Source organism: Mercenaria mercenaria, chromosome 1, assembly GCF_021730395.1.
Source record: "Mercenaria mercenaria strain notata chromosome 1, MADL_Memer_1, whole genome shotgun sequence".
Classification (NCBI taxonomy): Eukaryota; Metazoa; Mollusca; class Bivalvia; order Venerida; family Veneridae; genus Mercenaria; species Mercenaria mercenaria.
In genome coordinates this window covers 48,619,296-48,845,685 of record NC_069361.1, presented here as the reverse complement: position 1 = coordinate 48,845,685, position 226,390 = coordinate 48,619,296, and the positions used below count along the sequence as shown (strand labels likewise).

Here is a 226,390-nt window from a genome sequence, read left to right as displayed (position 1 = left end):
CTAACATACGTTATGGCAACAGACGGCATGTTCTGTAAAACACACAAAAATGCTCTTGTATATTTATATAAAAAGCAATAAACGCATGTACATGTACTCAATGCTTTTGCAGAAGACAGAGCAACAAGGGAAACATCCATAAGGGCCCGAGGAATCATGCCGGAAGACAGAAATTAAAATAGCTCAGTCACTGCGTCAGTTTTCATCCAAAATAATTGCCGCGTTTTAATTTTTAACCTGGTCACTGGCCGAAATAGGCCATTTATTTTCTACGGAAACCATGAAGGTTTACCGTCGTAACGACACAATTATAGGTCAGGTGGCGATTTTCCAGCTTTGATGGTGGATGAAGACACGTGCATTTCATAACGGGTGGGCACCTGGGTAGAACCACCGACTTTCCGTAAGCCAGCCAGAACCCACATCAGTGAGGGGCAAGTAATTTGAAGTCAGCCCCTTAACCACTCGGCCAGGGAGACCCCGAAAATCCTGAAGAAACATTTATTATTTATTAGTTATAATCTCTAAGTTATACATATTCTAGTAGAAAACTGAGTGGGGAAGAAAAGAGGAGCTGTTACAGCAGGTTTGTATGATCGTTTTCCCAAAACTTACATTTATTATTCATTTGTTATAATTTCTGCGCCCCCAAACATTTTTTGTGTAGCACTTAGAGTTGCCCTTTTCCGTCCGTCTGTCCGTCCATCCGTCCGAATTTGTATCATTCATATCTCAAAAAGTATTTGACCCAGAGTCATCAAACCTCACAAGATTATTATTCAGCACAAGAAGCAGTGCACCAGGGTTTTCAATTTGGATTTCACACAGTCTGACTAGAGTTATGGCCCTTGACATAGTCTAAAATAGGCATAAAAGGGTCAAAATATATATATTTGACCAAGTATTATGAGACATTATAGGAATATTAATTAGCATGTGGAATTGTGCATCTGGGGTTTTGTTAGAGATATCACTCAGTCAGACCAGAGTACTGGCCCTTAATTGACTCAGTAAAAACATATGCATAAAAAGGCATAACAGTTGTGTCGCACATAACTAAAAAAGTATATTATATGGGTCATGAAACATCATAGGAATATTATTCAGCATTCGAAGTTGTGCACATGGAATTTTGTTCTGGATTTTTATCAATTAGACCAGAGTTATGGCGATTGATTGTCAAAAAGATGCATAAATGGGATACAAGTTTGTGTCACTTGTATATCAAAATGTATTCGACTTTGAGTCATAAAACATTAGGGTATTGTTATATAGAAAGTGAAGTTGCGCACCGTGTTCTGTTTGGGATTTCACTCAACCAGAGTGGAGTTATGGTCCTTGACTTAGTGAAAAATACACATAAAGTGCTTGTGTTGCATATATCTTAAAACAAATATATCCTAGAGTCATGAAATCATGTAGGAATATTATCCATCATTTGAATTTGGGCACCCGAGATTTTTATTTTACTTTGCTCGACAAAAGTTATGGCCCTTGACTTAGTAAAAAAATAAATGTTTTTGCTGCATGTATGTCAAATTGTACTTGACATAGAGTCATAAAACATTAGATGATAGTTTTATAGCCTATGAAGTTTTGTATCGGATATTCTCTTTGGCTAGACCAGAGTTTTGGCCCTTCATGGGACATCTAGTTAACTTATTATTTATCTGGTATTTCTTATGAATTATAACTTCTTTTTTGTACAAACATTGAAAAAACACATTTACGCCAATAGGTTTAATGACGTGTTGTTTTTTTATATCTCAGTACGTGACCTTTTGGCTTTTTTTGTTTGGTTGAGAATTTAGGTGACATAAATTATGTCATAAAGCGACATTTCCAGAGGTAGATGGTGGATGTAGACCCCATGGGCCCCTCCGGGCATTGTTTCAGGCGTAGTAGGGCATCGGGGTAGATCCACCGACATTACGTACGCCAGCTTGATGACTTCCTAACATTAAGAATTCTACACCTCAAGCGAGGTTTCGAACCCACATTTTTGAGTGGCAAGTGATTCCAAGTCAGCGACCATAACAACTTGACCATGAAGGCCCACACCTTCGACAAGTGGCATGAAAACAGACAAGTTTAACGAGACATAGCCTCGAATATCATATTCAGGAAACATCGAACATTGTAAAACATTAATTTAGGTTTTTATTTTGTCCATGTTTTTATCATTTTGATGCGTGAGCTCTATTTTAAACACGCAAATTTCACTGAAACTAACTTTTTATACAGCTATCGTCAGTGCTGGTTGTTTCTAGGGATACATTTGCCGATCGACAAGAACAATTTTTCTGTTGAGACACTGAAAACAAGCGTAATTTATCATGTTTTCACACATTTACGTATTTGATGAAAAGGCTGTGTGAAACCCGCATTATTAACAGTACACGGTCTTTGCACATACAGCTAAGGAAATTTGCACTTCTTAATTGTTTGAACATATTAATGGAAAGCGTGATAACAAATGTAGACATTAAATATGGTGTTTGTTACACTGTGGCACTGGTTTACCAAGGATCTGCTACATGTACGTCATGATTATTTTCTGAGAAGTTGAATATAATATTGCCTGTTGGAAGATACAATTCCAGTTAAAGAAATATAATTGTTATATCTATTTACATTATTACAATCTGTAATTCATCCTAATTTACTTGGAGTAATCAGACAAATTTCACCGTAAATGAAATTTAATTACGGAAAATAAATGTAAGTATTATCTACTCTTTCATAATTTCTATTTATCTTTCAAAGGTAGATTTTCAGTAAGCTATTGAAATAAACAGTAAATCACATCCTGATAATTTCACCATTTCAACAACAGTGAGATTATCAACTTTAATTGTACTTAAAAATCAAAACTTACTTAGTACTTCTTTCGAACAACATACCTTATAGTATGAAACGTAGCTGTGCCAGTCGTGCTCATTTGATGAAACAAGTTTCAATTTCCAACCAAAACAAACAATTTTCTATATAGTATATTGCATCAAACGAAAAAGAAAATACATACATATATTTTGTTGCAACTGCGCGTGCAATATATGTTTTGGTATACAATGTATAAGAAGGTCATATTGCAGTATTTAAATCGTGTTGGTCATGCTTACTTCCATTTTATATTAAGTATATTTAGGACAGCTTTTGAATTATTTAACTATATATGCGTTTCTTCTTCGTTAAGTCTTATAATTGTAGATGCTATAATTTTATTAAACCAGATTTGCATGTACTGGTATCAAGATAAAATCGATATCTATATAATTTCAGCTTGCGGAAGACTACAGGCAACAAAGACACGGATATAACCGATCGCTGTCAAGATAAATCGATACCTATGTAAGTTCAGCTTGCGGAAGACTATAGTCAACAGAGACACGGATATAACCGATCACTGTCAAGATAAATCGATACCTAAGTAATTTCAGCTTGCGGAAGACTACAGGCAACAGAGACACGGATATAACCGATCGCTGTCAAGATAAATCGATACCTAAGTAATTTCAGCTTGCGGAAGACTACAGGCAACAAAGACACGGATATAACTGATCGCTATGAGCAACACATCGTAAGAGCTGAACGGTCACCAAACCGAATCAGATAGTCTACCAGTTGAAATCAGGGCTGTTATGCGATCGCTATGAACAATACATCATACCAACTCGACGGTTATCAAACTGACTCAAATGGTCCCCCTGTTGAAATCGGGGCTGTTATTTTTGGACTGCTTGTGATTATCTTGGCGATTTTTGCAAACACTTCCATCATTATATGCTTTATTATAAATAGAGAGAAGATTTGGTCGTGTTTTTTCAACACAAATCCTGAGTTTATGTGTAAGTGACATGTTTGTTGGCTATGCTTCTTTGCCACTCGCTGTTTTTCCGCTAACTGGTGTCGACATAAGGGTCAGGACGTGTGTACTGACATTTTACTTATTCTTCGCGTCACAATGTGCATCACTTTATCACATTTTTGGTCTTTGTATACACCGGTGTATCGTTATACAAAATGTATCTAGATTAGATAGGAAAGAGTCTTATATTTTAAAGCATTTGCTTTTAGTAATTTTGGCATGGATCATGAGCTTTTTACTGTGCTTTTTATCGACCATATTTTTTGGAAAACTCAAAACAGATAGAAAAGGTTGCGTGATTGATGAAATTTACGAAGATGATGCCCAGACAGTTCATAATATATTTAGTTCCCCAAATACTCACGAACGTTCTTTACGTAGCTGCTTGTGTGCGATTAAAATACAGCTTGACAAAAGTGTTTCCTAGTCAGCAAAGTTCAACTGAGACAATGTCACGTGACGCACAACCCACGCCTACAGAGGAACCTACAAATAGGACAAAACTTCGGATACAAAGGAAAGTCTTGGGAACAATCGGTTTAGTGGTGCTTATTTTTGATATTTGTACAATACCGAAAGTCGTGCTCCTAAAACTTGGAAACGATAGTAGAAACGTACGTTACATTTTGTCTACATTGTTTGTACTAAACTCTGCTTTAAACCCATTCGTTTATGCATCTAGAACAAAATGGATACGATTAGCCCTGAACAAAATGTTCACCGATTTTGTAAGAAACGTTTGTACATGATTTATTTGCTGAAGCCTTATAACTTATGAAAGGGAGACGATATTGACATCTGAAAACTTGAGAGAAACAAATGACTGGCGTCGAATTTTATGAAATGTCATTCTTTATGATATGATTAGGGCTTGTTTGTTGTTACAACACACAATCGAATCCTCAAATAAATACGCTCGCTTAGCTCAATAGAGAAAATCACAGGGTAACGTTTTTTGGCCAAAGACGCGGAGCATGTTTTCCATGACTATTTGATAAAAGACATTATGTCTCAAGTTATTTCGTCCTCCACCTCTGATTCATGTCAAGTTGGCAGCTTCTTGCGGAGTACAGGTGAGTACTGGTACAGAATCCAGGAACACTGATTAGGTCAACTACCCGCCGTTAAATAACTGACATACTGTTGAAAACCGTACTAAACCAAAAACAATAGATACATTAGATCTATGAAAGATTATTGTGGTTTGTACATTAAGATTTATCTCCGCGCAATGTTCTTGTTTCATAGTGTCCTTACTGGCGATTTTCTTGCAAGTATTTCTAAATACAATGCTTATCAATTACGTATGCACTTGTGGACCTGCAATCCATGGTTTAATAATTTGCCAATGTCAAAGGTGTGCAAATAGTTTTACTTACTACCAAATGATTGGCTGTAGTAAAGTTTCAAACTATCTTTATGATTCTATAACTGACGTAAGAGAGAAAAAAACTTATTATCAAAATGATTTATATGCGCAATGTACGTACATAGCAATAATGATATATTACATTATACCAGACAGAGAGAGAGAGAGATAGAGCTTTTAGTGTATATCGCGCAAATTTAGCCTGGAAAGATTTTAGAATTTTGCTTTGTTGTGTTTAACGTCGCAACGGCCCAATTTTAGGTCATATGAAGACGTTCGAGCTCTTGATGATTGGAGAATACCCCAGGTGCCCCTCCGAGCATTATTCAGGCATGGACGGGTCACCATGAAAGAACCAGTACTGGAATCTATGATGGATGGGAAACACTCAAGAGCAACTGCCCAATCCGGGATTTGAACCCCGTAGCCCTGCATTGTCAGTCATGTGTGTTACCACCAGGCCTCCCCCCAAAAAAATCGCTTGCATTGTGAAAGGAACGTTTGATTTTGCAATAACACATTTACGAATAAGTGATACCATAACTCTATAAAGTCTGATATTTACGTGACGCTAATCTTCCAGGTTGTTGTTCAAACTGAAATTAGTGCTCGTATTAATGTATTTGCAATGCATGATATACATTGGACTTATTTACAAAGCATTTAAACAATTATTTGTTTTCATGAATATGAACAATTAACGAACATAGCAAAACTATAGCGAAAAAGTCAGATTTTACAGTCATGTAAGATTGTTCTGCTTCATAGTAATTTTGTTTATTCAAGATTTTATTTTATACCAAAAACACAAAAATAATTGCTTTTACTTTGAAAATTATACGCATTCTCATAAGCATTATGATTTGAGTTGATGTAATGTTTTTACTTCCCTGTAGTATTATGTTTTATAATGAACAAATTTCTGCCCTATAATGCTTTATAATATGGATAAAATTTCTGCTCCATTATGCTTTGTAATGAATTAAATTTTGCTCTATTATGCTTTGTAATGAATGGATTTCTACTCTATTATGCTTTGTAATGAAGTAAATTCTGCTCTATAATGCTTTGTAATGAATAAATTTCTGCTCTATTATGCTTTGTAATGAGTGAATTTCTGCTATATTATGCTTTGTAATGAATGAATTTCTGCTCTATTATGCTTTGTAATGTATGAATTTCTGCTCCATTGTGCTTTGTAATGAATTAAATTCTGCTCTATTATGCTTTGTAATGTAATGAATTTCTGCTATAATGCTTTTGTAATGAATTTAATTCTGCTCTATTATGCTTTGTAATAGATGAATTTGTGTTTATTATGTTTGTAAATAACATTTATGCCAAACATATAACAAATAACATTTTATGCTCTTAGACAGTTCTTAATGAAATTAATTTTGCCCTTATTTGTCTTCTTAATGAATGAATTTCTACTCTATTATGCTTTGTAATGAATGAATTTCTGCACTATAATGCTTTTTAATGAATGAATTTCTGCTCTATTATGCTTTGTAATGAATGAATTTCTGCTCTATTATGCTTTGTAATGAATGAATTTCTGCACTATAATGCTTTTTAATGAATGGATTTCTGCTCTATGATACTTTGTAATAAATGAATTTCTGTTCTATTATTGTTTGTGAAATTAACCATTTATATACCAAACATATCAAACCAAATAACCATTGTATAGATTGAGCTCTTCAGACCAAGATTCCTTCTGAGAAATTATCATTTTGACATTATTTTTCGTCTTCTTCATGAATCTGAAACACAAAACTTTCTTTACAATTCACTTGTTAAACTTGGTATTTAATTGCGAAAATTAGAAAATCGAGCTTTCAATTTAGACAAAGCATATGAGCCGTGCCATGGGAAAACCAACATAGTGGCTTTGCGACCAGCATGGATCCAGACCAGCCTGCGCATCCGCGCAGTCTGGTCAGGATCTATGCTGTTCGCTTTCAAAGCCTATTGCTATTAGAGAAACTGTTAGCGAACAGCATGGATCCTGACCAGACTGCGCGGATGCGCAGGCTGGATCTGACCATGCTTCCAAATCACTTGTTATTGGTATTTTTGCCATAGAACGGCTTCAATTAACATACAATGTCACTTTTTACGCTTTTTTTCTTAAATCTGATATCACGTTAACTTTGAAACCATGGATACAGTCTCATGTCAGAGTAACCGTTCTTTAACTGGTTAGATTTTCCATTTCCGAGACGCAGAAATAGTCAGTCATCGCAAAATAAACAATAGTAAAAGTTTCATTGACAATCAATAGCCGCCACTATCACAATTAAAAAAGGTATACAAGTGAATGAGATCTTACCTTTACATTTATATACAATACTTACAAAAAGTGGTAAATTAATTTTGTCAAAAACCACTGTTATTGGATAACATAATGAGATATAAACAAATGATTGTGTTTCATCTATATACCTCAGTTACTGTAATTAAGTTTGTTGACAAACCGCTCAATGTTATAATTCCAAGACCGCATTTCGAGCGTTTTCTAAACTTGCAAGTTAGAGATAGAAATCAAATCTTATTCTACAGGTTTCGAATAGTGGTAACTGGAGTGTTTTTCTTTGAAGAATTTCCATTTTATTGCTATATATGTATCTTTACTAGGAGAAACTTATTCAAACAGTCCCAGTACTTTCCAAAATGTAACATATGTTGCTTTTATGATTACTGAATATTGATTTGAAAGAAATTTACCACACGTAGATACGAATACAGCAATCCTGACTGGTATATATCTGTATAAAAGAACATACCCAATTAAACGAACACTACGTCAGATTCTGTTGTAATTATATTTCGAAATTTAGAGACTTCTTTTTTGACAATATATACAAACGATATAAAAAATATTCCCGTGACTGCTTGAGTGTGCTATAATGTAAATAATTTAATGATTTCACAATGGCTTTGTTATTTTTTCTTTGTTAGTAAAGTATATAGCCAAAGCCTGTTTTAATATTTTAAAACATAGAAAAAAAAAATATTTCATTGTAAATAATGTCAATAATGTTTTAACATTGTCAGTTGTAGTTTAGAAAAATATTATGAAGGAACAGTGAATCAATCAAATCTGATTTGATACAACCTACAAATTATTAAAGATTTATTAACAATACTTTATGTTTTCCCAGTTTCATGTCTTAAAGCAGTTTTTAACTTTATTTGGTCACAGATGGATTCAAAGTTTCCTTACAGTATCCATCTACAGCTAGACTAAGTCAAATATGGATTCACATTTTCCTCATTTTTTTTATAAGGAAACCTTTTAAAGGTATACTTATTAATAAGGATTTCAGTGTCTCAGTTTTATGTCATTGACTTAGTCATCTTACTAAATATTAGGTCTTAGAATAATTATGTAAATGTATAAAACTAATGTATAGATCAAATTTTCTCTTATATTTCTGTATAGAAAGGCATACGTGTTTCATAATATCTTAATAATGTACTGCGTTATCATGCTGTAGAAGAAGACATAAATAAACTATTTGACTTGTTATTATTTCGAGGATGGTCGTGTTGGCCTGAGGCCGACATTCGAATGGTAATACTAGGTCATAGGCATAATAAAAAGGCCATCATCAAATCACTTAATTATTGACAAATTGGTTAATTAACGTTATAATATCTATTAATCTATGTGAATCACATAATAGAAATATGTCATTTCTTTTCTGTTTTCATACGAACGAAATTTCGCCTTACAAATGCGGTGAACCTGGGCAACTTCACTCTTTGACTTCTGTTTTAACAGTTGAATATTCATGCACAATTCAGGATAGACAATGCCTAAGATACAGCAGTAGTTGTCCCTTTGACTCCGTAGATAAATACGCGTTTTCTAAGTGGTAACAGTATTAAGCAAAATATGTTCTTTAAGTAGACTTATCATAAATTATATACATTTGTAGCTTGTTTGACAGATGTCGCCAAATTCCCTTCGTAGCGTGTCGGGTCCCTAGACTGATTTGTACGTTTTCTCTATTAGAAATACTGCATATTTTTGTATTATATAAAAGGTACCTTGTTAACATTAAACACAATTAATTCTTTGATACCATTCATTTCATTTGGTCTAGCGACTGACCTTTGTCGTGTTAGTAACTTCTGTTGAACCTTTTGTACCGAGATCGTTTTATACGAATGCCCCAATCGCGTGTCAAATTACTTTAACTATTTAACTGAACTATAATTGATATTATGTTATATTCTATTGTACCATCATTAATTAACCCCATGAGATGTTTAATTTAATTGTCCATTTCTTGGTCAATTAAATGTAGTGATTGCGAGCCGTGCTGTATCTAACTTAAGCTGACAAAATGAATTTCATAACGAAGTTTTTAACATTGAGTTTGTAAAATTCATTTAAGAAAATTCCATTACTTATGTATGTATACATAGTACATTGTATCTACATATAATTTGCATGTATCACACGTTTTAAAAATGAAATTCTGGTAAATGATCAAACATGCTGCAAAAGTTCATTGTAATGCTATTTTGGCTGGTATTGTCATCAGATGAACTCTTGAATTACAGTTGTTTTATGTTTTAATGGTGTGCAACAAGCAGTCTTAAATCTTGAATTGCAATGAGAAACATGAACTATCGCATGCAGCACCTAAATTATCAATTGTCAGAGCAAATATAAAGCCGTTTGGGAGTAGCAGTATAGCATATTATAAACGTTTAACCGCAAAGTTGTCGTAACTGCGGTACCGTTCAGGTTTATCCTATAGGCTGTCATTGATGAGTATTTAATTGAATCAGTGACAATAATACAGCGAGGTTCTGACAGATATTCGTACATTATAACATAGTGAGATGGCTGGACATGACGCAGAAATCGACTATTACAATAGTTTGGAAATAAAACCATATATCGGGGCTATAATTTTAGTACTGACATTAATGGTTTTAGGAATTGTTGGAAATGTGCACGTTCTTTTCGTGTATACCTTTCGAATGAGAGCAACGAGCCACAGAATATTTATTATAGTTTTGGCAGTGCTAGATTTGTTGTCTTGTACAGTTAGCATGCCTTTTATAACAGCAGATATGTTTCACAGATTTACATTTAACGCACCAATTGCGTGTAGGATATTACGGTTTTTTCTTTATTTCTTTGCCGGGTCTTCAGGATTTCTTCTTTTACCTATTGCAGTTGACAGGTGAGCTATATTTATATTCTAACACACTGAAAAAAGGTGTGTATATGATCTGTCATATCTTAAAGCTGCAGAACGATTTTTATGAATTTGTATCGTTGTTTTGTGTATTGTGTCAGTTTAATCCTATTTAATTGTACTGCGTTCATTTTGAATTGCATCTCCTTTTAATTACAAAAATAGGATGATATTTGCTCCATTTGTTTGATCATATTTATATTTTATGAATACACAAACTATAATTCAATAGCATGCATAAGACTGTTAGTGAATGTTTAAGATACTTGTGCTTCTTAAATATTTGACTGTATATGGGTTTTGTACTTGTTATCATCACGCGTGATGGTTTGATGTATAAACAATCCGGTTTCGTTCAGAACTGCTGTGGAGCAAAAAGTTTAAACACACATCTTCTTACGACGCACTTATTATTTTGCAAGTTTAAAAAAAATAGTGAAAAAAAATGATTGTTAATAAAATGTCAAAATTACATCACATTTAAAAATGTACTTTAGATAACGTTAAAGATAATGACGAAAGCACTAAGTGTTGCGCTAGAAGTTTTGTGAATTGTATATTAATATGAAAATAAGTGTATATTAATAAGAAAATTAGGCTCTCTGTCGATAGCCAAAAAACTACTACAGACGAAAAAAAATTATTCGATGTCAAAGTTCCCAGTTGTTTTCCCCGATAGAAATTGGTTTATTTAAAGATCATATAAAATGAAACTGTCTCACATATATGCAGAGTATTTGTATTCTTCTTACATATATATGATATAATTCATGTGTCACTGTTTTTAGATATGCAGACTATTTTCTCATCTTCAGATACCTGAAGACATGCAGACCTTTCGGACAGCAGATAAATCCATACAGAGCAAAGTTATTATGCGCAGTTGTTTTGATATTTTGTGTATTTTCGTTTTGGCCGATTCCAGTCCTCTATGGCCACAGCACCGTCATAACGCCAAACCCAAATATTACTGGCTTTACATGTTACCTTGACGATGCGTTCAAAGACACTTTTTACCTGGCATATTGGAACGGTATCATGATGATCCTAGCATTTTTCACTGTTATTGGTCTAATAGTACTATATTACATGATTGGAAAAAGTATTCGAAAACATGTTAAAGCAAAGAACAAACTACTTGTTAAAGAACAAATAAACAAACTTCCTGATAAGTCTAAACAACATACTAGTGACAGTCAGTCACGTGGCTTTCTCAATAAACTGCGGAAAGGTAAAGAAAAAAATAAAAAGGAGAATGTAAAATTGAAGAAATGTACTGTAGACAGAGCAACTGTAAAAGCGAATTTTAGTTCCAGAGAAACCAGTTGGAATACTGAAATCGAATCAAGTTGCGATATGTCTGAAAAAGAAAGTACTACAACTAACATAGTAAGAGGTGTCGCATTGAACATTAGTGACATCGACTTTGACGTTCCTGTCGACAAGAATAAAGATGAACAAACAGACAATAACAGTTCAAGTAAAGGGACTGCTGGTGCAGAGAACGAGCTTAAAGTTGCTAACACGGTACATAAGACAGAGAATGCTAAATCTGTTACGAAAGACCATAACATTATCAAAACAAATGGGGCAGAGATTTCAAACAATGAAGGTCAGTGTAATACTAAAGAGCAGACAACAGTTAATCGTGAAAATTCCCGCAAACACAGAGAGGCTTTGCGAAACCTAAAGAGATCTAAAAGAACAACTAAAATGTTTTTTGCCATCACAGTCTTGTATTTTGTGACCTTTATACCACACCTGACCCTTCAGGTTATTACACTTACACAAGATAATTTTGTTGCCAGTTTATCATTTGCTGGGCAGACAGTTTACCACATTGTGTTTTATTGTTCCTTTCTGAATAGCATGGTTAATTGTTACGTCTACGGATTCTTTGATACCATGTTTAGGGATGAGCTCAGGAAAATTTATACTTGTAAAATCTGTAACAGTTCTTGAAACGGGAAAGTTTTAGCATACAAATACTTCTGATAATTGCGCCAATGACAATAAAGCTTTTGTAAGATGGTTGATTTCTCCAACTTTTATCCTACAGTTCTGCTACCCATGCTGAAACGACAGAACCGTATGTTACCGTCTTTCCGACGGAACAAGACCTAATAGTAGACATTTTCGTTCCTTCCGTCACAAACGACAAAGCAGTAAATCGAAATTTAGCTATTGTTTTAAGTTACTATAAATGAAAAGATAGTATGACTATTTTAGTTACATCTACAGGGTTAATTAATTAATCTCGTAGCAAAGATTATATATGAAATAAAAATAATTTATCTGAAATAATATCGACGATTATATGACGTCTTTAAGAATGTTATTGTTACGGGTAATCTCATTTTACAATACTCTTTTGAACAAAAGCTTGCAAATGATCAAGAGATTGAAATTCAGGAATGTGATTAAAGTAGTTTCGTAGTATATTTCAGTCCTAATCGTTAGTTTTTTTATTGTACTTTGTTGCTACATGTCTACGCTTCACAAATTGATATGCAAAGCTACCACAGCTATGCATTTCTATCAATTATGTCATGAAATAATGAAAATACAGTAACACCTGAAGGGTCTTTAATTGTCATGTGAATTTGTGTTATACCTGGTGTGTACCTGTTTCATTAGAATGATTTAATTACATTTGTATAGGCAAACAGTAGATTCCCTAGTTACAGATTTACTCTACCTTCTTTTTTGTGTTTTCTGTTATATTTCATACAATTTCATCACCAAAGTTATCACATATTCTTTTTGAAGTACTGCAGTTTTGTTGCAAGTCCGATGTCCAGTCTTCTTTATCTCCTTTTAGAACCACAGATAATCAAATGTTAACGATATGTATTTGTTTTTTACGAGTGTTATTTGCCAGATATATGTTACACACGCATCTTGTATTTAAGCATGGCCAGGCTTATTCTACACTACACTGGAAAGATTTAATTAATATTTTGTATGTTTCAAACACCACAAAAGTCTTTTGCATCATAGGATGAACTCATACGACTCTGTTTTAACTCTCTTTTAGGTGTTTTTTTTCAAAGTGTTTTAATGGCAATTGTGTGATATTTACAGAATATTCAAATCTTTTTTTTAGTTAGAACCAAACTTTTACTAAACAATTTTGCCTTTTCTCTTTTCGATATGAAGTGTGAAACCATAAACTGCATACCGAAAGATCGTATTCTGAGACCATGCTTCCTATCTCCGAATAATACTTTGTCAGTTGATGAGTTCCATTAAATATTGAGTGGTCTATGTACAAGTTAATTTAAGAAGACCCATTTTTTTAAATTTTAGAAATTATTTCAACGCACTGATAGAACTATCCTGTTAAATGTGTAATGTATTTTATTAATAAAATAATGACAACCAACCTTTATGTAAATGATGTCTTTAACTCTAAGTGTTTGTCGATTTGCCAAACATAGACTAAGTCATTTTTCCTGGTCATATTCATCAGTACCTTAATAGTGTACCGTATAACGGGTATTGTTTTACCTGCTGCTATATTTTTTACTATTTTTACGACCAAAACAGATTCGTAAATATTGGTCTCGTATAAATTTGCTGTGTAAAGTAAAGTAAAAGTTTGGACTTATAAAAATGCCTCTCGAACTTAATTGATATTTTCCAAATTTATACAAGTAATCAATACAGTAATTATGTTGATATAAAAGAAATACATTTTTGCACGTTTTACAAACCATAATTTATAATGACTGACACTTATCTTTGATGTTTTTCACATGGGATGGTAATTGTAACAAGTTTGATAAGGTATTCGGGATTCTGAAAAGGTGTTGGCTACATTATTTAAAGACCGTTCAAAAACTTATTTTTTGTCATAACAATGATACTTGTGACGAAATATCATAAACATGTGCCGGTTACCTAGCATTTTGACTTCTATTTTCATGCTGTACATATTTAATGAGCTAATTTTTTTAGTAGACCTTGTGATTTCGTAAATATTAAAATCGTATAAAATAAAATCATGCGTTTTTACCCCAAATCCGTAAACTTTTACAGCAGTAAAAATAACCCTTTATACGGTAGTTTAATTATTACTTTTGATTGTTAATCAGGGACTATTTGTTGTTCATGATTTATTGTTCGAGAAATTTATAGGATTGATGCTGAAGCCATATGGACTAAGTTTGACATAAAACTTGAAACCTGTTCCTCTGTTTTACTTTAACATTTCTATCATGGTTTTGTGTGCAGGCAAGCTTTTTTTTACTCGAGGGCTGTTGCAGTGGGTGATTCGGCGTCGTAGGATGGCCACTCTGGACTGGATTTGTTGACTCTGAATTGTTCAGGGCTATACCCCAATTCGGTATGAGGATGAGGGGGAGGTTGGCAGGGCTTTTGTTTGTAAGTTAAAGTCATTAAGAGAGACAGGTGGTAGAGTGCGTTGTTTTAGACATCTCTTGTTAGTTGTAAAAATACATCTTGATATATTTCAATACCAAAACGGCAAGAATTAGTTGATGGAATAGTATATAAAGTATCTAAAAATCTGTGTTATGGCGTATTTTAACTGTAGATACTTGTGATTATTACGAACTTACGTGAAGCATTTTGATACGGGTTAACTCAAACCTGATTCATGCGTTTCACTACATTAAAAAGATATACAGTCGAAACTCGGTATCTCGAATTTCTTCGTATTTTTTTTCCATGGCGATACTGTTTTGTAAATTTACATTTCAATGATTTTGTAGAATCTGTCTTGCTTCTAGTTTGTAGAGTTAAAACACGTATAGTTTTATCTATTTTATAATGATTTCTGTCATGTTGTTTATGCGATTAAATGTAAATAAAATATATGTTGTGACTTGACTTGTACTTTAATACCTGCATTTTAGGATCCGTAGTGACACTCAGCATTTTCCGTGTGATTACGTAGTCTAGTTAAAGTTAGGCAGTTCGGCATTCTTCGGGCGTAAATATAATTCAACGCGTACATGATTTTTCCGTAAAAGAACGGAGAAAGCCGAGATCACTTACGGAGAACACGTAATTTGCCGATTGCCATTACGGGTCCTTTACCTTAAACCGTATACTTCATACTGCTGATTTAACATTTTCCCTGCTACATTTCTAAAATAGACTGGTCTATCATTCAATTTGAGCAGTACCATTTATTATTTGAAGGGGTGTTCACTGAAAATTTACCGACAGAATAGCGAACAGCGCATACCCAAGATCTTGGTCCGTGCTGGTCGCAAAGGCAGAATCACATTTTCAATTTTTGACGTTATTTACAAGACGTTTGAAATGTTTTTAATATGTATTAAAACATTCGGTTTATTTTATCCATTTTACACATCAAAAAATGTATCTATAAACAACCGAAATGAAAAAAAAGTAGTACGGTATTGAAATGAAGCAAGTTCTTTGATGCCATTAGAAATACAATCTACTCAGTTGTATTGGTCAGATTGTAAAAAAAATCGAATTAGCAATCAAATTGAAAATTCTATGGAAATAAACACAGATTAAAAGTGTATTGAAAACTGAGAAATACCTGAAAATATTACTTAATTAAATGAATTCACCACCATTAAAACAATGATCATTAATCTCGTGACAAATTATCTTAATGAATATACCATGTTTGACTTTTCTGTACTGACGCTATATCATATGGACATTGTGAACCATAATATAAATTAATCTCTGGAGACTGCAACTGTAAAGGGGCATGTGGTGATAGAGAGTAGTCATTCATTTATAGTGTGTGCAAAAAGAACTGACAGTCTCATTTTTAAATGCAAAATATAAACTAGTACTGTACTTGTAAATGTATTTCTTAAATAATCCAGAAATTAAAGATGACGGCCAAGATGGCCACCAAAATCTGAAAACTGTTCTCGTACTGTCTTATTGCTCGAAATGCTGCAATGTTAGTGAAAATAAATGATAATGAATATAATGCTTTGTGTGAAATAAATAGGATTTTTCTGCACGTGTTGTTTAAGTCCCACCAGGATTTTATTTTTTGTTTAAAACAGATAAATCATCGATCAAAACAGAGAATATGCATAAAAGCACTACTTTCAATATTGCACGTGATCAGCGTCACAGAATGAGGTAATCGCAGAAAAATAGATTCAATAATAATTCATACTTGAATCAAATATTCAAACCTTTAGCAAATATGTGAAAGTAATTATCGAAAGTAAGATTAAAGAAATAGGGTATTTCATGTTCGTAACAAAAATGTGGCAGCCACGTTGTAAAAAAGGGTCATTCTGAGCCTTTATAAGTCGGGAAAATGCACTCAATTAATGTTATTTTGTTCTTTTTACCTTTTCAACTCCTCTGTAAATGCTCTTTATCTAGAAGCTATCAATACATTGAATTGGATGATTCCTAAACAATCGATATGTGTGTCACCGGAGATGAACATTACAATATCAAACTTTTCAATTAAGGTAGCAATGACTATAAAATATCAGAATTATGAGAGAGAATGGTTTCATTTAAGAGCATTTTCTAATTTACAAACAACACAGGCGTTTTAATTGTTACGAAAAATACTTCCTTGATAGGCAAAAAAAAAAAAAAAAAAAAAAAAAAAAAAAACACATAAAACGTTGAAATTCTGTATACAGATCGCCTAATACGACAAAAATTAAAATCTTGCTGACTAAGTTGGTCGAACCTGTTCAAAGACGGTATTGGAAATGCATACTTAGTCTACCCTCCGTGCCATTTAAACCTGGGTTGAGCAGAACACAACATTTACACATTTTAAAAATACCAAGTACGTGAAGATGTGTTCATATGGAGATGCACATGGAACCTTCAATAATACCCAGAGTGCAAGAGGGGATCTGAGGTTATGGAGCCTGTATATCACAGAAACCGCACAAAGACAAAATTAAAAAGCAGGCACCATATTCAATAGGTAATTAAATAATACCATAAATCCTGAAAGCGGGAGTAATCAAACCACCCATAGCCGAAAAGTTCAAGCTGAAAAACAGTACCACTAACACAACATCAATGTCGTTGCTTTAGGATCTGAAAAGATCGAAATACAGTAGCTCTGACAAACCGCGTTACTTTGATATCTTTCTTTAAATTTTAATTTACAGTCTTTTTTTTCAATTTTGAAATTCTTGAAAAATGTTTCTTGAATGATCCATTTTTTGATAGTCATTGCAGGTGCTAGCGAGACTATCTACCTATTTAAGCCAAACTCGAAGCTTTGTTTTAAATGCGAATAAACTTATTTTATCTCACTTGCATGCGTTTGATCTTGCCAATGAAGACTCATATTTGGCCAGCTTTGACGTTCTTGTGATGTCACATTTGTTTGAGTTTCCAAATGCGGCTGTCGGAAATGCTAATATAGTCATAGAAACTGCAAGATCCACGTACATTACAATATTAAGCTTGAAGTCAGTGTTGAAATGAAATGAAAGGTCTGAGTAAATTCCATATAACGGTATTTAACAGATAATTACCGGGAAATACATGAAACTTTTGGGAATAGTGTATACATGTACACACGTTTCTCCTCACAAATAGCAATACATTTATCTCGATGGGTATGTGTTGGAAGGACCTCCTCGTAGTCAGCAAAAAATATACAACAGTGTTCTGACAGTTAATTGTATAGATAAACATAGTCAGATGGGCTTACCTGACACAGAAATTGCCTATTAATTACAAGAAGGTTTTCACAGTCCAAATTCGTTTCCTTAAATGAGGCTGTTAACAGTTTATGTATACCAACTTCCATGAATCATGTGACTCAAAACGGGGAAAAACACAAGGTAATTTAATGAGTTTTAGAAAGTCTTTATTCATAAGTCATACACACTCAGTCTGTAAAATATACAGAAAAGATGTCTTATACGTTAATTATACAATCTACTTGATGAAAATATTGTTATTAAAATCACACTCTACACATTCATGTAAATGATTTAAGTCCGTATTTAAACATTAATAAAGATTCATTTCTAAAACAGTTTGATTTTAAGATTTCTTTAAGTTGAACGATTGAACTTTTCTTCCATGTGTTAATTTGGTACTTGTTTCAATAAACTTTTGCTTCAAATTTTAACTATCAAATTGAATACACTGAACAAAACTGCTAAGTAATACTGTGTTGTTGTTTTTTTGCGATGCCATTATTTTTTTCTTTAGAATACTTAATTTACTTTGTTTCAAGAAGTTTATAAAAATTCAACGAGAAATCTCACTTCTGTGAGTCTGTCGTCTCAACAGTGCTTATGACATCTAAATTAACACCACCACCAGTTCTAGCAGGAATACGAATGTAAACATACTGACATTTCGATTAAGCGGTAGAATGGGTGATATTTTGTAATACTTGAAGTCTATTAAAATGTGTACATTTTACAGGCAAAATCTTTTTTTACTCACAAATACTGCATTTTATATTTAACTCGATTATAAAAGATTTAATATTAATCCTTGATTTTTTTACATATTATTCTGAAACAAACAAATATATAATATCATGTGAATAGACCTTTCTAATACATATACTGTACCAAATACCAAAGTTTCAAGTTTCAAGTTTATTTACAGCAAACCGGCAATAGTCTTGTCTTTGACCATTAACTATGTAATGTGAAAAAATAACAAATACATATGTAATACACATATTCACAATAGTGAACATACATTATTTATACAAATAAAAAATTAGGAAACAGTAATTGTTACAAGAACTTCATAGCATCTAACTTAGCAGTTTCAAACAACAAATTCTTATTATTTGTTGACATAATTGACGAAAATTGTTTAATGGCGACCAAGAAATTGGCCCAAGATATCTGCTACGTATATTTGTATCTATTACAACACTAGAGAAAGTGATATTCTGTTTCTACAGATCTTTGATTACAAAGTTTATTCAAATGATTTTGTCTATGAGTACCATTATATGTCACAAGTTCAATTTCAGGAGAGTGTGAACATAATCTAAAACAAATAAATTCTTTATGTAATTTATCATTTGTTATAATGTCTAGCCCTTTCTCTGTTGCTTTTGTATTCAGAAAGAAATATTGTTCCGATATTGAAATGCGAAGGTTATTGTCAAAAGAAGTTTTGTCATCTTTGAAAACGACACGTTCATAAAACTGAACTTATAATGAAATGTACTGTGGTAAGTAAAGTTTGATACTACACTCAAACATTTAAAAACACTTAATCTAAGAATCTGAAAAATAAAAAATTGATCCAATTAGACTTATCTTAGGTATAAAGTCTATTAATGAAATAACCACGATAAAAACGGATATTAATGTGTTAACTTTTCTGCGCTACGTAAAACATGACTACTGCTCATACGTATCACAAATTCACCAAATTAGATTACATGTAATGAAGGATAGTAATAAATGAATATAAAAATTGCATATAAGTTGCACGAGTTTTATAACTGTCATTTATAAATGAGGTGTTTTTTAAGTTCTTGGTTGTATGCATAATATTATTGTGAGCATATCAAAAAGTATGCAAGGCAAATTACATATATTTTACACATGTTTTCACTTTATTCACATGCTTGAAAAATATTTACACCAGCTCTACCTCATGTGTCAGAATAAATCAGAAAATGACTAACTGGTTCGATTGTGTCACCGGCTTGAAGCAAGGCTGCACATTGTCGCCTACGCTCTTTTCCATCTTCGCAAATGACCTTGCAAAAGAAATAAATGACCTTGACCTCGGTATACCAATGGATGGTATTAAAATTTCGCTACTTATGTATGCTGATGACATTGAACTTGTTTCTGACACCGAAGAGAAATTACAGACAATGTTGAATACAATTCACGATTGGTGCAGGAAATGGCGAGTTCTGATAAATACAAATAAATCGAAGTGTATGCACTTTAGAAAAGGGCGGTCACAGAGAACGAACTTTAAATTCACCATCGGAGACAACGAGTTAGAGGTTGTTCAGACATATAAGTATTTAGGTGTAATTTTCCATGAAAAGAACGATTTTTCAGTCAACTGTGATGCTTTAGCAAAAGGTGCCGGACGTGCTGTCGGCAGCATTATTAACAAAATCCATAATTACAAAGAGTTTGGATTTAAGTCTTTTGAAAAACTTTACAATTCATGCGTTACACCAATACTTGACTATTGTGCTTCTGTTTGGGGTTATAAACATTTCCAGCAGATAGATAATATTCAAAACCGCCCAATGAGGTACTTTATGGGCGTCCATAGATTTACACCCGTGCTTGCAATGGTAGGAGACACGGGATGGTTACCAAGTCGGTATCGCCAATGGTCATCTGCTCTACGCCTTTGGAATCGTTTGGTTTTAATGGACAATGAAAGACTTACGTACAAAGTGTTTGAAATGGATTATAGAAAGTGCTGCAATAACTGGTCTAGTGATCTTAAAACCGTTATGTACACATTGGGATTAAATACTAATTTTGACAACTTAACGCCGGTTAATCTCCCATTTGCTCGATCATTGATTAGTAATTATTATTCAAACATTTGGGCACAAGATGTACAGAACGTTTCAAAGTTGAGGACATATAAACTTTTTAAATCAGAATTTAAGACTGAGGAGTATTTATGTCTAAACCTGGGAAAAAACGAAAGATCGCTGTTAGCACAATTCAGGACTGGTATTTTACCTCTACGCGTAGAAACAGGTCGATATATTGGTGAACCAGTAGAAAACAGACTTTGTACACTTTGTGAATCCGGGTCCATTGAAACAGAGACACATTTCTTATTAGAGTGCAGCTTATATAATTCTATTAGACATGAACTATTTGAAAATTTACTGACAGACAATTCTCTCGCTAACTTAACGAATGAGTAAAGACTCGCACACTTGATTGTAAAATTTCCACGAAAAGTGTCCAAATATATTGTTAAGGCATATCTTTGCAGAAGGAACCACATATATTCTTAACACTGATCGCTAGAGCTGATATAATTACGTAAACAAGAAAGATATCAATGTTGTATATGCTATACAACTGATGTATATATTTATCCTATCTATGTTTATTTTATTGAATCGTAGTCCATCCACTAGATTTTCACATGAACCAGAATCCTTTCATTCCGTACTTACTTAAACCATGATTATTATGTTTCATGTTTTGATATGGCTTTTTGTACATACTGATTATCTGATTTGGTGACTTATAGGTCCATTGGGCCGGGTGCTATCATGTTGTATATATAATTATGTGTTATGATGAAATTGTTTATGCACATGTCACAATGATAAACAATTTACTTACTTACTTACTTACTTATAAGAAGATTTACAACTGTCCTTACATTGTCTATGTTTTAAGGTATGAACAACTTTTGATGCTTTCAGCTATTTAAACCGAAATTAAATCAAGTGTTATATTCTCTTGTTGCACTCAGTCTTGAAACCGGACCTTAGTGACATTCACGTCACCTTCAATTCGCAGTGTATCGATACGACCTGGTTCGACCCTGTGGTTGAACTCAGTGAAATGTTTGTCGTTAACAGCAATCTGTAAATAAATGAACAAATATGAATATCAAACACACGAATGCCAAACACATGAATATCAAACACTTGAATGTCAAAACACATGAAAATCAAACACATAAATGTCAAATACATGTTTGTGAAAATAGAGCTACATTCATGATTAAACGACATGCATTATCGGTCGATTATAAAAAAAAAACTTCCAGTTTCTTAGTAGTATACGTAACAATTGTTCACGTTTTAAAAATGGAATTTGTGTCTCGTATTCCTTTAAGTTTATTTGATCAGTAAAGCTGTAAGTGTAAAGTATTTAAAGGCATTTCTTTATGAGTAATCAACATCTGCAGATAATTACATGAAACCTTATCTCGTTTCTGAGCATGAGCTCAAATTAATGACTTCAATAGTATCCTTAGTAGATGTATAAGCCAATCGAGTCAATATTCAGCGAAAAGTTAGTGCTGTGCTGCTATTTTCACATTTTTATTTTTAATAAGTCACAAAATATAAACGTATATGAACGTATTCAAAATTTTCATACAAAATTCATTGTTTTACGTCGATCATTTACCTTGAAACAACGATTTTCAACTAGAATAATCATTTGAAATTCTGTGCCTCGCCTGAAGGGGAAGCTAGGTGTATTTCTCTCCTCAAGTTTATCATCCCAGTGTCCCTCTTTGTGGTTCATTACTACACAGTTGTTGCTGACAGGGTTTCCCCATTTAAATCTAACATCAAACACCATGGCAATCTGTTGAGGATCAAGGTTATCCCCTTGTTGTAGGTAAATGGAAAACCTACAAGTACATGAATATTTTATCTACAAGTACACGAATATTTTATGGTACATGGAGAACGTACAAGTACATATAATTTTATGGTACACGGAGAACGTACATGAATATTTTAGGGTAAACGGAGAACCTGCAATTACATGAATTTAATTAATACATATGAACTTATCATGAAAAATGTGCAGAACAAATATATATAAATATCTGAATCTATCTATCTAATTATAATATGGAGAGTCATTTTATTAATATTATTTCAAGTCCTCTAAAATCCAGAGTGTCCCAAAACAATGACAGGCAAACACATAAATGGTGTAATAGCATTTTGCAATATTACTCCTAAACGTGTTTGCTAAATGAATAATGAAGTTGATGTTTCATCAAGATCTAACTCTTTCAATAAGACAAGAGTGATGTTTAGTTAAGTTACCTAAATACTATATGAGCCGCGCCATGAGAAAACCAACATAGTGGCTTTGCGACCAGCATGGATCCAGACCAGCCTGCGCATCCGCGCAGTCTGGCCAGGATCCATGCTGTTCGCTTTCAAAGACTATTGTAATTAGAGAAGCCATTAGCGAACAGCATGGATCCTGACCAGACTGTGCGGATGCGCAGGCTGGTCTGGATCCTTGCTGGTCGCAAAGCCACTATGTTGGTTTTCTCATGGTGCGGCTCATATTACGCGGAAGGCAAAAAGTAATTTCCTTATGGAAGGGAACACGAGTTAACTGTGGAATGTTATAATACAGATAATGTTCTAATCAATACAATAAATACATATCTCCTTATTTGCCTTCATAAGAACTTGCCATTGCGCCCCATCCCACAGTTTCTACAAGTGTTTATAAATCTATATTAGTATGTTTAACATTTAATTCATTTTTTTACCTAGTTTACTTATAACGCAAGATATAGCTCAGACTGCAAGATATTTGGCCACTTTGACTTATGTAAAACGTAAAACTAGGTTAAATTGTTCGAGTCGTGCATTCTCCAAAGGATAAAAAATCAATGTAGTTTACCTGCTGGCGTGCGGGAGTGGAACTCCGCTGATGAAAATCATTTTATCTGGATGCAGGCCTCCAATGTTCTCTAAATACGGTACTGGCTGCAAAGTATTTAAATTAATCAAACTATTCATTTACATTCACAGAATTCTGAAAGCTTTCATTTGAGACAGCTATCGGATTTAGTCTGAAATTATGGAAATAATGAATCTTCAAATTTCCCTCATGTTTAGAAAAACTTTGCAAACGATGAATATTTTATTAATTACGTTGGGCGTTTCTCGAATTGGTAGGTTTCCAGGCATACAGACACTAAATAGAAAAATGGCGCGAAAAAAAAAGGTAGGTCGCATAATGGCGGATACAAATAGTCCTCAGATTTTGTTTGCTCTGTAGAGCTATTTTCCTTACTTTCTTTGCACTTTTTTTGCTAAAATCACATGACAGATCTATGCTTGACATGCAGGTAGCAATTTCATAATGAAATAACAACATGACAAATTTTTCATGGAAACTTAGATCATAGACCACCAGTATAATTTGAGGTCTCATGTTTTAGCTGATTTTGCAGTTTGTGTGTTTGAGTGAAATTATTTTTCTTGCATCAAACATGACCCCCACTTCTCTTTTGATTTTTATTTAGCACTGACAACGTTCTTCAAGAAAACGTAGGTTACAGACATTTAAAATCGGTCCTGATGTCTGCTGCGGCCATTGGAAATAGGTCAATTTTATATAAAATAAAGAACAACAACTATTTAGTGTGTTATAACCTCCAGGGTGAAATACATGTGTATTTGTCGCATTTTATCTGCGGATGTGGATGAAATATCGCTTGATCTTGGATATTATATAATGTAGATAAACAAAGAGATGTAGAACTTTGCGTTAAACTTCACGAACCAATTATAAATGAGAACAAAGCTCTTTTTCACGTACGTCATACATGTATCTTGTTGATGCTAATATAGTTTTGCATTATCTTTGAAGAATCGTTTGATTAAGACACAACAGGACAATAAACGGTTCTTATCTTAATATACGTTAATCATATATCTTTGTGCTTTAGGGAAGATAAATCATCTTGATACTTGACTCTCATGATAAGACAATGAGATAAGTCCTTATATCAAATTACTGAGGAAGATATAATTATTCATGTAATTCATTTCATTCCCTGTTTCACGTTTCAGATCAAAGGTTAACGTTCCAAAGATACCAGAACCGTCCGTTTTTAGGTTACAGTGGTACTTAGATTTCGTTTTGCCTCTCACATGCATACTAATTATTACTTACTGTAAAGAGATGACTATTATAAAAATAATTTGTTTCCTCATATGAAAGCAACGTGAATTTAATGAAATACTGCGCTGAGTACATAATTTGATTTATTTGCCAATCTCAGAAAATACAGGATATGCATTTGTGTTTAAATTCTTTCAAAATCGTAAAAAAGCGTCATTAATAGATAATATATTATCTGTCACATAGGCAAAATTTAAAATTGATTAAGCAAATTTTTATTAAAAAAAGATATCATTTAAGTGAACAGATTATTAGCTATGGAATTAATGAAAGGAAACAACAGATATTTGAGCCGCACCATGAGAAAACCAACCGCGCAGTCTGGTCAGGATCCATGCTGTTCGCTAACGGTTTCTCTAATTGCATTATGCTTTGAAAGCGAACAGCATGGATCCTGACCAGACTGCGCGTTAGCGCAGGCTGATCTGTATCCATTCTGGTCGCAAACGCACTATGTTGGTTTTCTCATAGTGCGGCTCATTTTAATTTGTTTGAAGGAAGCACGGTTGAGATAAGCTATTTAATTGTAATTAACTGAGCGGTAGAAATGGGCCATCCATGAAACTGCAAATATAACGATTGTGTAACAAATATCGCAACATATCTATAAAGTCATTATGTGTCATGTAATCCAACATATTTACTCGACATGGTTCATATTTAAACAGTTTATTTTACTCACTTGACTGTATTCTGTAACCCCGTTAGCTGAGCGACCTCCGTGAAACTGAAAAGATAGAGGTTGTGTAAACATGACGTCACTTTCCCTGAAAAATGTATTTTATAAACCAAAGTATCATGTATATTATGCAGTTAACTTATTTCATAAACACAGACATAGAATTTATATCATTTAATGCGTTTTCCTTTTGAAACCCCGTCAGCTGAAAAGTATTAGGGGGCACCTCCATGATACTGTATATATAGCAGTATCGCAACCTCTATAAAAAGTCATTTTGTATTTAATTTATATAAACAAACATATGTGCTCGGCATATTTCATAAACATAATCCTAAATGTAAGCGTTTCAATTTATTTCTACGTTTATACTTACTTGACCTGGGCTGTATTCTAAAAACCCACTCCCTGAACGACCTCCGTGAAACTGAAAATATAATTGTTACGTAAACATTATGTCAGTTTTCCAAGAAATGGAAATGTGCTTTATAAACTAAAGTATCACAAAATATTAGCTAATTTCAAGAACAAAATCGTAACATTGTGTGTCATTTTTATGCGTTTGTACTCACTTGATTGTCTTCTGCAACCCCGCCCGCTGAAGGGTATGAAAGGGCACCATCATGCCTCTGAAAATACAGAATGTCGCAACCTATAAATATATGTAAATTAAAGTATCAAACTATTAATTTTTTGATTTCATATTTAATTTAGAACGTTAAGTTTCCGTACTGACACGAGTGTAAGTTGTATTGGCGCCCAATAATGTCTTTTCTGGCTTTGATTAATTAATTAAGTCAACGTTGATTCTTTTCGTTATACTCCATCTAAATAACAAAGGAATATCATTTATGTCGAGTTTGTATAAAAACAAATGCAACAAGAAATATGCATTCGTTCGTTTGCGGGAATGACCAGCGCCAGCAAAGGTGCACAGTTTCTCTAATAATATTCTAATTTAGAATTTTACCATGACGGGTGATTGACGTTTTTTCGAAGCTCCATAAACGGGACGTTGGTGCTGCTTGAGTGCATTGCTGACTTCACCGAACGTTACCCCTGCTACATGCAAGACTGTTGCAGCTATTTTTATGTCCTTGTTTTCTTCCATCCTGGTGCCCTGAAACTATATTTGTCTCTCAACCAAGAGTTTCAAAATACTAGAATAAAAATGTATGTCTGAATATTTAGGGTTTTAAATGGTATCATCTAAGTCCACCGACACTTTAAACAATTTTCTTGGAAGTATCATTCGCTTACAATGCCACACACTTGCTGAATTTTAAACCTTTACAGCAAGTGATAAGGTTACAACATACCTTAGCAAGCAACGTCCAAACAAGAAATAAAAAGTATTTTTAAAACATGATGTGATTTGTTTCATCTGTTGACACATTTACATATTGTTCTAAAAAGACTGATGATAATTTACATTATGGTTCTGATAATTTTCTAATTTTCTATTGTTGTGATGATATTACATTTTATGTATGTATTGTTATGTTGATAATTTTACATATTGTTCTGATGATTTTCTTACCTATTGTTCTGATGATTTTCTTACCTATTGTTCTGATGATATTTTAACAGATCGTTTACTTAATATTTAGGCATTTTAATGATACTATTATATATATATAACATTATGTGACCTCCAATCAAGTAAAAAGTTTCAATTTTTAGACTAGATGATAGCGGTTTTAGGACTACAGCTACTACTACTTCTTCTACTGTTACTACGTCTTCTTCTACCATTGAAACTATTCCTACTTCTTCTGCTACTACTGTTATTACTAAACTACTACTACTACTACTACAACTACTACAACGACTATTACTATCACTACTACAACGACTATCACTATCACTACTATTGTATAAAAAGTACGACTACTACTACGACTACTTCTACGACAACTGCTTCCTCTACCAATACTTCGACTAAAACAATCGCAAATACTACGACGACTACTGTCACTACTACTACGACAACTTCTACGACAACTGCTTCCTCTACCAATACTTCGACTAAAACAATCGCAAATACTACGACGACTACTGTCACTACTACTACGACTACTTCTACGACAACTGCTTCCTCTACCAATACTTCGACTAAAACAATCGCAAATACTACGACGACTACTGTCACTACTACTACGACTACTTCTACGACAACTGCTTCCTCTACCAATACTTCGACTAAAACAATCGCAAATACTACGACGACTACTGTCACTACTACTACGATTGCTGCTGCGACAACTACATCTTACACATAGACGGTGACTATTACTTCGACTACCATCACTACTTCTACTTCTACTTTTATTTTTCTGTCATTTTCTGTCCTCAGATTTACATTCGTACGTATATGAATTCCATACATTTATGCATATATTAGTGAACTGTTCATAAATTGATAGAGAAAATTCTATTATCCTGCCGATTTTAAAAACATGGTTTCAGATATGAAAAATGGTATAAATGTTGAAAAAAAAGTCAACAACCGTTTACAAACGATATAACTGAGCCGCGCCATGAGAAAACCAACATAGTGCGCAGTCTGGTCAGGATCCATGCTGTTCGCTAACGGTTTCTCTAATTGCAATAGGCTCTAAAAGCGCACAGCATGGATCCTGACCAGACTGTGCTGGTCGCAAATGCACTATGTTGGTTTTCTCATGGTGCGGCTCATAGTTTTATACAGTCTTACATTTCTACGACGGTAACTTCCCAACATTTCAGAACGTCTGTTTGTCACTGAAGAAAACATATGGAATTGACGTTTAACTGTAACAAGCCATGGCTTTTATACCACACCTGTACCGATAGGGTAGGAATATTTTCCTATAGAGAACAACAAGTGTGTTTCAGTTTCCGTAAAGAAAGTACTCGAAATAGAAGATAACTGTGATAGTGTAATTGTGACGTCAATGGGTACTTGAACAAGTTCTGTTAGGAGAAATTAACACTTATTATTAAGCTATATATGTAGGTTTCAACACGGGCATGTTTGAAGAATGCGGAGTCCACCTCATCCACTTTAAACACTTCAGTGAATGTCATACGCAAGAAAAAATTACTAAGTTCGCAATCGTTTCTTATTTCAGTTATAGTTTTGTTTTCTGTCTCATTTACATTGTTAGAAGTGGTCCGGTGTTAATTCTTAATTTCAAAACGCGACCACGTCTGAAATATATGCATTTTTGTTTCCTATGTTGTCTGCTTCTCATGTTGTTCGCACTGGATTTTCAGCGCTTTTTGTATTACGGTAGGAGTTTTGTGTAAAGCCAGCGAAAAGACATTTTACCTTGCAAATGCATTCACAAATTGAGAACCAGTTTTTGCAATATATCAGCACAACGAAACTCTTTCTCAGTAAAAGGGATTTCCTTTTTGTGTAAGTTCTCGATGGTGTACCAGTATGTGTACTTCATAGATCTTTCAATCTCAGTTATGTTGATCATAAACGTACACTATACAGACACTTAATAGGAAAGTGGCTGGAAAAACTGGTAGTCACATAATGGTGGATTCAAACAGTACTCTTATTTCTGTTTGTTTTTTGTTTTGTTTTTGTTTTTTGCTCTATAGAGATATTTTCCATATTTTCTTTGCAACATTTTGGTTAAATCACATGACAGATTTATGCTTTACACCTAAATACCAGTTTTATAATTAAATAATATTACAATGTATTACAAAATTTGTCATGGAAACTTAGGTCATACACCACCACTACATTTTTGGGTATTATTCTAGCTGATTTTACAGTGTGTGTGCTTGACTGTAAATATTTTTCTTGCATCAAAATGGCCTTTCCTTTTCTTTTGATATTTTTTCAGTAATGGTAATGTCCTTCAAAACATATTGCAATTAGAGAAACCGTTAGCGAACAGCATGGATCCTGACCAGACTGTGCGGATGCGCAGGCTGGTCTGGATCCATACTGGTCGCAAATGCATTATGTTGGTTTTCTCATGGCGCAGCACAAATAATACACGGATAGCTGACTATCTTTTACTAAAAGCTAACTTTGTTGAAACTGGATTTTCTAAGCGCACGTTATTCACGAGCATGATAGGCATGTCGGTGTAGACGTTTATCATATGACGACCTGACGTATGTAAATTAGAGCGTTATGACCCCGGGAACTCAGTAAAAGAAAGACATGTGATATACAGGGTCGTGACCAGAAAAAAGTAACCGCAACAGTGACATATTTATACAGACAAACGTATCAGTGATTTGTGACTTTGCAAAAAGGATACAGCAAACCAAACTTTAAAAGCAGTATGTTTTACCGTGTTGTTCAAAGATTATTGTCTCGTAACATCATAGCGCCGTTCTAAGTGCGACTGAATTGTTTTGCTGAATTAATTAAACATTGTCTCTGTCGAAAGCCTTTCGGTATTCATCAACATTCTGATTTCTATTGTCAAAATCCAGACTTTATATCGAAAGTAATATATTACACCGTAATTTTGAAAAGAAACAACATGTTTCGCTAAAAAAAAATAGAGCATAACAAAATGCTGGTTAGTTTGAGTTACATTGTAGAGGAAATGATTATAGGAAGCATTGTTTAGCTTCCTTAAACATACAGTTGAAACTCGATATCTCAAAATTCCGGCTCGAAGATATTTTCAAGTCCCGTTCCGAAAACACTTGCATAAAATACCATTTTAAAGGGTTAGGAATGCCTGACAATAAGTTAATTTTATATGAAATGCATCCTCAATCCTTTCATAATGCTTAAAAAGTTTTAAAAGCGGGCCTATATCGAAAAAGATATGGCACTTTGAAATTTAAGAAAATGGCTGATTATGGAGGCAACCATTTTAGTGTTTATGACGTTATTTACACACTGTTGAATTCTTTATTTAGCAAATGACCTTTTAAATAGATTAATTTCATATGTTTCTTTAGTGTAAGATGTAAAACATGATAATTTTTTCCACTACAGCTGAGAAAAGTAGAGAAGTTATTTTACAGAAATAAGTAAATTTTATGCAGTTCAAATATGTATCAAGGAATCAAATAACTCTGACGTTTTGTTTTTTGTTGCCATAGAAACAAGATGTTTTAAATGTTTATGACTTTCTCATTCATAAGCCGATTTTAAAATTTCTTTCACTGTTTTAAAAGATTTAAGAACAGTCTGATATCGCCTTGGGCCGGTCAGCAGCAATACCACAACTAGCGAGTTTAAAGCGATTTACTGTTCACGAAAACTTCACTTTTAATAACTGCCATGTTAAAAAGTAAAAGAACACTGAAAAGAGCAGTTATGTTGATGACAAAACACAAATATCCATGCTCGTAAATACATACAGCCAACAAGATCCTAGATTAATTGTAAAATATGAATTGTATCAAAGTGGTTTCGAAAAGACTCCTCCCGGGTCATTAGAAACAAGTGTGTAAACGACATTATGAATGAAAATGAAAAAAAGTTATTATCTTTTATAAATCCGTTTTAGATAAGAAATATGACATAAACCACAAAATTGATCTTAGTTTCCTTTCATTTCCGACTCAGTGCGATTATAAGTAACTTTTAAGCTGATTCTGTTTTTTCAAAAAATAACATTTACCAGCCCCCAAACTATCTTATTTTATAAATATGTTGCTCATCAAAACCTTCGTAATGTTGGAAATAGCATATAAAGATTTATTCTAAAATAATAAAATTTGACTTAAAAACAACACAACGCCGGATTCTACACACAATTTGGAGATCTGAATACGCAAACAATTCTGTAAATACTAGCAAACTTTTTTCATTTCATTTTAGGATGTGTGGCTAACCTGTTTTGAAGCTCCATAACAAAAACATATTAGCATAATGCAAGTCTGTGGATAGTAGTCTAGTCAGATGTACTTCAAAAGAATGCAAGCACCCATACAAGACAATGGTTTTGTTGCTGTTCTGTAGTTTATTTACAGGTAAACATGTTACATATCTTGAATTGACATACTATTCAATCGTTTTAGAGATTTTATACTTCTTTTGTAAATTATCCCAAAAACCAATAACAATTTGACTCAGATAGATTAATATGCTCACAAACACCCTGAGTTAGTCGACAAGACATATTTGAAATAAGTATAGCCACGTTTTAAAATGCACTATGTAATCTAAATCATGGTACAATTATAATTCCTAACAGAGTCTTAAAAAATGTCTAACCTTTTTAAACAGTATGTTTCCAGCATAAATTTCTTGCTACAAACTAACTAGCACATTTTTTTAAAGTAGGAAAAAAAAATACCGCGCACAACTATAATATACTATTATACATCACCTTTGATTTATCATCCCGGTAGTTTGTTAGAAATTGTCCTTGTTTCAGTTGCCGTGTGTTCGTATCACCAAGTACACTTTTTATCGATAATTTTGTTTGATGTTGAACCAAAACATAAAATATAAATATATTCTTCCACTAACCAACAGACAAAATTTGAAATGGCATTAACTTACAATTCTTATGTTATATCCTGAAATTCTGCACAGGTCAACACATAATTGAGCCGTGCCATGAGAAAACTAACATAGTGGGTTTGCGACCAGCATGGATCCAGACCAGCCTGCGCATCCGCGCAGTCTGGTCAGGATCCGTGCTGTTCGCTAACAGTTTTTCCAATATCAATAGGCTTTAAAAGCGAACAGCATGGATCCTGACCAGACTGCGCGGATGTGCAGGCTGTTCTGGATCCATGCTGGTCGCAAACCCGCTATGTTGGTTTTCTCATGGCACGGCTCATATATTTAGGATTTGTTACAACATTATAGTCATCCATATTGTTTTGTGTTGGTTTTACGAAGCTTACGTACTGCAATTATACATAGTTTCCTGCTATAGGTAAATTCTATGACAAAGTGGGTAAAACCCTCTGTTGTTGCACTTACAAGGGCGTACAATTAATCTGAAAACATATATCGACATTCTGTGACACATTTCCATCTATATACTTAACAGCTTCCTTAAGCTGTAAAGATTTGTGTACATAAAATGAAAAAGACAATAGTTACAAGAGAATATATAAGCGAATATAATTTCATGAAAATTTATATGCCACCTTTGAAAAGTACATGCATGTATTTGTTAATATGAACACTTGTAAGCCTTTCAAACATTTTTTGTCAAATAATCAAAGCGCTTCACTAAAAACATTTCTTTTCACAACAGGATATTGTAACCAGCTAGAGAGCATCTGGTGTATTCAAAACCTCAAACAAAATAATTTCCTATACAACAAAGGGAGTATACAGGCACTTAAAACTGATTTAGATAAAACACGAGTTTAAGCGTTTCTTCACAACAGCCCTTAAATGTATGTGACGTTTTCTTTAACCATCCACATGTATACATATCAAGCAGTAAGAATGTTTTGATGAGAAACATTTTATAAAAGAACTTTTGAAAAAAATTGGGTTGGTGGGTGTGCTTTTTTTTTGAAGAAGAAAAAAATCGTCTTAAAAGTTTATAATCACACTGAGTAAAAAATAAAAACAACTGGGTGACCCTATGGTATCGCAAAATAAAAATACAGAGCTTCTTTCTGCTAGTAGTTGAATATTCTTAAGGCTGTGGCATTGTCCGGTTGTTACAAAAATAAAACTAAGTTGCGAGAAATTTGTCTTACTGTGTTTCTATTTTCGAAGCAAAAAATTGTTTCCGATTTAACATCTGGTGCAACCCTTTCAATTATCTTCTTTACACAAACATTTAACCTTAAATTGGTATTACCTTGTCAATTACAGGTTGCTGTGAACATTAAACACATGTTTGAATTCAAGCACAGGGTACAACCGGTAAACCGTATCGGCACCGTATCGACACACTCCGTATCGAAGGTGACGTAAGGCTCACCCAGGTCCAGATCCAGGGATGAGAAGCAAACACACTTTACTTCTTTATCAAGTGTTGAACACTGATATCATACTGATATCATACTCTATCATTAACGTAGTCTGGCTACCGACTCGATAATCTTTTTTTCTTTTAAATAACTTCTCTTATATATTCTGACCAATCTTTCTTGGCTCTGATTATCCAGTGTTTTGATAAGAAAAGGGACATAATTATACAAATTGGAATAGCCCCAGGATAATCTCCTGCTAACAAAACACAGGGTTTGATTATCATTAACATGTCGAATTAGACTGTTTAGTGTGGTGTTTTGTCTTTCAGTTTTAAACGGACAATTTATAACATATCTATATATAGTAGTCTGTGAAGTTGGTGACGGATTAATGTAGACAGCCAGATAAAGCAAAGTTTTATCTGGAAGTTTAGTTTTCTTCTATAAAGAGTAAATATATATGAACCGTGCCATGAGAAAACCAACATAGTGGCTTTGCGACCAGCATGGATCCAGACCAGCCTGCGCATCTGTGCAGTCTGGTCAGGATCCATGCTGTTCGCTTTCAAAGCCTATTGCAATTAGAGAAACTATTAGCGAACAGCATGGATCCTGACCAGACTGCGCGGATGCGCAGGCATGTCTTTATCCATGCTGGTCGCAAAAGCCGCTATGTTGGTTTTCTCATGGCGTGGCTCATATATTTATATCACTGAACTAAACATGACTAATTGAACTGAATTCATTTATAAGATATCAAAAAGATAAATAAAAAGGTTTACATGTTGAGGATCACGAAGGGTATATTATATAACATTACATGTACATAGATAGTTAGCCTCGGCATTGGTCCATCTCGATTCACAGAATTAAGCAATTCAAGGACCACAATTTGATCGTTCTATGGACAAACTAGAAAGGTGACAGCAGGTTATTGTATTTCTTTTTAATGCGGAACTAGACTTACACCTTGACGCTTTTACAACATGTGGTGTACTAGCTGGTATTAGATGAAACAAGGCCATTAATGAAAAAATGCTGTTTTCTTGCTAATGCATGTAATCACAGAGACTATATCACAATCAAATAATACATAAACATAAAGATACGTACATTCAGCATTCAATATACACTCACGAGAAAGGGTATCATCATATGCATTTGTTTACCGCAGATACATTAAAACAAATTCACAAATGGATAATGTTACGTGCACTAGACACTGAGACACACTGGTGTTTTCTACAGTAAGTCAGTTTGCTGGTTGTTAGTTTTAGCCACATTTAACCATTAAAAACAGTTCGGTACACACCGATTCATTCCGTAGCAACCGTCCTTTTTGACTCTATGTTCTTTTTGCATTATCTTGTTGTGATACTTACTTAACACGTTTAAAGGCGTATGGAATTTTTACTTACGTCATTGCCTCGTTTAAAGGTTTGTCAAGTGCATGTGGCCAATGGCACGAACAATTGTTCTGTTATACAACAAAATATCAAGACATGAGTCCAGAAAAATATTTTTTAAGAAAACAGTCAGAATGAAAGCAACCCCCAAAAGATGTTCACTTATCTAACGCAGGGCAATTTATCAAGCAGGTTGAATTTGGGGACAGACATCTATTGCAAACACTAAATTTGCTAATTCTGGCGACTGAAAATGCACCAAGAGAACTGGCACTTTGTTTCCATTACATTCTACATTTTCTAAAGCAGGGTACTCGTCAATGTTACTACAAAAATACAGGCAGAAACAGATATAAATATATCTTTACTGCGTACACGGATGTGTCATTGTAAAGGCTTTTGTGCTAGAAAGTGAAATGCCGGCAATTCTATCACTGTTTTAGTTAAGTTTCGCCAAAACACCTTAGATTTTATTTCCAGGTCGGTAGCAAATTTTTCAGAAATTTGCAAAAAAGGGGAATTAGAATAATAACAACAAATGGACACTAGAGTTGTCAATACCATCTTTTATGTTTACAAAATGTATAACACTAACACTTTAAGTTTCTGACATAATATCATGTAACAACGACTTTTCGGATTTTCTAAAAAAAAATGTAAAATGCCGACCTATCATTCCAATTAATTTTTGGGGCCTTACCCTAAACAAACAATTATTCTGGGTCTTATAATTGCGCTTCCTAACAATATATTTGTCAAACAGCACACATCATCTAACATTATAACTGTGACGTTCTGCCATCATTTTACTCCTGTATCGGACACAGAGATACAGAATAACCTTAGGCCGGTCAGCACATATTTATGCAACCTCGCCAGGTATATGTATGTTTTTGACAACACAGAAAATGACGCCACTCGACCTTCAGCTGTTTCCGGAAGTAAATAAAATGAAAGTAGAAATGCTAAACTTGAAAACGAAAGCCGCATTTTGATTCGTAGATAGTCAGGGGTCACGCGCAGGGGTCACCTCGTCTAAATGTATGCGCGTGGACTTCTTTTTTTTTTTTTTTTGCTATTGGGGAGCCAATTTTCAGCACTTTATTACAAATTGAAATTACCTGGGCTTTAGTACGGCATGTCAGCTTTTATTCTTAGGTAAAAGTATTTGAGCTCCGGATAAACACAAATCCCACAGGGGTCCGTATACTTTTATAATGTCCGAAATAATCGTACGAGCATTGTACGTGTGGGTCAACAGTTTTGTATTATATCCTTTCCGCAACCTTAAGGTTGCGGAAAGGATATAATACAAAACTGTTGACCTTAAAGTTGCGGAAAGGATATAATACAAAACTGTTGACCCACATGTACAATGCTCGTACGATTATTTCGGACATAAAAGTATACAGGACGATTTAGAACTAAAATGAAAATACACTGTTTTATTATTTGTCCCGAAGGCTTATGTATGAAAATTATAGCTCAGTTCTTTTAAGAGAACTTTGTTTGTTGACTGACTGATTAATCTTGACTTTCAATGTTTTACATCTAGATTTATTCGTCATGTTTTCCTTTTATGCCTGTATTTATATATTCATACATAGGTAATTTATAGATGTAACTGTTTAGTATGTCTAGAGAAAAAAATCTGCTTTGCAAAAACGTGTATAATTATAAACATAAACTTAGGACTATGTAGGCATAGGAAATAGAGATCAATATAATGGCATCTTTACTAATCCTACCTGTTCTGTATTACAAAAATGCTTCTATTTTGACATTTTGATACAAGCAAAACTGTATTATCTGCACTATAAAATAACTACTGTTATACTATATCTATTTTATTTATCCAATCGTAAACGTTTATTTGCAACACGTGACCGTACAATATATTACCGTATTGGACGCACGTGAGTACAAAAAATCCTGTATTTTTTCCGTATTTGGACGGTTCAACAGTCCCATGTTAAACATACTATAAAGCCCGAAACGCGCGAAAATGTTCCGAATGTAAATCAGGTGAAGTAGGCGCTATATGCAGGAGGTTGCACTATATGATTACTTATTACTGAGACTCAGAAATACAACATTCAATGAATCACGTACTATTTCTAAATGAATTAAAATGAATATAGAATAAAAAGGTTATTTAGGGCCTAACATTGTTCTGTATAATATATATTTGTACTCATACCAAGCTGGGAAAATACAGAAAAGGCAGAAATACAATATTCAGTGAATCATTTTTAAATTAAACTAAAGTAAAACAGATATAGAATATAAAGGTTATTTAACATTGTACTGTACAATACGAGATATATTTGGACTCGTACCCAGCTGGGAAAACCATGCGGCTCGTCCAATATGGTTTTCTCAGCTGGGTACGAGTCCAAATATATCTCCGTATTGTACAGAATAATGTTAAATAACCTAATAGTATTTCATTTTATTATCGGCTTGTTAAAAGTAAATGTTTTACCATAAGTGAGCAGACAAAATCATATGGGGTAAATCAAACACACATAAATAAATTCTAAATGTTTTTGTTGTGCAAAAAGGTATGATATTGTGTCTTAAACCGTTTTCATTTTCCACTCAATTGTGTATTTGCAAGCGAAGTAAACTAATAAATATTTCTGCTTATAGGTACTGGCCTAAAGCAAGAGTTGTCATTCTTTGCGGATCACAGCTTTAAATAAAATATTAAAACTTCTGTTACTGATATTAATATAACTATCATAACTTTTACATTTATAAAATAATTTTTGGTTATTTAAAAAAAAGGTGTATATAACAGGGTAGAGTATAAGGTTGCACTTATATTTCCTTGCCATAGAGCTAGCTTTTATAGCAAAGCGGAAGAGTGTCCGCCTTAGGAATGAGAGGTCATTGGCTCGATTCCCGGTTAGGGCTGAACTATTTTCAGTCTGTTACATTCAAGAAAGCGGCATCGAGACTATTTCTAAAATTAGAAAGTTGGTAGCTTTCATCTGAATCAGGCTTAAATAAACAAGTATTAATAAATGTGGTATAAGATAGTAGTAATAAAAGTTATAATAACAGTAATATATACATTCAATTTTCTTTTGTTATAAAAGAGGCATTAGGATGATGGTATGCTTTAGCTTGACATAATTTATTTACAAGAAAAACATATACGTTTTATAAAATATTTTTTGCAGGGATTTAGATTATATGTAAACATACAAAAATAACCCCTTACGAAGCCTCTTTTGAATTTAATATTTTCATAGTAAAATCTAACTGTCACTACCCCATGTACAGTATTAGCACTGTAAAAATGATGTGAGACTGAAAATAGTAAAGAACAGGAATACAGCTTATTATTTGAAACACACGAATGTGTTAAATGTTAACTTGCCTTATAAAATACCCGTAATGAGCCTCAAAATGTTGAGAGTATTTAATTTAATTTTGATATCATTAACTGTTAGAACACATTAAAATTAGTTTCCTAACCCGTCTACAATATTTTTCCGTTACAGTAGCTTTTTGTTGTGGGCCTACTTTGCGATGCATGGCTCTCTGGCTGTGTTTGGGGGTGCTCTGTACTTCCGGGAAATCTACCCTTACCTTATATCTTGTTTACCTAAGTGATATGATATTCATAATTAAGATAAATTGATCCAATTAATGAGAGTTATCATCAATTTCCCCCTTTAAGGCCTCATAATGGTGTTTTACCGAAAACGGTTTATCCACCCAGTGATTCATTTAATGTATTGTTCATTTTTACCACCTCCTTGTCACTAATGATAACTGAAAGTTTGCGGTGTGGATTGCGCAATTACTATTCCCCAGTTAGTCACATATTCTATAAGGAAAATATTTGTGTAACTACGTGTCTAAATTTTTGATTTAGCTGTTAATTATTAAAGTGTTTGTGAATTTTGGCAGCCCTTATTATTTATTTTTTACCAGACATATTCTATGAATATATACATATGTACATATCATATTCTACCTTATTCCATGTGAATTTAGGCAATTCCCTGTCTCATTGGAATAAAAAAACAAGGAAAAATAATAACGACTCATCTTTAATCACGTACAATACAGAATTTTCTTCCTGAGTACTGTTTTACTGAAATTAGAAGTTTATGTATTATTATATTTTTACTGAAAAACAGTGCTGCGGATTTTTTTAAAATGTCGGATACAGATCGTCGCAGAATGGTAAGTTTGTTAATAAAAGTTATAAATATACAGGTAAAATGTACCAATATCTATGTAAAGAGTAAAAAAATGTATGTAAAAAGTGTAATTATGTGGGTTAAGACAATAAAATATTTAGGTGAAACTACATACTGGTGGATTAAAACGTATAGATATATAGGTAAAGATAGGTAAATTGGTACGTTTTAAAATATGTAGGTAAAACTATAAATATGTTGATTGAAAGGAATAAATATGTAGGTAAAACTATAGATAGGTGGGTTAAAAAGTATAAAGCTTAAAAAATTTGGGTTTAAAAGTATAAAAGTTTGGTTAAGACGTATAAATATTCGTTAAAACTATAAATAGATGGGTAAAAATGTATAAGTATGTATGTAAAATGTATAAATATGTAGGTAAAATGTATAAATATGTAGCCGAGGTAAAAAGTATAAATACGTGAATTAAAAGTTATATATATATAACGCGTCCCTAGCACTGAGCTCCAGCCTGCCGCTCGAGGATGTTGTGTGTCACATTGATTACCTCTTTTAGACATACTTTATAGAAAGGTTAATCTCTACGTATGGATTTGTGACATGTAGGTATATTTCGACATTACATTATTTCTTTGTAACAATTCGGTTGTTGTTTTGGGGGAATGGTGGCAATAGAAGCAAAGCTCATTTTAGAAATAATATTATTGTCTTGTAATGTAATACTACTATTATTATATATTAAAGTTAACGAGAAGAAAACAGTACTTCGAAAACACTTCTTTAACAGAAACTAGAATTTATCTCGTAGAGATTGTACTTGGTGTTTCAGGATGGTGATACGAATCACAGAGCTGATATTGACAGAGCATCAAGTGGTACAGGCCGTGTTGATGGATCAACGATTGATGAATTCCGAGATCGCAGGCAATTTTCCTGGTATCCCGTACGTAAAATATTGAAAGATGTGACCTGTATGTGTGTGTCTGTGTGCGTGTGTGTGCGTGTGTGTGTGTGTGTGTGTGTTCGGGTTTAACGTCTTTTTCAACAATTTTTCAGTCACATAAACGACGGTGTCTATTTGTAGCAGTGAGCACAATGCCCAACTTTATAGTGCTGCCTCACTGGAATATCACGCCGTCGACACGTGGCATGATACCCCACCCAGTCACATTATACTGACACCGGGCTGACCAGTCCTAGCACTATCCCCTTAATGCTGAGCGCCAAGCGAGGAAGCTGCTAGTACCATTTTTTACGTATTCGGTATGACGCGTCCGGGGACCGAACCCACGACCTCCCGCATGTGACCTGTATAACCATACGGTAGAAAGTATAGTATATAAGATGCTTCCGCTCTATGACCTTATCTTGGTGTCAGACTTGATCCTTTGTAACGCAAGCCTGTTTTGATCACAAACTATTGAATGTATATTTAGTAAGAAACAGGATGTGTTTCTACACATGCGCGTGATCGAACGTACTTTAGCTCCTCCTATTTATAGAGCGTAATGGACTCTATTGTTGTGAGGCCATAGAAACATAGTCGCTGACACTTTTATATTAATTTAATTGAACCAAATAGATATCTTTTGCTCGAAAATTACTGGGAATCATAAAGACAACTGTAAAGTGAGTGTATTTTTGACAACATTTCAGCGTGACAGTGCCTCCAGTGAATTAAGCGATAGCAGAGACCCAAGACACCATCAAGTGATTGTAGGTATATAAAACAATATTAAATCAGTAACATTTTTATTGTACAAATTCAGTCTTTTATCAGAAAAAAATCTGGATTATTATTTTTGGAACGCTCTAATTCAAAATAAAACTGATCATATTGCCTAGTGACTACAAAATGATACAGGTCACATGGGAATAAAATGTCTTATTACTCATCAGTTTTTAACTCGGGTAACCCCATGACCCAGAGGTTTAACTTATTTTATTTTGTATTGTCTTTTTAATGAATTTAACAATGTGATAATATACCACTGAAGGCACGTCGATTTAATAAATCTTCGTGCAGACATCATAAACGCTTATACCCCAGTCACACATACGGCGCGGAAAGCTACGTCTAGCCACGGATAAAAACGTAGTAATCCGTATCTATCCGTATTGAAACTTACCTGAGACGTACCTTAAAGTAGTAATCCGTATCAATTCGTACCAATCCGTACGGCTCAGGTACGAATCGATACGGGTTACTACGTTTCTATCCGTAGCTAGACGTAGCTATTTGCGCCGTATGTGTGACTGTGGTATTAGTGGCTATTGTTTCATTTCATATGAATTAACTTCCAACATTGTATATAAGAATGTAGCTCAAGCGCAAAGCTCTCCTAAAAATATCTTTGAGAATTTGATATGGTCTAATTTTATCAACTATGTAAATAACAATATTTTATTTCTATGAAAATTTGAACACGAATTTCAGTGTTGAAAATTCACCATGTATTTTAGAATATTGGAAATGTATAATGTTTTGAAGGGAAGTTATTGGTTCTGGTGAATGTTTTTTTTTTCAAGTAAAATTTTAGTAAGAAGTATTGATTTTCGTTTAGAAAGTTATAAATATTAAGTTATGATATAGATTCAGACTTTGCTGATTACAGGGTTTCACTATATTGCAGCCTGTACCATTTGTACGGGAGACTGGCATTCTCACGCCAAGTAATATTATTTTCATTTGCGGAGTTCCACACCCACAGGCAAGCAGGTAAGCCAAGAAGCTCAAAACATGTGCTCTAAATTTCATTTATTTTTTAAACAGTTAAATATTCAACTTCCGGCAATGTCTTACATGAACAAACAAAATGTACATTTTTAAGTATAAGATACTACCATGAAACATATCTGTAAATTCAGTTGCGTTAACATTTTAATTTACCTGCATAATATTTCGAAATGCATTGGACACCATGTCCATTTTGTTAAGAGCTAAAACTAAAGAGATATAATACAGGTGTATTTATCATCTATTAGTTAAAATATACTGAGTTTTATCATGACATTTTACCTAATTAAATGTGTTTGTTTTTCGTTGTCTTATTCACATAAATAAAACCATAACTTTCATTCCGTTTGTTGGATGAGTCAAAGTCTACATAGAGAGAAAAAATGTTTATCTATATTTCATAATTTTAAATTATTGAAATACTAACGTTTTGATATTTAATTATCACATAAAGAAGACATTGAATAATTTGACTGAAAAGTCAGTGTTATATTTATCTGAATGGATTTTATTTGTAATTCTTACTGTCATCGAATACAGTTTTTATCACTTATTAACTCGAAATTTCGAATTTGTACTATTTAAAACTTAATGCATAGTGTTGTTAATACACATTAACTTGTTACTTCTATATTTACATAAACAATTGTTTGTTCATATTTTCTAATATTAAAACTATAGTCCAGTATATTTTGAAGAAGGACCAATAGTTTCTCTCAAAAATGCTCGTTCAGGGTAAGTTTAACAGTACCCGCACATTTATTTGCATACGAGCCAACAAGGTTTAACTGTATGAAAGATGTGTTATTAAAGCATGATAAATACATATATTTGCAGGTTTACCGTTTACCTACAAAAAGGAGACAGTCATGAACCTCCATTAGTCGCAATGTGTGTTGATGCCAGATTTGTCTTCGGAGGTGACCGAAACATTGTTGTTCGGAATCATAAAGATGGCAACTGGGGTCGAGAGGAGAGGAATATCTCTTATTTCCCATTCAGGCCAAATGCATCCTTTGAAATGATTATCTTGGTTGAGCAAAACTGTTTTAAGGTAATTATGTACATGACTTATAATTAAATGTTCTATTTTTATATGCCCGAAGGGACGTATTGTGTTATATCCCCGGTGTCCGTCCGTCCGGACGTCCGCCCGTCCGTCCGTTAGCAATTTCTTGTCCGCTCTGTAACTCTTGAACCCCTTGAAAGTTTTCAAAGAAACTTGACACAAATATTCACCACATTAAGACGACGTGCAAAGCTCATGTTCTGGATGGCTCGCTTCAAGGATTTACATAAACAATATGGAAAATAATTTAATCAATGCATAGGTTTGGATTTTTACATAACAACAATATATTTCGTGTGTTAAGTTAATCTTATTACATAGATACATGGTAAAACCAAGACTTGAGAACTACCACTTTTGTTTTCATGCTTTTATTTCTATTAAGACTTAGCCCTACATATTGAGAAAACAAAATCAAACAACACCAAAATCACAGAAAGAAAAGGTTGTTTAACACGAAAATTGAACAGCATATAAAACATATATATTACTCTACACAACATTTATCAGGTTACTGATATACATTGATTCCGGAAAGGCTCAAAAAGCCGCACTTTGACTAATAAAATATGTAAATGTTACGTGTTGAAATTTAATAACTAGGTTGAACGTAGTTTTTAGCAATTGTTTATTTTTTGTTTCTTTACAAATGGTTTTCATTTTTAAGGGGGATAACGTTTTGAGATTATTTAAGTATCCATCGTACGGGACAGTACGGCAGAAGATGTAATGATCAGGGAGATTGTTGGTAAAGATGTTGTTCGTTTATCAAATATTTCCTTAACTTTGTAAACGTTCTAGACTAATCTAGTATAATAAACCTAGCTACCTAATAACTATTACATTCTGTATAGATTTTGCTTAGTTCGAATTTCATTTTAATTCACAGGTTGCCGTAAACAACAAACACATGCTGGAGTTCAATCACAGGATCACACCTGGTGATATTGATACAGTCCGCATTGATGGCGACGTAACGCTCCACCAAGTCCGGATCCAGTATTGAGAAGCATATGCGAATAGCACGCTACCTATATTTGACAATGATGGATCAGAAAATACGTAGATGTTGTAATATATTATATAACGGTTCTCTATGATTTTCCTTTTATATTAATTTATACAATGTAATGTATATTTCAAAATTATTTCTAAGGGAGTCGAATGTACGAAATGCAGATCTATGATAAATAAATACAGGGTATATACACTGTGATCCTAAAAGACCAAAAGAATGAGTCAAAGTACATAGGGACTTTTATGGTTGCTACACGGCATTTAAATACTGCTATTGTAAGATTTTATAATAAGATCTAAACAATATTTTTTTCAAAACAAACCAATGTGCCAAAAGACATTATAATTCATTTACAGAATGCAGTGATATTAACCGTCCAAGGTCAAAATAACAAGTGGAAATAACTTTATAACTATTATTGATAATAAGACTGACGTTTTATATTTTCAAGAATAAAAGCTTTTCCAAATCACTTGTATGCGTACCACCCATGAATACGTAAATTCGTATACTATTAAGTGGAAATTTTCGTTTTAACCCTTATCATGTTGAACACGATTGATTCTGTCATTGAGACCAGTGTAGATCATGATCAGCCTGCACATCCTCATGGTCTGCACTGCTCGCTATTCAGTCAGTAAATTTTCATTGAACACCCTTTCGAATAATAAATGGTACTGTCCAAATTGAATGATGGACCATTTCATTTTAGAAATTTAGTGGGCTTAGGGCTACGGTCGTGGATTTGTAATGGCACTCTAAAACATCAGTGCGATAATGTATTTTCTTTAGGCAATACGGCATGTTTCGGAATTAATTAAATTACGGGTCAACTTACTTAAAGAACATATTTTGAAATCATAATTTTACTTTGACAGTTGTCAATATCGCTCCAAATATTGGTACTTTTACACTGATAAAACATATAAGAGTAGAAAACACCGACATTTAGTAAACATTTAATTTTCTATGCTAAGCAAAATCATGGAGATAATGAGGGTATAGATTTGAACTGAGTTGTTTAAAATATAGTTGGATGCAACGCTTTAAATTGGACAAGTGCGAGCAATGGTTTATATACTGAGACTTTATTCACAGCAAAACTTACTAACAAAAAAAAGAAAAGAACACAAAACATACAAGAAATAAAGCACAAAGTATACAAGATATTCTTCAACCCCATTTTGAAAATTGTCGGATAACAAATGTGAATGACGATGTATGATTTTACCCTGTATGTAAAGTAATTACAAAAAAAATGTGTGTGCGTTTTCTCTATTTGAGTGAGTGTCCACATTGTATACATCAATAACCTCTGTCCTTTTGTCTTTGATGTACAACTTCATGTAATATGCATTTTAGTTCACGTCATGTAAACATAATTCGGGTATAATCATAATGAATTTTTAATGAAAGTTGTATCACCAAGAACATGTGAAACATGACAGCAGCGAAGCAATCTTTAGCAGTAAAATAATTATATAGATTTGAAATAACAGAACAACGAGCTTGTTATGTTTGTCCTTATTGAACACTAGACAGATGACTATGTAATAAAATCTATACATAGATCCTTTTGGAAACATAGATTTCAACCAAACAACCAAGCAAACTCAAACACTCTCGATTTAATTGAGTCTGTTCATGAGAAGTAATGGAAAGTGCAACAGCACTCACGCCCCTAGCACCGGCTAAAGCGGAATTTTATTACGTAGACACTGAATGGACTCCAGGATCCAAAATGACCAGAAAATATAGCAACACCGAATCCAAATACAAGAATTTTCTGTGTCAGGTTTTATTTATTCTAGGTGAAATAATGCAGCGGTATAAAAGATAATGTTTGTAACGTAATTAACGTTTAGGTCCGGGAATCTTTTGTGCTTTCCGTATGCAAATTTTATCAAAGCCCCAGCAAACGTGTCCAAAGATAACAGCCTTCGCTGATCTGTGCTTCATAGAATTTCCGGACAAGCACTTAACGTAGACTTCCTCTCCGCCTCTAACCGTGGCAATTATAAGCATTGAACCACAGCTCGAATCCGTAGCCTCTCGTTGACTACTTGCAGCATGCACGTTATCCCCGACGACAATACTATAGTGGACAAATTTCCAGCAAGGGCACGGACGTGGGCGGAAAATTAGTAAAGGCCTGTCATGGGAGCTACGAACCTCCCCGTGGTTGTGTTGTAGTTGTCTCCTTTGTTCAACAGTACGTCAGCAGATTTAGAATTTTAACCAGTGCCAATGCTCTTATCCCGAAGGACCATAAAGTAAAACGTTAAATGCAACTGGGTTTCCAAGCTTGACTGAAAATAAAACTCAGATCAATTACGAATGTCGACAGTGGATGAAGATGAGTCTTATCAAAATCTGCTATACTTACGTATTACATGTATTTGAATTATATTAAAAATTAAGGTTTAGGAGTATATCACCAAAACACAGAAATGTTTTATAAACAACAACATCGTTACCAGTATTTTATAGCGTGTAATATACACGCTATCATTACAAAAACTACAAAACAAGTGTCAGTATACTGATATAAACATTGAATACCGGAAAAGGACTGCCTAAAGGGGCCCCACTTCCAGACAGTTAAACGCCTTTAAAAACTCACCATTTTCAAAGAACTGTTACACATGTTCGTTTTGATGCATTTGCAATAGCGTGCGAGTGTTGAAATTTCACATAACTAGGTGGAACACAGTTTTCAGCAATTGTGTATTTTTATTTCTTTACAAATGGCATTCATCTTCAAAGGGGGACAACTTTTTTCAGAATATTTTAACTACGAGACAGTATGGAGGAACATGTAATGTTCAGGTAAAATATTGGTAACGATGTTGTTCGTTTATCAAAAATTCTGTGTTTTGGTGATATACTCCTAAATTTTAAAACCTTAATTAATAAAGACCTTCTTTTTCCCTGGCATCACAAAAACTATCTTGCCCGGGGCCAGTGCGTTCTTGTAATTTTCAAAAGGTATCATTTAAATGGTGCTTACAAAATCAACTAATCAGTGTTAGTTGTATAGTCGTACCAGAATTAATCTTTTCGGCGTAAATATCATTTGAAGATTGAATATAGTGATAAATGTGATGACCACGTAAGATTGTCGGATTTCACAAAAAGAAGCACAAGTATTTCCTTGAGAACCCAGTATGTTGGACGAAATAAAACACTGGATTAATGGGTAATTTGCACTTGTGCAAAAGATTATTTTGAATATGGCTTTAAGACTATGAAATAACAGAAGCAATAATATATTGCCATGCTTAATTGTGAACATTATCCTCCAAAACATAAAATTCCATGAAACTGACCCAAACATTTAGGCAATGCGGAGAACAAATCATGAACGGTACAAACAATATTTATGTGGTAACTATTTGATCCAACAGCACCGTAACAAGGTTTTCAGTTTATTTTACAAGATCCAGAGTTATACGCCACTCTAAATGACACCACATGTGGGTGTAGAATCTTTACAAGATATTATTTCAGAATATAATTTTACGGCCAAAATTGTATTATATTTTACCCTATATTAATTTCACGCCAAATTTAGATATATGTTTTGTTAAAAAGTTTACGACAATTCTGAAGAAAAAGTTATTTTATCTGACCTAAAATAATAAAAATCCGTCTACAAAATTTTTCACAGGCATTCCAAAAGATAATGGAAAATTAAGGTGGCAAAAAACTGCCATCACTTAACTACAATGTATCAGTTTTCATGAAACTTTTCGCGAAAATAATAAATAATAAAAGATGGAATTTAAAATGGAAAATTATGGTGGCATAAAACTGCCAAAACTTAACTACAAGGTATTAGTTTTCATGAAAAGTTTCGCAACAATGACAAAGGTGTTCATGAAAACTGAAAACTATCATGAAAACAGATAATTTTTCTATAAATGCATGATAAATATCTTAACACAAAAAGTCGCTAGTTAGTGTTTTTAACTGCCATGACATGTTAGTTAAAGTTTTTTACTTTTCATGATTTTTTTTTTGTGGTTTCGCGAAAGTTTCACGAAAACTTTCGTTAAGTATTAACTTTCGAAGAAAGCGTCTGGTTTCATGATATTTTAGTTATCGTGAAAACCACATTATTTTCCCGAAACTATCCATGCAAAACTTTCTTCAAGTAGTGTCAGTTCAGAGCACTAACTTATGTGGCATATTCTGCATACGATAACAATAAGTTTCGCAAAGTATCGAGTTTCACGAAAAACAGAATTTTTTCGCGAAAACATAAGCTTTTCACGAAAGAACTGCAAATATTAATGAAAAGATTGCGTTAGTGCCCTACGCATAGGAAACCAGATGAGTTTCGCGAAAATGGACTAAACTTTCATAAAAACGTAAAGCTTCGTGAAATAAATGTTTTCGCGAAATAAATTTTATTCCGAAAACTTTACGTTTTTCATGAAAATTGTCCATTTCGCGAACTTACTGGGTTTTTTATGAGAAGTGGCACTAACACATTATCACTTAATATTTGCAATCCTTTCGAGAAAAGCTTTATGTTTTCGCGAAAAGCTATGTTTTCGCGAATTATTCAGTTTCTGAAACGATACATTTTCGCGAATTATCTGGTTATCGTATGCAGAATATGCCACCATACTAACTGATTATTTTCGTGTTTGAATTCCTGTTTTTAATGAAATCCCAATTATCAACGTGAAAACTTCCTTTATTTTCGCGAATATTTTCATGAAAACTAACTTAAGTGGTGGCAGTTTTATGCCACGATATGCTTGCATTTGTATGTAACTTTTTATATTTTCATCAATTAAAATAATCCTTCCTTTTTCACGAAAATTGTTCAATGGCTTGATGTTCAAATTAAAAAGAATTGTTTTTAGAAGTCAAAATTGGGACTTCTATTTAAAAACATGTAAACATGATAAAATATCATAACATTTTAAAGTGATTCATAAAACCTGGAAACTGTTCTCAAAATCGACCTGAGATAGATTAGTATGAAGTATACAAAACACTTTAAAAGACAATAATTGTTTCAGGCAGAGCATAAAATAATGTTCGTTACCTTCTAAAAGATCAAGTTCTGTGATCTCTTTTTATGTGTGAAGGCCTATATTTGTAATAAACTCATTCAAACTGACTACAACCTCTTGTTTATACTGGTCAATTTCTGCTTTCTTTGCGTCAATTTCTACGTTCAGATTCTCCTTATAGCTATTAAGTTCGTCTGTAGAGTTGTTTTGTCTTTGAAACTAGTGACTTTTTTTCAGCGAGTCTTTGAATGAACTGAGATCTGCCTTTGCGTCTGCGAACGACTTTGTTACATTCTCTCCAAGGTTTCCGTAAGCATCCGCAAAGTCCTTCAATTTGTATTACATACTGTTCAAAATCGTTACCACATGTTCTTCCGTTGTCTTGATTTGTTTGATCAGACATTTTGCGATCGACTTTGTAACATTCTCTTCGTGGTTTCCGTAATCATCCGCAAAGTCCTTCATTTTGTTTTCAATACGGTTACCACATGTTCCTCCGTTGTCTTGATTTGTTTGACTAAATTTTCCACATTTATTTCCATTTTAACCATCTTTTCAAGACGTTGATCTTCACAGGGAAATTTGAGGTAAACGCATAGGTAGTCGAATGAAAACAACATTTCATAAAAGAAAACTTTGTGAGTATTCTCTACAAACGAAATTTCTAAAATACTAAGCTTATACTGAATTATTTATTTCCTGTAGAAGGACTTGAAATTGCTTAGATATTGAATTAAAGGTCTTTCTTGTTTTCGATGACAACTAATACATTAAAAATACTGTTGCATTTGTTCTGTTAATTATCATTTATGTCAAGAGTCCGCCCGCTTACCTCAATAGGGAGAGCGCAGATCTAGGAATCGCGAGGTCGTCAGTTCAATCCCCGGGCAAGGCGTATGTTCTCAATGACAAGTTGATAAAATACATTGTATCCAAAACTATTTGTCCTCCAACTCTGATTCGTGTGGGGAAGTTGGCAGTTACTTGCTGAGAACAGGTTTGTTCTACATTGTAGTACATAATCCAGGAACACTGGTAAGGTTAAATGTACGCCGTTACATAACTGAAATGTTGTTGAAAAATGGCGTTAAACCCAAAACAAAAGAGAAGAAATATTTATACGTAAATGTATGTTATTTTGGAAGGCATTGATTCATTATATATGCTGTATTCTGCTTTGCACGCTTTTCCATCCACTTTGAAAATTGGTGCTGACGCTGCAAATCTCTAAAAGTTCATCTTTGAAAATTTGATAGGACGTTTTGAATACGCATAGTTTGAATTAAGCAACCCGGGTATTGGTTGAAAAGCTTACACTCTACGACACTAAATTGAGCTTTGATCTTAGATAAACTTTGGAAGTACAGAAAAAAAAGCAAAATAATGAGTATGTTCATGAGAGGTAAGGAAATGTGCAAAGTTTCTTAGAAGCCAATTCCATTCAGGCGCATAGCTGGGACATTTTTCATAATACGCAGAGGTAATGTTGGGGTAAGGTACATGATTACTTTTTTAATGTGAGAACGGCAAATGGTGCATTTTAGCGTATATTTGAAGCATAAATAGTGCACGAATAACTTATTCTTTCTCATCTCTTTTATATAAAATGTATTGTTTTACTCGTGAATTATTGCACGTGTAAACTGTGGTTCATGTAGGCCTACATGTGTGCAAGTATTTATTCAAAACAGATGGTTCGTTTAACACACTTTCAAAATATTATGACTGGATATCATTCAAGGGATATCTCTATAAGTATACATACGATAATTGTTAAAAGGAATTTTGCCATAACTCAAGCTTTGCTATCGTGATTCTGCGCTTCGCGTATCGCCTGCCATGATGGAGAAGCGTGACACGCAAAATGACGATGGCAAAGCGCGAGATCATGATGGCAAAGTGCAAAATTAAGCAATATTCGAGATTTCACGCTTAGCCATCGTGATTTCACGTTCTGCTCTCTATGAATATGAGAAGCGCGATGCCACGACTGCGAAATGGGAGATCGCAAAATTTTAGCAATTTCGTGCTTTGCCATTCGTGTATCACCTGTGTTAGCGAAGCGTGAAGAGCGAAATAACGGTGGCGAAGCGTGAGATCACTATGGCGAAGTGCGAAATTAAGAAAATTTCGAGATTTTGCGCTTGTAATCTCGACCTTTGTCGTCATGATTTCGTGTTTCACTGTCGTGATCCAACGCTTCGCTTATCACCTGTGCACGATGAAGAAGCACAAAACGCAAAATTAAGTTTGCGAAGCGCAAGACTGCAATGGCGGAGCGCGGAATTACAGAAAATTCCCAGTTTCGCGCTTCGCCATTATGACTCGTACCTCGCCATTGTGATTTCATGCTAGCAAAATTAATGTATACAGTTAACTTCCGAAATATAACGAACACAGTTATAATAAATTTTTGGTAAAATTTTGGTTATAAGGAACAATTAAAATGTCCCTACAATGTAAAACAAAATGGTTATAGCAAACATGATTATAGAAATTATCGGTTGTAAGGAACATATTTCCATGTCCCAATGTTAAAATATACACTGAAAAAACATATATTAGGCTACTGTAACAGCGAACCAAAAATAGTCCTTTTAAGAAAATTTTTACAAGGGTTGAACATTAGCATTGGATAGACATTGTACTAACATACTCATTCATAAAACAAATATTAAAAACATAACGTGATTGCTGATATATCTCAACGACATCTAAAACCAAGTATTACACTTAACTTTTGATCTGATAGTTTTTAAGAAACTTGTTTAAGGTCTTCTGAAATATGATGCATATAATTTAGTTACTATCATGCCATTGAAAAATATGTAATCACCAATAATAAAGAAAGGAGATATTTATCTCACTGTGAACTGGATGTCACAAACTGTAATATCGTTCGACTTGCACCGGTGACATACCCGTGCAATAATTGGGTATATTTATTTAATTTCTATTTGATTTTATTATCTTCAATAATGTGACCATGGGATAATTGATAATTGTATACACTTAAGTACAATTATAAGATATATCAGATATTATATGGCGCCTGAAAATAACTTAATAACCATTATGCGTGAAAGTTACATCTGCAGTATTATATAATACATCCTATTCAAAATTTCTTTTAGGCTTGAAAGCCTCCATTTTTTTCTTCATTTTTTGATATTGTGTTATAGTTCTTTTATAGAATTTTGCCTTTTTAAACCGTTAGCCTAATATTTCACATGTTCAGGATTATTACAAAATAAGTAATTAAATAGTAGGATAGGTAACGAAATAAATTGCAAAACTGTACCTAAATTGTTAAACAGAATATGAAGTAAGCAATGATTGCGAATGAATCAACTTCCGTTGCATGATATAGACTTCTTATTGCAACGAAAGAGATTAGCCAATTTAATTGTGTATGCTTGCCAGATTTCCACTACGCAGCTGCGTATCTGCGCCTGCCATTTGTGTGGTTGTAATTTGAAATTTCCCTTGAATAATTCGGTAAACTTTTTATGTTTCGTTCATGAGAACGAATAAAAGTTCAGTCGTAGACGTGTAGCTTTTGTCACATCTGAACCTTTCAAGGAAAAACTGGTTTAAAGAAAGTGAAAGTAATGCAGAATCTGATAACATAATTGAGCCGCGCCATGAGAAAACCAACATAGCGGCGGTGCGATCCGCGCAGTCTGGTCTGGATCCATGCTGTTCGCTTTCAAACCCTATTGCCATTAGAGAAACTGTTAGCGGATGCGCATGCGCAGGCTGGTCCTGATCCATGCTGGTCGCAAAGCCACTATGTTGTTTTTCTCATGGTGCGGCTCATATGTACTGAATTAATGAACTATGAAATGTGTCTTACTTTGACAATTTCTTCAAACTATGACATGTCGCCATTAGAGTGGATTTAATGTATACATCAGGGAGTGATTTTATTTACAATGTGTTGTTTAACTTGTTGAAAATAGGGTAAGTACGAGGTTGGCATGCCGTAAACGCTGTTAAATCCCAAGTTTCCTTTTCATAGGTTACTAACCGTTCCAAGACGGTGTCCCTATTTTTAACATGTTTTCTGTCCGTCTTGTATTTTGTGTTGCGTATGTTGTCTTGTTTGTTGTTAGCGTTTCTTTCTTCTTTCATCTCACGTCCCCTATCGCCCCTCCCATCCTTTCCCTTGCATTTGCATCCACTCTCCTTTTACTGTAAGTTATTGTGCCCACCTTAATTTTGGCTGTCGGAGTCCTTAGGCGGTGCTCGATTGTTGTTTATCCTACTTGTTTGTGTGCGTTTGCGTCTGTGTGTCTTGGGCGGTGCTCTACATTGTTGATATTTGTTGTATGTTTGATTACCTATGTAAGTTAGTTATGTGTGTGTTTTTTTTGTCTTTTGTACTTGAGTGTCTGCGCTGCTTCGGTATTCGTTTTAGGGTAACTGTGATTAAGGAACATAGTATTCCCTTTTCAATATTCATCCTTATTCCACTTTCCATTTAGTACCCCCCCCCCCCCCCAAACCTCCGCCTTCTTCTACCTCATACCCCTTTCTCTCCCCTTTTTCTATATTTTGCATAAAATTAAAATGTACTTGTTGGATTTTTGAAGCAACCGTCTATAATATTTTTCCTTTACAGCTTCTTTTTGTTGAAGGCCTACTTTGCAAATATGTGGCTCTGTGGCTGTGTTTGTGGTGCTCTGTGCTTCAGAAAAATCAACCCTTACCTTTCATCTTTTTTAAATAAAGATAATTCCAACCTCGCTATTTTAGTAATATTTGTGAATCATCAGGATTCAAAAAATATTTGACGAATCTGTATTGTGCATTTACTTTCAGGTCAGAACTATGTTTTGTTCTGGTTTCGAAACTTTCAAACATTTTAGTCAAATAATCAAAACACTTCTCTTAACATAAATGATAAATAACAGAACAAATGCAACAGCATTTTTAATGTATTAGCTGTCATCAAAAACATGAAAGGCGTTTAATTCAGTATCTCAGCAATTTCAAATCCTTTTACAGAAATAAATAATTCAGCATAACCTTAGTATGTTACAACTTCCATTTGTAGAGAATATACGCAAAGATTGCTTTTATGAAATGGTGTTTTGACTGCTTCTGCGTTTATCTTTAATATTTTTAGTCTGAATTTCTCAATGAAGAGCAACTTCTTTAAAAGATGGTTAGAATGAAAATGAAATTTGGTTAAACAAATCAAGACAACGGAAGAACATGTGGAAACGATATTGAACAGTATAGAAAACAAAATGGAGGACTTTGCGGATGCTTACGAAATCCTCGAAGAGAATGTAATATAGTCGTGCGAAGACGCAAAGGTAGATTTCAGTTCATACAAGGATTCGCTGAAGATTGAAGTCACTAATTTCAAAGATAGTTTGAAAACAGAAATAAATCTTTAGAAGGCAGATATAGATACGTTAAAAAACAACGCTACAGACGAAAGTAACAGCTATAAGGAGAATCCGAATATAGAAATTGATGCAAGGAAAGTAGAAACTGACCAGTATAAACAAGAGGTTGTAGTTAGTTTAGTTTATACTAATTTGTTTTAGCTCGATTGTGATGAAAGCTTCAAGCTTATTTGAACCTCTTTCGAGTCCGCTTCCTGGAAAAACCAGTACTGGTGTCATTTGAAAACCCATGGTCGTGATCCGAGTGGGGCTCGAACCCATGACCCACGGATTGAGCGGCCGACACCTTATCCACTAGAAAACCGCTCCCCTTGTAGTCAGTTTGAGTGAGTTTATTACAAATATAGGCGTTGACATTAAAAGAGATCGAAAAACTTGATCTTTTGGAAGGTAACGGACATTATTTTATGCTCTGCCGAAACAATAATTGTATTGAAAAAAAAGTTTTGTATACTTCATTTTAATTTATCTTGTGTCGACTGCGGGAACAGTTTCCAGGTTTTATGAGTCACTATAAAATGTTATGACATTTAATCATGTTTACTACCAGTTTTAAAGTAGAAGTCTCAGTTTTGACTAAAAAAAGTTCCTATTTTCATTTAAACAACAAGCAATCTAGCAATTTTCGTATCTCAGGGGAGATAACTTTAAAATACATTTCATAATTTAAAAACGAGGTTACTCTTTTAGAATTACAAAAAAAAACAACAAAAAAAAAACAAAAAAACTAGCACCTGTTTCTTGTAAAATAAATCTTAAATCCTGTAACAGTGGTGTTTGCGGATCAAGCAGTAAAGCCAATTTTATCACATATTGTATCTTCCATATTGTGTACTTAGCATTGTTCAGATTGTTGGGTAAGTTTTATGGTTTTAGAGTACTGATGTTTACAAGTAAGCACTTCGATCTAGAATTACTTTTATTTTTTTATGGTCTTAAAGTCATATCAAAACAAACTTTTGGACAAGAGTAACTCAATCCTTAATCCAGTGTGTTTTATTCGCAAAATATTGGGGTATCTAAAGCAAATTATATTAACCTACAGCTATCAACATTCTTAATTGAAAATGTTTTGTTTTTTTTTTCAGTCAAGCTGGAAACCCGTTTGATTTTAACGATCATGGTCTTTCAAATAAAAGCAACTGCACCGGTGAACTTTTGAAGAACTGTTGGACAAAAGGAACGGCTACAACTTTTCCACAGGGAAGTTCAAAGCTCCCATGACAGGCCGTTACTATATTCCTGGTAAATTTGTTCACTATGGTATTGTCGTCGGGAAGAAAGTGCATGCTGCAAGTATTCAACGATGGGATACGGATTCGAGCAGTGGCTCGGTGTCTATAATTATCATGATTAGTGACGGAGAGGAAGTGCCTGTCCGGGAATTAGCGTGAAGCACAAATCAACGAAAATTCTTATCGCTGGAACTCGTTTGCTGGGGTTATAATAAGTTAAACATACGAAAAGCGTACAAGATTAATGGCTTAAACGTAAATTGCTCTACGAACATGCCATATTTTATTATTCATACAGTTGCATTATGAAACTAAGTAAGGATTAAAGACACTGACACAGAGAATTCTTGTGGCTTGCATAGTCATTTTACTTTTGTTTGATAAAGGACAAACATTGCTAGCCCCTTGATCTTGTAGTTCAAACCTATATGATTTATGTTGACTGCTGCAAAGCTGTTGCTGTGCTGCCATATTACACATTTTCTTGGTGAAACAACTTTCATCAAATATTCATTATCAATATTACATGATGTGAACTAAATTGTATATTACATAAAATTGTGTATACAATACAAAGGGAAAGTGGTTATTGTTGCAAACCTTTGTCTTAGTTTATCAGCTAGAGCAGCTAGGTACATGTGATGTAGATTTTGTTTTAAATCATGAAAAAAATTTCAGACTAAATGGAAATGGTACGATATTAAAACAGTTTTACCAATCTATTCAAGTGTAATAATATTTTGCTTGATTGCGGTCGGTTGTGTTCTACCATTCCAGAGCAATTATTATAAAATTAATTACTCCATTGATAATTGGTATTAAATATTAAAGAGAATGACCAAAATTTATAGATTTAATCTGCATAATAATTATAGTATTAACAGTGAATTGTTGACTATACTGTAAGTCACTGATATTGTGCTATCGTACATTACCATTGACTCTGATGACTCATTTATTATCTTTTTGTTTTTTGTGCTCTGTGCTTCCGAGAAATCTACCTTTACCTATTATCTTTTGTATCTTGTAAATGTTACTATGAAAGCTTCAACAATAAACCATTGTTGATTTTTACACATACATATTCTAAACAGTCAGCTGGGTTCAATTTATATCCTAAACTTATACACAACGATTTTGCTCAACAAAAATCAAATGTTCATTTAATAGAACATATCATGTATTTCTTTATTAGTTCTGTATTTTCATATCAGAATCACCTAGAAATTATCTTGAAATATGCATTACATTGCATACATTTATATAAAAGGAAAATCATAGAGAGTAGTTTTATAATATATATCACAACATCTACGTATTTTCTGGTCCAACATTCTCAAATATGGGTAACGAAAATGATAAAGCGTGCTATCTGTATTTGCTTCTCAATCCTGAATCCGGAACTGGGTGAGCGTTACGTCACCATCAATGCGCAGTGCATCAATATCACCAAGCGCTCTGATCCTATGGTTGAACTCCAGCATGTGTTTGTTGTTTACGGCAACCTGTGAATTAAAATCAAATTTTACTTGAGCAAAGGTTATTAGGCAGATAATCTTATACTAAGAAGCCTAGAATCTTTACAAAGTTAATAGAAATATAGCATGAAACAAAGGTGTTAATTCTTAGTTTTACCATGTATCCACGTAATGTAATTACTTAAAACATATTTTTGTTTCTCAAAAACCAAACCTATGCATTGATTAAATTATTTTCCAAATTGTTTATACAATACTGATTCTCTTAAACCAACAAATCTATATATTCAAGCAATCTTCTTTATGACTATAGAAAATTATAGATTTTAATGGTATTAGATCCAAACCCTATTAATTGAAAATTTAATTAAAACTCCTGTACATAATTACCATAAAACGGTTTCGCTCAACCAAGATTATCATTTCAAAGGACTCATTTGGCCTGAATGGAAAATAAGAGAGCTGTTTCTCCTCTCGACCCCAATCGCCATCTTTATGATTCCGTAAAACAATGTTTCGGTCACCACCGAAGTCAAATCTGGCATCAACACACATGGCGACTAATGGAGGTTCATGGCGGTTTCCTTTTTGTAGGTAAACGGTAAACCTGCAAATATATGTATTTATTATATACCTATATAGATTCTGTCAAAACTACGACTTGATTTCACAAGTTGATATGAACAGGCAGAAAAACAGTTCGTATTATTCCTTTGGTATTGTACGTTGCCGAACTACGTTCATTCAACATACATGATCTGATACAGTTCTATAGATAACGCACGTAAAAACTTACCAAATTCTTTTTTAAAATCGATAAACATTAAATATCTCGTTTGATAAGAACCCAACAAACAAAAAGGGGGATATATACATGAATGGTTCATTATAGCCATGATAACAGTAGCTAAATCTAGGATTTTTGTATTCCGTTCCCGTGGATTTTGCCAAGTCTGATCGCACTTAGACCTGGCCAAAACCCACTCGAGCCGAATACAGCATCCCAGAACAAGCTACTATTATAATAACCCTACATACCATGCTTTTATAACACATATTTCGTACAGTTAAACCTTGTTGGCTGGTATGCAAATAACTGCAGGTACTGTTAAGATTAACCAGAAGGAGCATCTTTGAGGGAAACTTATGTTCTTTTTTCACCCTTATCCTGCTTAATTTCTATAATGAACTGTCCATCACTCCATTTGGGCAGTACCATTTATTATTCGAAGGGGTGTTTACTAAAAATTTACTAACTGGAATGCGAGCAGTGCAGACCAAGATGAGACTGCATGGATGTACAGGCTCATCTTGGTCTGTACTGATCGCAAAGGCAGAATCATTCGCCGCCAGCAGGCTAAAGGGTAAAGTTGAACTGGACCAAAATTTTAATATTGGAACATACGAACAATATTCATTACTACATACAATGTATATTTTATGTAAACATAGAACTAACAAGTTTTTGTCAGATTTTTTCTCACAAATATTGAAATTTTGCGCACATGCTTTGAGATTTTTGACTTACCTGTTTGCCTTTTGGTGTGGAACTCCACAGATGAAAATTATATTATTCGGCCTGAGAAGGCCCGTCTTCCGTACAAATGGTACAGTCTGCAAAGTAGTGAAACATTGTAAGCAGCAAAGTTTGATTCAGTGTCAACTTGATATCTATAATTTGTTTACCAGAAATCAATACTGAGTGATAAGATATCTTATTTCTATCAGTTACATGTATCTTTTTTTGTTGTCATGAGCACTTTGTTCAGATTTGCTTAAGGCATTTCAACAATAATGATTCAGATATTTTCTTTTTGAAAAGCTAATTCATACAATATCACTGATTTTTGTTTATATGCTTACCATCATTTGATGGTTTCTCGGGTCTCTGCTATCGCCAAGTTCACTGGAAACGTTTCTACCACGCTGAAATGTTTTAAAATATACTTAAGATACAAAAATATTTGATTTATATTTTGTTTCTAGGTATTTAAAACATACAAAGTTCGTTCAAAAATACGTTAAACGAAATATATCAAAATTGTTTTCTTAGTTTGTGTCGTAAATAATATGACGTGTTTCAAGTATATCCATTCAATTTAGTCAAATACATACTTGCCTATGCAAATTTAACATACACACTTTATGTCGAACAAGAGAATATCTCATGCTTACATGCATACTTGCATATAAAAACACATAACTTTTCATTTGGAAAATGTTTCGCTCAAATAACAGAGAAATAATGAGTTCATACAAGACGATGGACTGGAAAAGTATTATTGGGGTGAACTATCAGTTGATCTTAAACAAAAGTAAACCATTTAATAAAATTTTTTTTATTTTAACCATACTAAAAGAGGTATGAGTGTATTTTCATACACAAATTATTAAACGCGTTTAATAAATGCAATGCAGGAATATACAAACGGTAAATTTCTTTTTATAACAAGTTGACTTCTTCCAACGAAATATCTAGATTTCTTTTTTCTTTACCTAATTTAGTCCTTATCATGCTGGACACGACTGATTCTGCCTTTGCGACCAGTGTAGATCATGATCAGCATGCGCATCCGTGCAGTCTGGTCATGATCTGCACTGGTCGCGTTTCAGTCAGTATCTTTTTGGTATGCAGCCCTTTAAACAGTTAATGGTACTGTCCAAATTAAAAGATGGACAAGTTTATTATAGAAATTAAGCAGGATAAGGGTTAAATACATTTAATTTGACCAAGTATAGTTACGAAGCGACATAACCATCACCATGTTATTACACTAGTGTAATCTAACCCTTTCCCAATCTAGCCAATGAGCTGCACTGGTCGCAAAGGCAGAATCAATCGTGTGCAGCATAGTAAGGGCTAAAATATCAAATGACATATTGTTTTACAGTTGTATTTTGTTTCCTACTTTCCGAACAAATATCCATTTGGCTCAAAAATTAGGCTTGAAATAGCCTCAAAATATGAAAAAATGAATCAAGAAATTTGTTGTGAATATAAATAGGAAATTAGAATAGAATTGACAATATGAGGTGAAATGTTTAACATTGAATGAAATTACCATACAGTATAACTTATGGTAAATTTCTGGCTAAATTTCTTGATTTAATTTCAGATAATTATGTCGATACTGTCAGATATATTAATTGAACTCGAAGGGCATCCTTTTCTCAAACGCACAAAGTAACGACAAAACAAATTTCGTCACGTTTATCTCATCCGATAATACCTAATATCCTTCCTTATGTAATGAAAAGGAAAAAAGCATTCTGTTAAAACGTGATAAATTGTGTGTTGACATTGGTGATGTTTCTATCTAGTGAATCATTACATCCAGATATTGTGAAGTAGCATCATAAAATCTATCTGCAGTCTAGTTTGATCACCTACTGTTGAAACTATAATCTAACTATTGTTGCACCGATCTGCCTAAAGTAAACAGACATGACATATGTTTTTGACTAGTTTACCTTGAGGTTCTTACTTGCTATAAACAGATAGCTGGAATACACGGACCGTTGATCAGGGTGTCCGGATGTGACCGTTTACCTGGTTGATAGTCACAATTATATATTCAAAGAAAATGTTAGTGAAGTTTCAATGGATGCCGCCATATCAATACAAGAATTATATTTAAAAAAAAAAGATAATCGGGGTTGGTGGGAATTAATATATTGAAAATGTTGGATTGCCGAATAGCCCGCGCGTTATTTATATTTGAAATGCACTTCTTGAATATTTATGATGCTTTACAAACAATTTCAAATATTCCTATGCAATTTTGAAATAATACTGCATTTCTGACACATTCGTGTAGATATACCAGCAAATAGACGGCGTTTTTTTTATTCAAAGTCGTATCAAAATCAATCAGCAAATTTTTACGGATATATAGCTGAGCTCATGACGACCGTCAGCTAAACTATTCATAAAAGGTTACACAAATTTAAAGTTCATTGTTTCATTTACTGAAACAATCACCATTCAGGTAAAACTGCAATATTACGTGACTGTATGAATACCTCTTGTCCACAGTAATTTATTGTGCTTCTCCGACAAACGTCATTTGCGACAGTATCTACAGTATCTATGTAATACTCTTTTGAAATAGTATATTGACTTTAGCCAATCAGAAGTATGCATGTATTCATTTAGTCCAGTACTGCTGTTTTGGTTGGTTGAAGAAATTATAAATTTACAACTTTTATTGTTTTTAGTAGGTCAAAAGTTGGCTTAGACAGCTACGCTGAATAACTGTTGTAAAAACACTTCCTGTTCCTTACTATATTATACAGTAGAAAAGTAGAAGATCAAACAAGGCTTGCATTACAAAGGATGAAATTCTGACGCCAAATTTAAAGTCAAAGAGCGGAAAGACACAGATAGCATCTGATACACATTCTATCGTATGGATTACAAGGGTCACATCTTTAAATAATTTACATACGGGGTACCAGGAAGGTCGGTTACGATCTCGGAATTCATCAATCATTGCTCCAGCAAAATGGCCTGCGGCTCTTGCTACTCTGTCAATATCAGCTCTCTGGTTCATGTCACCATCCTTAAACACCAGGTACAAATACAATAATATTATTTCTAAAATGAGCTTTGCTTCTATTGCCCCTATCCACCCAAAAAACAACTGAATTGTCAAAGGAAATAATGTCATGTCGAAATATACCTACATGTCTCAAAGACACACATAGAGATTAACCTTAAATTTTATATCTAAAAGGGGTAATCAATACGACACACAACACCATCGGTAACTTCATTAAAAAGGTAGTAAGTGGCAGGCTAGGTTTCATTGCTAGCAACTCCCATTTGTTCGATTCCTGTTTTCGGCTGATATTCAAGCTAGTGCTGGATTTCTTTAATTGGTATTGTTTGCAGCAACAGTCGGCTAAACTGGGTGCTGATGCGGTAAATATGACACCAGTCACGAGTTCGTCTGGAAATAAACATTTTTGTTAATTCCAGATGGGAACCTTTGCCCTCTACCTCTCAGTTTTAGTTATACTTTTACCTACATATATGTTATATATAACGCAACTATTTTTAGTTTTTACCGACAAACTTATACTTTTTAACCCACCTATCGATAGTTTTAACACATACATATACGTCTTAACCCACCACTTATAAATTTACCTACATATTTATACTATATAACCCACATTTGTAAGCTTTATCTACATACAATGTATTTTTACTTTTCAACCTGCCTATCTTTAGTTTTAACTAGACCTATTTATTCTATTTAGCAAACATATTTATAATTTTACCTATATATCAATATACTTTTAAACGCACTTATTTACAGCTTTACTTATATATTTTACACTTTTTAACAAACCAGTAGATCTGTTAAGTTGGCACCTTTAATCGTAGATCGTACATCGACAAATAAAGTTCCGCTTTGTTGATCTTGGTCCTGAAATGCGTCTTAGATTGTAGATCAATCATCTGAAATGCGTTCAGAATTGGTTGACCTGAGTCTTAGATCGTAGATTAATCATCTGAAATGCGTTCAGAATTAGTTAACATAGGTCGTAGGTCGTAGATCAACAATCTAAATTATACTGACAATTGGTTGACCTGGCTGTTATATCGTAGATCCGCCACATGAAAAAAGTTCAGAATTGGTTGACCTGGGTCGTAGATCGTAGATAAACCATCTAAATTACATTGTAAATTTGTTGGCCTTGGTCGTAGATCGTAAATTACATCTAAATCACAACCATTTTTCAATGTAATTGATGTGGTTGATCTACGATATACGACCCAGACCAAGGTCAAGCAATTCTGAACGCAGTTTAGATGATTTATCTACGATCTACGATCCAGATCAACAAATTCTGAGCGCATTTCGTACGATTGCTCTACGATATACGACCCAGGTCAACCAATTCTGAACGAATATCAGATTATTGATCTACGATCTATGATCCAGGTCAACCAACTCTGAACGCATTTCAGATGGTTGATCTACGATCTACGACCCAGGACAACCAATTCTGAAAGCATTTCGGATGGTTGATCTACGATCTACGAGCCAGGTCAACCAATTTTCATTGTAATTTATATGGTTTATCTACGATCAACGACCAAGGTCAACAAAGTAAAATTTTATTTGTTGATGTACGATCTACGAGCTATGCGCCAATTTCACAGACCTCCGACCAGTCTGTACATTTACCAACATATTTTTACGTCTTCATCCGCACATTTACACTTTTTACCTACATAATTTACTTTTTACCTACGAATTAATACATTTTACCTATATATTTTTTACCTTTTATTAACAGACTTACCATTCTGCGACGATTCCTATACGACATTTACAAAAATCTAAAGCACTGAACTGCAGTTAAAATAATAATACATAAACGTCTAATTTCAGAAACCATTTTGATGTTTAGGAAGAGAAATATGTATAGTACGTGATTATAAATTAGCCGGTATTATTTTTCCTTGTTTCTACTTCAATTAGACAGGAAATTTCATAATTCACACGGAAAAAGGTAGAATATGATATGTATAATTGATGCAGATCTAATTGTATACGTTCATGGAATAGATCGGTAAAAATAAATAACATATGCTGCAAAAATTCACAAACGATTCAACAATTAACAGTTAAAATTATTTTAAAAGCAACAATTTAAACATGTAGTTACACAAATATTTTCTTTATAGAATCCAACAAACTGGGAAATTATTGCGCAATCCACACCGCAAACATTTTATTATCACTTGTGACAAGGATGTGGTAAAATGAGCAATGCTTTAAATGAAGCAGTAGGCGGACTTCAATAACCGTTCTCGATAACACGTCAGAATGAATGATTTGGCATTTAATATTTCTTTGCTTCAAACTTTTTTTCGAGGAGGAGGATGGTGTGAAAGCTCTGCTGCATAATACTAGATTTGAGCCCGATGTGGTTATGGTTAATGTACCAAAGGGTACGGAACTGATGGAAATGGCATGCGCAACAGGAATCCGAAAGTTGAGTCGAAACCACGATGGTGAAAGTTGAAATCACGGTGGGAGATTCAGTCTAAAGACAATATTATGCGTTTTTTCTTAGTCTGACAAAAAACATTTTCACACCCCATGATGTGCATTCTGACATTTTAATGTTTTTTTTCTTTTTTGTTTGTTTTTGGTTTAACGCCGTTTTTCAACAGTATTTAAGTCATGTAACGGCGGGCAGTTAACCTAACCAGTGTTCCTAGATTATGTACCAGTACAAACCTGTTCTCCGCAAGTAACTGCCAACTTCCCCACATGAATCAGAGGTGTAGGACAAATGATTTCAGACACAATGTCGTTTATCCTTTTCCTACATCTAGTAGAACGAAACATATTTTTATAAAATTATTCCCATGACATATACCTATAATAATATTTTCATACTTTTTATAACCTTATCCCCAAATATGTCATCTAACATGGCAAAAATCCTCACTGGCTCACTGGAGAATAAGTGACAATATTGCTATAAATAGCTTCATGATAATAGAAAAATGCTATAAAATACAGATAGTGTTTGTCTTGAACCGTTTCAGGAAAAATGACAACATTATACTATTATAGTCCAGTTAAACTGGCGTATTACCTTTAGTAAGTATGGCACCTGACGGCATTAGTTTGTTTTGTTTAGGGTTTAACGCCGTTTTTCAACAGTATTCAGTTATGTAACGGCGAGCAGTTAACCTAACCAGTGTTTCTGGATTCTGTACCAGTACAAACCTGTTCTCCGCAAGTACCTGCCAACTTCCCCACATGAATCAGAGGTGTAGGACAAATGATTTCAGACACAATGTCGTTGATCAAATAGTCACGGAGAACATACGCACAGCCCGAGGATCGAACTCACGACCCCGCGATCCGTAGACCAACGCTCTACCTACTGAGTTAAGCGGGCGGGCTCTGACATTTTTAATGTCAGTTTCTGCTGTAAATGTATTTTTATCTTTTGAATGCGCATTTACGATGTGAACTTGGAGAGAGTAGTTTAAAACAAGGGGACAAGATGAATCTTTTTTTTTTCTTGAACATTTTAAGTCAACAAAATGTCTGCTTCTTTTGATGTATTGTTAAGAATAATATATAAATATTTTATACCTTCATAAAAAATGCGAGGATTTCTTTCTGTTATTTGCTTTAATTTGAAGGAAAATAACTACTGAATATTTTTTCTTTTACTTCACGAAAATCACCGACTTTTTACTCGTTATACACCCTAACTACAGCATTTCCTTTCTCGGTAAAACATATTAACGTTATAGCCTTTCCATTTCTCCATACGGTGTCAGGCTTATTCTGCACTTCTTCCTATATGACATGCTAAACCAGTGTCTGTTTCAAAGGACTACAAAATTATTCCCATGACATATACCTATAATAATATTTTCATACTTTTTATAACCTTATCCCCAAATATGTCATCTAACATGGCAAAAATCCTCACTGGCTCGCTGGAGAATAAGTGACAATATTGCTATAAATAGCTTCATGATAATAGAAAAATACTATAAAATACAGATAGTGTTTGTCTTGAACCGTTTCAGGAAAAATGACAACATTATACTATTATAGTCCAGTTAAACTGGCGTATTACCTTTAGTAAGTATGGCACCTGACGGCATTAGTTTGTTTTGTTTAGGGTTTAACGCCGTTTTTCAACAGTATTCAGTTATGTAACGGCGAGCAGTTAACCTAACCAGTGTTTCTGGATTCTGTACCAGTACAAACCTGTTCTCCGCAAGTACCTGCCAACTTCCCCACATGAATCAGATGTGGAGGACGAATGATTTAAGAGAAAATGTCTTTCATCAAATCATCAAGGAGAACATACGCCCCACCCGGGAATGAACTCACGACTCCGCGATCCCGCGTAGACCAACGCTTTCCCTATTGAGCTAAGCGGGGGGGGGGGGGGGGCTCTGATGGCATTTACGTCAGATTTATAATATAATATATAATATGATGTTATTTGTATCATATCACACATCGTACATAAAATCAATACAAAACTTTTCAGTATTTACCATGAAAAGAGACATTACAATGAAATGATTCACCACAGTTACTTCATTGTTCATTTAAACTTGAGTCATACAGGTGTATAGATAAATGCAAGGAAGGATTAGTATTTGTAACATCGACTGATCTACAGTACTAATATCTATTTGTATTGATTAGCCTATTATCGGATGGTGATCGGTTCTCTTGATTCAGCTAAATGAACATGCGTTACTATAACGTGTACAAATAGAGTGATCGGGCACACGACCACCTAAACTCCAGTTTATTGCTTCAGACAAGTGTTCTACCAAGACATTCACTGGAGGATTACCCTTTTGAATTCCTTTACTAGGTATAATTTTATCTAGCCAAAAAAGAAATGATACACACTTTACAGTCATTTCAGTTAATATTAAAAGTAGTGAACCCGTGGTGACGCTTGACAAATTCTGTGCGATTATACTTATTTCCTTCTTTAAAATTCATTTTGGTGGTAACTAGCGTCTGATTGTTGGTCCCTGCCGGGAAATGCCGAAATCGCCTATTGAGTTTGTGTAACAGAAATGGCTGACTGCCATTACTAGTCCATTTAACTTAAAATGATTTTCAATTTACTTTTTGTGTTCTTGTATCATACATATTCTTAGAACCTCAACAGAATAAACAGCAGCATTACAAATCCACGCCGCGGGCTTTTCGGTCTAAAAAAAGGATTCAAGTTCTTAAATCAATCAATGATCATTCCAACCTTTATTAATTTGCCAAATGGCACCCGTGGTCAAAATTGCCTGCAAGCATTGGCTCGTCTCATGTCACTCGATATCAGTATTTAATATATGCCATTTGTGACTAGCACATGGGCTAGAAAGTGTCACATTTAATGTAGGTAGAACTACATTGCAGGTATATCATTGTACTATTATAGAAGAGCATGAAACTTTCACATTAATAAAAAGAAAGGAACCAATATGACAAAAATTATTTATTTCACATAAATTTCAAGTGGTATTTATATTGATTACCTAGAATGAAAGACGAGAATGATAAAACATATAAGGTAATGAAAGTATCTTAAAATGATATCTCATCAATATACCAGCAAAGGGAAGTTCTTGTAGTATAACAGGAATATACTTCAGAACATATGCGTATTTATGTACATTGCTTGTACAATGTTTGTTACATGTTGTTTATATTTTTCAACAAGAAGTTGAATTGATGGTAAAAGATATGCTGGCTACAATTTGATTACCTACTTTTAAAGTCTATCGGCCGTTCCAAGGCGTTGTCTCTATTTTCAAGTTACAGTTTGTCCATATTGTTTTATGTTATGCCTACTGTTTCGTACGTTCGCGATATTCCCCTCCCTTTTTATACTGATATTATGACAATAAGCTTTCGTGCCAAACGGATCCTGTCTTCTTGACTCCATCTATGGTATGTTATTGTTGTAAGTGATCAATGCTTCCAAGAATTCTGTTTGGATTTTACCTATACTTCGTGCAGATTAAGTAGTCATGCTTATATATAACATATGAAATCCAAAACATTGAAACTTGTTATTCATATAATTTTGCAGTGTTTGTCTAAATAAAAAATGTAATTGGATTAATTCTATCATACACAATACCATGATTATGCTTTTCGCATTTCACAGACAGTAATTGTTTTGTCTCTTTAAAAATGAGTCGATTTTTACGAAACTAAGCAAGAAGTTCTAATTATTTTTAACGCTAGATAAATATCAAAACCAAACGTGTTTACTGAATAGACAATATACATTTATGAAAGCATATGGGCGATCTGAAAGTAATACGTCGTTTATTATAATTTAGAAGCATGATGTAGGATAGAAGGACTTAACTTTATATCATACCAACATAATATTGATGTATGAGTTTGGATACTTTAGAGACTTTGCCATCTGGTTTTAAAAGTTTGATAATGCAATTAATATCTTGAGGTATGTTCCTTAAAAAGTGAAAAACAAAACACCAAAAAGCCTAATTCGACACGTTAGTGATAGAGTATGATAACAGTGTTTAACACTTGATAAAGGAGTAAAGTGTCCGTGCTTGCTTCTCATCCTTGGATCTGGACCTCGGTGAGCCTTACGTCACCTTCAATACGGAGTGTGTCGATACGGTTTAGCGGTTGTACCCTGTGCTTGAATTCAAACATGTGTTTATTGTTCACAGCGACCTGTAATTGACAAGATAATACCAATTTAAGGTTAAAATGTATGTTAGGAAGAGGATTACCCAAGAATCATTAGAGTGAAATTGTTCTAAAATTTGGCCAGCTATTTAAGGAGATGTTGTTAGAAGCAGTTTTCTATGGTTTTTAGCTCTGTCGATCATGTTTTTGACAAATCGGGGTAATGCGACAATTCTGGAGGAGGGTCATCCAATGCATATTTCTGTAAAATTATAACAAAATCGGACAAGAATTTTAAGAGATGTCTTTTCGAGAATTTTCTGTTTCTGGCTATGGCGGCAATGTTTTTGCCAAATCGGTAAATCTGTATAATCTTCTTGAAGCGTTATCCAAGGAATCGTTGTTAAAAAATAATTTTAAAATGGGACCAGCTGTTTCTGGAAAGATGTTTAAAGCTTCTATTAATATATATATATTGGTAAAACATTGGTAACACGCCCGCGTTTCTACGAATCATAATTTAAACAGTCTTAGCAGAGAGACGTCCAAAGATAATGTGTTTGATTTAATTTTGAAATCTGTTCTTCAGTTTCTGTCAAGAAGATGTACATATAAGAAAAAGTTACCACACTCTATGGTGGCCATGTTTCTTTGACTGACTAATCAGAATAGCTTGAAGTGTTTTCAACTTCAGAAGAAATGTTGTTTAGACGGACAAGCGGCAGACGGCGAGTAATTACAATGACACCGTTGAAAAGGAGTCTTACATAGAAAGTTATGTCCAAAGCTATCGCAAAAAAATGACATTATATAGAAGTATTATCAGTTGAAATGTTCAAATAATAGAGACATTTTTTAAATGGATGGAATGAGTGTTTACGTAAAAGTAATATTTTAAGAACTAAAATAAATCACAATTCTTCTTGGCTAGAAAAGCTAACGACTTCATCCTTGGTTTCATAGTTCTATCAACATATTTACAATGAAATGAGTTTACCTTAAAGCAATCACGCTCAACCAAAATGATCATTTCAAATTTAACGTTTGGCCTGAAAGGGAAATAAGAGATACGTCTCTCCGTTTGACCCCATGTGTCTTGTTTGTGGTTCCGTGCCAAACAGTTGCGATCGCTGCCGAATGTAAACCTCGCATCAACACTCATGGCAATAAGCGGAGGCTCGTGGTGTTTCCCGTGTTGAAGGTAAACCGTGAACCTGCATATATATCACGTGTATTCATTCATGAGATATCACGAGCTTAGTCTTTATTGTTAACATATGTGCAAATGAATATTTAATTATTCATTTGATACTCGGTAAAGGTATCTTTGTTCTAATGTTATTTCATTTATGGAAGTGAAAGGATTTTCAAAATCGTCTTAAAAATGAGAAAGTCATAAACATTTCAATATTTCATTAAAAAGGAAGCCATTTTGTTTCCATGGCAAATGCCGGAGTTTATATGTCGTTAGATATTTATTGGAAAATTTCTTGATTTTGTTAAATATTTTCGTTACGTTTTCAAACTAGAATGAATGAAGTTATCACGTTTTACATCTTTACAGATTAATTAATCTTAAAAGGAATTTGCTGAATATATACCGCAGCAGAGAGTAAGTGAAGTTATAAACACACTAAAATGGCTACCTCTACGATAAACCATTTTCTTAAATTTTAGACTGCCATATCATTTTTCATTAGTGGTCCGATTAAAAATTCGTTTAGAGATTTAAAAGGCAATTACAGTGACTTTCACATGAAATCAACTTATTAAAAGCATTACGTCCGTTTTAAATATGTTTCACTCACTTTAAAATAAATCAGCGAAGGGAGATAATTTATAATTCATTTTGTATCACAGTGGTAATTGATTTTAATAAATTATTGTCAAAATACATTCGGAAATCTCTAATACTGTGACTTGCCTGCGTGCGTCTTGATGTGGAGCCCCGCAGATCATAATTGTCTTGCCGTGTCTGAGAAAACCAGTTTGCTGTACAAATGGTACTGGCTGTAAGATACAGGTGAAACAATTGACATCTGCATAGGAAATTTACTGGGTAAAAATCTTGCTGTAATTTCTCAAGCAAATCATATGTAAATGTCATTACCTGCGGAACTTTATTGAGAACTGACCTGTTCCAAAGAGATTCATTATAAAATTGAAACCCTTTGCTCTGTAATTTGGTAAAGAAATTGATTTAACAACGGCATATTTTACAACACTAATTCTAGACATAACTGCATGTTTCGTGTTCAGCCTGTTTTCACATTTGAACGCTACAATTTCTTTGATTGTGTCACACGGACTAAGCGCTAGAATCCGAGATTCTTAAAACTCATCGGGACCGATCTGCTTTCGTAATTTTCTACCGGCTTTCTTCATATATAATGAATACATACGTGTATTGTTCTTTAGGATTTCCTTTAATCTTTATTTTCAGGGGTATTTTTTATGTTTCACATGTCATGTTTTTTATAGCAAAGCATGTTTAACCTTTAGCCTGCTGGCGGCAAATGATTCTGCCTTTGCGACCAGTGCAGACCAAACCAAGATCAGCCCGCACATCCATGCATGCTGATCATGGTCTGCACTGTTCGCTATTTAGTCAATAATTTTTCAGTGAACACCCCTTCGAATAATAAATGGACCTAGCCATTTTAGAAATTTAGCAGGCTAAATGTTTCTGGCTTCACCTGGCAGGGATTCCTTTTATCCATATTGTCCAGTAACTTTGGAACATGGCTGTGATTACAAGTGAGGTTTTGAACCGGTCTAAATTCCCCACTGTTGTTTGTTGCCACTGTCCCACTTTGGTCATATTTGTTTGTTTTGTCAATGTCGTCTGCCTGTTTATTTTACGTATATACATCTCGTGTACATACTTTTATCTATACTGCTTTGTGGTTTCTTTTTTGAAGGCCTGAGGTCTTTGAACATGGCTGTTCCCATTGTATTGTACCTTATACTTATTGACGTTCCAATTTGTCCAATGTAAATGTATGTAATCTACTTTTAATGACGAAATTTCAAATACATTTAGTGCACAAATACTATAATAATGATATCAGATATCTTTGTAAGAAATCAGAATAGTTCTAACCCTGTAATAATAACAGATTTTAAATCATGCTTACAATGACTGCAAGGCATTTCGTGACTTTGCAAGTGTCACGTGTGCTGGACGCGCCGCCATGACACTGAAAAACGTGAACAACAAAAATTACAGAATCGCATTTTAAATATAGGAAAAGGAAAATGTATATACAATGTATGCAATTTATTAGTATATTTTATTGTCGTTTTTGTATAGTAATCCGATTTAGCCCTATACAGTTCCACAAAGAGCTTTACGAAATAGTAAAAATAAAAGTACAAAGGTAAAGATGTTGATTACATTGTCTGCACTGTTCGCTGTTCTGTCAGTAAAAGTTTAGTAAACACCCCTTCATATAACCAAATTGAATGATAGATCAGTTCATTTTAGAAATTTAACAAGGTAAATGTTAATTATTCACCGGCACTTTCCTTGCACCTTCTTTACCAGACCAGCCTCCATGACACTGAAAATTGTATAAAACAAAAATAAATTTGAACAACAGATGTTATCAAAGTTCATATTATTACTCATAAACGGATTATATCACAACTATATGCTTTAATTTAGAAATAAGTTTGTTATGACCAGGCTGCATATCAAGAAGATGCATATTTTGACCTGTAATTTATAATTTTGCAAAACTGTGCTGTTTATTTCTGTACTGAAACCTCATTTTTTGCATGATTATTCGTTAAAAGCTAGTAAAAAGAAATCCTTTTTTCTCAAATGCTTTAAAGAAATTACTACAAAACATTAAAAGAGATATCTTAAAGATAATTATGCTCATATAAATTGTTTTTAAATACATACAGTGGCAGGATTATTTGCTGGTACTCGGCTAGCGCCTTGTTTTCCAGAAGCAGCTCTGTGATGCTGAAAATTGCATAAAACTGGAATGAATAGTCGTTATCACTGTAAAAGCAAGTAAAATGTGTGCTACTGTTTTCTATTTTAATTACTAACATATGGAGGATATTTGTTTGTTTCAATGTAGGATTGAAATATCCATAACGAGTGAACACCAGATGCAATATTTTCATAGCCACGAATAGAAATATTAGATATAGTTTTCATGAGTGAAAATTGTTTTGATCTTACATGTACAATTAACAAGTTTCATTTTTATTTCTTGTTTTGACTAAATACTCCCATTTTATAGTTTCTTACCAGTGAAAAACATATTCGATATGTTTCACTACGCCACTCTTATAATTTAACACTTCGGTGACAAACACTGAAAATTGACTTGCTTAAAACAATAATTGCAAACCAATAAGAATTGCCTGCACATTTTTTATAAAATGCTTACACTTCCTGTACTGTGCGCATGCGCTTTACCACTGACTGGTGTACTGGGCGTACCTCCTCTACACTGAAATAAAGAATATTAATACAAAAAAATACTTTTGAATAAAGTCACAAAGATAGCGTTTCTTTCTCTCTCTTTCTCTAGCACATTGCATTGTTATAAAATACATTAGTGCTTAGGGCAGGATTATTTCCCATGCAAACACATGTACATCACGTTAGTGCGTGCATACATTTCAACCTGTCTAAAGACTATACGGTAAAACAGTTTGTTTTACGAAGAAAGCCCCGACAAAGGCTTTTGAGCGACGTGTACATCTGATATCTGAATATCAAGAAATGGAAAATTTTAAAACATAACATGTTATTGCTGACAGATTTCAATTGCTTAATTACCTTGACTCTATTTGCGCCTGGTTTACTTGAAGCTCCTCCGTGACACTAAAATTTATATAAAAAAGAGAAAAATATACAACACATTTTAATCCTTTTTATTATTATAATAATTATTGCTTTCTTGCTAACACAGGGCATATTCTTTGTATCAATTATGTCTAGACCCGCTTTTGTTTGACGGATATGTATCAATTTAAGTACCAATATATCGGCAACTTCTGCTTCTGATTGCACGTTTTTACGTGTTGAAACCCGTTCATTTTTTAATGACTAGTCATAACAAATCTTAAAAACACCCAAAATCCTTGAATATTGCCAAAAAACGTCTAAAAACAAAATATGTTTTGAAGATATATGAACATTATTGCTCTAAAATGCTTACAGTTGCTGTTGGGCACGCTGGGACCTGTCTATAGCCTGGCCTGCTGGACATGCCTCCATTACACTGAAAATGATATAAGAATGTCAAAAGCCAAAAATGAATTTTGTATTAAAGTATTTACAAAATATGTGTTTCTACTTTAAAATTTATTGTTTAATACATTTCATTGCAGCTGTATTTGAGAAATTGTTTGAAACATTGAGATTATCAAGACATAATTTACTATTAAATGTCAATAAATCGCTAAAATATATTGAGTACATCTCACATGTTGAGCATTAAATTATCAAGGGGGGGGCATAGATTTTGCTAAAATTATGCTAGTGGCGACTATAATGTTATGCAATTTCAAAGGCAACTTCTTTTTTCATTTCTAAATAGGTACCAGCACCAGAGTTACTGTAGCTGATTTAATATAATTTGTACAAAAAATGATCTTTTTTTTCAGCGAGAGCTAATGTACTTGTGTGCCCCCTTAAAGTACAATGCAAAATACAGTGTAAGCATAACATTTTTCACATATTTTCGAGTATATGTTCTGCATCCTGTGTAGTAGACTTTTAAATGATAATACCAACATAAATAAATAAATACTATCGGACGTTTTGAAAGGGAAATTTAATTTCACGGAAATCAAACAATTATCCATGACATACTTAAACTACTAAATTAATAAATATCTTGTCTTCTACCCATTCAACAATCAGGATTAGATATTGTTTCAAAATGAACTTCAATTCAAACTATTGAGTTAAACGTCCACATAACGTGTTTATAAATATCTGCACTATGGCAGAAAATCTACATCGGTTTATGATTTAATATTATATAGGAAGATATTTTATCAATTTATGGGCAAGAAGAAATATGTCATGAGTATCGGTAACATTTACAGGACAAACTACACAATGAATGGTAACATTAAGTATATTTGTATAATGCTTCACCTACTGGTTGTGACTGAGGTTGCTGTCCATTTAACATTGTTTCTGTAAATTTGCACAAACCGGAAGCAGCTGCAACACCCTGAAACAACAGTTTAAGTAACGGTCATTATAATGTAAAAGAAACACATGCACATTTTCGTTAGAACACAGCAATTGTTACGTTATGTCGACATGTTATAGGTCCCATACAGGCGCTGAGAAAGCTCAAATGTGGTATCAATCTTTTTCAGCGCCTGCCAGGCACCTATATCATGTCAACGTTGTTATATAAAAGACGATTCAGAATCAAAATGTTACAACAGAACGGTGTTAAACTTAATTCACATAATATTATTAGGCTAACAGAGTAACTCACTTGACCTTAGACGTCGTCACACTCCTACCTCCTGCAGTTTGATACTGATAAAACACTATTACGCTTTACCTTCACCTTGACCTAATATTTTTGGCGCTACAAAATAGTCATTCCTTATTTCATGTACTTTTTTAAATGAAAGAAATAACACACTCGAAATTAAATATAGCAAATCCATGTTTTAATACATCTTAGCATTCCAAATCCGTTGTACACTGTATAAACATGATAAAAGAAAATTACCCTTTTAGTTAGTGCAAATATGTGTTTGGATTGTGTGTAAAATAAGCATTACGCATGTGTATTTTCATCTTTCTGGTTTAGAGATAGCTGAGCGAATGAAGTCTATTGCTTTAAAAGTGAGCGGACAGTTTGACATATGATTACACGTTGAAAATGACGATAAAGAAGCCAAAATAAATCCCTGGTAAAGGTAACGAAAGCAAGTTTGTTCTGTCCCTATCTGTTCAATCAAAGCAAAATGATGCATGTAGTTAACAAGAAAGCATGTTATTATTAAATTATCATGCTACGACCAAGAGCTAGTAGACAGTTCAAAAGATTTGCTTCAAGACATATGGATACTTAGTTTGAAATTAAAAATGGTACGAAAACGATTATAGGTCTAATATCTATTTATATGTCTTTTTAACCGTATTTTTTATTTATAAGTTACCTAAAAACCACATAATCCAGACGCTAGAGATACAACAAGCAGAGAACTACGTAAACTTAAGACAAACTCAAAATAGAAAAAGTGGACACTTCACAGGTCGCTCAACACGACAAATACGAAAATGTTGCAGGCTCGGTTTGATTTAGCCTGTTCATTACGGGTAGTGGAAATGCATGCTACCGTCCACGCCCTCTAGTCAGGGTTGAGCAGAACTCAACATTTACACATGCTAAAAGTACAAAAAGCAATTTAGAGACATCCGCAGATGTATTCAAGCGGCGGTGAACATGGAACCTTCAATGATACACGGGTTGTGGCGTGTAATTCCATGAAAAGTGAAGTTTGGTCCCCAGATGAAGTAATAGGTTTGCCCCAAACGAGAAAACAATGGGCAGAACTAAACAAACTGGAATTTAGAAAGGGTATCTGAGGTTATGGAGCCTGCATATCACAGGAACTGTCAAGCATAGGTTGAGGAAATTTTAACAAAAGTATCGTGTTAAGTGCCGGTGCTGAAAAAGTCAAATAGGACATTGTGCCCATTGAAGCTATTTAAAGACAGCATTATGGTCACTTGAAGACTTTCGTTCGGTTCCAAACTCATTCAGAAGTCTACATCAGTACTCCATAATCCAATGTCCACGCACGTGTTTAGCTTTGAATACAATGCTTTGAAATTTCATTTGCATTCCCTATATATATATAGTTATTTTTTATTTAATTATTAAAAGAAAAAAAACATGAATTTAAACATTAAGTTCTTAGATTAAGAAGTCAATCTGTTCTCGTTGTTGTATAACTGATTCTTAATTATTTTGTTCATTAAAATTGCAATATTTTAATACTTCACGTACAGGTTGCTGCTGAGGCTGAAGTTCATTTAACATTGCTCCAGCGAACTTGCATACCCCCCCTGCTATTTTTCCAATATCATCTCCATGACACTTGGCTCCACCCTGAAATAGCAGTTTCAATCATTTTAAATGTAAACTTTAAAGGTGGTCAATCACATTTAAGCAAAATTTAGTGACATTTTTTACTTTTTGTATATTCTGTTAGAGATTTATTTAAGAAACAAAAATACCCATTACTTAGAGTTAGATCCCTGTTAGAAATGTATACTTCATTGATTTTCATAAAAATTTGTAATTACTCCCCTTTAATATGAAAATATTTAAAATGCTTGGTATTTCTTTTTATTTCCATATAATTCCGAGTTTTACATTCGCATTGGATAGATATACCAAATATTTAACAATCTGAATCAAAAGGTGGGTTTTAAAATGCATGTAGCTTTTGAATTTCATTTTTTTCCATTCTATCTTGGTTGCGCAACCAAGATAGACAAAGGGAGGTAATAATAATTTTTCAAACTTGCATTTCTAATGAATTCAATCTATATATGTAATTGTTAATGCAATTATTTTACGAATATAATACAATATATCGGATAGTTATACATTTTCTTAGGTAAAGTATGTTTATCACATTTATACTTATGATAAAATAACTTGATCTTGGTTGGGCAACTGCAATAGGAAAACCAATTATTAAAAATATCTCCAGTGAAAACCTAACTTGTATTAAGCGCTAACTGAACATAAATTAGTGTAAATGATCAGATGTTAAAGTTTAAAACAAATCCGTTACTTAGCCAAAATCTGATTATCCACCTTTAAGAATACAGCAATTATCAATCTAATGTCTTTCGGTTACTTTTTCAAAACTATTTGAGCCGCAGCATGAGAAAAACCAACATAGTGCGTTAGCGACCAGCATGGATCCTGACCAGACTGCGCGGGATCCATGCTGGTCGCAAACGCACTATGTTGGTTTTCTCATGGCATGGCTCATTTTAAAAGCGGCATTAAGTATGTATAGAAATACAAATATGTCTTTATTAATTTTTACACTTTTGCTTTAAAGTATACTTTAAAAGAGCATTTATCATGTAACAATTATGTTTTAGACACTGTCCTGTTCTTCTGAATTAGCCGTTGTTAAATCACCTATGACATGTCGGAATTCCAACATTAAATACGGAACACTTTCGATGACATTTAGTTTAGTTTAATCATATTTTATTGTATATATATATTCACACATGTATACATCACATTTAATACAAGCATTAAATTAAATACATACAAATGGGTTGGGCCAAAAGTTATTCCAACATTATCTAGGGTCCTTCCCAGAACAGTCAATTTATAAGTAGCTCAAAAGTAATGTGTTAAGGTTGTGTGATTGGTTGTACAATTTCAAGATTTAAATAACGAATTTTGGAAAATATGCATCGAAAAAAAGGATTGAAAAGGAGTATAATAAATATTTTGCTAGATATCAAACAAAATGTTATAAAAGTGTAAAAATGATAAAGAATTAAACAAACAGGAAGATATACCATTGTTTAATTGCCGCTAGTACTGAAACCCCCGCTCCCAGTTTTCGCTAAATAAGTTTGCAGCAGTTACATGTTTTGGTGAACTCAAGTTAGCATTTTTATTATTTGAATCTTTTGCTCTCCTTAATATAAGTTTGTACTTCTTTGAACAGTATTTCATTGTGGGATTCTGTTAAAGTGTCAATGCTAAATAAAAGTTTTTTGCGCTAAGAGGATGAAAGGCCCTAGTATTAATGAATAATGTTCGCCTCTGAAGTGTATATCGTTTGCAAGTAAACAAAAATAATGCTCAGCATTTTCATTCTCAGCACCACATTCACAGGACGGGCTCGGAAGGAGATGATTTTTATACAAATCAGAATTTAAATTACTGCAGTTATTTCTTATACGGGCATGATGAACGGCTGAAAATCGTTCGCCTTTAGTGAAAAAAGATGGAACTACTGGCGGTTGATATAGTTCTTTCAGTTTACTTTTAAAAGAAGATAGTGATTCTGAGTCTCGAATATTTAACGGAAGATCATTCCAAAGTTTTAATGCTGATGGTAAGACAGACTTAGAATAAATTTCAGTTCTTCTTGTTACTGAAGCGTAGTCGGCATTATTTCTTAACCAGTAGTGATTGTCATAAGCTGAGTCAACTGTAGGGGGGAATAACTGTGTCAAGTACTGTGGTAATAATTGGTTTTTGGCTTTGTACATTAAAAGTAATTTTTGAATTTTTCTTCTGTCGAAGAGTGTTACCCAACCTATCTCATATAGTAATTTTTGTAATGAAACCGATCTTGTTAGGCCAGTAACTACCCGAGCTGCCTCATATTGTAATTTTTCTGAGGTATCTTTTTCATATTGTGTACAATTATCCCAACCTAAAGAAGCATATTATAGCTGAGGTCGTAGATAAGAGATATATATGTGATTCAGTGTTTTTCTTTGAACTTTAAATTTTAGCATTTTCATAGAACCAAGGATTTTTGATGCTTTAGATACAATATTTGAGATATGTTGGTGCCATGACCCGTCCTGACTGAATGTGACACCTAGATGCTTATGATGTTGGGCAAAGTTAAGTTGTACATTGTCAAAAAGTAATGATGGTCGATTTCTATTACAGAACGAGAAAAACATAACTTCCGTTTTAGAAGGATTGAAGTTTACTAACCACTGTTTAGACCATGATGTAATTAACAAAAGATCATTATTTAGCGTTTCTTCCATTAAAGCAATGTCACCTGTTGATACGGATAGAGAACTATCATCTGCGAAAAGTCTAGTAATACTTGTAAGTGACTCTGCTATATCATTGCCTTGAGGAACACCCCCATCTAGATAACTTGAATTTGAAAAGGTTGAAGCCACAAAAACGTTTTGAGATCTGTCTTTTAAATAATTACTTATTAGTAACCATTTGATCAAATTTCCAAGAATTCCATACTGTTGAAGTTTGAAAACAAGACCTTTATGCCAAACCCTATCAAATGCTTTGGATATATCACAGAAAATGATGCAAGTAGAATCTCTGTTGTCTAAAGCTTTACAGATTTGATTATATATGTCAATAAGTTGATATACCGTGGAATGACCTGGTAGAAATCCAGACTAATTTTGAAATATTAAGGAATTGTCATGTAAGTGGTTATATATATGTTTGAATATAATACGTTCCATTACTTTGCCAACGCAGCTAATGAGAGAGATTGGTCTATAGTTTGATGGTTCGTGTTTATTTCCCTTCTTGAACAGGGGCATAACATGTGCTAGTTTCCAATTATTAGGATAAATACCCTCAGACAAGGAGCGATTAAAAAGTAAACAGAGTGGAACACAAAGTGTTGTTGATGTTTCTTTTAACATTTTATGGCTTATTTCATCTGGTCCAGATGCTTTGTTTGTAACTAAATTTGCTAAGATATCTGTAACTTCCCGTTCTTGTATAATAAAGTCAAAGAGTCTAGCATTTGTTTTAAAAGTAAAATTTGGAAGATTCGTATTAGTGTCATCTACCTGAGATATTGATACAAAGAAATTATTCCGAGTGTTCACTTTCTCTACATCAGACAGTGAATAAGTATCGTTGTTTTGTTTTTTAATGGCGATATACTTTCATTTTGACAAGAGTTTTTTTTACTAACATTCTAACAATTTTCCAGTATTGGCGCGGATTTGAAATATTCATATCATATAAAGAGAATTCTAAGTTGTTATAAAAAGTTTCTTTAGCATTTTTCATCATATTATTTACTCGATTTCTAAGTTTTTTTGTATATAACCCAATCTGTTGTTTTACCACTGTTCAGAGCTTTGTGAAATTGCTCTGTCGTGTACTCCTTCGGATATTACTGTTATACCAAGGTTTATCTTTTGGCCTTACTAAAGCATAATGTGTTGGAATACACTGTTTTGCAAGATCCATAAATTTATTTGTAAAGTTAGAACAAGAATCGTCTACACTATTATCATGTATAAATGTCCAATCTGTATTTCTAATTGAAGTATTAAGTTTAACAAAGTCAGCTTTTTTATAATTCCAGACTCTCATTTTAAAAGGTTTGTTAGAATCAAATTCAACTTTGAGGTAAACGTAGGTTCCGAAATGGTCACTAACTTCACTTTTTGTTTCAAAAGTACACGAGTCAAAAACATGTATATTGTTAGTTACTGCTATTGGATCTAGTAATGTTTGCGTATTTTGCGTAATTCTTGTCGGTGTACTAATAATTTTGGTCATGTTATTTACTAAAAGTACATCTTTAAATTTATGATTATTTATTTTTAATTGATCTTCATTTATATCTCCAACAATTATTACCTGATGCCTTAACCCTTACGACATTTCAAGACAACTGTTCAGTTTATCCCAAAAATCGACATTATAATGGGGTGGTCTATATATTGAAAATAATAAATATGATTGCTTTTTATCTCTAATTTCCACCCAAATTGATTCTGGAAGTATACTTTCTAAGTTACATAATCTTTTCGGCCTAAAAATGCGGATATATACACTAGAAAGCCCCCCTGAATGACAAGAATGATCCTTTCTGAACATATATTCAAAGCCCGATAACTGCAGATCTATATCTTGTATATTTGAATCTAGTTTAGTTTCGGTGAAACATAATACATCCATTTCTAATACATTTTCTGTGATAAAGTCAAATTTATTCCGTATACTCCGAATATTTTGATGGAATATTGAAAGGCAGTGTTCTTTACTAATAATGGGACCCGGATTACTTCCAACATCACCAGACATAATTATCAAGTAAATAATATATAACATATAGTTCATATTCAAGAGATCATTTAACATTAAAGACTGATTATTCATGTAACTAACATGAGTGACTCTGTTTGATGAATTTTGTACGTGGCCTATAAGTAATATTATACTTGTTACGAAATTGAAATTCATATTTGCTCGACACAGATAATTCATTCCGAAAAAAGACAGTCGGCATACAGAAAAAAGAAGAACAAACATTTCTAAAATAAATCTAACAGGGTTCACAGTATATATAAAGTTTGCATTGGTCAACTGCTGACGGTTATTAAATTAAGTTATTTCGATGACATGATCAAATGAAATTAAAACGTCTGTAAACATGACGTATTTTTCAATGTGCTGTAATATTTAACTTTGTGGAAAAAACTAAATATATATGCTTGTTTATTTCCTTACCAAAATGGTTTTGCGATGTTTTTGTTGCGAAGAAAGGAAAAGGTAATCTAGTTTCTTTATGAAGTGGCTTACACTTGCAATCGTAATAACATGTACATATTTTGAAAGAACTCTTCAGTGTTCCATTTACAGATATTTTTAATGAAATGATCATTTTTTTATCTATCAACATACGGTAATTATTACTGTAAACATTTTGAACGAAACCGTTTGTGTTTAATTAATAAACGACAATTTATTGCTGTACTGAATGAAACCTTCTGTATTTCCTTGTTACAAAAAGGATTTTATAATCCGTTAGTACACAAGCCACCACGCAAGTGTATGTAAGAGGTTCCGGTAATTAAATTTACTGTAGTGAAAACAAATTTAAATTCCTTAAAATTAAATAAGATAAAACATATAAAAATACTTTTCATCAGTATGTTGCTTGATTTCATTACACAATATCTTATAAATGTTTAAACTTGTAGACTTACCATTTCGCCACCATAGTTGACCGACATTATCTAAAATCCAAGATAATATTTGCCAATTAAAATGACAAAACTTAAAAGTCATATGCGAATACTTATAACACTTGCAATTGACCCAAACTTGTATTTATTATCAGGAAAAGAATTTTGCATAATCCGAGTAGATGATTTGTTTCCTGCTGAGAAATTCATACCATTTCTGTCCTGGTTTCAATAGTTGTGAGGCGTATGGCTATCACCACAATTTCCTCTCCATCCTTAAGACCAAGGTTTTTATTTTCCAAATCGAGGAAAATATTTGCTTGGTTGTAACATATGATAAGTTTTTTCAAAGATGCCATACTTCCATGTTTGTCATCGAATCATGTTGTATTATTTATCTACAGTATTAGAATTAGAATTGTACAACATACATCAATTCTAAACCCAAAGAATTTAAAACCCTTTATATATATTTTAACAAAATCTTGGAGTTATCGCTTCGAAACATTCTCTTTGCATTGTTTTCAAACACACTCTTTCGGGTTTTACTATACATATGATTATTTACAGCAATATTCATTGAGTTACGAATATACATTTTTGTATTTCCACGTATCCACATCCTAGGTTTCATCAGATAACGTAGCACCTTTGTTTGGCTCACACCTTGAACTATTACCTCTCATCTTTGGTAGTCCTGGAGGACTTCGCTTCATGCACTGGAAATTTCTGAGATGCTCTTGAGTGTCGTTCACCCAATTTAGATGCCAGTACTGGTTCTTCGTGTGTATCGGTGCTATACACCGGACGTGTTGAAACGAACAAGACTTTGGGGGATCTTGGGGCTTTCTCTCGCTCTGTTCCTCTGGTCAGATAACACAGTGTCTGTACCAGAAGAGATGAATAAGGCTCCCTGACTGCCTGGCTGTGTGCTTTCGTGTTTATCATGAGAAGGGCGCTATATAAGTCTGGTATAAATATAAAAATAATATCACGGACTGTTATCTACATCCTTGACGCCATCTTTAAAATATTTGCCCGATTTGTATGGTGTGGTCTTCTTTTCCACCGCGCCGCTATGGCGTAATACTTTTGAGGTACTAACTGTGATCTTGTTGCATATTATCACACAGTTGTGGTCGTCTTTGTTTAATAGGAAAATATATCAAGTCGTGTTAGAATTACTGTATTGTTTAATGAAGCATAAAATTACTAGCTTTAGATATCTATTTACCAGTGACATGATAATGTCTGTAGTTTCCGGATGGAAATTACCTCGTATGAAATATAATTCACTATACTAGTATAATAGTAGTATAAGAATCTTTCACTGACTGAAGATGCGGATTTTAATATGTGGTTCGAGAGGACCTGTTAAGGCAGTAACGAGGCGGAAAATAAGAGTTGCCCGACAGCCAAATACATGTTCAATCCGCTCCAAATACAAGTGATTTTTTCTAGCCCACAGTATCATTCAAATAACGGAAATAAAATAAAACGATTATTTTTTTAAAAAAGCAGATACCTGTAGAACCATATCATACATGTATACCTGTAACTTACAAGGAAATTCATTGATGCAAGCATCAAAGACGCCGCCAAGTGTTGTGTCTAAAGTACATTTATTGCAATATGAGAAATCACCTAGTTATTAGTGTGGTTAGTCTGACTGGTTAAAAATTATCAACAGTAGCACATAATACAATATATGTTATAAACTGTTAAGAGCATGAAGAATAAGCATGATAGAAAAGTATTATCATACATTACAAATCCTCTACCTGCAATGACATTGACACTGCGAGTAGCTGGTCCCTTTACATCCAAAATTAAAGTAATTATTTCACCAACTAAGGTCAGCACCTATGAAAGGAGCATGTGTATGAAGGTTCACAGAAATGCAGTTTGTTGAAAAATGAGGAAATGTTGAAAGATAATTATTTCAAAGTTGTGGTTCACAGAAACCATTATTTTTATTATCATATAATGTAATGAGTGTTTTCTATTCCCTGATTAAGTTTCATGGACCTTAGTCACTCCTACATTATAGATTTCAGAACGCAGATTATACAGTTTCCGTTGCCAAAACAACCAAAAATCTTGTCCAAGAAAAGAATGATATAACTTGAATAATCTCTAAATTGCTCCTATTCACAAAGCAAATGTCAGGAATCTTTCTTACTTACTTTTGGAATAACATAGAATTCATTTTTTTTTTGGACGAACGGTAAACTTGAAGTCCGCGTTGAACCGTAAGGTTACTAGGAATATGTCAGTGTCTAGATTCAAATCTAATATTACAAGAAATTAAGCAAGCATAATAACCCACTGCCAAAGTGTAGAAAATGTTCTAATGAAAATCTTTTTTTAAGTTAGACAGGAATGGACAGATACAAAAACAAACTATCTATAAAAGTAATAAAAGAAAAAATGAAACAAGTAACAAGATATAATACAACAAGAGCAACTGACTAGTCATATAAAATTAATGAAAATATAAATTCAACAAGGAAATCTATTTGAAAGTCACTGATGCTTTGATAAGTTATGGTCCCATGGCTTTTGATATTTTCGATCTAACCACATTTTAAAGAAGTATTAACTTGTCACTGACAAATTGAGCCAATGATGACCCTTTATTGGACACCTTAGTTGACAGTGAATATCTGTAAACAATAAGTATATAACACATAAGCAAAAAAAAAGTTAAAGGTTAGAATCAAGATGAGCCTATAAAATATTTAGAAATATTCTGACCAGTTGTACATGTGGTCACAAATGGGTAACTCCATGCTTCAAAAGTAAGGTAACCATAACAATTAAATAAATATACAACTGTAAAAGGAATCTGCAAAAATGTGCGCATTCTGAAATTACATCACTGTACTTATCAACAAAGAAAATAAGATAAAAGATTAAAAATAAGTTAAGTGTGGTACTTCCTACGTTCATTTCAACATATATAATGCTTATTGATTACTTTATTTAATTTGTTAATACGTTTTTTCAAGGAATTTTATGCAGGCAAAGTGTAATTTTACGTATTTTTATTTCTTAATATTCTCTCGAAGTTTACTGAAAGGTTAATTATTGTAAAGTACATGAACGCTCCCTTGTCCGCAATTCACGCGTTGCAGTATGGTATATCTGCGATGTGTTCTATTTATTCGACGCCGCCAGGAGGCGGTGTCGAGTATATGGGATACACTTTTATTTTGGACCCTGTAAAGATGGTAATAAATAGTTTCGGAATGATAAACTGAACACAGTGAATAGTAAAAGGACCCACGATATTGCACAATAGATTTTAGTGAATAAACAAAAAATGGCAAAAAGAAAATATAAGAAATGTATGTAATGCAACTTATTACGTGATATAAAACAATGCTATCTGTCTTTCTAGAAAATTAGATAGGTAAGTAGGTAAGTAGGTCATGTTGAGGTCAGAAATAGAAAACTTGACTTACAGAGTAACCCCCCTTATCAATAAATCGGATCAACATTTTGACAAAATTGTAAATAAAAGAAATATTTTCTGCTTGACAAATAAGGAGAGGAAATTTTTAGAAAGCCATATGACACTTAATGACTGTTGTTCTGATAATTTATAAAATCTATAAATCTTTTACAAGTATATAATATGCTTGACTATGTTTATGACAGGTAATGAAATATACAACACCTCTCATGCCCCTAACCCCTCCACCCTAGCAACGGTTTACTTGTTCATCCCTGTATGTGTATCCGTACGTGTTGCAACTCCCTTCACAAAATAATAATTACATATTATTTTTAGTGTTGTTTTTTGTGTTTGCGTGCGTGCGTGTGTTCATATGTGTGTGGGTGTATAGGGTGAGGGTGTTTTACGTCCATCCGACACAATTATAGGTCATGTGGAGATGTTCCAGCTTTTAATAGCGGATGAAGACTCCATATCTTCTGATTGGCGTTATTTCAAGAACCTGGGTTCTTCACATGAAAGAGCTCTAGACCAAAAGCAAGGTTTTGAACCCAAAGATGCGAGAGGCAAGTAATTCTAAGTCAACAACCCTAGCATTTATCTACTCGGCCACGAAGTCCTCATCTTCTGCTGTAACCTCAAAACTAATAACGTGGGAAAATTGTTAAACTTTATAGTCATGATAGCTGTTACAAGAAAGTTTAAATTTGTAGAAGAACACTTCACACCAGAAAGAATGAAACTCCTATTCTCTAACCTCAAAGCTACTTACGTGGTCGAATGTAGAACGTTTTAGCCGCGGTAGCTGTGACTTGAAAGTTAGAATTTGAAACAAAACAGAGCACTTCACCCCATGAGGAAATATAAACATTTAGTCGAGAAAGTGTTAGCATTTAACAGAAAAATATGACATTAGTAATCTCCAATCATTGCAGACTTGACATCCTTTCGAATGTTACTTCAAATAAAATTCATAATTATACTAGCTGTTTATACTAGTCACACACTGTCAGTCAGTCTACAGTGTACAATAAAATGTTCCTGGCCTCGTGTTCACAAAACATTTTCAGTCTCAGCTGAGTTTGATAATGAAACTTTATTTGTCTTTTATATCTAAATAGCATGTTTAAAACTAATTTTTAAGTGAATAACTATTTTCGTGTGACTATTCAGTATAAATGGTCAGTCTCTGTTGGAAGTTAACCTTAAAGTTTTAGCAAAATCGATATTAAAATTTCAAACTCAAACTCAGCTGAGACCGAAAAATATTTTGTGAACACGGGGCCTGATCATCTATACACTTTCTGTGTGCTAAAGCATGAGGAAAAAATGTTTGGAAAGTCTTGATAAAACAAATCAACATTAGGGATCTCTGCCTATTCAGATCATTCCTGGAATCTGACTTGTGTGAGCGTGACATCACCAGTAATGTAGAGTGTATCTACACGATCAAGAGGTATCCTGTGCTTGAACTCCAGTAAATGTTGGTTGTTCACGGCTACCTGTAAATGATATTAATAAAGAATATATATGAAAGATCAAATCAGTGTATATTATTCAAAATAATGACAGACCCTTATAATTACTTGTAAATAGGGGAAAAATCAACAAACTATATAATAGGCATTAAGCTGGTCTGCAGTTTGCAGTTTGCAGTTCGCAATTCGGATTGCAAACCGCAAACTGTTTTGCATTTTGTATTTTGCAGTTCGAATTGCAAACCGCAAACTGTTTTGCATTTTGTATTTTGCAGTTCGAATAGCAAACCGCAAACTGTTTTGCATTTTGCAGTTCGAATTGCAAAATGGATTTTTGTTTTGCAATACAAGATGTAAATGATTCATGATTTGCTTTCCTTAATAACGGTTTTGAAACATTAAAATTTCACCTTTTAGGCTCCTTTGCGCTTTGTAATTTAAATTGCAAACTGCAAAATATTTTGCATTTTGCAGTTCGAATTGCAAAATGAATTTTACTTTCGATTCACTACATGTATTGAACTGTAATGCAGTTTATCAGAAACATGGTATCGTTTTTTTAACATTTAACATTTCAATCTTATTTGCACTTTGTAATTTGAACTTCAAACTGCAAAACATTTAGCAGTTCGAATTGCAAAGCGAGTTTTTATTTTGCGTTTCAGTATTCAGTATTTCAATGTCCTTTTCGCTTTGTAATTTAAATTCCAAACTACAATTTTTATTTTGCGTTTCAGAATTTAGGATATCAATGTTCATTTGGATTTGTAATTCATGTTTGTTTTTTATATATGTACAAACTGAGAATGAAATAAACTTTGAAACTTTTAATTTGAAAAACAAACTGCAAAATATTTTGCAGTTCGAATTGCAAAATATTTTTTTATTTTCGATTTAATATATGTAATAAACTGCTTTTCAGTTTCTACGAAAAGTGGTATTGGTTGGGATTTTCCAGGCTTTAAAATTTAACAATTCAGTCTTATTTGCCTTTTTTTTTATTTGAATTGCAAACTGCAAAATATTCTGCATTTTGCAGTTTGAATTGCAAAATAAATTTGTATTTTGCGTTTCAGAGTTCAAGATTTCAATATCAATTGAGCTTTGTAATTTGAATAGCAAACTGCAAAATATTTTGCATTTTGCATTTCGCAGTTCGAATTGCAAAATGAACAGAACAGAACAGAACCGAACAGAACAGAAAGTTTATTAACGAGTACACTACAGGTACATTGTTAAACATGGTTTACATAATACAATTTTAGAGGTCACGCATACAATGAAATTGGCTAATATTATGACAACACATATGGAAAACTTTTGCAATATAAAATAGAGACATAATTCCATCAAAGCAATACAAATGTGCTGAGCTGAAAAAGAAGAAGTATTTAGAGGTTATTAACTTAATCCTTAATTTATCATACAAAGTGGAGAATGAACAGAATTAAAGCGAAAATGAGACATGTTTTCCAATTTAAACTCTGTGAGATGCTTAATCATATAGGAAATATAAAAGTTCTCTTAAGATACATTTACTCTGTTTGCTAACTGGTAATCTACAGGTGAGTAGATAGTTCATTTCGACTATTATTTGCTTTTACAATAAATTTACATAAATTAAGTAAGATGGACTTGTTTTCGGACTGTAACAATAGCGTAAACTTGAGCATGCTAGGGCGGGTATAATAATAACGTTTAATAAGCTGACTTCTTAACTGCTCATATGCTTTACACTTCTAAATGAAGTGGTACTCGTCTTCGACATCGTTTAAATCGCAAAACTGACATATTCTTTCATGACGTTCTAGACGGTTTCTACCATACCTCCCAGACTCAATACGGAGCCTGTGAGCAGATACACGAAGTCGCGTCAAAGCAGACCTGAAAGTTTTACTTTGAAATAATTTGAGGTATTTTTCAAAGCAGAAATCTTCTTTAAATAAAAATATAAATGTGTTAACACGCTATTATTTCTTATGTCAGTACGCCACTGCTGCAAGTAACAATCTATTAATCTTTGCTTGAATATCGGTAAAAATAAATTTATTTCAACACTTTGGGGGAAATCCCATACTTCAGCAAATCCTAGATTATGCAAAAACGTTTTTACCTTACTGGCCCAGTTATTAACACCGTTATCACATTTACTACAGGCATTCAGATATATATTTTTCAATATGATATTATCGGTGGTGATCAGTTTGAACCAGTACTTAATTATTTGTATATATCTAGTTATGAATAACGGGTACCTCCCTAATTCCCCGTATACAGCAGCATTACTTGTACTTAGCTTAACACCTAATATGGCTTTGCAGAATTTTAGGTGTACTCGTTCTATCTCCTTTGATTTAGTAAAACCCCAGACCGGACATGCGTAATTTAGAATAGATCCTACAAAGGAGTCAAATAATTGCAGTGATATTGACGGGTTAAGGTCATATTTGTTGATATTTCTTAAAAGAATATTTAAGGCTTTTAGCGCTTTACCGACAACATACTGGTTGTTAAGATTAAAAGATCCCGTATAATTGAACACCACGCCTAAGTAATTGAAATCGTTTACTATTTCGAGTGGCTCATTATTGTAATGCCATATTTCATTTTGTTTGACCGGGCCCCTTCTACGAAAGACTACAACTTTAGTTTTACTTGTATTAACCTGAAGTCCCCAGTACTGACAATACTCATATAACTTATTCAAACTTGTCTGTAAATCTTCTACCGAATTACCAAAAATAACCATGTCATCGGCGAATAAAAGTATAATAACACACATGTCATATAGAGATAACCCTGATGTATTGGTGCCCTGTAAAAACAGTTCAAGATCTTCCAGGAATAGGGCAAACAACACCGGCGAATTATTTAGACCTTGCCTTAAGCCAATCGATATATTGAAATAATCAGAATATAAATCGCAGTGCTTTACACACGATTTGACTATAGAATACATTGCTTTAAACATTTTCAACACTTTTCCATCTAGTCCTAAATGATATAATTTAAACCAAAGCGCTTGTCGATAGACAGAGTCGAATGCCTTTTGTAGATCTACGAACACGCATGGTAAACGGAAACCTTGTGAAAGGGTATGCTCGATTAGATTATGTAACGCAAAAATAGCGTCGACTGTGCTGCAACCTTTACGAAAGCCAAACTGGGAATCCGACAATATATTGTATTTTTCAAACCATTTTTCAACTCGTGTTGTTAAAATTCCGGTGAACAACTTTCCGAGGTTACTCAACAGTGTAATACCCCTGTAGTTATTCGTGTTGGTTTTATCCCCTTTCTTGTGGATAGGTATAATAAACCCCTCAGCCCATATATCTGGTAAATACCCAGCATCTAAAATTTATTAAAAAGATCCGTAATATGCCCTCCCAGTATATCAACAGATTCGATCAAGTATTCATTCAGGAGGTTATCATTGGGGCACGGAGACTTGTTACGCTTAAGCCGCTTAATAGCTGCAACTACCTCGGTTTGTGTAATAGGCAAATTAAGTTCCACGAAGGCGGGGTCGGTTATGTTAATATCATTGTCATTGAATTCCTCAACTTCATTTATGACAGTAGTCGGAAAATTACTAAATAAATCAGAAAAATATGTTTTAAACTCTTCAACTGATATATTTGTATCGTCTTTTTGGCTTTTAGCTTTAAAATATTTCCAAAAATCACGCGGTTTACTTTTTCTTAGTTCAGTTAGTTCCCTACTTTTCCTTAATTTGTAGGCACGCTTTTTTTTTGCGCACAGTATACTTATAATGCTTACGCTGGTTACATACTTGTATTCTATTTTGTTCGGACAAACAACTATTATACTGCTTTAACGCATTTTTATACAAGTTTTTTAGCATGGCGCACTCTTCATCATACCACGCGTTAGATTTACACGTTTTCATATTAGAAGTTTCATTACTTCTGTATTCACGCTTGAAAAGTGGAGTGGCGACTTCGCATATAATATTTGAAAAATCATTTACTAAACGGTCGATGCACACCTGTTCACCGTTGTTGTTACTGTCCACGATAAGGGTATTAAAGACAGGTAATTTACCTATAAGGCCGCGCCTAAAAAGTTCTTTACGTTCATCGTCCCATTTATAAAACGAATGAGATATATTCGTGCCAGTAATTTTACATCTTGTCTCGAATTGTGGTTTCTTTGCCCGTAAAACAAAATTTATTGGGGCGTGGTCACTATACATGTTAAAAGGACAAATTTTAAACTTACTAATACTGTGAAAGTCTGATTCTTTTAGCAATAGATAATCAATAACGCTATTAGCACCGCGGCTGTAAAACGTATATGAACCTACATCATAGTCTTGGCCTAATCTGCCGTTGGCTATTCTCAAACCGGTCGATTTACATAAATCAAGCAGCTTTTGTCCTCGTGTGTTACATAAAGTATCAAGTGAGGCCCTACCTAGGTGTTGATCAGGGATATAGTCCCCTGGATCAAAATTATCGATTCTTCTATCGCAAAGAATGTAATCAGGCCTATTTCCAACGCGACAGTTCCAGTCTCCTGCTAAATAAACCCGACCTAATTGTTCGAAATCTAAATAATCTTGAGCAATAACCTCAAATAAATCTGTTTCAAATACATTGGCGGCCGGAGACTCATTTGGCCATAAATACAAACCACAAAAATATACATCCTTATCAAGATTAAAAAAGTCCCTATCTATCTTCAACCAAATAATGGTATCAAAATGGTTTTTGATAATAGTAATACCCTCCTTATATGAGTTACGTACATATATAGAAATTCCACCACTGTTTCTCCTAGCTTTTTTATGCTTAAACTTACGGTAAAAATTGTAACTAAAGTATCCATCAATTTCAATATTAGAATGCTTATCAGTCCATGTCTCACTCAAAATTATTAAATCATTATCAGAAAAAGTAGAAATGAAATCTGAATCAAAAAGTTTAGTGTCAGTTAATCCATTGGTATTCCATACTAGAACACTCAGTCCATCCTCCGGCCGATCCTAGTTACTAGTATCACATTTGACCGGCCTACCTTCTATATATAAAGTATCATAAACAATCCAGGCCTTCTTCCCGTCTTTGAATGCTTCCTTGAGTTTCGGAATCAATTTGCGACGTTTTGCCACGATTTCAGGAGGAAACTGTTCGTGAAGAAAGTAGTTCGAGCCTTCTAGGAGTTTCCTTTGACGTCTGACGAGTTCGCGGTCTGAGAAGTACGCGAACTTACAAACCACTTTGCGACACGTGCCTTGTCCAGGGTTATCACTTAGTTGACCCATCCTGTGTATACGCTCAATTTTCATGGAGTTAACAATGCTTTGAGCAATTTTGAGTTTGTTGGCGAGGATTTCACGTGATTTCTTATCTAAGTCTTCATTTTGTTCCTCGACTATGCCTCCAAAAACAAGATTGTTCCGCATTGACTGGGATTTTAAGTATGTTACCTGGTCTCTAAGATCGCCATTTTCCCGTTCAAGTTCCTGAATGCGAGACTGATATTCTCCTGTTATGAACTCAATCCTTTCAATACGTTCATCCATTTTTATGAAACTTTCAGAGATGGCGTTCTTATGTACATGGATCTGTGTAAACAACGTTTTAATATCCTTTTCAAAAGAAGACACTTTTTTATCTAATGAGTCGAGCTTATTCAACCTAGATTCAACATTTACAATTTTAGTCTCAAGTGACTTTAGAAACTCCATAATATCACTGTTTGAAGGCAGCTTAGGTTGTCCCTTTGATGTAGAATTGGCCGCGGCGGCAGCACTACCTTTATTAACTGGCATGTTGGAAGACACAACTTCAGGAATAGTTTCTATTGTATTAATATTCTTACAATCGTCAAATACAGACAATGACTCATCAAACAAAACCGTATTTGTTTCACTTAAAATTTGACTTACAGATGCATGTCCATCAATGTCCGACTCAGAACCACTGGAAGAACCTCTTGTTTTGAACACTTTACTGAGCGTAATATATTCGTCCCCACTGCTACTTCCCTTTTTACGCTTTTTCACTTTTTTCTTTTTTGATGAACTCATTATTGACTACGCAATATATTCCAATGAAAATTTTGTCCGTAAACAACTTGTATTCCATAATATTCACAAAAAACTTCGGAGCACAGAAAATGTGCGTCCACACCCAAATCACGTGACCTATCAACATCCATGATTCAATATGTATTGAGCTGCGATGAAGTTGCTCAGAAAGATGGTATTGTTTGGGGTTTTCAAACTTGAAAATTTAACGTTTCAATCGTAGTTGCGTTTTATAATTTTAAAATGCAAACTGCAAAATATTCAATGTCAAAGCCCGAGTTGCTCAAAATATTAACATTTTTCATGGAAAGCGAATCGCGGATTATATATATCTCTCGAACTGCAAAATATAAGTTCATTTTGCAATTCGAATTACAAAGTGCAAAATGAAAAATATTTTGCAGTTTGCAATTCAAATTACAAAGTGCAAATTAGATTGAAATTTTTAACAAAAAATCCTGAAAGGCAAAAAAAAAAATAGATTATTTCTTAGAAAGAGAATCGCCGTTCATATATATCTCATATATATCTTGAACCGCAAAATAAAAATTCATTTTGCAATTCGAACTGTAAAATGCAAAATGTTTTGCAGATTGCAATTCAAATTACAAAGTGCAAATTAGATTGAAATGTTAAATTTCAAAGCCTAAAAAATGCGCTTCATATATATCGTGAATCGCAAAATAAGAATTCATTTTGCAATTCGAACTGCAAATGTAAAATGTTTTGCAGTGTGCAATTCATATTACAATTTACAAATTGTTAAAGTTTCAATCCTAAAAAGCCCAAAAACAATAACAGCTTTCTCGGAAAGCAACGCGGTTCATACAAATCTTGAATTGCAAAATAAAAATTCATTTTGCAATTTGAATCGCAAACTGCAAAACAGTTGGTGGTTTTCAATTCGAATCGCAATCTGCTAAACAGTTTGCAGTTTGCAATTCGAACTGCAAAATGCAAAATAGTTTGCGGTTTGCAATTCGAATTGCGAACTGCAAACAGCAGACTAACTTAACGCCTATAACTATATACATTAAAAAAACCTCTATTTCTATTTAAACGAAATATATAAATAAAAAGAGCTATATAGTGCAATGTATTTCCTGCTATGAAATTGCATACAGCTATTTTGTTCAGAATCGAATGGTTTGTGTCATTTTGTTATTTCATTGTGTCACAGGACACAACAAGACGTCTTTATGGTACCCCGCCGAAAGTCGCCCTGCTAAATTTCGTCTCTCCAAATCTCGTCCCGCTCGATATTCCGCCTCAATGTGGAAATTTTGTCCATTGCGTTAATCGGACAGACGTACGCACGCACAAGCGCACACAACCATTTGAGCCGTAAATAACGTGCATAAACTCATCAAATCAAACGCATTGGTAAATGTACTTGATTTTGAGACTTTTGCCGATGACTTAAGAGATCCTCACATTATAAACGCTGATTATAAGACATTATTTAAAATTATTTAACGCAAGAAACATTAATATTATATTTTATCTCGCTGCCACTTTATTAAATTTGCTTTATGATTTCCATTATTTCATAAAGCAATTTTCATTTCCATATATCTAGTTTTACCAAGTTCAGACTTTATTCTATGTAATACAGACAAATGACGTTACGCTAATACCGCCAGTTTATCAAACGTGCGGAACTACCGTAAGAACTAGTTATACAAATATGGCTGCGCATGAATATAAACATTTCTACCACATTCTCTTTTGATACTTTTGACTTTTTAACATGCATGACATGTTAACATCCAGACACCATTCTCAAGGGGTCCGTGTGTTCAAGCTATCTTTCAATGACAATTAAAGGTCCGTTACCACCCTTTTAAAACGAATTTTCATTATTTATCATGAAGAGTAATATGAATTGAATAAATTCTCAACAATACCGCCGATCACAGTGTATAACTCATATAAAAACAATAATTCACGCCGATGCACAAGTTAACTCCCTTACAATCGGATACGATAGATAAAAATGAATCACTGAAAATACTGCAATTCCACAGCTCCGTCAACATTGTCTCACCTTTCTCTGTCTAGCCACTCCAGTTGAACTATAGTAAGAAAACGTCGTTTTCGTTAACTAGAGGCGGTTCTATGCTACAGGTACTTCACGTATAAAGTGATGTTACATCTATATGACATAAAATGATATTAAACAAACTTTATCCTGAGCAGGCCATTGGGGTAGCCGGTAGTGTGCGTGCGGCGTATGTTTTTACCGAATTCTTCCTGGTATAGTTTACTTATATCATATTGTTCAAATGTGAAACATTTTTGCTATTTTCAAGTGTGTCATAAAATACGTCAGAAAGATATGCTTAAGACAAAAATGGTAATACACTACACTATAATACACATACAGTTGAAACTCAAATATCGTATCTCGAATTGCAAGGAATCGAACGTTTCACTTCGAGATAACCGAAATTCGACTTAAAATGACATTTTGTGAACGTGTTTTCGGGACGGGACTTGGAGATTTCTTCGAGATAGCCGTAATTTTGTGAGAAACGTGTACGAGATATCCAGTTTCAACTATAATTTGTGTATGGGTGCAATTATACATATCGCTGCAATTAATATACAACAAAATACCTTCGAAGTAAATATGAAATGGGGACTAGATGTATCAGACAAGTTACTGATTTGAGTCTAAATACAGTGCTCCCTCTCTACAGCGGCCCTCTGAACAACAATTCCCTCCTTGCAACAACTCTTGCTACTGACTTCAGATATGCTTATTGTTCTTTATCTTACCTCTCTACAACAACGCCCTCCAAACAACAACCAGTTTTTCCGTCTCCCAAAGGGTGTTGTTGTAGAGAGGGAGCACTATTATATATAAATTAAATACATAATAAATATTTTGATATTGATTTAGTTAGCACGGTAGTTAAAACTAAACGCTTTAAATCAGAGTTTCGCTTGTTCGATCTCCGGTTGCTGCGTATATGACAAGTTGATCGCATCAACTGTGAATTCATGAAAAAGAATCACCAAATGACTTTAGTAAAATAGTTTGATTTACCTTGAAACAACGATGTTCAGTCAGAATTATCATTTCGAAACTCATGTTTGGCTGAAAGGGGAAGTAAGGTAGCCGTCTTTCCTCGGGACCCCAGCCTTTCCTATCTTTTGTGTTTCGAACAATAACATTTCTGCAACCTAGGTAATTGAATCGCACATCAAAGTGAAAGGCGACGATGTCATTTCCGCATTGTAGATCGAATGTGACTCTAGAAATACAAAACGTGAGATTTGACATCGTTACAAAATCTATGTTATTTATTAAGGGTGCTAGTATTATGTCGACACAACAAGTTTGAATTAAACAGAACAGAACACAAACTAGAAACGAACGCATGTGACAAAAAAAACCCGCAAATACTAACGTTAACCGATATTTTTAGTATTCTGAGAGCTGTCACACATAGCTAGGCCAACCTATAAACCACAAAAATCTACAATAAAGTTGGGTGTCATGTATTTTATAAGACTGAAGATTTGTTGTATGATAGGTCAACACTATGGAACATCTTCCAAAATGACAGCTAAAATGTGCGTAGGAACACATGAGTAATAAGGTTTGTTTACATTTCTATAAATGAAAATGAAACCCTTGAAAATGTTACCAAATTATCAAGTATAGGTCCACAATGAAATAGTAACTGGAACTGACGGGGGCGGGTGGCGGGGAGAAAGAGGTTTTTTTCCTACTTAGTTATTTTCCGAAACTGATGTAAATTTTGTGCAGAACCTTGAAATATTGAAATAGAGAATTTTTTCTCTACCTTTGTTTTAAATCGGGACTTAAAATCTACACTTGAATTCGTATTTGATTAAATGAAGAACTGGCAAGTGTTTTCAGTTGTATTTTGATTATTTGTATTTATTTCTCAGGAAACTTTCATTCTATTTTCTTTTAAATGATTTTGAATGACTTTTTCTTAAATTCGTAAATTTAGACCAAAAAGAAAGGGGGGAACCCCCCCCCCCCCAACCCCCCCCCCCCCCCCCCCCCCAAAAAAAAAAAAAAAAACACAAAGACAAACAAACAAAAGAAATACAATTGACGAAAAACCAGATAAGCATGAAGAAATGAATCCTTTTATGCGACGTCGAGTATAGGGCGATCAATTACAAGTCTCTCTTGAAATAATCATATATCACTCACAGGAATAACTCGAAAATATATGTTTAAGCATGTAATGTTTATATAAATTGATTTTTCATAACAGCTTATCATTCCTGCTTAAGATTGATAGTGCTGTTATAAAATATCTACTTGACGTAATTAACTTACCTTTTAGCGTTTGGGTGTGGTACTCCACAGATGAAATGTATATTATTTGGTCTGAGAAATCCAGTTTTTCGTACAAAAGGTATTGGCTGTAAGATAAAACGAAGATTTGTGATAAAATTGATGCAACATTTTGCATTATATTTATTACTATATACTAAGTGAATAAAACATTAAAGTCTGATCTTTAACAATATCAGTATTGCATCACACGCAAATACTGACACAAGAATTAGATAAAAGTCAAAAAAGACATTTATACACTTGATTTTGGGATGCCTCTAATACATTTCTTATAGCCTATTGACAAAGGCTCTTAACTGTAACAAAGAGTACCAAGTCAAACGATGTGCATAAGTACAATCAAGTGACAATAGACATCCCAGCTATACCGACATCGGTTCGGTTTGCCATATCTGTTGCATAGAATACCAAATGAAACGTTGTACATATTAAGCTGAAATAGACATCATCGATGTGGTTGGCGAATCTGCAATTGCAATATGTGTCCTATGCGGTATTTCAAATGGTACCGGTAAATAGCCGCCCTATGATCTAATTTGAAATTTGAGATCTTTAAATACTTGATAAAACTCTTCAAATGTCCTTATAGATTTCACTGAATTCATCCAATTGCTAATTTGATAGACAAAAGGAAATTATTGTTATTTGGTCAACTTTGCCAGCTAGATACTAAATTCCGAATTAAAGAAGTCTTCGTACACCGATTAACATCATTTATGTTATCACCGAGGAAATCAAAGGGGGTTATACCAGATATCTACATGATTTTGGGAAAATACAATCTAACAAGTTATATTTTAAACTTTTACCGCACAGGGATATTTCCTAAGTTAAGTATCTGGAAAAGAAATAGAAAAAAAACAATAGAATTTGACTGGAAAAACCGTATACTTTTGGATGGAAGTCTAAATCAGTTTATGCTAATACATTCGGTCTTTGAACCCTGTAACCTGTGGCATTTCAGCCGTTGTTATAGATATCTGCAGGCTGAGTGCACATCCACATTCATTTTAATGTGCCGATTTTTTACTAGAAAATATGAAACGCATTGCACGAAATGTAAGCAAGTAACCAATGATCTGAGTAAACATATTTTGTTGTTTTGTCCTTCAAATGAAGCGAAGAGGTCCTGGTTATGGGTTACACTGTCTAAAAGCTTGGGAATAAAAAACTTTCAAACACTATGTACATTTTCTCCTGACTTACAAATAATTGAAATGTTTCGTGGCTTCACATCATTTTGTCTGAGCGACGAGGCCAGGGTGTATAGCTTTAAAGCTTTTGTAAAGTGTGCACATCTGATGAACTGGCTATAAAATATTTCTATGTGAGTTCAGCAATTACCTAGTTGAATTCATAATAGATCAGCAAAATAAACAATAATAATTTCGCCCAGGTATTTGCACATTGTAAAAGTCTTAATGCTTTCGTTTCGATTAAGGCTTTTGATTTGGTGTGTTATATTTTCAGCTGAGATCGATCGCTCACTGTTGTTTATAGATCTATATATCAATATCGTTCTAGTATTAGGCAAACCTTAGTTTGATACTTACATGTCTTCTCCATTCTACAAAAAATTTTTCCCTTTCCATTCATGTATGCTAAATTTCATAAACTGAGTGAATAAGAAACTTAATTTTGCTGACGAAATTGTTATATATAGGTCTTTTTCAGCATGTCATTATGCAATATTATATCTCAAATGCATTTGTTGTTCACATGTATATATATATTTTGTATATACTGTTCTCGTATTTGTATTTAATTGTATTGTATGATTCATATGCTCTTCGTCATTGGAGGAAATAAAGAAATATATATATACTTTAGGTGTAAGTGTGTGTGGTTTGCTAGCCATAGATGAGTTTCTCTTTTCCAAAGGTGCTTATTCCAGGACAGTGTTTTTATTTCATCCGAAACAGTTTACATGTGATTTCCGTGCTGTTACTCTTCGCTTTAATATTGATTTTATCCAGCTGAATACTAGTTCTTCTAAGGTAATGGACAATTTCCGTGTTATTACGCATTCTCATTAGGAAATTTGGTAGCCTTCCGCAAAGTTAGCTACCGTGCACATAGCTTTCCGTAAAAATCGGAAATATGGGTGTATTAATTATAACATACCGGTATCTTGCTAGCAAGAATGTGAAACCCTTGGTGCGGTTGCTAATAGTATCATTCCGTGTGAGTATTCAGTGAAAGTCGGAATATATCTTCTGCGTTATAATGATTACATGTCATTATATTTTTTATTTCCTTGGTTTGTACATCATTGGACTTCAACCTACAAATTTATATATAAAATATTATTTCCTTATGCTTATTAAACACTTACCTGAAAACTATTGTGTGTACTGACTTTTCTATCGTCTGCTTTATGACATGTGCATCCAGGACACTGTAAAAGGAGCATAAAATGCACAAAAATCATTTTGAATATAGGGAAGTACATATACACTTTTTGTATTCTTCAACATCTAACTGCAAATGACAGAGTAACTCGCTTTTACAACTTTGTATCTTGCCTCGTTATCCTCAGGCTTTTGACTTTTGATATTTAGATATGTTTTTGCAAGAGTTAGTTTCAATAAAGATTTATTTTTCTTTTCGCATGAATCTTAAGCCTACCTTTCACAGCGAAAATATACTAGTTTGATGTTCATAAACAATTTTAATCTGTTAAACGAAAAACTAAAGGTACCTCGCTATCGACTCTTCCGTTACCTTTTTATATTAAGTTTCAATATACCAAATCTGGCAACTATTTTGAAATAACTCTTTTGACCAAACGATCTTAATAGCAATCATAAAGATGGTGGCACACAGCGACAACTGACACCAAACCAGAAAGAAAATGCCATTGTACATGTGTTGCTCTATCCAAAGGTGTATTAGAACCTTGGTCATAAACTGGGGAAACTTGTAGCCTGTGGTGCACGTGGAGGTAGTGATAATCGTGGTGGTAACGGTCGTGGTAAAGGTCACTAGGATTCTGCGAGGGTGGATCTCCGCATCCTTTCGTGGAACGTCCATGGATTGACTAGGGACAAGCTGGAAGATAAAGACTTCATACATTATATTACAAATAGTGATATACTGTTTTTGTACGAGACTTGGGCGAGTAAAGACAGTGCTTTTGATATATCTGGGTTTAAATGCTTGAATTTCTATAGGAAATTTCAGAATAGACGTGCTAAACGTTGCAGTGGAGGTGTTGCAGTGTACATTAGAGACGAATTCGTGAATGGAGTTAAATTAGTAAAATCAGTACATGACTCAGTTATTTGGTTAAAGTTAGAACGTGCATTTTTTCAAAACGATGAAGACATTTACATTGCAGGAGCATATATTTGGGTAGAAGGCTCGCCAGCATATGAGGTAGTAAACTGTGATTTTTTCCAGTTACTACAAACAGACATAACTAATTTTCAAGAGATGGGAAAGGTGATAGTATGTGGCGACCTAAATGCAAGAACTGGTAGTAACAGGCATGATTATATTGTTTGTGACACGCTTGTTGATTATCTAGATAGTGATATATATATACCTGATAATCCTTTACCAAGAACTTCTATGGACTCTAGTACAAATTCACATGGTTTAAAGCTTTTAGATCTCTGTAAATCCACGTCTGTAAGAATTGCTAACGGACGGCTTGTTGGTGACCAGGCTGGGACCTTCACCTATGTAAATACAGCAGGGTCTAGTGTAATAGATTATTTATTGCTGCATGAATATACTTTCAATATTGTTAACAATTTTAAAGTCATGCAATTTAATGAATGGTCAGACCATGCGCCAGTTTCTTTCAATATTTGCTGTGGTATCTATTCCATGAGCAATAATACTGAACCACAGTCTGGTTTGAAGCATAACTATTTTAGTTGGAATGACCAGTTTAAAGATGAATTTAGAAGGAGATTAATTTCCAAGTTACCAGAGATGAATAATGTGTTACACAATATCAATATCAGTAATAAAGAATCTGTAAATAATTGTATAAACAATTTCACTAATATTATAAGAGATGTTGCAGACCCATTGTTTTCTAAGGAAATAAAAAGCAGTAGAGCATCTAATTACAATTACCCTAATAAATTGTGTAAGAAAGCAGATTGGTTCGATGAAGAATGCATCGCAATTAAGTCTGTATATAGTTCAGCTTTAAATCAGTTTAATTTGTGTAAATCTGACCAGAATAGAATAAACATGTGTAATGCTAAATCAGCATATAAACTACTCATTAGGAAGAAAAAACGCAAATATGAGTATAATAAGCTCAAGCAAATTGAAAATCTTAGACATTCCAAACCAAGGGATTTTTGGAAGTTATTTTCTAAGAAAAAAACACATCATAGTAATGTTAAACTAGAACAGTTCTTTGAATTTTTTTCAAATTTACATGCTGATTTATCAGGAACAACAGTTCCGGAAGCAGAGGATTTCTGTGCTGCGGGTGACTGTGATCCAGATGATGCTATTTTTGTAGAGCTAGATAGGGCAATTACTTTCGATGAAATAAAAACTGTTATTAAGGGTCTTAGCCGAAACAAAGCAAGTGGTATCGACTGTTTGTTAAATGAATATTTCATTGAGTCCTATGATATTATTGGTGGGCATCTAGCTGATTTATTCAATGTTGTTTTGAACTCCGGTCATTTTCCGGATAAATGGTCTGAAGGAATTATTGTACCATTATTTAAGAAAAATGATGTCAATGATGTAAACAATTACAGAGGTATAACTCTTATAAGTTGCCTTGCAAAAATATTTACAGGTGTACTCAATGCAAGAATTAACACATGGATAGAAAGTAATGAAATTTTAAGTGATAATCAGTTTGGTTTTAGAACCGGTAGATCTACAGTAGATGCAATTTTTGTATTAAATGCTGTCGTGCAAAAAATCTTAAATGAGAAAGGTCGCCTTTACTGTGCCTTTATTGATCTAAGAAAGGCCTTTGACAGTATCTATTTAAATGGTTTATGGTTCAAATTATCTAAACTAGGTATTAAAGGTAAAATGTTAAATATTATAAGAAGTATGTACAACAAAGTTAAATCATGTGTACAGTGTTGTAAATCATATTCAGAATTTTTTGAATGTGCTGTTGGTCTAAAACAGGGTGAAGTTATGTCACCTGTATTATTTTCCTTATTTGTTGATGATTTAGAGTTATTTTTGCAAAACGAAGATGCATGTGGTTTGTCTATAGATGAAATTACCTTTATACTGATGTTGTTTGCAGATGACATGGTAATCTTTGGCAAAACTCCACAGGACCTGCAAAATAGTTTAAATATGTTGAAAACATACTGTGATAAATGGGGATTAGCTGTAAACACAGAGAAAACTAAAGTCATGGTCTTCAGAAAAAGGGGTAACACTAGGCAAGACGAAAAGTGGAATTATGGGGGGATCGAGTTAGAAATAGTCAATAATTTTAATTATCTCGGCAATGTTTTTAATTACACTGGAAATTTTGCACTAAATCAGGAGTACTTAGCTGGCAAAGGTTTGAAAGCTCTGAATGTACTAATGTCAAAGATTAAACAATTCCAACTGAAACCAAAGACCATGTGCCAACTTTTTGATGCCTTTGTAGGGTCAACTTTGAGTTACTCGTGTGAAGTGTGGGGGCTTACAAAATCTAAAGAGTTAGAAAGAGTTCATTTAAAATTCTGCAAGCAGTTAATGCATGTAAAAAAGTCAACCTGTAATATGGCAGTATATGGGGAGCTAGGCAGATACCCCCTTTACATAAATAGGTATGTAAGAATGATAAAGTTTTGGTGTAAAATAATCAGTTGTAGTAATATTATTATTAGTACCTTGTACAAAGAATTATATAATATGATTGGTCGGGTCAATGGTAGAAACTGGGCCAGTGATATAAAAATGCTACTAGACAATTTTGGTTTTTCTTATGTATGGAACAATCCATATTCCACGAACCTGAAAATGTTTCCAAATATTTTTAAGCAGAGAGTGTATGATGCTTTTGTACAGAATTGGAACAATGATGTTTCTAATAATACTGGTTCTTTGTACCTGTATAGGAACTTTAAGACATCTTTTGAATTTGAATGTTATTTAAGTGTATTACCCAGCAAATATTGTGTTGCTTTGGCGCGATTAAGGCTTGCATCTCATAAACTTCGTGTTGAAACTGACAGATATTCTCAGAATAGAAACGACAGACAACAGCGCCATTGCAGAATCTGTAATAAAATAGACATTGAAGATGAATTTCATTTTGTATTAATCTGTGAGGCATATCACCAATTGAGAAGACTCTATATCAAACCATACTTTTACAGACACCCTAGTGTTTATAAATTCAATATGTTAATGGAAACAAAAAACCATAAAACCCTTAGAAATCTTAGTCGGTATGTGTATGAAGCCTTCGCTATGCGAAATGCTAGATTAAACAATTATGGTTAGCTGTATATATTGCATTTTGTTCCATCTTGTACAAATTTAAATTAGTTTATTAAACTACTTTTATATCTGTAAACTACTAAGGTAGATTTTACTACCTATTGGGCTTATGAGCTATTTGTAAAATATTTGTATACATGTATATATGTAAAATACTTTGGTGAATTCACTACCTATAGAGTTACATAGGAAGCTTAAGAGCTAGCCTAGTTGTATTGTAGAATGCTGATCTTAAGTTAAAATTTGTTCACTTATTGTCAATATAAAACATTGATCATGTCTATATCAAGTACAGTATAGTAAAAAGTCAATCACTTTGTATCAGTAAATACGCATACTAGATCATATCTAACTACGACAAAATATGTGTACTGCAGTACCTTATTTTCTCTGCATATCAAGACTTGTTGTTGTTGCTGCTGTTTTTCGATGCTGTACAATATCACATATTCCTACAATCCCCGTGCGTGCCACTGTGTCAGTTATACTTTTATCAATGATGCTGCAACAAAGAATCATGAAATTATCATTTCTGGATATAGAATACGTAATTTAAGTACAATTTGATACCTCATTAAATCTGGCAGAAACATTGTGAAAGCACTGAAACACGTGACGTGGTATGACCAGTTTATAAAACTGCATTTTTTATATGTCAAGCAAATGTCAGCTTATAACACCCTAGTAAACATATACTACATTTATCAGTCCAAAGAATTAAACTCAAATCATTTACCTGTTACAATTATACAGCCTGATATTTGAGGTTAATATATCCAAAACACATGTCCCAGTTTTTCAGCTGTTGCAAGCTTGGTTTACACACTGACTACGCATGCCCGAATATGTATGAACCGTGATATCGGATTTCCTTATTTGGAGGTGTTACTATGTAACCGTTATCAAATTGAATGACTCGATTTACGATATAGTGTATTGACTGGCGATGTAGACTGTTCCAAATATGGTAAAATTTACTACGGGTTTATTCTGAAAAAAAAAAAAAAAAAAAGAAAATGTTTTATATGAGCCGCGCCATGAGAAAACCAGTATATATTGGTTTTTCGAGCAGCCTGTCTACTGTAGACTGGAAATCGAGCATCTACTTTGGTAACATTTTGCTAGATAGATAGTTAGATATAGTCGCTAGAAAAGTAAGAGTACCATGATGGACAAAATGTGTTAATATTATTGTTATAATTTGAAGAAAACCACCCTCACAGCTCAGTATATAACTTGTGAACAAACTACTGGTATAATTATAGATCTATAGATCTGTTAATTATTGATTTATTTTACAGTAACTATGACCTTATTGTTAAGCTATGTTTATTGTAATATGTATATATGTATGACGAGAAACTGTGTACAGTTTAAGTCAATAAAATATTCTTCTTCTTCTTCTTCTTCCTATTTTAGTCGCATATATCTCATATATATATCGTGTAGCTGAGCAGATGGGTATTGTTCTTACGGGTTTTTACGGAAAAATTGATCATTTATTTCTGATCATGTACATGTCACTTTTTAACGTTTCATATCGCAAAGACAATCGCTTTTTACGTTTTCATCAACGAACCTATAAAAGAACTGATAAAGGCTGATGCAGTTCAAAATAGTTTACTTACGTGATGGTGGTAAGGTTGATGGGCATCGTGTAAGGCTTGACCATTGTCACTTGTTGTTATTCCATTGTTAGCTTCGTGATCCATGCTACAAAATGGAGAAAATATTTTAAACCCTTGAAATTTAGTGTAATCTGTGGAAGAATATTAATGGCAGGAGATATTTTTCATGTTCTCGAAATTTTGAAATACTTACTCGGAGTTTTGACTCATTATTTTGCAATTTGACGTACATAACTTACTAACTCGAGATTTTGATACAGTTACTCGCTTTTTCAACTTAGTATTTGAATGTCTGTCTGCCAGCTTAAGTCCAAGAATGATAATGGGCTTCTTCTCCTTAACCCCTGAGCTAAGAGGTGATTAAAATGACTATTAGAGAGTAAATACACGTATTATACTATCATGTAATTGTTATATCAGATATATGTTGTACCCTTTCCATGTTCCATTTAAAATGATTTTCATACAAAGAAAGCTACTCATAGCGCTAAAAACACCTTCCAGTCCCTACCAGTACGGATACTACAGAGGAGTCTGTTGAGAGCGGTAGAAAAGCTACAAAATAGAGACAGTCCGGCAAACTTATCCTAGCTCTTTGCGAATAGACAGCTTGTTTCGTTAATATATTTGGTGTAACTACCGAACGCGCGAAGCCTTCTTTCATACTGGCATCTTAGTTAGTTAGCTTGGTGACACTCAAGGGTATCTCAAATATATCTGGTGCATGTATCTATATGTTCATACGTCTGGCATGTATGAGCATATTTGTTGAAAATACTACAGCCCCAAAAGCTACTCAAGATTTCAAACCATATGTAGAATATATACCTAAATATCCAAGTATACTTACTGGTATATGTTACCGTGGTAGTGGCTTAACGAGGTTGAAACCTTACCAGATATGATTCAAATATAAAAAATATTCTAATTCCCCTCAAAATTAAGAGTTACCCCAGATATCCGCTTTGGTCTCAAAGGATAGCTATTGCATAGCATTATCCGGAAATTCTAAAATAATATACTTATTAGGGCTGGTATCGAATATCAATATTCGATTTTGACAGCATTTGATCTAAATTCACTCGGATTTTAATCAAAGTCTATCAGATATGTATTTCAGTAACGAAAAATAACGAAATGTGTTTAGAAAACAAGCCAAATGTGATGCGAATTAATATTTTGACGTTAACTGCATTATCCGGTCGATATAACAGTAAACATTTATTGACCCAATATGTAACGAATGACTGAATTTCGTATGGTTAACATTTTAATTAAGTATTCAAAATCAAACTTTAAGTATTCAAAATCAAGTATTAAACAGCCAAATATTCATTTATATTGCCTTAATCTACGGAAGCTTATTAGGGCCTACAGTTGGTGAGATGTTTTGTGCTAAGTCGACTTGTCTTTACTCGCCTAGATAAGATGTTTTACACATGTCAATAAAATTTATTGACAAAGATTAAAAGTATAGAGGTAATGCAACTTAACCTTTCTCGATATGCTCTATGTTTTTCTCTTTTCAACTTAACTTTTCTCGATATGCTCGATGTTTTTCACTTTTCGACTTAACCTTTCTCAATATGCTCGATGTTTTTCTATTTTCGACAAATATTTAATTGAAAAAAATATACATCGTGATTTTCGAGAAAAACATTGTGAGAAAAATTTAAGTTGAAGGTCACCGTGACCATGACATTTGACCTAGTGACCTCATTCTCAGTTAGGGCCAACTAAGGCACTGGGAGATCGTTGTGGCAAAGTTTCATCAAAATTCATTCAGTAGTTTCAGAGGAGATGCGGAAGAACTGACTCACGGACGGATGGACAGACAGACAGATGGAGGTTAAACCTATAGTAATCTCCATATTTCCATGTATTCACATACCAAATTACATTAATCTAGCCACTATAATTTTTTGTTATCAAAGGATCCATATGGGAAAACTATATTTTGACTATTTCTGTTGCCATAGCAACATGAATTTTAACAAAGTGTTGTGCATAATTTCAATATTACCATCTATTCACATACAAAATTACATTGATCTAGCTAGTATCAAAGCTTTGATAGTGTTTGATATATTTAGTCGAGCTTAAAAGGACAATCATATATAACTGAATGGGAGGGAGTTGGGGAGGGGGGGGGGGGGGGGGGGGGGGGGCGTGTGGAAGTGCTCTTTTGAAATTTCACATGTTCATACTGAAATAGGGCTGGAAAATAAAAAAAAAATAACTGAGGGAGGGATGTCACCCTGGTGGAGGGGATGCAGGGTGTCGGGATGCGGGGAACTGTTGTTTTGAAATTTCACATTTTCACATGTTTATATTGAAAATATAGCTGAACAATAGATTTTTTTAAGGGGGGAGGGGGTCACCTCAGTGTGGGGAGGGGTTGTGATGTGGGGGTGGGGTGGAAGAGGGGGAAGTGTTGTTGTGTTATTATGAAATTTCACACGTTCATATTGAAATATAGCTGAAAAATAAAATCATAAATGAAACAATAATTCTGTGCAGACAAGACCACAAATTAGACAAGTTTTGCCCTTTTAGGGGATATAGCTCTGGAGTCAATCATGGGATATGCCTGGTTCAAGAAAGGAACCCAGATCTTTTGGTGGTAAAAGTTACGTGCAAGTTTAGTTAAAATCAACTCACAAACAAGAAGGGTTTTTATAACAAAAACACATGTCTCCCCAAGCCTTCATGATTTGTTACAGTGGCTATTTGTGCCAAGTAATTTGAAAATCCCTTTTGTGAAGGACAGACGGACGAACTTACAGGATTTGTGGGGTAATCCCTTATATTACCTATTATCTTCCTTTGATCCTTTTAACCCCACAATACTATTTTTTAACCCCACAATACCAATTTAACCCCAGAATGACCACAACCCCAGAATGTCAAATTCAACAGAAACGCTAACCCCAAATGTGGGCACGTCGGGACAGACAGACGGACAGACAGACAACTCGGGGAAAAACAATATGTCTCCCTAGAATATTTCTTGGGTAGACATAATGAAACCATCACTGTGCAGACAAAACCAATATAGGCAATTTTGAACCTGACGTGTTTAAATACCACGTGACATGCATAATTATATCGCCTTAAGGTAAACGTTCTCGAGAAAAAGGTGTAACAAGTCGAGTAAATTATTTTGAAATACCAAATACATTTATCTTCTTGTTATGTTTCTTGACGACTTCGCTGAAAGATCTAGTTAGACGTGTAGAAGTTAATCGCATTGACAAATATTTCACGCAATTCGATAAAAAAGTATGCGTAATGATAAAAAACATTTACGTATAAAGTACTAATTATCACGCCTCCATCAGATGTTTTTATTCAAAACGAAAAGACACAAGTTGACTTGACGCGAAACTTTTAGATAAGTGGAGGCCCTAATAAGCTTCCGTATTAATCAGACTACCTCATAGTCTAAAACATTTCATTTAATTGTGTTAATGTCAAAATCTGCCAATTTGAAGTAATTCACGCGATTATCGGATGCGTTTGATTTTAAGTGGAGAGAACCTTACTTACGTAGGTACGGTGCCCCTAAAGTGACATGTTACACACTTTTTTCCACTTAGGTAATGTGAGAATTTTTTTGTTTCGTTTAAACGAAATGATTTCGTTTTAACGAAATAACTATTTCGTTTAAACGAAATCATTTCTTTTAAACGAAATGATTTCGTTTAAACGAAATAAGTTTAAACGAAATCATTTCGTTTGAGCGAAATAACTATTTCGTTTGAACGAAATAACTATTTCGTTTGAACGAAATAACTATTTCGTTTAAACGAAATCATTTCGTTTGAACGAAATAACTAATTCGTTTAAACGAAATCATTTCGTTTATACGAAATGTTATTTCGTTAAAACGAAATGATTTCGTTTAAACGAATTAGTTATTTCGTTAAAATGAAATCATTTCGTTTAAACGAAATGTTATTTCGTTTAAACGAATTAGTTATTATAGTTATTTCGTTCAAACGAAATGATTTTGTTTAAACGAAATAGTTATTTCGTTCAAACGAAATGATTTCGTTTAAACTTATTTCGTTTAAACGAAATGATTTCGTTTAAACGAAATAGTTATTTCGTTAAAACGAAATCATTTCGTTTAAACGAAATAAAAAAAGCCTCACATTACCTAAGTGGGAAAAAAGTGTGTAACATGTCACTTTAGGGGCACCGTACGTAGGGGCTACATCCTTGTTAGAAATAAAATTAATAGATTCAATCACATGAATGGAGTTTATGAAGATGGTGTACCAGTGACAAGAACTATAAGTCAGTGTCAATTCGTCTATGTCTAAATTATTTCCGATGTAACAAAAATGTCGCTGAATTTATTATGATATTTTAAACACATTAGATTTTGAGTTGTAGTGTTGATAAATTGATTTTTGATTCGAAGGCTGACCCAATATTCGAATACCAAAAATACTAATAGATTTGCCCGAATTCTGAAGAAAATATAGAGTGAAATTTGTTGACAATATTTTTGAGAAAAATCAACAGTTTTCTATGAGGCTAAGGTTTCGAATTTCAGTTCCAAAAGCGACCAGAGAAATGAAGCTCTTTACCACAAAAATGGTCATTAAAAGGCTGACCTATTGTCTGTGAAATAAAATGTTCAGCATCAAGAAACAAAGTTTAATCGCTTCATCCACTCCCTTAGGAGTATGTAAACAGCAAGATTCAATATTTACTTCGCCCTATTCTTTCCTATTAAAAATTATGACGTTCGTTTCGTATGAACAGCAAAAGGAAAGGCGCGAAAGAGACGTCAATGCTGCTTAGTGATAACGAGCCGCTGTTTTAATGACGTCCGCGTATAGTCAGGGAGGACGGTCCTTAGATGACGTCGCAGATGTTCCGTCTGGTGAACAGAATGGCCGGGAACCTGGTTTTAATGTTAAATGCAACAAAATGTGCGAAATTTATTGTATAATCTTGTTCACAAATGGAAAAGAATTATAATATAGATATAAGAAATGAAACTTCTTTTTATCAGTGTTCATACGAGACAAAATAAGATCGGCAAATTGAGCATAAATAGAGCGTTTCATGGATTTGCCCGTCCTATTGTGTCGTTCAAAAATGTTTCATTTCTGAAGTCATTTCTTAACGCTCAAAATCATATTCAAGAAAACTTACCTTCCTGTGACAAAACCTGCTCAAAATCCAAGCAATAAAGTACTGACAACAATAAAGATGTAAGTCATATACGTATATTTATTTTTATCTAATCGATCTAAGTGTTGGACAATGATATTAAGGAAATGGAACTGGATTTATTTCTTCCGTTGTGGACATTTTAACAATTTAACAATGATAGTTAATATCCTTGTTTCTTCATAAAATTTTAATTACATGTATGAAACTCGCCGAATTTAGAACAATTACGAAGATTATAAAAATTTCCTCTTTTTGTGTTAAGTGGTCGTTTTGTTTGATCAGCATAATGTAAACCATAAATTTTTGAAGTTTCATATCTTTCAGGTAATGCCCGAATGAAAATCTATATTAAAATTTTCTGTCATTTACAGTTGAGCGTATGTACATGATAAAAATGAGGACATGCAGCTAATAGAAAAACAATGAATGAAATTTAACGTGCTCACTGACAGTTGATTTGATGTTACCGCTGAAAGAAAGACATCCAGTGCCCATTTTTCATTAAAATGTTTTTATTATTAGATATTTACAAAAAACGAAGGAAATCCTCACCAAATGTATCTAATCGTGTTTTAAGTATATAAATCAATTGTATATGTAGAGCTACATTCATACCTAAATTTCATTCAGTAATAGTCATTTATTAAAAGACTTCCAATTTGTAGTGTTAATACATATTTATACTGTGTTTAGCTATACATGTACTGTGTACTGTCTTAAAACCGGCGCATATTATTGGTAATAAACACAAACTGACAATTTTATGTTAACGTTTATGTAATACAACTATATTATGTTGTATTTGTTCATATTTTCAAATATGAAATTTGGTTCTAGTGTACCTTAACTGGGGAAATCCAAACGTTTTATTCATTTATCAATAACTGTGTATTTTAATCGTCCTTCTGTAATGACAACTGACCACTGGTAGCCAAATTATTTCCAGCATTTACAAAAGTTATGGTTTTGAAGGACAAGTTAGATACCACGTAAATAATAGTTGTGTTTGTTTTTGTAATTCTGCTCATAACATTTTAAATGTTTAAACCATTCTGCATCAAGCGAAATTGTAGCATATTAAGCAATTACCAATGTATTCTAAATCTTACAAGAATTCCAGTCTAATTACAAACATACTAGTATACATGCAGCGAGGAAAACATAAAACATGACGAAACTCTGCTTTGGTAATTAATTGAAAATATGGATATTTCACAATGTTTTCATTGTGACATCAAAGTGGTCAAAAACCAAAGGATTCGATATAAAACAATTAATAACTTTGTGTGTAACTGCGTTTTTTCTTGCAAAATGAAGCGCACTGCAAGTCTGTTTAAGTGTGTTAGGATTGTCACAGTGACGCAAAACATTAAACTGGAATGAGATATAGCATTTTAGTGTGGAACCGATTTTAAATTTCGTGTGGAACAAAGACAAAATATTTCAATAATTCTGCACACAATATGCATCTAGCTTAAATCATTGAGTTACGGGGTACCTGGATATAAGACAGTATTTAAACATTGGGATAACGGAACAACATGCAATAAATGTTTGGGTCCAAGTAACATAAAATATCGAAAGGCAGTATTTCGTGCCCGCTTAATATTTTTACCCGAAATATTACTCAACATATCTTTCATACAATTTTTATAATAAATTTGGCAAAATGTAACTTCCTACCATGTTTGTATTCAAGTTCATGGTCGATTGACGAGATCAAAAGAATAAAGCTAAATAATCTGAATGTTCCACATTTCTTTAATCAATTGTCAACAAAGAGATTTTCTAACAGGGTTGAAAGAAAGAATCCTGATAATCTCACAATTGCTTAATGTAGTCTGTACCGCCGTATGCAATTTCGGCATTCTCAATATTTTCTTTTTCGGACACTGCCGAATTTAGCTATATTTACGTCCGCAGAAAGAGGAACAGCATAACGAGAGTACGTAATCATAAAGATATTTCCGAGTGTCATCACGGGGACACTACCTTAAGTTATGTCATACCTATTCAATAAACTAATATATTTCCTAAGTACACAGTAAATAAATTGTAAATGGAATGTTGCATTCGTTGTTGTTGTACTAACATGGAAATAATTTTTTACAACTTCCACCTTTTAGGTTATTTTGAAATCTTCACAATGTATGCGTGAATATGAAGATTAAATATCCATTTCCCATGCAGACAGCACACATTGCTTTGTTATGATTCCTTCTCATGCGTAAATCTACGCGAAATGCATACCACAGACGAGTGTAGCATTTGATAACATTTTTAATCACAGGAAGGGTTCGAAAGGTTGCAGAAGATGCCGTTTGTTAGAACACAGATTGCTAAATATGTTTAGTACTACAGTGACACAGGTGATTATTTGAAAGATAATGACTACTACAGGGATATATGTTATTCGCTAGTTAATTACTCACGAGAAAACAGGTTTTTCGCAGTTCAATACTTGCTAGAGGAACACAAACACAGATTATTCGTTAGTTAATAAATGCCTCAGGGACACAGGTGATTCTTAAGTTAATGATTAACACAGGATCACAGATGATTCATATGTGAATAATTACCACAAGGAAACCGGTGATTTATAATTGAAAAATTATCACAATTACGCAAGTGATTTGAAAGCAAATAGTAAAATACAAATATAACATCCATTGAAATACCAACCGCAGGACTTCAAATATATTAGTGTCAATTAGATATGAAACACATATTAAGATAAAATTTACTGAAAATTAACAAACAATAATTATATGAAACTAGATTTATTGCAAACATATTGTAATTCTAAGGGTAACATAAATTTGTATATTACTTAACATAATGTCAGATGATCCGACACATAACTTTCCATCATATATCGAAAGGAAACGTTGGAAATGCCTGGGTTTGAACATACGCAATGCGATACTATTGGGCAACGAAAGGCACGACGTTGCCTTAAGCTTAACATCATGTACATGTATAAATAAATGTGTTCATGTTAGTTAAAGTTTGTTGTTTGCACAATATTTGTATTATAATATTAATGACTATGAATGCTGACACAAACGTAACTTGTTTTATAATTGCTATATTTGTCCAGCAAAATGTTTCAAAGGGAATTAACTATATCAAATAAAGAAAACTCTTTCACTAATGATCTGTGGGCCAGTTTCTTTAAGTCCTGTAGTTTTTCGATTTCGTAACCCAGAAATTGGGCAAAGGTTCATCTCCTTCATCCATTGATACATTCATTCCGGGATTGTTTTTGACTGGATGTCGCTTTCTGCCGTATGTCAAACAAAAATTATACCCATCTGAGTAAACCTTGTGTATGAAAAATGCAGAATTCTCTCTCTTTGAAAGTATTATTGGCTACATACGGATTTTTAGTATATTGTTTCAATACTGACTCAATTATTAACTGTTCTAAATCAATTTAAGGGTCACTGTAACAATCAATTCCAAATTTTTGACGATTTCTACGAAAATTTAGGAGTTAAAATGACCCACCCACCCAAGCTACATTTTCGCCATTTTTAATAACTCATAAAATTATCAAAATTACTGTATTTTTTAATAAGAAATCATCAAATAATTGTGTTAAGATTCACAATTTTATATATTTTCATGGGGAAATTATAATACTTTGCAATCAGTTTAGGTTATAGACAACGTGCATACAAATGTAATGCATATAAATCACATTCTGTTTCTCAATTAATCGAGCCTATTTGTGTTCCATTCAGAAAGGTTTGTAGTACCAGTAATTTCTTTTCTATTTTAGATGTCAACGTAAGCTTACTTGTATAATTTTGACCTTTAGTTGATAAAGATACGTTAAAATGTAACATACGTAACAGTCGCCACCTTGAAGAATTAGCAACATTGAAAACACTCCAACAATTTAAGCTTTTAAGAATAAATCGTTTACTGAACATGCACACATGACCGTTGTAATTTTGTTGGACTTAACCCTGTTACTATTTTCAATTATAGGATGTTGACAAACTACAGTAAAACAATGGTGCCTTTTTCAGCATCACTGTAAAGATAGAATAGATTAGCAATTTTAATTTATGGCTTCTGCTTCAAGCATAGATAGCATATTGATAATTAACAGTAGACTTGGTTACGGTATGCGCACAGTCTAAATATTTTGACTCTCATTCAAAAGAAATACAGACTGTGACATGAGGATATCTAAGAATCAAATATACATCACCTAGGTTTTAAAGGTCACCTTTCTATTTCATATTTCGTATATTATTATCCCAGGCTAATGCATAAATCATGCTTATTAGCATTGCAAAGCACCTACTCAGTCCGTTTTTACAGCATTACAATGATGAAAAGAAACATATATTATGAAACATATGTTACCAAGATTACACAGAACATTCTTCAAATAGTTCTGTTTCTTTGACCATAGTGATTTTCAAATATCACTTATTCTGTGGGATTGAATTACTGAACTATGTAATTAAATTCCCTTATCGAAAACATAGATGAGACTCCTTGTTCATATTGTGTTGTCAATTCTGAGTTCTTACTAAAATTCAATATTCTACTTTTAAAACTATTAACAAATACAAACACACTTTTTCATTTATTTTCTATCAGGTTACACACATGAAAATTACATGGTACCACAACATGATATACAAATACCTGGTATAATATATACAAACTTGGTGGTTTGAAAATTTTTGAATTATATTGTTCATAAATACCGTCTTTTTATCTGAAAATGTATATTAACATGAATAACAGTTATTTTTGGTAATATACAGTTCTTTGTACGGGGGAAACTCAGAAATAGTCTCTTGTTTTCAAAGTAACAAAATAGACTCTAATTGGCATAAGTACAGAAAAGCAAGGAATCTTGTAAATAAACTAAAGAAAAAGTCCATGAGAATTTATTTTATTGATAGATGCAGTGGTGGATGCATAGGCAAAGATTTTTGGAACACCATCAAACCTTTTATAACAAATAAGGGTAATTTTACTCAGAAAAATATTGTACTTGAAGAAAATAATGAGCTAGTGTCTGACCAAGAAAGAATATGTAATATTTTCAATGAGTTCTATGTTAATGTTGCCAAATCAATTGGAAGTACAAATGTTACAATTGACAATAGACATGAGAGTATAAAGGGGATTGACCAAATGAATTTATGTAATCCTGAGCTTCACTTTAAACCTATTGATGCAACCTTTGTGGAAAAACAAATAAAACATATGACTACTAAAAAGGCTACTGGCTATGATGGTATCTCTGTTAAAATGCTCAAACTTTGTAGTCTTGTTGTGTCTCAGCCTTTCTCAGTTCTCATAAATAAGTGCCTCGAACTGTCTACTTTTCCTGAGAACATGAAAGTTGCTCAGGTTGCACCAATTTATAAGAAGAAAAGCACACTTGACAAAGGTAATTATAGACCTGTCAGCCTTCTTCCAGTCACATCAAAGATCTTTGAGAGAGCCATCTATACACAGTTGCTAGAGCATTTTGATGGTATTTTCAACCACATGCTTGGGGCCTTCAGGCCAAAGTATGGCTGTGATACTACCCTGATGATAATCTCAGAAGACTGGAAAAGAGCACTTGACTCTAATAAGTATCTAGCAGCGGTACTGATGGATCTCTCAAAGGCCTTTGATTGTTTACCCCATAACCTCCTCTTGCTAAAGCTTCAACACTACAATGTGTCAGAACAATCAGTTTCACTCATTAAGAGTTACCTGTCCAATAGAAAACAGTGTGTTAATTTCACACTATGGTGGAAAATATGGTATTTTAATGATTTATACTTCATGAAACAAAAACGGAGACAATAATGTTAATATTAATTAAGGTTATTTCACAGTACTTGTATAAACATAAACGGGACATTGCTGCCCTTGCCAGTGTACACCTGTAACAGTTGCTTTTACTGGAAATAATAATAAAAAAATGTGGAACTCGTGCTAATTTAAAGCTCTTGTTTAAAGACGCGCCACAAAATAACTGTATTCTTTTGCATTTCCATGATGGTAATAATACATGCTTTGCATGGAGAAAATGAGAATTAACAAGCATCTAGTTACACATTCACAGTGACATATATAAGGCCAAGACAATGTGTTTAATGTCTAAATATATTATTAAATTTATGTAGTACTATGCACAGTACTTGATGTATTAAGGTGAGTTTAGATCACACTTTGTTTCTACAGTGTAAGATAGTTATTATTGCATGTTTATAAAACTACACTGAAAAAGGAATGACTGAATAAGTTTGTAGATGAAGTTGTGAAATCACTTTAATTCAGGAAGGGCCTACATTGTCCACATGTCGTCTTGTAGAATAGCTGTAGTATATCAGTATTATCAAAATGATTTGCACGAAGTTCATTTGGGAGGAAAATGTAGGTTACTAGGTCGTGGTTGGTCTTTAAAACGATCTCGCTTTTATATGATATAAGCTGTGTCGAACTGAAATGCATGAAATTTTCATTTAACATGGTTTTAAGTCACAAGAACTGAACGTGAAATATTCGTTTGATATTTAATGTATAGGATTTATTGAAGGAATTTATTTATAAAAGAACGTTATTGTGCTGCATATTTCTGGCGGCCAGTTTGAAAATGTACAGTATTTTTATTAGATGTATCTGAATAACCAAACTTCAATCCCTTGAAAACTTATTTGATTTGTTTTATAATACTGAATATTTGAACAGTAGTAGTTCATCGATATTTTACGTGTAACCGATTTCTGGTGGTCAGTTTGTGAGCGGTAAAAACCTCTGTAACATGTTTAAATCAATATCAGGTGATTTCTGTTATGGCTTTGACTTTTGAAGAGCTATACCTCTTTCAAATGCACATGTTTGATCGAATTTAAAGACGCGCCACAAAATAACTGTATTCTTTTGTATTTCCATGATGGTAATTATAGAAGCTTTGCATGAAGAAAATGAGAAATAACAAGTATCTAGTTACAAATTGACAGTGAGATATATAAGGCCAAGTCAATGTGTTTAATGTCTAAATATATTATCAAATTAATGTTGTAGTATGCATAGTACTTGATGTATTAAGGACCACACTTTTTTTCTACAGTGTAGGATCGTTATAAAACTATACTGAAAAGAGAACGACTGAATAAGTTTGCAGATGAAGTTGTGAAAACATATGAATTCAGGGAGGACCTAAATTGTACATGTCATCTTGTGGAATAGCTGTATTATACCAGTATTATCAGCATGATTTGCACGAAGTTCATGTAGGAGGAAAATGTAGGTCACTAGGTCGTGGTGGGACTTGAAGGCAGATATGTGGAATTTGGAAAATGGTGGCCATCTTAATTTGAATAGTGTGTGTAATTAAATAGCCTATTTTGTTGGTAGTTTTACAAACTTGAATGACTACTAAACAGACCTAGCATAGAAATCAAAATATGAAAACTGTGGTGGCATTAACTCGTATGTATAATAATTTCGGATTAATTTGAAATTGTTGTCATCTTGAATAAAGACTTATATTGATGGATCTGCTTCCCGTTTGATGTTCCCCATCGGGAACCTCCTCGAACATTTGCGGTCGTATCAGCCTTTCAATACTTTCATCATTTCCACTCAACTAGCAAAGAATAGGTCTGTCAGTATGCAAATCGCCCAGAAATGAGACACGAACCATAGGCTTGGCCTATTGACATTAAGGTGCAGAGGTATCTGATTTTTTAGTTAATTGTTCATTCATTTTGTTTTCTTTATTATTAACATGAGGGTTCTGTTCCTTTATAAAGGATTAGAAGTTCTTAAGATTTCCCGGATAAGTATATATAAGTGTAATAATGTGGTGGGTGGGGTACATCAACCCCTACTTTTTACATTTTTTTCGGTATATAATACATAGCGTAGCAATTTTTGACAACCAAAGAAAATTATTGATTATTTCAGGTGTTAAAAGATAAGATTTATTATAAGAAATGCCACATAAATATCTTTTCCACCATCCAAATCAGCCGGTTATCCCTGTGTAATGCTAATTTGTATTCATTAGACCACGCGGTAAATACCCCATAACACAGTTAATGATAAACTTTTGTTTTTACATGATATGTAAAACTGAAGTGTCATTTTGGTATTTTCAAGCAGTTTTATATATTAAATGAATGACTCAACTATTCCCTATTCAATTGAAATAAACAATTAGCCAAAAACAAGCCAACATACAATATAAAAACTGTTTGAAAGTTATTAGGCCTACAAATTAAATGTAAAACAAAGGTTTTTGCTGAGTAAATTGCAAACAAGAAAAAGGCTTATACGAATATCTATAGCATCTGTAATTGATCTTAACTTGTGTTCGTATTCAGGAAAAGAATTATATTTCATCCGAGTAGATGGTTTGTTTCCTTCTCAGAAACTTTTATCATTTCTGTCCTGGTTTCAACATCTTTGAGACGTGTGGTTACCGCAGAAGTTCCCTCGATCCTTTAGGCCAGGGTTTTGTTATTTTTCAAAATCGAGGGAAATATCTGTTTTTATTATACCTACATAAATGTCAAATAAAATTTCCCGTTAGTTTAATTTGAAAAAATATATCACATTCCCCAGTGACTATGCACATATATCTCATGTGCAAAATCGTTGTTTTGGTTTTCTGTGCATTGGATATTTTCCTTAATCTAATATCATATGCGCAACAGCGCTATTTTGGTTTCATGTGCATATGATATTATTTTTCATATCTCTTATTCATTTACTTTTCATTAATTTTGGCGGGTGTTTGCCATGCGTAATATTGCACCTCGCTGTTTTCCTGCATATGTATATATACATGTATTTAAGTTCATGTACTAGTTTTACAAGTTTTATACCCACGGTTTTTTCATAGTTGTATTTAGTGAATGACCCAAAGTCTGTTCGGTGGTTACAATTATATATTGCTGTAACAGATTCTGTTATAACTTCTTCCCTAGCACATGTGTCCATGCTCATGTTGCAATGCATACACATGTACATATATTATTCAAAAATGATAAAAATAGATTCTTCATAAACACATCAACAAGAACTCGGGGAACTTTTACAGCTTGTTCGTACATTGTCTTGTTTTTAGCCGTTTTACAAGTATTCGTTCTAAATGCCATTTACTTCGTTTATGCAGTCATGTATGTTACTGTTGTCTGTTTCGGCATTAGTAAGCGCATGAATGAAATAAAGGTAAACAAGATGTTTATTGACATTTGAAAGTCTTGGCTAAACCAGTCAAATTGTTTGAATTAACAGGTATTAGAACTGCCTACTTGAAAATCTTTCGTCAAATGACTGACAAAATTATCACTATATTACAAACAAAGAAGAAAACAACTGTTTTAGAAACCTTTCGAACTTTTACTAGTTATAGATTCTTTTTCATGTATACGGTATTCTTCAAGTACATGTAATACAAATGAAATAAAATGAATAATTTTCTTTCAAGCACTATTTTTTACAGTAGCGTACGAATATATGTGTTCATTCAAAATTTACAGCACGTGTGCCATCTTACACCACCGGGTATATGATGATTTTTCCAGCATTGCAAAACACGGGAAAACGTGAACAGGCATACAAAAACAATAGAGCCGCGCCATGAGAAAACCAACATAGTGGTTTTGCGACCAGTATGGATCCAGACCTGCTTGCGCATCCGCGCATTCTGGTCAGGATCCATGCTGTTCGCTAATGGTTTCTCTAATTGCAATAGGCTTTGAAAGCGAACAGCATGGATCCTGACCAGAATGCGCGGATGCGCAGGCAGGTCTGGATCTATGTTGGTCGCAAAGCCACTATGTTGGTTTTCTCATGGCGCGGCTCAATTATACATTTCGATCAGCTTTAGAACTTGCTCACTAGCCTCTAGTGACATTTTTGTAGTGTTTCTTAAAACATGTATGATGACAAATCAAATACAAACTGAGATACCCAAGTTAAACAATGTTGTTCTTCATCTACTTTTAATTGTGATCCGGATGAATTTTATAAAAAAAAAAAGATTTGTCAGGGTGTAAATAACAAAGAAGCTGATAAAGAGTAATTTCAAAAACAAAGCCTGTAGAATCATGGCATGAGGCAGTTAGAATTTGGGTACATGTATATACGTAGCTTGCACAAAATCGACACCAAATAAAAGCAATTTGAGTTATACTGGATGAAAACCTCCATACTAACTTCATTTCAAATATCCGAAGCAAATTATTATTTCGATCGCGGCGCAGTCCAAAATCAGAAGATAGTCTTTAGATAAAAGTCTCGTACGTAGGGAGAGATTTTCAGCAAGCCACATAACACTTAAAAACTATTTTTCTGATAATCTATAAAATCTATCTAATCCATTATAAGTATAGAACATAATAAAGCAAAACATAGGAGAGTTTGTTTGACTGACTGGTAATGAAAAATATGAAATATGTACATTTAATCGAAGCAATATTACTGATCATTTTAGCATTTAATAGAACAAGAAGTGATTCATTGCAGACTTGATACTTTTCAAAGTTTGCTATATACAAAATTCATAATATTAGTAATTTATTCTAGTAACGCAGTCTTTCGCAGTATAAAATAAAGTGTTCCTGATCATCTATACTGCGGTATACTCTCTGTACGATCAAACACATTTGGAAAGTCTTGATCAATCAACATTAGGGATGAATATGATATCTGCCTATCCAGATCATTCTTGGAATCTGACTTGTGTGAGCGTGACATCACCAGTAATATGGAGTGTATCCACACGATCAAGAGGTATCCTGTGCTTGAACTCAAGTAAGTGCTGGTTGTTCACGGCTACCTGTAAATGATATTAATAAAGGATATATATGAAATATTAAATCAGTGTACTTTATTCAAAATAATGGCAGACCCGTAAAATTACTTGTAAATTGGGAAAAATTCAACAAACTATGTACATTTAAATGAAACTTCTTCTATTTCACTAAGATATATAATATATACAGCTATTTATAGTCTCAATGGTTTTCCTGCTAGGAAACTGTTTACAGCTTTTGTTTTGAAATTCTCATTAAATCGACGGAATATTCCTATGGTGGCTGATTTGTGCCATGTTTTTATCGTAACAGTGACCAGGTACCCCGCCGAAAGTCGCCCCGCACAACCATTTGAGACGACTATACCTAGAAATTAAATGACGCGCATAGTCTCCATATGGCATTCAATCTATGTTCAAAGTTTCATAAAACATATCTTGTACTTCTAAATGTGCACAATATGTAACTGGCGAACTGATCGAGCAATTGTGGCATAGAACTGATGAACATATGCCATTTCTGAATGGATGTGACCTAGAATTTTCTTTTACATATATCTCAAATTTTAAAAAGTTGATCGGCTGTAAACTTGGAATCGAAAGAGTGCATTACTGCATTAACACACCACATAATGAAAGAGTACAAGACTCTTTTTCCTCCGTCAAATGTTTGGTATTCCAATGTATGCAACAATACAGTGACTATGCATATTTGTGAGACCTGTCATACTCGTGATGTTCAAACACAGAACATCAAGTGTCTCGAGCTGCGTGTATACGGACATCAACTGTCCTCCTACAAGTATCAGATTACCAAACCTATTCAGCAAATAATGAACAGAGAAAATACACTCGACCTTCATAAACAGAAATAACTTTAATGAAATATCAAAAGAACTTATTTTAACGACTGGACCATACAAACCTATTCGTTTCATAAACATAGTCATTAGAAAATCCACTCGGTATCGCTTGATTCATAACGGTCGAGTTTGATCGCCTTCTATTGTATAGTATAGCAGGAAACAGGAAATTGTTTCTGAACATGCGCATGATCGAAAATAATTTAGTTGCTACTACAGCAGAGAGGACTGTTCTGTGTTGGTCGAGGTTAAGCACTAGTATAAAAATAGAAACGTTATAGAAACGTCTCTTACACATTCTCTTTTAATACTTTTGACAATTAAACATGTCATGTTACAATCCAGACACCATACCCCGGGGTCCTTGTGTTCCAGCTTTCCTTCAATGGCAATTACAAATAATTAATTAAACTCAATCAATGAAAATGCTGCAATTCCACAGCTCCGTCAACATTGTCTCACCTATCTCTGCCCTTTTGAACTAGAGGAAGCACTCTCACTCGCTAATTGAATTACAGTTTCAGTATATTTCTTTTCCGTGAAATGGAGTCGATTCTATGCTACAGATCAAACTTACCCATCGTATTGCCCGGTAACGAAATACTCGTTTTCCACATAAAAAGATGTAACATGTATAAAGCATAAAATAGAAAGGTGGAAACTCCACAGGTCGCTTAACACGACAAAAACGAAAATATTGCAGGCTCGGTTTGATTGAGCCTGTTCATGGACGGTAGTGGAAATGCATGCTACCGTCCACGCTCTCCAGCCCCGTGTTGAGCAGAACTCAACATTTACACATGCTACAAGTACAAAAACTATTTAGAGACCGCAGATGTATTCATACGGCGGTGCCCACTGAGTTGAGTCTATATAATATATAGATTAATCGCATTATAAATATTTTGATACTGATTTAAGCAACCGCCATGTTTGGGCGGTAGGTAAAACTAAAAGCTATAAATCAGAGTTTTTCTTGTTCGATCCCCGGTTGCGGCGTATATGACAAAATGATTACATCAACTGTGAATTCATGAAAAAGAATAAACAAATGACGTCAGTAAACGAGTTTGATTTACCTTGAAACAATGAAGTTCGGTCAGAATTATCATCTCGAAATTCATGTTTGGCTGAAAGGGGAAGTAAGGTAGCCCTCTTTCCTCAGGACCCCATCCTTTGCTATCTTTTGTGGTTCGAATTATAGCGTTTCTGCACCCTATGCAATTGAATCGCACATCAAAGTGAAAGGCGACGATGTCATTTCCGCATTGAAGATTGATTGTAACTCTAGAAATACAAAACGGGAGATTTGACATCGTTTCAAAATTAATGTTGTTTATTAAGGTTGCTAGTATTATGTCATCACAACAAGTTTGCATTAATCAGAACAGAACACAAACTAAAAACAAAAGTATGTAACACACCACAAATACTAACGTTAACCGATGTCTTTTTCGTATTCTGAGAGCTGTCACACACAGCCAGGTCAAGTTTAAAAGGAATTACTAGCCTTACGTACTTAAGTGACCTATAAACCACAAAAATCACAAATAAAGTTGAGGTCATGCATCTTATAAGAAAGATTAACTTACCTTCGAGCGTTTTGGTGTGGCACTCCACAGATGAAATGTATATTATTTGGTCTGAGAAATCCCGTTTTCAGTACATAAGGTGGTGGCTGTAACATAAAACGAAGATCAAATCGATGAAACATTTTGCATTATAGTTAGTACTTTAATTATATTAAGAGAATAAAACATTAAAATCTGATCTAAAACAATATCAGTATTGCATAACACGCAAAAACTGACACAAGAAAAATTTAAAAGTTTAAAAAAGATATTTATTCTGCCTTTATTGCCAAACGCTCATAGAATACCAAAATAAAACGTTTGACGTAAGTACAATCAACCGACAATATACATCATCGATGTTGTCTGACGAATCAGCAATTGCATTATTGTTCTGTGCAATATTTCAAATTGTACGGTAAAAAGCCGCTCTATGATCTAATTTGAAAGTTTAGATCACTAATAATTGATAAAAGAACTTAAGGTTACAAGACAAACAGATTAACGTTTCATTGTCTATTGTGTCACTGATGTTTCGCCTATTCACTAAGTTGATCCTCAATGACAATCTGCAAACTACTTCATAAGTTCGGCGTTCTTCGCTTTTATGGAAAGTTCCGAGTAGTGCCAAATTGCCTATCAGATATAATTACATGGATTTGTCGGGTGTCATTTTGGGTCATTTAGGTGTAAGTGTGTGGCTGGCTAGCAATGAATGAGTTTCTCTTTTCCAAAGGTGCTTGTTCCAGGACAGTGTCTTTATTTCATCAGGAACGTTTTACGTGTGATTTCCGTGCTGTTAATCTCCGCTTTAATATTGATTTTATCCAGCTGAATACTAGTACCCAGATTCTTCTAAGGTAATGGACAATTTCCGTGTTATTACTTAAATTTTCCTTTAGGAAATTCGGTAACCTTCCGAAAAGTTAGCTAAGGTGCACATAGCTTTCCATAAAAATTTGGAAATGCCGAAATTGCATATGGGTCTTTTACCTTAACGTATCTTGCTAGCGAGAATGTGAATACCTGGGTGCGGCTGCTAAACTTACGATATGAGGGTCTAGTACCATTCCATGTGAATATTCAGTAGAAGTCGGTATATGTTTTATGCGTTATAATGATTACATGATGTCATAATATTTTTGATTTATTGTTTTGTACATCATTTGACTACAACCTATAAATATATATATATATAAAATATTTCCTTATGCTTATTAAACGCCTACCTGAAAACTATTGTGTGTACTGACTTTCCTATCGTCTGCTTTATGACACTGGCATCCAGGACACTGTAAAAGACACATCAAATGCACAAAAAGGCATTCTGAATATAGGGAAGTATATATGCACGTATTTTTTTCAACATCTAACTGCAAATGATATGAAGTAAATTCCAAAACTTAAAAATGCACTATGGTGATCTGTCAATAAAAAATGTAACATTCTAATAAATAGTCGTTCTTGTTTATTTAAGCGGCAATGCATATAAACAAGAGTTGTCACAGAAAACAGCGCGCTCGGCTATTTCGATGCTGGATAGTGAAACTGGGCACATCTGAGGAAACTGGAGCTGTCACTGGAGTGTTTACTAACTCCAATGGTGGATGAAGATATTGCACAATAGCCTGAATCTGTGTCAAAAATATTAAGTAATAAGAGAGGTAGAGATAAAGTGTATCAAAACACTATATAAGTATATTCTAAGTAAAAAAGGGGCATAATTCACATGAAATATTTTTGCCAGAGTTATGCACCTTGTGTCATATGATGTGGGTGATTATGTGGAACAACTACTTCAAGTTTGAATCAAATGCATTTCATAATAACTGAGTGAAAGTGCATAAAAACGTTCAATTCAATTCAATTCAATTTTATTCAGGTTATAAGATCATAAGAATATAATATCATATTAAAAATATCATACATCACATAAACATATACGTATTCAATATAAAAGACAATTATTCTAAGAATATGATATAAATAACTAATCATATGCAAATTTGATCTTATAGCCTGGGATGGCCCATTAAAATAAACTTAATCACTTATTTCCAATGGGGTCCTTAACTTTAACTTGAAGTTCTATGTAAAAAGGGGAAATAAGTCATGAAAAATTGGTGCCAGCTAAAATTCTGTGTATAAGGAGGAATAATTCATAAAAAAAAATCTGCCAGAGTTATGCATCTTGTGTCATATGATGTGGGTGATGATGTTGAACAATTATTTAAAGTTTGAATCAGATCCATTCAGTAATAACAGAGATAGAGTGAAAGTGCATCAAAACTTTAACCTGAAATTCTAAGTAGAAAGGGGGAAATAATTCTTGAAAAATTGATGCAAGAGTTATGCACCTTGTTTCATGTGATGTGGTTGATGATGTTGAACAACTATTTTAAGTTTGAATCAAATCCATTCAGTAATAACAGAGACAAATGAAAGTGCACCAAAACTTTAAGCTGAAATTCTAAGTAAAAAGGGGAATAATTCATGAAAAATTGGTGCCAGAGTTATGCACCGTGTGTCATATGATGTGGGTGATGATGCTGAACAACTATTTTAAGTTTGAATCAAATCCATTCAGTAATAACAGAGATAGAGTGAAAGTGAATCAAAACTTTAACCTGAAAATCTAAGTGAAAAGGGGGGATAAATCATGAAATATTTTTGCCAGAGTTATGGCCCTTATGTCAGATGATGTGGGTGATGATGAGGAATAACTTTTTTAAGTTTGAATCAAATCCATCAAGTAATTACAAAGATAAGTTGAAAAAATAGAAAGTGTAAAAGAACTTTAACCAAGGTGGGGACGCACCCAAAGACGCCGACGCCGATGCCGGATCGAGTAGGATAGCTCTCCTTATACTTCGTATATAGTCGAGCTAAAATGTGCTTATTTATGCATGTATATTCTGCTGTTAAGTATTTTCAACCATATGTTTAAGATTTGACAGAGTAACTCGCTTTTTCAAATTTGTATTTTGCCTCGTCTAGTGTTAAGTATCTTCAACCATGATATATTATGTAACACGCTTTTTCAACTTTGTATTCTGCCTCGTTATTCTCATACTTTTGACTTTTGATAACTAGATAGAAAGAAAATGTCATTGTACATGTATTGCTCCATCCAAAGGTGTATTAGAACCTTGGTCATAAACTGGGGCACTTTGTAGCCCAATTTAGTCGCACATATTTATATATCGTGCAGTTCAGCAGATGGGTATTTTTCATACGGAAAAATTGATAATTTATTTTCGATCATGTACAAGTCACATTTACAATGTTTCATATCGCAAAAAACGATCGCTTTAAACGTTTTCATCAACGCACCTATAAAAGAACTGATAAAGGCTGATGCAATTCAAAATAGTTACTTACGTGATGGTGGTGAGGTTGATGGGCATCGTGTAAGGCATGACCATTGTCACTCGTTATTATTCCATTATTAGCTCCGTGATCCATGCTACAATTCTGCAACATTAACGTTAACGTAATAGAATAAATTCAAAACTGAGAAAATATATTTAAACCTTTAAAAGTAAGTGTAATCTGAGGAAGAATATAAATGGCTGGAGGTTTTTTTTTCATGTTCTCGAAATCAATTTTCCAAAACAAACCAACATACAATATAAAGATTATTTGAAACTTATAATAGATTAAATGTAACAAAGTTTTTACTGTCTAAATTGCAAACACGGAAAAGGCATAAATGAATAATAATATTTGTAACTGATCTTTAATTAAACTTGTAGTCATAATCAAGAAAAGAATTCTGTTTCATCCGAGTTGATGATTTATTTCCTGCTCAGAAATTTGTATCATTTCTGTCCTGGTTTCAATATCTGTGAGACATGTGGTTACCACGAAATTCTTCTCCACTCTTAAGACCAATGTTTTGTTATTTTTCCAAATCGGTGGAAATATTTCTCTTTATAATACTTCACATAAGTGTCGAATATAATTTTCTAAGTTTCATTTCTTATATTTACATTATATTTCTTTCCCATTTGTAAACAAGATTATATAATACATTGCACACATTTTGTTGCATTTAACATTAAAATCAGCTTTCCGGCCATTCTATTCACCAGAAGGAACATCTGTGACGTCATCTAAGGAACGTTCCCCCTGGCTATACGCGGACGTCGTCAAACAGCGGCTCGTTATCACTAAGCAGCGTTGACGTAACTTTCGCGCCTTTCCTTTAGGCATTATTTAAAGTACAAGCAGGCACCTAGGTAACAAGACTAGCTGGATAACTTCCTCATCTTAAAGAATTCTACACCCAAAGGTTTCGAAACACAGGTGAAAGGGGCAAGTAATACAAAGTTAGAGCCCGTAAATTCTCGGCCATCTTATGCCATCACCTCAGCTAATTACTTGAGTGAATGGTAAAACATTTAATCCGCGATAAAGAGAGCATTTCACACCATCGGTTATGACAATCCTGTTCTCTAGCCTCAGAGCTAATTACGTGGGCGAATTGAAAACATTCATGGCCGCGATAATAAGAAAATTTAACTCCGTAAGGAATGCCATTGCTGTTCTCTAACTTAAAGAGTTGATAATGTGGGCGGATTGTCAAACTTTATAGCCGCGATACAGAGAGTATTTCACACTATAAGGTATGACATTCCTGTTCTCTAAACTTATATAGCTTATTACGTGGACGAATGTAAAACTTCATATCTACGACATTGAAACAACACACAGTCAGGACTGATATTCCTGTTCTCTAACCTCAGAGCTAAATACATGGGCGGATTGTCAAACTTTATAGCCGCGATTAAGAGAACATTTCATACCAAAAGCTGTATTATTAAAGTTCAAATTTGAACAGAGCACTTCGCACAATGAGGAAATATGTACATTTAATCGAAGACGTATTTATAATTATTTTAGCATTTAACAGAAGAAAAAGTGATTCATTGCAGACTTGATACAATTCCAAAGTTTGCTGTATACGAATTCTCAATACTAGTAATACATTCTAGTAATGGAGTCTGTCTGCAATTTGAAATTAAGTGGTCTCGACCATCTATACTGCGATATTCTTTCTGCATGTCAAAGGATCTGGAAAGTCTTGACAAATCAAATTTACATTTAGGACAGGACGGTATCTGCCTATTTAGGTCATTCCTAACATCTAGATATAATTACGCAGGCGGACTGTAATCTTTTACAGCCGCGATACAGAGAGCATTTTACACCCTGATAAAGAATTATATCCCTGTTCCCTTACCTCAGAGCTACTTACGTTGGCGAATTATAGCATTTCATAGCTGTATCATGAAACTTAAAACTTGAAACACGGCACTTCACACAATGAGGACATATGTGCATTTAAACAAAAATGTATTAGTTTGCTATAACAAAATTCACATTTTATCTAAAAGTAATTTATTCTAGTAATGCAGTCTGTCTGCAATAAGAAATAAAGTTTTCTTGATCATCAATACTGCGGTATTCTCTCTGCATGCCGAAGGATCAGAAAGAAGACATTCAGGTCATACCTTGAATTTGACTTGTGTGAGCATTACGTCACCTTTAATGTAGAGTGTATCTACACGATCAAGAGGTATCCTGTGCTTGAACTCCAGTAAGTGCTGGTTGTTCACGGCTACCTGTAAATGATATGGAAGTGCAGTCACGGCGTCAGAAACTGTATATTTGCTTGTTGATTGGGAAAATATAAACAAATTATATACATTGTATTTTAAGAAGCTTCCTCTATTATATACATATTTACAGTCGCGATGTTTCTTCCTATGAAACTATAAATAGCCATTTCATTCAAATTATATATAATATTCCTAAGGTGGCAGATATGTGCCATTTCTTTTATTTCATTCTGTCACAGCGACATAACAAAAGGTCTTTATGGTACCCTGCCGAAAGTCGGCCCGCTGAACTTCGTACCTCCTGTAGACATTAAATTATGAAGATATTCTCCATATGACCTTCTTTCTATGTACAATATTTCATGAACACATATCTTGTACTTTTAAATGTACAAAGTGTGTAACTAGCGGACTGATTGAGAAACTGGGGTATAAGTTACCTCCGGTAGTAAATATGAAACAGAAATAATAAAACTGTTGACGCCTTAAAACACTGGGTGTGTAAGCCAAGTTACCGTGTTAAGTCTATATAAGAAACAAATTAAACACACTACATGTATAAATATTTTCATACTGATTTAAGTAACCGCCCTGTTAGCGGGTAGGTTAAACTAAAAGCTATAAGTCACATCAATTTCAATTCGTGAGAAAAAAAACACAAAAAACAATGGTTACAACAATAAGGTGACGTCAATAAAATACTTAAATTTACCTTGAAACAATGAGGTTCAGCCAGAATTATCATCTCGAAATACTTGTTCGGCTGAAAGGGGAAGTAACCGCCAGGTAGATATATTTCCGGGGGACCCCAACCTTTCTTTATATTTGTATTTCGAACAATAACATTTCTGCCACTCAGGTAATTAAAGCGCACATCAAAGTGAAATGCGATGACGTCATTTCCACATTGCAGATTGACTGTGACCCTAGAAATACAAAGGTGATGTTTAACATTGTTTTAAAAATTAGTCTTATGCTTTAAAAATATTAAGGATGTCAGTATTCATTCGACACAAAAAAAAATTGAATAATCAGAATAAAACACAAACTAAAAACAAAGGTATGTGACAAACCGGAAATACTAACGATAGTCGATATCTTTAGGTAGCACAGAAAAAAAACTACTTGAGCAGTACCATAAGGAAACCAACATAGTACATTTGCGACCAGCATGGACCCTTTCAAAGCCTATTACAATTAGAGAAACCGTTAGTGAACAGCATGGATCTTGACCTGACTGCGCGGATAAGCAGGCTGGTCTGAATCCATGTGGTCGCAAACGCACTATGTTGGTTTTCTCGTGGCGCGGCTCAAATATTTACTTGTATTTAACTTACCTTCGAGCATTTGGGTGTGGTACTCCACAGATGAAATGCATATCATTTGGTCTGAGAAATCCCGTTTTCTGTACAAATGGTAGTGGCTGTAAGTAAAAACGAAGCTGTGTGGTCATATTGATGCAGCATTTTGCATTACATTTAGGCATAAAAAAGTCTTTGTTTCCGGTAACATGCTAAAAAAATAGGGTAGGTAGGTCGGATTTAAAAAAAAAAAATTATTAACTGAGACTTTTCGGAAATTATTTTTGTGTCAAAAAATGAATACACACATATATACAAGGGGGTAATGCCTTTAGAACATCATCAGTAAGTTGATTTCTAACATCACTAACCATGTTTAAAGTGCAGTTTTGCAATTTTTGTTAAAAAGTTGAAAAACAATGTTTTCCAAGGCCATAATAACATTTAGGGTCGGGCCAAAAATTTAGGGTAGGTCGGGATATCGAAAAAAAAAACAATATTTTTTTACGCCTTAATTATATATATATTATGTGAATAAAACATTAAAATCTGGTTTCAAAAATATGAATATTTCCGTCTATATTGCACGAGGCAAGAATTTGATGATAATGAAAAGTAGACATTTTGGATGTCTTTCATTATGTTTTCAGGCCATATTTGTAGCATAGTGCACCAAAGAAAACGTTTTGTTTGTTTGTTTGTTTTGGGTTTAACGCCGTTTTTCAACAGTATTTCAGTCATGTAACGGCGGGCAGTTAACCTAACCAGTGTTCCTGGATTCTGTACCAGTACAAACCTGTTCTCCGCAAGTAACTGCCAACTTCCCCACATGAATCAGAGGTGGAGGACTTATGATTTCTGACACAATGTCGTTTATCAAATAGTCACGGAGAACATACGCCCCGCCCGAGGATCGAATTCGCGACCCCGTGATCAGTAGACCAACACTCTTACCTACTGAGCTAAGCGGGCGGGCAAAGAAAACGTACCATCAAAGAAAACGTACCATCAACTGACAACAGGTATCCCAATCGTTCTGGCATTGATATCGTTTGCCGAATTAGCAATTGCATGATGCGTTCTATGACTATTGATTTAATTCAAGGCTCATAATGCCTTTGACCAAAATGTGGCTGCCACATTTTCCATTATGGACATAAAATATATCACTTTTTTGTTAAATCCCATTTTTATAATCGGTTTCTTCAATATTTGTGAAAGATTTGAATACTGATTACCATAAAAAGAATAATTATTGAATCTGTTTCTTTTTATTACCTCCCTTCAGGACTCTAAGTGTAAAAAACTTTTCTAACGACACTATTATGCATGATATTTGTTTGAAAAACTGTTTTAACATAAAATTTAAAGGCATACGCTAGAGTGTCGGTATATAACATTTCGGGTCGTATTTAATTTAATTTTTTTTCACCCTGTGAACACATCTGCAGACCTCTCAAGATTGTTTTTGATACTTGTAATCTGTATAAATATTTAGTTCTGCTCAGCCTGGGTCTAGAGGGCGTGATCCACTACCGTCCCTGAACAGGCTAAATCAAACCGAGCCTGCAACATTTTCATGCTCTTTGAGCGACCAGTGGAGTTTCCACTTTTTCTATTTTATTTCATCAACGCACCTATAAAAGAACTGATACAGGCTGTTGATTTTCTAATTAGTTTACTTACATAATGTTGGTGATGATGATGAGATAGGTGATGAGGAGCACTGGTTGAGGCATCATCCATTTCCCCACCAAAATGACCATTGTCATTCGCTGTTGTTTTATTTTTGCCTTCATGATCCATGCTACAACTCTGCAACATTAATTATAACGTATTTTAGTAACAGAATAGAAAAAGCTCAAAATAGCTTAAAACCTTTAAATATATTGCAACCTGTGGAAGAATATTATAATTAAAAGCCGGAGAATCTTATTTATATGCTCAACAGTTCGAAATAATTATACGTAATTTTGACTCATTATTTTGATATTTCGACATACTCGTAAGTTACTTATTGTACATGATATACTCTACGCCTATGTATACTATAACAACCATGGTCATGTACGTGGGAAGCTACCAGCCAATTTTAGTGGCGTACACCTCATATATCAAACATTTCGGCACATTTGTTCATATTGAACAATTGATAATTCATTTTCCATCATATATACAAGTTACTTTTTCTAAACAGTTACTATTCTTATCGTAATTTATGTTTTCATCAACGCGCTTATGAAAGAACCGATAATGACTGTTGCAATTCAAAACTGTACACTTACGTGATGATGATGCTGATGCTGATGATGAGCATTGTGTGAGGCACCATTCATTCCTCCATGAAATTGACCACTGGTATCCGCTGTTTTTCTTTTGTTACCTTCGTGATCCATGCTACTTTCCTGCAACAGAGGTTTTTAACGTATTTTAATAGCTAAATAAATCAAGCTCAAAATCGAAATTTATTGCAGCGAGAAAATACTAGTTTTATTGTTTATTTGTTTTGGGTTTTACGCCGTTTTTCAACAGTATTGCAGTCATGTAACGGCGGGCTAGTTAACGTTAGCCAGTGTTCTTGGATTCTATACCAGTGTTAACCTGTTCTCCGCAAGTAATTGCTAACTTCCTCACATGAATTATCAGAAGTGGGGGACGAATGATTACAGTCACAATGTCTTTTATCAAATCGTCACGGAGAACATACGGCGGGCTAATACTAGTTTTATGAAACTGCTAAACGGAACACAAAACGGAAAATATCGCGACCATTTTGAAACATCTCTTTTGACAAAGAAATTATATATCGATCATAAAGATGGCATATCTCACCCTCTTGCTCTGACCAGAAATAAGTCATTGTACATGCCTATTTTTTAGAAACTATTTTCATGAACTGGGTAAACGTCTAGCCAATTTTAGCTGCGTATTTCTAATATATCGTACAGTTCGGCAGATGAGTATTGTTCATACTGAACACTTGATAACTTATTTTCCATCATGAACAAGTCACTTTTTCTCAACGTTTTGTATCGCAAAGACGAGCGTACTTTATGTTTTCATCAACGCGCCTAATAACTGTTGCAATTCAAAGTAGTTCACTTACGTGGTGGTGGTGGTGATGAAGAGCATTGGTTGAGCCACTATTCATTTCTCCTGAAAACTGACCATTGTCATCCGCTGTTATGTTTCTATTTTTAGCTTCGTGATCCATGCTACAATTCTGCAACAGTGATTTTATGTATTTTGAGGAAATATTTTTAAACCCTTAAGATTAAGTGTAACGTAACCTAAGGAAGAATATGATTGACAGGAAAATTGTATTTAATTACTCCAATTTTTGAAATACTTATCTCGAAATTTTGAAATTTTGAGATACATTATTACAACTCGGAATTTTGACATAGTAACTCAGGCGTCCAACTTATTTCTCTCCTCCTTCTACTCACGTTTGAACGTCTGTCTGTCTGTCTGTCTGTCTGCCAAATACCAATAATGTTAATAGGCTTCTTCTTAGCGGTATTTAAAATAACGTTTAGAGAATGAATACATATATATTTTATCATGTTATAACAAACTTTTTTTCCATGATGAACACATTTAAAGGTGCTTCGCACACAAAGGTAGCTAATCAGCTTCTAAACCACTATAAGTACGGATATCGCAAGGTGATCAATTCTGACTGAAGGGACATATCTGGAAAAAAAAGCTACAAAACAGTGAGAGTTCCGGGTTACTTAGCCTTGCTCTTTGCGAATGGACAGCCTGTTTCTTTAATGTGCCCTGTGTTATTACCGAACGCGCGAAGCCTTCTGTCATAAGAAGACCCGACCGCGGGCCTCTTAGTAAGTTAGTTTGATGAGAGACACTTCAAGTTATCTCCGAAATATCTAGCGCATGTATCTATATGTTCATGATATATATTAACCGTCATGTATGGACATATATGTTGAAATATACTGAAATACATTCATTTATAGCATACTCAAGCTACTCAAGATGTCAAACTGAATGCGGGATATGTAGCTACATGTTCAAGTATACTTATTGGTATATGTTACTAGGGTAGCGGCTCAACCAGGTCGAAGCTTTAGTAGATATGGTCCAGATATTGGAACATTCTAAGCCTAAACAAAAAGAAACCTTCTGCGACCTCCCCTCAAAATATTTAGCTACCCCAGGTACCAAAGTTTGCCTCAAAGGATAGCCAGGACCTAGAATTACACGGAAAAAATCTAAAAGTATATCGCTTTGTTAAATTGTTATTGTTTAAATAAAACTGATTGATTTGTATGTATTTTAAAGAAAAATAGAAAGAATATCCTTTAAAAAATTTGAGGAAAATCAGCTTTTTTTTCAAAAAGAGAAAAAAAACGTTCTGTAAATAAATCAGATAGTTCAAGAAAACTTACCTATGACTGACGAACCCTGCTCAACGTTACTCAAAATACAAACTAAAATACTGACAACAATAAAATATATAAATGTTCTATCCAAAAGACCTAAATGTTAGACAATGATATAATAAGGAAATTGAACTAGTTTTATTTTCTTCCGTTCTGGAATTTTTGATTTTTAAACAATGATAGTTAATATCCTTGTATCTTCTCAAATTGAAATCACATGTATAAAATTCAGCTAATTTAGAATAATTTTATAAATATTTCCCAAAGTTTCGTTTAAAATGAAATATTTGTTCGCACATCATATTGTACAATTCTGGGCGTTCCATAGATAGAATCGGAGGTATTTCAAGTAATTGCAGAATGAATATTTGTATTCAAATTTCTGTCCCATGATCAAAATGGGCACAGCACATACAACTATTAGGATGGAATTTTTAGACTGATTGAAATTTAACGTACTCACTAACAGATGATCCAATGCCAAACTTTCACTAAAATAGTTTAAGCAAAAAAAAAAAAAAAAGAGGAAATCCTCATCAAATGTATTTTTAGTTTACTAAGTATATAAATCAATGCATGGATCCGATCTGTCAATCAAACCAATAATATTGGCCAATAAGATATAGAGAATATTAGGTTACTGTCTGATAAATTAAAATTTATTAGGCGAGTTGAAGAAAATATATTAGGCGAGGCTCTGTCGAGCCTTATATTTTTTCGTAGACGAGCCTAATAAATTAAAACATTTTCAAACAGTAATCTAATATTCTATTTATCCTACCTGTTCAGAAAATTGGGAAAAAGTCGTTGGAAAGAGCAACGGCTAAACGGCGTGCAGACTTGACGTCATATAATATGACGTTTGCTAGTGTAATTCAGTTTGTGGAAAATTGAAAAAATGCAATAACTTTTTTGTTTCTGGATAAAAACTTTTGATTTGACCACTTACTTTCTTAGTTAGAACATTTTCAATACCATGATAACAGTTTCAATGAAAATTTGGAAAAAAATTGTTTTCAAAATTTCCGGCTGAAGTGCTGTAAAAGTGAAAAATAGCAATAACTTTTTTGTTTCAGGATAAAAACCTTTGATTTGACCACTCATTTACTAAGTTCAGACATTTCAAATACAATGGTGATGATTAAAATGCAAAATTTTGATAAAATAAAGTGATTTCAAAAGTTCCCGCAAAAGTGATATCTTGACACTGACTAGATAAAGCAAAGTTTATTAGGCAGGCTGATATTGTGCTATATCTTATATGAGGGTAGGATAAAAAGCGTTTTCCGTCGATCCGTAGACTTTGTTGCTAAGGCGCCATTGTGTCTCACAAGCTTACCGTAACTAAGTACCTACAGACTGTAAAGTTCTAAATAAAAACAGCACTCTTTTACGTTCTCGAGATGCTTTACATATAAAATGTAAATATGACATCTAGAAATAAGAAAAGAAGTGACCACATGTAATAAATAATTGCGAAACCCGATGTAGCATGTTCATTTATCAAGTGTATCATTTCAAGAAATTACAGCTATTTTTTAATTTGTTCTCAGACAGGTTTTACAGGATTTTCATTCGATGTAACGAAATTCTTTAAGGCAAATAAAGCATACATGTGAACGGCGATCTCCAAATTTCGGCCACGCTCTACACATTTTGTATAAGAATTTTAATGCTAAATATTTGTGAACTGATTTTTTGCTTCTCTCCTAAGGTCAGAAGTAATGTCGAATGCATTATCATTATTAGTTTCAGCAACATTCAACAGACTTCGTGTAAGAATTTAAATGCTAGATATTCCGTGAACTGATTTTTTGTTTTTCTCCTTAAGAATATCAGAAGTAATTTTGAATGCGTTATTCAAGTTTCTTGCCTTATTTAATGTTGCAGATGGTGCGTGAACCAACTGAAACGAAGAAAGATTGTTATGAAAATGATGTTGGTTGCGTTACCACAATTAGAAAAAACAACTTGTAGCCAGTAACAAGAGGAGCCATACAACAATAACGCCTAACTAACATAAGTTGATGTTCTGATTATCTATTTTTATAGATATAAATATGTATTTTTTTCATGGGAATCAGCATACATTCGGAAGAAGGTGTTTCTGCATCTTTTGTCCAACTTGCTATGTATATATTTCGGAATAATGTCTGTGAATGCGTTTGTGCGAGTGCATGAGTGTTTTAATATCGCAATGAGCATAAAATTCCGAAACGATGTATAGACATATATTTCTTAACTTTCTTGTTTTCAAAATACAAATCTCAATGAATATAGAATTAACATGCGTTAAATGATCGTATGACTTCTTTATTTAATAACCACTAAGATGTCCATAAATATCATTGTGTACAGCTTGTAAGATTTTACGTCAATCTGTAGCATTGACTGATCAAATAATAAGATAATTTAATTAATGACATGAATAAATGTGTCGCATATTGAAAAACGTTAACACCTGCTGATTTGTTACTCCTTCTTTTCAATAAAAACATGTATTATCAATTACAACTTATAACAGGCACACACTATACTTGTGTGACTAACACCGATGTGACAATCGATCTGCTTCCTTTTGTCGTTCGCAGCCGGCGATAACCGTGATACATACTGCCAAAGTTTTAACTTTTTCAAACTGCGTGACATTCCTTCAGAAGGTATACACAAATATTGCAGAATTTCCAAACATAACGATGTTGTGGCTAACAGTATCAGTCGAGTTTCCAGGAGAATACAACATATTAAAATAAAATACAATGATTTTAATTCACATTTAAATAATATACTGGTACTTATTCGCAAATATAGAAATGAAAGAAATTTTGAAATCATCATATATCGGTTGCGTAAAAGCACATGTCATGCACGAACATATAGAATTTACAACGCGCAGGTATTATTCAGTGAAATCAACAGATTCAACTTTAATTTATTTATAGATATATTCCTCTTTGCAAGGACGCAACTGTATCGTGATTTCTTTTTATTATATGTATTATACTTTATACCAATAAACAGTGAACATTTTATGCGGTCCCAAAATAAACAAATTTATCAAATTCTACGACTTTCATATTTATGAAGACCTTATTAGCACCGATATTTAACAGCTACATTTCATCACTTTTCTTTACGGAATTAATGTAACCTAAATTATAATAATTAAATGATTCATTTAACGCGTGATCCGACATGTTTTTTAATCTTTTTACAGTAATGAGTAGAAGATTTAGATACTTTATAAAAGCGTATCCGTCATAGCGGTATCATGTGTATCCGCCATTTTGGAGAAAGCTTGTGAGACATAGCAACAATATCCAAGTGGGGCGTTCCTTATCAGAAAAGTCGGATCTATCCATTATTTATATAGAGTTATATTCATAACAAAATATCATGCAGTAACAGTCCAGTTTTTAATGCCTGGTACACATTTATACGCATATTACTGTTAATGCATATTACCGTATTACTGTTAATAAACACAATACACCTGATAGTTTCATGTTAACGTAAACTATATCATGAAATAATTGTTCATATTTTCAAATATGAAATTTGGTTCTAGTATACCTTTAAAGCCCTGCTCCGCAGCAGTTCAAATTCTATTGTGTGTATGCAACCCATGATTACAATAGGTAACAGTTAACGGCCACGCGCCACACTTCATTTCATAGTTCATAGTCAGGATTTTCTTGTTGTTTTTTTTCAGTGACAATTTAAGGTTAAAAGGTAGGACTGGAACAGGTCTTTAACTTGGGAAATCACTACTTTTAATTTATTTATAAGCTACAGTGTATTTCAATAGTCCTTCTGTAAAAGTAATTGACCGCCTGTAGCCAAATTATTACCAGCAGTTAAAGCAGTAAAGACAAGCTCACTCCTATTTACCCCATTTTTGATTAAACCATTCTACTTCAAGCGATATTGAAGCACATTAGGAAATTATCTAGTATGTATTCTAAATCTAACAAGAATTCCAGTTTAACCACAACTATACCAGCAACATGATTCAAACTTTCGACTTTGTTTAATTTGTTGAAAACAATTGTAACTTAACAATGATGTCGTGGTAAAAACCAAAGGACTCTATATAAAACATTTGATGACTTGATGTGTGATTCTAAGTTTTTTTCCTGCGCAAATCTATACGATAGTTACGATTGTCGACAGTAAGAATCGGGATGAGATATAACACTTTCGTGTCGAACTGAAACGAAAGTAACGAAGACGAAATATTTAAATCTGCACACAATATGCATCCAAGTCGAATTGTTGCGAGGATATATTCCACTGGGTACCTGGATAATATATAAAGTACATAAAGATTTGAATGTATAAACACTGTATAACATTTTAGATCAGTTTTGTTTAATATGTATGCGAGATTACCAATAATAATTTAAAGTAATTTAGACCAGTCTTTTTGCGGACTCGTCAGCCACAAAATCTTTACAAAGCTGTATCTTTATGCTTCCGTCAACTCTTACAAAATATTTGGCACACATGTTTGCCATAACGGTTCAACATGCAGAATAAATGTTGGGGTCCAAGTGACATAAAAATCAAATGGCCATTTTTTCGTGCCCACAAAATATATCTCGTCATATCTTTCCAACAACAATAAATTTGGTATAACGTAACTTCCTTCCATGTCTGTATTCAAGGTCAAGTTCGAGATCAGAAGAACTAAGCCATATAATATGACGGTTCCATAGCTTTTATTTCTTTAATTCACTTGTCAACAAAGAGACTTTAAAACAGAATCCTAATAACCTCAAACTTGCTTAATGTCGTGAAATCGTCATGGCCGTCGGAAAATTACTATCCATATACAATTTCAGCATTCTCTGTTTTTTTTTTGTTTTGAAACTTACAATGCACATTCAACTTACACTTATGTTCGAAGAATTACGACCTACATGACGAGAGTACGAAATCTTACGGAAATTACCGGAAGTCATTGATGATTCTTTCCAATTTCAACGCGAAATGCATACCACAGACAAGTGTTACATTTGTTTTGCATTTTCAGCTACAAGAAGGGTTTTGAAGTTTGCAGAGTTACCGTTTGTTAAAATACAGAATACAAAACATGTTTGATACTACAAGGACACAGGTGTTTCGTACGTGAATAATTTCCACAGTAACACCAGATGTTTTGTTAGTGAACAATTGTCAAAGGGACACTTGTAAGTAATTTGTTAGCGAATAATTGCCACAGGGACAAAGATGATTCGTTAGTAATTGCAGTAAGGACCCCAGGTGATTCGTACGTGAATAATTCTCACTGGGGCATAGGTAAAAGTAAATAATTGCAAGAGGGACACAGTTTATTCGTAAGTGAATAATTGTCACAGTAACACAGTTGATTCGTAAGTAAATAATTGCCACAGGGACACAGATGATTCGTAAGTAAATAATTGCCACAGGAACACAGATGATTCGTAAGTGAATAATTGCCACAGGAACACAGATGATTCGTAAGTGAATAATTGCCACAGGAACACAGTTGATTCGTAAGTAAATAATTGCCACAGGAACACAGATGATTCGTAAGTAAATAATTGCCACAGGAACACAGATGATTCGTAAGTGAATAATTGCCACAGGAACACAGTTGATTCGTAAGTGAATAATTGCCACAGGAACACAGTTGATTCGTAAGTAAATAATTGCCACAGGAACACAGTTGATTCGTAAGTGAATAACTGCCACAGGAACACAGTTGATTCGTAAGTAAATAATTGCCACAGGGGCACAATTGATTCGTAAGTAAATAATTGCCACAGGGACACAGTCGATTTAAAAGTGAATAATTGCCACAGGGGCACAGTCGATTTGAAAGTGAATAATGACCACAGGGGCACAGATGATACATAAGGGAATAATTGCCACAGGAACACAGTTGATTCGTAAGTAAATAACTGGCACAGGGACACAGTCGATTTGAAAGTGAATAATGACCACAGGGGCACAGTCGATTTGAAACTAAATAATGACCACATGGGCACAGACGATTCGTATGTGAATAACTGCCACAGGAACACAGTTGATTCGTAAGTAAATAACTGCCACAGGGACACAGTCGATTTGAAAGTGAATAATTGCCACAGGGACACAGATGATTCGTAAGTGAATGATTCTCACAGAGACACGGCTTATTCGTAGGAAAATAGCTGCCACTGAATAACAGTTGGTTCGTAGGTGAATAATTGCCACAGGGACACAGATGATACGTAAGTAAATATTTCTCACCGGAGTACAGCTGATCTGTAAGTAAATATTTCTACAGGAAAATGAATGATTCACTAGTGAATTACAGGTGGTTCGTAACTGAATAACTGCCACAGGAACACAGATAACTTGCTACTGAATAACTGCCAGGGCACACTGTCAGATGATTCGCAAGTGAATAAATCTAACAGGACCACATCTGATTCGTAGGTAAATAATTGCTACAGGAACACATATTATTAGTAAGTGAAGGAACACGGCTGACTCGTTAGTGAAAAATACCAAAGGGACACATTTGTTTCTAAGTTAATCACTGCCTTAGTAACACAGATGATTCGTAAGTTACTAATTGGCGGCGGGACGCATGTATATATTTGCCAGAGGGTCGCAGATTATTCGTTAGTGAACTATTGCCTCAGACACATTATTGATTCGTAAGTGAATGATGCCACAGGAACACAGATAATTCGTTAGTGAATAACTGGTTCAGGGACACAGGTGACTCATAAGTGAAAAATTACCAAAGGGACACAGTTTTTTTTCTAAGTTAATAATTGCCACAATAACAGAGATGATTCGCAAGTTAATACTTGCCACTGGGCCATAGATTTGTTAGTGAATAATTGCCACAGGGATACAGGTGATTTGTAAGTGAATGATTACCACACGGACACAGGTGATTCATAAATAAATGATTACCACATGGATACAGGTGATTCATAAATGAATGATTACCACACGGACACAGGTCAATCATAACTGAACGAGTACCACACGGATACAGGTCATTCATAAATGAATGATTACCGCACGGACACAGGTCATTCATTACTGAACGAATACCACACGGATACAGGTGATTCATAAATGAAGAATTACCACATGGACACAGGTGATTCATAAATGAATGACTACCACACGGACACAGGTGATTCATAACTGAATGATTACCACACGGACACAGGTGATTCATAAATGAAGAATTACCATACGGACACAGGTGATTCATAAATGAATGATTACCACACGGACACAGGTGATTCATAAATGAACGTTACCACACGGACACAGGTGATCCATAAATGAATGATTACCACACGGATACAGCTGATTCATAAACGAAGAATTACCACACGGACACAGGTAGTTTTAAGCGAATAATTCAAGACAAAATATAACACCAATTGAAACATTAATCGCAAAACTTCGTGTCATTGGCAATGTAATAAGAAAACCATAAAATCTGACAATTAACAAACAACAATTCTATGAAACTTGATTTATTGCACACAAATTGTTATTATTAGAATACCAAAAACGTATATATTATTGAACAATTATGTCAGACAGTTATAATCATCCATCAATTAATGAAGGGCAACGTTGATATAACCTTTAAGAAATGCTACATATATATACACAATGCGATACTATTTGGCAATGAAAGGCATCTAGTAAATGCTACTGCGTATGAAAAGTTCTTAATTGTAACACCATATCTAAACTGATTTTTTCATGTAGGCTAAAGGCTGTAGTTTTTTTATGTATCATATAAGACTATGAACGCTGACAAAAACGTTATATTGTTTTATAATGTCTTTACCTGTTCAGCAAAATAATGAAATAGTCTGTCACTAAGTATATACTTTTATACATATTAAAATGAGAAAACAGAATATTTATCAATAGTCTTTCTCCACTATAAATTTACATAAAGAACGGTGTTCCGTTAAAAGTCACACGCGTGACATCTGTGTCTGTCTCTCATCCCTGGAACCTGACCTGGGTGAGCCTCAGGTCGCCGTCAATGCGGAGTGTGTCAACGCGGTTAAGTGGTTGAATCCTGTGGTTGAACTCAAGTAAATGCTGGTTGTTCACAGCTACCTGTAATCGAAAACACAGTTAATGATAAAATATTGGTTTTAAATATATGTAAAATTAAAGTGTTATTTATTTTTTTTTTGATAGTTGCAATTATTTGTATATTAAAAGAATTACTTTATATCTCCCTTTTTAAACTCAATAAACAAAGTCAAATATTATTCTAAGAAACTGTGGACAAAAATAAAAGCCTATTTTTCATTATCCTGCATTAATTTGCGCCATCTCTCAAGGTATGTAACAATGTCGACATTTCAATCTGAGGGTATATTTTTGAAACAGATCATTTGTCATAAAACGATCATGAAAAATCAACGATTCACAAAAATATACAAGTGATTTTGTTATAAAAATATATTAAACACCAAAAGCAAAAACAACAGTACCAACAATGATAATGACATCAACTCAGCAAGGAAAACAACAACCATATCAAGTTAACAACCATTTGTTATTAAAAAGAAATTAAGGAGGTAGGTTACCTTGTTACAAGGGTAAATTCAAGTTAGTTTAACCGCAACATGTTTTTGTATTTCGTGTAATATGATGTTTTAACTGCTACAATCTCAATTTCGTTTGTCTCTGTCCCTTCAAGTTCAATTTTTATCTAGGTTTGAAGAACATGACCCTCTAAAGATATTTCATATTAAAAAAAAGAAGGAAAATACGGATATTTAACACTTTTCAGCGTATTTTAGTTTCATTGATATTCGTAGAAGTCTGCATAAATATTAATTTTCCTAGTATGCACGTTAGCTTTCTAATATAAGCTTTAAATGCATATGTCGCGGGGCTCGTGTTTCCATGGTAACGCATTTTCTCTCATTTTTAAACAACTATGTATAAAAATAGGGGTTTTCGACCGCCTAAGTGGCATTCTGTTAATGACTAACATGGAATATTTGGGAAATATTAGAAGCAACATACCATGCACTTTACATGGTACCCTAGTTTTCTTAAAGTTTACAGTAACCATGGCAACATAGATGTTTAAAATAGCTTATATCTTACTTTTTGTCGTAATTTCTTATAAAAAAATATTGAATAAGATTATCTTTCTAGTTACTGTAGCTTTAAAACATATTATTTCTAACGTAAGTTATATTTTCTTGTTATTTGCATTTATTCAAACAAATTTTACAGCTTAGAATACATACGGCAGTACCCCTCGCCTGGCATTTTTTCATGGAAAAATCGTTCAGCATGCTGATATTATTCTTATGGATATTGTTGAAATGAAAATAAAAAGCCGAAGTTGTGTTTCTTAAATAGACCAGTGTCAACGCTTTTGAATTTTACATTTAGATACATAGGTCACGGGCTTCGTTTCCATGGTAACATCAATTAAATTTAAGGAATCACATTTTTCTACTGAAAATTGAACAGTTTTAGATCTTATTTTTAGTATATAAGTAACAAATTATCAATGGAACCTGAAAAATAGGTAATACAAATCAAACTGCTAGATTTTTTATTTGAAAATGGCCGTTACAAGTAACCTTTCATCCAACTATATTCCAAATAACATTGGTTACCATCATCCATTTTCTTACAATCCGCATAACGTTTCAATATAACTACATAAAAGAAGCAAAATATTGATGATTATTCAGAGCAAAAGATTCATAACAAATATTTCAGCAAATGTTTGTTATTTGAAGATAGTTAAAATAAAGAAAATGTACAGAAATACTACTTTCAAGATAAAAGCTATTAATTTTGCGCGGTAACTGACACGTAACGTCATGACGTCAATGACGTCATTTTAAGGCAACATTGTTTTGAAGCGTTTCTGCGGCGATTGATTCATTATTTCTGCATTATTAAACCATAAAGTAACAGATCGGAGGCAGGTTCATGATTTGTTTTCAGGAGAATGAATATACAAACACATTTAATTTGTCGTAAACGTCGTCGTAAATCGTCACGTTAGCTTCCGGTTGGACATGCGCACATACAAATATGAAGGTAACCTACCTCCTTAAGTGAGTTAGAATTAGAACATGTGAATCTATGTTCAAAATATAATGAACTATATGCATTTTAGTAAGTTATGAGTAGAACTATAATAGTTAACGTTAGGGACTGGTATGAAGATTAGTTGAATAATGTTCAAGCAACTTTGATAAATTTCAAATTTCTAAAATACGATATTCTGAAAACAAAACTATTTGGTTATATGAAACTAATCGCTGCGGTTTTATTTAATTTCTTTAGAAGTTAGCGACATTTTTTTCTAGTTTATCTGTGCACTTAATCTTCTGTAAATATCGTTTAAGCAAATCCTTAATTCTGAATGTTAAGTTGCTGGACCCGTAATGACATTCGACGATATCCGTGCGATCACGTGTCACTCCGTGTGTAATTTCGGTATTCTTCGGACACAGCAGAAGATTGGACGCTGTGGTCCAGTGGTAACACTGTCTGACTGCAAAACCAGGGGTCGTGAGTTCGAGTTCCACCTCATCCAACTAAAATTCCAACATTGGATAAGAGTACCATGTACGAGTGCTTTACACCTGGCACGCTCCAATTTCACGAAAAAAACTTAAGTAATTACTATTTAAAATCGTGCTATAGCTTATGTTATTGTTATATACTGTTGATTTTTTCTATAACAATGTATTTTATAGCTAAAGTGCTAAAGTATATTATGGTCAGTAGTATTTGTCTGCAAAACTTATTAAGTATGATATAACAAACTTAAGTATTTGCTTAAGTATATTTCTTATTTCTATACTTCGTTTTCTGTACAATTCAAAATTGTTGTGTTTTGATATATGAAATAGTCATACAAGGTTCTGATACAGATGAAAAAGTCAACACTGAAGAAACATAAAGGAAAAAACAAGTATTTGAAACAGAAGACTTAGCAAAGCAATTATTTGTTGTTGTTTTTTTGTGAAATTGGGACAAGGGAAGCTTTTGGGATGTATCTTCGAATATCCTCCGACTAACATTGCTAACAGTCTTCTGGGGGAGTCGCCAATATGAGTTACCGACAGCGACTATAAATGAGCCATGAAAAAACCAACATAGCATCCGCGCAGTCTGGTCAGGATCCATGCTGTTCGCTTTGAAAGCCTATTGCAATTAGAGAAACTGTTAGCGAACTGCATGGATCCTGACCAGACTGCGCGGATGTGCAGGCTGGTCTGGATCCATGCTAGTCGCAAAGCCACTATGTTGGTTTTCTCATGATGCGGCTCAAATATGAACAAAATTACATACGGAGAATACGGAAACGAACGGAGATTGCCGAGTGTCATTACGGGTAAATTTCCGGAAATTGACTACCTTATAGCAATGCGGCTCAACCAAAATTATCATTTCAAAGTTTGCACTCGGCGTGAAAGGAAAATACGGGCAGTGTCTCTCCTCCTGGCCCCAGTTGCCCTGCTTGTGGTTCCTAACAACGATATTGCGGTCATTGCCATACATAAATCTAGCATCGAAACACATCCCGATATGCTGGGGCTCGTGGTGGCTACCATGCTGCATGTAAACGGTGAACCTGTAAATATAGCTCATGCTTTCATTCATGAACGTTCGTGGCTTGGGTTCCCATTCCTGGGTTGCTGTGCAAACCTTCATGCAGCCATATAATATACTAAAGCATTATGGTCGCCCATAGTTTTAATGCTTGTTTTGCATGTAAGACCAAATGATCTTTCACTCTTGAACACCGCACGTGAAAATAATGTATCACCCTCGACGAAAGATATTTTGATCTTACACTGAAATAAACTTTTCAAATCTATGTAAAATGTTAAAATGGCGATGCTTAAAGTCAAACGTGCACAAAGGTGCTGAAACTAAAACGTGCTAAGCTCAAAGGTGCTGAAACTAAAACGTGCTAAGCTAAAAGGTGCTGAAACTAAACAAGAGGGCCATGAAGGCCCTGTATCGCTCACCTGACCTATTGAACTAAAGATCATCAAGATTAACATTCTGACCAAGTTTCATTAAGATATGGTCATAAATGTTGCCTCTAAAGTGTTAACTAGCTTTTCCTTTGATTTGACCCCGTGACCTAGTTTTTGACCAAACATGACCCAGATTCAAACTTGACCTAAAGATCATAAAGTTTAACATTCTGACTTAGTTTCATGAAGATAAGTCATAAATGTGGCCTCTAGAGTGTTAACAAGCTTTTCCTTTGATTTGACCCCGTGACCTAGTTTTTGACCCAACATGACCCAGATTCGAACTTGACCTAAAGATCATCAAGTTTAACATTCTGAATAAGTTTCATGAAGATACAGTCATAAATGTGGCCTCTAGAGTGTTAACAAGCTTTTCCTTTGATTTGACCTAGTGACCTAGTTTTTGACCTCAGCTGACCCAGATTTTAACTTGACCTAAAGATCATCAAGATTAACATTCTGACCAAGTTTCATTAAGATACAGTCATAAATGTGGCCTCTACAGTGTTAACTAACTTTTTCTTTTGATTTGACCGGGTGACCCAGATTCGAACTGGACCTTAAGAACATCAATATTAACATTCTGACCAAGTTTCATGAAAATATATCATAAATGCGGCCTCTACAGTGTTAACAAGCTTTTCCTTTGATTTGACCTAGTTTTTGACTCCAGATGACCCAATACCAAACTCGTTCAAGACTTTATTGAGGGTAACATTCTGATTAAGTTTCATAAAGATTGGACCAAAATTGTGACCTCTAGAATGTTAACAAGCTTTTCCTTTGATTTGACCCGGTGACCTAGTTTTTGACCCCAGATGACCCAATATCAAACTTATCCAAGATTTTATCGAGGGTAACATTCTGACCAAGTTTCATTAAGATTGGGCCAAAATTGTGACCTCTAGAGTGTTAACAAGCTTTTCCTTTGATTTGAACTGGTGACCTAGTTTTTGACTCCAGATGACCCAATATCAAACTTATCCAAGATTTTATCGAGGGTAACATTCTGACTAAGTTTCATTAAGACTGCGCCAAAAATGTGACCTCTAGAGTGTTATCAGTCAAATTGTTGACCACGGACGACGGACGGACGACGGACCTTCGTGCTCAGGTGAGCTAAAAATAAACTAATTAGTATAAATATCAAAACGTGCAACAGAAATGCTATAACAAATCTGATAGCAGACCAGATGTCCATCGAAACCACCACAAGTAAGATTTAAAGATTAAACAAAAATATTATCAAGATAAAATAGGATGTATTAGTATGGTAACAGTGAAAAAAAGGAAGAGATTACAATTACATTACAATGCATTAACAACTGAATGGGGAAACTTGCACCATAATAATTACTTTCTTTAATTTTTTCACACAAAATTTTAAATATAAATAGTACAAAAAATAGTACACAGACTGGACATAAATAGAGGCGTACATTTTACTTTTAATGTTCGGTCCCTTGATAGATAATAAAGAAATCAAGCACAATACCGAATTATTGTAAGATAATGTTTTTAAAAAGTAACGTGAAATCTTTTATGACTGTTAAATCCTGCATATTTCGAAATTGTTTGGTAAGAGGTCCGAAAAAAGTGACAGTGACAAACAGTCATATTCTGTTCATTATATGAGCCGTGCCATGAGAAAACCAACATTGTGGGTTTGCGACCAGCATGGATCCAGACCAGCGTGCGCATCCGCGCAGTCTGGTCAGGATCCATGCTGTTCGCTTTTAAAGCCTATTGGAATTAGAGAAACTGTTAGCGAACAGCATGGATCCTGACCAGACTGCGCGGATGCGCAGGCTGGTCTGGATCCATACTGGTCGCAAACCCACAATGTTGGTTTTCTAATGGCGCGGCTCATATATTCAAAAATCTAGATAAGCTGTTATTGTAAGCGGGTTGATTTCTGCGGAAGTTTTTACTTCTTAACTGTTAACTGTCAGTAGTTCATAACAAAAATCTTACTGTATGATATTGGTGAATATCCAAATCTACAGACCTGACAAAGGTGACATTCACCTCGGCCTCAGTGAATATCACATGTGTCAGGTCCATGAATTTGGACATGGGCGTTCCCTACATCATCATACAATACATGTTTAAGATACATGTATGGACATAACTGTTCTCCTATACGGGATATAGTAAGTCAAGTAAATAAGAAGCTGTATAAAATCTGTTTAGTTTCCAAAACATGTGTTAGTTGGTATATCTCAGTATCTAAAAACAAGCAAAATATATGTTAGTACATTATTCTAGTTTATCTGACTACACAACACGAAAATTCCATGCAAATGGCACTCGTGTTCTTCTACCTTAAAACAGTGCGGCTCAGCCAGAATGATCACTTCAAAATACATGTTTTGCTGAAAGGGGAAGTAACCACCGGGTAGAAACCTTTCTTCTGGTCCCCAACCGTTCGTCTGTTTTGTGTTTCGAACAATAACGTTTCTGTCATTTCCGAATGAGAAACGGACATCAAAGTGAAAAGCGACGATTTCATGTCCACACTGCAGATTAATTGTAACCCTTGAAAAATTAAATAAACTAAATAATTTGTGTATTCCTCAAGTCATGCCACAATCTACAGTAACATGATTTTAATATTCCTGCATACCACTGACATAAATTAATAAATAAACATGTACAACAAAATATAGAAGAAGGTACTTAAATCCCGTTTACGGTATGAGTGTAATGGCGAAAGACATGGTGTATGATTCTTAATCAGCCATGGTTTATGTATCATTTATCTTGAGATATTCATTGAAATATCATTTATCTTGAGATATTCATTGAAATATCATTTATCTTGAGATATTCATTGAAATATCATATGAAAGTAATCAAAATAGAACTTTGGTATACGGAAGGAGTTGAGGGATGAGTTCTGTGACAGCTATTCTTCAGATATTCATTGAAATATCGTATGAAAATAGTCTAGATAGACCTAAAGTATATAACTGAGCCATGGTATATGTGACATCTATCTTAAATTTTGTGATATTCATTTAAATACAGTATGAAAGTTGTCAAGATAGACCTATGGTATAAAAAACGTATTGTTCGTTGATTTGTATGAAATCCGTCCTTGATATCGTTACTGAATTACCGTATGAAGATAAATTAGATCTAGGGTATATAAGACGTATTATCAATGATTTCTGTCAGATTTGTACTTGAAGTTTACATTGAAATATCATCAGAAGTCCTACGGCGAAGAAGGCGTACTGAACCATTTAATTTTAACCTTTGCCTTTGGTCTTTTAATCAAAGCGCCATTTCAAAGTAATTAAGATAGACGTATGCTTTACAAGACGTGAACCATGTTTTATGTGACATTTATCTCTTGAAAATTTCACTGATATACTAGTACCACATTTTATGTGACCTTTGTTCAAGTGGTTCAACTTAAGTACATTGTAAGTAGACCTATGATAAACGAGAAAGAATCCTCATCATTAGGGGGTTTAAGCATGTTAAGGGTCACTGTCAATGTGTTACAAAGTGATTAAACTGATTAGACTTTATCTACATGTATATAAACTGAAACTGAGGTAGATAAGCTATATAGAATAATTTATTTTTCAACAAACCAGTCCAAAGTTCAGTCCCCACCCCCACCCCCGCAAAATATTTTTTTTAAAAATCACATGAAAAATTCAGCACATACTAATTTTACTTCATATTTTTGCAACTAAAAGTGCCTTAACTACTTGCGTTCGGGTGATTTAAATGATCTTGTTTGAGTATATTTCAAATAAGAATTTAAAGATCGTAAATTATATAAAAACAAGCGCAGTCGGAGGACAGCAACGCTCCACTATTCAACACCCTTGTCAATGGAAAAATGCAAGTCGAAAAAGGGGCATGATTTTGTAAAACAGCAAAACAAGTTATTCAACCTGTGCAGCGTATGTCAGCTTTTTTTCGGCGAACGCCGTCTAAATTCGTTTTCGTTACCTATGCCACGTGACTTCAGTTTGCAAATCAAACTGCTTGATAACGCATTAGAGATGATTTATCAAAATGGAAGATTTATGCAACACTCTGCCTGATTGGACGAGAGTGTCAATTTCTTTCACTCTGTTGATTGTGCTACGCTGAGTGAAATGTAGACAAAGCGTTTATCCTAAACGACGCTGTTCACAGTTTTAAAGCTAACTTTGGCTCAGTATATTTAGCAAGAATATTGATATATCTCAAAATGATAAGTAAGTTTAATAAATATGATAAAAACCTGTTCAAAAACAAACATATCAAATTAAAGAAAGAGCTGAATACGGTCTGCGTATCACATGAATAAGGGTGTGATAAGAGTCTTTTATGTAGAGAAGAGCTTTTAAAAGATTTTCCGTGTAACAATTGTCGTCTGTATATGAAAAGGTTTCTTGCTTTTGTGACTTATTCAGATTGCATATTAAAATGAGTACTTGTTTGCTTTGATATATTTGTTATAAGTTGTTTAACTGATTTATTATATATGAATATTTTTCTTTAGTATGGTATGCAAATATTGAACTCAGTTGAAATCTGTTTCATTATATATATGCTATATAATGACTGAATCTCAAACACTTTATCCATGTGATATGACTACGGTCAAACTTTGCTTATGAAATAGAAATGTTGAAATAATTACAACTGTATATTTTACTTGTCCTTCACTATTTTTATAGGTGTGACGTCATTGTCCAAAGATTCATGAATAGCGGATATGCATTTGTTAAAGCTGGATCAGTTGGCCTATTTTCGAAATAAATAAAAATAATAAATAAAAAAATCCTTTAATTGTTTTTTTTCAACTTTCTTCAGCTGGGACATTTGACCCCTTTTAGGGGCTGCTAGAGCTAAAACTAGATATGTCTTTATACAGCGTCTCATGAACAGCTTGGTGGATCTTTGTCATACTTGGTCTGGGGCATCATTATAAGGTCCTCTTCCAAATTTATTTATATAGGAACTTGGGCCCTGTTAGGGACCACTATAGCTAAAAGTAGATATGCCTTTCTTCGCATTAACCACTAAAATGTAATGGATTTTTATCAAACTCGATGTGTAACAATATCGTAAGGTCACCTGCTATTTTGTTACAAATGGGGATAGGGACCAATTTAGCTAAAAATATAAACACGTTTAATGACCTCTTCTCATGAACCGCTTCATGAATCTTCATCAAACTACTGCTGTAATTATTCGTCTAAGGATAAACGAAACAAAATTGCAACCCTACGAAACCTTTGCGAAAGATTAAAAGAGAACCATTTAAATTGTTAAAGTGCGGTGTTTAGTTTTGCAATTTGAAAAATGTTAGATGAAAGATGAATGTTAGATGAAAAATTCATAAACTTCTTTCCTTATTACAATTCGCCGACCATCATTTTTAAAGATATTTCTTGTTTACCAGTATATAAGTGTGTGAAGTTTCAATCCATTCCCGTAAATCCAATAGCTCTACCTATTTTACGAATAGTCTAGCTAATTACGCGTAGTCTACTCAGCATATATTAATTTTCTTTACTTTTTTGCAACTGAAAGTACACTACCTGCTTGCGTTCGGGTGTGGAATTCCGCTGATGAAAATCATCTTGTTTGGGTATAATCCGCCCAAGCCTTGCACAAAAGGTACTGGCTGCAAAATATACAAAATTCACGTACAGTATACCTATAATGTCTTAATCAATTCATGATTCTAATATTCATAAGACCTTTATTATGGCATTATCAGATATTTAGATTTCTGTATTGATCGATCACTGGCAATATCAAGAAACACTAAATAGCTGCTACAGTATATATGTATGGAACACCTACGGCATATTAATTCGCAATATATGGATATAGTCCAGTTTTGAGAATCGGCAAACTAAGACGGCTTTTAACAGTACAGCTTGAATTAAGACCAACAAAGAGAAGGGCAGAAAGTGGTGGTCTATTTTGTTGTTGACAATCGACCAAAAATTAACTAAAATTAACCAGCTTACCGGGTTGTATATCGGGGCTCCACCAGAGGACGGATAACTGGCCGCTCCAGCGGGTGGATAACCTCCTCCTGGGTACTGAAAATAGATTCATAGTCATAACTGAGGGTTTGCAGCTAACTATATTCTTATATGAAATATTGAAGTAAGCAACGGCTTACACAAGTCATATTTCTCTATGCCACTTGATACCTACACACCACAGTTACTATTCTCTGACGATTCATTCAATCATTTAAACTGTTTTATTATTAAAATTTAAGAAATTTGAGATTAGGATATTTAGAGGGAATGGGGTTGGGAGTTGCTTTCTTCAATACTTCACGTACGGGCTGCTTGTGTGGCTGATGCGGTTTGTTGAATTCATTAAACATTGCCCCGGCAAACTGACCAATTGCCGCACCTATTCCGCCGCCATGACGTCCATGCCTTCCCTGAAACGGCAGATTCATTCTGTATCATTCAACAGACAATATGCAGTTATTTTTTGTTTGTATGTTTCGGCAACAGTATTCCGAGGAAACGCAAAGACAACTAAAGAAGTGTTAGTAAGGCCGGTAGGCCGGGGCAATATTTCGAAATGTCGCCTTTATACCGTAATACTCGAGCAATTTCTGAAACCACATCCGAATATCATATGGAAAATGAATGGAGGGAACTTCCTATACCATAAGAATCCACATCCTCAAAATATACAACAAAACAGTAAAGCAAAAAGTAAGACATATAAACAATAATAAATGTTATGTAATGTTCATTCAAGATGGAGTACAAGAAACCTGTGAGCCAGAGTCTTTCAGATCCTTTACGACATTATGAAGTACAGTAAAAGCTCTTTAGAGCGAACACCGCCATCAAAAAAAATAACGTGCTGGCTGTGAAGAGGTTGTTATTTTGGCGGATTAATTTTTTTTAAAAAAAATGCTTTAATGGGAAAGAAAGAATCTGTCTTTGTAAAAAGGTGTTCGCTCTCTTGGAGGAATTGTTATGAGTGAATAAAATAAGTAGTTGTGTCAATAAATAGATCAGATATGCAGAAATGGTGACTTCAGTAAGCAACCACGTGCTGTAGCGAGATAAACAAGAAAGTCATAGGCTTCATTTATAAAGATTCTATCTTAGAACAACTTACTCCTCCATGACTCTCAAAGCGAATGGAGTTACAGCGGATCCCTTGCTCCACAGTTATATGGGTCACACGATGTTTCTGGATACGGTGGTTGTAGTCGCAGAAATGACGTCCGTTAACAGACACCTTAATAATAAACAAACAAAAAAATATATAAACACAATCTTGCATACTGCCTTCATAATTGCTATATGTTTTGTACAGAGAACATATAATATGTTTCCTTAATTCTACAGTATAGCTTTTGTTTTCATCCAAATATATATAAGTAACAAAACTCATGTGAGACGTAGCAAGGGAGTAGACTTTTCACAGTAAGTAGTGCAATTATTAAAGTCATGCTCATGACAACTAAAGACTGGAATCAGCTGTTTTTGTAAAGTCAACAGTACGATTAATAAAATCTGTGAAAAGATCCTTTGGAAGCATAGAACGCAGTCAAGCAAATTAACAGCAGACTCGGTTTGATTGAGTCTGTTCGTGAGAGGTAATGAAATGTGCAACATTCCTCACTCAACAATAATAACAATCTGTGTTCTGTACTGCAGCCTCATTTTTCAAATATGATTCAGTATTAGCGCACGTGTTGAGCATAATTCGGCGAATTTCAAATAGATACTTAGCAGTTTTTCATTTATTTGGTTAGAGTAACAAGAAACATCCTTTAATTTACATGGACTGGCGGCGTATATCGGAGCTAAATGCTTTCAGAGCTGGCTCTCGCATAAAACGTGAAAAATATGGCTTACCGAATAATGATGGGGCTTGACGTGGATTGTGACGTCACAATGGTGCCCTTTGTGAAACGGAAATCCTCCGTGTCGTTCCTCGGCTCCCCACGACCCACCTTGGAGGCTGTTCCTAACCACCTGGAACACAAACAAAAGGTTACGTCATTTCTTTGCAACGTAAATTACTCATATAACATAAGTTACGTTGCAGTATACATACAATGTTGTTTTTGTTCCATTAAATGCTGCTGTTAACGGTATTTAAACAAATTAGTCTATTTCACACCACCTACCCTTACTTATATTTGAGCGGATACAACTTGTTCACTTGAATCAAAATTTGAGGATAACTGACCGTAGGCGTTTTATTTTACCAGAAAAACCCTGTTCGGTCTGCGATAACTGGAGTAATTATACTATTGCCCATCCTATCTGTAGTAATGTGCTTATTTCCAGCCCTACCAGACCGGCCAACCAGATGATTCAAGAAATGGATGCTACTAGCTTGAATTGCCCCAAACAGAAATCAAGGGGACCATGATGGTCCTGAATCGCTCACCTCTTCCCAGATGACCCAGTTTTGAGTATGACGTCGTTTTTTCTATTTATTTGACATAGTGACCTGGTGTTTGAGCTCATGTGACCCAGTTTTGAACTTGACCAGGATATTATTAAGATAAAAATTCTGACCAATGAAGATCCATTGAAAAATATGGTCTCTAGAGAGGTCACAAGGTTTTTCTATTATTTGACCTACTGACCTAGTTTTCGAAGGTACGTGACCCTGTTTTGAACTTTACCTAGATATCATCAAGGTGAACATTCTCACTAATTTTCATGATGATCTCATGAAAAATATGGCCTCTAGAGAGGTCACAAGGATTTTCTATTTTTAGACCTACTGGCCTAGTTTTTGACTGCACGTGACCCAGTTTCGAACTTGACCTAGATATCATCAAGGTGAACATTCAGATCAATTTTCATGAAGGTTCATTGAAAAAAATGGCCTCTAGAGAGGTCAAAAGATTTTTCTCTAATTTTAGACCTACTGACCTAGTTTTTGACCGCAGTTGACCCAGTTTCAAACTTGACCTAGATATTTTCAAGATGAACATTCAGACCAACTTTCATAAGATCCATTGAAAAGTATGGCCTCTAGAGAGGTCACAAGGTTTTTTTATTATTTGACCTACTGACCCATTTTTTTTATTGCACGTGACCCAGTTTCGAACTCGACCTAGATATCATCAAGGTGAACATTCTGACCAATTTTCATGAAGATCCCTTCAAGTGTATGGCCTCTAGAGAGGTCACACGGTTTTTCTATTTCAAGACCTACTGACCTAGTTTTTGATCGCAGTTGACCCAGTTTCAAACTTGACCTATATATCATCAAGATAAATATTCAGACCAATTTTCATACAGATCCCATGAAAAATATGGCCTCTAGAGAGGTCACAACGTTTCTTCATTATTTGACCTACTGACCTACTTTTTAAAGGCACGTTACCCAGTTTCGGACTTGACCTAGATATCATCAAGATGAACATTCTGACCAATTTTCATGAAGATCTCATGAAATATACGGCCTCTAGAGAGGTCACAAGGTTTTTCTATTTTTAGACCTACTGGCCTAGTTTTTGAACGCACGTGACCCAGTTTCAAACTTGTCCTAGATATTATCAAGATGAACATTCAGACCAACTTTCATACAGATCCCATGAAAAATATGGCCTCTAGAGAGGTCACAAGGTTTTTCTATTATTTGCCCTACTGACCTAGTTTTTGAAGGTACGTGACCCAGTTTCAGACTTGACCTTGATATCATCAATGTGAACATTCTGACCAATTTTCATGAAGATCTCATGAAATATATGGCGTCTAGAGAGGTCACAAGGTTTTTCTATTTTTAGACCTACTGACCTAGTTTTTGACCGCACGTGACCCAGTTTCGAACTTGACCTAGATATCATCAAGATGAACATTCAGACCAATTTCATACAGATCCCATGAAAAATATGGCCTTTAGAGAGGTCACAAGGCTTTTCTATTAATTGACCTACTGACCTAGTTTTTAAAGGCACGTGACCCAGTTTCGAACTTGACCTAGATATCATCAAGGTAAACGTTCTGACCAATTTTCATGAAGATCTTGTGAAATTTATGGCCTCTAGAGAGGTCACAAGGTTTTTCTATTTTTAGACCTACTGATCTAGTTTTTTGACGGCACGTGACCCAGTTTCGAACTTGACCTAGATATCATCAAGATGAACATTCTGACTAATTTTCATGAAGATCTCATGAAATATATGGCCTCTAGAGAGGTCACAATATTTTTCTATTTTTAGACCTACTGACCTAGTTTTTGAAGGCACATGACCCAGTTTCAATCTTGACCTAGATATCGTCAAGGTGAACATTCTGACCAACTTTCATAAAGATCCCATGAAAAATGTGACCTCTAGAGTGGTCACAAGCGAAAGTTTACGGACGGACGTACGCACGCACGGACGGACGACGGACGCCGCGCGATCACAAAAGCTCACCTTGTCACTTTGTGACAGGTGAGCTAAAATGGCATATAACTGAAAAATCAATTTGAGCCGCACCATGAGAAAACCGGATGCGCAGGCTGGTCTGGATCCATGCTGGTCGCAAACGCACTATGTTGGTTTTCACATGGCGCGGCTCATTTCCGGTTTCACTTGACAGTTCAGTAAAATGTGTTCAGTCATTGTTTTCATTTATCAATTTACAATGTAATTGCAATGTCATGTAATTAGTGTCTGATCACGGACAAGACGAACACGGACAAGACGAATTCGCTGTGTACTTACTTGGTTGTCGGTGAATCTTGGATTGAAGACGAAGGCACATTCACTTCTTGGATCTATACTGCCACCTGCTTGAAGGGATATCAGAAACCTGAAAAATGATAAAAGAATTAAGTAAAAATTTCTTTTGAAAAGGATGGGTGTAGTTATTGCTGCATGTCGAATTATTAGGACAAACATTAGCACGAGTCTATTAAGGGCTTAAACGATATCGAAAGGATAATGCTTTCGTGACCTTTGACTTCAAAGAACGACCCTGACCTCAAACCGACATAACTGAAAGTATTGCATTTTTGCACGTCGTTTTATTAGGACTAACATAAATGTTTCCTTCAGAGAAAAAAGGATACAAAGCGGGAACGAAATATTACCTATTAGACCTCTTATCTCACCAAATTACTATGACCACAAACCGACATGACTGAATATTACGTTTTGCAAACTATGGCAAACATTTGTGAAAATCCTTCAAAGGGGTAAAAGATGAAGAGTCCTTGGAAAGAAACGGGCAACTCTGCCGTATATATATCTTTGATGAATGTATTAACATAATAATTTGAACAGTTAAAAAATGTGCAAGTTTATTTAACGAAATGAGTATGAAATGAGTACATTTTGTATTTGTTTGTCATTAACGTGTTACATCCTGTTCGTATGAAAAAAAATCACTGAAATCCCATTGAAAACGGAGAGGCATCCGCATTCTTTCAAAATAATTCAATTTATACATGACAAAGATAAACCGACAATTAAGACTGCACTAATGAGTCAGATTCATTACCATAATTAGACCAAAAAAAACAAACAAAAACAAAACAATATGAAGTTAACAAGTGAAAGAAACGTTGATCTCCCATTTAAAACAAACATTTTTTTTTGTATTTCATATCTTTATAATGATTGGTCTTTTAACTAAACTCTACCAATTTTATCCGCGTATAGCAGTGAAAAATATATTTTGATATTCTTAACAATGAATTTAAGCCATATTTCACTGTTATTTTTCAAAATACACAAAAATATGATAAATAGTACCCATTATGGTGTTGTTCCGGTGTTCCGGACACATGGATCTGCAAGCCATCGTATATTCCTCCCGGTATGGGGCCTACATACGGAATACCCTGAAACGGAAAAAAATGAATGTTACGGAAGGATGCACAGTTATTATCCTCTTGATTACCATTATGTGCATTGTCATGGTAAAAAGGACCGACTAGAAGAACAACATTATGTTAGAGAAACGATGTAGCAGTTTAAAGTTAGCTTCCTTATTATAGCAAGTCTATAAATAGTTTGCATATTTCTGTTAAAACTTTTTTTAAATACACTGTGTGAAATGTTAAAAAAAGTCTATCATATAAAGTATCATGGCAGATTTTAAGAGAACAAAATATTTTTTTTTATTTGTACCCGTTAAGAAATGTTTCAAACTTGAAACCCGGTAGTACATAATCTGTCGAAGCATCTGCCCACATAGGGCTTTATTTTCTTCCTTTTTTCGTTTTGATAGAGTGCCAGAAGTAATCTAATGAGTTGGCGTTGAAGCCCAATTTACATTTATTTAAAAGTCTTCTCAAAACCCGTGACAATCTTGCGGTCTATACGAAAACGAAAGTATGGAAAAAGATTTAAGTATAGCCAGGCCAATAATTATGAAAAATAAGTTTCATGGTTGGAACAATTAATCTGACCTTTGATACGGGAGCCAAAAAAACTATACCCCTTGTTTGTGGACCAAATAATATTCTTCTAACAAAGTTGTCTATTGATTTATGGCAGGAGCAATTTTATAGTGCTGGAGTCGTTTAAGCCTTTGAGGTTAATTGCTTTATTGTCAATACAAATAGACATTTATAATTAAAGTACTTTTTTGCGGACATGTTTATAAATAATAATTCTTCCGTTATTATTATTTTTTTTTTTGGTCGAATGTTCTGAAAATAAAAGAGAACACATGGTACTTGGTCCGCGGTTTTCTAAGGGGTTAAATGTTGCGACACTTCAAAACGTGGCGAAAACATTTCAACGATGCTATCTTGTATCATCAGGTATGTTATCCGTCAGCTAAACATGATCGTGCATGTCCTGAATTTTGAATGTAGATTTCACAACCGTTTTCAAACTCGTACAAATCTATTGATATCCAGCTGTTGAACTATAATGTTACAATCAGCAAGGCTTTTATATATATATATATAAGACTTTATGCTCTAGCTAGCTTTTAAGCTGGTGAAGTATTATTTACTATAGAAAGTTTCTGCCTCGAGATAATAACATAATCTGAGAAAATTTTTTTTTTTATCTTTTGCATGGCCTAAATATTGATTACACTTATCTTTTGGTATCCCTTTGTCATTTTGTAAACATCTTAAAGATAAAATTTACGATAATAACAGTTATTTCCTGCGTGGGCGAATGAAATTAATTTTTGGTTTCTAAGGTTCCCGTTTTATTCAACTATGTACATCGCCGGAGCTATTAGTTATTATGCGTGCATACAAAAAAACAATCACATATTTTACACAGACATTTCTTTGAGAATATAATAATAAATAAGCAACAACCATACATATATTTATTATTTATACGCTGGCGTATGAATTCGCTACGACGATAAAGAATTTTTATATAACCGAATACAAGGCTACTGGCCCGACCCAAACATTTATATATTGTAAGACGTTTATCAATTAAACCTCAAAAAGTGATATCAGGTTAACATTCATTTCTTAAGATGACCCGAGGAAGAAAAAGGATAGGTGTATGATAGCCACTGTATGGTGGCTGATTTCTGTCAGTTTCGTCTTGACATTCAGTCGCCCAAACCACAACGGTTTTTTGGCAGTTTTCGTCGTAAGTTTGTCTCGCCTCGCCGCGCCCCCACCCCCCACCTATATAAGTGTCGTTTGCTGTTATGTCGTGCTGCATTGCTCGTTCCGTGGTTTTGGCGGAAGCTATACGGAACAAGTAAAAAAAAAACTAGCAAAATGTTGTACAGCTTGACGAAACTAACAGAAATTTAACAGCCACCACACACAGCAGGCCCGATGTTTGAAATATCCCGACTTGTTACATTTACGCAAGTTTTCGTGTTCATAATTGCCAATTTGGTACTCTATTTAATAATTATAAGGAAGAAAATGTTTACAAGCAATATGTCGAACTTGAACCTACACACTTTCGAAATTATGGGTAAATTGATACAGGAATTTGTTTCGACTCGGTAATCCCCAGTCATATGACACAAAAAAAAACCTGACTTTTTTACCGCAATTACCATGCCCATGAATTTTGAATATGAAACCGACTTTATTCAAAATGTTTGCCTGTTTAATGATGAGAGTCAGTTTCTAACCTCAAACAATATAATTTGGGGAAATATTTTCCTGTGGTTTTCAGATAAGTTTATGCTTTCCAACAACGACTTCCTTGTGACTTGTAATGCTCCGATAGCATATTGAGGTGCAACACTTTTTAAAATGAATATTAAAGGAAGCTTTTAAACATAAATCACCTCTGTCATGTAAAAATATAACAATAAACCTGTAAATATTTAAGGTTATATTTCAAAATAAGGTTTATATTTCATGAGCAGCTAGCCCAATTCTTTACATTTAACATTAATTCTAGACTACGTAATTTAACGCCCACATAGTTTACAGACTTCACGAGCGTTTTTCATTAAAACAAAATAGTCCAAAGTTTAACATAAATCTATAAAGTTACAATAGAAAGACGTCTGGATATCAAAATCAAGTAAAGGAGTTACTACATGTCTTTTTGCTATTTTTTTTTATCTCAGCTGTGTGTGTATGCAACATACAGTCAAACCTGTCTACGAAGACACCATCTTCGGTACAGACAAAAAGTGATCTTTATTCACAGGTTAAAACACACTGTAACACATAAGTTCCATAAGTAAACAAAACCAGTGGTCTCTGGAGCCAGATGGCCACTGTTCAGAGGTGGTCTGTGGGACCAGGTATTCTCTGGAGCCAGAAGTCTCTGGAACCAGGTGGTAACTGTTCAGAGGAGGTCTTTAGAACAGGTTTTACTGTACTCTAAATAAATAATCAACACGAATACTGTATGTAGGACCAAGGGTATGAAGTAAAATTTTAAGCATAAAGAGACCGTGGCAACTTTGTGCTTTCCTACTGTTTCTATGCATCTCTTAAAGGGTCAGTTTCTAAAGTAACGCTCTTTGTCCAGAATAATTATGGGAAATTAAAGGGCAAGGAAAGCCTGATAATAAGTTAATTCTATAAGAAAGCCATCCTCAACTCCTTTTATAAAAGATAAGGCAGTTTGAAATTTAAGAAAATGGCTGATCATGGAGGCAGACATTTTAGAGTGTTTATGACGCCATTTACACACTGCCGAATTATTTATTTAGCAAATAACATTTTAAATATATTAATTTCTTATCTTTCTTGAGTGTAATATGTAAAACATTGTAATTTCTTTCAGTACAGCTGGAAAAACTAGAGAAATTATTTTACAGAAATAAGTAAATACAGTTCAAATATGCATCTAGAAATTTAATAAAGCCGCCATTTTGTTTTTTGTTACCAGGGAAACAAAATGGCCGTCATTTTGATCAAATATTTAAATGTTCATAACTTTCTCATTTATAATCCGATTTTGAAAATTCTTTCACTTCTTTCAATGATTTAAAATGTCCTAGCAAATGGAATTACATAAGAACAACGTTGCATTTCCCTTTAAAAATTTATGATGATAAACACTAAATCGCGTGGCATATGAGTCTGACTGAAAAAGTAGGATAAACACAAAAACGTGTGACAGGCAACTGGCTGAAAAAGTAAGATAAACACTAAAACGTGCGGCATATGATTTACTAAACACTAAAACGCGCGGCATGTAATTGACTGAAAAATGTAAGATAAACATTAAAACGTGCGGCATGTTATTGACGGGAAAAGTAAGGTAAACACTAAAACGCGTGGCATGTGATCGACTGAAAAAGTAGGATAAACACTAAAAACGTGTGGTATGTGAATGACTGAAAAAGTAGGATAAACACTAAATTAAAACGTGTGGTATGTGACTGGTTGAAAAAGTAAGATAAACACTAAAACGTGTAGTATGTGACTGGTTGAAAAAGTAAGATAAACGCTAAAACATGTGGCAAGTGATTATAATCACTAAAACGTGTGGTATGTGACTGGTTGAAAAAGTAGGATAAACACTAAAACGTGTGGCATATGATTGACTAAACACTAAACCGTGTGGCATGTGATTGACTGAAAAAAATGGATACACACTAAAACGTGTGGCAAGTGATTATAATCACTAAAACGTGCGGTATATGATTGACTAAATACTACAACGTGTTGCATTTGATTGACTGGAAAAATAGAATAAACACTAAAACGTGTGGAATGTGATTTGTTGAAAAAAAGTAGGATAAACATCTTTATACCGCGAAGATTTTTTATTTGCATGGCGACTTTCTAGTTTTAAGAATATCTCCCCCAAAGTATCATTTCAAGAACAAGCGAACAACAGGCTAAAACCATTGACCTCCCGGAAGTCATCTGAAATTTTACAACACAAGCGTAGTCTTGAACCTCATTATCTGACAGGCAGGAAGTGTGAAGTTGTAATATATCACTGTAGGTTTCAGATAACAATAATTTTTTCACATGTCTAGATGGAAATACACATTATTTTTTGTCCGTTTAATATCAGATACGGGTTTATCTGCAATCTTTCATTAGTAATTCAGCTATGTTCCGGGGTTCAGTGAGGTTAGTTTTAAAGGGCTGGATTCCGAATAAGTACTAAATTGTTCTCCGCCAGTTTATACAACTTCCTCGTATAAACTGTTAGTGGGATGAATGAATTCGGACTCAATATAAAGGTTAACATTCGCCTATAACTCGAGAATCGAACTTATACTCTCCCTACTTAAATCGAACTTGTACTCTCCCTACTTGACAACGATTACCTCTCTCGGTTGTATCTTTACTGTATAAAGGTCCGTCTAAATATGTTTAACCCTTATCATGCTAGAAACGACTGATTATACATTTGCGACCTGGGTAGATCATGATCTGGATGTGCAGTCTGATCAGGGTGTGCAGTCTGATCATGATCTGCACTGTTCGCCATTCAATCAGTATCGTTTTGGTATGTACCCCTTTTAACAGTGAATGGTACTATCTAATTTAAAAGATGGACAAGTAGGGTAAGGGTTAATAACTGCATTCAAAAGATACTGATAATGTAAATACATGTATACAATATGGACTTTAAGTAGAGTTAAAAATGCCTTGGTCAAAGGAGAAAATTGAAACTGTGAGTACATGATAATGTACATGTATATATCAACCTGACCTTCAAAAATAGTGTGGGTAGAAGAGGAGGGACGGCGGGTGGTGGTGGTGGGGGGGGGGGGGGGGTAGTCGAACTAATCCGACGTATACAGTTTGTTTTATATTGTGACGGTCAAACTGTGGCTGCAAAAAGTCAGAAATTAAAAAGCAGCCACTCAGCGACAGTAAGCTTGCCAATAGGGGGTGGGGTGTGTGTGTGTGGGGGGGGGGGGGGGGGGTAGAAAAAGTGTTACTAAATTCAACAATTGGTAAATAAATAATTTGCAAGGGTATCCTAGAACCTTTCGTCGTTTCTAAGTACGCAAACTTTGCGTCTAGTTTCTATTGTACCAGGCATGCACATAGGCCCTATTTGTGTTTATTTCAAAAAGAAAAATAGAAAAACAAAACGACCGCAAATACTATTCCACGATATTTTGAAGGATACAACATGTAATGCACGTACATTAGCGTAAACAGATGTAAGCCTGTTTACATAAATCCACAGTTTTTAGACACAATAGTATAATAGAACAATACTAATACAGTAAACAATCTTATAAATTATGTGCATAGCCAAACAGAAGGGTGTTTAAAATATGTTTAACATAACGTGTGTAGATAAATCCAGTTTCTAGTAGATATGCCTATTATATATACAGTAAGATATCTTGATATATAATTCATATAGATCCAATTAAATGACAAGCATATATATTTAGGGAAAGAAAATAGATATGCTGACTAAGTGTGTCAAGCATGCACCTGCGTACAAAACACGTTTATAAATCGTTACAAATAGAAAATAATTAGATAAAATATCTTACCGGATTGTGTATGGTGTTAGCCATGATTTCGTTTTCTGAAAATGCAAATTAAGGTTGATTTAAGTATGGCTACTAACCAACACGTGATGTCCCGGGTCATGTGATTAACTATCATTTATCTTCCGCGTTATCATCCGCTCCCCGATCTCTCTACTTTAAACTTGTTCAATTTGTTATATCGTTATACCAACAAATAATTACAGTCATGAAACATCATGCCTCTAAAATTAGGTTAAGTTTTTTGTGTGTGTACTTTTACACAATGAAAGTACATGTAATAGTTAATAAAAAGTGAAAATAGCATGTGATTAAGACATTGTTTTCGACAATGAGGCCTTCGTATTGTTACAGACTCATTAAAAGCTCATTAGTAAATGAATTGAGAGCGGCATGGCGTGTGTTCTCCGTGACAATTTGATAGAATACGGTTCGTTCTCCAACTCTGCGTCAGGCAAAGGAGTTGTATCTTACTTGCGGAGAACAAATCAGTACTGAGGCATAGAAGATGTCTTTTACTTGCGGAGAACAAATCAGTACCGTTATAGAATCCAAGAACACTAGTTTAACTGACTACAGTAACATAACTGAAATACTATTGAAATCGATGTTAAGTCTAACTGGAAGTGAAAATGTGCCCGTGGGTGATACTGCAGTTTGCCGAAATTTGAGCCCAAGGTCTCCTTCAGGCATTTAATAGTGGATGTATGTTTGACATTTCAGTTACAAAATGAGAGAGAGAAGATTAGTTTGTGATTACTATGAGTTATGAGATCAGGGCAGAGCAGTGTGATTTTAATGCGATTTTGCTCAGCTTATATAAGATACATTTTACTTTTACTTATGTCACCCACATGTAGTGTGTGTTCGTCTGTCTTCTGTCTGTCAGTTTGTCAGTCTGTCTGTCTGTCACAAATTTTGTCCTCCTACACTACTGGACGGATTTACATAAAACTTCGTAAGAGTGATAGTTGCCGAGCCTTATTGTGAAATGAACCGTGCCATGGGAAAACCAAAATAGTGGGTATGCGACCAGCATGGATCCAGATCAGCCTGCGCATCCGCGCAGTCTGGTCAGGATCCATGCTGTTCGCTAATAGTTTCTCCAATTCCAATAGGCTTTAAAAGCGAACGGCATGGAGCCTGACAAGACTGCGCGGATGCGCAGGCTGGTCTGGATCCATGCTGATCGCATACCCACTATGTTGGTTTTCTCATGGCACGGCTCATATCGTTTCCATTTCGATGATTTTCAGCGGAGTTATGGCCCTTGATTAATCAAATTTTATGATGTTTTAGTCACTTCTGTTATATTATTTGCCATGTTTTGCCAAACTTTACAGGTGTAGTCACTTTCAAGCCTCATTGTGCATATTGTCGTCATGTACATGTTCAGTGATTTTCAGTGGAGTTATGGCCCAGTGTTTATAATGTGCTTTGAATGCAAATCAGGGTGAAAAATGATAAAACAGGACAAAATAAGATCCAGCTGAGAGAACACTCTAGTTAAAAGTTATGTCGCGACAACTATTTTGGAGGAAAGCAGACGCAATGCCATGCGTTACTGAAAGTGTATTAAATCTTGAAAATGTAATAAAATCTTGAAAATGTAATAAAATCTACTAAAATCTTGAAAATGTAATAAAACCTTGAAAATTGATTTTATCGAGTTGAAACATGCTACTTTTTATACAGGTAAGTTAGTGGTACTGAAACCGTCAAAGAAAACCAATGTTATCTTTTATCAAACTATCATTTTGGAGCAGCGAATCAATTTTTTTTATATCATATTGTATGTAAAAAGGAATGTTTATGGTTGTACGCGGGTATCTTATACAATTTTCAAAGTATGAGATAAAAAAAATTGATATCAGGCCCCGTGTTCACAAAATATTTTCAGTCTCAGCTGATAATGAAACTTTATTTGTCATTTGTGTCTAAATCGCATGTTTAAAACTAAATTTCAAATTAATAACTATTTTCAAGTGGCTACTCAGTATTGATGGTCGGTCTCAGTTGGAATTCAACCTTGAAGTTTTCGTAAAATTGATATTAAAATTTCAAACTCGAACTCAGCTGAGACCGAAAAATGTTTTGTGAACATTGGGCCAGGTCTGTATATACTAATATTTCCAGTCTTTCGTTTGGTGGAAAAAGAACAAAAAAGTCCCGAGTCCACATTTCATTAAAGGCGCGCCCCCTGTCATAATCACGTTGAAGTTAATGCGAAAGCATTTTTTCAAAATGTTGTAGGTAAGTTTAATTTTGATAACTTCACTTGGTGTTTAGTTAAATGCTTTATTCAGAACGAGCTTAAATAAAGAGATATACGAAGTAAAACTCTTGTTGACCATTAACAACCGCCATATAAGCCAATTAAAATATACTCACTTAATAGGTACTGCATAAATCTCTGGTTGCTGATTGGATGTTTACAGCAATTAAACTACAAATATCTGTAATTTACCAGATGACCGTATCTGAAATAACAATAATCATAGATAAGTTTATTACCAATGCATAATTCCCATATAAGAAATGCCAGATACTCCTATTTTATCAAAACTACTGTCCTTATTTCTATTGGTCTATATATAGAAAAAAAATTCTGTCTACAGGCCCCGTGTTTATAAAACACTTTCAGTCTCAGCTGAGTTTGATAATGAAACTTTGTTTGTCGTTTGTGTCTAAATGGCAGCTGAGACCGAAAAATGTTTTGTGAACACGGGGCCAGGTTGATAGTTTTAGGTTTTCACTTTTACTCTCTTAGCACCACAACTGCCTAATGATCTAAATAGTAAGTCAGTCTTTATATACTGTTTACTCAAATATACCTTTAAAGAGTAAAAAGACTGCTTTTGGGTAATTCAAGGGCCATAATTCAGAAGTGCCTTGGGCGATTTGGCTAGTTAATGAACTTGGCCGAGGAGTTATTGTAAAAAACATTTGGTTCAGGTTTGGTTAAGACCGGATGACAACTCTTCGACTTAGAAGGCGGACAAGAGTAAAAAAGCCGATTTTCGGTAATTCAAGGGACATAATTCCGAAGTGCCTGGGCCGATTGGGCTAGTTATCGTACTTCGCCGAGGACTTACGGTCAAACACATTTTATTAATGTTTGGTGAAGATAGGATGAGAACTGCTCGACTTAGAGCGCGGACAAGAGTAAAAAGGCATTTGGTTCAAGTTTGGTAAAGATCGGATGACAACTGTTCGACTTAGTACGCGGACAAGAGTAAAAAGGCCGATTTTTGGTAATTTAAGGGTCATAACACCGAAGTGCCTAGGCCGATTTGGCTAGTTATCAAATTAGGCCGAGGACTTTTGGTCAAACACATTTTGTTAAAGTTTGGTGAAGATCGGACGAGAAATGTTCGACTTAGAGCGCGGACAAGATTTGTGACAGACACACACACACACACACACACACACACACACACACACACAAACAGGAGTAAATCAATATGTCTCCCACACCACTGTGTGGTGGGAGACATAATTAAATGGCAAATTTTAACCAAAGTAGGTGTATACCTTCATAACCGGTAAACTCAAGTTATATAACTAATGAAGGATTTAACGATCCTCCTGTGTTACTGCGACCATGTGTGGGTTTCCAAAAAATGAAGAAGTGGCAATTGTGGAAAAATATATTTAAAATAGTCGAGCTATAAAACATATCAATTATTTACAGTATAATATAAGCCGTCATTGTTTTAAAATGCTATAATAGCAGGCCTTGGCTGTAAATTTTACTATTTGTCAAAAAACTATAATTATTAACTTGGTTTGTAGTGTAGAAAAGATCTTCCTTATATTGTAAATATAATGGACATGTAACATTAAACATTACATGTTTTTATCTTCTACTGTGTTAGTTTGAATAGGAGCTAAATTACACAAAATTTGAATACCCTCAGGAGTTATCTCCTATGAACAAAACAGTGTCCAAATACAAATAGGCTTTCTTAGACTGTTACCAGATTTTTTTTCAGAAACAGTTTCTCAATTATTTTGTAACGTATGCGCATTTATAATTCATTCTTTTTCTTTCGGGGTATTTACCCATTTTACTTGCCACCGGAATTGGACTTGGATAATGCACATATATTACAGTGTTTGCAAAGGCTCGTTAGAACCGTCCTCTGTTTCCTTCAGCTATACCGCTGATCTCCGCCTTTAGAAGCTGGCCTGACAAAGCTGAGCATCTTCAATTATACGTAGCGTATCGATGCGGTGAAATGGTAATCTATGCATAAATTCTAATACAGGCTGATTGTTAACTGCTACCTGTAAAGACAAATATGTAACAATTACATCAACTGACACACATACACACGCGTGCACAAAGAGATAAGAGTAAGAGGGGGAGACAGAGGGTATATTTTGAATTCAAGATTCTTCAAAAGTATGAAGCTATTTTCATACACTAGTTTTTCGTCTACAAATGACTTCTTAAAATATCCTTATCCCGAAACCGTTTTTCAGAATTAAACGAAGCTTTAAAAACGAAAGGACGCTTTATTCGTACATGTACCACTATAAACCCCTGCCACCTCCCAAACGATCGTACCCGCTCTTTCACAAAGCACCTGTTGTGTCTAAAGTATAAAACAGAGTAAAATTAGATGTCAAAATCTAATAAAAGTTTAATGGGTCTTTAAAGTACTTTGCTGAATAGACATGTACCTTAAAGCAGGACGATTCAACAAGAATCAGCGTATCAGAAATGCATCTGCTTGAAAAGGAAACGGTCCATTCAAAGTCTTTTCCACATGACCCCCAAACCACTGCTGCGCCTTGTGTTTCTAGCTATTGCGAAAACTTAATCTGATGCCAATGTTGGAAGCCATATTTTGCCCACACCCAATAAAAAATTATAATTCTGTAAATATAAAATACATGCAGCCGCAAATAACATCGATAGCATATTGTCTGACATTCCAAGTGTGAAAACAATTCAATCATTTGCTTACATTGAAATTTGTTCTTTCATAAAACATGACAGGATATTTTTATTTTTACAAGTTTCTTAAGTTCCTGTAAAATGTGAACATTATAGAACATTAACATGGTCATGTCAAGACTCAATGCTTATTTTTGCGAGCTCAGGACATCAAGTATGACAAAGGGACATAGACATGTTTTGACATAGAAGACTTTTTTCTGTTTTTTTTTTCTTTCTGTGTTACAGAGGTGTTTCTACGACCAAAGAGGGAGGGAGTTAAATGCGCTATCATGCGCTAAAATCTTTCAATAACGATCTGTGTTAATTGAATAACGAGAAAATAGCCCTTAGGCCTAAAAAAATCTTTGTTACCGGTAACATGCTAAAATCAAAAAATGATTACAAATAAGGGGGTTATGCCTTTAGAACACCAGTAAGTTGATTTCTAACATCACTGGCCATGTTTAAAGCATAAAAGTGCAGTTCTGCAACTTTTTGCTAAAAAGTTGAAAAAAATATTCTCCAAGGCCATAAAAACATTTAAGGTCGGGCCAAAAATTTAGGGTAGGTCGGGATACCGGAAACAAACAATTTGTTTTACGCCTTATCGTTTCGGATTCTTCGAAGGTACTCCACTGATGTAAAATACTTTTCCTATTTCAAGATTGTCTAAATTCTCCTCTACAAAATGCACTGGCTGCAATATACAATAAACAATCTAACCAGTTTTGGCGCGAGATATCTTGAATCCTCTATATCCCTAGAATAGCTTTGTTTGCAGGTTTTACCAAATCTTTACCAAGAAATGGAAACCCAAGTCGCGAAAACATGTTACAATATTTTTCAAATATTTCTAGACTATTATTCAAGGCTAATGCGGATAATTGTATTATAATATATGTTGCAAATAATATATCATTCATGTCAGAAAAATATGAAAGTATAAAACTTACAGGATTATATATTGCTGTGCTGCCAAGCGTTTGACCACCATGCACAAACCAAGAAAGAATGGTTTTACAATGCCTGTATCGCAGAGTATTTTAAAAAAAAGGGTTGCTTTTAATAAATATATCAGACATCTTTTTCATCAATGGTAATTGGTTATTCGAGAGAAGACGTAATGTTGTTATCTTCCTATAATTCTGACGTTCTGATAATTTTTCAAAATCTCTTAGAGTAGTAAACAAATTCCCGTATTTTCAAAGACATGCCATATATGTATATGCCATGCAGAAGTCAAATGTTGGTACATTTTTTATACTTACATTGCATATTTTGCCCTTTTGTGTGGCAAAAACATCCGATGAATGTCGACAATTTAATTTCCACTTAAAATTTTCATTTTAATGACCATAATATCCAAAATTTGCAAAATATCGGAAAAATTAGAATCAAAAAGTAATTTTTGATCATTAAGAAGCTTTGCTCACATTGCTTGCCACTCTCGTTATGTTTTCCAATGAAGAAGCGGAGATATAATCATCATAAATATGACTTTTCTTCCTTTGTGTGTCGCCCTTAGAAAGCAGATCCGTGTTTCAGTGTTTGCATAGCAAAAGATCCGTTTAAATTGTTGACAGGTGTGTGCAAGATCATAGTATAAAAAACCACCTCATTAAATGTTTCGAAATTATATGTCTGAAGAATCTTGAATACATAAAAATGACATGCGTATCTACTCTGTCAGACAGCACTTCCTGATGTGATGCCGCACTTTAGTGCTAAGAGACACTTTTTCATGAAATCACTGAATAAATCACCGAATAAATTCAATTCTTAACCCTTACACTGCTAATTTCTAGAATGAACTTGTCCGTCTTTCAATTTGGACATTATCATTGACTGTTAAAGGGGGTGATTACAAAACCGATACTGACTGAATAGCGAACAGTTCAGATCTTGATCAGACTGCACGGATGTGCAGGATGATTAAGATTTACACTGGCCGCAAAGGCAGAATCAATCGTGTCCTGCACGATAAGGGGTAAACATCAGGGAAGCTAACAGCTTGCCTGACTGTCATGCCGACATTTTTATAAATAGCTCACACGTGAGCTAGTATTTTAAAAACTACTCATGTCTGTTACATGATAAATGCTAGCCGAGTATGATAGTATGTTTTGGAGGTTGAGAATATTCCTATCACCTGACCAGGTCAGATTTTTTGTTACATCATACCGAAAATGAGATCGCGAGATATTTACCAAACAAAAAAGTTAGCATAGTCGTTTGTTTACTTCGAAATGAAAGTATTCTTTAGTTTAATATGGGATGTTTATAGGCGTCCTAATCGCCTAAACAACTCATTGGAACGCTTGACGGCACAGGCTTTTGGAAACGAGTAATACCCGAAAACAATTATTCATATTCAAGGGGCAGGACGTAAAAAAGTTGCACACTTACTTCGAGCGAACGAAATGGTTGCAAACTTACAAAATGGCGGATATTTGCTAAAATTACCGCATGTTCGCTTTTTTCATCAGGTTAGTAGGTTTCTAGGGTATTTCGAACTCTACGGATATGTGCATGCATTGTCACACTCGGGTTTGCGTTTCAGCGCCGTACTGTCGAAGTTATTGAATGTATAAAGTGATCATGCCCATGTTCTGACATTTGAACGGGCTCTTGACGATTTTTTTTAATAATTATGATCAAACTAGAAAAGTTTGGTTCTGCATGTTTTATAGATGATTTTATACACAAATAGACCTTGTTCAAGCTCTTTTTTGTTGCAAACTTGTACTTCAAGCAATTTCGGACGCAAACATTAACTTGGAAAATAGAGTCCAACTTACGGAACAGGGTTACATATATGCTTCACTGAATAAAGTTTGTCTTGCGTTTCTCTGCATGGTAAATTGATTCACCATGAGTTTCATTTTTCTGAAAGGGTTACTAGTATATAGATTTTGCGCAATAAAGTCCTACAAATGAGTGAAATTCTGTAAAGTATACAAACAACCATGTGTTAAAATGCTACGCTTATACATAAAGAGCATGTCTTAGTGGTATATTACCCGTAAAATCAAGTCATGGTATCGTTAGATGCAAGATTTAGTAATTTGTTTATTTACCAATAATGTTCACTAACAGTATGAGCGCACGCTGGGCTCTTGAACAGTGTCATGACAACAATCCCCTACGACTTCTACAAACAAACCAGGTTTATGATCAGAGTGTCATTGTAAACCTAAAGTGACGACCTTTCCACCAGTGTATTACATTTGGCATTTGAATACAGATAAGCGATATAGTAAAACGGCAGCAAAATACGTGTCTAAGCTGAACATTGTGACTGAACATATGCTCCACCATTTCCATTTACAACATGTTTTACATTCACATTTTCATAGCATATCCTTTCCAAACCCGTAACGTACTAAAACGTTTTAGCCTCTCGTGACCCTTTCATGCTTCCGTAGAATCAACATTTATAACACGAAATAAGTCTTGAAAGTATTTCTGAAATGCCTAGGTCTGAAGCTCTCAAATGCGAAAATATCTGACATCCGAGGCATCACTGACAGTTTTAGACAACGTCAAAAAGGACCCTATGAACGATTTGATGAAGTTCCAAAAATTTCCATAGTATTACATTGTATACCCGTCACGGACACCTGTGGGAATTGTTTTATTTTTTCAACGAACGCAAATAATAATCTTAATACACACATATATTTTCATTGCAATGTAGAAACAAATAATAAAATAATTAAGGCTTGTAATACCGTAACCACTTCTCTCTTGCGATGACCCGTATAATGAGTTTTGTTACGCAAAGAAACAGTCAGCATCAAATGTATTCAATAGGTCATGTGTATTAAGTTTTGCAATGTCAAATTGTAATTTCTGTCTAAATTGAGAACATCATCCCGTCCTTACTACTGCACCGATTCCAAAGCGATAATCTCTTAAATTCACACGCTTAAAACACACGACGTAGAGCGACAAACTGCAAAGTATTACAGGCTTCACTCGTAAAGTTTTTCTTGCGTTTCTTTTATATTACCCGTATAATCAAGTCATAGTATCGTTAGATGCAAAATTTAGTACTTTGTTCATTTACCAATAATGTTCACTCAGTCTAACAGTATAGACGCACGTGGAATAATCTGTTCTATAGTAAATATCAATGTATGCAAGGTAAGTCGAAAAAATATGTTAACTGGGTTCCTGAACAGTGTCATGACAGCAAGCCCCTACGACTTCTACAAATAAGCCTGTTTTATGACCAGGGATTCATTGTAAACCTAAAATAACGACCTTTCCACCAGTATATTACATTTGGCATTTGAATACAGATAAGCGATAGTAAAAGGGCAACAAAATTTGATAAGAACAAATCAAATGTCAGTTGGACAGATATGCAAGAATCTTTTGTCACATTGTCATGATTGAATATCAATGCTAGTAACTTGCAAAATACATGACTACGCTGAACATGGTGACTGAACATAAGCTCCACCATTTTCATTTACAACATGTTTTACATTCACATTTTCATAGCATATCCTTTCCATATCCGTAACGTACTAAAACGTATTAGCCTCTGGTGGCCTATTCCCGCTTCCGTAGAATCAACATTTATGACACAAAATAAGTTTTGAAAATATATCTAAAATGCCTAGGTCTGAATCGTTCAAATACGAAAGTATCTGACATTTTTAGAGAACATCAAAAAGGACCCTATGAACGACTGCCAAAGTTCTAAAAATCTCCATACATTGTATACCCGTTACTGACAACTGTGGAAATTGTGTTTTTTTCCGAGTGCAATCAATAATCTTAATACAACCATATATTTTTATTGCAATATAGAAACAAATACTAAAATTACTAAGGATTTATATACCATACCCATTTCTTTCTTGCGATATTTTAGTTTTATATTAACCGTATAATCAAGTCAAAGTATCGTTAGCTCTAAGATTTAGTAATTTGTTCATTACCAATAATCTTCACTAACAGTTTGAGCACAAGTGGACTGTTCTGTTCTATAGTAAATATCAATGTACAATGTATGCAAGGTAAGTCGAAAACATCTATTAACTGGGCTCCTGTACAGTGTCATGACAACAAGCCGCTAAGACTTCTACAAACAAACCAGTTTTATGATCAGGGTGTTATTGTAAACCTTAAGTGACAACCTTTCCACCAGTATATTACATTTGGCATTTGAATACAGATAAGCGATAGTAAAACGGCAACAAAATTTGATAAGAACGAATCAAATGTCAGTTGGACAGATGTGCAAGAATGTTTTGTCATATTAAATGATGCTTGAATATCAATGCTAGTAATTTGCAAAAAACATGTCTTCGTTGAACATTGTGACTGAACATAAGCTCCACCATTTCCATTTACAACATGTTTTACATTCACATTTTCATAGCATATCCTTTCCATAGCCGTAACGTACTAAAACGTTTAAGCCTCTGATGACCCATTCAGACTTACAATCAACATTTATAACACGAAATTGATTTTAAAAATACTTCTAAAATGCCTAGATACGAAGCTCTCAAATACGAAAATATCTGACATTCAAGGCATAAAATGACATTTTCAGACAACGTCAAACAAGACGCTATGAAGGATTTGCCGGAGATCCAAAAATCTCCATACATTGTATACCCGTCACGGACAACTGTGGGAATTGTGTTTTTTTCCGAGTGCAAATAATAATCTTAATACACACATATATTTTCAATGCAATATAGAAACAAATACTAAAATTACTAAGGCTTGTAATTATAGTAATACCATAACCACTTCTGTTTTGCGATATCTTAATGGTATATTAACCGTATAAACAAGTCGTAGTATCGTTAGATGTAAGATTTAGTAATGTGTTCATTTACCAGTAATGTTCACTAACATTATGAGCGCACGCGGACTGTTCTGTTCTATAGTAAATAGTTCAATGTATGCAAGGTAAATCGAAAAAATCTGTTAACTGGGCTCCTGAACAGAGTCATGACAGCAAGACCCTACGACTTCTACAAACAAACCAGTTTTATGATCAGAGTGTCATTGTAAACCTAAAGAAGTGACGACCTTTCCACTAGTATATTACATTTAGCATTTGAATACAGATAAGCGATAGTAAAACGGCAGCAAAATACATGTCTAAGCTGAACATTATGAGTGAACATATGCCATTTCCATTTACAACAATATATCTGTGAAAATTTAAGCAGACAAAATTTCGTAAAGCGTTTGACACCACCTTAACGAATATATTTATTAATAACATTCCAAAGGCTTTTTTACCTTTTAATTTAGATCCGTGTTTGGTTATTTGTATTAGAGTATCCGTCTACAAGTTTCCGTTTACACCACACCCTAATAGCACTTTGAAGTATTTCTAGGCTTATAAAATATATCTATTATTTCAGTTTTGAAATTTGCACTCCTGTCAAAACGACAAATGTATCATTTCCTAATGATTTGGTGTGTTGATGCTCTTCAAACGCTCCGACAGGTCAGAACGATATGGCAGAAACTAGCCACAAGTAATGGAGGAAGTTTATGTGAAGCAACTTTTGCGTATTGTGTTGTCGGGAAGCAAACACGCCAACACCCAGAAACGAAAATCTCTTGGCTTGGCGTGTTTGCGCCAGGCCGAGACGCAAACGAAAAAAAAATCAGGGTTGTTGTTTTGCTTGAAATAAACTTTCCCTCTTATTTGCAAGTAGCTAAATCTGTACATAAAGTTACTAACACTTTCCTTGGCAGATTATCAGCAACAGTATTATTTTAAACAATTACTGTTTGATATTTTCCCATAAAATGGAATTGAGGCTCAGAAAGGTTTGTACATGTGTTATTAAAATTGTTTATCGTGAAGAAAAACCCAGATTTGTTTCAGTTATTTAGTTTTATCGAAATTTATTTCCTTCGTTGTAAATTGGAATTGTCGCAGTATTAGGGTTTAGGTTCTTGTCTTTGCTGGGTTCTCAAACAGTTTATTCTCAGATATCTTATTCAATACAAGCCCAACAGAATTAAAGTAAAAAGTCATTGATGGGACTTAAGATCAAATATTTTTGTCCTTTCCTTTCCTTTTCAGTTTGAACGTGCATTATCAAGCACAAATTGATGACTTACAAATATTGTTTTAAATGTATGCGTATCCAAATATTTTGTTCAGTGTTTCGCAATAATTATCGTTTGTGTAATTTTCGTGATGATATTGCGGCAATAGCCGCGCAAATGTTTCGCGTATATAACCAATCTGCGCGATTTTCATAAGAGGGCCTTTCATATAAAATTGTTTATTATTATTATTCTTAACTTTTTAAGTTTCAAAAGTCTGCGTCAAGTCGTTCTCAAGTAAACCGTTTTCCATGTTCATGCTCCTGTGACCTTGATCTTTGATCGAGTGAGCCCAAAATCAATAGGGGGCATCTACTCTGCATGTCCAATCATCCTATAAAATTTCAACATTCTGGGTCGAGTGATTCTCATGTTATTGATCCAGAATTTATTTTCCATCTTCAGGCCTCTGTGACCTTTCCCTTAAGTCAAGTGACCCCAGAAACATTAAGGGTCATCTACTCTGTAATTCCTATCATCGTGATTGCAGGTTCTGGGTCAAATGATTCTAAAGTTATTGGTTGAAAACTGTTTTCAAAGTTCTGGTTCCTGTGACCTTAACTTTTGATCAAGTGATTCAAAAATCAAAAGGGGTCATCTACTCTACATGTCCAATCATCCTATGAAGTTTCAACATTCTGGGTCAAGTGGTTCTCAAGTTATTGATCAGAAACGGGTTTCCATGTTCAGTTGATTTTATTTTTCAAATGAGAACTCATCTTTGTATAAGCAGGCTATGGATATATTACACATCAATTACATGAATAAAAGACACTTCAGTATAGTTCTTAAACTAAAAACAACTATAAAAGAATATTTACAATGACTCATTCAATTTTAAAACAATCAAAACAACTACTACTGTCCCCCATATCAGCAAATAATGATAATGCATTCAGTCATTTTTTTTTCAGCTGTAGACCGCCTCGGTAGCCTAGTGGTAGAGCGTCCGCTTCGAGTGCGGGAGGTCGTGGGTTCGATCCCCGGTCGCGTCATACCAAAGACGTAAAAATGGTACTAGTAGCTTCCTCGCTTGTCGTTCAGCATTAAGACGATAGTGCTAGGACTGGTCAGTCTGGTGTCAGTATAATGTGGCTGGGTGGGGTATCATGCCACGTATCTACGGCGTGATATTCCAGTTAGGCAGCACTATAAAGCTGGGCATTTTGCTCAGTGCTACAAGTAGACACCGTCGTTTATATGACTGAAAATTGTTTAAAAAGACGTTAAAATCGAACATACACATACGCACACAATAGATTAATGTAATATGCTTCATAATTATGAGAACATGCATGTTTTAGTGTTGTTATATTTTCCGGTCCTTTCGGATCACGGAGTCCATTCAACATATGTGTAATAGAGTTCCGCTTGCGCCGGTGCTAGGGGACGTAAGAGGTGTTGCACATTTCATTACCTCTCATGAACAAACTCGATCAAACCGAGTCACTCTGCTATTATTCTTCTTGGTTGCATTCTATGCTTCCAAAGGATGTTTTTTACGAATTTTATTGTTAAAAATGCAAATATTGAAGATTGATTTTTTTTCAAACTTAGTTTGAATTGTCTCAAATGATTTAATTGCAGTCTTCCGAATCCCGCTATTGTATAATTATCCGAGAAGAAATCGTACCTCAGTACGTGAATATTTGGGGACGAAAACACCGCGAATCTACCGGCGATTAAAAGGCGAACTGGTTAAAAATAATGTTGCTTTTGAATTAATTATACCCTTTAATGATATGTCAATTACAAACACCAGCTAGAATGTAACATTAAATCAAATTGAAGTGCATGTGTTCGTATTTTCGGGAAACAGATATGAATTTTTCGCCCCCTCCGTTACGGCTGCAATTATTTTCCTAAGTCGTGCAAATAAAAATTATTTACGTAAATATTATGAAAGGATCGTATCTTTCTCTATGAAATATAAATAAGACAACACCTCTTCTGTTGATTTCATGCAATATATCTTTCCATAAACACGTTTCTATGCTACAAACGTCGACAGATACACGGGTGCAATTTTATTACTCAGTAGGGTCGTATCGAAATAGAACGCACGCCGTGATAGTTAGATGTTTTCTGATCATGTCATGTGACCAAAACAAGCTCTTTGGTGTTGTTATAATAAAATTTCGATTAACTTTTCTAGCAGGAACTGATTTTTAATTTAAAATGTTTACAAAAGTCGCAACTTGGTTTTAATACTGATTATAGATCTACGCGGATGGTACTATTTTTGTAGGTTACCCTATTTATAGTTTATTTTGGTCACGTGATGAAGAATTGTTTTGGTCATGTGATCAAAGCAAGCATGCTCATTTTCGTACGCTTTGTTTTTGTTATAAAATATAGATTACTGACTTCAAATCACTTGCCCCTCATCGATGTGGGTTCGAGCCTCACTCGGGGCTTTAAATTCTTCATGTGAGGAACCCATCCAGCTGGCTAACGGAAGGTCGGTGGTTCTACCCAAGTGCCCGCTCGTGATGAAATAATGCACGGAGGGGCACCTGGGGTCTTCCTCCACCATTAAAGCTGGAAAGTCGCCATATGACCTATCATGTGTCGGTGCGACGTTAAATCAAAAAAAAAAAATATATAGATTACGACAAATATGTACTTAAGCAATGCATTTTTTGATAAAGTTGAATCTCAAAAGCTTTCTGAAAGTAAAACAGACTTGAATTACAAAATTTATGGAGGACATGGAACCCCTTACGGAAATATTATAGTTTGCCGCGAACACTTGCTGCAATCATGCCGCGAATATCTGGCAAACCTGTCGCGAACACTTTTGATACAATTGGTATAATTGTTCGCGGGATGTTCGTTTGGTGTTCACTTTTCATTTGCAAATTAGTTTTGCCGCGAACAAGTTGCCGCGAACTTCCCGCGAACAAGTTGCTGCGATCATCCCGCGAACTAGTTGCTGCGAACATCCCGCAAACTAGTTGCTGCGAACATGCCGCAAACTAGCTGAAAACCATCACTACAAAAATTTTGTACAAAAAAGCATGTACAGAAAAAGTGTAAAAACAAATAAATTAATAGGAATCAGGGATATAAATTTATTGAATAAACTTGAACACTGAGGTTGTAACAAATTCAAATTGTCAATGTCTGAACTTTTTCATATAATATTTGGAGCATTTTAAACAACTGTTACTTGTCATTTCAATAACAGTGTCTGAGTGCATGTATTCATTTCATCCAAATGTAGTTTTTTTATTTCTTTTTAGATAATCTGATACAGCTCTGCATAAGGTTAAGCATATCTATTTCATTTTCAAAATTCCTTAATATGTTTATTGAGATATATGAGTATAGATATTAAACATAAATTTTCTGACTTACCACAAAAAAGTATATATTCCTATCAGCCTCTAAGAATCACTTATGAAAACTGTCTGTAATGCACACAGATTTCCTTCTAAACATATCCAGAATATCTGGTTGAAATTAACTTATCAGACTCATACTGTGACCTCACAGATAATGTTACAAATTAATTGATCTACAATTACCTGCTCTTATAAAAGCTCTTCAGTAACAGTTTACCAAAAGATTATAATTTTCTAAGTTCTTCTCGCGAACATGCCGCGATCATTGGTCTTCCTGGCAATATCCCGCGGACTAGTATCAAACCAATCGCGGCATGATCGCGGTAGCAGCGAATATTCCGCGAATACTTCCTGCGAATAGGTATGTTCGCGGCATGCTCACAGCATATTCGCGGCATGCTCGCAGCTTTTTGACCATTTCGTAAGGGACTACTTGTTCTTCGGGTTCGGATAAGCGTATCGTCTGTAAATTTGTGGTATGGTAAATCTGAAACAAAAACAACTTTGTCATATTACAGTACCCATATATACAAGTACCACTACAATATAGGTAAAATATGCCGTTCATAACAACGTGTGCCTAAAAGAATAAATAATTTATGTAAGAAGTGACACCTTTCAATTAAAAACGTCCGTGCTACTCGTGCATACTCGCTCGTGACAACTCAAGTCAACTGTTTTACTGATAAAACATAAAACAACATATGAATAACTTTGTTGCTGTTCACACATCTATATACAATATTACAATACAAAATGATACAATATGACACAGAATGTAATAAACAATTTTCAAGTATAAATGGTTTGATTGTCATTCCGTGATATCAATTTGACACATCCAAACAGATAAAGTGAATAGTTTCTTTTTTTGTCGACCTATACATTTGTATACTTACCTTGTTAAACTGGCAATTACATGTTTCAACTTCTGTCATTACACTTGGTAAAGATTATTCATTATAGATACAAGGTAGCTCTACCACTTTCAGTATTTCTATCTACCCTCTTCATAATATACTGACTAAAGATTAGGGTTAGTATCACCATGGTTACAAAATATATATATTTAAGATATTTTACGTTCAAATTTGGTTAATCCGGTATATACCGGAGTCTGTAATATATCACAGGCGCACCAGCTCTGTTTTTAGTCACAGCCCTTCGTTAGATCTGACTAATTAATTTATGTGAAGCATATCGAAATCTTGATTAGGTTATACGATGCTAATCAGCAACATGTCAAATAGAACTCGCATATATATAATTAAAACGCAGTAATGAAATAACATGGTGAAACATGTTTTTCTAATAAAAATATATTTGTTTATGTGCACATTGGTTTTCTTTATGACGTGTCATTTAATTTTCATCTGCAAAGAATTGGTCATTTTGTAAATAAACTTAAAAAGAAATACTTAATGAAAATATTGTTCGGATTAGCTTTTGTGGTTTGTGTCCGTACGCGTGACACATTGACACATTAACAAAAGAAACGTATTTATTCTCATTGGTGTAATGTTCATGCATATTTATTAGATACTTTTAGTTTCAAAAAAGGTCACATTAATTTTAACTACTTTATTTTACATTCTAACACGACCAGCAAATAGCCTACATACATGTAGAGCAAAATCTATCTCGGGTTATTTAAGAAATAATATAATATCTCATTTAGTGATTTGTCGATGAAGAAATCATTGTTTGGAGTTCAGATGCGAAGGAATTATATCACGACGGCGCAGCCCTCGTGATATAATAATACGCATCTGAACGTCAAACAATGATTTATTCAAGAGCAAATCACTAAATGAGATATATTATTTCGATTCTAACACATTACCAAGGACTTAAAAGTACATCCTTGACGGCATTCATTAAATATTTGCCCGTTTTCAATTGGTTTCTTTTCCAGCGCGCCGCTATGCCGTTTAACGCTATGACGTAATAATTGTGACGTCAAAACAATGAATTGTCGTATAATAATTCACTGTTTTCAGCCTTCTTTGTTTAATAGGAAAATGAATCGGATCGTGTTAGAATCTGCAATAAACCACTCGCGTGCAATGACGTCATCCGATCCAGGCGCGTAGCACGGTCGTAAAAAGTAATTACCAATTTTTCTCACACTGTTGATACTAGTATGTCGTGTTAGAATCGAAATAATAAGTTCCCAGGTGTGATTTATCATAGAATAACCCGAGTTTTTCGTTCTTATGCGAAACAATATATCACTCAGTCCTACGGCCTTCGTGATATGAGCCGTGCCATGAGAAAACCAACATAGTGTGTTTGCGACCAGCATGGATCCAGACCAGCCTGCGCATCCGCGCAGTCTGGTCAGGATCCATGCTGTTCGCTTTCAGAGCCTATAGCAATTAGAGAAACTGTTAGCGAACAGCATGGATCCTGACCAGACTGCGCGGATGCGCAGGCTGGTCTGGATCCATGCTGGTCGCAAACCCACTATGTTGGTTTTCTCATGGCACGGCTCATATATTCTTACGCATAAGAACTCAAAACTCGGGTTATTCTACGATAAACCACGTTTGGGAACTTACTATTTCTTAATTACACAATCAAACAAATACGTTTCTTACAAAATCATTGAACATTTCCTTAAGGGCTAATTGTATCCATTTTGTTCTAAATGCATAAATGATTGGATTCATAGCAGAGTTTAGTACAAACAATGTTGATAAAATGTAGCGTACATTCCTACTATCGTTTCCAAGTTTTAGGAGCACGACTTCAGGTATTGTACAAATATTGAATATAAGCATCACTAAACCTATTGTTCCCAAGACTTTCTTTTGTATCCGAAGTCTTGACCTGTTTGTAGGTTCCTGTGTAAGCGTGGGCTCTGCGTCACGTGACCTTGTCTCAGTTGTATTGTGCTGACTAGGAAACACCTTTGTCATGCTGCATTTTAACCTCACACAAGCAACTACGTAAAAAACGTTCGTGAGTATTTGTGGAACTACATATATTATGAAAAGAAATTTTAGAACTGCATTTGCCACGTCATCGTATATTTCATCAATCACACATCCATATTTTACTGTTTTCGGTTTTTCAAATACAATGGTCGGTAAGAAACATAGAACGAAGCTCACAATCCATGCCGAAGTTACTAATAGCAAAGACTTTAAACAGTTAGACTCTTTCCTATCTAATTTAGATAAATTCTGTATGACGATACACCTGTGTATGCAAAGGCCAAAAATATGATAAAGTGACGCGCACTGTGATGCGAAAAATAAGAAAAATATCAGCACACACATCATTGACGTCACTTTTATATCTGTTAGCGGGAAAACAGCAAATGGCAAAGAGGCATAGCCAACAAACATGTAACTTACACATAAACTCAGAATTTGTGTTGAAAAACACGGCCAAATCTTCTTTCTGTTGATAAAGAAGCATATGATCATAACAGTGTTTGCAAATATCGTCCGGCATACTACGAAAAGTGCAACAATAACAGCTCCAATTTCCAGATGGTGACAATTCGACTCTGTCTGGTTACCGTTCAATTGGTACGATGTATTGTTCATGGCGTCAAACATAATTTATCGCTTCTCCTAGTCTTTTGTGCCTATAGTCTTCTGCAAGCTGAAAATACATAGTTATTGCATTACATGCAAATATGGTAACATAGAGACGTATTATCAACTAGTTCAGGTTTATCTTAAACATCATTAGTAGTAAAATATATTATAACTTTTACACAGATAAAACGTCTAGAGTACTCTCGATAAATTTGCTAATAACTTTCATAAATACACGATGAGAAAACGTACACCAGATATAGCCCCAGAAGTGATTAACAAACAAATACACTGTTCTTTTTAAGCCCCGTGGGCAAGGTCTTGTAGTATCAGCGCTGGTTAATCTATCTACGAATGAATTTATTATTTCAATTAATAATTGAATAGCTATTTTGTCCTGTGGCATACAGTTCAATGCCCATAGAAATATTCAGCTCAAAAGTCACATTGTTTCGGTAAACATGGCTATTTATGAGAAAGATTTAAATGAATGAAAATTTGGAATCGAACAATTACATGAGCAGTAGCAAAACTTGCTTGAAAAATAAGCCTAATGACTTTTAAACTAATCATATGTATCCTTAGAAATGTTTACCTTATAATGTATCAAGGACAGTTATGTACTGTATCTGGGATAATGGTTTTATATTTTTATGGAGAAATATGCTCAGAAGTAAAACAATCATCCGGCATTTTCATTGATTAAAACTGTCTTCTACGATTTATTCGCCTTTCTACTCTCCATTTCGAAAAATCACATTGGTTTGAACCTTCATTATTCAAACTCGGCTACATCTTCGGATACATACATAGTATATCTACACCTGATGTCACATGCATAAACTCTCAACATACTCTAATCTCACGCTTGAAACAAATTTATATTAAACTTAGTTATGAAAGTATAGTAAAACAGTTTCCTTGATCAAATTGAGATTTATTCGAATGGATTTGTTTCGATCTCAATAATAGAAATGTTGTATTAAATGAAGACGCTCGTACACAACAAAAAAGGAAACAGAAACAACAAGAAGAGGAAGAATGACATAGACATAATGGCAGATATTAGTAAAGAATTATAGTTCTCACTTGTCTGTATGGGTGTTTTTCTCAGTGTTGCATTTTTTTTCTCTCACAGTATTGATATTAGGTTCACTGCAAAAACATACCGGGGTAATGTAGGTTATGTTACAAAACAACTTTATCCGATTATAACAAAGAGACACTACGCCCGAGGGACGGACGAACACAGACGAACGGAAGCACAGAATAGTTTGTTCTTTGATGTTTGAAAAAGTACCACCTTACGGTCCATATCGATTTCAGCGAAAACTAGGTCATTATATTGCAGAACAGACATTTAAATCATAGCCGTACTATTGCTTATGATCACTATATGTGTTACCCTTTGTGGGTTGTTTTGCATAGATACTTATTGAGATTATCCAGAATGGATAGGAACCAATGTCGTAGATATTTATCACGTGGCTGTTCTGTCTGCATTTTTGACCGTCGCGTGATTGAAATAAAGCCATCTAACACTAGTGTAATAAAGCTCTGATGTTGATGTCCTTTTAAGTTTAGGATACGTTGGTCGAATTGTCTTGGTCTATAATAGGTAACGAAAGAAAACATTTTGATTTTTCAGCAGGAAAAGCTTACATTTGATAAAAAGTATATTACATCTGTGTTTTTCCACATTGAATTTATTAAACGCGTTAGATAAATTTGATAAAATGCTCGACAGATCCTCTTATTATACTATTTTATTCAATTCATTTAATAAATTCAATATGAAAATACACTCATGTACTATCTTCTGTACATTTGTTAAGCAAACATAAAGATGGAGTTTCTTTTGTTGTATAATATTTGATACTATGACAGCTGTAGAATTTACGTTCGTTTTATTGGTGACATGCGTAAGCATTTTCGAATTTTCTTCCGCGTTAAAATGTAGTTCCTTAAATTGGGTAATGAAATAAAGTTTTATAATCTCACCGTTTAAAATTCAAATTATCAAGATATAATGTAATGTTTCATTTTAATAAATTACTGAAAAGCATTATCCATCTTAGTAAAAGTAATAGAAATTACGAAAGAGTTAAAATTACTTACTTCTATTTTCCATATAAATTCCTGTTTTAATTCATGACAAAATAGTAAAAGTAGAGAGAAAAATACATTATTTGCATATCTTCGCTAAAATTGCAAAAGAGTTACACCAGCAGTAAAACTGTTTGATGTTGATCATATTGAAATGACTTGTTCAGATATATTTCATCACGTTTTACGCACAGATCACCTGAAAATGAGACTTTTCAAAGTAATACGTGCACAGACTGCGAATTGTTCATAATGCGAGTTTCACAGATCCTGTTCATCCTATACATAGATGCGTTAAGATGTGTTAAATCAGTAACTATGAATCATATTTTTTCTGAGCTTTTGCAATTGTCACAGTTGGTAATCGGTAAATGTATCCCATGAAACAACATGGAGCAAAGTTCAAATGGTCATTATACAGAGGGCATTGTTCTTGTCTGCAAGAGTTGCTTTTCCTGTCTGCAATAGTTATTATTCATGTCTGCATTTATGTTAGTGGCTACTGTTAAGAAGCGTGTATTTGTTTGGTTTAAACATATTTTATTTCCAATATGTACATTTCAAATGATTATTTACATACATAAATTCTGGATTGGACTGGAAGCCAGTAGGCTTATTGAAGTCCTCTCCATATATATAATCAATTTGCACAAAATCCTGGCGTTATTGAACTTATAAAAAGGAAATGCTCTTTTATATTATATTTGAGTTGATCTAAGTTATCGGAAAAGAAACATATCAAACTAGCAAAAACAAAACAAAAGTATATTAATCAAAATATAATGTAGATTCTAGATAAGTAAAAAGAAATCAGAGAGTAAATGGACATGAAGATGAAGATAGGCGACAGGGTTGTTAGTTTTGTACAATGGTGAATTATCTAAGGAAGCGTTTCGATTTCTCTATATATCTGTGTACTGCAGAGAAGATAGTGGTATTGTCTTCGTACGAGAGAGACTGGTCACCACAAAGGAGAACATTTAAAGATACCTGGCAATAACTAGATACTGTCTCGAGGAGACTCGTTCGTAGGCCACTGTACCTTTCACAGTGAAGGAAGTAATGATTAGCGCTTTCAGCGTAGCCACAAATACAGTTTGGAGAGTCAATAATGTTCTTTGAATAAAGATCTTGCGAAAGTGAACTACAGTTGGTACGTAACCTAGCTAGTATGTAAACCCTGAATTTCTCGACTCCCATAATAATAATATTTAGGAACATATACAATATTCGAGTTGAGGTGGTGTTTAAAACTTGATAGTGATTCAGCTTCCCGAGTAGGTCGTGGCAATTCATTGAAAAGACGTACAACTGAAGGAAGAAATGAGTTTCGATAAAGTGTTGTGCGTGCACGTGGAACTTGTATGTCGTCTGCGTTGCGGAGGCTGTAATTAGACCTATCTTCTACGAGAGGCGGAACTAAATATGACAAATATTCAGGCGTAAGACCTTGTTTCATTTTATAAAAAAGAATTAGTTTATGTTTACTTCTTCTATCTTTCAATGTGCCCCAGCCCACTTCTTTTATTAATATCTGGATAGAAACTAATTTGGTAGTACCGGTCACGATGCGGGCGGCTTCATATTGAATTTTTTCTAGTTTATCGGACTCTTCAGTTGTACTGTTATCAAAAAGGACATCTGCATATTCGAGTATTGGTCTTATATAACTAATGTACATTGTTTCTAATGATTTCCGGTCTAAAATGAATTTGAGTTTCCGCATTATATTTAGTCTATTGTAAGCTTTGGATTTAATGTATTCAATATGTTGGTTCCATCGAAGATCATTGGAAAATAGTACACCTAAATGTTTGTGATTTTGAACTTCTTGAACGATTTGGTTCTGCATTATGATTGGTGGATGGGGGAACTGGTGTATTTTTCTTGAAAAGAGAAGACATTCAATTTTCTTTGGGTTAAATTTAACCAATCATCTTGCAGCCCACTCAGAGATTTTCGACAGATCATCATTGAGTGTATTTGCCGCTTCTTTTTCATTTTCAACAATTACATAAGGACTTGTGTCATCAGCAAATAGACGTATTTTAGCTCCGATGTCATGTACGATGTCATTAATGTACATCAGGAAAAGTAAAGGGCCCAGAATGGACCACTGAGGTACACCAGCATTGACAGAATTCCAGTCAGATTTAGCACCACATATTACCACACGCTGCCTACGATTGGAAAGATAAGATGAGAACCAAGAGTTCAGACGACCAGAAATTCCAAATAATTTAAGCTTATAGAGTAGACCAGTATGCCAGACACGATCGAATGCTTTACTGATATCACAGAAGACGGCCCTAATCTCTTTGCCGGAGTCATTTACATGAATGAATGTGTTGTAAAGATAAACAAGTTGATTGACAGTGGAATCTCTTGGCACAAAACCAGATTGTAAAGGTGTAAGAAGATTTTTGTCTTGAAGATAGTTGAAAACATGTTTAAATACGATTCTCTCAAAGACCTTACCGACTGTACTTAGAAGAGAGATTGGTCTGTAATTAGTAACAAGAGATGGATCTCCAGATTTGAATAGGGGTGTAACGTTTGCTTTCTTCCATCCTTCTGGAAAAGTGCAACAAGTCAGTGAGTGGTTAAAAAGATCACATAATGGTGAAGCAAGTTCGAAAGAAAGTTCACGCAGAATTCGGTTGTTTACCCCGTCGGGACCGGATGCTTTGCCGAGTGGTAAGGTTTTAAGTACAGACTGAACTTCTTCTGGTGAAATTTGAAGTGAATTTAGGGAAGGATGCTGAGTGTTTGGACTATCAGGCAATGTTTGGGCAGACGTTTCATCTAACAGGGATTGTTCTTTGAAGAAATTGTTTAACAGGTTAGCCTTTTGTTTGTCATCATAAACAACTTCGTCATCATATACAAGGTTGGAAATGGTACTTTTGGTTGTTGGCTTAATGAAGGACTTCATACAACACCACCACGATTTAGAAGACTTTGAGTGATCTGTAAGGTTTTTGGCAAGTTTGGAAATATGAGTTTTCTTTGCTTCTTTGATAAATGTAGTAATATTATTCCTAAGATTCCGAAATCTAGACCAGTGTTCTTCAGTCCCAGTGTTCTTAGCTTTTCGATGAATTCGTTTTCTTTTTCTTATCAGCTTTTTTATATGAGTTGTAATCCATGATGGATCATTCTGCCGTATAAGAACTTCCCTGTTTAGGATGCACGAATTTGCAATTTTCAATGATGAGTGATATTCGAACAATAAGTACTAATATTTTCATCTTTAAAAGAACTTCAGTTTATCATCGATGCTTTCTGGCGCAGAAGATCATAGTTTCCTTTATCAAATAGCCAAATATGTCTTTTAAAAGCTGGGTTAGAATGCTTATTTAAATTTAAAAGTCCGTAAGTAGGACAATGATAACGTATTTCTTGTGATAAGAAGGGATCACCAACACCAGAACAGTATAGATGATAAGCAGTTTTTAAATCCTATCAGGACTAAACTGTTTTGATATTTGTCTTCTGGCCTGTTTCGTCGGGCCCTTAAGGGTGTTTCTCTTGTTGCTCTGTCTTCTGAAAAGGCATTGAGTACATACGTTTTTGGTTCTTAAGGTTTGCTTTTTATATAGTTATACACGAGCATTTTTGTGTTTTACATGCCATGCCTTTTTGTTTCCATTACGTGTGTTAGAGATTCACCTGGAGGGGATTACTTTTATTTACACTGTCCCATGTCTTTGGAACATGGTGGGGGTAGGAGTGAGGTTGGGTGCGCACCATAAGCCGGTTTAGGCTCCCCAGTGGTGTTTTTGCCACTGACCGTTACAAGGCGGTGCGCCACTGTGTTCCTTTGTTTGTTCGTTTTGTCCTTGTGTGTTGGCTTTGTGTGCGCGCGTGTGTGTATGCTTATTGTTCGTCTTGTCCTTACGTGTTGGCTTTGAGTGTGTGTGTATGTGTGTTGTTCGTTTTGTCCTGATGTGTAAGCTTTGAGTGTGTGTGTGTGTGTGTGTGGTGCACGCGTTTGCGTGCTGGGGGGTTCGTTTTGAGAAGGCTGCGCTCTTGTTGCGTGGCATTCCCTGTTTGATATTTTTCTTTGTTTTTTTGCATTAGATGTAAGTATTAAATCAATTAACGCGGACGAATTCTCAGTATAATGTGTAGGTTCATCAATGGGCTGTATGAACGAGAATTGTTGGCAGATTGAGTGGATCTTGCGGGCTGATTGTTGGTTTGCACAGTTAAGATTAAAGTCACCTACGACTATTATATCACGAAAGCAAGTGTCAACCGCCAAGTGTAAAGAATCAACAATTTTTGAGTGTTGAAGTGCATCTGTATTTGGTGGTCTGTAGAATAAACCAAACAAAATGTTTTTAGTTTCAAGAACTAATTCAACCCGAATACACTCGGTACCAGGAATTTCTAGATCTGTTCTTCTTTTGTAATGGAGTGTATCCCTAATATACACTAAAACACCTCCGTGTGGCTCGTGCGTACGGTCTTTCCGTTCAGGAGGATGAAAAGACGCAAAAAGAAGCTCTTCTGTATGGATTGATTGGTTTAACCATGTCTCTGATAAGGCAATTATATCAAAATCACGGAGTTCGGCAAATAACAACTCTAGTTTATTTGATATACTTTGTATATTATAGTGAACAAATGAAATATGTCTAGACAAGTCTAAGCTGTTTACAGACGAAGATGATAAAGAAGAAGAGGAAGTATCTTGTGATGAAACCGTCGGGCCAGGTTCGGGTGGATGTCGCCAGATAACAGAATTTTTAAGATAAGATAACTATATACCAGGAAACTCATTGAAAAGACACCGGCAATAGCAGCAAGAGAAAACCTTGAGTTATCTAGATGTTTAGTGCTTTTTGGATAATTCTTTTTCAGTCCTGCGGTGACTGGCATTTGACTAGACTGTTGTGTTATATAATGTAAGGCCGTGATTATTGACAATAAAGAGAAGTGAAGACTAAGCATGAAGCTTATGAGGACTATAAATCTAAATCGTCCCTGCAAGCAAAAATTCCTCATGATGGCTGGTTTTCTATAAGTAGTGTTGGTCATGTTATTTGCAAGAGGTAAAACAGGAAGAATTCAAAAGCCAACAGAAGGAACATAACCAAAACACAGTACATTAACATACAAGAGAAAGATCGAAAAGGTATTAGAAAATACTCTGTCGCCAAAGAAGCATTTGGAAAGAAATAGAAAGGACCTAATCTAATGGTGAGTATTAGGAGAAGAAAAGAGGTCATTATTTTTAATAATGATTAAGTTGACTTGAAAGATACATGTACACAGAGTAAGTGAAGAACTGCAAAGTAAACGTGTATAAAGAGAATATAATGTAAAAAGGAAATAGATTAGGTTATATTTAGTAATGACTAATTGGACAATTTCGGTCAATGAGAATGGTGATGATAATTAAAATCGCGTATTGTAGTTTCTTAGAAAATAATCAATCGGTTAACGTAACGCATGTGATGATGAAAAGATGTTTATAAGGTAACATATTTGCAAATGTAAAAATACATGCACTTTGACGAAAATTGTAATTACGCAAAAGAATGAGACATTTTTGTTCAAATAGCACTGCTGATACTCAATAGTAATTGTTCCTTGGAAAAAAAGGTGGATATGTGAAGACTTTATATATGTAAAGTGCGCGAGCTAGTTTAAGTCAAGTGATAAAGTTTTATACTTATATAAAAGAGCATTGAACACTATGCACAGCTCTGTCACTAATCATTAGGGTTATACACGAAAGGTTCAATATACAGATACTTATATAAAAGAGCATAGAACACTATGCACGGTTGTGTCACAAGTCCTTAAGGATATGCACAAAGTATACAGTATACAGATACTTATATGGAAGAGCTTTGAACAAGATACTTCTAAAAACAGTAGAAAACACTATGCACGGTTGTGTCACAATATACAGATACTTATATAAAAGAGCATTGAACACTATGCACAGTTTGTCACAAATCCTTAAGGTTATACACAAAATGTTCAATATACAGATACTTATAAAGAGCATTGAACACTATGCACGGTTGTGTCACAAATCCTTAAGGTTATACATAAAATGTTCAATATACAGATACTTACATAAAAGTGCATAGAACACTATGCACGGTTGTGTCTTAAATCCTTAAGGTTAACACAAAGTATACAATATACAGACACTTATATAGAAGAGCACTGAACACTATGCACGGTTGTATCGTAAATCCTTAAGGTTATACAAAGAGTATTCAATTTACATGTACTTATAAAACTAGAATGTGTCTGTAGGACACAGGGTGTGCCTTAGGGTTATACATAAAGTATTCAATATGCAGATAGGTCTAATTAGCTACAATCACACAGACCTAATATTTACTAGATGAAATATTTGCAAAGTAGCCTGTGGTACTTGAGTAGGCATATCGATATAAGAAACATGTCTCACCCATCAAAATAGGTGCGCAAATTTATATTGTGATAAAGACATGCAAGTTTTCATCTGTTTATATCACATACTTCTGGAATTAGGCGAGTCACATGCTGAAAATGTGCATTTGTGACTATTTCAAGGGCCATAATTTTGGAAATAGGGGATGGAGCCAGGCTGAAAAAGTGGAGGTGCCGCAAAGTCTTATCATGATATAGACTCATGCAAAGTTTCACAAATTTAAATGAAGTACTTTTTAAGCTAGGCGCGTCGCAAGGTAAATATGTGCATTTTTTAAAACTATTTCGGGGGCTATAACTCTAGAAACAGGGGGTGGAGCCAGACAAAATTTTTTATAAGGTGCGCAAGTTTATATCTTGATAGAGACTCATACAACATTTCCTCAGTTGAAATGGAATATTTTTGTACTAGGCCCGCCGCAAGGTGAAAATGTTAATTTTTGTCTATTTCAAGGTCCATAACTCTAGGAATAGGGGGCGGCGCCAACCGAAGAATAAGAGGTGCGCAAGTTCATATCATGATTAAGACTCATGCAAGGTTACATCAATTTATATTAACTACTTTTTGACTACTTTATGAGCTAGACGGGTCACAAAGTGAAAATGTGCTTTTTGACTATTTCAGGGGCCATAATTCTGAAAAAGGGGGTTGAAACCAACAGAAAAATAAGAGGTGCTCAAGCGCATATCATGATAAAGACTCATGCAAGGTTTCATCAATTTATATTTAATACTTTTTTGAGCTAGGGGGTTTACAAATTTTTTCGGACGGACGCACGCACTCACGCACGGACAAGACATCATGGGGGCGAGAAACTATTACCAGTGGTAATTAATAACCTTATAATAGCTACTTCTGTCTCAGCATTAAGAGCAGTATGAATAAAAGTTGCATAATATAAGAAAATAGGTCTATTACATAGATAGAAAATACTTAAAGCCGTAATACTAAACACGATTATTTTAGGAGTATTGTACATTTCAAAAAGAAAATTATATAAAACTTGAGATTATACTATATTCCAAGTCTCGTTATAACTGCACAGAGGGTGTTTGGAAAGATTCATTTATAAGTCAAAACTGACCAAAGAACGGAATAGGAGAAGTATATTATATATTTACAAAATTACATATGATCATAGTCATACGGGTACTCAACCCGTCCAATAAAAACACTCACAAAAAAGTACAAAGTAACATTTACATAATAAAAAGGAATATTTGACTGATATCAAGTCAAATTACTGTCTTAACAGATCAATAATTGGCTCTCGTTCATAGGGAACGCTGTAGCCATAGTCGTTTATAAGATTTCGTAAGGTATGTGACACTTGTACTAATATCTGATTTGTACATTTACATATCAGAATCTACGATGCAATTTATTGGAAGTGCTAAACGACCCGGCTTATACTAAAATCCCCTGCATAATCTGCGACCCTTTTCGGTAAAAATTATTTTATAACTTATATTTTATAAACCGTTGGACAAAATCTTATATGCAAACATTTCGAGAGACCGCGCTTAAATACGTATCAAAATGGTACATGTATATAACAACTATATAAATATCGTAAGATCTCGGAAATTGCCGTACACCTGTACAAATTTTTATGAATGGAAAGTTAATCGTGTCGAACAATAACGATAACCTGTATAAACAAACTGGTCCCAAATTATATAGTCTGTTGGTAAAATAACTTCTTTAATTTTTTAATTTTATCTAGAAAGAAAATAATACAGACAAAACTGTTAATCGTCAAATCTAAACTTTTTTTGTTACTATGATTTTATGTTTCTATATGGAAAAGTAACAGACAATTTTATCATTGCAATATTTTTTTTAAAATAATTACACAGTCAAACCTCATGATACAATGTGTATCAATGTCTATCACGCTTTACGAGATGCGCCTTATAATAACTGCTCGAAGATTTCGTGAAATAACATCAACCGAGAATATATCTGGACGTCATCTTGATGTTTACAAACAAAAAACACTTAATAACTAGTCGTTATAAGCTGAGGGAAGGGCTAAACTATCAGCCTGTCTTATTCAAAATTCCTTTTTTGAAAGAAGTGTACTATAATATTTGCATTTATTATTTTAGGCCAATATCATGAAAACATAGGGTACTATTAGATGTTCTAATCTATCATTAATAGTACTTTTCCAAGTCCACAGGAGACGCAATTCGTTTAACAGTTTGGTTGATTCCGTCTCTCACTTTTATAAGAATCGTACCGACAGAAGACCAGGCCCCGATGATTTTCCCATTCTTGACCATGAGGCGCGCCTTGTACAGAATTTCAGACCGGAATTTAGTCAGATCTTCGTTCAGAAAAACACCTTGGCGACCACTTTCCTTAAGTTGGGAACGGTTAGTATAGAGCTTTTGTCTTGCGCGATAAATTGAAAATTTTACCTGAATATCACGTGGTTTGCCATTTTGTTTTGGTTTTCCGACCCGATGAGATCGATCGATTTCGTGCAACTGAATATTAGCATTAAGATCGTTGCTTATTTCTCTTATAATGCTATCGGTATTTTCACCGGTTGTTTCAGCAACTCCAGATACTCGCAGGTTGTTACGTCTGCTGTACTGTTCGCCAGCTTCTACCGAGGATTCCAGGACCTTAATACGTGACTTCAGTTCCTGATTTTCAGATTTAAGTGTCTGATTTTGAGCTTGCAATTTATTGATTTGTGTTTGCAATCCGGAGACTACACCTTGCACAATAGTTTCAGTTGACTTCTGCATCATTTCGTTTACATTGGCTTCGATTGTATCTTTAAGAGCAAGCGCTATTGCTTGTATCGCATTTGTATCTATTGTTAAGTTAGCTGGTGAGTCTGTCATTTCTGTATGTGCCATTGTGGTATCTGTACTTGTTTCAGTTTCACATAAACTTTGATCCATATTTGATATTTTGCTTTGTTTTAAATCGGACGCCTCCTCAGGAGATGATAAATCTCTTTTTTTTCCAATTATGATTGTCAGGTTTACACAAAACCCCCGTAGCGGTCAAGCCTAAGCGGTCAAGCGGTGAATGTAAAACGTTACTCACATTTAATCACGTGAAAAACATGACTCCTGTGTCTATATCCGTGACAATAGATACATGTTATTTCGCATTTATACATGTAAGTTCTGCTTTATAAACACCGAAAAAGTACCTTTTGTAACTAGTCCAACTTTAATTTTGACACTATTGATATATTCAAAATCACATAGTCTGTACAAACTTATCCTTCAAAGTCCAAAAAACGTCCAAGACTTCAATAAATCGTCGGTAGCACAGAGCAAATGAAAACACGTCCACCGCCATCTTTACCGGAAGTCCCATACTTGTATTTGTTTAGTGATAAAATGTTTTCCATTTTCCTTTATTGATGTTAATCATGTGTAAGGAAATACTTTAATTATAAGTGAATGAATAGGAACATCCAATGACCTCTTATAAGTGACGAATAATGCATTTTTGTGGGGTTTAACGTCGTACTGACACGATTATAAAGGTCCGGCAACTTTCCAGCTTTGATGGTGGAAGAAGGCCCAAGGTGCCCCTCCGTGCATTATTTCATCACGGGCGGGAACCTGGGTAAAACCACTGACCTTCCGTAAACAAGCTGGGACGCTTCCACACATGAAGAATTAAACGCCCCGAGTTAGGCTCAAAACTACATCAGTGAGGGCACGAATAATGTATAGCACGTATACCCTCAATGTATAGTGCGTGAACGTTTGGGAACCTACAGATGATATAGTGTTTTTGCTCTGATGTTGCTGTTTGCCATGATATTTACCATACGTGCCATATTTTATTGTTTTACCTTGCGCGATTTTCCCGTGATGGGCTTGACGACTGTATTTCAGAAGGTCATTTTAATCCTCAACCATGTTCGTGAGTACTTAGTAGTCTTCGACTGGAAGATTGTTGGTGCGACAAAGTTCACATGGCAGACTGACTTCTTGGAGGGCATGATGCCAGAGAGAGAGAGAGAGAGAGAGAGAGAGAGAGAGAGAGAGAGGTATGTACTTTTGCAGTTTTGGTGATTTGTCTATGAACAGTTTTTTTGTTGTGCAGTTTTGTAGTTTCACGTGCTGCACCAGATCATAATCTGTATATGAATATACTTTTGCAGTTTTGTAGTTTCAAGTGTTATACAAAATTATACTCTGTCTATGAACAATACTTTTGCAGTTTTGTAGTTTCGTTTGCTACGCCAGATCATACACCGTCTATGAATAGTGTTTTTGCAGTTTTGTAGTTTCATGTGCTACGCCAGATCATATTCTGTCTTTGAACAGTACTTTCGCAGTTTTGTAGTTTCACGTCTTGTGCAAGATTTTACTTTGTACATATTACAGAGCGGAATGATAGACAGGGATCATATGAAAGGGTTAGGTAAAGGACTGCGTTGATATCATATGCGCACAGTTTCTTCTTTATACGTTCAATTTTATCTGTACATAATTCATTTTACATGAACTTGTACATATTGTACTGAGTTGTTGATATTACATGGCTATTTTGTCCGTATATATCCCAGGCGTCCTGTTATGAGTTCTGTCGAGAGGGACGGTCGACCTCTATTAATAGTGAAAGAGGACATACAAACCTTCATCTTAACCTGCAGAAGGTGTAATAAATTCAATTTAATATTGCAGTAATAGGGACGATGGTCGTACAATAAACTTTTATACTGTAGTCTCAAAATTACCTGGGAGTACCGTTGTCACTTTGTAAATTAAGAAACTATCACAAATACAGCTTCTATGAGAAAATATACATTGTCAAGATCATAACAATTGCCTTAGACATACTTTTCAATTTGCTTTCCTTGATTTGCACAGATAGTCCTTTTATATTACAGAAAATACGAATGTTTTTAAAACAAACATATATTTTAACTTTATGCACAAATTAAGAAATTCGCATACGAGTAAAGCGTAACAAAGTATATCCATTCAACTTTATGATCCGTTCTAATTAGGGGACATCCTCGAAATTACATACAAATCCAAGTTTATGGTCTTGATCACCAACTGAAGGAGACCTATGTTTTATCATGTCAGTTGCATACTAGTTAAGTAATAAATTCCCGTATATTACTTAAAACAGCAACTTCAGTGACAAAGAGCCGCGTCTCCTAAGAATTTATAATAGATGTCGTTCAATTCAGAGAAAAATGTATACAAATATCTATTTGAAGAAAAGGCTCCTTTAACAGATAAAATGAAAAAAAATGACATCTTCAAATGTAAAGAACAAGTTTTATATCTATTTTGTGAGTGGATCTAGACTTGGGAATGCTTGTTCTTTTCTGACGAAAATAAGAATAAAGCCGGATTCTCAGGTAAGATATGATTAATAACATATCTATCTTTATTCAATGCACTCTGTAAAATATATTGTGTGATCAAAATCTTCTTTATTGTGGCAAAATAATTCGTAATATAAAGATGATTTTATAACGACAAAATCCAGTTGCCGTGAATAATATTTGTAAAATATATGACATTGAGAAACTATATTTCCAAAAACCCTCGAGTATTGACGAAATCTGTCCATATATATCTTGTTGGAAGTTGGTAAAGTATTACGTGAAAAATCTTTACACGTTATCAGATCAGGTCGAAGTATTATTCAATATTTATACTTCAAAGTATTCACTTTTTAAAACTTCAAAAATATTACAAATTTAATCTAAAGTTTAACATATTTTGTATACTATATTGAAAATACAAAATGGATAGATCGGTTTATTTACCGTTAATTTTGTGATGAAAATTTGTATGCGATTGAAAAATTATTTTACGCGATTAGTCATTCATATTTCTAAAGATGTCACAAATATTTTGTAACATTTTTAGTTACTTTATATGAAAATGTGAAACTGCAGACGGGACGTTTAGTCCTTTGAAAAAGGTTTTCTTGTGAAAACATAGAAAAGGAGATTGAGTTGAGTAGACACTTACACGTACATGTAAGTCTTTTATAAATCGTCCGGCTAAACAAAATCGAACCGTTTGTTTTGTAACGTGGATTAGTTTGGTACACATATATATACAATAGAATATACCAATCAGATAACTTATTGTGAAAACCAGTTTTCCTTTTCAGTTTTTATTTCTATTGATACTAGACCAGACGATAATTATGTGCTACTGGTTATGGTGTAAAAGATAATATTTTTACCAGGAGCAAGTAAACGGAGGTAGAATGGTCTGCTGTTATGGCATAAAGTGTAAAATAATATCTAATTGATATCATGGATTAATCATAGTCATGTACATTTATTATTTTGTATGCTTTCATGAACATCATATTGTGCATTTTGTATACATTAATCGCTCAAGTTCTTATTTTAGAAGATCAGCTGAATGATGTTCCTGGCCGATTTGTGCACCATGAATGTAAATGATGAACATACTATTACCCCGCAAGTCCAATTGACAGCAAAACTGTAAGACGGGCCACTTTCCAGTCTGAGAACATAAAGTTTTAGACTTTTAAAAACCGATTTTGACTCTTGGAATTAATGTCTGATTTTTGGAGCTGAGTCAAAGGCCGTGAAAAGGGTTATTGCTGTATAATGGTGGAGCCAGTGTTCAGTTAAATTATTACAAATACACTCCACACCAAAAAAAATGTAATCTTTCGTTATATTCTTTTCCATCTGAAGCATAATCAAAACACCAACTTAGCATTGTATTTAAAAAAAAAGTATGTGACGTCATACAAAGGATGGGCTTTTTAGACCGAGTAATACAGGTGCATCCTGTTCGAAGGATTTCTTTGCTCGGCGTATCGTAAATTAAAACAAGAGCACCGCCCTGCGGGTGCAGACGCTCATCTGATTTTTTGTCTCTGTATAATAGAAATATTGTCATACCCATAAATTTCTAAGTGCAAAAGGGGCCATAATTCTTGCAAAAAAACTTGCTGTGTAGAATCATCTTTTAATGGCAAATAACTGCTCCTGGACCAAGTTTTAAAGCAATAGCTTTGACCGTTAAGAAGAAAAGTTGACCTAAACGCAAAACTTATTCAAGAAATCTGATATTTTCTAAGTCCAAAAGAGGCCATGCTTCTTGCAAAAAGCAGGATAGAGTTATGTTTCTTGCTGTACAGAGTCAGCTTTTGATGGTTAACAAGTGTTGCAAGTTTTAAAGCAATAGATTATTATGCTGATCAAATGATTTCTCCGTTTCTCTTAATCATCCAGCTGTTGTCAGTGGCCTGCTCTTCGATATCTAGATTCTGACCTCAAAGAGCCGAACATCACCAGATATATGAAGCGTGTCGATGCCACGGAAGGGAACTCGGTGCATGAATTCAAATAAAGGTTGACTGTTAACCGATACCTACAAAGATAGAGACGAGGGCCTTTAATAATGACCAGCATTAATTTTTCAAAAGACAATAGGTCTGACTTGATTACAAGTAACAATAGAGAAGAATTGTAGGTTAACTCTGGCATTTTATCATGCTTCTGAAGTACATAACAATTAGGTGTCTTACACATTTACGTCTTCGTGAATTATCATTCCAGATACTACATAAACCTCTCATTCATACAATATCCTTCTCAACTCTACATAAACCTCTCATTCATTTATATATCTTCATAAAATATTCTAATCCACTCTACATAAACCTCTCACTCAATATATATGTAAGAAAAAACATCCAATATATATATATATATATATATATATATATATATATATATATATTCCTTTGTACAATATCCTTCTCTCCACTTTACATAAACGTCTTATTCATGTAAATATCTTCATACAATATCCTTCTTTACTCTACATAAACATCTCACTCGTGTATAATTTTATGAAACACCCCGACATATGTTTTCCTGAAATATCCCTCTCATCAGTACATAAACCTCTCGTAGATATAAGCCCTCGTGAAATATCGCTGTCATCACTACATACCTCTGCCAAACGTATCGTCGATATACGTCTTTATAAAATATCCCTTTCATCACTACATAAATCTATCAGCCATATATAAATTATGTCTTTATGCAATGTTCTAATCACTACATAAATCACTCATTAATATACGTCTTCATGACATATCCCTCTCATCACTACATAAACCGTTCGCGTTCGTCGATATACGTTTTCAAGAAATATCCCTCTCATCACCAAATAAACCTATTGTCACGTAGATACACAACCTCGCGAAACATCCCTGTCATCCCCACATACCTCTCGTCGACATATGTCTTTATGAAATATCCGGCACTGATTATTACTAAACGCTTTCGTCAATATGCGTCTTCATCAAATATCCCACTAATCACAGCATAAACCTCTTTTGTATAAAAGTCTCAATACCCCGCCTATAACAACAATGCTTTTAAAAAGAATATACTTATCCCTAACTCATTAACCTTGACTCCACCAACTGTCTCACGAAATAACTCGATATGAATTTAAAAGACGAGCTTGTAGTAAGTTAACAACAAGGCAAGCTATGTGTAAAAGGTAGCCAACGACCGGTTTGTTATGCTAATGTTCAGCATAACTCAGACGGAAAGACCTTTGAAATACATATACTGTTATATCACGGCAAGTTACTCAAAAAGGAGACAATTTTCTTAGTGTAATTGGTTAATTTATTGCAACCATTGATTCTCAGCAGAAAATAGGAAACAGCCGATTGTTCATATGGGTGCATTACCTTAAAGCTAGCCGATTCAATCAGAATCATTATGTCGAAGGGTTCGTCTTGTTTAAAAGGAAAGGGTCCGTTCAGAGTTCTTTCCTCTTGTCCCCATCTGTTGTTGAGCCAGATGTTCCTAACTATTACATTGCTGGCACGAAGGTAAGAGAATCTGATGTCAAAATGAAAAATTTCATCTCGTCTACTCTTTAATTTGATTGTTATTCTGTAAATATAAGATAATCATCTAAGAACATTACTGATGGCATATTCATCAACGCTCCATGTATGAAAAACGGCTTAAAATTTGCAAGGATAACAAATTATACAATTTTATACAATTCTCACAGCCACATATGACCATGTTATAACAAGAGTGCCAGACTGTCACAAAATATCCCGCCATCGAATTGGGTGGTTATCGAACTTGGCCGAGATATTATGCCCATAAACATTGATCGAGTGAAAACTGTTCAACTTAAAGAGTGGACAAGGCTAAATTCGCAGTTTTTCGAGTAATTCAGTAACCATAATCCAAGAGTGTAGTAGGGTAGAGAATAAGGGTGCACGTATACTTCCTTGCTATTGAGCTAGCTTTTATAGCGGCGTGGTAGAGTGTCCACCTTAGGTGTGAGAGGTCCCGGGTTCTATTCCCGGTCAGGCCTGAAGTATTTTCAACCTGTAACATTTGGCGCCCAACGTAAATAACTCATGAACAGATATGAATGGACACCTTGGAACGGCCCACAGAGGTTCAAACTCCTGGAATTCGAGGACGAATTCGAAATGGAGGGGGATGTATATAGTAGGGTAGAGTATAAGGGTGCACTTATATTTCCTTGCTATTGAGCTAGCTTTTATAGCGACGTGGTAGAGTGTCCGCCTTAGGTGTGAAAGGTCCCGGGTTCGATTCCCGGTCAGCCCTGAAGTATAATCAGCCTGTAACAAGAGTGCCTAGGACGATTTGGGTAGTTATCGAAATTGGCCGAGATGTTAAGCCCACAAACATTGTCAGCAAGTTTTGTGAAGATCGGATGAACACTGTTCGACTTAGAGAGAGGACAAGGCTAAATTCGCCGTTTTTCGAGTAATTCAAGGGCCATAATCCAAGAGTGCCTAAGGCGGTTTGGCTGGATATTGAATTTGGCCGAGATATTATGCCCACAAACCTTGTCAGCAAGTTTGGTAAAGATCGGATGAAAACTATTTGAGTTAGAGAGCGGACAAGGCTAAATTCGCAGATTTTCGAGTAATTCAAGGGCCATAATCCAAGAGTGCCTGGGACGATTGGCTGGTTATCGAACTTGGCCGAGATATTATGCCTACAAATATTGTCAGCAAGTTTGGTGAAGATCGGATGAAAACTGTTCGACTTAGAGCGCGGACATGCTTTGGACGCCGACCGCCCGCCCGCCATCCGCCGCCACGGGTGTTTACATAATACGCCCGGTCTTTCAGAGACGGGCGTATAAAAAGTCATCTCATTCGTTTTCATGTTTAAACTCACAGATCTATGCATTTTGTGACTAGTAGTGACTAGGTACATATAAGTATCGTAAAATGTCAGATATTGAATAATGGTTTTGGAATTTTCTGTGAGGTGTTCTACGACAAAAGTGGAGTTAATCTTTACCGTTTCGGATTCTGGAAAGGTATTCCGCTGATATGAAATATCTTTCCTGGTATCACACTCTTTAAATTTTTGTAAACGAAAGGGACAGTCTGGAATATACAAGAATGTAGCTGAAGATGTATCTGGTAATAATATGAGGAATTTATAACAGAAAAAAATATGAAAGATCATATATCAAACGCATAGCATTAACCAAGTTTTCATTTTAAATTATACATATTCTGCACTATTTGAAAACTGCTCATTGTGATATGCTCTACTTAAGTTTCTGTTCTATCTTATCTGTACTTTTAGAGGCAGATTGAGTGACTTCCAAGAGGGAGCAGTTAAGGACGCTGACTTCGAACCACTTACCCTCACCGATGTGGATTCGAAACCTCGCTTGGGATTTAAAATTATTCATGTGAGGAAGCCATCTAATTGGCTTAGGGAAGGATGGCGTTCTACCAAGGTACCCACTCATGCCTAGAACAATAGCTTAAGTTGAGTGACACCAGTGGTCTTCCTCCACTATCAAAAGCTGATAATGTCGCCATATGACCTAAACTGTATTCGTGTAACTCTATGTGTTCTGCAAATGATTCATCGTTTATGTTTAGTATAAAACATTAACACTTACAGGATTATATACTGGTGTGCTACCAAGGTGCTGTCCACCAGACGCTGTTGGAAGTTGGTTCTATAAAAATGTTAAAGAACAAAAACAAACACTTTTGATATTAAGGTAAGCAATTAATGACCTAAAAATCCCAGATACAATTCTTACCACGTGTATCACTTTGTGAATAAAGTGAAAATAGTATGAGGTTAATTAATAGAGTTGAATACAATACTGAAATTTATTGGACGAGTACACAGCAGTATTAGTTCATATCTGAACTAGACGAAGGCTGTGTACGAGTCAAATTTACCACGGTTCAGTGTTCGGATGAGCACAAACTGAACTATGGGACCGTTAGCAACGATTGTTTAAATATCCAAGCATATATAAACCGTGCAAAAACTGGCGACAAACCACAAGAAGGTATTGTTTATATTCATTTTGGCATAATCATTTAAATGTCATGAAAAAATTGTAATTGACTTTATTCATCAGAATAGTAATAAATCGGACGTCATGTGGCAATTTGACGTCATAAATGACGCCAAAGTGTCCTCTCATGTTTCTCACGCGTATGCTGTTCTTTATCGCAGAATATATAACAACTGACTTCCATCTTTGTTTAACTGACAGACAAATCGGTCTATCTTAGATACTATTTATACAGACGTTTATTATTCTAGTTTTACTTTAATTTGCTAAGCAGCTGACAACCGAAGAATAGAATGTTAACGACCAGCCCACGGCTTCTGAAAAAAAATGATGGCAAACTATAATTTACTGAAACCGTCGTTTGTCTGAATTCTCAAATATTTATTTTTCTCGTCCATTTTTCTAATCGAACGATCGAATCATTATATCCCATGCAAAAGTAAACCAACTTCATACCATACATATTTAGCCGATATTATCGAAGTCTGGTCAAGCAAACCTTGTTTCCATTGATACTGCAAAATCAAAGTTGTATTAGTTTAAACATGAGTTGAAAATAACCATCGTCAAAAAGATTAACAATAAAATATATATTTTGAATATTTAAGAGGTTACTTACTTTGTTGGCCATTTTTGCGAAGTTTTCCGCCGTAGGAGCGGCGACAAATTACAAATAGTTTGGACTTTTCTTCCCTTTCTTTTTTATATCTTCCTCATAATTTAGATCCGTACTTTAAGTGATGCTCATTATTGAGGAAGTGTTAATATGCATGTTGCAGTTATTCATTTTTGATAACCTTATATATAGTACAATGTAAACTGTTTTATTTTGTTATAATGATATCATACATTTTTCCGATGAGTTCCGTTAGTAGAAACTGAGGATTCATTGATATGTAGTTCGTTTAGATCTCGTATGTTCAAGATACATTTTGAGCGGTTTAGGTATATATGTGAGTAAACTAGTAATATTTTATACTGTAGTTTGACTCCTGTTTTTAGGTCCAAACAATCCTTTCGGAATATCTTAGTATATGCAGAGCAGCATAATTTCTTACTAAACACCAACACATGTAGAACATTTAATATTTCCGATTATCTGTGTTATAGGTTTTTTTTGACACATTAATTAACGATTAATTCGATTTATCTGTTATATCTTTTAAAAGGTTTCAGAGATCGAATCTGCTTCGACGGCAAAAGTTGTTTAAATCTTTCTTCTAAATGATGATATAACTTTGTAAATTGCTTTTGATTACCCTGTTAAGAAACCACCCTTGTGTGAACGCTAGTGAACGTCGGTGATCGCCGGGAATCGGCGGAGAACGCTGGTCCGGAAAAAAAGTTTTGATCATGCACAAAAGTTCTCACTGAGACCAGCGTTCTTCAACGTTTAATTTTAAACGCTGAAGAACGTTTAAGAACGTTCGTGGAACGTTTTACTAACGTTCGCCGAGCGTTGCACGCGTCCGGCCATCGTTAGTCAGTCGTTACTCTAGCGTTACTTGGTTGGTACTAATCGTTTGCTTTGTAGTGAACGACTCACTGGCGACCTATCAACGACCGCTGAACGGTCCCCTAGCGCACGCAGCGTGTGACTAAAGTCAAACGAACGTCCTTTGGCGTCCATTGAACGTCATTCGAGCGTTTCCCGAACGTCCATGCATATGGGTATATAAACCGATGCTTTGTAAGCAAGGTTCATTTGATTTTGGGCTACCGTAGAGAGCACCTACTATGGAAGATCCAGAAAGACTAAGGAGGCTATATATGCTTGCTATAGCCCAGCATGAAGTAGATGTACTGTACTTGAACATAGCTGAACACATCGAGGGACCTCGCCCGCAGAGAAGAAGACCCCGACGAAGACGACAGTGCTGGACTAAATCATGGATATTAAGGCATCAAGAGTTTGGTCTGTACGACCTACTCATGGTTGAGCTTCGCCAGGAAGATGTCAGTACCTTCACGAACTTCATGCGCATGCCACCTGAAATATTTGATGAGATGCTTGGACGTGTCAGAGGCAGATTGACAAAGCAGCACACCTTTTACCGAGAGCCCCTCGAACCTGGCCTGAAACTGGCGGTGACACTGCGACATTTGGCTTCTGGATCTAAGTATGCTGACATGAAGTTTGGGTGGCGCGTTCCATCCAACACAATCTCCGTCCTTGTCCGTGAAGTGTGCCGGGCGATCGTTGACGAGTATCTGGATGATGTGATGACCCCTCCAAGCACTCCTGAAGCCTGGCGTGAGATTGCCAACCAGTTCATGACAAGGTGGAACTTCCCTCATTGTTGTGGTGCCCTTGACGGCAAACATGTTGCCTGCAGATGCCCTAACTCTTCAGGATCAACCTACTACAACTACAAGGGATTCTATTCTGTGGTGATTATGGCCCTAGTGGACGCAGATTACAAGTTCAGCTGGGCAGATGTTGGTGGTAAGTGTTCTTTCACATAATGTCTTTAGTGGAGATTGAATTAGATTATTCTTGGTGTTACTATTTGTACTGTATGTTTACGTTGATGTAATTTGTGTTTTTCAGGGAAAGGAGCAGCATCCGACGCACAAATCTATAACGGGTCTGAGCTGAAAGAATGCATCGATGATGGCTCCACTGGCTTCCCACCAGCTGAACCCCTGCCCAACGACAACGAGGATGTGCCGTACTACCTAATCGGTGACGACGCGTTTGCCTTGAGGTCTAACATGATGAAGCTGTATTCGCACCGTGGTATGAGCGACGACGATAGGATCTTCAACTACAGGCTGTCAAGGGCACGTCGTGTGGTCGAGAATGCCTTTGGCATCCTTGCCAATAGGTTCCAGGTTCTCCTCACCACTATGAACCATGCTCCCGCAACCGTAAGGCTCATCGTTACCACGTGCCTGTGTTTGCACAATCTCATTCGTATGAGGTATCCACGTCAGCAGAACATTCGCATGGACCGTGAGGACGATAATCATCAAGTAATTCCTGGACATTGGAGAACACAGCTCAATCTGGAGGACATCGTCAATGTCAGAGGGCCTAACGTGGACAACAGACAGGGGAAGCGCCAGAGGGACCTCCTGAAACACTGGTGCAACTCAGAGGCTGGTGCTGTTCCATGGCAATTGGATATGATATGAAAACTTTTGGGACATGAACAATGTGTGTTGATGTGTTTATGTTTTTTAATGATAAGCATTAAAAAACAAAAATTCAGTGTCAAATTTAAATCATTTATTTAAAGAACATAAACCCCCAAAAATAACACCCGTTATTTCGTAAATCACAGAAATAATAATAGCAAATCAACATAACATGAAACAATTAAAGAAAATAATAATCATAATAACACAATCATACAAGTGCTCGGCCTCATCCAGGACCCCTGAGTTTTGACCATGATCGCCTTCAACTGCAATTACACAATAATAAACAATAGGAAATTAACAATTGTCTTTCACTTGCTATTCAATATCGTAGTATAGTCAGTATTTCTGATAACCTGACTCGCAGAGCCGCTGGTCTTGAATCAGGGACATGTAGGCAGAGTCCGCGAAGCTGAAGACCGAAATGGCTTAGGGCGGAGGTGGTCCCCACTCACTTGGAGGTGGCTGCCAACCTCCATGCTGTGACTGGCACTCGTCCTGGCTCTGACACGGCTTCTTGCTCGAGGGGTGTTGCGACGAGGTCGTGTCACCAGTGACACTGAAAATACATTAAAAAATGAAAATGGTCAGATGGCTTCCTAAAGTAGAGACGAGTGATTTTGATCAAAGTTTGAACCGATCAAACTAGATCTAATTGTACTTTTGACTAACTTTCGTGCCAGCTATTTGTCAATTTTAGTAATGAGGCAAGTCTGGATATACGAGGGGTTGCCTAATTACGCACAAATTCTAGTTATAATTCAAAGCAAAATCGAGTGCTGTCTGGAGGGGGGGCGGGTCTATTGGACCGGTCCTCACTGTCGTCGTCAGTTGAATCCGACTCGCAGAAAGGCTTCAGGACGTTGTTGATGCCTTTCCGGGCCCGGCGAAAGTCCTTTAAACTCAGCCCCAGCAGCACACTTTTGACGTAGGCGGCGTAGGTGGTCCTTTCGGTGACTGGCTCGGGAGGCGGGAGTTGATCACGCAGCATCGTCAGCATGTCGCTGCTCTCCTTGGCCTTCCTCTGGAGGGTCGCCATGTCGGAGGACACCGACAGGGCTGGGATGGGTTGACGTTCTGTGACGTTCTCATCAAACTCGTCAACTTCAACCCTCTCCTCCGCCGCTGCCCGCTCAGTCTTATCCAGGTCGCCCTGACTTTCGGCTATGATCGCCTTCAACTAGAAAGACACGAAATGACACAGGTAAACACAGCGTGTTTGGAAATTGACAATAAACAATTGTACAGACATTTATCCTTTACTTATTATTCAATTTTGAAGTATAATTATATGATTAGTTCAATATCTGTATCAGTACTTACACTCTTGACGGGCTTTGAGCGGTGGTTGACAGCACGGTTGAAAAATCCAGATTTGTCTTTTATCCATGTCTCCCTCTCCGTCAATTGTTGCTGTCCATCCCCACTCTTCTTCTTGTCCAACCTGGTAGATATTATAAGCATACGGTAAGAATATGGTAAGTATATACGTATATGGTAGGTATGTGGTAAGTATATAAATTCCATTATTGTTAAAGTCAGGGCAATTACTTGAAGCATTTTCCAAAATTTAAACGTAAATACTTGCCTTGTGAACATGTCCCTGAGGGAATTGAACCAGGTCCACAAGCGGTCCACGCTGATCTGCAGTTCTGTGGCCTTGGCCTCGAGTATCCGTTGCCTCTTCGCCTTGTTCATGTAATCTGTCTTCTGTGAGTTCCACAGCAGTTCGTTTTCGCGGAAAAACTCCACCAGACTATCTTCAACCGCCCGGTCCAGGATCCTGCAATCCTTTCTCTGCTTCTTCCCTCTCTTTGCTATGGTCGGACCGTCCTCATTGGGGTTTTCAGGGTGTTTAGGGTCTTCAGGGGCTGTCACATGGTGCGTTACTTCTCGGATGTGCTCTTCCTCCTTGTGTTCTTCTTCGTCCGAAGACATTGCTAGTGAAAGAGGCTTTGCATTCTTCTTACTTGCAGCGCTAGTAGCAGAAGCCCCCATCCCACCCTTTTTTCGTCTTGGCGGCATGATGCTGACTGTTCAAACTCACAAGAACAACTGAATTCACTATGAAATTTCCAGCGTTTTTTACACGTTCGACCGTAAAAATCACACGCCAGTAAAACGCTATTCTGTCGTTATTCACACGTTAGTCACACGCTCAACACGCTCGTCTAACGTTGACAAATCGTTCGTCGCGCGCCAGTGGCACGTTAGCACACGCTAATGGTTTTCAGGGGTATCTTACTTGGTCGCTGTTACACGCTTCTCGTGCGTTAGACACACGCTAGTCATGCGTTAGGCACACGTTAGTCATACGCCAGATGTGTCATCCTCATTCTAGAACGCTAAAAAATTGAACGATTGAAATGTTCAGAGAACGTTGACCAGAACGTCATGGTGTGACGGCCCCATAACATGTTAGAATCGAAATAATATATCTCATTTAGTGAATTGCTTTTGAATAGAATCAGCTTATCAGTGTTTATCCAGAGCTCAAATACTTTTTCATAGATTAAAAGCTGACATGCTGTACTAAAGCCCAGGTAATTTCAATTCGTAATAAAGTGCTGAAAATTGGCTCCCCAATAGCGAAAAAAAAAGAAATGAAGTCCACGCGCATACATTTAGACGGGGTGACCCCTGCGCGTGACCCCTGACTATCTACGAATCAAAATGCGGCTTTCGTTTTCAAGTTTAGCATTTCTACTTTCATTTTACTTACTTCCTGAAATAGCTGAAGGTAGAGTGACGTCATTTTCTGTGTTGTCAGAAACATACATATACCTGGCGAGGTTGCATGAATATGTGCTGGCCGTCCTAAGGTTAAAGAATATTTTTCCTGGTTTAATATCTCCTAAATTCGTCTGCCGAAAGGTATATCCTGCGAAAAAATGCAAAAAAAAAAAAAAAAAAAAAAAAACATTCGAACAAGTTTCATCTGTTTAATTTCATACATAAAATGACAGAACCATAGATTCTGGTCTGTTCTGTCAATACATAGATTTAATTATAGAAAAATAAAAACGAAATTTAAAACTTTGTAAGAGAAGAGAACTCCGACTACCAAAATTATGTGATATAAACATTTCTTCTAAAAAAGAAGAGTATTTATACAATGTTTATGCAGGAAATTTTACCCTTACTGCAAATGGTGCATAACAAGTGTCCATGGTAAAATATAAACTTACAGGATTATATATTATTGTGCTTCCACTGTGTTTCTGTAGAAACGATAAAAGCAAAGCAAATTCATGAATTAACTATAATACCAGATTTATATCTATAGAACCATTATCATAATAAGCATTGTGCGTGATTGCGTTCGTACGTGCGCATGTGCGCACGTGTATATGTGTGCGTGCGTGCTCGTCCGTGTGTGTTGATAACAACAAAACCTAGCTATAATGGTTTAAACAATACTGTCACATTTCAGCTTTAAATAGAATGAAATAGAATTGTTTTTTGAATAAAAAATCTACATGGCATACATTTTTCGTTATTTTGAAAATGAAATAATCTACTTTACTACACATTAACTGGAAACTGTTTGTCTTTCTTAATACATTTGTAGTTGATTTGATGTATAGTATTAAGTATTAGAAGTTTTCAACAGTATGGATTACAATGAATTAATAACATAATTAAGGCTACAGATAAGAGAGCAGTGTTTAAGGTTAATCAAGAGAAATAATGCTATTATTCCTTATTGAGAGCTAAGATTTCCGGAAATATCTGAGTGAATCATTTTAATAAACAGCTTTTCTCAATACATTTTTGCATTGCAAATTCAAGTTAGTATTATACTTATCACGTGTCAGAGAAAAAAAAAACGCTGCAAGACAGGTTAACAATGACATTCATATTTTCAAAATATAATAAAAGAATACTTACATTGTTAGCCATTTTCGCTATGTGATTTTTTTCTAATAAGTAGCAGAGCCACTGTCCTGATAATTACGAATTTTCTTCCTTGACCTTTGTAATCCTTATTGCATACAAGATATAGTTTGTTTTAAGTGTTTGCATTGCAACGTGTTCGGTTAAATTGTTGACAGATCTTTCAACTTCCGGATTAAGGAAAATATCTAGTTAAGGTAGCTCTGCTCATTCGGATCAATTTTTTCCAAAATGTAGAATCTGATTAAACCCCGACTTTTTTAAACTAAAAAAAAATCGGCAAATAAAAAAGATAGTATCGTGTACTTGATTTAAGCTAGTAGACTAATTTAAAAAAAATGGAACTCACGTAAGTTTTTATAATGGGAGTCTATGGAAAAGTCACAATTCTAAATTTCTAAATTGTAGATTTTAATAAAACTTCTCACAGTATGGTCTAGAATATTGTAAAATAAAATGTATATGTCCATGTACTTGTTTGTTGTTTTTAGATATTTATCTAGAACTAAGATATACGTAAATTTCAAGCCGATTTTCAAGGGACAACTTGAAATCATTAATTTTAACGTGTTAAAATTTTCTGTACCTTATCTTAACTTTGTAGCGTTGTATCTTTAATGAATTGATTCAAACGTTCATAAAAAATGAGGTATATATTCATAAATGTATCAAAATTCGAGGTTATGGTTTTATCATTTTTTCATCTACCCTGCAGAATTCATTAAAACATCAGTCATTTATTTTGGCTGGATAAATTCTTTAATTTTGGTATGCCAGGCCTTGCAAATTTTTATAATGTTGTATATGGGAAAACATCGCGCGAAGAAAAATCGTCATCATGAACTTTAATGAAACTTCACAAGTCATGATATGGAATTTATTATAGATGAATGTTTATATACTGGTTGCCAGATTCAGATACTTTTACAAGGCTGTCCGGATAAACGTCATTGTAAAGCATACAAAGAACTAGAACCAGTTTGTCCCAAAACGTGCCTTTCTGACTGAAGGTCCATGCAGTTATGACGACACTCGTTTGCTTGAAAACTTAATACACTCTTAAATAACAGGACACTAACATTTGGATGGCCTCCTCAATGTGACGTTACGAGGAACTTATATAAAAATTTCATATCTTACATGGCAAAAGGCCGGAGTGATCATACTGATTCTCTGTATGTATTTACGGAATTCCTTGGCTGATATCCAGTCGCAAGAGTTATATTAATTGCTGAAGACGCCGAAAAGAACCTACGAGAGGGCGTTCTGTCTTTACAAAAAGAACATTATTTGTAAATATAAAGAGTTCATGTCTAAGCTACATGTATCAATTTGACATCTGGTTTCACCCAAATACAGATTATGCGATCAGCATTGTAAATTCACTTTAATGTTCCATGCATCTTTACAATAGTTTCAATTAAATTTTACCAATTTTATTAAATAATAAAATGGGAATGGAATGAACATATGTATATCATTATGAGCGCACGAAAAATACAGATATAAAAATGTTTGCAAATGTTAATCGGATATTTTCTTCGTTTCTCTCGATCATTCTGCTGTTCTCAGTGGCCGTTTGATATCTAAGGTCTGACCTGACAGAGCCGAACATCACCAGTTATGTGTAGCGTGTCGATGCGATGGAACGGAACACGGTGCATGAATTCTAATAGAGGTTGATTGTTTACTGCTACCTATAAAGACAAAGACGAGAACCTTTAAAAATGACCGACATCAGTTTTTCAAAAGACAATAGGCATGACTTGATTAAAAGTAAAAATAGAGAAGTTTATAGTTTAACGCTGGCATTAAATCCTGCTTGAGAAGTACATAACAATTTAGTATCTTACACATTTACGTCTCCATGTAAAATTATTTCAGTACCTAAATTAACCTCTCATTCATGTAACTATGTATCTTTTATGAGTTTAAAAAATAACTTCCCAGTCAACATAAACCTCTCATTCATGTATATATCTTCATACAATATCATTCTCTGCTCTACATATACCTTCCATTCATGTATATATCTTCATACAATATCCTTCTCCGCTCTACATAAACCTCTCATTCATGTATATATCTTCATACAATATCCTTCTCCACTCTACATACACCTTTCACTGATGTATATATCTTCATACAACATCCTTCTCTCTACATAAACCTCTTACTAATGCATATATCTTCATACAATATCCTTCTCTACCCTAAATTCCCCTCTCACTCATGTATATTCAATTTAATGAACTCCTGATTAATATGTAAAATCACTTATGTATGTCTTTATGAAATATCTCTCTTTTCACTATAATAACCACTCGACCATATAAATTATGTCTTTATGCAATGTCCCTCTCATCAGTACATAAATCTCTGGTTGATATACGTCTGCATGAATTATCCCCTCATCACTACATAAACCGTTCGTTGATATACGTCTTGACGAAACTTCCCTCTCCTACATACACTAGTCGTTAATATACGTCTTCGTGAAATACCCCTCTCATCACTACATACACTACTCGTCGATATTAGTCTTCGTGAAATACCCCTCTCATCACTACATACACTACTCGTCGATATACGTCTACCTGACCTCTGATCATCACTATAAAAAGCGTCTCGTCGGTAAACGTCTTCACGAAATGTCCCTCTCATCACCGCATAAACCTTTTGTCTACATATGTTTTAATAGCCCGCAACGTATCGTCGGTTTACATCTTCACGAAATGTCCCTCTCAGCACCGCATAAACCTTTTGTCTACATACGTTTTAATAGCCCTCAACGTCTCGTCGATATACGTCTTCACGAAATGTCCCTCTCATCACCGCATAAACCTTTTGTCTACATATGTTTTATTAGCCCGCAACGTATCGTCGGTTTACATCTTCACAAAATGTCCCTCTCATCACCGCATAAACCTTTTGTCTGCATATGTTTAAATAGACCGCAACGTATCGTCGGTTTACATCTTCACGAAATGTCCCTCTCATCACCGCATAAACCTTTTGTCTACATACGTTTTAATAGCCCGCAACGTATCGTCGGTATACGTCTTCATAATATGTTCCTCTCATCACTGCATAAACCTTTTGTCTACATATGTTTTAATAGCCCGCAACGTATCGTCGGTTTACATCTTCATGAAATGTCCCTCCCTCTCATCAACGCATAAAGTTAACCTTTAGTCTACATATGCTTTAATATCCCACAACGTCCCGTCGGTATACGTCTTCATAACATGTTCCTCTCATCACTGCATAATCCTTCTGTCCACATATCTTTTAATATCCCGCCTATAACCACAATGCCTTTAACTAGATCCTCTATATCAACATATTTTCACCGCGACTCAACCAACTCTATCAAAAAAGAACTCTGTATGAATTTAAAAGACTAGCTAGCTTGTAGTAAGTTAACAAAAGGATAAGCTTTGTGTTAAAGCTAGACAGCAAGCCGTTTTTGTAATGCTAATGTTCAGCATAACTTAGACTGAAAGATGTGTGGAATACATATACTGCGATAACACCGACCAGGTACGCAAAAAGGAAACAATTTTCATTAGAAAGAGTATCTTTGGGTTTATATATTGCAACCGCTGATTCTCAGCTTGCCTTTGCATTTGCAGGTACTTTCACAGAAAGAAAGGTAAAAAACCCCAATGGCATTTCAAAGATTCGATATTTTTCTCTGCTTTTTAATATCGGCCCGCCGAGAAGGGCTGGAATAACATTCTATTAACAGGATTATGTAATGTCGTCTGTCTTAAAATAAATCCTTTTGATAGCAAGCAATTACCCCGTAATAACAATCGGCAATTTCCGATCGTTTACGTTTTCTCCGTTTGCGATTTCGGCATGAAAAGTAATTTTTATTGTAGCCGATGGATTCCGATATCGCATACAGATGATACGAAAATAGTAAAAAGCCAAATGTCAGTATGGATGCATTACCTTAAAGCTTGCCGATTGGCAGTATGGATGCACTACCTTAAAGCTAGCCGATTGACAGTATGGATGCATTACTTTAAAGCTAGCCGATTGTCAGTACGGATGCATTACCTTAAAGCTTGCCGATTGTCAGTATGGATGCATTACCTTAAAGCTTGCAGATTGTCAGTATGGATGCATTACCTTAAAGCTTGCCTATTGTCAGTATGGATGCATTACCTTAAGGCTTGCCGATTGTCAGTATGGATGCATTACCTTAAAGCTTGCCGATTGTCAGTATGGATGCATTAACTTAAAGATTGCCGATTGTCAGTATGGATGCATTACCTTAAAGCTTGCCGCTTGTCGGTATGGATGGATTACCTTAAAGCTTGCCGAATGTCAGTATGGATGCATTACCTTAAAGCTAGCCGATTGTCAGTATGGATGCATTACATTAAAGCTAGCCGATTGTCAGTATGGATGCATTTCCTTAAAGATTGCCGATTGTCAGTATGGATGCATTACCTTAAACCTAGCCGATTGTCCGTACGGATGCATTACCTTAAAGCTTGCCGATTGTCAGTATGGATGCATTACCTTAAAACTAGCCGATTGTCAGTACGGATGCATTACCTTAAAGCTAGCCGATTGTCAGTATGGATGCATTACCTTAAAGCTAGCCGATTGTCAGTACGGATATATTACCTTAAAGCTTGCCGATTGCCAATATGGATGCATTACCTGAAAGCTAGCCGATTGTCAGTACGGATGCATTACCTTAAAGCTTGCCGATTGCCAATATGGATGCATTACCTGAAAGCTAGCCGATTGTCAGTACGGATGCATTACCTTAAAGCTTGCCGATTGTCAGTATGGATGCATTACCTTAAACCTTGCCGATTGTGAGTATGGATGCATTTCCTTAAAACTAGCCGATTTCAGTACGGATGCATTACCTTAAAGCTAGCCGATTGTCAGTATGGATGCATTACCTTAAAGCTAGCCGATTGTCAGTACGGATGCATTACCTTAAAGCTTGCCGATTGTCAGTAAGGATGCATTACCTTAAAGCTTGCCGATTGTCAGTATGAATGCATTACCTTAAAGCTAGCCGATTGTCAGTACGGATGCATTACCTTAAAGCTTGCTGATGGTCAATATGGATGCATTACATTAAAGCTTGCCGATTGTCAGTACGGATGCATTACCTTAAAGCTAGCCGATTGTCAGTACGAATGCATTATCTTAAAGCTTGCCGATTGCCAGTATGGATGAATTACCTGAAAGCTAGCCGATTGTCAGTACGGATGCATTACCTTAAAGCTTGCCGATTGTCAGTACGGACGCATTACCTTAAAGCTTGCCTATTGTCAGTACGGATGCATTACCTTAAAGCTTGCCGATTGTCAGTACGGATGCATTACCTTAAAGCTAGCCGATTGTCAGTATGGATGCATTACCTTAAAGCTTGCCGATTGTCAGTATGGATGCATTACCTTAAAGCAAGCCGATTGTCAGTATGGATGCATTACCTTAAAGGTTGCCGATTGTCAATACGGATGCATTACCTTAAAGCTAGCCGATTGTCAGTACGGATGCATTACCTTATAGCTTGCCGATTGTCGGTACGGATGCATTACTTTAAAGCTTGACGATGGTCAATATGGATGCATTACGTTAAAGCTTGCCGATTGTCGGTACGGATGCATTACCTAAAAGCTTGCCGATGGCCAATATGGATGCACTACCTTAAAGCATGCCGATTGTCAGTATGGATGCATTACCTTAAAGCTTGCCGATTGTTCATACGGATGCATTACCTTAAAGCTTGCCGATTGTCAGTATGGATGCATTACCTTAAAGCTTGCCGATTGTCAGTATGGATGCATTACCTTAAAGCATGCCGATTGTCAGTATGGATGCATTACCTTAAAGCTTGCCGATTGTGCATACGGATGCATTACCTTAAAGCTTGCCGATTGTCAGTATGGATGCATTACCTTTAAGCTTGCCGATTGTCAGTATGGATGCATTAACTTAAAGCTTGCCGATTGTCAGTATGGATGCATTACCTTAAAGTTTGCCGATTTTCGGTATGTATGCATGTCATTAAAGCTTGCCGATTGTCAATATGGATGCGTTACCTTAAAGCTTGCCGATTGTCAGTGTGGATGAATTACCTTTAAGCTAGCCGGTTGTCGGTACGGATGATTACCTTAAAGCTTGCCGATTGTCAGTATGGATGCATGACCTTAAAGCTTACCGATTGTCGGTACGGATGGATTACCTTAAAGCTTGCCGACTGTCAGTATGGATGCATTACTTTAAAGCTTGCCGATTGTCAGTACGGATGCATTACCTTAAAGCTAGCCGATTGTCAGTACGAATGCATTATCTTAAAGCTTGCCGATTGCCAGTATGGATGAATTACCTGAAAGCTAGCCGATTGTCAGTACGGATGCATTACCTTAAAGCTTGCCGATTGTCAGTACGGATGCATTACCTTAAAGCTTGCCTATTGTCAGTACGGATGCATTACCTTAAAGCTTGCCGATTGTCAGTACGGATGCATTACCTTAAAGCTAGCCGATTGTCAGTATGGATGCATTACCTTAAAGCTTGCCGATTGTCAGTATGGATGCATTACCTTAAAGCAAGCCGATTGTCAGTATGGATGCATTACCTTAAAGTTTGCCGATTGTCAATACGGATGCATTACCTTAAAGCTAGCCGATTGTCAGTACGGATGCATTACCTTATAGCTTGCCGATTGTCGGTACGGATGCATTACTTTAAAGCTTGACGATGGTCAATATGGATGCATTACGTTAAAGCTTGCCGATTGTCGGTACGGATGCATTACCTAAAAGCTTGCCGATGGCCAATATGGATGCACTACCTTAAAGCATGCCGATTGTCAGTATGGATGCATTACCTTAAAGCTTGCCGATTGTTCATACGGATGCATTACCTTAAAGCTTCCCGATTGTCAGTATGGATGCATTACCTTAAAGCTTGCCGATTGTCAGTATGGATGCATTACCTTAAAGCATGCCGATTGTCAATATGGATGCATTACCTTAAAGCTTGCCGATTGTGCATACGGATGCATTACCTTAAAGCTTGCCGATTGTCAGTATGGATGCATTACCTTAAAGCTTGCCGATTGTCAGTATGGATGCATTAACTTAAAGCTTGCCGATTGTCAGTATGGATGCATTACCTTAAAGTTTGCCGATTTTCGGTATGTATGCATGTCATTAAAGCTTGCCGATTGTCAATATGGATGCGTTACCTTAAAGCTTGCCGATTGTCAGTGTGGATGAATTACCTTTAAGCTAGCCGGTTGTCGGTACGGATGATTACCTTAAAGCTTGCCGATTGTCAGTATGGATGCATGACCTTAAAGCTTACCGATTGTCGGTACGGATGGATTACCTTAAAGCTTGCCGACTGTCAGTATGGATGCATTACTTTAAAGATTGCCGATTGTCAGTATGGATGCATTACCTTAAAGCTTGCCGATTGTCAATATGGATGCATCACCTTAAAGCTAGCCGATTGTCAGTATGGATGCATTACCTTAAAGCTTGCCGATTGTTCATACGGATACATTACCTTAAAGCTTGCCGATTGTCAGTATGGATGCATTACCTTAAAGCTTGCCGATTGTCGGTATGGATGCATTACTTTAAAGAGTGCCGATTGTCAATATGGATGCATTACCTTTAAGCTTGCCTATTGTCAGTATGGATGCATTACCTTAAAGCTAACCGATTGTCGGTACGGATGATTACCTTAAAGCTTGCCGATTGTCAGTATGGATGCATTACCTTAAAACTAGCCGATTGTCTGTACGGATGCATTACCTTAAAGCTTGCCGATTGTCAGTATGGATGCATTTCCCTAAAGCTAGCCGATTGTCAGTATGGATGCATTACCTTAAAGCTTGCCGATTGTCAGTATAGATGCATTACCTTAAAGCTATCCGATTGTCAGTACGGATGCATTACCTTAAAGCTTGTCGATTGTCAGTATGGAGGCATTACCTTAAAGCTTGCCGATCGTTCATACGGATGCATTACCTTAAAGCTTGCCGATTGTCAGTATGGATGCATTATTTTAAAGCTAGCCGATTGTCAGTATGGATGCATTACCTTAAAGCTTGCTGATTGTCAGTACGGATGCATTACCTTAAAGCTTGCCGACTGTCAGTATGGATGCATTACCTTAAAGCTTGCCGATTGTCAGTACGGATGCATTACCTTAAAGCTTGCCGATTGTCAGTACTTATGCATTACCTTAAAGCTTGCCGATTGTCAGTACGGATGCATTACCTTAAAGCTAGCCGATTGTCAGTATGGATGCATTACCTTAAGGCTTGCCGATTGTCAGTATGAATGCATTACCTTAAAGCTTGCCGGTTGTCAGTGTGGATGCATTACCTTAATGCTTGCCGGTTGCTCATACGGATGCATTACCTTAAAGGTTGCCGATTGTCAGTATGGATGCATTACCTTAAAGCTTGCCGATTGTCAGTATGGATGCATTACCTTAAAGCTTGCCGATTGTCAATATGGATGCTTTACCTTAAAGCTAGCAAATTGTCAGTATGGATGCATTACCTTAAAGCTTGCCGATTGTTCATACGGATGCATTACCTTAAAACTTGCCGATTGTCAGTATGGATGCTTTACCTTAAAGCTTGCCGATTGTCAGTATGGATGCGTTACCTTAAAGCTTGCCGATTGTCAATATGGATGCATTACCTTAAATCTAGCCAATTGTCAGTATGGATGCATTACCTTAAAGCTTGCCGATTCAATCAGAATCATTATGTCGAAGAATTCGTCTTCTTTAAAAGGAAATGGTCCATTCAGACTACTTTCTTCTCGGCCCCATCCATTGCTGAGCCTGGTGTTCCTAACTATTACATTCCGAAAATCACCGTAACAGATTCTAATGTCAAAATGAAAAGCTATGTCTTGTCCACTCTTAAAATCGATTGTAATTCTGTAAAGATAAGAGAAACATCTAAGAATTTTACTGATGGCATATTCATCTACGTTCCATATATGAAAAAAGGCTCAAAATTTGCAAGGATAACAAATTATACACTGTCACGAAACTTGACCTAATACGATTCTCAAAACCTAAGGAGACCATTTTATAACAATGTCATTTCATTCGTAGCGTTTTCAAGTTAAAATCAAAGATTTATGTATTTTGTGAGTACTAGTGGCTTCGTACATATAAGTATCGCAAAATGTCAGATATTGAATGAATTTTGGAATGTTCTGTGTTAATGAAGTGTTTCTACGTCAAAAGTGGAGGGATATCTAGTTAAGTAGCCAGGGCTCTAATCTTATACATAGTGGTATTACATGAATCTTTATTTATAATGTCAGTCTACATTTTCTACTACATGGCTGGTTTATTTCTTCATGTCTGGTTTATATTCAGCAGAGACAAAGTATTAACCTGCGAGCCTTTCACTAACTGTATACTATGCAAACTTAAAACAGCATAATCCTAACCGTTTCGGAGTTTTGGAAGGCATTCCGCTGATGTAAAATATCTTTCCTGATTCTATACCCTTTGAAAATTTGTACACGAAAGGGACAGTCTGGAATATAAAAGAATGTAGCTGAAGATGTATCAGTTAATAATATGAATAATTTATAATAGAATAAAATAATAGACCAGAAATCAAAAGCATAGCATTAACTGAGATTTGATTTTAAATTATACATATTCTGTCCTATTTGAAAACTGTTCTTTGTGACATGCTGTTTTAGCTTCTGTTCTCCACTATACATTTATAGGCAGATTTAATGACCTCCAAGAGGTAGTGGTTAAGGTCGCTGACTTCGAACCACTTACCCCTCGCCGACGTTCGAAACCTCGCCTTGGATTTAAACTTCTCGATTTGAGGAAGCCATCTAATTAGTTTAGAGAATGGTGGTGGTCACTCATGCCTAGAACAATAGCCTCAGTACTCAGACTCATTGGGTCTTCTTCCACTATCAAAAGCTGATAAAATCACAATATGGCCTAAATTGCGTTGGTGTTACTCTGAAAAGTCACGAAAGTGCAGATCATGAAAAATTGTTGCTAATATATCCTCTCAACGAAGTGACATATCACAGAACAGATTTTTGTGGAAAACCCAAGATTTTATAAAGTTAAACATTTAATGTGTATGCATATGTGTTCTGCAAATGACTCATCGTTAACGTTAAGTATAAAATATTGAAACTTACAGGATTATATATTGGTGTGCTGCCAAGTTGCTGTCCACCAGATGTTGTTGGAAGCTGGTTCTATTAAAATGTTAAAGAACGTTGTTGGAAGTTGGTTCTATTAAGCAATTTATGACTACGAAACCCATATACAATGTTTTCTCGTGTATCACTTTTTATTTAAAGTGAAAATAGCATGAAATTAATTAACAAAGTTGAGTTCAAAACTGAATTCTATTTTACGAGTACACAGCAGTAATAGCCCATATCTGGAGAAGGAGAATGCTGTGTACGAGTCCCCTTAAATTCAGTATTATAGTAGACAACACTGTTAAATTATCACTTTATTTCATATCATGATAAAACAAGAAATGACAATAAAAGCAAATGGATACTCTATTCACATAATTTTAAATGACGACTGGACCATTATCAAATAGATCTACAAAAACCATTAGAAGCATTTTTTTCAGATGTGAGCGTTATTACTCCAAAGTTGAAAAAGACAAAAGGAAACAAAAAGAAATAGAGAAAAGAACGAAAACAATTTTTCATCAATTTTCAACCGAAACCATGGTCACCGGAGAGGAAATGTTCTAACTTAGGAACCGAGTGCCTACACTAAAATGTTTCGATCAGAAATAAGAAAAGTATCGCAGTTTTTATTTTTGATTTAGACGAATGCATTATACAAGGGAAATAATCCTGATTGATTCCTCGCAGTAAGGATTAGGAGGACTTTTCCCATCCAACATAACAATGAGGCCGTTAACAACGATTTGATATATATCCAAGCATAATTATATGAACCGTTCTAAAACAGGCGACAAACCACAAGAAGCCATTCTAACATGATCATTGAAATGTCATGATAAAATTGTAATTGACTTTATGCATCAGAATAGTAAAATATTGGACGTCCTGTGATAATTTGACGTCATTATTGATGTCATAGTGTTCTCTCATGTTTCTCGCGCGTATGCTGTTCTTTATCAGAATATATAACAACTGAATTTCGTCTTTGTTTAACTGACAGACATATCGATTTATCTTAGATACTATTTACACAGACGTTTATATTCTAATTTTCCTTTGCTAAGCAGCTAACAATCGAAAATTAGAATGTTAACGACCAGCCCATGGCTTTTGAAAACAAGAGGGCCATGATGGCCCTATATATCGCTAACCAGAGTTGATCGGGCTTACTGACCTAGTTTTTTACCCCACATGAGCCAGTTTCGAATTTAACCTAGAGATCATCAAGACAAACATTCTGACCAAGTTTCATAAAGACTGAGTCACAGCTGCAGCCTTTAGAGTGTTCACAAACTTTTCCTTTGATTTGACCATGTGACATTGTTTTTGACCCTAAATGACCCAGACTAAAACTTAATCTAGAGATCATCAAGACAAACATTCTGACCGAGTTTCATAAAGATTGAGTAACAACTGTGGCCTATAGAGTGTTCACAAGCTTTCCCTTTGATCTGGCCTACTGACCTACTTTTTGACTCCGCATGACCCACTTTAGACTTAACCTAAAGATCATTAAGGCAAACATTCTGACCAAGTTTCATAAAGATTGGGTCACAAATGTGGCGACTAGGGTGTTCGCAAGCTTTTCTTTTGATCTGGTCTACTGACTTACTTTTTGACTCAATATGACTCAAATTTAAACTAAGCCTAAAAAGCATCAAGACATACATTCTGACAAAATTTCATAAATAGTGGGATACAACTGTAGCCTCTAGAGTGTTCACAAGCTTTTCCTTTGATTTGACTGGGTGGCCTAGTTTTTGACCCCACATGACGAAGATTCGCACTTGACCTATTGATAATCAAGACAAACATTCTAATGAGTTTCAAATTTCAGTTGTGGTCTCTAGAGTCTTGACAAGATTTTCCTTTGATCTGGCCTACTGACCTAGTTTTTGACCTAACATAACCCATTTCCAATTTGACCTAGAGATTATTAAGACTAACATTCTGACCAAGTTTCATAAAGATTGGGTCACAAATGTGGCCTCGAGAGTGTTCTCAAGTATTTCCTTTGATCTGGCCTACTGACCTAGTTTTTGATTCTACATGACCCAGTTTTAAACTTCACCCAGAGATCATCAAGACAAACGTTCTGACCAAGTTTCATTAAGATTGAGTCACAAATGTGGCCTCTGGAGTGTTCACAAGCTTTTCCTTTGATCTGGCCTACTCACCTAGTTTTTGACCCAACATGCCCCAGTTTCGAACTTGACCTAGACTTACATTCTGACCAAGTTTCATAAAGATTTGGTCACAAATGTGGCCTCTAGAGTGTTCACAAGCTTTTCATTTGATCTGGCCTACTGACCTTGTTTTTAATCCCACATGACCCAGTTTCAAACATGACCTAGAGATCATCAAGACAAATATTCTGACCAAGATCCATTAAGATTTGGTCACAAATGTGGCCTCTTGAGTGTTCACAAACTTTTCCTTTGATCTGGCCTACTGACCTAGTTTTTGACTCAACATGTCCCAGTTTCAAACTAGACTTAGAGATCATCAAGACAAACATTCTGACAGAGTTTCATAAAGATTGGATCACAAATGTGGCCTCTAGAGTGTTCACAAGGCAAATGTTGACGGACGACGCACGACGTACGACGGACGCCAACGGACGCCGGACAATGACCGGTCACAATAGCTCACCTTGAGCACTTTATGCTCCGGTGAGCTAAAAAGAATGATGGTAAACTATGACTTACTGAAACAGTTGTTTTGTCACAATGTTTCGTGAAACAGTCGTTTTGAGATTTTTCAAAAGAAATTTGTTCGTCTAACTGTTGCTTTTTTTTCTAGTCGAACAGATCGAAATCATTATATACCCAGCAAAAGTAAATAAAACTTGTAGACATACATATTTAGAACATTTTATCACAAGGCTGACAAGCAAAATCTTATTTCCATTAATACTGCATTTGAATTTATATTAGTTTAAACATGTGTTGATAACACTCAACGCCAAAAATATAAACGATAAAATATATATTTTGAAGAATTAAGAAGTTACTTACTTTGTTTGCCATTTTTGCGATGTTTTCCTCCGTAGGAGCGGCTATAACTCTCATATAGTTTGGACATTTTTTTCCCTTTCTTTCATATATCTTCCTCATAATTTAGATCCGTATTTTAAGTGTTGATTACTATTGAGGAAGTGTTAATATGCATGCATGTTGCAGTTACTCATTTTTTATTACCTTTTCTAGTTTTACTGTTTTTGCTTATTTTGTTATAATGATATCATACATTATTCCGATGAATTCAGTTAGTAGAAACTGGAGATTCATTTGTATGTAGTTCTTTTAGATCTCGTATATTCAAGATACATTTTGATATATATTTGAGTGAATTAATATTTTATACGGTAGTTAGGTCCCAGACTTTTAGGTCTTTGAGACATTGTCACATTAATTACATGTCGAATTGTTTTCTTTTGAACATCCAAACATGACCCACGGATATGAAAAGTCCTCATCTTTCAAAAAATGCGCAATATTTGTTTTCATATATTTGTGCCATATTTTTAACCTGTTCACTTGTGCATTCGAATCATCAAAACTAGAGATATCAACAAATCAAAATATGTGTAGTTGTTATTTACCTGAGTTATTTATTTTAGATAGAATATTCTGGTTTTCCGGCATATGTGTATCTGTTGAATAATAACATGCTGTATAAAATTATCCACATTTCAAACAATGATCTGTTAATTTGTTTAATTCAGGAAAGAATGAAAGTATTTTATGTAAGCAAAGAATAATTTTTGGAAATTGTCAAATTAATATTTTGAATTTTAAATTCATTATTACGTCGAAAGTGTTGAAATGTTTAGATATTTCCAACAATCATATACAATAAGTCAACTACGAATATATTTTGCGTACGCTCTAATTGTTATTTAATTAGTTATCCCATTTCAAACAACGATCTGTTAATATTATTTTCTAATATGTTTAATTCAGGAAAGAATGAAAGTATGTTATGTAAGCACATAATTTTGGAAATTGACAAATTAATATTTTGAATTTTAAATTCATTATTACGTCGAAATTGTTGAAATGTTTAGATATTTCAAACATGAACAATAAGTCAACTACAAATATATTTTGTTTACGCTCTAATTGTTACTTAATTAGTTATCCTTTGCTTGTTACTTTTATTACTTTTTATGGCAAATAATCTAAAAACGATACAAGGGGGTACTAAACGGTAATAATGGGGACTGAGAGCGGGTATTTTGCACCTTTGTGACACTGTACTAAATAAATATGTTTCGTTAAACGAATGAAGACATTCAATTGCAGCAATAAAATAAAAGCCCATTTAACAAATAACGCTTCTTGCCGGCTTCTTCAATTTCGATATTCTTCTTATTCAAGAGAAACTTGAAAATCATTGAAATGGAAGTTAATTTTTATTTTACAAATTGTGAAGTGTAAATGCTTTCTTACACGACAACAGGATGCATTTCGCAAGTGCATTAACTTCTACGTAAGGTACACGGGGATGTTAAACCATCAAGTACATTCCAGAGTGTAATATGACGAATGATTTTTTTTTCTTTGTCATCGAAACGTGCACGTAACACATCTAAATCTACAAACAACTAATAAAGTTTTTTTGACCTTCAGTTGTGGGTGGACTTCGAGCAATGTCATTTTATGACACTCGCCTATTTGACTGTTATTAAGTATATTTTTCTTCGCGCATTTATTTACAATTTAGCAATTTTCTGGGTCTTTTCTGCCACTTTAACAAACAGTTCATAGTTTTAATCAGAGTTAGGACACTAATTCAACAAGATTTTTTTGTTAAACCAACGGTATCAAGAATATATGATGAAACTTTCATTGTGTGAAATTTTACACACACACCACTTTATGTGCTTTTAATAGTTAAAATCAGAAAATAAAAGTTACTTTTTGCAAGACAGTTCTTGAAATATAACAACCCGTTTTCGCTACAGAGGGAAGTTTTGTTGTTTTAATTTAACAATCACAAGTGCCGAGCTCAATTTTATTATTATTTAAGATCATTTTGAATCATGGAGTATATAATATGGTTTTGTTTATATGCCATAAGG

The 226,390-nt window shown here is 34.6% G+C and overlaps 10 protein-coding genes and 1 long non-coding RNA gene across 27 annotated transcripts; 3 read left to right on the top strand and 8 right to left on the bottom strand.

Annotated features, from left to right (window-relative positions):
* The first annotated feature begins 10,100 nt into the window (after nucleotides 1-10,100).
* On the top strand, nucleotides 10,101-12,424 carry LOC123522891 (uncharacterized). The gene is made up of 2 exons (XM_053546151.1): nucleotides 10,101-10,447; nucleotides 11,251-12,424. Exons 1-2 carry the CDS (start codon nucleotides 10,101-10,103, stop codon nucleotides 12,422-12,424), a joined length of 1,521 nt encoding a protein of 506 aa, XP_053402126.1.
* A 6,181-nt stretch (nucleotides 12,425-18,605) lies between these two features.
* Nucleotides 18,606-32,283, bottom strand: LOC123538936 (galectin-5-like). 9 transcript variants are annotated; one of them, XR_008371530.1, is made up of 9 exons: nucleotides 28,488-28,593; nucleotides 26,742-26,897; nucleotides 26,344-26,400; nucleotides 26,148-26,198; nucleotides 25,775-25,819; nucleotides 23,803-23,888; nucleotides 22,552-22,780; nucleotides 21,767-21,999; nucleotides 18,606-20,039 (listed from the first exon to the last, which is right to left on the bottom strand). XR_008371530.1 is itself a non-coding variant. In XM_045323383.2 (8 exons), exons 2-8 carry the CDS (start codon nucleotides 26,880-26,882, stop codon nucleotides 21,883-21,885), a joined length of 726 nt encoding a protein of 241 aa, XP_045179318.2. In that variant the 5' UTR covers nucleotides 26,883-26,897; nucleotides 32,259-32,283; the 3' UTR covers nucleotides 18,606-21,882. The 9 variants fall into 9 exon arrangements, 8 of the variants coding, with proteins under 8 accessions (XP_045179318.2, XP_045179311.2, XP_045179326.2 ...); XM_045323383.2 differs by lacking the exon at nucleotides 28,488-28,593 and adding an exon at nucleotides 32,259-32,283 and having other exon boundaries at nucleotides 18,606-21,999; XM_045323376.2 differs by lacking the exon at nucleotides 28,488-28,593 and adding an exon at nucleotides 31,968-32,065 and having other exon boundaries at nucleotides 18,606-21,999.
* Nucleotides 32,284-38,885: 6,602 nt separating this feature from the next.
* On the top strand, nucleotides 38,886-45,219 carry LOC123538981 (galectin-8-like). Of its 3 annotated transcripts, none has more exons than XM_045323427.2 (6): nucleotides 38,886-39,252; nucleotides 40,060-40,173; nucleotides 40,887-40,946; nucleotides 41,846-41,949; nucleotides 42,805-43,021; nucleotides 43,926-45,219. In XM_045323427.2, exons 1-6 carry the CDS (start codon nucleotides 39,226-39,228, stop codon nucleotides 44,040-44,042), a joined length of 639 nt encoding a protein of 212 aa, XP_045179362.2. In that variant the 5' UTR covers nucleotides 38,886-39,225; the 3' UTR covers nucleotides 44,043-45,219. The 3 variants fall into 3 exon arrangements, with proteins under 3 accessions (XP_045179362.2, XP_045179375.2, XP_045179367.2); XM_045323432.2 differs by having other exon boundaries at nucleotides 38,893-39,252; nucleotides 41,864-41,949; XM_045323440.2 differs by lacking the exon at nucleotides 40,887-40,946 and having other exon boundaries at nucleotides 38,888-39,252; nucleotides 41,864-41,949.
* Nucleotides 45,220-56,698: 11,479 nt separating this feature from the next.
* On the bottom strand, nucleotides 56,699-63,675 carry LOC123538999 (galectin-3-like). Of its 3 annotated transcripts, XM_045323452.2 has the most exons (6): nucleotides 63,536-63,675; nucleotides 61,666-61,779; nucleotides 59,081-59,143; nucleotides 58,746-58,831; nucleotides 57,608-57,824; nucleotides 56,699-57,244 (listed from the first exon to the last, which is right to left on the bottom strand). In XM_045323452.2, exons 1-6 carry the CDS (start codon nucleotides 63,560-63,562, stop codon nucleotides 57,125-57,127), a joined length of 627 nt encoding a protein of 208 aa, XP_045179387.2. In that variant the 5' UTR covers nucleotides 63,563-63,675; the 3' UTR covers nucleotides 56,699-57,124. The 3 variants fall into 3 exon arrangements, with proteins under 3 accessions (XP_045179387.2, XP_045179395.2, XP_045179403.2); XM_045323460.2 differs by lacking the exon at nucleotides 59,081-59,143; XM_045323468.2 differs by lacking the exon at nucleotides 61,666-61,779 and having other exon boundaries at nucleotides 63,536-63,636.
* Nucleotides 63,676-67,224: 3,549 nt separating this feature from the next.
* Nucleotides 67,225-82,300, bottom strand: LOC123539092 (galectin-3-like). Its single transcript, XM_053546916.1, has 12 exons — nucleotides 82,142-82,300; nucleotides 76,431-76,532; nucleotides 74,550-74,624; nucleotides 73,599-73,661; nucleotides 73,217-73,261; nucleotides 72,822-72,884; nucleotides 72,323-72,385; nucleotides 71,931-71,975; nucleotides 71,550-71,612; nucleotides 70,337-70,422; nucleotides 69,410-69,626; nucleotides 67,225-68,457 (listed from the first exon to the last, which is right to left on the bottom strand). The coding sequence occupies exons 1-12, from the start codon at nucleotides 82,166-82,168 to the stop codon at nucleotides 68,338-68,340; spliced, it is 969 nt and encodes a 322-aa protein (XP_053402891.1). The 5' UTR covers nucleotides 82,169-82,300; the 3' UTR covers nucleotides 67,225-68,337.
* A 126-nt stretch (nucleotides 82,301-82,426) lies between these two features.
* Nucleotides 82,427-137,250, bottom strand: LOC123539024 (galectin-9-like). Its single transcript, XM_053546083.1, has 17 exons — nucleotides 135,299-137,250; nucleotides 133,993-134,109; nucleotides 133,172-133,291; nucleotides 132,573-132,701; nucleotides 130,923-131,008; nucleotides 130,298-130,511; nucleotides 129,478-129,588; nucleotides 127,343-127,435; nucleotides 125,191-125,253; nucleotides 123,983-124,068; nucleotides 123,470-123,677; nucleotides 121,436-121,551; nucleotides 105,537-105,621; nucleotides 99,800-99,862; nucleotides 97,444-97,529; nucleotides 96,169-96,376; nucleotides 82,427-87,082 (listed from the first exon to the last, which is right to left on the bottom strand). Exons 2-17 carry the CDS (start codon nucleotides 134,098-134,100, stop codon nucleotides 86,966-86,968), a joined length of 1,893 nt encoding a protein of 630 aa, XP_053402058.1. The 5' UTR covers nucleotides 134,101-134,109; nucleotides 135,299-137,250; the 3' UTR covers nucleotides 82,427-86,965.
* A 5,543-nt stretch (nucleotides 137,251-142,793) lies between these two features.
* On the bottom strand, nucleotides 142,794-165,346 carry LOC123539057 (galectin-9-like). Of its 4 annotated transcripts, none has more exons than XM_045323540.2 (10): nucleotides 165,192-165,346; nucleotides 159,056-159,144; nucleotides 158,024-158,111; nucleotides 155,205-155,324; nucleotides 154,459-154,581; nucleotides 153,656-153,760; nucleotides 153,330-153,404; nucleotides 152,892-152,977; nucleotides 149,661-149,874; nucleotides 142,794-143,413 (listed from the first exon to the last, which is right to left on the bottom strand). In XM_045323540.2, the coding sequence occupies exons 1-10, from the start codon at nucleotides 165,213-165,215 to the stop codon at nucleotides 143,294-143,296; spliced, it is 1,044 nt and encodes a 347-aa protein (XP_045179475.2). In that variant the 5' UTR covers nucleotides 165,216-165,346; the 3' UTR covers nucleotides 142,794-143,293. The 4 variants fall into 4 exon arrangements, with proteins under 4 accessions (XP_045179475.2, XP_045179468.2, XP_045179490.2 ...); XM_045323533.2 differs by lacking the exon at nucleotides 149,661-149,874 and adding an exon at nucleotides 146,708-146,924 and having other exon boundaries at nucleotides 165,192-165,345; XM_045323548.2 differs by lacking the exon at nucleotides 142,794-143,413 and adding an exon at nucleotides 146,751-146,924.
* A 2,204-nt stretch (nucleotides 165,347-167,550) lies between these two features.
* On the bottom strand, nucleotides 167,551-171,584 carry LOC123545618 (uncharacterized). Of its 2 annotated transcripts, none has more exons than XR_006685397.2 (3): nucleotides 171,405-171,584; nucleotides 169,254-169,478; nucleotides 167,551-167,668 (listed from the first exon to the last, which is right to left on the bottom strand). It is a non-coding gene; the product is annotated as an uncharacterized LOC123545618 (long non-coding RNA). The 2 variants fall into 2 exon arrangements; XR_008371528.1 differs by lacking the exon at nucleotides 171,405-171,584 and adding an exon at nucleotides 169,878-170,703.
* A 26,552-nt stretch (nucleotides 171,585-198,136) lies between these two features.
* On the bottom strand, nucleotides 198,137-204,784 carry LOC128558095 (galectin-5-like). The gene is made up of 5 exons (XM_053546926.1): nucleotides 204,666-204,784; nucleotides 203,633-203,692; nucleotides 203,014-203,102; nucleotides 201,399-201,606; nucleotides 198,137-200,056 (listed from the first exon to the last, which is right to left on the bottom strand). Exons 1-5 carry the CDS (start codon nucleotides 204,675-204,677, stop codon nucleotides 199,946-199,948), a joined length of 480 nt encoding a protein of 159 aa, XP_053402901.1. The 5' UTR covers nucleotides 204,678-204,784; the 3' UTR covers nucleotides 198,137-199,945.
* Nucleotides 204,785-205,783: 999 nt separating this feature from the next.
* On the top strand, nucleotides 205,784-207,184 carry LOC123546051 (putative nuclease HARBI1). The gene is made up of 2 exons (XM_045332238.2): nucleotides 205,784-206,492; nucleotides 206,598-207,184. Exons 1-2 carry the CDS (start codon nucleotides 205,784-205,786, stop codon nucleotides 207,182-207,184), a joined length of 1,296 nt encoding a protein of 431 aa, XP_045188173.2.
* Nucleotides 207,185-212,457: 5,273 nt separating this feature from the next.
* On the bottom strand, nucleotides 212,458-224,420 carry LOC123539191 (galectin-5-like). Its single transcript, XM_053545948.1, has 5 exons — nucleotides 224,322-224,420; nucleotides 221,290-221,349; nucleotides 220,564-220,652; nucleotides 219,832-220,039; nucleotides 212,458-212,784 (listed from the first exon to the last, which is right to left on the bottom strand). The coding sequence occupies exons 1-5, from the start codon at nucleotides 224,418-224,420 to the stop codon at nucleotides 212,674-212,676; spliced, it is 567 nt and encodes a 188-aa protein (XP_053401923.1). The 3' UTR covers nucleotides 212,458-212,673.
* Nucleotides 224,421-226,390: the final 1,970 nt, after the last annotated feature.

What these genes read in the sequence shown, in the direction of transcription:
- LOC123539092 (XM_053546916.1), bottom strand. Translation starts at nt 82,168, where the DNA reads ATGTCGGTCAACTATGGTGGCGAAATG. An exon ending in TTCAGCCTCAGCAGCAACCT is followed by an intron (nt 74,625 to 76,430) that starts GTACGTGAAGTA and finishes CTGTTGTTTCAG; the next exon opens with GGTGTTGCAGCTGCTTCCGG. An exon ending in CAGGCGCAAATAGAGTCAAG is followed by an intron (nt 72,885 to 73,216) that starts GTAATTAAGCAA and finishes TCTTTATTTCAG; the next exon opens with TGTAGAGGAGGTACGCCCAG.
- LOC123546051 (XM_045332238.2), top strand. Translation starts at nt 205,784, where the DNA reads ATGGAAGATCCAGAAAGACTAAGGAGGCTATATATGCTTGCTATAGCC. An exon ending in CAGCTGGGCAGATGTTGGTG is followed by an intron (nt 206,493 to 206,597) that starts GTAAGTGTTCTT and finishes TGTGTTTTTCAG; the next exon opens with GGAAAGGAGCAGCATCCGAC.
- LOC123538981 (XM_045323427.2), top strand. Translation starts at nt 39,226, where the DNA reads ATGTCGGATACAGATCGTCGCAGAATG. An exon ending in GGCAATTTTCCTGGTATCCC is followed by an intron (nt 40,174 to 40,886) that starts GTACGTAAAATA and finishes ACAACATTTCAG; the next exon opens with CGTGACAGTGCCTCCAGTGA. An exon ending in CAAGACACCATCAAGTGATT is followed by an intron (nt 40,947 to 41,845) that starts GTAGGTATATAA and finishes TGCTGATTACAG; the next exon opens with GGTTTCACTATATTGCAGCC.
- LOC123539057 (XM_045323533.2), bottom strand. Translation starts at nt 165,215, where the DNA reads ATGGCTAACACCATACACAATCCG. An exon ending in TCAAGCCCCATCATTATTCG is followed by an intron (nt 154,582 to 155,204) that starts GTAAGCCATATT and finishes TTTATTATTAAG; the next exon opens with GTGTCTGTTAACGGACGTCA. An exon ending in CCACACCCGAACGCAAGCAG is followed by an intron (nt 146,925 to 152,891) that starts GTAGTGTACTTT and finishes CTATATTTACAG; the next exon opens with GTTCACCGTTTACATGCAGC.
- LOC123539191 (XM_053545948.1), bottom strand. Translation starts at nt 224,420, where the DNA reads ATGAGGAAGATATATGAAAGAAAGGGAAAAAAATGTCCAAACTATATG. An exon ending in CCTTCCAAAACTCCGAAACG is followed by an intron (nt 220,040 to 220,563) that starts GTTAGGATTATG and finishes TTATCTTTACAG; the next exon opens with AATTACAATCGATTTTAAGA. An exon ending in TTGAATCGGCAAGCTTTAAG is followed by an intron (nt 212,785 to 219,831) that starts GTAATGCATCCA and finishes TTGTCTTTATAG; the next exon opens with GTAGCAGTAAACAATCAACC.
- LOC123538936 (XM_045323360.2), bottom strand. Translation starts at nt 28,547, where the DNA reads ATGTTTTCTTCAGTGACAAACAGACGTTCTGAAATGTTGGGAAGTTAC. An exon ending in GGGTTGCAGAAGACAATCAA is followed by an intron (nt 26,199 to 26,343) that starts GTGAGTACAAAC and finishes TTATATTTTCAG; the next exon opens with TTTCACGGAGGTCGTTCAGG. An exon ending in GGGTTACAGAATACAGTCAA is followed by an intron (nt 23,889 to 25,774) that starts GTGAGTAAAATA and finishes AATACTTTGCAG; the next exon opens with CCAGTACCGTATTTAGAGAA.
- LOC123538999 (XM_045323452.2), bottom strand. Translation starts at nt 63,562, where the DNA reads ATGTCGTATAGGAATCGTCGCAGAATG. An exon ending in ATAGGAATCGTCGCAGAATG is followed by an intron (nt 61,780 to 63,535) that starts GTAAGTCTGTTA and finishes CTGGTGTTTAAG; the next exon opens with GATGGTGACATGAACCAGAG. An exon ending in ACCGACCTTCCTGGTACCCC is followed by an intron (nt 59,144 to 61,665) that starts GTATGTAAATTA and finishes AAAACATTTCAG; the next exon opens with CGTGGTAGAAACGTTTCCAG.
- LOC123522891 (XM_053546151.1), top strand. Translation starts at nt 10,101, where the DNA reads ATGGCTGGACATGACGCAGAAATCGACTATTACAATAGTTTGGAAATA. An exon ending in TTACCTATTGCAGTTGACAG is followed by an intron (nt 10,448 to 11,250) that starts GTGAGCTATATT and finishes CACTGTTTTTAG; the next exon opens with ATATGCAGACTATTTTCTCA.
- LOC123539024 (XM_053546083.1), bottom strand. Translation starts at nt 134,100, where the DNA reads ATGGATCACGAAGCTAAAAATAGAAACATAACAGCGGATGACAATGGT. An exon ending in GTACACACAATAGTTTTCAG is followed by an intron (nt 124,069 to 125,190) that starts GTAGGCGTTTAA and finishes TTTATGTTACAG; the next exon opens with CCACCACCTTATGTACTGAA. An exon ending in CTGAACATCGTTGTTTCAAG is followed by an intron (nt 87,083 to 96,168) that starts GTAAATCAAACT and finishes TATCATTTACAG; the next exon opens with GTAGCCGTGAACAACCAACA.
- LOC128558095 (XM_053546926.1), bottom strand. An exon ending in GCACACCAGTATATAATCCT is followed by an intron (nt 203,103 to 203,632) that starts GTAAGTGTTAAT and finishes TGTATATTCCAG; the next exon opens with ACTGTCCCTTTCGTTTACAA. An exon ending in TTGAATCGGCTAGCTTTAAG is followed by an intron (nt 200,057 to 201,398) that starts GTAATGCACCCA and finishes CTATCTTTGTAG; the next exon opens with GTATCGGTTAACAGTCAACC.